The 211,948-nt window shown below is 39.2% G+C and overlaps 2 protein-coding genes, 1 long non-coding RNA gene and 2 pseudogenes across 17 annotated transcripts; 2 read left to right on the top strand and 3 right to left on the bottom strand.

The window, feature by feature from the left end:
- The first annotated feature begins 29,853 nt into the window (after window positions 1-29,853).
- LOC123610389 lies at window positions 29,854-31,259 on the top strand (annotated as a pseudogene).
- Window positions 31,260-56,089: 24,830 nt separating this feature from the next.
- On the top strand, window positions 56,090-134,217 carry GYG1 (glycogenin 1). 4 transcript variants are annotated; one of them, XM_045503340.1, is made up of 8 exons: window positions 56,319-56,443; window positions 101,597-101,732; window positions 103,589-103,763; window positions 104,050-104,212; window positions 116,001-116,127; window positions 130,595-130,814; window positions 132,984-133,034; window positions 133,305-134,217. In XM_045503340.1, exons 1-8 carry the CDS (start codon window positions 56,392-56,394, stop codon window positions 133,476-133,478), a joined length of 1,098 nt encoding a protein of 365 aa, XP_045359296.1. In that variant the 5' UTR covers window positions 56,319-56,391; the 3' UTR covers window positions 133,479-134,217. The 4 variants fall into 4 exon arrangements, with proteins under 4 accessions (XP_045359298.1, XP_045359296.1, XP_045359297.1 ...); XM_045503341.1 differs by lacking the exon at window positions 56,319-56,443 and adding an exon at window positions 98,884-99,271; XM_045503342.1 differs by lacking the exon at window positions 132,984-133,034 and having other exon boundaries at window positions 56,090-56,443.
- On the bottom strand, window positions 111,916-112,590 carry LOC123611426. Its single transcript, XR_006718663.1, has 2 exons — window positions 112,546-112,590; window positions 111,916-112,166 (listed from the first exon to the last, which is right to left on the bottom strand). It is a non-coding gene; the product is annotated as an uncharacterized LOC123611426 (long non-coding RNA).
- Window positions 134,218-140,927: 6,710 nt separating the features above from the next.
- On the bottom strand, window positions 140,928-193,033 carry HLTF (helicase like transcription factor). Of its 12 annotated transcripts, none has more exons than XM_045503334.1 (26): window positions 192,800-193,033; window positions 191,471-191,678; window positions 183,452-183,618; window positions 181,815-181,948; window positions 180,941-181,038; window positions 179,303-179,377; window positions 178,952-179,143; window positions 176,231-176,326; window positions 173,114-173,186; window positions 171,696-171,786; window positions 170,108-170,187; window positions 169,981-170,022; window positions 168,837-168,926; window positions 165,886-165,983; window positions 161,739-161,882; window positions 160,223-160,361; window positions 159,441-159,576; window positions 157,783-157,962; window positions 152,434-152,558; window positions 151,789-151,967; window positions 149,714-149,839; window positions 149,283-149,395; window positions 148,793-148,973; window positions 145,811-145,891; window positions 142,937-143,103; window positions 140,928-142,097 (listed from the first exon to the last, which is right to left on the bottom strand). In XM_045503334.1, the coding sequence occupies exons 1-25, from the start codon at window positions 192,817-192,819 to the stop codon at window positions 142,951-142,953; spliced, it is 3,021 nt and encodes a 1,006-aa protein (XP_045359290.1). In that variant the 5' UTR covers window positions 192,820-193,033; the 3' UTR covers window positions 140,928-142,097; window positions 142,937-142,950. The 12 variants fall into 12 exon arrangements, with proteins under 12 accessions (XP_045359290.1, XP_045359294.1, XP_045359285.1 ...); XM_045503338.1 differs by having other exon boundaries at window positions 142,932-143,103; window positions 168,837-168,923; XM_045503329.1 differs by having other exon boundaries at window positions 142,932-143,103; window positions 151,789-151,979; window positions 192,800-193,030.
- Window positions 193,034-196,973: 3,940 nt separating this feature from the next.
- On the bottom strand, window positions 196,974-197,985 carry LOC123610388 (annotated as a pseudogene).
- Window positions 197,986-211,948: the final 13,963 nt, after the last annotated feature.

Here is a 211,948-nt window from a genome sequence, read left to right as displayed (position 1 = left end):
ACTAATAATCAAGCATTAATGTGTCTCATGCAGTCTGTTAATAAGAAATAATATCTTCAATTCAAAAACATATTTTGCCTGCACATATATTTCTTTTTAATAGAAGTAGACATTGTTTATATCTTCACAATAGCAAAAGGATATCCTAGTAGGAAATAAAGTGGTTCATACTGAGATGAATCTCAGAGCTTCAAACAAACAATCCAGTTCTCATCAACATAATGTACATTAAATTCAAAATAGTTTAGGGACACCTGGGTGGCACAGTCAGTTAAGCGTCCAGCTCTTGATCTCTGCTCAGGTCATGATCTCACGGTTGAGTTTGCGCCCCGCATTGTGGTCTGCGTTGATGGTGCAGAGCCTGCTTGGGATTCTGTCTTACCTTCTCTCTGCCCCTCCCCCCAACTGTGCTCTCTCTCCCTCAAAATAAATAAATAAACACCTAAAAAAAATTTTTTTAATTTCAAAATGGTTTAATTTAACCTGTCATAATCTGAGGAAACTACCTGCCAAAACATCTCTTGGTAGTAATAGACACAGCCAAGACAGTCCGGTCAACTGTGAGCCCTGCCCCTTATAATGGATGGGGGAAAAGCCTGGAAATGTAGTACAAGTATAAGTGAGAAAGTCTTGTTGACCAAGGACAATGAGAGTAACTTATTACTTTCATACTGTCTATAGTTCCTATTGTTTAAAATAAGAGTTACAAATATCTTTTCTCCAACCACGATTTTTCAATGCCTCATCATGTGACAACAGTAGTATCTACTTTCTAGAAATCCAGAACACAGATGCCTGACCAGAATCTGAAAGACAAGTAGAGTTGCTTGACTTCCTATAAACTGCCTTCTCATAACACTCTCAAAAATTTTTGAAGATCCTCAAAAATCTTGAGAAACCAGATAAATAATCTGGGACATCCTCATTAATTCTTTATGGGTCCATAAAAGAAAGAATGCCATCAAATCTATAAGGTGATGGTATTTCTGATAGTTGTGAAATAGGTAAAAGTTTCCCATGCAAAACTGTCCAGAGGAAACCAATATATACTAACAAAGTTGTTTTACAGGCAGAGGGGGAAAAGCTGACAGAGTCAAGAAAGTAAAAGGCAAAACCGTGATTATGAGATTACAATGCCTCTTATAAAAAAAATATAATATCTATACCTAAATATTTAGCAAACTGGCTCAGAAAATGGTGTCTGAGTGGCTCATTTTGTTGAGCTTCTGACTCTTGATTTTGGATCAGGTCATGATCCCAGGGTTGTGGGATTGAGCCCCATTGTTGGGCTCCGTGCTGAGTGTGAACCCTGCTTAAGATTTTCTCTCTCTGTCCCTCTCCCCCACTGACATGCTCACTCTCTCTCTCTCTCTCTCTCTCAAAAAAAAAAAGAAAGAATTAGAAGAAGAAAAAATGTGAAGTAAATCTGTTCCATCAAACATACCATATGGAAATTATTCACTCATTCACATTCATTTACTCATCTGAAAAAAGACTAAAAGAAATTCTAACCTTAAAATTCACATAAATATTTCTAATTCCATTAGGTCTTTAGGTGGAGGAGGTAAGAAAGATAATCCCAATTATTGAGTATCTTCTGTGCCCATCCATTATTCAGATTATAAAAGATACAAGTTTTATATACCATTCTATTTGAGCTATTATGTAGTTTAATATTTCTTTTCTCAATCAGATAAAAAATCATTTGAGCAGCTAAAAACCAAAAAAACCTAACAAGACTATTCTTCACCACAATTGAACAGCTTTGGCATAGTGTCACGTGGGGAATACGCTTAGGAATTCCTTGAGCTTGCACCCATAGGTCAACAAGGCATATAGGAAGCCTCAGAATGAAAGCATCCAGGATTAGGTAAACAAGATCGGATATTCAGCGTGGAAATGCCCCCCAATTTAGTGCAATAGCAGAAAGCTGCTTTCACAGGAAGAAAGGACCAAAATAGTTAAACAGGTAAACAAAGCTATAGACCACAGCAGGTCTGAGCAGAGCTTATTAGCAACAGAAACGTGCCTTGTTGACTGTAAGGTACCATGCTCTGTCTGTCTTATCCCCTAGGCTAGCTAAGATAAAAAGACATGGTGCCTCATGCTAGCCATCCAGGTGCCAGGATTTTGTTTTGTATTGACCCAAACCCCTAACACCTCTTCAAAACTCCCTTTCCCTCATGCCCACGAGTTAATGTTCAGTTTCACTGTCTCTGTGCACGTCCATCAAGCTTGTAAGACTTCTGATCCTAATAAAAATGGAGCAAGGACCCTTACTCAGGACTCTTGTCTCCTCCCAGGCATTAGCCTATCTAGCATTTTAATCCTGCATCCATTCTCTTGCTGGACAAGAGAGAACTCCTGACCCAGAGTCCATGACAGTGTCACAGAGTATTTGCTTCTTTGACTTCATATGAATTATAAAAATAAATGTGAAGAAACACACATTAAAATTTTAAAACTGAAATGTCATTTATGGGAAAGTTTGAGTAATCAATGCTGTGATTCTTCTCTTGTCATTTTTCATTTATCAGTAAAAGGACTTGGTACCCAAGTTATAAATTGTGCTACCTCCTATTCTTAACAATATGTCTCACAAAACACACACACACACACACACACACACACTTACTACTAAACCATCACTCATTTCCTAGTTTTAACTCAAGAGACATTGTTCAGTATTGAACATTTATTATTTTATGGCATTGGTTTAGTGGCTAAGACATACATCGCCATTATATGAGAAAATGAAATATCTTACCATTTTCACTAATTCAAATAAATGAGATTCCAGTGGGCATGCAACTCCAAACTGATTTTAAAATATCATATCAGAGGTTCCCACCCCATATCCTACACAATGTATATCTTCTATAACTATGTTAAGTGCTCATTGGCTAAGTAAACATTAGGTTTATTGACAAGAGTTTCTGTTTCTCATTTAAGGCAAACATCTACGCCTGATTTTCTTTAGAAAAAAAAATTAATAATTCCCAGAGAAACTTGCAACAGATCACTGAGAATATACAAGTTCTCTCTGTCTCTCCCTCTCCACTAGCAACTTGTTCTCATAAAAGAATTTAAATGATTTTGGTAATTCCAAATGGATGGATGTTGTGCTTTTCTGGACATGGGAAAAGATCACAGAGAACTCTTCTTATTCCACCACGTGGTTCTCTCAGTACTATACACTAATCTTTAACCTTTAATATCAAAAAGACAAATTGGAGTTTTTCTAAAAAAGAATACGCATTGGTTCCAAATTTCCAAGGATACATATAATACAAAGTAGCAGTAGTAAGCAATCTTAGTTGAACACTCATTTATTTGAGCATCTACGAGAAACAATGGAGTCCAGAAACTGTGACTGACTTCAAGAACTTCTAGTTGTCCCCTAAAAATCTATTCTTCCTTCTTCCTAGTAGTAGGTCTCCCAATTCTGAACTGGGCACATGGCCACTCAAAGTCTCAAATTCAAAACTTCCCTTCCAAAAGAGATGGTTCTTCAACTGATCTGGCCAGTGAGTTGTAAGAGTAAACAGCACGTGGCAAAGTCTAAGTAGCTAACTTTAAAGACCTCTGGCATATAAATTTTGGTCCGTCTCCATCCTTTCTTTCTTTGGAACTGAAATACATTTGTGATGACTGATTCCAAGCAATCATTTTGAACCATAAAATGCTCTCAAGAATTGAAGCAAAAAATAGGATAGTAGAAGCCCATGCTCATGACAATTAGCAGAACAGTTCCAGATGTGTCCTGGGTAGAAATCCTTGGAAAGTGATGTTGTGTTGCACAACATCACAGGACTAGAAATCAGGTTTGGGTTATAAAACTGAATCTACCACCAAATGACACCCAGTAAGATACAATCACCCTTTCCCACCCTACCTATCTTCTAGATTTTTTGGAGTATTTGAAATAATAAATGCTCACCAAGGTAAACCACTAATTTCCATTTTGTTTGTATTTGGGACAAAGCACACTTACCTTAGAGGTTGGCTCAGGTGGTTCCTAACTGAGGTACGTGTTGGGTGGCACAAAAACAATGGCACCACTGCTACTCTCAAGGGTGGTTCCTCCCCAAAGCTCTGCTATGGTGGATACGAAGTGACATGTGCATGTGCATATGTAGATTTTCTCCCATGAAAAGCTCTCAACAAATTATTACAGTCAAAGGATTATTGATCCTCAAAAGTTTAAGCATAATAGGAAACAAAATTCAACATAATATCGAAAAATATTTGCATACATCAAAGTAACTATTAACTCCAATTCAGGGATCTCAGAATTTGTGTAGCAATTTGCTTCTTTTTTGTTGTTACTACTATTAATTTTTTTTCTGTTTGCTTAGCAATATTCAGAAAACATATATAAAATACCTATTACATTTCCAATTACCAAAACCAAGAAAATTAAATACCCTAAAATTTAACAAAATGATTAAAGCCTGCCAATTTATTTGTTATAGAAGTCCAGGAGTCTAGTGGAGAAGCTCCAGCACACCACTGGAACAAAAATGTCTGCATTTGGACACATCAGAGAGGGTAAGAGGAACAGTTTTACTCTACCCACATCACCTCTCCTGTAAGGTGGCACAGCTCGGCCCAAGAGGGCCCTCTTGGCCTGCAATTTTCCCCACAGAGGAAAGAGAGGGTGTGTGTGTGAGCCCCTGGCCTCCACAGGTGTGTGGGATGCTCCCAAAGAGACCCATTTCTCTCTCTCCTCCAGAGTAGTGAGTCATGAGCTGCATGACTGGGGAGCAAAGAGCAGCTGGGAGGATAGCGGCCAGGGCTTGGAATATATCTAAGGAACACGGATGCTAACCTTATCAGGAACTCCATCATAAGACCCACCCATGCGTCACGGAGACAGACACCCGACCTGCAAATCCCCCATCTAGCCCACAATCACCACAGTGCCACATGCTCATCACATACACACACCCACACCCCATGGCAGGCTCCCTGTGTGTGCTACCAATCACAGAACAAGCTTGGCAGACAGGTAGCGAACCTGCCAAAAGCTGGGCTGAATCTTCATGCCAAGGAGAAACCACAAACTTGAACATTTAGCTCTGTAAAAGGGAAGCTGTCAGTACACCAAACACCAAGCACCAAGCCTGGTGCGCTGCAAGATCAAGACAAGGCATACAAGCTTAAGAATTCTGCCATGAGAGGGAGCAAGATGTGTGGAACAGACATATCCACAGAAAGCCTGCAAAAAGCCTCAGAATCCCTAGCAGGACTGACAGAAGGTATTTCTTCCCCAAGGTCAGTCAATAAAGACTGGATAAAGTGATTGCTACTTCACATGTGAAGACAGCAACGTAAGATTTCAAGAAACATGAAAAATCAAACAAACATGGCACTATCAAAGGGTAACAATAATTTTCCAGTAACTGACCCCAAAGACATGGAGACCTGCAACTTACCAGCTAATTCAAAATAGCTATTTTAAGAAAGCTCAATGAGCTATAAGAAAATGCACAAAGAACATTCCTGCCCGCCCCACCCCTGCCAGAAAAAAAAAAAAAAAACCCACAGGAAAACACTACATGAACAAAATGAGAAGTTTAACAGGGACAGAAATTATAAAACAGAACCTAACAGAAATTCTGGAGCTAATGCAAACAATGAATGAAATGAAAAATGCAACAGCATCAATAGAATGACTCAACCAGAAGAAAAAATCCATGAAATAGAAGACAGGAACTTTGAAATTATCCATCCTGAAGATTAAAATATTTTAATGAATGAAAAGAGTAAAGAGGGACTCATGGGTGGCTCAATGACTTAAGCATCTAACTTCGGCTGAGGTCATGATCTCACGGTTTATGGGTTTGAGCCCCACATCAGGCTCTGACTGACAGCTCAGAGCCTGGAGCCTGCTTGAGATTCTGTGCCTCCCTCTCCTTCTCTCTCTCTCTCTGCCCCTCCCCAACTTGTGCACACACACACACACACGCTCTCTCTTTCTCTCTCTCTCTCTCTCAAAAATTAGAATTCTTTAAAAAAAGAGTGACGAAAGTCTATATGGACTATGGCATAGCATCGAGAGAAACAAATGCACATTACTGGAGACACAGAAAAGGAGAGGGAGAAAGAGCCAAAAAGCTTATTTAAAGAAAAAATAGCTGAGAACATCCCAAATCTGGTGAGAGATTTGCCCACCCAAGTTCATGAAGCTCGTAAGTCCCCAAACAAATATAAGTCAAAAGATCTTATCCAAGGCACGTTATAATAAAACTGGCAAATATCAAACACAAATATAGAATCTAAAAAGTAGATTCTACAATAGAATCTAAAAAGTAAAAAGAAGCTTATCATTTACAAAGGAATCCCCATAAGTCAATCAGATTTATACACAGAAAACTTATAGGCCAGGAGAGAATAGGATGACATATTACAAATGCTGAAAGAAAAAAAAAAAGCCAACCAACTTTATCTAACAAAGTTTTCCTTCGGAAATGAAGAAGAGAAAAAATTTTCTCAAACAAAAGCTGAGAGAGTTCATCATCACTAGATCTGCCTTATAAGAAATACTTAGGGAAGTCTGGGTGACTCCACTGGTTAAGCGTGGCTCAGGTCATGATCTCACAGTTCATGAGTTCAAGCCCCATATCAGGCTCTGTGCTGACAGCTCAGAGCCTAGACCCTGCTTCAGATTCTGTGTCTCCCTCTCTCCGCCCCTCCTTCCCTTCCCCTCCTTCCCTCCTTCCCTCCCTCCCTCTCTCTCTCTCTCTCTCTCTCTCTCTCAAAAATAAATAAACATTTTTTTTTTTTTTATTTTAAAAAGGGACATCTGGGTGGCTGAGTTACGCAGCCGACTTTGGTTCAGGTCATGATCTCATGGTTCATGAGTTTCGGCTCTGTACTGACAGCTCGGAGCCTGGAGCCTGCTTTGGATTCTGTCTCCCTCTCTCTCTGCCCCTCCCCAACTTGCACTCTGTCTCTCTCTCTCTCAAAAAGAAAAAAAAAATAAAAACCTTTTTTTATTTTTTAAATTAAAAAAAAGAAATACTGAAAGAAGTTCTTCAAGTTGAAATGAAAGGGCTCTTTCATATTAGTAACATGTAAATATGTAAAAATATGCAACACACTGGTAAAAGTAAGTATGTAATCAAATTCACAATACTCTAATATGGTGTTATATTAACCACTTAACTATAGTTTCAAAAACAGTTAAAGGAAGACTGGAGGAAGATGGCAGGGTAGGAGGACACTGGGCTCACCACGTCCTGCCGATCACTTAGATTCCACTCACAGCTGCCTAAATAATCCAGAAAACCACCAGAAGTCTACCAGAGCGGACTCTCCAGAGCCAAGTAGATGAGAGGCCCACAGAAGAGGGTAAGAAGGGCGGAGAGGCAGTGCGCACTACATGGACTGGCGGGAGGGAGCCGGGGCGGTGGAGGGGCAGCCCGCCCAGCAACGCAGAGCCCCCAAGTCTGACTTGCAAAAGCAGAGGGTCTGGACAGAGTGAGTTCTGATAGCCAGCGGGACTTAACATCTGGAATGTTATAAGTCAACAGCTCTGCTTGGAGAGCGGGAGGGCGAGAGGACAATGGGAGGGAGAGTTGTTGAGCCCTGGAGGACAGAGCTCATCTCGGCAGGAAACAAAGGTGTTGGGAAGTGCCATCTCCCTTGCCCATCCCCCAGCCAAAATCCCAAAGGGAACCAGTTCCCGTCACCGAACTTGCTTGCACAGCACAAACACCCAACGCTGTGCTTCTGTGGATCCATCCCTCCGACGGGTCTGCCTCCCTCCCGGTGCCACAGGGCCCCTCCCGTAGCAGACCACAGAAGGCAAAGCAAGCTGAGCCTGCCCCCCCCCCCCCCCCCCCCCCCCCCCCCCCCCCCCCCCGCCGTTCACCTTGCAGATCCACCCCGGCTAATACGCCAGATCCCATAGAAGCAGCACCACAAGCCTGGAAGTGTGCAAGTAGCCCAGACAGGGGCCACACCACTCCACAGTGAGTCCTGCCCCTGGGAGAGGGGAAGATAGGGTACACACCACTCTGACTGCAGCCCCAGCGGTGGGCTGGGGGTAGACATCAGGTCTGACTGCGGCTCCGCCCACCAACACAAGTCACTCCGGACAGCACAGGAGAAGGGCCGGGCAGTTTGGAGCCACCACAGGGACACCAAAATGACGAAACGGAAGAACTCTCCTCAAAAGGAACTCCAGGAAGTAGTGACAGCTAACGAACTGATCAAAAACGATTTAAGCAATATAGCAGAGAATGAATTTAAAATAATAGTCATAGGGGCGCCTGGGCGGCTCAGTCGGTTAAGCGGCCGACTTCGGCTCAGGTCATGATCTCACGGTCCGTGAGTTCGAGCCCCGCGTCGGGCTCTGTGCTGACAGCTCAGAGCCTGGAGCCTGCTTCAGATTCTGTGTCTCCCTCTCTCTGACCCTCCCCTGTTCATGCTCTGTCTCTCTCTGTCTCAAAAATAAATAAACGTTAAAAAAAATTTAAAAAAATAATAATAATAGTCATAAAATTAATTGCTGGGCTTGAAAAAAGTATAGAGGACAGAAGAGAGTCTATTGCTACAGAGATCAAGGGACTAAGAAAGAGTCAGGAGGAGCTAAAAAATGCTATAAATGAGGTGCAAAATAAAATGGAGGCAAGCACAGCTCGGGTTGAAGAGGCAGAGGAGAGAATAGGTGAATTAGAAGATAAAATTATGGAAAAAGAGGAAGCTGAGAAAAAGAGAGATAAAAAAAAAAGCCAGGAGGGGCGCCTGGGTGGCGCAGTCGGTTAAGCGCCCGACTTCAGCCAGGTCACGATCTCGCGGTCCGTGAGTTCGAGCCCCGCATCGGGCTCTGGGCTGATGGCTCAGAGCCTGGAGCCTGTTTCCGATTCTGTGTCTCCCTCTCTCTCTGCCCCTCCCCCGTTCATGCTCTGTCTCTCTCTGTCCCAAAAATAAATAAACGTTGAAAAAAAAAAAAAAAAAGCCAGGAGTATGAGGGGAGAATTAGAGAACTAAGTGATGCGATGAAATGCAATATCCGTATAATAGGGATTGCAGAGGAGGAAGAGAGAGAAAAGGGCTGAAGGTGTACTTGAACAAATCATAGCTGAGAACTTTCCTGATCTGCAGAAGAAAAAGAGAAATCCAAGAGGCGCAGAGAACTCCCTTCAGACATAACTTGAATCGATTTTCTGCACGACATATCATAGTGAAACTGGCAAAATACAAGGATAAAGAGAAAATTCTGAAAGCAGCTAGGGATAAACACGCTCTAACATATAAAGGGAGACTGATAAGACTGGTGATGGATCTATCTACTGAAACTTGGCAGGCCAGGAAGGAATGGCAGGAAATCTTCAATGTGATGAACAGAAAAAATATGCAGCCGAGAATCCTTTATCCAGCAAGTCTGTCATTTAGAACAGAAGGAGAGATAAAGGTCTTCTCAAACAAAAACTGAAGGAATTCATCAGCACTAAACCATCCCTACAAAAGATCCTAAGGGGGATCCTGTGAGACAAAGTGTCAGAGACATCGCTACAAGCATGAAACCTACAGACATCACAATGACTCTAAACCCATATCTTTCAATAATAACACTGAATGTAAATGGACTAAATGTGCCAACCAAAAGACATAGGGTATCAGAATGAATAAAAAAATAAGACCCACCTATTTTCTGTCTACAAGAGACTCATTTTAGACCTGAGGACACCTTCAGATTGAAAGTGAGAGGATGGAGAACTATCTATCATGCTACTGGAATTCAAAAGAAAGCTGGAGTAGCCATACTTCTATCAGACAAACTAGACTTTAAATTAAAGGCTGTAACAAGAGATGAAGAAGGGCATTATATAATCATTACAGGGTCTATCCATCAGGAAGAGCTAACAATTATAAATGTCTATGTGCCAAATACGGGAGCCCCCAAATATATAAAACAATTAATCACAAACATAAGCAACCTTATTGATAAGAATGTGATAATTGTAGAGGACATTAATACTCCACTTACAACTATGGATAAATAAAGGATCACACACAGGATCAATAAAGAAACAAGAGCCCTGAATGATTATTGGATCAGATGGACTTGACAGATATATTTAGAACTCTGCATCCCAAAGCAGCAGAATATACTTTCTTCTCGAGTGCACATGGAACATTCTCCAAGATAGATCACATACTGGGTCACAAAACAGCCCTTCATAAGTATACAAGAATTGAGATCATACCATGCATACTTTCAGACCACAATGCTATGAAACTTGAAATCAACCACAGGAAAAAGTCTGGAAAACCTCCAAAAGCATGGAGGTTAAAAAACACCCTACTAAAGAATGAATGGGTCAGCCAGGCAATTAGAGAAGAAATTTAAAAATATATGGAAACAAACGAAAATGAAAATACAACAATCCAAACGCTTTGGGATGCAGCAAAGGCAGTCCTGAGAGGAAAATACATTGCAATCCAGGCCTATCTCAAGAAACAAGAAAAATCCGAAATACAAAATCTAACAGCACACCTAAAGGAAACAGAAGCAGAACAGCAAAGACACCCCAAGCCCAGCAGAAGAAGAGAAATAATAAAGATCAGAGCAGAACCAAAAATATAGAGTCTGGGATTGTGATGCCTCCTGCCTTGGTCTTCTTCAAAATTACTTTGGCTATTCGGGGCCTTTTGTGGTTCCATACAAATTCCAGGATTACAAAGCTGTAATCATCAAGACTGCATGGTATTGGCACAAAAACAGACACATAGACGAATAGAATAGAAACCCCAGAACTAGACCCACAAAAGTATGGCCATCTAGTCTTTGACAAAGCAGGAAAAAATATCCAATGGAAAAAAGACAGTCTCTTTAACAAATGGTGCTGGGAGAACTGGACAGCAAAATGCAGAAGGATGAAATGAGACCACTTTCTTACACCATTCACAAAAACAAACTCAAAATGGATAAAGGACCTGAATGTGAGACAGGAAACCATCAAAACCCTAGAGGAGAAAGCAGGAAAAAAACCCTCTGACCTCAGCCGCAGCAATTTCTTACTTGACACATCCCCAAAGGGAATTAAAAGCAAAAATGAACTATTGGGACCTCATGAAGATAAAAAGCTTCTGCACAGCAAAGGAAACAATCAACAAAACTAAAAGGCAACCAACGGAATGGGAAAAGATATTTGCAAATGACATATCAGACAAAGGGCTAGTATCCAAAATCTATAAAGAGCTCACCAAACTCCACACCTGAAAAACAAATAACCCAGTGAAGAAATGGGCAGAACACATGAATAGACACTTCTCTAAAGAAGACATCCAGATGGCCAACAGGCACATGAAAAGATGCTCAACGTCGCTCCTCATCAGGGAAATACAAATCAAAACCACACTCAGATATCACCTCACACCAGTCAGAGTGGCCAAAATGAACAAATCAGGAGACTATAGATGCTGGCGAGGATGTGGAGAAACGGGAACCCTCTTGTACTGTTGGTGAGAATGCAAACTGGTGCAGCCGCTCTGGAAAACAGTGTGGAGGTTCCTCAAAAAATTAAAAATAGATCTACCCTATGACCCAGCAATAATAGCACTGCTAGGAATTGATCCAAGGGATATAGGAGTGCTGATGCATAGGGGCACTTGTACCCCAATGTTTATAGCAGCACTTTCAACAATAGCCAAAGTATGGAAAGAGCCTAAATGTCCATCAACTGATGAATGGATAAAGAAATTGTGGTTTGTATATACAATGGAATACTACATGGCAATGAGAAAGAATGAAATATGGCCTTTTGTAGCAACGTGGATGGAACTGGAGAGTGTGATGCTAAGTGAAATAAGTCATACAGAGAAAGACAGATACCATGTGTTTTCACTCTTATGTGGATCCTGAGAAACTTAACAGAAGTCTATGGGGGAGGGGAAGAAAAAAAAAAAGACGTTAGAGAGGGAGGGAGCCAAAGCATAAGAGACTCTTAAAAACTGAGAACAAACTGAGGGTTGGTGGGGGGTGGGAGGGCGGGAAGGGTGGTGATGGGTATTGAGGAGGGCGCCTGTTGGGATGAGCACTTGGTGTTCTATGGAAACCAATTTGACAATAAATTTCATATTTAAAAAAACAGTTAAAGGACAAAAGTATTAAAAATAACTACAGCTTCGGGATGCTTGGGTGGCTCAGTTGGTTAAGGGTCCGACTTTGGCTCAGGTCATGATCTCATGGTTCGTGGGTTTGAGCCCTGCATTGGGCTCTGTGCTGACAGCTCAGAGCCTGGAGCCTGTTTCAGATTCTGTCTCCCTCTCTCTCTGCCCCTCCCCCCTCGCGCTCTGTCTCCCTGTCTCAAAAATAAACATTAAAAAAATTAAAAATAACTACAGCTACAATAATTTGGTAATGCATACACACTATAAAAAGAGGTAAATTGTGGCATCAAAAACATATAAGGTGGGGAGTAAGAGAGAAGAGTTTTTGTATGCTATTGAATTTACATTCTTATCACTGTAAAATACACTGTTATATCATCTAGAAGACATCTTATGTAAGCTTCTGGTAACCACAAAGTAAAATTCTTTAGTATACATGAAAGATAAAGAGAAAGAACCAAAGCACACCACTTGAGAAGTCAGGAACTTGCAGAGGAAAACAGCAAGAGAGGAAGAAAGGAGCAAGGGAACTATAATACAGCAGGAAAATATAAGATGGCTTCAGTAAGTACCTACCTATCAATAATTACTCTAAATGTAAATGGAGTAAATAAGACATAAAATGGATAAAAGAACAAAACTAACCATATGCTGCCTATAAGAGGCTCACTTCCACTTTTAAGGACACACACAAGTTCAAAGTGAAGGAATGGAAAAAGATATTCTATGCAAATGGAAACCATTTAACCCAAAATGGATTACAGATTTAAATGTAAGACCTGAAACCATAAAATTCCTCGAAGAAAACATAGGGTAAACCCTCCTTGACATTGGTGTTGGCAATGATTTTTTGGATATGACACAGCCACAAAAGCAAAATAAGTAAGTGAGACTACATCAAGCTAAAAAACTTGTGTAGAGCAAAAGGAATAACCAACAAAATGAAAAGGCAACCTACGGAATGGGGGAAAATATTTGCAAACCATCTACCTGATAAGGGGTTAATATATACAAGGAACTCATACAACTTAATATCAAAAAAAAAAAAAAAAAAAAAGGCAATCCAATTAGGCTGAGAACCTGAATAGACATTTTCCAAAGACATACAAAAGGCTAACTGGTACATGAAAAGATATTCAGTATCACCAGTCATTAGGGAAATGCAAATTGAAACCACATGACATATTACCTCATACCTGTTACAATGTCTATTACCAAAAAGACAAGAGATAACAAGGGTTGATAAGGATATGGAAAAAAAAGGGAATGCTTGGGCACTACTTGTGGGAATGGAAATTTGGTGCAGCCACTATAGAAAATAGAATGGAGTCCTCAAAAAATCTAAAAAAGAACTACCAGAACTACCATATGATCCACTAATCCCACTTCACGGTATATGTCCAAAGAAAATGAAATCAAGATCTCAAAGAAATATCTGCACTCCCATGCTTACTGCAGCATTATTCACAATAGCTGAGACATGGAAACAACTTAGGTGTCCATCTATACGTGAACAGCTAAAGAAGATGTGAGATACATATAGGGTGTGTGTGTATAATATACATATATGTGTGTAACATATGTATATGCGTGTGTATATATGTACATACACATACATACATATACACTGGAATATCATTCAGCCTTGAGAAAGAAGGCAATCCTGCCATCTATGACAACATAGATAATCCTTGAGGGCATTATACTAAGTGAAATAAGTCATACAGAAAAAGACAAATACTGTATGATATCACTTCACATGCAGAATCCAAAAAAGCCAAACTCCTAAAAACAGCAGAATAATGGTTGCCAGGTGCTGGGGGGGGGGGGGCGGGAAATGGGGAGATGTTAGTCAAAAGGTACAAACTTCCAGCTATAAGATGAATTAGTTCTGGGGATCTAACATAGAGCATGGTGACCATAGTTAACAACACTGTACCATGTACTTGAAAGCTGTTAAGAGAGTAAGCCTTAAATGTTCTCAGCACAAAAAAAAAACAACAAAAAAAAAGGTAATTACGTAAGGTAATGGAGGTGTTAACTAATTCTATGGTGGTAATCATTTCACAATACATGTATGTATCAAATCAGCAGGTTGTACACCTTAAACTTACACAATGTTTATGTTATTATATCTCAATAAAACGGAGAGGGAAAAAATAAAAAATATGTGGCCTTTATAGATGCTGTGATATTTTCAACTGCATGTGTCACAATACTTTGAGGCAATATATACTTTCCCTCAAAAAACTGAAGCCACTGAAATGGGACCATAAGCAGTATTCTACCACTTAGGAAAGAAAGAATTTGCAGGAAACGATATGAAGTTCAGACTACCTCTAATTACAGAGGACATCTCCTTTCATTCAACTAGTGACATGCAGAAAATTATGATTGGAAGTCACATTAGGAATAGCAAATATATGCAACCTTCCAAATTAAAAACCATCTTAAAAGCAACATTTACTAAATAGTGCAGCTAATATAAATACATGACAATATTTTAAAGATCATGCACTTACACTTTACACTTCTTTCCCCTTTTCTTCACAACTGTATTTCGTGATTAAAATACCAAGCCATTTTTCTGTAATGAGTAGAAATGAGTCATAATAGCATCTTGAAAATTTTGGCAGCATATAGGCTACTGTCAGAAATTCCTTAGGCAAAGCTTTTGGGAGACTCTCTTGCATTTCATTGTCACAAAATCCATTATATCAGGACAGATCTCAGCCTGCCTGAGTAACATCGATCTGAGGGTTATAATTTTGTCATAAAAATTTATTCTCACGTGAACTTAGCATAAAAGGTCTCCGTCCAGAAAACAGGAATTGAAATAGATATATTATCACTTGAACTGCTTTTTTGCTCACTTATCCTTCAATTACAAGCCTTAAGTTCACTGATGTCAAGAGAGGTTAAACCAGAAAAAAAATGTAAAACAATTTTTGAAATATGTGAGGGAAATTTGACACTTAACGTTCCAAATGCATTATCATTGCCATGGTATCACTGAAGTGTGCTATTGATTCATTTTACATTGTGGATTAAAGGCTTAAAAGACTACTCATGAAACAAAGAAAAAATCCACATGTATCATTTCATATATAAAAGAAATTGCAAGAACTCTGGTTTTTTTCATTTAAAAAGTCTCCAATTTCTTCTTTTTAAACATCTGCTTTGTAAAATGTAAATTTTAAGAGGTAATTAAATTTTATGAGGCCGGGACAGGGGAAGTGAGAAGGGTAAGTTTTGAGACTTGCAATCACACTGGCAGCAATGATTGTATGAAAACTAACACTTGCACAGCACTGGATAATTTACAAATTGTCCTCACATGCATGTCTTCATGCAATCACAGCAACTCTAAGAGACTGGGTCGTGGGGAGGCTATCATTATCCCCATTCTATAGATTAGAAACCATGGTTCAAAGTACTTAAGTGACTTGCATACATAAAGGTGCAAATTGAAACCAGATCTTCACACTTCAAAATTCAAATTCTTTAAATTATACCATCATGCCCAATGGTCATACTTCTCTCAAGACAAAGAGAAAAAGAGGTTATCTAATTTGTGAGTCATCAATTTAGGTCCCAATTCTTGAACCTTGCTATGAAGTTATATCATCCTAATGACCCACCAGACACTCTACTGGATGGTCTAGACCAGAGATTCTCACACTTGAACATGAACAGGAATCACCTGGGAAGATTAAACCTGCTGGACCTCTCCACCAGAGTTTCTGAAACAATAGGTCTGGGGTGGAGCACAAGAATTTTCATTTTTAACAAGTTCTCAAGTAATGCTGATGTTGCTGGTCCAGAAGCCACACTTTGAGAACCATTGACAGAGAATAATTCTAAATTTGCCTTCTATTTTTCAATGGTTGGGTTTTTTTTCCCAAGAATTTTAGTGACCTTTATTGAACTGTGCAGTTTATTTGCAAAAGTAATTTGCTCATAGGTTTTATCTTCAATTAAAATTGTAGGCAAAACAAATAGACGACACAGGGATAATAGTTCCATTTCAATTCCTATCTTTTATAAAAATATTTGTAAATAACAAAACCAAGCATTTAAACACAGTTACTTATTTCAAATACCTAACACATTAAAACAGTTTAAAAATATACATAAATAAGTATACCAAAGGGTCCCTACTTTGAAATTTTGTTGATTCTACAGATTTTAAGATAACTGGCATTTATTTTTTATTATTTATATTTATATTTTATATCAGTTTATTGACTTTTTAAATGTCTTCAGTTTTTATGTTAAATGTCATATTCAAATCCATTTTTAGAACATAAAAAATGTGACTTCCAGGGTGCCTGGGTGGCTCAGTAGGTTAAGCGGCTGACTATGGCTCAGGTCATGATCTCAAAGTTCATGAGTTACAACCCAGCATTGGGCTCCGCGTGCTGTAAGGGGAGATTCTCTCTCTCTCTATCTATCTCTGTCTCTCCGCTTGGGATTCTCTTTCTCCCAATCTTTCTACCTCTCCCCCACTTGCGTGTGCGCACTCTCTCTCTCCTAAAATAAATAAACTTAAAAACTGTGACTTCCCCTGAGGCCCAAGGAAACTGGCTTGGAAACCACTGTAAGAATTCCTTTGGCAATAAGCAGTAGCTTTCTTAATAGTAAAACTGAGCAAATTCTGAGAAGTATCTGCAGAAGTATTTTTGGAGTTTGGAGCATTTGTTCAATGAAGACTAAGGGAAGGATTCCAGCTGATACGATTCTCTGGCTGTCACACAAAAAGTTTAGGCAGGGTAATGGGATAATCTGAGGACTTTCTTATGTTCAGGAATCCCTTGATGTTGCCACTTGACAAAGCTCACTTACATCTCCAATTAAATTTTTACAAAAGCAGAGAAATGAAGAAAGGTAAAGAACATGTGTCTGGTCGTTTTGGTAGAAGACTAGAAAGAAAAGTGTCAAGAAGAAAAAAGTAACAAAATCAGATTTTCCCTAGCTTCTTCCACAAACTCCCATCCTCTCCCAGGATTATTTAAATATTCTGTCTCTAAGCCTCATCTTAATCCAACTGTCCATTGTATTCTGTCTACAAAAAGTAGATTTTTGTAGTAGAAAGCAAGTCTTCGAGATGAGTCACCTTTGCTCAGGCTTTAGTCCGTGATTCTTGCATGTCCAGTATATTCTTATTCACCTATTTTTTATGAACTTTATGGAAGTTAAATATCTATTATTCCTTTACCTTACTCGAAAACAAATATGCTTCTGATATACATTTTGAAAGACTACATAAGAATACAGCAGCAACACTTAATTGTACAATGGATGTAATGGAACATTCACGGACTATGATGAAGTCACTCATTGGCAGGTTTGAACAGGCTTCACCACTTACTAGCCATGGCCTATCTGGGAAATTTGGTTAATGATACCTGTGTCACAAGACTATTGTGAAGAGTTAAAAAGAACTGTATAAAGCATAAGAGGGACCAACTGTTCTGGTTGGCTCAGAAATGAGGGGTTTCCCAGGACAAGACACTTTCAGTGCTGAAACCAAGACAGTCCTGGGAAAACTGGGACTTCACTGAGTTGCAATGAAATATTTCTCAAGCAAAAATAAATAAATATTAGGACTCCTCCTCTCTCCTTCTAATTTTCTAAAAATTATTTTCACCAGATGAAATATAAATTAATATTTATTACTAGTTATCACTTCGCTGTTAGGTGTTAAATACTTTATGTGGGTTGTATCAGTTATTCTTTAAATGAACTCTTGGAGCTAAATGCCATTTTAATCGCTTCCATCTTGACAGATGCCAAAATGGAGGCACAGAGTAGCTAAACGTCCTACTCAAGGTCATAGAGCCAATGAATAGTAGAGTAGCCATTCAAACCCAAGCAGTCAGATTTTCAAATGCGCACACTGAACTCTTTCTGCTCAGTGTGGCCCTCGGATGAGCAGCAGCATCACCTGGGACTTAGTGAAGGAAAGTGAAGTTAAAGTAGAACTTGCATCTCTAGAAGTAAGTTTAAATACACTAAGTGAACTTGAAACTGAAACAATGCTTTCTTATAGCACAGAGTTCAGGGGGTTTTCCTCAAAATATACCTGCTTAGAACATCACCAAGACTATACTTTCTTTCTAATACAAATGCATCACAAAGCAGGAAGGGCAGAGACCAAAGTATCAAAGCATTCTGAAAGGAAACTTTGAACTGATCTACTTTTTGTGCTGTTCAAGTTCCTGGCTTTCACATAAAACTGAAAATAGGAGGGAAATTCATAATTAGAATACTTACGTTTAGCACAGATTTAGAGTTTTGAATACAAATATAAATTAACAAGTATTTAATGTTCTTTTCAAAAACAGGATCTTAGCAGTGATAGTCTATCAAGCACTCTTACCGAAAGCTGAAAGCACAGCAATAAAATCTCATTCCCGGCTGAAACCAGACACACAAAGTCAGAAGTGATGAAGTCATTATCGTTTGCTAGATTAAAAACACTCAGTCTCAATAACAACTGAGACCCAGTTCAAAATAACAGCTTCAGTCTATCAGAGTAAATATTTTATGTGCCAAAATATGTTGGGTACACAGTCTGTACCAAATTATGTGTTTAATTAGCTGCATTTCATCAGATGCCTTTATACCAAGGCTATCTCTTCTATATGACATAATTTTTTCCATATAAAGTGAATAAAATAGTCACTGGAAACAAATGCAGTTAGGAAATAAGACTATAATTCTACCTTCAAAATTCCTCAGTTTAAATCTAAAGATTTCTCTCATTGTGTTTTTTTAATAATGCATAAATATCTTATTTTTTCATTAAATTTAAATTGAATTTTTAAGGCTTTAGCTTCAGGTATCACAACTGACATATTAGGCTATATTAGAAGGAAACTACATTTCTGGAGCTCCACGCCAGGGACTTTAATCATTATTTTATTTAATCTCCCAACAATGCTATAAAACAAGTATAATTAACCACCATATAAAGGAGGAAATCAAGACTCAAAGAATCTAAGAAAATCACCCATGATTTTCACCAGAGTGGCTGCATCAGGACTTGAACCCATGTATGAGACCCAAGCACACAGCATTCCAAAAATGACCACAAGTCCTTGTGGCACATCATTCAAGGCCCTAGAACTGGAAGTGAACTGCTCCCTGTGACAGTTTAAGGACAAAATAGACTCACAAGGAATGAATAAACAAACGGAAGGTTTAATGTTCCACCCAGTCACCTTAGCCCCCTGCCTCCACGACACCACAGCCCATGGTAAAGTAAATAGTTATAACTCTGCCCTAGTGATGAAAGAGGTGCTGGAATAGATATGCAATGGCTGTACAAAGTACAAGTCTACCCAGGAGCTGGCCAGCATCATCCAACAAGCCAGGGACAGCAATTCCCCAGCACAGGTAACACAACGGCTTGGACCCAAGTGCATGGACTTAAGTATGTCTGGCTGCCCCAAAGAGCAAGCCACCAGGCTCTCCTCTTTATGGGTTCCACTGCATCAGTGGCTCTTATCCAGAGATGCCAGGCATTCCAGAAACTGAGCTTCCCATTCACAAGTAAGCCACCCAGCCTCTCCAAGGACACTGCTAAATGTCAGTCACCCACCTCTTTGGCAAACATAACGTCTGAACCTACAGTCAACCTCAATCCCACAATCAAGTTGCCTGCTCTTAAGGTTTGCAGAGTTTAACTAACTTCTCAGACATTTGGTGACCAGGGAGGAATAAGATCACATTTTAAAATGGCATTTACTTGGGAAGCCCAGTCTCCAAAAAGAATGTGTCCTAGGAACCCTTATCAAAATTGATCCCCCAATTCAAATTTATTACTCGGATGTGGTCCCCTCATGGGGCCTTTCCAAAAGGTTCCAGTGCACACGAGAACTCTCTCTCAACTCCTCTCTCTCTTACTCGGATGTGGTCCCCTCATGGGGCCTTTCCAAAAGGTTCCAGTGCACACGAGAACTCTCTCTCAACTCCTCCTCTCTCTCAACTGCCCCAAGTTTGAGTTACTGCCTTGGCAAAATTCCCCTTGTGGAGGGTTGTTACCAAGCATACATCAATATTCCTCAAAATCAGCCACTATTGCATATACTTCTTGTTTATTCCCCCACAGCGCCTAACACATCTATGACATATAAAAGGACAAGACCAATCCTGGCGGGCTGCTTCAGCAAGGCCTCCTGGGATGGCAACGCCTAGCTGGAGTAACCACAGTCCAGAATATGATGTGCAGAAATGTGACGAGGACTAAACAAGCACTGCTAAATGAACACATGTCAGTCAGATTCAGTAGGGCCTGACTTGCTTCCACATAAAATTGCCAACCTATTCATCTACAACGGGCCGATAGGGGTTTGGAGGGAAATGGAGAAAGCAGAGTAGATACAGCTGGGGTACACAGACAGCATCCATCCCAAGCAGTAGTTAAAGAGGCAGAAATTCAAACAGACTGGGAGAATACATGTCGGAAGATCATGCTAAGTCTCAACTTTATGCATTTTGGACTAGCAAGTAACATGGAAGAAACAAAATTGGCAATATGCTCCCAGTAGCCAACTCTCAGTTTCATCACTGCTCTTTCCCTTTATTCAAAACAATAAGGTGTCTCTGCTCTTCTACCTCAGAGAAACCTGGCAATTAGGGGGTGGGGGCAGTAAATGGCCCAAGGGTAAATTTAATGACCCTAGAGGGTCAGGTGCTTTCAGTGAGCACTTTCTAATAAATACATTCTCTATGCACCCACATCCTTGTCTCAGGCTCTGGTTTTAGGGGAACCCAAACTAAGAGGGAAATCAAGACAGGAGAAATTGCCAACTCACCCTGAAGAGCTGAAAAAGTGGCTTTTGTGAATTATTTATTTACCATCCAAAATTATCCTTAAGGCCATAAGTATCTATTTGCCAGAAACCTTTTGTAGACTGTGAACAGAAGTTACCTATGTCAGTAACCTGTGATTCAACTGAGGAAATTAATAAAACCGTTTCTTTGGTCAAACAGAAAATGCTAAAGAACTCCAGGGCTGATACTGTCACTATTAAAGATGATAAAGTTGATGACATCATGACACAGGTTCTAAAAAGCAGCCTAAACCTATAAAGCTATGCATAGTTACCAATAACAAGATTATTGTTATATTTAATATTTTCATAGACTTTTTATTAGATTGTTTAGAACGATTTTGGGTTCACAGCAAAACTGGACAGAAAATACAGAGTTCCCATATACCCCCTGCCCCACACATGCACAGCCTGCCCCACCAATATCTCACACTATGGTGGTATATTTATTACAATCAATGAATCAACACTGATAACCGTCTATCATTCAAAGTCCATATATACATTAAGTTTCACTCTTGGGGTTGTACATTCCATGGGTTTTAAATTTAATTTTAAATTGCAAAATGGTATAAAAAATTCATTCTTCCCCCAAGAAGTCATAGTATGCACTCAAAAAATAGAGTGCATACCCATGGAACTAGTTAAAAGTCCTCAGAATAAAGACCTAGGAATCTTACACAACCCACCAATTGGTTCTTGAAACATGGCAGAAATGTGGATCAAGATGGATAAAGAATATGCTCATAGAGAAGTACAAAATCGCATGGTCATTCCCAGCAGCACAACTGAACCATCGTAAATCCTCATACATTGAATCCAGGAACTATTTAAGTACTCTATGTGAATGGAATATGAGTTGACATAAAATTAAGACAACTGAAGCCAGACTAGCAGAATGGTTGTTAGTAACTTGGAAGAAATGACAGTAGATAATGATGGAGTACTCTTTTAATAAATGACCCATTGCCAATGGTCCCAATGCCTCCTGATGAGTGGGAAAACACACATTCAGAACTCTAAGTGGAAAAAAAATGATTCAGAACAGCAAAATTCCTGGGGCGTCTGGGTAGCTCATTGGGTTAAGCATCTGACTCTTGATCTCGGCTCAGGTCATGATCTTGTGGTTGGTGAGATCAAGCCCCATGTTGGGCTCTACACTGACAGTATGGAGCCTGCTTGGAATTCTCTCCCTCCCTCTCTGTCCTTCCCATGCTTGCATGAGCACATGCTCTCTCTCTCTCTCTCTTTTTCAAAATAAATAAACTTAAAAAAAAAAAGAAGAGCAAAATTCTGAATATGAAGTTATTTCAGGAATAACAGTGTATTGTGACTATTGGAATTTTTACGTGTGTACAATTATATGTGCAGGTGTTTTAAAACCTATCTAATTAAATCTAAAAGAGCCTTTTTAAAAATATGGAATAAAAATCTTAGGGATAAAAAAGTCTTAATCTAATTAGTAGCTTTTTTTCCTTTCTTAGTGACACATTTGATGGCATCTTAAATTCAGTAAAATATGACAAGTGCTTACAAAATTGTGGGAAGGTCTGGGGGAGCAAAGGTAAGGGAAAATCACCACTGGCTTTCAGAGGTCAAAAGGTTTAAGGAATCACAGAAAACCTCTGCTGATGATCTCAGCTATAGGTAGCACCAAAGCAAGTGATTCTAAAAAGAATGCCCAGAAATCAAAATAAAACCTCATGCCTGCCACTGCCCTTACTTGTCCCCCTGCTGACAGTTAGAGTGGACTCCCATGATAGGATGTGCTCTTATAAGAAGACACTAGAGGAGCCCCTATGTGGCTTAGCCGGTTAAGCATCCAATTCTTGATTTCAGCTCAGGTCTTGATCTCAAAGTTCATGGGTTTGCTGTCAATGCAGAGTCTGCTTAGGATTCTCTCTCCCTCTTTCTGCCCCTCCCCTGTTCACGTTCCCTCAGTGCTCTCTCTCAAAATAAATAAATAAACATTAAAAAAAAAAAAAGACACTGGAGAGCTTGTATCTTTTCTCTGCCTACCACGTGAAGGCACAGTGAGAAGGCAGCAAGACAGGCAAAGAGCCCTCACCAGAACCCAATCACACTGGCATGCTAGTCTCAGGCTCCCATCCTCTACAACTGTGAGAAATAAATTCCTATTGTTTAAGCCACCCAGTATGATATCTTGTTATGGTAGCCCAAGCTAACTAATAAACTAGGCTTCTTCCCTAAAATGCAGTTCAATCAGCACCTTTAATATCACATAGATGAAGAGGATGATAGTGGTTTAATAATAAACAATCTGCACAATTATTTGTGGATTTGTGATACATAGGATTATCATTCTCAATTCTTCACTCACTCCTTAATAAAGTTATACATCCATACTCTTTCCCACATGACTCTGCAGTGCCTCCTACTGCACTGTGGGCAGTGCAACCTACTGCAGTTACATATGGCCATGTGATTTGAATGGGACAATGGAATTTACTAGATGTGATGCAAGCAGAAATTTTAAATGTTTATTTTTTTTATTTTAACTTTATTTATTTTTGAGAGAAAGAGACAGAGTATGAGCAGGGGAGGGGCAGAAAGAGAGAGGGATATATAGAATCTGAAGCAGGCTCCAGGCTCTGAGCTGTCAGCACAGAGCCCAATGAGGGGCTTGAACCCACGAACCATAAGACCATGACCTGAGCTAAAATCGGACGCTTAACCAACTGAGCCATTCAGGCACCCCGCAAGCATAAGTTTTAAATATGTTTGTGTGGTTTGCCTGCCTACTTATACTTCTGTTGTCTGCAATAAGAAAGGCATGCCCCAGACAGCCATTGGCCCTGGGGAAGCAGACAGGAACCCAGCCCACAGCCCAGAGCCAAGGCCAGGCAATCTTAGAACCCAGCTGAGCCACAGACAACCCACAGACCTAGGAGGGAGAAAATGAGTGTTTATTATTGTATACCCTCAGGATTTTGACATTGTTTATTATACAGCAAAAATTACTTCAAGGATTAAATATATAGCTAAAACAGTGCTTGGCACATATTAACCATAATTATTTCAGGAATCTTGTAAATTACATAGCATGATGTAAGCAATATATATGTGAGCAATATATTCAAGAGTCTTTGTTTAAAGATAATAGCAGATATGAAAGCAGGCCTTCAATATGTAAAAAATTTTACATTTTACATTTTCTATATCAAATAATACCTAATTCGAGCACCAGATATTAGGGCTAGCAAGAAGTCTAATAGCTGTCCTTTTTCCATCCTCATCCCTTTCTTGCATGATACAAAACCCCCAGGACTTATATGGTTCCAAACAGAGGGGGAAGACCAGACTTCCAGACAACTTGTGAAAGTAAACAGATTTCAAAAAATATTTTGTACCTTTCTGAAACACCTAAGACCTCAAACTATATAAGTAATACATGCTCTCTATATTGCTGGAATCTGAGGGAGTAAATGTCACCCATTGTCTTAATTTATATTTATATTCCTAATTACTTAAATTAGAATTAGAATTAAGAGGATTTTACAGGGCTATTTGGAAGTAATAGTGGTTTAAAAAAAATGGAGATGGTCTATCACCATTTTAATTTAATGTATCCTTAAAAAATGTAATCAGAGTAGTGTAAAAAGACAGAAGAGGATTTGTCTTAAGTGATATACAACAAGTTTGTGCATATGCAATTAAGTATACATCAGAATAAGTATATAGAAAACCATTCAAAGAATAGCATCATTCTTTGAAGGGCAATTTGGCAATACTTATCGAGAGCTATAAAGTTTTTATGTCCATGGACCTTGTAATCTCATTCTTAAAACAAATCTAAATCAATAAATCAAAAGACGAAAGATATATTTATGAAGATGTTATATTCATCTCTAATTGTGAAAAGTAAAAATAACCTAAACATAAGAGAGCTTTGGTAATGTAATTTGGTATGTAATTTTTAAGAATATTATACAATATATTAAAAATAAGCATTGTAGAATCATAAAAATCAACAAAAAGAATCAAAATAAGTACACTCAAAATAAATGTGTGGTTAAAAAAAAACCCACAGCATAAAAATAATGTAATTGCATGTGGCAGCAGATTGAAAATGGAACACAAAGAGTTTGGGTGTAATATTTTGCATGCTAGATTTATATTTCTATTCTAAACACCTTTTGTAATAATAAAACGATGAGAAAAATTATATGTTAATGTGTGCTAAAAAACGATGGTCCCTAAAAACAGTACCAAAAGGTGGGTGGATCCATTTCCAGATCCTACTAGAAGGTGAACAGGCAACTGTTATGGACTCTCACTCTCAAGACCAACCAAAGACACCAAGAAAGGTATGAGAAATCCCTGAGATGAAGACAGAGGGCTATTTTGAACTGATGTGAGAGGGAAAGACTGGCATAGGCAAACACAAGAGGTGCCCAGTAGAGTATAAAAAAGATAGAAAATAGAATAAAATAGAAAAGGTACTGTTGGGGAATGCCTGGGTGGCTCAGTCGGTTAAGCGTCTGATTCTTGATCTCGGCTCAGGTCATGATCTCACCGGTTCAGGAGTTGGAGCCTCACATTGGGCTATGTACTATCAGTGCGGAGGCTGCCTGGGATTCTCTCTCTCCCTCTCTCTCTGTCCCTCCCCTGTTCACACACACACTTTCTCAGAACAAATAAATAAACTTGAAAGAAAGAAAGAAAGAAAGAAAGAAAGAAAGAAAGAAAGAAAGAAAGAAAGAAAGGAAGAAAAGAAAGAAAGAAAGACAAACTACTGTTGGGATAAAGAATACCCACCCTACACCTATAGCAAATCAGATTTGGTTCAAGTTATCTCAAAAACAAAGGCATATCACAGGCAGAAGCTACTGTGATGTGGTGTGAAAAGGAAGTAATGACTCTGGTTAAGTTGCTATGCTTAAGGAGGATCCCCACCTAAAGCTGCTCTTGCCTGAGGGACAAAGAGCAAAGCCCCACATCAAGTTCTTCTGTTAGGGTGAGGAGATATTGACTCAGTTTTTCACTGCCTGGGCCTCTCCACACCAAGGCTTATGCATATACCCCATTGCTCACCCCCTGAGCTAACAGGTGACAGAAACAGGGGTATGACCTTCCCCTATATGTTTTGCTTGACAGGAAAAACAAGCCCATAAATCAAAAGAATAAGATATTTGAGAAGTACAACTACCTGGATTTTAGATTCCACCAGAAGCACAAACATACACATCAACAAATTTAAATCAGCTTAATGAAATATTTTTAAAGGAAAGAATGTATCACTATGATTAAAAATATATTAAAAGGGTGAAGCAGGGGGGAGCCTGGGTGGCTCAATCAGTGACTCTTCGTTTTGGCTCAGATGTCACAGTTCGTGAGTGAAAAAGAACACTACTGAGAAATGAAAGGCAAAGAAGGACTAGAAAGAGAAGTGCTAAAATCCAAATTACAAAAATAGAAGAAATTTTAAAAGAGGATTAAATATTTGAAGATGTAGATAAATGTTTGATTTTCTTAAAGATAATAGGCCTAAGATGGAAAGAGCCTACAGAGTGACAAGAAGGAGAAAGAAAGAAAGATCCACACCACATTATACAATTAAAAATAAGAAAGACAGGGGCCCCTGGGTGGGGCCTCAAGTTAGGCTCAGCACTGAGCAAGGAGCCTGCTTGGGCTTCTCTCTCTCCCTCTCTGCCCCTCCTCCACTCATTCTCTGTCTCAAAATAAATAAGCAACTAAAAAAAAAAAGAATAAAAGGGGCACTGGCCCGGTGGCTTCCTCAGTTAAACATCAGACTTCAGCTCAGGTCATGATCTCACAGTTTGTGGGTTCAAGCCCCATGGCAGGCTCTTGTGCTGACACTTCAAAGCCTGGAGCCTGCTTTGGATTCTGTGTCTCCCTCTCTCTCTCTGCCCCTCCCTTGCTCATTCTCTGTCTCTCTCTCTCTCTCAAAAAGCTAAATAAACATTTTTTTAATTAAATTAACAAAAAAAGTAAGAAAGATAAAGAAAAAAAACCATAAAAGCTATCCAAAAGAAAAAGCTTATCACATCAAAGAAATAAAAATCAAATTACTCAGAAGCAACACTGCCCTAGCAACTATGTAAATAGAATTTCCAAAGTACCGAAGAAAAATCCTTAGAATTCAGGATTTTATATCCAGCCCCAAAATAAATCAAATCTAAAGGATTTCTCAGAAATATAAGGCCTCAAAAGGTTTGCTATGCAAAGATCCATGATGAAAACAGGGTGGGGATATGCTTAAAGAAGAGGACAAACAAATATAAGAGACGCTGCAAGTGATAAGTGAATAAAAGAGATCAAATATCTTGGTTGCAATCCTAAAGTTGGTTGCTATATTAAAAAGAGGGCAAGAAAGAAATCTGTAATCAAAATAAAAGAAGAAACATTCTAATAAAACCATATTCAAAAGCTTAGATGCTATAAGTGTGTTGAGAGTTAGGTTCTCACGAGGGATGTAAAGAACTCAAACTAGTTCACCAACCTAGCTGGTCTCTTGTCAGTTCTTGACAAGAGAAGTTTCTTGCACCTAAGTATCAATCACATCACTAAATATACCGCTTAGTTCAGGTAACAAGATGTTTACATAAAGATTTTCTCAATGAAAGGAATAGTACATGAGGTCCTTACCTCATTATGGATCAGTAACAATTCCCAGATGAGCATTTTGAGTAGGTTTAGCTATTAATTTAAAGGAGAAAAGATGAAGTGGGTGAAAAGAAATAGGAACAGAGAAAAAAAAAACAGAAATAATGACATATTTTGAACCCCAAATACATTAATAATTAGAATAAATAAATATTAACTAAATTTTAAAAGATAAAGTCACAGTTGGATTTTATAAAATCTAAAATATGCTGTTTATAAAAGATATTCCTAAAGCATAAGAACACATAAAAGTTAAAAGTAAAAGGATAGAAAATTAAATATGAAGCAAATTTAACCAAAAGAAAGTTGCTACAGCCATTATTAACAACATATAAATGTCAAAGTAAAACGTATTATTAAGGACGGAGAATTCAATTCACTATTTAATGCAATTATCCAAGAAGATAAAATAGTTTTAAATATGTAGTTACTAATAAAATTGCCTGAAAGTATATGAAGTAAATTTTATTGGAACTGCAGGAACAGAGTAATAAATCCACTATTTTAGAGAGGGATTTCAGCACACTACTCTCAATTATTGAGAAGTCAAAGAGAAAAAAAAATGACAAAGATATACAAGATCTGAATTACACAACTAAAAAACTTAACCTAAAGAACATTTGACACTTAGAATAAAAATATTATTCTCAAGTACAGATGACTAGTCATAAAAATTATCATGAATTAGGACATAAAGTCTCAATAATTTTATAAAAATAAGTATGCAATTAAATTAGACATTAATATACAAATACAAATTTTTAATTCCTACTTACTCAAAATTTATTTTTCAAAGCCCTGATAAATGACTTGTGGATTAAAATGACATCATAATGGAAATTTTAAAATGTCTAGAACTGAGGGGCCCCTGGTTGATTCAGTCCGTTAAGTGTTCAACTCTTGGTTTTGGCTCAGGTCATGAGCTCACTCACAGTTTATGAGTTCAAGGCCCTCATCAGGCTCTGTGCTGACAGTGCAGAGCCTGCTTGGGATTCTCTCTCTCTCTCTCTCTCGCTCTCGCTCTCGCTCTCTCTCTCTTCCTGCCCCTCCCCTGCTCATTTGAGCATGCTCTCTCTCTTTCCAAACAAATAAACTTAAAAAAATAAAATAAAGTATCTAGAACTGATTTAACTTTTTTTAATTCTATATCAAAATTTATGTGATGCAAAAAAAAGCAGTGATCTGAGGGAAATTTATAGCCTTAAACATGACTATTGAGGGAAAAAATTCAAAGCCTCAAAAATCAATGAATTAATTGTCCATCTTAAGAGATCAGAAAAGGAACAACAGGATAAAGGTAAAGAAAATACAAGAGATAAATGAAAACAAAGAATAGAGAAGACTAACAAAGCTAAAACGCCAAAATATGGCTATTTGGAAAAACAAAGTAAATAAACTTTGGCAAAATTAATCAAGATAAATAGAGAAAAGATACAAATGATTTTATAAATAAATAGAGGCAATTATTATAGGAAAAATAGGAGTTAAAATGATTTTAAAAGACTTCTAATTCCAAACAAGATGAAAAAATCAGATTGACTCATCTGCCAGAAACAAAACAAAAAAAAAACAAAAACAAAAAAGCAAATATATATGGAACAGTAGTTTTTAGATATTGGTCATTATGCAATAATTGACAGCAAATGATGCCAGAGAGAAGGGAAATTTGAGGGGAGTCCCACAATCACCCCATCAGCTTACTGTTTGGGAGAGATTTTAGACTTCAATTTAGTAAGAATCTGTAACACAAATTAGTGCAACCACTTTGTTAAAGAATTTGGCATTATATTATATAGTTGAAGATTTACATAGTCCGTAGCCTAGCAATTCATTCTGTTCCTAGGTATATCTCAATAGAAACTCTAACACATGTAGGACAGGATACATGTAAAAGACTGTCCATACAAGCACTGTTCACAATAGCAAAAACCTGAAAACATCACAAATATTTATTCACAGGAAAACTGCATGAATGAAGCATGCCATATATATACATATATATATGTATATATATACACACGTATATATATAGTAGAACTAATTAACTACACAGGGACTTGCTTGGCATAAGATAACTCCTAACAACAAGCTATTAAAGTGGAAAAATAAAGTCCCTAAAGAGTAAGTTGAGCATGATGTTCTTTCTGGAAAGTTAAAAATAACTAAAATAAAGGCTACATAAAAATAAGTAAAAATACAATTAATCTATCTGTATAAAAAGGAAAGTAACTTCCACTTCTGGGAGCATAGATGTATCTTTCCCTATTCTTCCCACTAAGTAGAACTAAAACCTCTGCTTTTAATATATAAGGCAAACATCATGCTGTACATGACATCCCCGTGACTTATTTTATAACTGTTAGTTTGTACTTTTGACCCCCTTCATCTATTTCACCCACCTAGGATATGCCTGGAGTATTGGTGACCCCAGCCAACAAAACTACACCCAGTGGCCTCCACCTGCTGGTACTTAAGAGGTTGTTATAGAATTTTCTCTTCACTACTCAATCGTATTTACTTACATTAGCCATCAGCAAAAGAAGAAATATCTTTTTCCGGAGACCAAGAGATATTTCACACAGTATAATTTTGACGGCTTCAGTTTCTTCATTCAGCTCATCCAGTCGCTAAACACATAGAAGCCAGGACTGTACCCGAATGGGGAGACAGCGGTAGAAGAATGAAGCTCAGATTCAGGGGATTCCTCAGGCTTGTCAGCTGGAGGGACATGACCTCCTCCTGCCTGCGAAGAGCTTAAAAATTGACATGACAACTGAAAACATAGCAGCTCCTGTTCATCAGGAAAACAGCAGTCAGCATGCCTATCCCTCACCTCTAGGTTATGGAGGTTTCCCAAAATCTGTAACTCTGTAAATAACGTGCCATGTCATGGTATTCCTGGCAACTGACCTCTTCGGAATGGAGATATGATCAACAGATGTCAGGGTTTATTACAACAGCTGCCCCGGAGGCACCTCTGAAACATTTTTGGTGGGCAGTGGTGGATGAATGCGATTAACAACTTGGTGGAGGCTGCCAAGAGGTGTAGACATGAAGCAACGTGGCTTACGGGGCCGTCTCCCTTCTCTGTCACTGGAAACACAATCAGCCAGAACTCATCAGAATGGTTTGCAAGCCTGTCCACAATTGGTGGGTCGCGGGGCAGGGAGGCTTATCTTCACTTCCGCAGGATGGATGGGGCTGGGGCTTCTCACGCAGCTGCCCGATGGGTCCCATGGAGGCAGCAGACAGAGATGGCAGAGGCCACTGAGGATACCGCCGTCCAGGTCCTGGACTGTACCGGTAATCTCTGCCGGGCCACGCTTCCTCCGGCCCAGTAGCCAGCGGCATCTGCTGGGGCAAAAAAAAAAAAAAGCGGGGCTGCGGCTTCTTCCCCGGGGGAGCCGTACTCCACACGTTCCCCCGCGGACTGAGTGCGCACCACGTGGCTGGATCCGCTGGAAGCTCTTCCGGTGCAAAGTTACTGCTCTGCGCCTGGCTCCGGTAACAGGACCCACCTGGGATCGATTTTCCCGTCAAACCGCATCACGCTGGAGCGCCACGGTGGAGCTGCCTCCGTGTGGAAACTGCTTTTCAAGCGCACAAAGAGCACCGCCTTTCATGGTTCCTTCTTCCTTGAGTTGAGGCCTGGGGATCTCGTGCCACAGCTGCTTCACAGCCTGGTGCAGGAACGCCTCTTCTTCCCTCGCCAGGAGGACGTTGGAGTCCCAGAGCAGCTGGTCTTCCATCTCAAAAATCGTCACATTCTATCAGGTGTGACGTGCTCATTGTGGCTTTCATTTGCATTTCCTTGATGATGAGTGATATTTAGCATCTTTTCATGTGTCTGTTGGTCAGCTGTATGTCTTCTTTGGAGAAATGTTTGTACATGTCTTCTGCCCATCTTTTCACTGAATTATTTGTGTTTTGGATGTCGAGTTGTAAAAGTTCTTTATATATTTTGGATAGTAACTGTTTATCAGCTATGTAATTTGCAAATATCCTCTCCCATTCAGTAGTTCCTTTAGTTTTGTTGGTTGTTTCCTGTGCTGTGCAGCTTTTTATTTACATGTAATCCCAATAGTTTAATTTTGCTTTTGTTTCCCTGGGCTCGGGAGACATATCTAGAAAGATGTTGCTACGTCCAATGTCTGAGGGATTACTGCCTATGCTCTCCACTAAAACTTTTATGGTTTCAAGCCTTACATTTAGGTCCTTAATCCATTTTAAGTTTATTTTTGTGTATGGCATAAGAAAGTAGTATGTTAAGTACACTGGAATTAAAAATTAAATAAATAAATAGATATATAAGTATATATATCACCAAGTAGTTCTTCATAGACTGAAACTTAAAAAAAAAAAATCTCGCCATGGCAGTTCAAGTGCAGGTTGCTGAGGTCAGCTTATATAGCATGGTGTACATCATGGTAACTATAGTCAATAATACTGTATTGCATATTTTTTTTAATTTTTTTAACGTTTATTTATTTTTGAGACAGAGAGATACAGCATGAACGGGGGAGGGGCAGAGAGAGAGGGAGACACAGAATCGGAAGCAGGCTCCAGGCTCTGAGCCATCAGCCCAGAGCCCGATGCAGGGCTCGAACTCGCGGACCGCGAGATCGTGATCTGAGCTGAAGTCGGACGCTTAACCGACTGAGCCACTCAGGCGCCCCTGTATTGCATATTTTAAAGTTGCCAAGACAGTGGATCTTAAAAGTCCTTACAAGAAAAAAAAAAAATGTTTTGCTACTATGTATGCTGACAGATGTTCACTAGACTTATTGCTGTCATTTCACAATATATGTAGAATCGTCATGTTGTATACCCGAAACTAACATAATGTTATATACCTCAAATTTATAAATTAAAAAAACCAAATATCAGAAGACCTGAAAAGTGGAGAGCCATCTAGGGATGTTGGGACCCACTGAAGGATATGCTGGTGAGCTTTCTGTGTTTTCTCTTTGCTTTATGTACACCAGACTTAAAGCTGAAGAAGTCAGCAACATAGAAACACCCATGGACACAGAGAAAAAAGCCCCAAACAAACGCCTCCTCTCCCTAGTCAAAGAGCCAGGAAAGGGACAGCCTAGCAAGACAGAGAACCTGTAGGCAAAAACTGCTCTATTCTAGCAAACACCCCAGAAAAACTATGGCCCAGCCCATGCCAGCAAAAACTAAGTGAACAGGCTTGACTTCTACCCCTCCACCACCACAATCCCACCACCCCCTCCACCACCACATGAGGCTATAACAAAGAACTCCAAACCACTAATGTGAAAGACAGTAGTGTGGGAAGCCAGGACTTTCATCTCCACCACACGGTAATGAAGTCCTCCCTGGGTTCAGTGGAGACAAGGTGGGGAACCTAGATTTCCCCTTCAACCTGGCAGTAACAGAGTGCTCTTTCTTTCCACTGTGGTGGTGTGAGAGGAAGCCTTGGGGAGATTCAGGACCTTCATCACCAATCAGCAGTAATGAGGCTACAGGGAGATCACATGAGGAGCAGCTGAGGTATCCATGCCCCTCTCTGCCAGGGGAGTATCACTGATGGCCTAGTAAGGAGCCAGAACTCCCAATCCTGCCCAGCAGTAACTAAAACTCCCACCCTTGGGTGTCAACAAAGGCCAGGTAGAGAACCTGGACTTCTACACCTACCTGGTAGTAATGAGGCAGGGCCCTCCCTTACTCTGCCACAGAGGTATCAGAGGAAGCCAAACAGAATAAAAGGTTTAAATAAAATCCAGAATCTCATAATACCCAAAATGTCCAGGTTTTATTTGAAAAATCACTTATCAGACCAAAAATCATGAAGATCTAAAGCTGAATTGAAAAGATAGTTATTTGAGGGGCACCTGTGTGGCTCAGTCAGTTCAATGTGCAACTTTAGCTCAGGTCATGATCTTGCAGTTCACGAGTTCGAGCCCCACATCAGGCTCTGTGCTGATACCTCAGAGCCTGGAGGCTGCTTCAGCTTCTGTGTCTCCCTCCTTCTCTGCCACTCCCCTGCTCATGCTCTGTCTCTCTCTCTCTCTCAAAAATAAACATTTTTTTAAAAAAGATAGTTATTTGAAAAGACAGAGATGATAGTAATGTTAGTATTATCTAGTAAAGATTTTAAAGCAGTTGTGATATAAAATGCATGTGCAAAATTATAAGCACATTTGAAACAAATGAAAAAATAAAAAGCCTCAGTAAAAAAACATAGTATAAGCAAAGAAGGTAGGAAGAACAGCCAATGGAAATTTTAAAACTCAAAAATTTTTTAATTAAATAAAAACCTCACTGGATTGGATCAATAGCAGAATGGATGGACAAATAAAAAGTAGAATAAAATAAGTAGAAACTAACGAATCTAAACAATAGGAAAAAAATCAACCAAAAATATCAACAGAACTTTAGATACCAATCTGCAAAATCTCTTCCAACAAGAATGCATACAATAGAAAGGAAAAGGAGATTTTCCAATTCATTTATGAGGCCAGTATTAGCCTGATACCAAAACTACAGGCAGTACTAAAATAGAAATCTATAGGCCAAGATCCCTAATGAACATAGATGCAAAATCCTTAAAACAAAATATTTTAATAAAATCCTTAAAATAAAAATAAAATATCAGCAACTAGAATTAAACAGTATATAAAAAGAATTTTAAGCTATGACCAAATGGAGCCTTACAAATTCCCAGAAGAAAAATCCCAGGATTGTATCAATAGATGCAGAAAAGATATTTGACAAAATTCAATACTCATTTACTTAAAAAAACTCTCAGGAAAAAAAAAAAAAAAACAAGAATAAAGAACCTAATAAAGAATATCTTTTAAAAATCTATAATTGGTTTTTTGTTTTTAATATGAACTTTATTGTCAAATTGGTTTCCATACAACACCCAGTGCTCATCCCAACAGGTGAAAAAATTTAAAACAAAAAACAAAAAACCTTCTATCAGTTGATATTATATTTATGGTGAAAGACTGATGCTTTCCCCTGAAGATTAGGAATAAGATAAGGGTATCCACTTTGACCATTTTTGTTCTATGTTCTACTAGAAGGTGTAGCCAGTGCAATAATGCAAGAAAATGAAATAAAAGCATACAGATCAGAAAGGAGGGTATAAAAGGGTCCCTATGCAGAGGACGGATTGTCTACATAGAAAATCCAAAGGTGCTTCCTCCCGCAGCACATTTACTAAAATTAGAAAGAAGATCCCAAGGAATTAAAAAAAAAAAACCTCCTAATACTAATAAGTGAATTCAGTAAGGTTGTAGGATACAAGAGAAACAGAAATATCAACTATATTTCTATACACTAGCAATAAATACATGTGGACACCAAAATTAAAAATATATCATTAAAAATCGCACAAAAATATGTGTAAATCTAACACCACATGTACAGGACTTGTACTACAAACTATAGAACATTAATAAAGATTTTAATAAAAGAAGAGCCACAGCACATTCGTGGATTAATAGATTCAGCATAGGAAAGCTGTCAGTTCCCCCCAAATTGATACACAGGTTTAACATAATTTCTGCCAAAATCCCTGCAAGATGTTTTATAGATGTAGATAAGGTTATTCTAGAGTTTATATGGAAAGGCAAGGGAACAATAAAAATTCACCAAGGGCACTCCTGGGCATCTATCTCAGAGAAATGAAGATTTATGTTAAAAAAAAAAACTGTTCACAAATATTCAGAGCAATTTTATTTGTATAAATTAAAACTGAAAACGATCCAGTTATTACGTGTTGGGCAAATGGTTAAACAACTGTAGTACATCCCTACCATGGAATACTACTGAACAATTAAAAGGAATGAACTATTGGTACATGCAACAGTCCAGATGAATTTCCAGAGAATTATGCTGAGGGAAAAAAACAAAAACAAACAAACAAACAATCCCCAAATGAAGCAGATCCATTTTTAAAAACATGCTTGAAATGACAAAACTGTAAAAGTGGAGAACAATCTAGAAGTTACTAGGGCTAAGAAGGGGTTGAGGGCCAGAGGGAAGCTGGTGTGACTACAACATAACTGATCCTTTTTGTGATGGAAATTTTTTTTAGTGTTTATTTATTTTGAGAGAGAGAGAGAGGGAGGAAGAGAGAGAGAGAGCATGCGCGAGTAAGAGAGAATCCCATGCAGGCTCCAGACTGTCAGCACAGAGCAGGACACAGGGCTCCATCTCACCACTGTGAGATCTTGACCTGAGCTGAAGTCAAGGGTCAGATGGACACTTAACAGACTGAGCCAGGCAGGTGCCCCTCGTGATGGAAATATTTTATATCTTGACTATATCAATGTTAACATTCTGGTTATAATGTTGTACTATAGTTTTTTAAGATGTCGCCACTTGGGGAATTTGGGTAAAGGGTACACAGGATCTCTCTCTGATACTACTGAAAAGGTATGTGAATCTCAAATTATCTCAGGATAATCCTGATATTTTTACAGAAAGAAAAACAATGTAATGATCAGTACAGTTTCTGAATGATGGTAATTTTGTGTGGAGAGTCAGGGAATAGAAGAAGGGAAGACCATTTAGTTAGTTGTAGGATTTTATCAACGTCCTTGCTCATATTTAGGGTGGTGAGTTTGCAGGGTTTATCACGTGATTAATGATAACTAAGTCAATAATTAAAAGCAAAAGTTAAAAAATGAAACACAATAGTTTTAAATTCTGTCTCAGAGTCTTACATTCTCAATAAAATGTGGTGGCTGGACAATGCTATAAATACACCAAACTCATTTATTTTCCTCTCAGGTTGAGAGAATGGCTACATTCCCTGGACCCCTTATGGCCAGGTGGGACTATGTGACTGAGTTCTGGCTGGTGGCATTGGCCAAAAGTGAAGTATACCACATTCAGAACTGGCTGCTGAACATCCTTCACAATCTGTCACTATCTTTCTCCTCCATCCCTATGGCTATGGTGACAGAGCTGCACAAGGTAAGAAGCCTGAATCCAGTAGTATACTGGTTGGAGAACCACCCTAGAGAGCCTCCTGACTACAAACATCTGCATTGGATACTGCAGGAACTAGAAAGAAACCTGGACCGGTTTAAGCCACTGTGATTTGCAATGTTTATTTATTATTACACTACAGTCTAACCTACTCTGACTAATACAGATGCTTAAAAAGAGCCCCAATAAGTGATGAGAACTCACAGCAATGAAAACTAGCACTGGCACTCAATTGCCCAAATCTGGAGAAATGGCCACTATTTGTAAAGCCCTTAGAATTGGATTGAGAAATATAATTGGTGATCCATGAATGTGTTGGCACTGGGTTGCAGAAAACCTGATGGCTGAAAAGAAGGTAGAAAGATGCTTTGCCCCTCCCCACTGTCTGCCCTGGCTCAGAAATGCGAAGACACTGCCAACCAAACAATGGAGCAACCACTCCTCTACTGCAGTGAAGCTTCCAACAAATGCTGGCTCCCTCCTCTTCCACTTCTAGCCCATCCTCACCAGATTCATTGTAAGTAAAAGGACAGTATCGGTGTATCTAAAACTCCCTTGTAACCTTCCCAAAGTCTTCATTCATCCTTATTCATCTGCTCTGAATATGGGGTCTATCATTTCTGTCTATATTTTTATACTCTTACTATGTGTGTATTTGTCCCAAATATATAATAGCGTGGGATACTTTAAAAGATTTACTTCAATATTAGTCTAGCCTATGAATCCTTCTGCAACTTGCATTTTCATTTAGTACCATGTTTTTTAGATTTATTCAAAATGATACAACAGTTTGTTCGTGTTAACTGCTACGTATATTCAATATGCCACAATTTTTTGTCCATTCCTCTATTAACATGTTGTATATACATTTTGGCTATTAGAAGTTATACTCCAAAGAGCATTTTTGTGTGCCTCATTATGCATATTTCTAAGCATTCTCTCGGGCATCTATGTAAGAGTATAGAAATCTATGACTATATTAGATGTATTCAAGTTACTACAGTATATACCAATTTATGTTGCCATCAGCAGGGTATGGGTTTCTATTTCCCTTCATATTATATAATACTTAATATTTTTAGGCTTCCAATGAGTATGAAATGCTCACTTTGAGTAATCTCATTTTTAAATCTTAAGTTTCCTGATTATCAGTGAACTTCAGCATTTTTTCATATGCTTATTGGCCACTCAGGTTGTAATTCTGTTCATCACTTGTTCATATCTCCTGTCCATTTTCCAACTATGCTTTTTTTTTCTTACTGATTTATAGAAATTTTCTGCATGGGGCCCGGGGTGGCTCAGTTGGTTGAGTGTCTGACTTCAGCTCAGGTTGTGATCTCACTGTTGCTGAGTTCCAGCCCTGTGTCGGGCTCTCTCTGCTGTCAGCATGGAGCCCACTTCAGATCCTCTGTCCCCTTCTGTCTCTGCACCTCCCCCACTCTCTCTCTCTCAAAAATAAATAGCATTTAAAAAATTCTTATGCATATTCAAAGTATTAATTCTTACTCAGTTATATGCTTTGAAAATAATTTCTCATGGTCTATGGTTTTTCTGTTCACCTCACTTATGAAATCTTCTGCCATGTTAGGCTTACATTCTAAATTTATCAGGCAAAAATATTTTCCTTTATGATTTGAGGTTTGTGGGTCTATCCCACCACTTTATAATGTCAACTCTTTCATTTACCAAACATCTATATATACATGACAATATTTCTGGCTCTCTATTCTGTTGTATTGGTCTGTTGGTTTATTCCTATACCGATTATTACTGCCGCTTCATTAAAAGTCTTGCTATCTGCTAAGCCACATTCCTCAGTCCATATTCTCAAATTGTTTTTGCTATTTCCGTCCTCTTACTCTTTAAATAGAGTCTAGGATTGACTTGCAAATTTGCCTTTAAAAAAGTCTTTTTAATATTTAGAGAACAAACAAAACTTTCTTTTATATAATTATCTTTTCAGAATCAGTAATATAGAGGATGCTAAAAATTAATGCATGTCAAAAATTTGTCTACAATAATGATTTATGTTATTTAAAAAATGCCTGTAGTTATCAGAAAACCATTATGTATTTTTTCTATATGAAGTTCTTGATATAGGGCATGGGGGACTGCTTGATTGGGAAGACTAGATGTGACTTCACTTTTTGGAATCCCAGAGATTAGCAACCTCTGAAGGTCGCATAATAATTAAAACTGTCAATCCAATATGTTTCTTATAAGAAATTTTTAATGGAGGAAAGAGTTAAGATACCTACATTCCTCTGAGATGCTGTAGACAACACTTTGATATCGCACTCTATTGATCAGAATTATTTTTTTTTTCTGAGCCAAATGCATTTTCGGTTGCAAAATAAAATAAAATAAATTTCCTTTAATTCTTTGCTGTTCAAAGAATATGTATATTATATTAGGGTTCTCCAGAGAAACAGAGCCAGTAGAATATGTGCATATATGGAGAGAGAGATTTATTTTAAGGAATTGGCTCATGTAATTATTGAGACTGGCAAGTCCAAACTCTCTAAGGCAGGCACATAGGCTGGATACCCAGGGAAGAAATAATGCTGTAATTTGAGTTCAAAGGCAAAATTCATCTGCTGGCAAAATTCCCTCTTCTTCAGAGAGGTCAGTCTTTTTTCTCAAGACCTTCAGCGTATTGGATGAGGCCCACCAACATCACGGAAAGTCATCTTCTTCACTCAAAGTCTAATTTAAACATTTATCTCATCCAAAAAATACCTTTACATAATCCATAAATGTTTAGCCAAACATCTGAGTACCATGATCTAGCCAAATTGACACATAAACTTAACCATCACAGGCATTCCAAGTGAATTTCATAAAATATGTGAAATTAGATATTTCGGGAAATACTGCAAGGAAAAAGAAACATGACAATGTTACAGGATAAATCCTTTTTTTAGAGAGAGAGAGAGAGAGAGAGCATGCGCAGGGGAAAGAGACGGGGCGGGGTGGGGGGGGAGAGAGAGAGAGAGAGAGAGAGAGAAAGAATATCTTAAGCAGCACAGAGGCCAACATGGGGCTCAATCCCACAACCCTGGAATCATGACCTGTGCCAAAATCAGACGCTCAAATGACTAAGCCACCCAGGTGCCTCAGGATAAATTCTATACTATAGACTAGTAAAGACAAAATAGGTTTTGTGAATGAACATGTTTTCCAAACATTCTAGATTAAATACAAAAAGAGAGAAACTTGATGAAATTTCACATTTCATATTGTTCTAGAGTCTCAACATGGAGTTAGGGTTTTGTCTCCTGAGTTTTCAGGAATAAGAGAATTGACTTTCCGCTATTTCTAATTTTTCTAAGAGCTTAGTGAGGTAATTCATACCAATATTTTTCCCGATAAACTTTTTCAATTTAAACTAAATTCTTTTTTATCTGTTTATATCTTTTTTCCCCCTTCCCGTCCCTCATGGTCTTCTGTTAAGTTTCTTAAGATCCACGTATGAGTGAAAACATATGGGATCTGTCTTTCTCTGACTGACTTATTTCACTTAGCATAATACCCTCCAGTTCCATCCACGTAAAAAAAGTTCCCTCTTATGGGAGGCAAACCATAAGAGACTCTTAAATACAGAGAACAAACTGAGGGTTGATGGGAGGTGGGGGAGAAGGGAAAGTGGGTGATAGGTATTGAGGAGGAAACTTGTTGGGATGAGCACTGGGTGTTGTATGGAAACTAGTTTGGCAGTAAATTAAATAAATAAATAAATAAATAAATAAATAAATAAATAAATAAATTCTTTTTTATCTGAATCTCAGCTGAAAAGTGTTGGTTATGCAAAAATGCTGTAAAGATTTTTATTAAGTTGGACATAGAATAGCTTTTTTTAGTATTGCAGGAACTAAATGACTGTTGAACACAAAGCTAAAATGCGCCATCTCATGTAAACTTGGAATCATAGTTTTATTGATGTTTGGCAGTTATAGCTGGGCTATTTTATTGCTGTCATATTCTCCATATATTTCTTCTTTAAAAGGAAATTGTTTGAAAAAAGGAATGCAGTGACTCCCTGCTTTTCCTGCCAATTGTCTAATTGACTGTAACTAGGCTGTATGGGCTGTCTGTATGCATAATATGCCAAATTTCAGACAATAAAGAATTGGACAAGCACCTATTGTGTGTGTGCTGGTGGAGGGAGATGAGTAACACTTTTCAAGTTTCCCAAGGATGAGAAGGCTAGGTTTTTCCCCTGCTGTTTTGCTCTGTATCGGTAATTAGCAGACATCCTTATGTACTTACAGGTAACTGCTCAAGCTAAGAGCTTTCTGCTTTCTTGGCTCTTTGCCCCCTGGAAGACATCCCATCAACAGAATTTTTTTCAACGACCACCTTGAACTTTGTGTGCAGCTCTTGCTGACTGACTTTGGACTGGGTTTTGTTTTGGGTTTTTTTTTTTTTTCCTCTCTTTCTCTGATCTTCTGGATTTTTTGGTTTTATTTTTTTAATATTTCCTTTTTATTTTTTATTTCCTTTCTAGACCTTTAAGCTCTTCTACTTTTTATATTCTAAACTTTCTATCAAGCATCAAGTTAAATCCAACAGCTGCATTTTGTAAGCTCCAGTAGACTCCTTGGAGTGTGCTCCTCAACAGCAAAGATTCCTTCTACAATAAGGCAGACGCCTGCAGCTTTTATTATTTATGGTACCATTTTATAGTTTTACCTCCTTTTATCTCTTCAAATATCACAAAAAGAACTGAGGCAAGCACTAGTGTGGATGAGTAACATTTATTGCATCAGTCCAATATCCAGTTTTGCACCTCACTTTATCAGAACTCCTTCCTTCCTGGCCCAAGTCAGTTCCAGGAAGATGATACGGTTATCACCCCACTCTCAAGCCAGTTTTTGCGATGATTTAACAATTTTTATTCACTCAACACACCCAAGAATTAATCATGTATAGGGAAACAAATGATACATGCATAAACCTAATCCATGTGTTGACTCAAGTGACCCCCTCTCTCTTCTCTTCCTATTTTGCTGGAATCTTTTCATGATATTTTGGGGGTGACGTCTGTTGCTTCAACGTATGTGTGAGGAATTAGAGCAAATGTCACTCACCAAATCATTGTGCATTGCCTCTTGACTTAATGCTTTTCACAATTATATAAATCCCAAACCCCAAGGTTCAGCCTGGAGCCAAAAACATGCCACATCTACATGACACAAAGGAGCTTAACCTTGAAATGCATCATACCAAATGGAACCCCATTCCTTGCCAAAAGCTTTGCAGGCATCTGTCACAACATTTATCTCCCTGCAAGCCAGCAGCAGCGTTCACATTGGTTTCTAACATTCGAGTCTCTTCCCCTCCATCTTCTTCACACCTTGCTCCAAATGCATTGACTAGGTTTCCTCCCAGCACACCTCTCTTTCTTTCCATTATGAGCTTCCCTGGTTCGCCCTACAACAACTATTGTTCCCACTGCTAAGAAACTCCTTTAATAGTTTATACAGAATAGGCATGTATCTTTCAGGGTTATTTCTGAACTCAGTCTTCTGCTCATTAATACCATACAATTTCAACTATTTTAGTTTGTAATTGTTTGAGGTTTCTTAAGTAATACATGTACAATGATATTTATTTTAAAAGTTCAAAAGGGCATAGAGTGAAAAGTACATTTTCTTCTCATACCAGCCTTCATCGTGAGCTCCCCTTCCCGAGATAACTACTAAAAATAGTTCGGTTGTGTTTTCCAAGACATGCTCCTTTATTTATACAGAGAGATAGCAATCCAGTTTATGGAGAAATATCAAATAGTGGAGTTTAAATTGTGAGAGCTTATTTTTTTAAGCACTGCATTCAACTGAGCTCTGAAGAATCTCCTTTCTTGTCCTAGGTGACCTCTTTGGCAGATCCTGGAACTGTCTTGCCACTATCAGTTAAATTGCATTTTAATTTGTTTAAAATTCCCACCTCGTATCCACTTTAAGTCTCTTCTCCCCACCTCTCTTCAGTGAGGACCTAGCACTGCTTCAAAGGTCTTGGAATTGGGAAGGTGCTCTTTCATTGTGTGGATGAAGAGGGAGAGGATCTGGTTCCTTTTCTGGATTGGGCATTTTGGATGGGGGTGGGGAAGACCGGAAGCAGAGACTTTCTTTTTTTATATATATTTATTTAACGTTTATTTATTTTTGAGACAGAGACAGAGCATGAACGAGGGAGAGTCAGAGAGCAGGAGACACAGAATCTGAAACAGGATCCAGGCTCTGAGCTGTCAGCACAGAGCCCGACGCGGGGCTCAAACTCACGGACCACGAGATCATGACCTGAGCCGAAGTCAGCTGCTTTACCGACTGAGCCACCCAGGCGCCTCTTTCTTTTTTTCTTTTTTTTTTTTTAATGTTTACTTTAGAAGCGAAGACTTTCTTACATCACTTGCAGCCTATGGATCTTTGAGAGGCTCGCCTAGTCTTTCTCTGGCTCCATCTAGTTCCACCTGCTACTGGTAGCTTCTGCTGGTACAGAGGTGTCTCCAGAGGTGGGATGATTTTCTTGGAATTGTGCCCAGCTTCACCACACCTTCCTCTATTGTGGAGAGCCACCTCAGAAACTGGCATCTGTGTCTACTTTCAGCTTTTTTCATAAAAAAAAAAAAAAAAAAAAAAACCCTATGCCCCTGTTATGAGCTGAATTGTGTCCCCCAAAATTCATTTATTGAAGTACAAAATTCCAGTACCTCAGAATGTGACTGGAGATAGGGCCTTTAAAGAGTGAGTGAGTTAAAATGAAGCTGTAAGGGTGGACCTTAATCCAATATGACTGGTATCCCTTTAAGAAAAAGAAATGTAGACACACAAAGAGATATCAGGGCTGCACACACACACAGGAAAGATCATGTGAGGACGCAGCAAGCACGTAGGCATCTGCAAGCCAAGGAGAGAGGCCTCAGAAGAAACCAAAGCCGCTAACAGCTTGATCTTGGGTTTCTAGCCTCCGTAACTATGAGAAAATAAAACCTGTTGTTTAAGCCTCCCAATCTGTGGCATTTTGCTATGGCAGCTCTAGCCAACTAATACAGCCTCCAAACCCTATACATCCACTTGGACCAGAGGCTGCCTGGACAACCTCATGGCCTATATCTCAACTCTCTGCTTCATGCTCTTTCACAGGAAGATCCAGTAGCCTGTAAATTCATCCTCCATTTTTCCAAAGGACATGGAGAACTGCAGGTGGGGCTGCTCGCTTCCTCTTCCCAACGCAAACTACCCTCATCACTTTTTACTGCTCTGCAATGGCCCCTGCAAGCCTCCTTGCAGAAATCTCCATATAAGAAAGATTATATGGGTTCAGATCACCTCCAAACCACCCGAGCACCTGTTAGCTCTTCCAAGAAGTAAACTCATTTCCAGTGATAACAGCACAGTAAGTCTCCACATGGAATTATATCCAGCCAGGAGAAGAAATGTCAGCCACCCTCAGTCCCTTCTTGGTGAATAAGCCCCGATCCTGGTGAATAAGGCTTCTGGAGCCCCTTCATATCTTGGGAGAACGAACATTGGAGTTATTCCTCAATCTTTTTACATAAGTATGTGGATAAAGAGGTGATGTTTGAGGTGACAGTACTAATTCAGCACCTCTTGGTAAGCCCAAAGGGAAGTGTCTGATCACAATTGTTGGCAGCTTTCTTTAGCATGTGGGAACTGAACACCTCTGTTCTCAACTTTGAGCCTTATTCGTCAATTTGAAAGAAATAGGAAAAGTACCATACCACATACATGTACATATGCCAAGTTTTTACTCAGAGGTGTAGTTTGTTTTGACTATAATTGATCTGGTCTTCAACATCAGCCCCCAACTTCTAAGGGGTGGTGGGACAAGAATCAACTTAAACCTAACTGGTTTGACACGATCCAATCCCTTGAATAACCGCCTTTGGAAAATATTCAATCTCTTGGGAGAACTGCTCAGTCTTTGCTACAAAAAACTATGTTCAATGACTATCAATGTTTATTTTGCTTTGTGTACATAAGTGTGTCAAAGAATCAATTCCTAGAAGTAGAATTTCTGGATCATTCAAAAATATTCAATAAATATTTAAAATATATATATAGGAGCACCTGGATGGCTTAGTCAGTTGAGCGTCTGACTTCAGCTCAGGTCATGGCCTCACAGTTCTTGGGTTCGAGCCCCGCATCGGGCTCTGTGCTGACAGCTCAGAGCCTGGAGCCTGTTTCAGATTCTGTGTCTCCCTCTCTCTGCTCCTCCCCTGCTTGCGCTCTCTCTCTCTCTCTCTCAAAAATAAACACTAAAAATGTTTAAATATATATATTTATAAATAAATATTAACAGTTGTCAGGCACTGTCAATAGATAAAACAAAAATTTCTACCTTTGTGGACCTTAGATTCTAACAGAAAAGAAAAAAAAACAGACAAAACCACAATAAATATGTTAGTCCTATAATATGCTAGAAGATGGTAATAGCTACAAAAATAAGAAGATCAAGAGGAAATGGGATCAGGAGGTTGCAATTCTAGGTCAGTAAAGTCCTCACTGAGAAGGTGCTATTTCAGCAAAGACCTGAAGGAGGTGAGGGATTTGGATTTGTATATTGTAGGAAAGAATATTCAAGGCAGAGGGAACATGCCATGCAAAGGCTCTAGAATGGAAAGATCACTGACATGTTCAAGATAAAATAGGTCAGTGTGGCTGGAGCAAAGGAAGCAAGAAGGACAAAATAAGAGATAAGATCAAAGAGATTCTAGGACCACATTATGTAGGGCAGTGTAGCCCATTATGGGGGTTTTTGGCTTTTGCTCTTAATGAAATGGGATGCCAATAGAGGGATTTGAGCTAGACATGTGACATGATCTGGCTTTTGTTTTGAAATACTTGCTCTGAGTGCGTGTTAAGAATAGACTCCAGGGGCGCCTGGGTGGCTCAGTTCGTTGAGTGACTTCGGCTCAGGTCATGATCTCATGGTTCATGGGTTTGAGCTCCACAGCTCAGAGCCTGCTTCTGATTCTGTCTCCCTCTCTCTCTGCCCCTCCCCTCCCTCAAAAATAAACATTAAAAAAAAAAAAAAAGAATACAGGCAGCAAGAGTGGAAGCAGGAGGCTATTGCACTCCAAATGAGAGATGTGGTGGTTCAGATATGGATAGCAGTAGTGGAGGTGCTAAAATGTGGTCAGAGTTTAGCTATATTTTGACTGTTGTGATGGAAGTTGTCAAATTGCCCCTCCAAATGATTGCAGCAATTTATCTTCCCACCAACAAAGGAGACTTCCTGTTTCCCCACACCCTGGCCAATGCAACACATTAATAATCTCCTGAAGTTTTGCCACATTGATAAGTAAAAAAGTAGCAGCTTTTTTTTTTATTATTGAATTTGTGTTTTTCTATTTGTGAGCGAGGATAAGTATTTTTCACATGTTTATAAAGTATGTTTTTCTTTCCACCTGTTCATGCCCTTTGCCCATTTTTCTAGTGGGTTTGTAATCTTATAAATTGATGGGTCACAAATCTTTATATATTAAGGTAATTAGCTTTTTGTTTTATCTGTCATCCTTTCTCAGCTTGTCATTTTCCCTTGGCTTTTCTATAATATTTTTCCAATGTGGATATTTTTAATTTTTATATATTTAAAGTATATAAAATTACTGAAAATTACTGAAAATTACTGATCATTTATTTTAAAATAACTCCTCCAGGAAAGCATTTCTTGTCCACCAATACTCCCTTTCCCAAAGTCTCTCTAAGTACATTGGTTCTCTAAATTTCCAAAAGAATGATCCCTGTGGTCAAAAGTCTAGAAATAAATGTAATCCTATTACCTTCCTTACCATATCTCTGAGCATAGTAAGAAAAATCTTCAGTAAAAAAAAAAAATGTATTTACATGGGCACCTGGGTGGCTCAGTCAGTGAAGCGTCCAGCTTTGGCTCAGATCATGATCCTGCCATTCATGGGTTCGTGGCCCACATGCCCCTGGAGCCTGCTTTGGATTCTGTGTCTCCCTCTCTCTCTGCCTCTCTCTCTCTCTCTCTCTCTCTCTCTCTCTCCCCCGCTTCTCTCTCTCAAAAATAAATAAACATTAAAAAAAAAAAAAAAAAGAAGTGTATTTACTTTGCTAACTCTATGTTTTCCAAACTTACTAAATCACAAACCACAGCCATCACCTCATTTTCCTTTTATTCCTTATTAAATTCCATGGAACTAGTTTTACTTAGAACATGGTTTGGGGGCACCTGGGTGGCTCAGTCGGTTGAGCATTGGACTCTTGATTTCGACTCAGGTCATGATCTCATCATGTTTGGTGAGTTCGGGCCCTGTATTGGGCTCTGCGCTTAAGGACATTGAGGGCATGCAGATCCTGATTGGGATTCTCTGTCTCCCTTTCCCTCCCCCTCCCTTCTCTCTTTGTGTCTCAAAAATAAGTAAATAAGCAAACATTTTTTTAAAAAGAACATGGTTTTAAAACCACATTAAACATTGTAAGATCTATACCAGTGTCTGTCAATCCAGCCAAGAGCAGTGATCCTGGATTGCATTGTTTTGCCTACTCTCTTCCTCTCTCCACATTGCCCTGCCCGCCCCACTCACCTACCCACCCAAACCCTGTCACAGTGAATGTGCAGGGCCTTACATGTGCTGTACCAGCCTTACTCATGGTTTTATCGGACCCTTCCAAAGCCTCTCACTTTTCTTCTGTCCCACTCTCCTTATCCACTTATTTTATTTTATGTATCTCATTATTTTGCATTTATACATGCATGTACTTGACACCTCTCTTAAATCCTTTTGGAATAAGTCAGGGGATAAGTGAATATAAAGAAATAAAATTCCATCTATGTAGCAGAGATATTGGGGCTGGCATGTGAAGTGCTGAGGATATACAGATAAGTCCCTTAAAAAGAAGGAACCTGCCACAGTGAGTCTGAAGGTTGAAGAAGAGTGAAAGGATTCCTGACTTCGGCAGCATATCAAGGCTCAGGAAATGCACGGTCCTCAACGCAATTGCCCCCTCCTGTCTTCATCTGTCTTAAGGTGGGTGGGGGTTGGGGGAGCCCACCAAAAGGCATGCTGGGACCTCAGCTGTGGGTCAGCAGAAGACAGGAGAAAATTGAAATTGGAAGGGACCAGAGCTTTGGGAATCAGTCCAAATTGGGGCTGGTCTTCAACGAGGTCTAGCAAGTGCCATATGAGTGTCCAGCAGAGATCTAATTGAGCGGCTCAGTAAAGGCCTTGGGATGTCCACTGTCTGGCAGTGCATGGCCAGAGCAGTTTAATTAGAACTACGAACTGAGGCACCGGGTTCAGGGAAAAGAGACCAACCTGGGAGATGCAGAAGAGTAGAGTGGTTAAGAGCAGGAACATTGGTGCCATATTGCCTGGGTTCAAATCCTAGTTCAGCCACTGACTGGCTATGTGGCCAAAGGAAAATTATTTATCTTCTCTGGGCCTTAGTTTCCTCATCCTTAAAAAAGGGGGGGTTAAGAGCATAAGACTCAAGCATAGTGACATAAAATAAGGACTAAGAGGAAGAACCCAGCAAGAAGCAATTTAGGCTCAGGAGAAAGCAATGGAAGCCAGGGGACCTGAAGAATGCAAATACCCCATGCTTTGTTTTTGGTTTGCTTGTTTTCAAATGATCTGCAAGTCAGGAGAAAGGTCCTAAGTTTAAGCACAGCAGGATACAACCAACATAAACTAATCATTTCAATTCAGTTACAGGCCTAGGACCAAAGGAGCAAAAATAAACCATTCAAATATCAACTCAGCATCAGGGCCACTGCTTTCCCAGATGGCACCTTTTTGCAAATTGGAGGGTGTGGATGGGGTAGGGGTCACTTGCCCAAGACGGTTCCAAGTGATTTGCTTGGTGAGAATTAGTGTAATAGGTACACCAAAGTTCGATGGCTCTGATGTGAACAGAATCGCCAGCATTGTGTAGTGCGCATTCTACAGAATCACATGCAGCCTTCCAGCTAGCTCCCACTGCACGTTTGTTTTCTTGTCTTCATAGGGTCTGTAGCATATCCTTTATCACCAAAAGTTTTAAACAGCAAGAAAAATGAGAATGGTATGAACCATGTTAATCTTTCCTCCTGTGTGATAGACTGGAATATTTTAATCCTTCTGAAAATCTGTTTCACTTGAGATGTGACTACACCCAAATGCAATCTTTGAAAAAAGAACTTAGTTCAAAAAGTTCAAGTTGTTTAAAAGTTAAATATGTTGAATATGATCTCATGTTGGAAAAGCTGTGTTAGTAACTCCTTTATTTTGAAATAAACTTCTGGAGAGGTTTAACAAAAGCTGAAAGGCTTTAAAAACATTTCTGCAACAATTGAGGTCCACGGAAGTGTGTGACAGGGCTTGAAGCAGTTTGGCTGAAGCAAACACAAACTCCACTTCTGGTTTGGGTAGCGTTTCTCCCTCCCGGCTGCCAAATTATTTTCCTTTCATCACAAACTAGAAAACCTCTTTGTTTCACGTATCCAGCTGTGCACCCATGGGCATTCATTCTGGTTTGGTCTCAGCTAAATGCAGAGAAACACAGTGGACCTGTTTCAAGTCTACTCTGCCAAGTCGTCATGAATTCATCACTATACTGTCACAAATGTCCTCCCACGGTGTTTTTCATTGCCTGTGGTACCGAAAGAAAGGAGCCAGTATTGTTTATGAAATGGCTGTGAAACAGATATTTGATTCTTTTCTTCCCTCAGAATCTGTTTTAAGCCACGAAAGCAAAGGAAGGAGGAAGAAAAAAAAAAAAAAGAAGAAGGGCAGTCATTTCAGTAGTATCAAACAGAGAAGAAGGAAAAGGGGAGAAAGAAATAGAAGGAAAGAGTTGAAAGAGAAAAGAAGAAAGCTAGAGGAAAAGAAGGGAAGGAAAGAGGAAAAAAAAATCTCAGCTCTCCAGCCATATACCTGGGATATAAACAGACCCCAATTTGGAAGAAGATTTTTTTTTACTTTTTTTTTTTTTTTACCTTAAATGACAAATGTCTACATCTTGTTAAGCTGTGATCTCCATCTTTACTACAGTATAAGCCTCATAACGATCTGAGACTTTCCTTCCCAAAGGTGTGCTATTTAGATTTTTCATCTGAACCTCTGGGTAACCAAAATAGGAGCTAAGGTTGAAACTATGTTGGAGGAACCAGAAGGTCCCTCCATCCTGCACTGCCAGATGACCCTGGAGTAGGATAAGCAAGCCAAGCCCCACCCAGGAGGAAAATTTAAGGAGGTGCTCACTCTCAGTCTGCCACCCTGTACCCGCAGGAACCTGACAGTGGGTGCCTCCTTAAATGTAGCACCCCAGGTGCCTTACTCACCCTAGCCCTGACCTGCCATGGGCTCCCACAAGTGTTCCTCAGCCCTGGCAGTCATCTCAGGGCTGTTTCTTCTACCTAAAAACCAATTGCTGTGGCTCCTCTCCCATCTGAATCTCACCCTAGGCCCCCAACTCCTTCCCACACCATCCCAAGCCTTGCTCTCACCTAACTCAACCAAGCTGCCCTGGCCTCAGGAATCTGCGGCTGAGTTTTGGACAAGCCTCCAAGAATTGTACAGGTTAACAAGTAGTTCTGGACCTCACTTCAAGAAGGAAGAAAATCAGCCTAAGAGATTTCCTTTGTTAGGCTGTGAAACAATGAAACCACAATGAGCGACATCATGCCTCACAAACCATCCAGAGTTCTACCCAAAACAGATTTTTATCGAAGGAGATGATAAGTATAACAAGACAGGCCTTTCTAGTTAGTTATTGATTGGATTACGTTATTATTAGTTTAGACTCCTGACTGAGATTTTCTAGAGGCAATTGTGAGATCACAGAGGCACCTGCTGAGGGCTTGCTTCAATCACCCAGAGATACTCCTCCTCACTCTACTTCCTTCCTCCCCTATGAACAATTGCACTCTACTGGGCCTCTCTTAAAGAGCGGAGTGCAGGGGTGCCTGGGTGGCTCAGTTGGTTAAGCGTCCAACTTCGACTCAGGTCATCACCTCCAACTCGTGAGTTCGAGCCCCACGTTGAGCCCTGTGCTGACAGCTCAGAGCCTGGAGTCTGTTTTGGATTCTGTGTCTCTCTCTCTGCCCTCCCTTGCTCGCACACTCTCTCTCTCTCAAAAATAAATAAACATTAAAAACAAATTTTTTTTTAAAGAGAGGAGTGCATATCATATCCCTCTGATAGACTGAAAAGCATGGTTTTTGCTGGAGATAATCAAATGATTCTGGGGAGAACAAGACAACCTATGTCCAAGTCAGAAAGCCCCAGTGAGGACCTACAGGCCTCACTGACAGGTAGGCAGAGCCATGTCTGGGCCAGAGGCTCTTCTTCAACACCCACCACATCACCACAGTGGGCAGCCAGCGCTTTCCCCACTTCTTCTAGAAGCAGCCTCTGGATCCTGAACACAATTCTTCCTTTGATTCTCTCGATGAAAAAGCAACAGGAAAATGCTGTGGCAATCAAAACTGCCTGAAAACAGCATATTAACCATTCAGAGTTTTAATTGAGTTAATCAAGGAACGTCAGCACATATGGTCTCTGCAGTTCTTCTCATATAGATGAACTCTTGATGTTGCGTCCTTGAGACATTGCTCCTTCTCACTCGAAGTCCCTCTCCCAGACAGGAGTCCAGGATTCACAGGAATGACTTCCTACTGGGAGGAGGCTGGAAATGAAGACGTGCCCGACATTTACAAACACCTTCTCATTTACGTTCCCAGAGAACCCGGCCAGTCACATCTCAGTATCGCCGTTTGGCAAATTAGATTGATGCAGGGAGAAGCTCGGTGGCTTCCCTAAGGTAGCTCAGTTCGGAAAAGGCAGAATTAGAATTGGAACCCATGTCTACTCTTGTTACACTTTACCCCTTTGTCCCTCTTCACCCCTGCCTGCCACTGTTTCCTCCCATAACGTAATGCTACCAATACTTTCCAGAGCACAGTGCCTGGTTGACTGGTTGGCTTATTTTTAAGAGCTGGGTCTTAGCCTTTCTTATCTGAGTTGCAATCATCGGAAACGAATGCTGAACAAATCTTCTGAGGTCGCCTCACGCAATCCCTTTAAATTCTGATGCTCGGGGGGCGCCTGGGGGGCGCAGTCGGTTAAGCGTCCGACTTCAGCCAGGTCACGATCTCGCGGTCCGGGAGTTCGAGCCCCGCGTCAGGCTCTGGGCTGATGGCTCAGAGCCTGGAGCCTGTTTCCGATTCTGTGTCTCCCTCTCTCTCTGCCCCTCCCCCGTTCATGCTCTGTCTCTCTCTGTCCCAAAAAAAATAAATAAATAAAAACGTTAAAAAAAGAAATGTTGTAAATTCTGATGCTCGGTACCTGGAGCGGGACCAGCACGGACTCCACTGCAGTGTGTTGGTGCTTCGTAGATCTGGCAAGGAGAAGCCCGTGTCCTAGATGTGGGGAGCTGATTATCTCAAGCCCCCACCTGTTCTGGAGACACGCAGGAAAGTGGTGAGGTCCGGTGTGGTGGTGGTAAGGGGCAACATCCATACACGTCAATCATGTTCAACTCCAGAGTTCACCGTTTCTCTCCAGCAGAGCAGTTCTAGTCATCAAAACCCATAGGGAAAACACGTATCAGAGTGAACAGGAAACAGATTCTCCAGCGCTTCTCCAGGCTTATTCCTGCATCTTCTTCTAGGACTCCCTGATTCCCTCATTCTCAAGCACTTAAGAGCTCCCCACAGCAGTACCACAACTGAACTACTCCTCAAATCACCCTCAACTCCTTGCAATCTATTGTCCAACATGGCCCCTTGATCTGAGTCAACCCTGTCTGTATATACCAGCCCTATGAGGACACACCCTCCACACAACTTACCCGTTCCCAGTTCTGGCCCAATATTCATGCCTCAGCTCCTGGATGTCCTCCCCCCCAGTTCCTCTAAGATGGGGTTGCAATCACAACTGTCTTTGAGGGCCAGGAAGGTCAGGGAAATGTCTGAAGTGCTAAGTGCACAATGATGGGAACGGTGGGAAGTATACCAAACTAAAAGGTTCCTGCCCCACATAAATAAACTCAAATTTTAAGAACCTGAAGATGTTTGGTTGCTCAAAGTACTTCCACAGCCTGGATTCAGCAGGCACCAGTTTTCAACCCCTGCTTGCACTCTGATCTTGTAGGCATTACTTTCTTTAAATCCTGACTCCGAGTCAAATGTATTTCTTCAGTATTTTCTTCACTAGTCACCATCCCTTTACATCCCCTTAATTGTATGTAGATTTTCTACCCCCATTATCTGGATTTTGTATTCTATACACCAGAAGGGCAAGAACAGTTCACCTTTGTTTCATACCTCAACTTTAGGTCAGCCCTGCCTCAAATTTAGTTAACCAGAACCTCCAACAGTACGTAGTGTAGAGAGCACAAATCTCATATAAAAACAAAACAAAACCTTATGTGGTGCAAGTCCTATTCCTACGGGTGCCCATTCGTGTCGTTGGTATCTTCGGAAACTCCTAACAACGGGGCAGAAGTTAATTTTCTGCATCTCCATAGTTCAGGGGAGAGGGAAACATTCTGTTGTTAATTTGCACCAATGCAAATAAACCATATGGCTTTCTGAATGACAGAGTCACTGTGACACCCAGCCAACTATGCCTGGGCCATTTCTCACTTATCTCCCAGAAAGCTGTCAACACAAGTAAACTTTGATGGCCCAAGAGTCCTTCTGTCATCTGCTTCCCTCTAGTGGACGGAAGAGAAATAGCAGACAGTGGGATCCAGAATCCTGAACTTCCTGAGGCCTATCTCCAGAAGACCATTAACAGTCACATGGAAAAATCATCTCTTCCTCTGTGGTGTAGAAATGGAGTGATTATAATAAAAACAGAAAATGTACAGAGGCATCAAGCTATGTTTTTTTTATTGTGGAAGGCAAAGTTTGTGCTGAAGTAAAATAAGTAGGAATCAATCATTCATTGGTGAGATATTAAACAAGCAATAAGGCTGAGAGGAAACCATGCAGCAAACACCAGTTTAAAAAAAAGAAGAAAAGAAAACTTTTAGTGGTGTTTTTCTATAACATACAAGTACATAAACTTTATTGTACGCGTTTTTCTTTGTTACACAAGTAGATATTCATCTTAGGAAGTATGGATACGCAACAAAATACAAATGAAATCACTCAGAAACCACCTTCCATTAAAAGAACACCACTGGCGAGGCACCTGAGTGGCTCAGTTGGTTAAGCGTCTGACTTCTGCTTAGGTCACGATCTCATGGTTCGTGAGTTCAAGCCCCATGTCAGGTTCTGTGCTGAGGGCTCAGAGCCTGGATCCTGCTTCAGATTCTGTGTCTCCCTCTCTCTCTGCTCCACCCCTGTTCACACTCTGTCTCTCTCTCTCTCTCTCAAAAATAAAATAAACATTAAAAAAATTTTTTTAAGAATACCACTGGCAATATTCTGAGAATATAATTCTAGAAATTATTTAATGCATATATAAACATATGACTTTGTTTTACCAAATATAGGATCACATTTTACATCCGGTTTCACAATCTGTTTCATTACTGCCATATTCTGATGTCATCGAAGGTGTGTGTTTTCTGAAGTTATTCCTTAACTGTGGTGTGCCGGCCACTCGGAGTGTGGGCTCATGAGTGGGCTATCACAGGCAAAATTACCTGCATTTCTCACCTAGAGTCCCCCTCCTCTGACTTTTCCAGCCAGCTTAAACAAGTGACTAATCATAGCATATCATGTTATTTTCCAGATGGTAGTTAAAATAATAAATCTGGGCATATAGAAAACAAGTTAACATGAGTACTATCTAACCTAACTGTATTTGTCGTGGACTTAAACTGTGTGGATATGGCATTATATTCCTGCTTTAATAAATATATTTTTTAAATTACCTCTGTGGAAGATTGTTTTTCCCAAAATTATGGGAGATCTTTAATGCTCTTAAGAGAAAATGTCAAATGTAACCAATCTGTACTTATCTTAGAAGTGAAATGTGATCATTGTTTCTCCAGGCATGCGTAGTTTGCCCCCATGTGATAAACACAACAAGGAAAAGAACAGCATCTTAAGAGAAAATCCTGATGGTGGGGATGAAAGACAGCATGACCAGATTTAATGTTAAAGCAAAACTAAAAACTCCAGGATGGCACTTAAGTGAGCGTGATGGGAACGTATTGTTTCCTTATAATGATTTTAAATGGAAATTACAATTCAATCACAAATAAAAGTAAATTGTAGACAGTGAGGCGAACAAATCTGTTTCACTCGGATTCACGGTGATTATCAAATTAGCAGCTACTCATTCACCACTAACCATTTTCAGTCTTCTTGGTCTCTCGAACAGCCCTGACTGCAGCTTCATGGTGATTGCAATGGTGGCAGCTCATCAGGGCTGTATTTTAGCTGTGCTTTTATCTTCCCTGTTTTTCCTTTTCATTGCTCAGCAAGGTAAAAGAAAAAAAGATCATTAGAGGAGTGAAGACTTGTGCTCGCACCTGTTTTTAAAGTCATGCAACACCAGTTGAAGGCCTAACATCTGGCTCCAGGCTATCTCCCAGCCCGTCTCCTGGCACTCTCCCCTAATTAACTCCATTCCAGCTACATCGCCTTTTTTCACACACCAAGCACACTCCTGCCTCAGGGCCTTTGCACTTGCTAGTCCCTCTGCTAAAACATCCTTCCCACCTACAGCTGCAAAGTTGACGGCCCCACTTCATTCAGGCCTGAGTTCAGATATCCCCTCCTTGGAGAGATTGGCTTTCCCCAACTGATCCTTCCTAAAATAGCACCCCTGTCACCCTCTACTTCCTCAGTCTGCTTTGTTTTTTCTTCCCAAAACATCTATCATTACCTAATGTGATATTATATGCCTATTTTGTGTTTTACTGTTGAATGAACACAATATCAGGGAATTCTGACAATGTTCAGCATGGATCTGAGAGCACATATACTGAAAAATTCACCAGGACATTTTGATGTACACCTTACTTAAGAACCTGGTTTAAGGGACTTCATAGCTTTTGGAATCAGGTCGTCTGGATTAAAATTCCAGTTTAGCAAGCATGGAACACCACAGCTGTAGGCCCAGTCAGAAACACAGTAGTATTAATACTCATCTCCCAAAGTTATGCTGAAGGTAACACAGGTAATGAATTTGAGACAACCTCATGAATCAGAAAGTGTTACATAAATATTAGTTATTAGTGCCCTATTTCTTCTCTGAAGGTGATCTCCTTATATATTGAAGAATAACATTTTTAAAATAAGAATAAGGCCTATTTTTTAATTAAAACCCCAGACAGTCTCTCTGAATCGGATCGTTGCTATTTCTATCCCTGAAGCAGTGCAAACGAGAAACGAGTCAAATTTGGCCAGTACTCGTGACCAATCCAATAATCCCATATTCTGAAATTCAAAGTTGCCAGCAGCGACTTTACCAGCCCAGCCCCAGAACGGCCGCGGTAAGAGCCGACCTCCCAGGGCCGCGTGTCCCTGAACTTCCCCATGCCCTTTGGCAGGCTCACTGCGGCCAGTGGAAGCGGCGGGGTGGGAGCGCGCGGGGATGCAGGACACGTGGGGCCCGCTGAAGGTGCAGCCTGTAAAGACCCGCAGACAGCACTCGTGGGAGCAGCAACCGGAAATGTGGCATTCTGGAAACATGAGCTCTAATCACAGGAGATTCCAACGTGATCCCGAAGGGGCAGGGTCCTGTGACCAAAAAAAAAAAAAATCAGCGAATTAAGGCTCCGACTTCAGCGGCCAGCAGGCAACGCCAAAGAAGTCTCAAGGTCTCACAACAAAAGTGGCTGTGATAGGAATTAGTCCTCCAGAGAACTGATGTATGGTCGCCTTTTATGACAGAGATTACCGGGAAAGGACTTCCGAACACACAGGTGGGGACATTTTGTTATTCATGTTTACGTAACCAAGGATATCAATGTTTTATAGATATACTTCTATTTATCAACACCGCTAGCGGGTTTAATTGGATCAAGAGTGACACCTAGTGGAAAAACTTTGCTAAGCTCTATTTTCTATCTCCCCCCAAAACTCAAATTACTTTATAAAATTATTCCACAGTATAATCAAAGTGTCATAATGCCCATGTCTTTGAAAATTGCATCCAAAATCCTGTAACATCAGTCTCCGTAAGAATAACAGCAAAAGGGGACCAAAATAGTGGAACTAGTTTTGAAAGTATGTATGTATGAAGAAACTGATAAGGAAAGGCAACAGTAAATAGAAATAAGACAAATCTTTGTCCCGTTTCTTTGGCATGGTATGAAAATTTTCCATCAGATAAAGAGAACGATTTGAATTTGACTAGGAGTCTGTGAGTAGGACTTTTTGAATTGGAAGTAGGTGAAAAACAGTGGCCACTACCTCTGGAAACCCTGCTGAGTGGCCTGGCCCCTGGCAATTGTCCCCTTTGCTTGGGAGGTCCAGGAATCCACGCTTGCCCCCAGTCTATCAGCTTCTGCAATTCACATGTCCCAGCTTACACTGGAGCAGGGCCATCGGGATGCCATCTTGGCCTTCTAACCCCAGATCCTTTCCTCATTTTTTTCTGACCCTAAAATCAGGGCATATGATATTAACACCCAGTTGGACCATAAAACAGAGCCATTGAACTAAGGACTGCCACAGGAGATTCAAGATAGTCACTTGCTGAAACTACCTAGATGGGTATTTGCTCTTAATGATTTCCTTAAAGAATTTATTCTGTTCCTTAAGTGTCCTCTAGGATAATATTTTGCGCCCCTCTCCCCAACAGCAACTATTTGCTGCTGTTCAAGTGGAGGACTTCACCAGCCTTTCAGTAAAGTCTCTGTGCCCTCTGGTGCTGCCAGCTTTCTCTTAGTCTTTCATCTCCCCCTTGTCCCCGCCCCCCATCCCCAATCTGGTGGGATTGCAGCTTTCCAGTGTCTGATGTCTCTTCTTCGGCACTCCTCTCTTATCGCCTTCTCACAGGACTCTGGGCCCCAATGCAGGGTTTCCATCCCAGAGTGCTCCCTCCCAGCTGCCTCACAATGATTCCTCTGAAACTCACTGAGTAAACATCAATTTGCCGTGAAACAGCTCCCACTCGAGCATCTCCTTTCCACTAGAAACATGCACTTTATGACTCCCATGCCCGGTCTGCACCACGCTGTCGGCTTGCTCTGGCAGCCCTGTGGAGCCTAATGGTGTAATTCACTCCTGTTTGTTTAATTGGTTAAATCAGATTGAAATGTGTTTTTGGCAGGGGTATAGGGTGCTTGCTTGTGTGTATTTTAATTTTCACACACTCGCTCAATGCTGAGACCCAGAGGCGCAGTTTAAAAATTAAAAGTTTACAAAGCCATGCTGATGACAGTCAACAACAACGAATAGGCTTCACAGCCAGCAAATACTTAAAATAAGTTTCATTATCTTAAAGAACTACTGCTCTTCCAGGCCCAAGGAGGTATTGCTCCCTTCTTCAAGGTCCCCAAACCAGGCTGCACCAGCACCACCAGGAAAGCTTCAGGAAAAGACACAGTCCTGGACTCCATCCCAGGTCTTAGGAACTAAAACCTGGAATCTCTTTTTCTGCAAGCTCTCAGCCAGCCCCACATATTTTCAGTCCAATGTTTGGAGGCACGGCTCTGAATCACTGCCCAAAGCTCACCTCTTTCAAAAAGGTGTGATAAAGCAATTTTTGCTTGTATTTCCCAGTCTAAAGACATGCATACCATCTTGATATTTGCCATATCCATGTACGACCTGCACTGCAATTTACCTAATTTATCTAATTTATCTGTATCTGATTTACCTACTGTATCAATTGACTCGCATTTTATATAAATGAATTTCATTTTTTAAAGTTCTTTCACTACTATAAAATCATAACTTTGATGTATATTTTTTCTAATTTTTCTAATATACAATATAATAAGTATACACCATTAAAAACTGTTTTGAAATGCTTTTCCCTGCAACGACATGCATAGTTTTTGTACCAATGGTACACATACCATACCTGAGAAAACGCTGATGGAAAGAAATAATCTGTAGTCCCACTTTTCCTTTCAAAGATGGCCCTAGGGAAAATTATGAATAGGAGAATTTTGTATTGAGGGCTCCATTCTTCACCCACCCTCTGCTTCCTTTAACCAATAACCAACTAGATCACTGGAGGTATGGCCCAGGTATCAGTAATTCTAATATAAAACCAGGGATAAAACTCATCATGCCATTTCCCTTTCCAAACAAAATTTCTCCCCAGTTAGGAACTCCCATTACTGCCTACTGCCTCCATGGGGCTACCTTGTATTCATTGATAAACAGAGGGTAAAAGAGCCACTTAAAATATTCTTACAAGTGCAAATCAGAGCCAAAAGGCTGATGTCTTTACTCCAGAATTCCAGGGAATACCAACCTCCAGGGCTGTCCTGTGTTCACACTGCAGTGATACACCTCTGCACCCACCATGGAAGGCCCTGGTTTCTTCCTTTCACCCTCCACCTCTTCTTATTCTCTGATTTTCCCTTCCATTAGTTAAAAATAAATTACATACTTTTTTCTTATTTTGAAAGCAAATATTCGATGTAACAAAAATTAGAAAGAAAAAGTAAGTAACCCACAGAAACCTTTTTAAAGGTCCATAATACAACTGTAGAGACACTTATTTTAACCCTTCAGGTTATATATTCAGAACCCTTTCTAGAATATGTGCCAGGGTATTAGTCACAGATTGATGTGTGCTGAACTCACTGCTAAAAAAGAATGAGAGGTATTTTATTCTTTTTCATTCCTAAGCCAACTCTGCATCCTGAGCCTGAGCTCCATAGCTCATACACTTCAGTTGCAGAACTAGAAATGGAAGCTAGGGGGCGCAAGAAGGCTGAGGCCTCACCTACCCAGAAGGAGGCTGGTGCTGAGTAGAGGAGGTCTAAGCCAGGAGGACAGAAGGTTCACTAGGGAGGAGGCCAGTGGCAGTGGGTTCTGTGAATGGGGAAGACCCAGGGCCCACCCCACAGAGCCTTCTGTGAATGGGGAATTGAGCCCAAGATTTTTGGCCTTATCCGATAGCATAAGATCCTCGTACCCAGTTTGGCTGAGGAAATGAAGCTGCCATCTTAGAAAAAGGATAATGAGTTCCCACAGAGACCTGACCATTTGTAACCCCTCTGTTTGCTGTCCTCTATATAAAACTCAGCTGAGATGGAATTTCCAGCCAGTTCTGGTGAGTGGGAGAGGGCCAAAGTTACCTCAACTAGAACTCTTAAAGCCTATTGACCAAAGCCACTGAAAAGGGAGTTGAGAGGGGCTTCTCAGGGCAGTGAGGTTTTATATGGATACTTTTTTTTTTCAATATATGAAATTTATTGTCAAATTGGTTTCCATACAACACCCAGTGCTCATCCCAAAAGGTGCCCTCCTCAATACCCATCACCCACCCTCCCTCCCACCCCTCATCAACCCTCAGTTTGTCCTCAGTTTTTAAGAGTCTCTTATGCTTTGGCTCTCTCCCACTCTAACCTCTTTTTTTTTTTTTTTTCCTTCCCCTCCCCCATAGACTTCTGTTAAGTTTCTCAGGATCCACATAAGAGTGAAAACACATGGTATCTGTCTTTCTCTGTATGACTTATTTCACTTAGCATCACACTCTCCAGTTCCATCCATGTTGCTACAAAGGGCCATATTTCGTTATTTCTCATTGCCATGTAGTACTCCATTGTGTATATAAACCACAATTTCTTTATCCATTCATCAGTTGATGGACATTTAGGCTCTTTCCATCATTTGGCTATTGTTGAGAGTGCTGCTATAAACATTGGGGTACAAGTGCCCCTATGCATCAGTACTCCTGTATCCCTTGGGTCAATTCCTAGCAGTGCTATTGCTGGGTCATAGGGTAGGTCTATTTTTAATTTTCTGAGGAACCTCCACACTGTTTTCCAGAGCGGCTGCACCAATTTGCATTCCCACCAACAGTGCAAGAGGGTTCCCGTTTCTCCACATCCTCTCCAGCATCTATAGTCTCCTGATATGTTCATTTTGGCCACTCTGACTGGCGTGAGGTGATAGCTGAGTGTGGTTTTGATTTGTATTTCCCTGTTGAGGAGCGACGTTGAGCATCTTTTCATGTGCCTGTTGGCCATCCGGATGTCTTCTTTAGAGAAGTGTCTATTCATGTGTTCTGCCCATTTCTTCACTGGGTTGTTTTTCAGGTGTGGAGTTTGGTGAGCTCTTTATAGATTTTGGATACTAGCCCTTTGTCTGATATGTCATTTGCAAATATCTTTTCCCATTCCGTTGGTTGCCTTTTAGTTTTGTTGGTTGTTTCCTTTGCTGTGCAGAAGCTTTTTATCTTCATAGGGTCCCAGTAATTCAATTTTGCTTTTAATTCCCTTGCCTTTGGGGATGTGTCGAGTAAGAGATTGCTACGGCTGGGGTCAGAGAGGTCTTTTCCTGCTTTCTCCTCTAGGGTTTTGATGGTTTCCTGTCTCACATTCAGGTCCTTTATCCATTTTGAGTTTATTTTTGTGAATGGTGTGAGAAAGTGGTCTAGTTTCAACCTTCTGCATGTTGCTGTCCAGTTCTCCCAGCACCATTTGTTAAAGAGACTGTCTTTTTTCCATTGGATGTTCTTTCCTGCTTTGTCAAAGATTAGTTGGCCATACGTTTGTGGGTCTAGTTCTGGGGTTTTTATTCTATTCCATTGGTCTATGTGTCTGTTTTTGTGCCATTATATGGATACTTTTAAGGAGACATTAGGGCAACAGGGATCAAATTTGGATTGGATTCTGTCAAAAAGAAAGGGAATTTGCTGATGACTATCTTAATTTTCACCCTGAAAGGAAAAAACTGAAGTGAGAGATATCAGTTTAAAAAGATGGGGCGCCTGGGTGGCTCAGTCAGTTAAGTGGCCAACTCTTGATTTCGGTTTAGGTCACTATCTCAAGGTTCATGAGATCAAGCCCCACATCTGCTATCAACAAGACCCTGCTTGGAATTCTCTCTGCCCCTCTCTCTCTCTGCCCCTTCCCCATTTGCTCACTCTCTCTCTCTCAAAATAAATAAAGTTAAAATTTTTTTTTTATAAAAATATAAAAAGAAAGCAGCAGTCATCAGTGTTAGAGAAGATATTTAGTTATCTTTATGGTTATAGAGTGGCCTTGTCTTTATCTTGTTCCAAACATAGTCAGAATGTCACTGTATGAGCATTCTTTATATTCTGTAAACATTGTTATTTTCCACTTGGCAACATCATGATCCAACTGCTAGCAGAGCCATTTTTCACTTTTCTGAACAAAAGAATGTATTTTCTCTTAGACCAAAGTAATATCCATTATATATGTACACATAGATGTTTTTATAAATAAGGAGTATACTATACATACTGTGTGATAATCTGGTTTACCTAATAACATATCAGCAAGAGTTTTTCATAACAGTATTTATCTGCATCGTTTTAAATGGGATAAACGGGTTTCCATTGTGTGGATGAGCCATACATATTTAACTAGTCCCATACTGCTCAACATTACATGCCTGTGTGTGTGTGTAAGTGCATGTGTGTGCGTGCACTGGTTTTCTTGGGCTGCCATAACAAAGTACCGTAGACTGGTGGCTAAAGCAACAGAAATTAATTTTCTCAAGGTTCTAGAGGCCAGAAGTCTGAGATCAAGGTTATCAGCCTCTCTCCTTGGTGTGTAGATGGCTGTCTTCCTCTGGTATCTCCTATGATCTTCTCTGTGTGTGTGTGTGTGTCTGTGTTCTAATCACCTCTTTTTATAAGGACACCAGTCATATTGGATTAGAGCCCAATTATATGACCTCATTTTTATTTTTATTTCCTCTTCAAAGGCTCTATTTCCAAATACAGTCACATTCTGAAGTAATGAAGGTTAGGATTTTAGCATATGCATTGGGCTGGGTGGGTGGGGGACACAGTTCTACCTATAACAGTTTGTGTGTGTGTGTGTGTGTGTGTGTGTGTGTGTGTGTGTGTTTATGCTTTTGTAATCAATGTAGTTATGGATATTTCCATATCTAAGATTTTGTGTATATCCACAGTTAGTTCTTAGGATACATTTCTAGAAGTGAGATTGCCAAATCCAAATAGGACCACAGTTCTAAGGCTTTGGGCAATATTGTCAAATTGCCCTAAAACAGTTGTTACAATGTACATTCTCACAAAGATGAGTAGGGGAGATTTTAGCCCTGTTTCCTTCAATGTGCTCTGTAGTGTTGCAATTATCTGCTTTTATTGGTTTTACGTTTGGTAGATTTATCCACCTCCATATGAGTTCAGATGGCCTCAACATGTCAGTGAGACCAAAACTATCCATTTAATTGCTTCACAAATAAGAGTTTTCATCACTAGTTAATTAAACAAGTCAAAGGGAATGTCCTATTGGTAGTAAATCAGGACTGATTTCTGTACACAAAGGTCAGCATGTTAAAGTTAAGTTGTTGATGACAAAAATAGTTCCTTGATTTGTATCTCAAGCATTTATTATTTGGTACTCTATGATATTGCAGTAAACATTCGTTGACTATATTTTAAACACTATCTGATCCAATTAGAATCGTTTGGTTGCAAGTGACAGAAAAACTGAATTTAAATGGCTTAAGCAGAAAGGGAGGTGGGGGTGGAATTTATTGACTCATGTAACTGAAAATCCTGGAAGACGCTATAGCCACAGGTGACGCTTCATCCTGAAATTAAAGTCTGCCACCAGGATCCACCTCTGTTTGGCTGCCTTGGGACTGGCTCGATGCCTAAGCTGTCTGTGGTGGCCTCTGACAGCCTCAGGCTTTGCCATAATAGTCACAAGATGACTGCAGGAAAATCAGAAGGAAGTCATCATTTGATACTGGGCAGGAAAACAAGGAATACCACCATTCTGATTCTCCTAGAATTCTAGAGCTAGTAGGAAATTTGGAAATCATTAAGTCTAATGAAGGTGTTTGTTTTGTTTTGCTGGATCAAAGATCTTTTGTTTTCTTCACACAAGGTCTTATGATGAAGCAAAACACGTAAAACAGAATGAAATTGAGGTGCTTAGGTTGAAACCAGGGTGGGGACCCTAAGCCTCAAATATTTCACCCCATCTCCTTTTCCTCATCCTACCTGAACCTCCCACAAGATGCCCTGGTCACTCTAGAGTAGGGAAAATGAGGCCCCGAGCACATGCATGGCTTGCTCTAGGACAATAGCGCATGAGTGACAGAGCCAATGGAACTCGAGTGCCCTGACTCTGTCCCCTCTGTCTTACTGATTCCCTCACCTCTGTTTACTTCTCACTGCCGTTTTGAATATTGTGTTTCACTTCTATTTTTGATTTAGCACCTCTGCCGCCACCAAAAGAAAAAAAAAAAAAAAAAAAAAACCAAGTCAACAGAATTGGAAGACTCAGTTGTCCACCACGGGTGTAGAGGCACAGCCCTCGTGGCTCCACCCATAGTGGATCATTGAGACAAAGGACCAACCAGATTCCAAGTTACACTGAGCTTCTGTATTCTCCAAGTCCACTTGAGGTTTTTATTTTAAATCACCAAGATGATGCCCCAAATCAGTGTTTCTCAGGGTATAACTTACAGATTTTGTGGCTACTTCTCTAAGATTCTCTTAGAAATTCCTGAGTTTAGAAGATAGTTTTGGACAGGGTGCAGGATGAGCAACAGAAGCATAGTGAACCAAAACAAGAGTCCTAGGGATAGCTGTCCTACGAGAAAGGAAGGTTTTCAGTTTGACTTTAAGGGAAAGAAAAGTTTTCTTTTAGTACATAGTTGAGAGTTAAAGCCATTATTGAGAAAGAAATTAAAAAGATGACCAAATTTATGCGATGCAAAAGGAATCCTAAGTGATTAAAAATAAAATAAATACTTTAAATAACTAAAATAAATAAAAATAAAATAATAAACAATACCATCTATGTCTGGTGAGAAGTATGCCCCCAAAATATCACCAATACATTTCATTTGCATGTATAGCCAAGGGATAGATATGAGGAACCAATGGAATTCACTGTAGACTCACTCTCTCTCCCAGTTTTAATTAAAGCTTTTCTTATGCAGAAGATTAGTGACATAGAAAAACTGCATTAGGGGCGCCTGGGTGGCGCAGTCGGTTAAGCGTCCGACTTCAGCCAGGTCACGATCTCGCGGTCCGTGAGTTCGAGCCCCGCGTCAGGCTCTGGGCTGATGGCTCAGAGCCTGGAGCCTGTTTCCGATTCTGTGTCTTCCTCTCTCTCTGCCCCTCCCCCGTTCATGCTCTGTCTCTCTCTGTCCCAAAAATAAATAAACGTTGAAAAAAAAATTAAAAAAAAAAAAGAAAAACTGCATTAATAAATTTTCCAAATAAAACAAAATAAAAGGTTAAGAGTCATTGGGAAACTGGGTAACTTTCAGAGCCCCATAGATACAAGATTGTGGGTTAAAGCCAATGGATAAATGTCACAAGAGACCAGGAGGGGAGCAAGCCTCTCCTTTGCAAAGAACAAAATTTGGAGGGTCTCATTAAAGATAACTCCTCCTTTATATGGAGGAAAATAATTTCTATCAGAATAATGCTTTCTAGCAAAACCCATACATAACCTTTTTCATTGTACACTGGTATTCTGCAATTAAAAGCAATATTTAATTTGCTGAAGCTAGATATGTAGAGTCTCTCCAAATATTCAAGGTATAAAAGGAAACATTTTCCCTTGAACATAGAAGAAAAAAATTAGGAGAAAACTGAGTGTGTGTGTGTGTGTGTGTGTGTGTGTGTGTACACACACATCCCTTTCAGATCCAAACTCACTTTGTGACATTAATAACACAGAAATATATTAAACCTATCATGATTTGTGGGTAGAATCCTGAAGTCTAGTGCACAGAGAAATGTGACTGTCAGGAGAAATAATTCAGGTCAGGGAGGCATACATTTTTTTCATCTTTGTGTTTGAATCACCAAAGATATTAATTCACGTCCCCCTGTGACCACTCACTTCACAGTTCACACCTCAGTTTTTTGTCACTTGCTGTTATAATTTTATATTTACTCATCCATCTTTCCCACCACCAAACTCGGCAAAGATGAGGACTGTACCTTACTCATTTAGGATCCGGAAGGTCCTAGGAAAAGGCTTATGCCTCAAGCATTGAACAAACTGAGCAGGCACTCAATAAATAACAGGCAGAAAAGCGATCAAATGAATTGTATCAACACCCCTTCCACACTTTGATTTTCTGCCATTTTTACGTGTGTGTGTGTGTGTGTGAATTAATAAAAGGTTACGTGTAAATTCCAAAGAAAGATTGGGTCAGAAGATTCAGAGACTATGGCCAAATAAGGATTACGACTGTGGAAGAAAGTTCTAGAAACAGTGGGTAAAATTAATTTATCCCCAACAATGACTTTTGCCTTTCTCCTTTGTCAATTTAATAAAAAAAGATAATTAAGCCTAGAAATGCAGCATTGTCAGGGAAACAGCAGCTGAAGACAAATAGGGTATACCAGAAGAGGGCACTCTTATCACAGATATTTACAATTAACATTTTTTTGAACGTTTGCCCACAGCAGGGCCAAGGGAGAAAGCCCGGCATTCTTTCCAAAGGAGCTCATAATTCTCCCAGCCAAGCAAGGAAAAGGAAAAACACCAAGGGTAAAAAATCTAGAGAACAATGCCAAAGGTGATGACCATGCTCCCTGGCCATTGCAGTCTGGAAGCAGAGCTTTATATGGCTCTCAAAGGACTATTTACCTCTTCCTCACTAAAACTCAAAAAAAAAAAAAAATGCCCAAGGGAAACTATACCAAGCCAACCACATTCTGGTCTGCATTGACCCCTCCCTCTGTATTGCCTTTCAACTCTTTTTATTTCCATTTATTAGAACAAGTCATTTCATTCTAGGGCAGACCAAACCAGGTTTGGGGACATTTGCCAGAAATCTGTAGTATTAAGTGATAGTGTTCTACCTTTTAGGGGAAGAATGGTTACATTCTCCCTTATGCCCCATGGACAGTGCCTGGGCTTCTGAGCTGTGGAAACAGATGAACCCTAATCTCTGCCTTCACCCTTCTTTGGGACAGTTGCAGACTGTAGACCTTTTGATTATCCTCTTCCTCTGACAGCTGTTATTGCACATGATTGATCCAGAGATTGGGAGGTCAGTACCCCATCTCATCCTGTCCCCAAAGTCCTGTCTTCCCCAAGACTAGCCCTGTTTGGGGATTTCACGTTGTGTCCAAAATATATCCTTCTCCTAGAGTATGTATGACTCTACAATTGCAACTCAATTGCCCACCCTGATCCAGCCCTCTTCATTCCTATGAGCTCCTAGGGGGTGTCTCCCTGCTCCAGTCCTGGTCCTCCATCAGTCCCACCCCCCTTCCGCCCCCCCCCCCCACCATTGCACTGGAGTTCCCTTCCTAGATAAAGATCTGATCCTTGACTACTTCAACCTCACTGCCCATCATTCTTCCCATTGTTTACTCCAGCCAGATTGGCCTCTATGTTGTTCCATGAACATAACTGTGCTGCTGCCTCAGGGCCTTTGTACTTGCTGTTCTCTCTGTCTGGAATTATATTCTCCAATGCCCACATGATTCATTCTCTCACTTCATTCAGGCTGTGCCTAAATATCATGCCCTCCCTGACCGTGGGAATCCAAAGCAGTACCTGCCGTATTGCCCTCTACCCTCTTACTCCTCTTGCACTGTTTTATTTTTCTTCATAGGATTCATCACTCCCTGACATTATGTTATGCAGCCGATTGTTTATTTCTGCCAGCTCCATGAGGGCAGAGACTTCATCCCACCTTGCCCAGGGCTGTATTTGCAAGTACCTGGCACTTTGGATGCTCCCAGCAAATATGTGCTTAATGAATTAATTAAACCATACCTTTCATCCACTCAATTCTATCCTCTACCCCCTCAGGTACTCCTCATTCATTCCAGAATTAAACCAAACCCTACGGTGTGGCATTCATGGCTCATAATCTGACTTTCTCCTCCTTTTCTGGCCTCATCTCTTATCACACCTTCCCCCCCACAATGGACCCTGAACTCTAGTCAAACCTAGTAATATACCCTCCACTCTCATGCCTGCAAGCCTTTGCTGCTGCCTTATGTTCCATCATCATCTGTTGAAATCCTGCTAATCTCTCGAAAACCTTCTGACACACTATCTCCCCACAGAGGAGACATCTCTATTCTCCCTCCCATCCCAGCCATTGACAGTTCCATCCTTTGACATCAGTTTGTACATCTCTTACATTATGTCCTGTGTTACAAATTATTTCTCCATTTAAGTTTCTCTACAAGTAGACAAAATACCTCAGCCAGATATTCAGTCTTTTAACTCCCAAGCACATAGAGCAGGGGTCTCAAACTCAAATGCCCACAGAAGCTAGGCAGAAAGTGAAGTACATGGGTGTATTTGTCTGCTTGGGTTGCCATAACAAAACACCACAGAGCAGGGGCGCAAACAACAGAAGCTTCCTTTCTCACAGCTCTGGAGGTTGAAAGTCCAAGATCTAAGGTGCCATCAGCATTGGTTTCTGGTGAGAGCTCTCTTCCTGGCTAATAGATGGCTGCCTTCTCTCTGTCTGAGGGCCTTTCCTTCTCCTCTGTATACACATGGTGAGAGAGAGAGAGAGAGCTCTCTGGTGTCTCTTCCTCTTCTTATAAGGACACTGGCCCTAATTGCCTTCTTTTTTTTTTTTTTTTTTTTTTTTTTTAAGTTTGTTGTTTGAGAGAAACAGAGACAGTGCAAGCAGGGAAGGGGCAGAGAGAGAATCCCAAGCACACTCTGCACCACCAGCACAGAGCCCGATGCAGGGCTTGAACTCACAAACTGAGCCAAAACCAAGAGCTAGACCCTTAACCAACTGAGCCATCCAGGCACCCCGTCCCCCCTGCCTCCAATTGCCTTCTTGAAGGCCCTATCTCCACATATGGTCACACTGGGATTCGGGCTTCAAAACATGAATTTTGGGGGACACGGTTCAGTCCATAACAAAGGGCCAGATGGGGTTTAAGAAAACTGGAGGCAGTTCCCCACTCATATGGGGGAGCTACTACTCAGCTCTAGCACACGATCCCAGGCCTGACACACAAGCCTCATATTCCCCAACCTTCAGGATTTGAAAGAAACTGAAAATTGTAGGTGAAATTGTAGGTGTAATCTCTTAAATTTAAAATACCGGTAACCAATTAAAACACAGACTTAACTCATGACAGCAAAACATATACCGCCCGCAGGCAGCGTTCTGCCTGGGGACCAAGAATTGGCAGTGTCCTGGATCCCGGGCCTATAGTGCCGAGCCTATAACAAAGCCTTGTTAAATGGTTGGTAAGCAAATGGTTCACTGATGTACTTGTGTGCCATTGTTTGGAAAGCTCTGAAATGAAAATGATTTGATGGCGAAGTCTGACTTCTGACTTCTGGAAAGACTGCCTACTCCTCCCCCGTTTTCCGTTGTGTTTGTCCACTAACAAGTTCTGCTGTCACTGCCCGCCTCTCCATTCCCGTCTTCCCTGCTCAGCCACACAAACCAGGGCAGACCCTTCCTCGGGGCTGCAATTAATAGGGGAGAGGGAGAAACTGGAGTCAGTTCACAGAAAGCCGCAGAAGAGATTAGAGGTCTGAGGAATAAAGATCAGGAGAGGTTAAAGGAGCCAAGGTAATTCTGTTCAGAGGCGAGAGGGTTACAGGGTTAGCCAGCAATGGTTTTCAAGTATATAAAAGGCTCGTGCCCAGGACAGTAATGAGCTGTTCTCCCTACTGAGAACAGAACAAACAGAAAACAGACTCCAAATGCAGCATGGGGATTTGGATGTTTTTCCCCCTAATATAGGCATTTGTAAGGACTTCTGTGTTTGAATGGACCTTTACAGTGGAAAAGTTCTTTTTTTCATTCATTATCTCCCTTCTGGTTGCAACATTCTGTGATCCCAAGAAAGTCCTGTTAGAAAAGATTGTTCACAGTGAAAGAACGAGCTGTAAGGTGAAAGACTTTCATCTCTTCTAAGAAGATGGTGATGTGATGTTGCTCAACGAAGAATATAATATTTCTGTATTTACCTATGAGATTCACTTCATACAGAAAGCCACAGAAATCCGAATGACTCTGGTAATATGTTCAAGGCCACAGATGGCTATAAACACCCACATCTTCCCCATCATGTGCTTTCCAGCTACATACTGAGAAAGCTAGGTTTTCTCCAGTAAACGAGGAGGGGTAATGAAGATATATAAACAAATAGATACACATGAGCAAACAAACAACCTGTTCCTTAAGAAGTGCAGAGTCATGGTCCTCCAGGACAGAGATGAGCTGCCCTCGCAGGACAGCTGGACATTTCCTAGGAGCCTCTGTGGTGACTTAACGTTTTCTTAACTTGGGAAGTGAAAGGGACAGCAGGGGAAAGCGTTTGTCTTTGGCAACTCTGGCAAACCTGAGCTACAGGCTCCAAGGAATCCCCCTGGCAGAACAACACTGGTAAAGTCCTGGATGTTTCCTGTGTGCGTCCTTTCCCCTCTGTGGCCCAAAGCCCCCCAGCCCCCGTCCCTGGACACCTCCACCCATAGCGGGTTCTTTTTGCCAGGTGCACCCACGGAGAGGGTTAATCAGACCTGGAAGCCAGGCTGTTATCTTTCCTTGCACACTCTCTGACCAGGAATTCCAACCAAAGTGATGTGTCCTTGCTCCTTTCAAAGACGGCCCGTTGTCACATAGCTCGTGGGACTGAATCTGGAGGATTTCCAGGGTTTCAGATAAACACATGCCCTCACACACAGGTAAAACCTGCCTGGTTAGTCTGTGACATTCGCTCAGTCCCGAATTCGTCTTTCCTCCTCTTTCTGCCACTTCCCAAGACTTACTTCTTTACCCCAATATCGCCTAATTACATTTTTCTTCTTGGTGGACTTTTAAGGGCACTCGGTACCATATTTTCATAGGATTATGTTAATCAATGAGAATAAGAATGACTATCAACATTAAATCAAAGAGAAGTGTTTTGGGATGCTGTGTTTCGTGTGATAGGACTCTATCTGAAGGGTATGATAAGGAGAGGGGATTCTGTTTAATTATAGGTCATAAATTGTTGCTGGACATCTGGACTCAAGGAGACTACACCAGGAATTTGGAAGGCTAGCAAACATGACACAGGTACTTAAGACCATGAATTTAGAAAAAGCTGAAGGGGCATCTTATCTTATTGCTGGTTGTTTCCTCTGATGCTGTTATGCTCAGTGCTATTGTGCTCTGCACTGGCTTAAACAGCCTAAAAATGGAGGGATGAGGTCACTGAATCTACTTTTTTTTTTTTTTTTTAGTGTGTTATTTGTTTATTTTTGAGAGAGAGCATGCATGCGTGGAAGTGAGGGAGGGTCAAAGAGATAGGAAGGCACAGAGTCTGAAGCAGGCTCCAGGCTCCGAGCTGGCAGCACAGAGCCCGACCCAGGGCTTGAACCCACGAACCATGAGCTCGTGACCTGAGCCAAAGTTGGACACTTAACGGACTGAGCCACCCAGGTGCCCCTTAATCTACTTTCAATGAGTAGAGATTAAATTACCCATTTGAAATTCTGTCACATAAATTTGGAGCCAGACAAACCTGGGTTCTAATCCCAGATCTGCCATTTGCTGGGGGAACCTGGCCAAGAAATGTCCATCTCTAAAATAAGGACCATACCAACCTCCAAGGTGATTGTAAAAATTAATTTAAATAAAGATACATCATACACATAGCAGTTGTTAGCACGTTATCTTTTGAGAGGTGGAACGCACCTCTCTAGATTCCAATCAAACTTACCTTGAAAGTGCACACCAAAAACCTGGAATATTGTGGCAAAGGCAGTCCTGGAATGGGCTCAGAGATTGTACTTCCAGTGTCTTTCACTGAGGTACAGAGTGTGTTCAGTGTATCCTGGGCAACCTCCCTCTGTCACCCTTCCTCCATCTTTCAGCAAACTCATCCATATCTGCCCTGCCCCAAGGCTACTCCTCTTCTTACCCTCTCCTTTACGTATGTATGTATTTCTTTATTTTCATTTAATTTTATTTATTTTCAGAGAGAAAAAGAGAATGAGCAGGGTAGGGGCCGAGAGGGGGAGAGACAGAATCCCAAGCAGGCTCTGCACTGTCAGCAGGGCTCGAAGTCACACACTGTGAGATCACGACCCGAGCCAAGATCAAGAGTCAGACACTTAACTGACTAAACCACCCAGGCACCCCTATCCTCTCCTCTTTTTTTTTTCTTTTTTAATGTTTGTTTTTATTTTTGTAAGAGGCAGACAGAGCACGAGTGGGGGAGGGGCAGAGAGAGAAGGAGACACAGAATCGGAAAGCAGGCTCCGGGCTCTGAGCTGTCAGCACAGAGCCCGACGTGGGGCTCGAACTCGCGTCTCTTACTGCAAGATCATGACCTGAGTCGAAGTCGGACGCTTAACCAACTGAGCCACCCAGGTGCCCCTTTCTCTCCTCTTCAATCAAAACTCTTTTTCCTTTGGGACTGTGATGTTTTGTACATGCTCAGGCAAAGGTATCATCAGTTCCCTCATCAGCCAACTAAAGAGTAAATGAAAAGCTCCTAACTGCACTAGACACTCAAGAGGTCTAGGTAAATGTGAGTTCTCATCCCTCATCTATGAAATGAGAGATCTGAACAAGGTTACCTCTAAATTCCTATAATTCCACAGAAATTCATAGCCAAGTGTGAAGCCAGGGTATATTTGCGTGCTGGCAGAAATTTTTTAACCACCCACACTCCCTCTAATTGGGACTAATCTCCAGTTGGTAGGTTAAGTGATATTTCAAGATACTGAGAGAAACTGGATTGCCCCCAGCCCCCACACGAAGACCACAACAGTATTAAGCTCCTCACCACCCCACTTCTGAAAGGTGATTGGCCCTTGCCTTGAACACAAATATGATTAGAGAATTAAAATTAGGGTTACCACCTGTTAAGAATATTTGTGGACAGTCCAAGGAACCATAGGTCAACTTCATCCTAGAGGGACCCTTCAATCAGAAGCTGTGTCCTCAGGTTATCAGAAACATGACAGGCTTTTTGAGCAGACTCTAAGAATGGCCCAGGCACCCCAGGCTTCTGTAGCATCTCCTGGATTCAGGCTAGGGTGAACTGACCTCAATACGGCACTTGACATTAAGTCAAGTTTGGAATTCTGTGGCTGGTTTGTCAGGCGGAGGACCATCCACAGGACTGATGGCTCCATAAGAGCCCGGTAATGAAATTATGTGCCTAGGATACACAGCTGGCAATTATGCTCTCTGTGGATCACTTCAGGCAGCAATAAAGATAAAGTGCTTTATAATGTATTCATTCATTTCAATATAGTCAGTAGTAATGTTAGAAAGTGGTTCATATCAAGAAAAGGCTGTGAACTGCATTTGAAAAGGAAAAATGTGTTTTCTTAAAGGGATTATTTTGGAGAACCAAATGCATGTACGTGAGATGCTTCATTAAATCGTAAGTCAGTTTGGCAGGTGATCCTAATATGCTCCTGGCAAAAGTGGGAATTGGAGCCATCGAAAGAGTGGAAACAAATGAGCTACAGGTGTGCCTTGTTTTTGTTCTGGGTCTCGCTTGGATTATTATGGGCTATATCAAATATATTTCAAAAAGTTTGTAGTAGATCATCCCAATAAGCAGATTTCAAATTTCTGGGAAGCATCAGATATTTATTTGATGGACACACAAGAGATAAAATGTGGTTTCTAGGATGTTCTCTTGGAGACTCAGCAGCTTCTGGGTAAATACCCTATTCTGAAGCTGTTCTCTCCCCCTCTCTCCCAGGAAAGAGATAGGTCACACAGGGGGAAAACTGGACTCTTAAAGGAAGGTGAAAAACACTGAGATAACCACCCAGAGAAGGGGACTGTCTTAGGAGAGGTTCTTCTGATACTTATAAAGAAGGTAAACCTAGAGAGCCCCAAACGGGGTCCCTAGCCTTGTAATCCTGCCACTCACCATCTAAACTATTGTTTCTTCTAAACTAATCCGTGGTTTTTTTTCTTTTTTTTTAAGTTGGGTTTTGGGGGGGAGGCTGTTTGTTTGTTTAGAGAGAGAGAGAGAGAGTGGGGGGGAGAGAGAGAGAGAGAGACAGAGAGGAGAGAGAGAGAATCTTAGGCAGGCTCTATGCTCAGTGGGGAGCCTGACAAGGGACTCAATCCCATGACTCTGGGATCATGACCTGAACCGAAATCAAGAGTCAGATGCTCAACTGACTAAGCCACCCAGCCCCTAAGCTGATCTATGTTTAAAGGTAACTCATCATCTTCCTTTTCTTCTTCTTCCCAAATTAGCCTCCTTTTTTAACTTTCCTATTTCATTTACTTAATTCACCTATCTGTTGAGAACCTATGTGCCAGGTACAGTGTTAAGGGCAGAGTTAAAACTGAGGCACAGTCTTGGGTTGCCTGAGAGGCTCAGTCAGTTAAGCGTCTGACTTCGGCCCAGGTCATGATTTCACGGTTCGTTGGGTTCAAGCCCCAGGTTGGGCTCTGTGCTGATAGCTCAGAGCCTGGAGCCTGCTTCAGATTCTGTGTCTCCCTCACTCTCTCTGCCCCTCCCCGATCACGCTGTCTCTCTCCGTCTCTCAAAAATAAATAAATGTTAAAAAATGTTAAAATGTTAAAAATGTTATTTTTAAAATAAATGTTAAAAAAAAATAGTTTTTGTCCGTTTGCCCTCACATCCTAGTAACAAACAAACAAAACAGAAAATAACCAAACAAATGACTAAATACATAATATATTGTTAGATGAGGAAACATACTAAGAAAAATCAAGCAGCGTAAGGGGAAAGAGAGGAATGGAGTAGTCAGGGAGGGCCTCTCTAATGAGGGTACATTTTAGCAATGTCTGTGAACCTGCAAGAACTTTAGGGGACAGTAATATTTTCATGTTTAGCGTATTGGTTGAAATTTTCAGTTTTCAAATTAGGAAGGTAAAATAAATGCGGGGAGAGGCAAGGTAGGGACTGAGAGTGAGGAAGCAAGTCAGGTGGATAGCTGGGGGAAGAAAGTTCAGGATGGAGAAACTGGCAAGTAGAAAGGCCTTGAGGTGGGATTTTGCAGGCCTTGTTCAAGGAGCAGCAAGGATATCTGTGTGGCTGGACAAAGTGAGCAAGTGGGATGAGGGGTAGGGCACGGCTCTCGGTTCTTATTCCCCTCCACCATGGAAACTACAGATGCCTTTTACTCCTCCAACCCTTTCCTTGCTTCATCCCGCTATGTTTGGTTATCTTTTCTAAAGGATGATTCTCTAAAATCACCCTCTCCCCACTCTCCCACCCGAATGCAGGCTCCATTCGCTTTATGCCTGGATTACTGAAGAGCATCCTAACTGGCCTTCCAAACCCGTGCAGCAGCATCTATTGCTCTAATCACTTTAAGCTTCCAGATTAATCTTCCTAGAGCATTGCTTTCATCAAATCTTTTCCTCCCTTGCACAAAAATGGCTTAGCATTACCTATAGGACAAAGCTTCTTAGCGTGCCTTTCCTCCATTCCTGCCTCAATCTGGCCTCAACTCCATCGCTCTGTGTCTCTGTTCCCACCTTCCCAACTCCAGCGACCTCCCCCCGCCATCATGCCATATCCTGGGTGTCCTCACTCTCAAGCCTTGAAGCCCAGCCGAAGACCCACTGTAGCCGCTCCCAAAAAGATTGTCTCCTCTCTTGAACAGCTGGCACACTAAGTCGCAAACGTATCTCCAATGTACTGCCTAATGTACAGCACTATATAAGGCTCAGAGCTTCCTTCCTTAGTCCTAGCTCACCGGTTATACTAAATTCGTTGAGGCCGGGAACCAGGTCTCTACATCCTATACATCATTTGAGTGTCATGTATTTACAAGCCATTCTTTATATTATATGTGGTCAATAAATACTAACACAGAAAAAGTTCTAGGTTGTTAGGCATTGAATTGGGGGGAAAAAACAAAATAAAATGATCGTATTATGTCAGTGAAGCCATCCTTTTTCTGCAGACAAAAGGGGCTATTCGATGCAAGGTCATTTTCCCTGTCATTCGGAGGAAGGTAGCCCAGCAGCATGGTCTCCGACATCTTATTTTGTTCACCCCTATATTCAGTAACTAGCTACCTAAGTAATCAGATATCTTACATATTTATTTTAAGCACTGAGTATACGTAACTACAAACTTTCTAGGGAAATGCTATCAACGTGACTGAATAAAATGTAGAAACTGTGCACAACGATGTGGACTTCTAGTAGGGACTGCTAACAGATCTGAAGAGCTTTATAAAAGTGAAAAGATACATTTCTTCAGTCTTCAGTACCAATATCAACAGGTGGGCAACAGCAATATTTTTTTCCTACACAGAAAGCTCACATGGGTGCCAGTAAAAACAGGCGAAGTTCATAAATCTTGCGTTGTTACGGAGAAAATATAAAATCTCATTCGTGAATCAAAACGTTTCTAACAAGAAACCAAAGTAAAAATTCCTTCCACCTTTGAATGCCTGATGGCCTTGCACACAGTTGCCCAGCAGAACTGAACTGTCTGGACAATATTTTATGTGTGTTCTTTGAAATTAGCACCTGCTAGAGTCTTTGAAGTCCTATCTTTCAAAATCATAATAACCATAATTAGGCTTAAAATAAAGGATGCAAGAATTCTGTATTCAATTCATATTTCATCTGGTTTCGGCAAGATGAAGCCCTTAAAGGGACGGGTGGGTGTGTAGGTGGCTGGGCGGGGCTGGGTGGCAAATCATTAACTTTGCCCTTTCTCTTACCTTGATTCCTGGAAAGCCAGGCTGCTCTGGTTACACCCCCTCTATGAAGGCTCAGGACAAGACTTACTCATGATGACAGTAGGCAAAGGCCTTTCCTGCCACGAGATGCAGTGGCCCGTGTACCCTCTGGGTCTTTCCACGAGCTGAAGCCTCGAATTCCTTCGTTATTGGATAATTTGTACAGCTTTCTTCCTTCTCCGTGAGCCCGCAGGAATTCTAAGGAAAGATAATACTTCAAGCTGTCTTGTATATCTTAGGGCAAAGGTTGAAATTCTAGCCAGGCAGGGCTAGGAGGGGACGGAAGCGAACAGCTCCAGTGAGCCCCGGCAACATGGCCCACCTTCCTCCTGCCAAGTCTGCTGATGTTCCCGAAGAAGCCCAAAAGCCACTTTTCTATGTGAAATCCACCCCCTCCCTTTTTCTAATGTTGACAACTAACTATGGCTTGTTAAAACACTGTATAGATCAGGGGCAGGCGGGTGGCTCCGTCATTTAAGCGTCGGACTCTTAAACTCAGCTCAGGTCACTGTCTCACAGTTCATGGGTTTGCTCCCCGTGTCGGGCTCCGTGCTGACATCATGGAGTCTGCTTGGGATTCTCTCTCTCCTCTCCCTCTCTCTCTGCCCCTCCCCTGCTCGTGTGCTCTCTCTCTCTCTCTCTCTCTCTCTCTCAAAATAAACATTAAAAAAAAAAAAAAAACTGTACAAACAAGACCAAATCCAGCTGCAGGCCAGCAGTGAAACTTGTTCGCAAGCTCGTCTCAGTACAGCGTGTGGGCGAAGGGTGGGTAAGAGCCAGTATCCACCTGGTGGACAAAGGCAAGAGGGAGGGGCGGTGCTTCAGAGAGAATGCAAAGGTCTGGTGAGTTGAGCAGCTTTGCCAAAAATGTGCTCTGCAGCAGTTTGTATGGGAGCCCGTCACCGGGAGGGAAGGGATCACACAAGGAGCCTCTGGTGGCAGCCTTCGCCACAGCCCCTTCGTCCTGAAGGCCCCTTCGCCCACAGCCTCTCTGCCTCTACTCCACCCTTCGTTCAGGCCCACCTTATGCCATTCCTGGGCACATTAAAAAATATATAAATTATGGCGTTGCCAATATAAAGTCAAATATGAACCAGGTTAGAGTATATTCATTTTTTTTTTCTTCTGATTTTAAAAGAAATTTACATTTTTTTCTCGGGCCTTAGGCCCGGGCTTACAGCGCCTAAAAGATAAAGTTGGTCCTCCCTCCAGCGCAGCAGTGCTTGGCTTAAATGCCAGGTGAAAACTCTTGGTTATTAGCTACTGGTGCGTGTCACTGTAAAAATGACAAATCAGTAGTCACGTTAGGAGGCAGCTACGTTACTGTGGACATAAGCATAAGGCATAAAAATGGAGTGCGTGGGTTCAAATCCCAGCCTTGCCATTTGTAATTTAAGTGACATCAGGCAAGTCATCTGCCTTCTCTGTGCCTTGATCTCCTTATCCATGAAGCAAGAATAACAGTACCTCTCTGGGGATCACCGTGAGGATTAAATGGGTTAGTATATGTAAAAAGCTTAGAAAGTCACCTGGCAAAAGGAAGAAACAAACGTTAGGTATTATTTTGTTCTGTTGTGTTCCCACAACTGACTGGCTTTATGGTTCTGAATGTTGATGAAATTACTGCATTAACATGTAAAAACTCTTGAAGAACCAAGCATTCTCTGGCCATGAAGGCAATAGCTTTATCTAGATTCCCTAAAGGTAACAACTCTATAAAATTCGAGAGGTAGATGAATATCTATGCAGGCTTGGCTTGGCTAATTTTTCATTTTATTTTGTGTTCTTTCTTTCCTGATTTCCCCCATTTGTCTCTAAAAGAAGTTCAAAGTGGAGACTTGAACTTAGAAACTTATCCATGGATTGTGTTTTATATCCTGAAGAGATATGATCTTTCAATAAATATGCCTTGCATTTATCAAGTGCCTAGCAGCCTTCAAAGCACTCAAACATTATACAATGTTATGCACTTGAATTAGCTAAAAACAAGAGGGAATTTTAGAAAATTTCATGACACTGGGAGGACCCAGAGTGCTGATCTCCCTCGTTGTCCTGGGGTAATCGTCAGCGGTGATTTCTGTTGTTATCCAGAGAGGCATAGAGTGAGCAGGAGTCTCTCAAGTTATCAGCCCATCCCTCATTTGCTAAACACACAGTTGTTTCCTCAAGGTCATGTTGGTGAGTCTCGAGCTCTTCATGTCTAGTCTTGCCATCTCTGTCATCATTTTGCGTATGTTGCTTATTCTGAGTTCTTTTCTATGAATCCACCCATACCTGTAATGCTAGAATTGTTGCAGCTAAAGGCAGTTACAGACTTTCGTGCAGATTTTACATTTCTTTCGATGGAGACAAAAAGTGGTGCTCAAAACTGCATGTTAAATGAATGAACAAAAGTCCTTTAAGCTGTCATTTCATGTTATCTTGTGATCATGGACTTCCTCAGCATTTTATAAAGCAGGAGGAGGAAATAGAGACCCTCGTGCATTATCAGGTTCTCAGCCTACACGTACTCCATTTGGTTCATAGCCACATGTGCCATGAAGCATTTCTATTTCCAAATATTTATAGATATATTAAAATGAGTGTTGTTTGATTGCAGAAGAGCTAGCAACAATGTATCCACAGCCACATAATTTGGTGATTCCTGAAGATAAGAATAAGGGAGGTCATGTGGAATTATGGGCTATGCTGAGCCTGCATGCCTTGCTCTCTCTACATAATCTACTTTTAACTGTTCAAAACTACATTATATATATATATATATATATATATATATATATATATTCTCATCTCATCTGAAAGAATGACTCAACTTTATTTTTTAAAGTTTATTTAACATTTATTTTGAGAGAGAGAAAGAGCACAAGCAGGTGAGTGGCAGGAGGAGTGGGAGAAACAGAATCCCAAGCAGGTTCCACACCATCAGCACAGAGCCTGATGTGGGGCTCAAACTCACGAACTGGGAAATCATGACCAGAGCTGAGATCAAGAGTTAGATGCTTAACCGACTGAGCCACCCAGGTACCCTAGGAATGGCACAGCTTTAAATCTCTTACACCAGCCAAGAAAAAAAAATGCAGCTTTCAAGACACAGCTTTATTGTAGTCTAATAGTTCCCTTTCAAAAAAAAAAAAATCAACAAAAATCTCTTGCACATATGCGGAATACTTTAAAATCAGCAATTCCTCCCAATAGTATTGTTAACTCACTTTGTAGTGAAGGTGCTAAAGAAAGTTTGAGACACATTATGGACTTTTTATAACTCACATTCTATTCAGTTGCTGGGTCCAGTGAGCCATGCTGTGTTCCTAATGTTCAAATAGATGTCCGAATCTTTCTTTGGGCCAAAATAAACCAATTGGTTGCATCAGAAATAGCTGCTTTGTTAAAAACCAGAGTCATTTATAAACAGAATGGTCGTTTCCTTATAGCAAAAGAACGAAACCCGTTACTAACCTATGCTCACATATGATGTTCAGCTCTGTGGGCCAAATGCAATTCCCGAACATAAGCCACGTCAGCATTAAGTGCTGGATACAGGCTAATATATGGGCTCTTTTTAACTGGACTATTAATTCCATTAACATTTAATGAAACAATTTTACCTTTACCCACAAAAACACTCACAATGCCTTTCCATCAACTCCCTAAAGGCAAAACAACATAAATTTAAAAGAAAAATAACTATGAAGCTTTGCTCAGTGCAGATGATTTCCATAGGACAGGTTAAGTCCTGAATTTCTGTCTCAGTGCAGTCCATATTTGATTTTTACTACAAAGATAAACTCAAACTGGCAATTACCCTTTGCTAACCTTGCCAAATAATCTCAGTGTGAAAACACTGGCATTTTTCTTACTATAGTGTAATCTATATAGAATTAACTGAAGTAATTTCACAAAGAGTCTTAGTAATCCATTTCACATTTATGCTATGAAGCATTATCTTTAAAACTATCATGTTAGTTATTGTCCCTTTACAACAGTCTCAAAGTAAAATTATATTCACTTTGGCTTGAATGATGAAGAGCTAGAAACCAAAGTCCTTTACAGAGATGCACTGTCACATTGATACAGAGAGATATATGTGGAATGCAGGTAACTCAGATGGTCTGGTCATTTGTGCTTTTTTTCCCCGTTACCTTCAACACGTACATGCACTAGTTTAAACTTATTTTTGTTCTGAACCTAAGTCTGCATATTTTTATAAATAATATTCCCAAGGCCTATTTTGAAACTTCTAACGTGGAGAGAAGAGAAATTGGTCCCCTTATTAAGCTTTTTAAAAAAATTATTAACATATTCATGTTTCTTAGCGTGATGCACTAGCTGGACAATTCTATAGATTTAACGACTCCATATCCCCTCCTCCAAATCTGACGCCTTTAGAAACAGCTCTCCCTCAGTTAAAAAAAAAAAATCATCTACAAGCATCCATGACTCCTAGTCATGTTTTTGGCAAACTTATTTAATAATCTAATGATTTAAAAATACATCATATTTTTTTAAACACCTGTCTTGAAAGACCTCACATAGCAGCTTCAGGGATTTGAATACCTTTGAGAAACCTGAACATCTAAAGGAGTTAGTGGGACTGATGCAGTCAAGGCACTGAACATTTGACATGGCAGTTGTAGAACTTGTAAATGTACCACAGTAGGAAGCAGCTTTCCATGGACTTCAAAGAAAACGGCAGTTAATTATCTAGCTTTCAGGAGCGATGTGGACTTTACCGTGACAGCTGTTAGGCGAGGACACATGGGCATCTCCACAACCGAACATCAGCTCGTGTCATTGTTTGGCTTGGATCTCATTGGAAAGAAATGCTTAAGGTCTCAGCTTGGTTCAATTCAAATTAGTCTAAGAGTTTTCCCAGATGGTTTCTCAGCACAAGCTTATTTCTCACCCCCAGAGCCTGTGCCTCGCCATCACCTCAGATCTGCAGTCGACATGCTGTTTGCATATGCTCAGGCTCCATTTTTAATGCCATGCGTGGGATATATCCATTTGAACTTTCTCCTCCCTGTTTTTATTGTGAATTCAACCTGGGAGTCTTGTAACTTTGGAGAGAAAGGAAATGCTGCTGCTTTTTAATCTCTCTCTCTCTCTCCGTCTCCCCTGCTCCCTCCCTCTCATCCACCCTCCTCACTTTTTTCACCAACAGAGAAGATTGGCTGTTTCTACCTGGTGCATAACCGGTGGGGCCTCTTGGGGCGTTCTTCATGGCGGGCCAAATATAGTGGGCCCAACTATTATTTGGCTTTCATGAATCCTAGCATGGCCTGGCTTGTCCACAGTTTCCCAGAGCATCAGCTCCATTATGGAGCCGATCAGCCTTCATATCAGCCATGACAAATGCCCAGAATAACCAAGTTCATTCTTGGCCTCTCCTAACACCACCTCCCAGTGGAGCATTGTGGTCACAACTGTGCACTTTGCTGCATCTAGCACTATTTTTAGACCCAGAACTCATCCTTCTTGAAAAATGTCAGGTCGTCCATAAACACAGAGGATGTGCCCTCAAGGAAAGAAGGCAAAAAGAAAGTAAAAGAACATATTCCTTTGATTAGACCTGCTGGAGATAGGGAAGGATGAAATTTGAAGGGGAAAAAGTGAGGGGCAGGGTTATAGGGTTCAGAAAACTGATTAGAAAAAAGTTGAGAGAAGGAAAACTTCTCAAAAAAAAGAAAAAAAAAATGAAGTGCCAAACTGTTTGATATCATCTGAACTAACTTCTTCCCTTTCAGAAAAATGTCTGCCTTTAAGTACTCTAAGTTAGTGAGGTCTTGCTGTTAAACTTAGAAAGTGAAAAGTAGAAAGAAAAAAAAAAAAAACACTTGAACAAAAATCCCTAGCAATTGCTGATCTCTCATTGCCATTCACTTCAATCAGCCCCATACTGTTTCTTGACATGTCCAAAGTCCCAAATGAGGACTTGCTGATTTCAAGCAGTCGGTAATATATGTGCAATATATGCAGATTCATCTTCTGGGGACTCCAAAAACCCGGACTCTTCTAGTCCCTCCACCTCCAGGAAACAAATATCAAATGCTTTCATCTTTCTAGTAGGAAAAATGTTTTCAAGCTGCTTGTAAAATGTGGGGTGTGAGTGATTTGACAAAAATATTATACAAATTTATTAATTACCTTTAAACATGTTTCTTTGCAGTTTTCAGCTCATCTTAGATTAGGTGCTGAGCAGAAACTGGCTTTGTTTCTTGCTGCCAAATTACACAAGATGCATAAATCTTTAATGTTCTTGGTTTCCTTTAGTGACTCTGCTTTCTTCTAAAAGTGCCCAAATACCTCTGAAACGCATGCGGGATAAATTCCCAAGATGCCAGGCTTCGGGCCAAAGTACACAAAGGTGATAGGCTGCAGCTGCTTCCTTCTTCCTAAGGAAAATGGTGCAAAGATGCGAGGCACTGGATACTTGACAAACGTGTGATTGCCAAGTGTTCAGGCTGTCTTCTAAGGAGATGCTGAGTAGACCATGTTAAAGCAAACTGCTTTATGTGGAGAGTACATAGTTAATTAAACCTATGTTTGCTAGTCTAAATAAGGCAATGTGTGATCAGTGAATCATAAAAGCTGAGAATGGGAATGTACTTTAAAAATCATATGGCCTTGGAGTGCCTAGGGAACTCAGTTAAGTATCCAACTCTTGGTTTTAGCTCAGGTCGCGATCTCACGGTTTCATGAGTTTGAGCCCCACGTTGGGCTCTGCACTGGCAGTGTGGAGCCTACTTGAGATTCTCTCTCTCCTTCTCTCTGCCCCTCCCCAACTCGTGCTGTCTCTGTCCCTCTCAAATAAATAAATAAAACTTTAAAAAAATTATATGATCCAGAGATCTAATCCAAGAATACCTGCCATAATACTCCTACCAAGTAATCATATGTTTTTTTGTTAAGTTTATTTATTTCCTGACACAGAGAGAGAGACAGAGAGAGTGCACACGAGCGTGAGCTAGGGAGGGGCAGAGAGAGAGGGAGACACAGAATCCGAAGCAGGCTCCAGACTCTGAGCTGTCAGCACAGAGCCCGACGCGGGGCTCGAACGCATGAACTGTGAGATCATGACCTGGGCTGAAGTCGGACACAACCGAGTGAACCACCCAGGTGCCCCCCAAGTAATCATATGTGTGAACAACTCTGGAGCAGAGCATCTACTTTGTGTTAAAATAGTCTATACACATACACACAATTGCAATTCATATCAGACACATGGATAATCTCTATAACATGGAGAGCTACTACATAATAGCTCTGACAGTGAAGAGCCTGCTTGGAATTCTCTCTCTCTCTGCCCCTCCCCTGCTAGTGTTTCTCTCTCTCTAAATAAATAAATAAATAAACATAAAAAGAAATAAACACAGATATGCTAAACTTCACTCATCAAATCAAAACCACATTGAAGTACACCTTTTCAGGGGCACCTGGATGGCTCAGTCGGTTGAGCGACTAACTTCAGCTCAGGTCATGATCTCATGGTTTGTGGGTTTGAGCCCCACGTCAGGCTCTGTGCTGACAGCGTGGAGCCTGGAGCCTGCTTCTGATTCTGTGTCTCTCTCTCTCTCTGCCCCTCCCCCACTCATGCTCTATCTCTCTCCGTCTCAGAAATAAATAAACATTAAGAAAGCAAATTAAGAAAAAAAAGAGAGAATAGTGTTAGAAGTACAACTTTTCAAATATCTCATATATTCCTGATAGGAGTATAAATTTGTACAACCCCTATAGAGTAAAATTTAGTAATTAAAATAACAAATGTATATACATGCTTTTATTCACTATTTCAACTTTTAGGAATTTTTACACAGGCAAAATGATCTATTTATATAGGTAATCACTGAAGTAGTGTTAGTGGTAACAAAAGATGTGGAAATAACCTAAATACTCATTAACAAAGACCCAGTTAAATAAACTATAGTATACCCATGCAATGGAATACTATGCAGCTGTAAGTAACAATACTACTAATAAGGATTCTCTTAATGTTCATAATAGAAAGTTCATCAAATTTTATTGTTAAAAAAAAAAGTTACCCTCAGCAAACTAGAAATGCAGACTTTCCTCAACTTGATAACGAGCCACCATAAAAAAAAATAAAAAAATAAAAAACAAAAAAAAACCCCTAACATCATAGTTAGTGGTGAGAAACTTGAAGCTTTCCCACTAAGATCAGGAAGAATACAAAGATGTTCTCTCTTACCACTGCTTTTCAACATCACACTGGATATCCTAGCTGATGCAAGAAGACAGTACAAGGAAATAAGAGGTATACATATTGGGAAGAAAGAAAGAAAACTGTTCACAGATGACGTGATCATCTATGTACAAAATCTGAAACAATTGACCAAAAAAAAAAAAAATACTCTTGGAGCTAATAAGCAATTATAGCCAAACTGCAGAATTCAAGGTTAATATACAAAAATTTACCACTTTCCCATATACCATCAGTGAACAAATGGAATTTGCTTAAAACACATCGCTATTTACTTCAGCATCCCCCCAAATGAAATACTTAAGTATAAATCTAACAAAGTATGTACAAGATTTATATGAGGCAAACAATAAAATTCTAGTAGAAGATATCAAAGAAGAACTAAATAAATGGAGAGATATTCCATGTTCACGGGTAAGAAGACTCAATATTGTCAAGATGTAGGTTCTTTTCAACTTGATTTATAGATTCAAAAGAATCCCAGTCAAAATTCCAGGAAGTTATTTTGTGGATATTACCAAACTGGTTATAAATTTTATATGGAAAGGGGGGCCTGGGTGGCTCAGTCAGTTGAGCATTCGACTTTGGCTCAGGTCATGATCTCACAGTCCGTGACTTCAAGCCCCATGTCAGGCTCTGTGCTGACAACTCAGAGCCTGGAGCCTGCTTCATATTCTGTGTCTCCTTCACTCTCTGCCCCTCCCTCACTCATGCTCTGTCTCTCTCTGTCTCAAAAATAAATAAACATTAAAAAAATTTTCTTTTTAATTTTATATGGAGAGGCAAAAGACCCAAATAACAAACTCAAGACTAAAGAAGAACAAAGTTGCAATACTAACACTACCTGACTTCAAGACTTACTATTAAGTTACAAAAATCAAGACGATGTGGTATTACAAAAGAATAGACCAATAGATCAATAGAGTAGAATAAAAAGCCCGGAAGTAGACCCACACAAATATAATCAATTTATGTTTGGCAAAGGGGCAAATGCACTACAATGGAAAAAAATTCATCTTTTCAACAATTGGTGCCAGATCAACTGGATATTCACATGCGAGACTAGACACAGATTTTACACCTTTTACAAACATTAACTCAAAATGGGTCATGGACCTAAATGTAAAACACCAAACTATAGAACTCCTAGAAAATAACATAGGAGAAAATTTGGATGGCCTTGGGTTTGGCAATAACTTTTTAAATGTAACACAAAAGGCACAGTCCACAAAAGAAAGAATTAATAAGCTAGACTTCATTAAAATTAAAATTTTCTGCTCTGTGAAAGACACTATCAAGAGAATAAAAAGATAAGCCACAGACTGGAAGAAAATACTTGCAAAAGACTTATCTGATAAAAGACTGTTGCCCAAAATATACAAAGAACTCTTGAAAGGAAATAATAATTAGGGAAATGCAAATTAAAACAATGAGATGCCACTACACATCTATTAGAATGGCCAAAATCTAGAACACTGACAACAACAACTACTGGTGAGCATGCAGAGCCACAAGAACCCTCACCCATTCCTAATGGGGATACAAAATGGCACATACAGTTTTGAAGACAGTTTGGCAATTTCTACAGAACTCAGCACATCCTTACCATGTATCCAGCAGTTATGCTCTTCAGAGTTTTTTTTTATATTAAATATAATTTATTGTCAAATTGGTTTCCATACAACACCCAGTGCTCATCCCAACAGGTGCCCTCCTCAATGCCCATCACCCACTTTCCCCTCTCCCCCATTCCCCACCAACCCTCAGTTTGTTCTCAGTATTTAAGAGTCTCTTATGGTTTGCTTCCCTCCCTCTCTGTAACTTTTTTCTCCCCTTCCCCTCCCCCATGGTCTTCTGTTAAGTTTCTCAGGATCCACATATGAGTGAAAACACATGGTATCTGTCTTTCTCTGCCTGACTTATTTCACGTAGCATAATACCCTCCAGTTCCATCCATGTTGCTACAAATGGCCAGATTTCATTCTTTCTCATTGCCAAGTAGTATTCCATTGTATATGCAATATGCTCTTTAGTGTTTACCCAAAGGAACTGAAAACGTAGCACGTGGCTGTTTACAGCAGCTTTATTCATAATTGCCAAAACTTGGAAGCAGCCAAGATGTCCTTCAGGAGGTGAATGGACAAATAATCTGTGGTACGTCCACACAATGGAATATTATTCAGCACTAAAAAGAAATGGGCTATCAAGCCTTTCATGAAAAGACTTGAAGGAATCTTCTTATGCATATTACTGAGTGAAAAAAGCCAATCTAAAAGGTGAGTGGTTGCCAGGGTGAGGAGGAAGGGAGGGATGAATAGGCAGACACAGAGGAACTTCAGAGCACTGAAACTATTGTGTACAATACTGCAATGCTGGATACTTGTCATTATACATATGTCTAAACCCATGGGATGTACAACACCAAGACTAAATCTTAATGTAAACTATGGACTTTGGATGATAATGATATGTCAGTGGAGGTTCACTGATCATAACTAACGTGGCATTATGGCGTGGGATGGTGATGGGGGGAGATTGTGCGTGTGTGAGGACAGGGGGGTATATGGCAACTCTGTACTTTCTGTTCAGTTTTCCTGTGACCCTACAACCACTCTAAAAATAAATTTTGTTAGTTAAAAAAAAACATACCACATAACAAGATGTATAAGATATTCCCTTCACGTAAACTGGGGGAAGGGATTACCTATATATTCACTTTTCTGATGCATGAAATGGTTACCTGTGGGGAGTAGCACAGGAGTTGGAGGAAGACTTTTTACCATACACCTTTTTATACTTATTTTTGAATGATTAAAAAAATTATTCAAAAAATTAAAATGATTAAAAATGTATGAAAACAGTCTATCCTATCCCTTTCTTACAGTCAGTTAAAAAAAAATCTCAGCATTGAAATACTGCCTCAAACAGTTAACTCTTTTCATATTTTTTTTAAATTTTTTTTTTTAACGTTTATTTATTTTTGAGATAGAGAGAGACAGAGCATGAATGGGGGAGGGTCAGAGAGAGGGAGACACAGAATCCGAAACAGGCTCCAGGCTCTGAGCTGTCAGCACAGAGCCTGACGCGGGGCTCGAACTCACGGACCGCGAGATCATGACCTGAGCCGAAGTCGGCCGCCCAACCGACTGAGCCACTCAGGCGCCCCTCTTTTCATATTTTTTTAACAGACCATCACACAGTGATCTATTTATTCTAACCCTAAAAATTTGGGCCCAATTTTCAATCTTCTTGAAATCAATAAAAGTATAAAGAAAATCTTATAAAATCTCCAAAAGAGAAAAATCAGATCTTAAAAGAATGTGGATTCTTGTATGACCCTCCACCATTTTTTTAATTTTTTTTTTAATTTTTTTTTAATGTTTATTTATTTCTGAGAGAGAGAGAGAGAGAGAGAGAGAGATACAGAGCACAAGCAGGAGAGGGGCAGAGAGAGGAGACACAGAACCCGAAGCAGGCTCCAGGCTCTGAGCTGTCAGCACAGAGTCCAATGCAGGGCTCGAACCCACAAACCACGAGATCGTGACCTGAGCCGAAGTCGGACACTTAACCTACTGAGCCACTCAGGTGCCCCTCCACCACTTTTTTTCTTATTTAAACTTTACCCTAAACATCAACTATCAGTCTTGATGATTTATCTGCTGTTTAAGGTCTTAACTGTAAAGCCTCCAGTCCAAAAGATTCTGTAGGCAGGGAACATGTTGTGCTATGTCGCGGGCGTGTTGAAAACACCCAGCTGTCCTCACCAGCTGAGCATATTCCTTGGGAACCACTAGTAGCGGGGTTTCTGGACCTTTAAAAGTATTTTTTTTTTCTCCTGACCTCAAAAAACATCCACACACCTTCTCTAGACAAATGCCATTTCTTTCAGAACCGATTAGTCCAGGTCTGTCAGACAAATTGCTGTAACGGATATGTTTGGTAAAAGCTGTTCCTCTGCTTGTCGGTCAGGTAGTTATACCTTTCTTACAGATATGCCCTTATGAGTTTCACAGACAGTGGTCACAGGCTTTCCTGAATTTGATTCTAGCAGGTGGCAGGGCGGCTCTGCCCCTCCTTCCTTTGGGAGCACTCACTTGCCTCCAGAAAGGGCTGCCCTCAGCTGACACCAACAGAACTTGCCAAAGAGTTCACATGCTGATTTTTTGATAGGCCCAGTGAGGTTAGATGCAATCACCACTCTTAAGCTTTTGGCCCGGCCAGAGGCTGGGTGTATCCCAATGATGTACCGTGACCGAACTGTTTGGGCTGTGGCACCCTGTTTGGCAATAGTATGGTGTAATTTTATCAAATTCTGGCAACAGCTTTCAGCTCTGTAGTAGTCAGGGAAGATCCTGGCCTGCAGGAAGGGTTTTCCTGATGCATACTGGCAGCAAAAAAATCTTCAGCTCAAGGTCAGTCCACACTGCACAGATTCCGTGTACCCCCCAGCCCTTAAACTATTGATCACAAATCTGTTTCTGGAACATAGATGTTAGTAGATGATGTTTCCTAAATACTTGCCAATGAAAGTTAACGCGGTAGACATTTTAGTACATTTTTTGAGCCGTTTAAATCCAAATCAAAACTGTTATCTCGATCATCCAACAGAACAAAACCTGAAAAACTTTGGGAGCCAAAGATTTATCTGGTTATCACACCAAGAAAAAAAAATCCAAAAACAAAGAACTTGAAAGTTCATCGGAAGCAAAAGTGAAAACAACCAGGAGCATATGCTTAAGAGCCATATAAAACAAAACAGAAGTGAGAAAGTATTTTTTTAACATTTATTTATTTTTGAGAGACAGAGAGAGACAGAGTATGAGCAGGGGAGGGGTAGAGAGAGAGGGAGACACAGAATCTGAAGCAGGCTCCAGGCTCTGAGCTGTCAGCACAGAGCCCAACACGGGGCTTGAACCCATGAACCGCAAGATCATGACTGAGCTGAAGTTGGACATTTAACCAACCGAGCCACCGAGGTGCCCCATGAAGAAGTATTTTAAAGCTCAAGGGCTATATTGATCTGTGTGGAGTAATAAAAAGTTACTTGTTCTGACTTTACTTTTAAAAAATCCTTAAAATACTGATTTCGAAAAAACCTTAAATATTCCTTTAAAAATTTTAGTACCAGGACTCAGTAAACGTCTATTTCTATATAAACACCTCTTTAATTTATAAATGACCACAATAGCGCTAGGGACTCATCATTCTAAGAATTATATGTTACTATAACTACTCTGTGTGCAAAATAGCAATACATCAATGAATGGATCTTCTGAAAACATGTTGCTTTATTAAGAAGTTTTTTTTTTTAATAATAAGCTTGTTTTCAAAAATCTTCAGTAATCATTTCAAGCAAAACTGTGTGTATTCATGTATGACAAAAATACCTCTGGACACAGAATCTATTTATTGGCCCATAAAAGGCATATTCACACACCAAAGGTAAACAGTTTCTTAACCCCTCAGTTTCATCATTTTGTGTGCAAAATAGAGCTAATAAAATCTCCTGCACAGGGCTGTTGAAAAGATTAAACGAGATTATATATGTAGTATGTATTCCTTACTGTGCCTTTTAAAATTAGCTCTTCAAATAAATGTCTCTTCTCCTTCAACCAGAACTTATTTTTCTCTCTAATTATAGATGAAATATTTTGTCCTCTGTAAAAGGAATTCCAGACAGATAAAGATATTTTAGGAGTTTAGGACATTCCAAGAAATCATTAAGTCTTTGTTCAGGTGAGCCCCCTCCCTGGAACAAGAGGCGGCTGGAACTATTCTAGAAGCTGCTTAGGAGTTACCGAAAGTGAAGCGGTATCCTTTGACACCAGCTTTTTCAGGACCTTGGAGCCTTCTTAGCTCTTTTTCACTTCAACTCACTCCTTCCCTGCCTGCTTGTGGGCTAGAAACTCTCTCAAGCTGCTTGCAACATTTGTCTGTCTTCTACTTTCTGCCCTTTTTGATCCTTCTTCAAAAATCCAGTGCCTCATTCATTCCTCCATTTCCTCTGTCTCAAAAGGAGAAGCAGCTGGAGAGAGCTTTCTGACACACTGCCTGAATTGGCAACAAGTGTCTCTGAGGTCCCAAATTCCGAGGAATGCTCTGCTTCCCACTCAAATTCCAGGGAGGCAGTGGAGTTTAAGAAGACCCAGACATGCCAGTCTCTAGTCAAATGACCTCGAGCAATTGTCTAACTTTACTGAGTTTCAGTTATATCATCTGTCATACAGGGACAGTAGTTCTGCATGAAGTAAAGAAAGCCATTTTCGCCTGGTGGAAAAGAAAAATCAAAACAACTTTTTGGGTTTCTAAACACTGTGTTCAACAGACATCCCTCAACCTCACACTCACCTTGGAGGTTCAAGGCTGGGACTGAGCTCAGAGACGTGGTGAGCCTGAGGGTTTGGGTGATGTCCAGTAATGTAAGAGGGCTCAGGACTGTGCAGAGACGCCTGCTACAACCTATAGTTTTGATGTTGTTGTTTAAGCTGGAAGTTTAATTTTTTTTAAGAATAAAATTATTGCTAGAGTTCCAGTGGCCTTGTGAAAATATGTATCCAGCTAGATTACCTGATAGGCTTTTTTGAGGATCAAATGATACAATCCACAAGAGAGTACTTTCTATAATATGTATTGTACCCTAGAGGTTTGGTGACAATGGAATTCTCTCTTCAGGCAAAAGCTTACAGTCGACAGGTCACTAAGTCTTTAAATCGTAATGAACTTTGGGGTCATCTTCTCTAATCCTTCCCAGATGAGGCTCTGAGTGTACACATGCTGGAGAGTTAGAAGCAGATGGCATTGGCATGCCAAAGGAAAGTTAATTCTCCAGTAATACGTGTGGGGACTTATGTCCCCTGCCCTCTCAGTGTATTATGAATGGACCTCAGATCAGATAATCAACTTTATATAAAAACAATAACTTCCATTCTTCGTGACTCATCCAGTTTTGGCAATGAACTCTGAGAGCTGACTGCCATTCTTATAAACTTAAACATACCCTACTATACAATCCAGTAATCCTGCTCCTTGCACTTGAGTATTCATGGCAGCTTTATTCATAAAACCCAAAGTAGAAGCAACCCAAATGTCCATCTGCTAGTGAATGGATAAATACATCTTGGTCTATGCATGCAAAAGAATTCTACTCAGCCATAAAAAGGCATGAACCATTGATACTCAACAGCATGAATAAACCTCAAAAACCTTATGCTAAAAGAAGTCAGATGCAAAAGACTACATACTGTATGGCTGCAATTATATGAGATTCTAGAAAAAGCAAAGATAAATGGACAAAAGTCAGAGCTGTGTTTGCCAGGGCCAAGATAGGGGGATGGGATTAACCACAAAGGCAGTAGAGGGAAGTTTTGGGGGTGATTATGCTGATGGTCATATGATAGTATATATTTGTCAAAGCTCACTGAATTGTACACTTTTAAAAAGTAATTTTTATTATATATAAATTATGCTATAATAAAGCTTATTTTAAAGAAAAGGTGACTGCCAAAGAGATTATCTTAAGTTTTAGTCTTATAACCAACTAATTTAAAGGATTTAACCCAGAAACTAACCCAGAAACTGAAAGATAACAAATATGGTAACTAAAGTTTTAAAGGTGGTATATATTCAAAGTGTTCAGGGTTAGAGATCCTGGACAACTTTATTCCTGCTTTTTGAGCACCTACCATGTTGTTATCGTATTAGTGGTAGAATAAGTAATAAAAGTACGATTGAAAGATCAAGCAATTACTTTGTCTTTTTAACTAATCTTAAACTAATTACAGAAAGTTATTCCCATGTCTGAATCAGCAACCGTGCCTCTCTAATTTATGGAATCTTCATTTTACTGACAAACCACTACAAAAATCTCCAGAGTCACCCAAATTGAGCTGAAATTTCATTTTCTGTGCTCTACTCCCACTAGAAAGCTCTGATCATTTAATTATTTACTAATTAATTCAACATGCCTCCCCCACTTCCAAAGGATCCACTTCATAAATGAGGCAAGGGTAATAATGAGGGAAAAACCTAAAGCACAAGTCAGTGCAGGGTAAAAACTAGAAATAGCTGCAATTTTTGCCATGAGTTTCCAAGTGGACCAAAAAACGGGGAAACCTGTATAGATATAAGATTCAAAATGTCTACAAGATAAAGAAAAAACTAAGAAGATGCAACATTCTTTCTGATACTAAGACCAGGATGAAAGCTTTCCGATGGATCCTCTGAAAGAAGAAACAGTGTGACACAGCAAATATCATCAACAGCACATAGGAAAAGCCGCAGTGACTTTTCTGTGGCATCCTCGATCCATAGAAAAAGCCAAGAACATGGGGCGCCTGGGTGGCGCAGCCGGTTAAGCGTCCGACTTCAGCCAGGTCACGATCTCGCGGTCCGTGAGTTCGAGCCCCGCGTCGGGCTCTGGGCTGATGGCTCAGAGCCTGGAGGCTGTTTCTGATTCTGTGTCTCCCTCTCTCTCTGCCCCTCCCCCGTTCATGCTCTGTCTCTCTCTGTCCCAAAAATAAATAAACGTTGAAAAAAAAAATTAAAAAAAAAAAAAAAAAGCCAAGAACATAATGCCACTCTACAGAGGGAAACATGGTAACTGGAGTTGGCAGGGGAGTGGTGGCAGGGGAAGTGACTTTTCACTGCACACATCTCCTTTGCAGCTTTTGAATAGCATTCAACCTACACACATAACCAAGCAGTGGGAAGGACCTCTACAAATTATTAGCTGTATAATGTTAAGCAGGTTCTGTGTCTCACCTCTATATTGGGGGTTAGAGACGATCTACCTCATTAGATTGTTGGTAAGGTTACATGATTTAACATGTATAAAAAACTTAGCATCAGGTAAGTGTTAGCTGTCACTAATGACAATGCCGAAGTGGAATTTTGTAAAGATTGTCTTGTCATGAAGCAAAACAATGTTGTTCCTTGTATAAAGCTCAGTGAAAATCCCATTTGAGTCAAGAATATAAATTTAGAGTCTCTACTAGATGTGAAAATCAGTTGTCATGCCTGTGGAGTTTATACAGCTAACAGATCTAATTTATTAAATTTTGTAAAATTTTTGGGGCGCCTGGGTGGCGCAGTCGGTTAAGCGTCCAACTTCAGCCAGGTCACGATCTCGCGGTCCGTGAGTTCGAGCCCCGCATCAGGCTCTGGGCTGATGGCTCAGAGCCTGGAGGCTGTTTCTGATTCTGTGTCTCCCTCTCTCTCTGCCCCTCCCCCGTTCATGCTCTGTCTCTCTCTGTCCCAAAAATAAATAAACGTTGAAAAAAATTAAAAAAAAAATTTTGTAAAATTTTTATTTATTTTTGAGAGAGAGAGAGAGACAGAGTGTGAGTTGGGGAGGGGCAAAGAGAGAGGGAGACACAGAACCTGAAGCAGGCTACAGCCTCTGAGCTGTCAGCACAGGGCCCGATGCGGGGCTCAAACCCACGGACCACGAGATCATGACCTGAGCCGGAGTCAGAAGCTTAACCGACTCAGCCACCCAGGCACCCCAGTAACAGATGTAATTTATTTTAATTTTGTTACGTGTTTTAAAAGACAATGTATTACTAAGCATTGTTGAAAAAAATTAAGGAAGATATAAATAAATGAGAAAACATCTCATGTTCATGGATCAGAAGGCTTAAGTTTTTCAGTGGTCAGTTCCCCCAAATTGATCTAAAAATTCAATACAATCTCTATCAAACCCCATCTTCTTTTATTGCGAAAATCAATAAACTGACCCTAAAATTCATATGGAAATGCAAGTGACCCAGAATAGCCAAAACAATCTTTTTTTTTTTTTTTTAATTTTTTTTTTAATGTTTTTATTTATTTTTGAGACAGAGAGAGACAGAGCATGAACGGGGGAGGGGCAGAGAGAGAGGGAGACACAGAATCGGAAACAGGCTCCAGGCTCTGAGCCATCAGCCCAGAGCCCGACGCGGGGCTCGAACTCACTGACTGCGAGATCGTGACCTGGCTGAAGTCCGGACGCTCAACCGACTGCGCCACCCAGGCGCCCCCAAAACAATCTTGAAAAAAGAACAAAAATGGAGGACTCACTCTTCTCAATTCCAAACTTACTACAAGCTGCAGAAATGAAGACAATCTAGAATTAGCATTAGGATAGACACATAGATCAGTGGAGTAGAATGAGTCCAGAACTCATTGTCACATTTATGTTCAACTGATTTTCAAAAAAGGTGCCAAGACCATTCAAAGGAGAAACAATTGTCTTTTCAATAAATGGTGCTGGGACAATTCAGTATTCACATGCAAAAGAAGGAAGTTGGACTTCCATGTCATGTGACACACACAAATTAACACAAAACGGATTATAGACTTAAATTTAAGAGCTAAAACTGTAAAATTCTTAGAAGAAAACATAAGGGCAAATCTTCACGATGGGGAGTTAGGTAGTGGTTTCTTAGACATGACACCAAAAGTATAAGCAAAAAGAAAAATAAATAAATTGGATTGTGTAGAAATCTAAAACTTTTATGCTACCAAAAAATACTCTCAAGGAAGTCAAAAAGTCAGCCCACAGAATAGGAGGATATATTGCAAATCACACACACACACACACACACACACATATGTATATATATAATTATAATATATTTATAAATAAAAATGTATAATATATTTATAATCTTTATCATAAATCATACATATCTGATAAGGGCTTGTACCCAGAATATATAAAGAACTCTTACAACTGAATGATAAAAAAAACAATTCAATTTAAAAATCAGCAAAGTGTTTTAACAGACATTTCTCTAAAGAAGATATGCAAAGGGACAATAAGCACATGAAAAAATGCTCAACATTGTGAGTCACTAGGGAAATGCAAATCAAATGCACCATGAGATACTTACTACTCCAATCCCATTAGGACAGCTATAATACAAGACAATATTGGCTAAGAAATTCTCATACCAAGGGTAATGCCAAATGATGCAGGCACTTTGGAGAACAGTCTGGCCATCTTAAAATGTTAAAGATAGAGTTACCATATGATCCAGCAATTCTATGGTTGGTATATATCCAGGAGGAGATTAATATATATTATATATAAATAAATATATACCTCACTATATAATTTAAAACATATATATATAGAGAGAGAGAGCGAGCGAGAGAGAGCGAGAGCGAGAGAGAACAAGTGAGGAGAAACTTGGACACAAATATTCATGGCAGCATTATTTGTAATAGCTGAAAAGTGGAAACTACCCAAATGTTCGTCAGCATGTTTATTCATGAACTGAATAACTAAAATGTTATATATCCATATAATGAAATATTATTTGGCAGTAAAAAGGAATAAAACACTGATACATACCACAACATGGAAGAACCATGAAAATATGGAAGCGAAATAAGCCAGTTACAAAAGACCACATATAGGCAAATCTTTCTCGACAAATCTATAGAGACAGAAAGATTAGTCGTTGCTGAGGGCTAGGGAAAGAGAGAACAAGGAGTGACTGCTTATAGCTATAGTTTTCTTTTTGAGTGGTGTAATGTTCCAAAGTTAGACTGTGATGATATTTGCACAATTCTGTGAATATACTAAACGCCATCTAATTGTATACTTTAAATGGGTGAATTTTATGGTATGTGAATTACATCTCAGTAATTTTTTAAAGGCATTGTAACTAGTCAACAGGTCCTTGCAACTTGTCGAGTTTGAGACTCCAGTTTCATTCAAGTGAAGAATGAACAACTTTGGGCCTCCCAGGATAATATTTCTTGAATAAGCTTTCGATTGGAATCACTGGCAACAATTCTGGGTGCAGATTTTGTGTGTTACCAATTAAGGGCAAAATTTTAAATAGTTAGTTAACTAGTTAGTTCCTGTGTCTAGCCAGATGTGGTGTATCTGTTTCATGGACTATCCATGGGAACTGTTTGTGTCTTAGGCCAGCAGGTCGTCCTCTGCTCTGCAATACATTTCCAGGTCAGTTGCTTCCTCCATCAATTAGAGTGTGTGCTCAAGGGAATGCAAACTGATTTCAACATTATCTTAAACAAAACATAATTAGGAAGGTAAGCATCCTGCCAAAAAAATTACATAATGCATTCCAAAACTAACTAAAAATGAATTGTGGACCATGCTAAATATACACATTGAGCATAGGTTTAAATGGTTAATAGTTATGTTAATAGTTACTAGTACTCATGTAGCTTTTCTTTTTAAACTTATATAAATCTTTCTTTTAGGATTTAGAAATTCTGCTACACAAATTTCACCAGAAAAAAAGTTAACAAATTAAATTCTCAAATGTTTGTCTCACTAAATGTGTGTCTATCCACTGCTTCTAAATCCTTACAACCCGAATGTTCAAACACCTTGCTATTCAAAATGGTCCCCAACCTGGATATCACCCAGGAAGTCCACTCCAAACTACTGAGTCAGAATCTGTATGTTAACAAGTTCCCCAATTTGTGTGTACATTACAGTTTGAGAGGCGCTGCCCTCCTACCTCAATGTAGAGCAGCCTCAGGAAAACTAGGCAGTGGGCCACTATTAGCAATCTTGGTTGAGACAGCATTGTAGCAACCTCAAAATGCCCCTATTTGATATAAAATGGGGAAAGCTATACATTTTCTCTCACTGTAAATATGCATGAAACACAGGAAAGAAGGCTATGGTGACCAATCTTACTTAAACATCCTGGAGGATGGAGAGAGAGGAACTTGTTCCTTAGGAAAGCTTCCTTGCTATTCTAGTTGTCCCCAGACCTTCCTCCTGGCTTTGCCCTTTTGGGCCCAGCTTCACCGTTTGTGAAAGCCCAGCCTAGACACTTAGCTGTCAAGCAGTAGGTGGTAAAAAAAAAAAAAAGTCACTAATAGCAGCACAGTTCCTGAGTGAAAGATGAAAACCTCACTGTTCCAGGTCCACTTACCAGCATGGAAAGAAACAATCTAGACCTTAAATACAACTGTTTTCCCTCTCCCGGGTAGGTACAGTTCAAGTACAGGCTTCATATTCCTTAAAGAGTGCCAACTCTTCTAAAGCCACAGGGTTTGAATATATGGAAACCCATGCACTGTACCTTTGCCCCCCGCCCCCCCCCCCCCCCCATTTCTACTTTCTGCAAAGGAAGTTGATAAAGCCAGCTAACCAGGATGTCTTCCCAAGTGCATCAGTGGTCTCCATGCCAGGGTGGGGTTGGAGGAAGGGGAAGGATTCAAGAGAGTCTCCTGGAAGATGATAATTAAGATGCTGATTCTTGGGTTCTGCCCTTAAGATTCTGATTCAGGGGGACCTGGGTGGCTCAGTTGGTTAAGTGACCAAGTCTTGATTTCCACTCCAGTTCATGAGGTGGAGCCCATAAGGTGGAGCCCATGTGGGGCTCTGCACCAACAGCGGGGAGCCTGCTTGAGATACTCTTTCCTCTCTCTCCGCCCCTCACTTGCTCAATCTCTCTCTCTCTCTCTCTCTCTCTCTCTCTCTCTCAAAATAAATAAATAAACATAAAAAAATGATTCAGGAGGTCTGGACTTAGGACCAAAACTTAACATTTTAACAAGTGCCCTAAGCATTCTGATATAGGAGGTCCAGGCCTACACTTGAGGAAACAGTGAGATAATTATAAGAAATAGTAATACCACCTTTGCAATAGAATGCTTATTCTTAAGAATATATTTCATTTTTTGCATTGATGTTGGCAATTTCCTATTTGGCTCCCATTCAGCATTTACAGGGCAACTAATATTTGCAGAGAAATGTACTACCTGCTCCTTTCCTGGTATATTTGGACTGGGTGGAGGGGATGGTGAGAGGAGAAGGGTGTGATCACAATAGAGAGACATTTCTCAACTTCCTAGAGAAATGATTTGTGAAACAGATTAACCCAAACAAGTACATTACCCAACAACAGTTACCATAATTTGCTAAACTTTTTAGGACACCAACGTACCAGAAATGTCATGGCCATACTGGCAGGAAGGGTCAGTTCTGTAAACCAAACTGCCTACCTTCTCCACTTAGTGAAATGACCGCAGGCAAGTAATGTCACCCTTCTGCAACTCAGTTTCTTCATCCGTAAAATGAGGATTGTAATACCCACCTCATCGAGCTGATATAAGGATTAAAATGAAATACTATCTAATCGATGCAGAGGGCTCCAAGAATGTAAATCCTATAGTGAAGTTTCATTTATTTGTCAGTCAAAGCCACAAAACCATTGTGAGAACACTGAGAAATGTTTACAGAGGCTGATTTGTAATTTGATTGGTAGGTGAAAAGAGTGAAATTTAAACTTTATTTCAAACAGTTCAAGTGAATGATTGTGACCACAGTGGTCGTCGGTTTTTGTGTCTTAGGGTTCTCTAACCCGAGGCTGCTTCTTCAGGAGTTGGTGCTGCTGATGTCACGCTCGGTCCCAAAGTCCCGCTCCAAATCCCCGGTCTAGTGGGGGATGCGGAGGCACGAGGTCCCAGGCAGGTGCCCCTCGGGAGCAGGACCAGAGGTGCCAGGGAGCTGGACCCGGGCCCAGCCCCGAAGGTGCTGGCACTGGCAGGGGACCCGGGCCGGCCGCTCAGCTGGGAGGATGCCGGCGGGCGCGGGGAGCGTGCGCGGCCACGTGACAGCCGCTATAAGAGCGCTCCGGGAGGACGCTCAGCTCCCGCCGCGCCTCCTTGCTGGCCGCGCTCCCTCCCGGCGCCCGGCTTCTCCCAGCCACCAACCTGCGGCTGCGGCGGCCGCCCGCCCCTACCCGGCAGCACCATGACAGGTAACGCGCCTCGCCGCCCACCACCCCCCGGACCTCCGACTCCCAGTCCCGCGCCGTCTGCCCGCCCCTCAGCCTCGGGGGAGTTGCCGGCAGGACTAGCACCGCCGCAAAGTTGCAGGCTGGCTGCAGCCGGGCGTGCCGCTTCCTGCGTCAGCCGCTGCCCGGCCGCCCCTGGCGCTGGAGCTGCCGCCTGGAGCCCGGGGCGCCGTCATAGGGGGCATCCTGGCGGGCCCTGGGCCCTCTGCCGAAGCCCCCGCTTCTGCTTCCGTCTCCGTGCCCTTCCTCTTGCTCTCGCCGTGAAGGGCGGACGGGCGGAGCAGCTGCGGCGGGGCTGGGTGGGGGTGGGGAGCCGGCTCCTGGGGGCGCCAGTCCGGAGCCCCGGAGCGCGGCGCGATCGTGGGCGGCCGCCGCCGCCTCCCACAAGCAGGAACACCTAGAAGGGCCGGCCGCGAGACGGGGACGCCTGCGGCCCCGGCCCGGCACCTCCGCCCGGGCCCTGGCCCGGGCGCTGGCCGCCACGCTGAGACTATTTTTAGGCCTTTGGGGCTGGGTTGCGGAAAGCCAGAGCCAGGGGAGTGCCCTGGGGGAGCGGGCCCCGTGCGGTGGGCGTGCGCCCGCCCACTTGTTGCAGGGGTCGACTCTGCCCCGAGAAAAGAAGCTCCAAGATAACCGGTCCTTCTAATGTTGACGAGGCTAATCGCGTGGTTGTTACAGCAATTGAACTGCTAAAAGATTGCAGATGTACCCAGAGTTCGGTTATATTCTACCCAACTGTCATTGGTCTTTTCTATTATTTGTAATGTTTGCTGGGTGTTCCAGCTTATGTTTTTAACCATTTGTCCTGTACTTCGTTTTGGATATCATACATATCCTTGCTTCTTTAAATCCTGTTTACCTTATTAAACTCTTATCCAGGTTCCCCTGGAATCAGGACTGCCTTTCAGTTAAAACATTAGTCATTATCCCACCTCCGTCCCCTCCGCCCCTCCATATTAAATACTCTTGGACCGACTGCCTGAAATGTTGCCATCTTACGATGGTTTTAAGGAACAAGTAAAGGCAGACATTGATGGGGATGTCAAGTGACAGGTGTCATTGTTCTGAACTTTCCTACAATGTGACTAGGCAGGAAGCCCATGGCCCTTGAGGTGTTGGGGGACACCAGTTTTCTACAATTTAATAGCCTGTTTGGGAAGAGAGTCCAACAGGGTATGAAGATGCCCTCTGGTTAGAGGCTGGCTCATGTGCTAGCCCCTTTGATAACCTACAGCTTTCTCCCACTTCTCCATGGAATTTGCTCTGCCTCTAGCCTCCACATTGGAAAATGAGCAAGGAGAGAATGAGAAAGCGCATGACTTCGTGACGAAATGTCCCAACTCCTTGGTTGGACAGAGTGTCCCAGGTGACCCCTGCCAAATGTATCCTATACATTTGGATGCCTACCAACTTGCCAAAATCCCCTTAGAGATAGTGTGTGCCCCAGAATCCTCCCAGGGAAGAACTGGAGAAATCCTAAAGGCTGGGCTGGTAGTCTTGGGAGGGAAGGGCTTGTTCAGTAGGAAGAATAATCTGTGTATTTGCCTTCCCTTCTGGCAACTGAGTGATTATTGAGTGTGTGTGTTGGGGGACGGGGTCCCAGGGTGCAGGGTAAGGGTGCTGCTTGCTTCTCCAAGGAAAAGGAAGCAGGTTTATTTGTGATTCCGAAGTGGTCCCTAAATCCAATTAACAGTGATTGGCCACTGTTCAGATAGAAGCACCAAGGAGGGAAGGCCTGTGGAGGTGATTTTTGAGCAGAGACTCAAAGTGACTGTTGAGATGTGGTGGGTGGTGTGGGAGCCTTTGCTCCAGGTTGAGGAAATAGTCTGTAAAGCCCGAGGCTTGGCAGAAGCCTAAGCATCAGAATGAAGAATATAGCCTCTGCTTTCAGGTGCTCTCAGTTGAGGTCATTAGTTGGATTTGTGCTTGGCTGAAAATACTTGTAGGAGAAACAGAAAATGTACTTCTTGATTTCTTCATTACCACCTGTTAATTGCCTGAGGTTCACCTGGTGTTAAGCTACCATTTAGTCTGAGAATTTTGCATGTTTGAACTCTAAATTGGATTTAATTTTTATAACTTGGCCTGTGTTTCTGCCAAAGAATGGTCTTGATTTAGTCTTAAAGTGATCATTTAGGTTCTTCCCCCACTCCCAAAGAGGCTGCTCCTTCATTAACAAAGGAAATTGATCTCAGAGGAGCTAATTTTTCCCAAGTTAGTGGTTGAAAAGACTCCTGGGGTAGGATATTATAATGAGTGTGGTTTTTTTTTTTCTCTCTTTGTATTAAGATCAGGCCTTTGTGACACTGACCACAAACGATGCCTATGCCAAAGGAGCCTTGGTCTTGGGCTCCTCTCTGAAACAGCACAGGACAACCAGGAAGCTGGTCGTGCTTGCCACACCGCAGGTCTCGGACTCCATGAGGTGAGGACCTCCCTGCCTAGCTGTTGGTGGGGCTCCCACATCCTTACCCCACTTCTGGTGTCAGTGGGTATTGAGGCCGTTCCCATTCCAGGGGTTGAGCCGTAGGTGGAGAAGGATCAGAGTTGCTGAGTGAAGGATTCCTGGATCTGAAACCTCTTCCTAGCTCTTGGGAGATATTCCAGCTGATCTTCCTTCTGGGAGGTGCTATTCTGACCCATGCTTTAACTGGTTCCAGCTGGGAGAAGGCCTCTCCAGTAAGCAAGTTTTCTAGGATGACCTGAGTGAAAGTTTTAGTCCAGGCATTCCTTTTATGTGGTCACACTTCACTTACATTCCTTTCCCCAAATGTAGCAGGGCTACTTTGTTTCCTGTTCCCAACTAGGGAAACCTCTAGGTGACTGAAAGTAAGAAGCATTTTTCTCCATTGTCAGTTGACATTTGTAACCTAAAGACCTTCATTTACCATTTAATAGACTAGAATATTTGCCAAAGGGCTCTCTGAACTAAGGATTATGCTAAGAGAGCCTCCTGGGGGTGGGGATCGGGGGACACACACTGCTTGTGATTGGGTTAGTTCACTTTGATTTGTTGGTATTAAATTTTGAAGTATTTGAATGAACTGCCTAGATCCTAATACTACAAAAATATCTGGGCACACTTAAAGCTCTGTATGGTGTTTAGTTTTTCTATTTGTCTTAGAAAGTGAACATGCACTTTTTGCAACTTCTTAGAAGATGTGTAAGCACATGCCAGGGATCTCTGAAAAGGCATTACACACACACACACACACACACACACACACACACACACACCACTTATGTATATATAAATAATCTCAATACTAACCTTGTTTCTAAAGGGTAATTTAGGAAAATGCCAAAAAGACTGTTTCCTAATGTGTGTGTCCTAATTTGCAGTCTATTTAGTGAGGATGTGTGTAAGAAGACAGATGGAGTCTTAGATCCCCCTTTGCTGTGGAAAATAGCTCCACTGACCATTTATTTTGAAAAAGATCAAGTTTACTGTGTGAATTAGAACATATTTTTCTACAGCTTGGGGACAGATAATACAACACCAGTTTTGTTCTGCATGTTTCATATTGTTATAAACTTTGAATGATCTTTTTATCATGTGTTCCCTTGTGCTGAGCCTAGTGTTTTACGGAAGTATACCCCCACTTAACCCACCTCAACATTGCTTTCTAAAATAAATCTTGAGTTAATTTTGGGGACGGAGGAGTGTTGTACATCACAAACCACAGTGAGTCTCTCACCATGCCAGAAGTGCTAAGCATATAAGTGTGGGTTATATTCAGTGCTAAAACTTGGCAACTGAATAACTGAGTCCTTTAACTTCTTTTGGGACACACAGTTCTGTCATCTGCTTTAGCGAAAATGGGTAGTTGTAGGCTTCACTGCAGGTATTCTGTGCATTTAGCATCATTTATAAAAACATGCAGTAGCCAGCAAGCATCCATTCTAATGAAGTATCATTGTTAAAAATACATAGGCTGTTGTAAAGATGTGCTCTTTCCAAATGGGAGTCCCATTTTGACAGGCTGTTGCTACAATTTGCCTGGCATTCAGTGGTATAATAAAAATTAGGAAACTTCTGTAATAAAGTTTAAGACCAGTGTTTCAGCCTCACCAAAGCAATTTTTATTAGTGATGTTAACTACATATGCAAGTTAATACAGTTTGGCCTGAAGTAAATTAAGACCTATTTAAGATAGTATATCAAAGTAACAGATGGCTTTAGTAATTGACGGATAGACTAATAAGGCTGTAATAATGGATTACTTGTTACTTGTCTGAAAAGACACTAAGCGCGCTGTTTTCTGGATTTTATCTTGACAGAAAAGTTTTAGAGACCATCTTCGATGAAGTCCTCACAGTAGATGTCTTAGACAGTGGTGATTCTGCTCATCTAACTTTAATGAGGAGGCCTGAATTGGGTGTCACGTTAACTAAACTCCACTGCTGGTCACTTACACAGTATTCAAAATGTGTGTTCATGGATGCAGATACTCTGGTGAGTGTGAGTCTGATGACTGAAAAGATGTATATAGTAACTGAGACCAGTTAGGCATTTGAGGAACGCTCTTAAGACTCGACTGTAAAGTTCAGATAAAGCCACTCATTAAAAGCATCAGGTGATGAAGGAGAGTTGGCCCAGGCTGCCTTACAGCTGTCATCCGAATGGTTAAGATCAGCAGCAGATTGCATCTTTTGTGTTGGATAACTTAGGGAGAACTTAAGAGTATGCTGGGGCAGAACATATCTGTAATGCTTCCTCTCCCATCTCCCTTTTGAATTAGGTCCTAGCAAATATTGATGATCTTTTTGAGAGAGAAGAGTTGTCGGCGGCACCAGACCCAGGGTGGCCTGACTGCTTCAATTCTGGAGTCTTTGTTTATCAGCCCTCAGTTGAAACCTACAATCAGCTGTTGCACCTTGCTTCCGAGCAGGGCAGTTTCGATGGTATGTGTCTGTTATCTTTATATTTGAGCTGTTAGTAACTTCTAGGAGCTGCTCTTCTCTGGGATCTAATTGCTTTGATTTCTTATGCCTGGAAGACAGCAACGCATGAGATGTAGTAAACACTTTGATTTGTTTTTGTTGGAAAATACTGTTGTGTGTTCGCATACATGCCTCTTTCTTCTATTAAGTATATGGGATTAACCTAAACGAGGAGAGGCAGTTTTACACACCTGCTTTTAACTGGCTTTCTTGCATCTAAGTTAGAGTATGATAAATGAACCATGGTTATTTAAGAATTCAAAAGACTATTCTTAAATCAAAAGCTTTAACAACTATCTTGAAACCCGGGAAAGCTTAATTGGAAGAGCTAACAGGAGGACCAAGCATTGTCTTCGTGGAAATTGGAGGAATAAGCCTGATAATTTGGCTCTCATTCTCTTGGGAAACATTACAAAAAAGAAGATAGAAACTTTACATGATTAATCTTTGTCTCCAAGTTCTCATTCTCTATAAAGCTGCATGTCAGAGTGGTGTTTGCAAGGCCAAAGAATCGAACATTGGCAAGGTCAGCATCTGTTTTCCATAATGTATAAGTGTATCTGTAGTTACACGTATATATAGAAAGGTCCTGGCTATTTGTGGATTTAAGGCCCCACATCCTTTTGAGAAAGTTAATCGAATGAATTAGATCTGTTTCCATTTCAGGCCAGTCTCTGAAATAATCTGGTTTTTTGTTTTTGTTTTAACAACAACAAACCATCCCAAGACAAAAGCAGGTCTAACAGTAATGTTGATGGATCTTTTGAATAAAGAGGAAAGCCAGTTGTATCAAAGATGAAGGGTATGCTCCAAGACGAAGCCTTCTCAGCAGTGACTTATTGTCAGATACTTGACATCGTGGCAAAGAGCCCTGAGCCCTGAAGCAGAGCCTTGGCTCCAGGGGATTCTTTCTCCCCTGTCTCCTCTCCAAGAGCAGATCTGAGATTTGCAGGGAGTAGATCTTTTGAAACTAGCGGAAACAGCTTTCTTCATTTGACCTTGGATTTAGCCCTCAATATAGATAGGAAGGTTCATTTCCATTAACTAGTTAAAGAGTTAAAAGTCAAAATCTCCAGTTTGCTTGTTTTAAACTAAAAGGTTAAAAGTTTGTCAGATTGCTGAAGTTAAAACATTTAAAGGTATACAAAGAACTGCAATTGGGTTGCTGTTCGTTGTTGCTACTGACAGAAAATGGTCACTCGAGGATTTGGGATATGCAGCTTTTGAAATGTCACTGAAAATAAGAAAGTTTAAGTCTCGATCTTGAGTCATAATTTGGCTAGTTTATGCTCTATACCGGGAGCTCTCCACGTGGGGTTGCTTTGGCTTCCCAAGGGACATTTGGAAACGTCTGGAGACCTGTTGGGTTGTGACAGCTGGGAAGAAGGGTGCTTCTGGCATCTAGCAGGTAGAGGCTAGGGCTGCTGCTCAGCATCCTACAACACACAGGGCAGACCCATGACAAAGCATTATCAGACCCCAAATGTCGTAGTACCAAGGCTGAGAAACTTTGTGCTAGGTCAAGACACTGCATGCTCTATAACCATGAGTAGGAATATGTGAACTGTAATGAATGGCAGCATCTGAAAAGTGCAGTCTTCTGTTAAGCACCCTAAGTAAAAAAAATAACATGTTGAACATTCACTGTGGTCAGGGCCAAATGCAACTTCTTTTCTGATGGCCTTTTTTAGCTCCATATAAGAAATGAAAAGTGTATTAGTATTTGAGTTCAAAACACACGTTCCCTATTTGTGCTGCTATTACTAAAACCTTTGCCATAAAAGGAAGAAGGTGAACGTACTTTCAGAGGAAGTCCACTGTTAACCTTCCTGGCAAAATACAGCTTTCTTCACCTCCTCTGCTCAGATTTGAAGGAAGTAGGGAAATATGCCAGAAAATTAGTGTAAATTCTCTGCTCCAGTAAACACACTGCATTCTCAAGTAGATGGAGCAGCCTGAAATCCCAGTGATTGTAATAGGGTAAAGAGAATCCATTCAATTTCTAATCCAGAAGAGTACTACTAGATTTTGTTGAGAGTTAAGAATTTGGGTACCAAACCTGTACCTGTACCAGGTTACAGTTTTAGCATATAAAACTAATTGATTAACTGGTAGAAACCAATCTGGATCATCTACCTTGTTTGAGATAACAGGAGGTACTAGAGGAGTTGAATTCTTTGTTAAGAAGCCAGAATGTGTGAAAAGTGCTCAACTAGAAAGCACTTTCTGCTTTTTCAGCCAGAATCTGAGACCACTGAGAGATTCCCTGGGTGCCTGGTAGCATATTTTAGTCTTCAGCAAGGTTTCCAGGAGCTGGTCTTTCTCTAAGGTGTTCCATTTCCTGGCTTGTTGGTGGCGAAGGATAGAGTTTTCTCTGTTAATAGAAATGCTTAACCAAAGGAGTTGAAAATTCAGTTATGCAGATGGAAACTGACAGTTATTCTCAATATGTTTAAATTCAACAGACGACTAGCAGCTCTTAAATGAAAGGTAGTTTTCATGTTGTGTTGATAAGCTTTACTTCCCAAAGAAAGCTCACAACATACTGTGGAAGCCTGTTCCACTCTGGAGAAGTTTACTGTCCTGTTGAATTAATACCTGTACGACATAAAGACTTACTAGACTTACACGTAACATTTCTTTGTGAGCTACATCTCTTTCTCATGACAGTGGTAACCTTGCTTTGCTTCAGATTTTGAGTGCTTTGCCCTATTTTGTTTAGATGTTCTGTCCTAGGCACTGAGATAGGAACATTTTCAGATGTTTCCTTTCACATTGTCTAATCTCCGTAAGTATTCACCATCCACCTTCATCCCCTATTTTTACTCCACAGGGGGCTTAGGACCCAGCATCTTTAGACTGGTATTAAAGAAAACCCATTTGTAGGTGATTGTATCTTAGTCTGAATATCTTGCAAGTCCTGCTTAATCTCTTGCATACATTCAGCAAAAACTATGGGGCCTGGTGTCCGCTGACAAGCCACACAGGCTGCTGATGGCTGAGTGTTGGCAGCTGCTTTCCCAGCCCTTCTAATGCAGAGGAATGTGACTGTCATACTTCTAATCACCAGCCCTCTAATTACTACCTCCCCCGCCCCTGCCCCAGGGCCTCTGGCCAAGAGAATAACCCTAAAATGGCAATCACGCTAGACACTTTGACTTTTCTTTCCAAATATAAATAGAGTATTAGAATTTACGAGTGACTTGCACACCTCGTTCATGACTGATGTCTGATTTTCCGTAATGAAGCGTCTAAGTTCTATACCGTTTGTATTTGCAGACTGTCCTGGCGCTTACGTCATAGCTGACGTTACATGTTTCCTGAAAGTTGAACAATGGCTGTTGTGAAATATATATGCACTAACATTTTCGAGAGCGTGATATGATCAGATTAATACAGCAATGAGAGGAAGAGAGCGATTATATTAGATACTAAGTGACAGTTTTGTCTCTACATACTCAAGTGCGACGAAGATGATGCACTTGGCTCTTGAAACCAATCTGAATGCAAGTTGAGGCTTATTTTCTTTTCTCTGTTATTCTGAAGCCTCCTAAATTAAGGGTACTTGCACAGTTGAAGAGTTTAGTGCTTGATAATTACTGTCTGTTAAATTTTATCTGTATGTGTTTCAAAAACCTAAGTCAAAAAGAGGAATTCATATTTTCCAACTTGGAATGTTCTTTTTAAAAAAACTTGGAGATTATGTTACTGTAACTTAAACACCCAAAACTTGTTATTGGAATAATGAAATTTTGGTCTATGGTTGAATTTTCAGAAAGAATGGGAGACAATAAATTGGAAGTAGAACATTAGCTACGATTTTACTTTAAGTAGAATCCAAGATCTGTGAGATCCTTATACCTACATGTTCCATATCCTGAGTGATCATTGAGACCCTTAAACTAGAAGACCTTTTTTCTCTGCTTAGAGATGTAGTAAACCAAGAGAGTATGAAAAGTTGTTAAAATAATTTATAACAAAAGATTTGGTGTTAAATTCTTATAAATTGTAAAATTGACCTCCTATTAATCTTTGAAGTTACCTAGGCTTCAGATTGGACCTGGCCAAAAAAGGAATCAAGGTGAGAGGTATTTCCAGATAGCACTTGTCTTGTTCAACCCAAATGAGCTCAGAAATTCAAGTGTGCCTCACTTGGTTTGCTGACTTGATGGGTTCTACCTTGACAGCTGCCTGGAGGCTTGCGCCAGCTGCCCAAACACTAGGCTGCTTGTGGCCCTTAGGGTATTTCATCAATTGCTTTGAAAATTACTCCGTTCTCTTGCATTTATATCATTTAATTGATCGAGTAATGTCTTGAATAAGTGAAAAAAGCAAAAGTCATGACATGTAATATCAAGACAAACGAGCACCCATGTTTTTTTCTCAAGAGCTATTTTTATCTCTTTGTACCCATGAGTATTTCTTTTAAGTTAGCCATCTGTTTGTCTCTAGCCTTGTAACCAGCAGAGATCATAAACCCCGTGAGAAACTGAGGAGGAGGAAAGGACTAATGGTCCATATTAGTATGTACAGGCTCTTCTACTGGTCGTACTCCTTTTTTTACTTATTTCTCAACAGTCCTGTGAGGGTACTCATTCACCCACTCACTCATTAATGTATTCATTTAACAGGTAATTATTGAGGGCTTGCTGTATGACTAGTACTAGGAGCTTCCTATAATGATTCAGGACAGCAGCTTGCCCAGTGTTCCTTAGCTGCTGGCAGAGCCAAGTCTGAACCAGACAGTGTTCCTTGACTCTGTAGCTGGGGTGTGTGTGTGTACGTGTGTGTGTATGTGTGCTTCCTTCCCTCCCCACTAGTCCGTACTGCAGCATTCACAAAAATGTACCCTGGTAATGATACAGGATGGAGGAGAATGTCTATTACACAGCCCTTATTACAGATTAATTACTTAAAATTCCTTCCTCTGAGTGGTGCACAGCTGATACATTCTGCATTGTACAGGTAAAGAAATGGAAGCTCAAGTCTACCACAAGTAGACTATAGTTACTGCTTACTAGTCTGTAGTTTACAGCTTACTGCTCTTCTCTAGTGAACCACAGTATCTAGAAGTACTTTGTCTTTTTAAATCAGCTGCACAGTTGATGGTCTTGCATTGGTTTGTGAGTCTGGAAGAATTCTTGGAAGTGTTACTTGCTACATGTTGGTAGTCCATTCAGCATGTACATAATTTACTAATCTGGGCAAGATGCTGAATTTATTGGACAGCAGTAGACTGGTAAATAATTGACTTTTATCCTCGCCTCTATAAAGCTTATAGGAGACCTTACAGGAATTTAATAACTAATTACATAACTCACATAATCATGTAATTGTGATTCTGATAAATTCAGAATGCTAAGCAAATCTACACTAGGAGGACCTGCCTTAAATTGAGAAAGTAAAATTTAAGCTAAGAATAAACGCTTCCTTGCATTTTTATATTATTTTTTAACATCTTGATTAAGAATCTTTCTTTAAGGGGCGCCTGGGTGGCGCAGTCGGTTAAGCGTCCGACTTCAGCCAGGTCATGATCTCGCAGTCCGTGAGTTCGAGCCCCGCGTCGGGCTCTGGGCTGATGGCTCAGAGCCTGGAGCCTGTTTCTGATTCTGTGTCTCCCTCTCTCTCTGCCCCTCCCCCGTTCATGCTCTGTCTCTCTCTGTCCCAAAAATAAATAAACGTTGAAAAAAAAAATTAAAAAAAAAAAAAAAAAGAATCTTTCTTTAAAAGAAGTAAAAAAAAAAAAAAAAAAGCTATGATGAAGTGGTAAAAATCAATTTTTCTTGACTTAAATGGGTTGAGGCCAGTGAGATGCAGTGATTAAACCCAAAGTTCAAGTGCCTGGATTTCCATGAACTACCTGGGGTTAATCCTCTCATCTTTGGTAAACCCCATGGAAATATCCCCAAGATCTGGGCCATTCATAAGCTATAATCCTTGGCATGCTTGTGGTAGGCAGAAATGATATTAGTATATTGTAGAAGTCAGTATTAACAAGTGAGTCACATTTTCATTTCAGCACTTGCCTATATTTCTTATAATATTAAGTATATTTTACTTTATTCGCTTAGTATCTGCTCCTGTGCTCCTTTATTAGATTGAGAACCATTTAAGAACTGAAACTTCTCTTACTAAGCATCCTATCCATAATGCCTATACCTAATTTATATAACTTCAGACATTTTCTATAGAAACGACACTGAGCATTGCGTTCTCTGGTAAGAGTTTAAAAAAAAAGGGGGGGGAAGCCATTCCCTGGGGGTACCTGGGTGGCTCAGTCGGTTGAGCGTCCAACTTTGGCTCAAGTCATGATCTCAAGGTTCATGAGTTTGAGCCCCACATCTGGCTCTCTGCTGTCAGCGTGGAGCCAACTTCGGATCTTCTTTCCCCCTTTCTGTACCTACCCCACTCGTGCTCACTCTGTCCCTCTCAAAGATAAATGAGGGGCGCCTGGGTGGCTCAGTCAGTTGAGTGCCCAACTTCAGCTCAGGTCATGCTCATGGTTCATGGGTTCGAGCCCCGCATCAGGCTCTGTGCTGACAGCTCGGAGCCTGGAGCCTGTTTCAGATTCTGTGTCTCCCCCTCTCTCTGCCCCTCCCCCACTCATGCTCTCTTTCTCTCTCTCTGTAAAAAATAAACGTTAAACAAATTTTTAAATTAAAAATGTTAATTTTTTTTAAAGAGTCATTCTCTGAAAGATTCTAAATCAGTGTTTCATGTATTCTAATGTGCAAAGAAGTCACCTTGGAACTAAAATGTGGATTCTGATTCTGTAGGTCTGGGTTGGGGCTTAACATTCTGCATTTATCAAGCTCTCAGATGATGCTCCTGGTGCAGAGACCTGGACCGCTTTGAGGAGGATGATTCTAGGGGGAACATTCCTGTGGCTGAGCTACTAGCCTTCATGTTTAAACCAGAATTGACCCACCCTCCCTATTATCCACAGTAGGCAAGACAACTGCCAACAAACTATGGAAGAGCACAAAAACAAATGCACAAATTTGAAAGACAGCACTCCACTCTATTTCTGTCTTATAAAATACTAGACTGAGTTACTGATAAATGCTGTGATGTGTCTATGGTTACCAGGTTCATGACCCTGGTCAAAAGACCTGGAAAATACCAAGTGGTTATAAGGTTATTACTATACTTGGGTAGCCAGGTGGAAGGATGATGTAGAATCTGATCTTTGCTTTTGTTTGCAAAACAGGTGCCATGTGTCCCTTGTTCCTTTTCCTTTCTAGCTCTCACCTGTGTTGCCACGCCCTGGCCTGGTGGATCACAGCTGTTAATCATGTTTGTCGGTTCATAGATGATTGAGATTAAAAGTATCTTAACCTGTCAGAATAAATAATGTTGCCTTGGGAAGTCTGACTAAAATGTACTGGACTAAAAAGTCCTGGGGGTTTTGTAGTGAAAATTTAGCTGTCTTCCTCGCATCTCTTGTATGTTTTGTAGCACAGATGTGCTTAGATTTGCATTCTGCTTTGAGTTGTGCTCTTAGGGACTTCTAAAAAGAAGCTATTGATAACATTAAACATAGATTTTTCTGATGAAGTTAAAACATTTATTTGCCTGACCTTGAAATATGGAATTGGGCATTTGGAAAAAGAGGTTTGGAATGCTAAACTTAAAAATCATATGAGAAGCTACAGCCTTCCAGGCAGAGTTCAATTCTGTTTTTAATCCACAATTTTTGGCTAAAAGTTGACCCTGTATAGTCACAGAATGAAGTTGGTGGCCATGGAAGTTTCAAGGTCCTTGCTGCATGTTTAAGGATTTGATGATTGGAATGGGTTCCACTGACTCACAAGTTGTCTCTGCCTGTTTCGTCTCTCTCGTTGCCTGTCCCCCACAGGGCATCTCTGCCCTGCTGTGGCACATGGCTGAAGGAGTGATGATGTTTGTAGGGTACCTGAGGGTAAACAGAAACAGCCTTTTGTGGCCAGAGGCAGCCGGCCAGGGGCTCTGAGGGATCAACAGCTCTGATTCCTCTTTACCAGGATCATCCTGTCCGATTGGGAAGTTCTGCTTTACAACTACTATTTTGACCTTCATGGAATTAGATTTCTTCATTGTGCTGCGTGTACTCAGTAGTCCTTTTCAGTAGAATTGCTTAATTTCAAAAAGGTCCTATAATGTGGCACTAAGAAAAACAAGTAGAAAATATATAGCATGATCCCCAATTTTACAAACTTCAGAAACAAGTGAAACTACATATGTTGTGTGGGGATACATACATATGTGGTAAAACCAAGGATATCAAGATAATTAGAAACAAAACTCAGGGGCACCTGGGTGGCTTAGTCAGTTGAGTGTCCAACTTCCGCTCAGGTCATGATCTCCTGGTTCATGAGTTCAAGTCCCACATTGGGCTCTGTGCTGACAGCTCAGAGCCTGGAGCCTGCTTCAGATTCTGTTGTCTTCCTCTCTCTGCTCCTCCCCCACTCACACTGTCTCTCTGTCAAAAATAAGTAATAAAATAAACATTTAAAAAATCTGAAAAAAAAACTTATGATTAATAGTCACTTCTGGGGGAGGGGTATTGGGATTGGATTAGGGAGCACACACAGAATTTAAACAGCATTGGTAATGTACAAGTTTTTAAATTGAGCATACAATTTTGTGCTTTATAAACTATACATATAATTTTCTCTTGATAGCTTCATACTTCATAATGAAAATAAGTGAACAGGTAAAGAATATTTAGAAAGAAAAAGGTTGAGCACAATTCTCATTCTTGCCCTTCATTATACTGTTTTAAAGTTATAAAATTACAAAAGTAATAAAACTATACTAAGTAAAAGTCATGGGGAGAGCATATCTGTAATACCGATCACCTTATATACTATTACTGTTTATTTTTTCCAATACGAGTGTTTATAGTCTCAGTTATAATGATGTGTGTCACTGTAAATCATTATATTGCATGGTGGACTGATCATCTTTATAGCCGTTAGTTTTAATGGCTGAATAATATTCCCATGAGTGGTTAGTATCCTAATGTACTAACCATTCTGCTATAATGGGATATTCAGGTTCTTTCAACTTTTCTGCTATTAAAGAACATCAAGTATATTCATTACATTAAGTAACTTACATGTGTGTAAGGCATTCTGCTAAGTGCTAGAATTATAGTACTAAGCAAAAGGAGCCATAGTCCTTGTGGATTTAGAGTCTGATGACTAACAGTTCTTGATTGTATTTTGCATTTTAAGCACATTAATCCTTAGACTTTCAAAAAAGCTTATTTTGAGAGAATTGTAGATACACATGCAGTTGTAAGAACAATACAGAAGGGCCCCATGTACCCTTCACCCAGTTTCCCCAATGGTAACATCTTACGTAATTCCACACACAAGAAATTGACATTGATAGGATCCATCACCTTTCAGATTTCGCCAGTTTTACATGTTTGTGTGTGTTTTCTATGCAATGCTATGTGTGTAGTTTGGTGTGACCACCAACACAGTTGAAGTAGAGCAGTTCCTTCATGGGGATCCTTCATTCTCCCCCCTTTATGGTCATGGCCATTTCTCTTCATCTCCCTGCTCCTTAACTGCCGGTACCCACAAGTTCTGTCTTTATAATTTTGTAATGTAAAGAATGTTCTATAAATGGCACAATATAGTATGTAACTTGGCAGGACTGGATTTTTTTCATACAACAGAATTCTCTTGAGATCCATCCAAGTTGCTGTGGGTTTCCGTACTTTTTTCCTTTATATTGTTGAGTAATGTTCCATTGTATGGAGGTATCACATTCATACACCTGTCGAAGGACATTTGGACTGTTTCCACTTTTGTGCTGTTATGAATAAAACTGTAAACATTTCCTCAATCTTTATTTTTGATTATTATATGTAAAAGTAAATTAGTAAACCTTTAGGTCTCTGTACCTCAACCACCACTGTCTATGCCCACAGTTGGGGTGTCTCTTTGTAGAATCCCAAGTAAGCCTCTGATGAATGGGTTTAATATTTTGTGTCTCAATATGTTAAGTTTTGATATGTCAATGCAGCTAAACTCTGCTCTTGTTCACATAACCAGTGAAGCACATCCTGATGCCATCTTTGTTGTTCTTTAGAACTTATGAGGGTAAAATCTTGATTTTCTGTTGAGCTGTTTGTCCCTTGAGGAATGGGGAGCTATCAGAGCCTCCTAATACAAAGCAGTTATTCCATAGACATTTGTACTACAAATACCTTTGGTCCATAGAGTTGATTGAGGGTATTTAGAAAGGATGAGATATACAGAAGATGGATGAGATACAGTTGGACTTCAAACCTAATGCTTGGTCTTCCTACTTCGTTCCAAATATTAAATATCCAGATTAAGTCTTTCAAAACCAGTGAAAACCAAATAATGACAGCCAGTTGAGCCTGCTGTATATTTAGGAAGGAAACTGGGTCTTGGGGCAAAGCAGACTAAGGAGGAAAGTAACTGCTCAGGTTACTAGCCTCATACTTCAAAAGAGCAGGATTCTCCCTGCCTGCCATCCCCCATGCACGTGTGTACACACACACACACACACACACACACACACACCCATATACCCAAACTACTGTTTTGCTATATAGGAAGACTCTGACTGTGTGCATGTTTTCTGAACTTTCATGAGCCTGAAACTGAAAGGACATGGGCTATGTGACAGAATATGTTTTGAGGTGGCTTAGTGACCTGTTTGGTTATTTATATGTTTATGATTTAGGTCAGGTGCTTAGCTGTTTAGATTTTTATTGTCCTTACTTGTTTTGAATGAATGGCCATGGTTGGCACTTTCCAAGGAAAACCTGAAGATCAGGATCCCCCAGTGGCTGATCATGTACTATGCTGTGTGGTTGTGGTCCCAGAAATGACTGGCCTGGACCTGTCCAGAGGCTTGGTCGGTGGTAGGAAAGTACACTAGGGTGATGTGTCCTTCTGGGTCTCTGTTGATGAGCCAGTGGTTGGGGGCTCTGGAAAACAATTCCATTATCCCAGTTTGCTCTCTTTGCTTTTTACCACCCTCCCCTTCCCCGTTGTTCTTAAGATAAAGTCCAAAATCTGTAACTGAGGATAAGGTCTATAGTGTGAGCCCTGTGTGGTCTAGTCGTCCATGCCTGCCTCTCTGAGACTCCCCCGGTGCTCTGTAACCCCTTCCCACATTCTGCAGTCCACTTACACAGGCCACCTTCATGGTCTTCTTACCACAGCTTTGTGTTCCTGTCCACCTTGGGTCTTTGGTACATCTGTTTGTTCGGCCTAAAACACCATCTGCCCTCCCCTTCTCCTCCTGTATTAGTCAAGTACTCCTGTACACCCCTTAGATCTTGGCTTCAATACAACTTCCTCATGGAAGCCTTCCCTGACCCCGTATATGGTCTTGAGCCACTCACACATGCCTCAGCACCCAGTACTTGGTTTTGCTGCCCTTCTCCCCATTTGTGATACGTTTATGGACTCTTAATATGCTGGTACTAGTGTATGTTTCCTCCTCCTGCCCTGCCCATCATGAAGATCATGACTGTTTCTTTGTTTACTGTTGAGTCTTCAGTACCTGGTACAGTGACTGGCACATAGCAGCTCCTCAGCAAATGTCGAATTAGTGAATTAACTAAAAAAAACTGGTGACCTTGGTAGGTTTAACATGGAGTTTCTTATTTTAACAATGGAATTCGTACCTGTTCTTAAAGATCCAGTTATACATTTATATGAAATTGACCTCTCTTTGAAGTATGTAACTAATTCTTTTTTGTTTTTTCTTTCAGGTGGGGACCAGGGTTTACTGAACACATTTTTTAGTGGCTGGGCAACAACAGATATCAGAAAACACCTGCCATTTATTTATAATCTAAGCAGCATTTCTATATACTCCTACCTCCCAGCATTTAAAGCGTAAGTGCAAATGGTTTAACTGTTACTGGAGATGGTCAGGGCAGGGGAGTGGGATTTAAGATTTTGGGGGTTCCTCATGATCATTCTGAGGGCAATAACAAGTGAGGACTTTGGGGGAAGTCTTTCTCTTATAAGAAACATGGCTGTATCTGGAAAGGCCTTGATGTTATCAATTACTTTATGTTTGCGGTGACCCAGAGAACACTTTACTGCCTTATGGGAAAAGTTTCCCATTAAATAAACATTAAAAAAATAAATAAAAATTAAGGGGCCCCTAGGTGGCTCAGTTGGTTGAGCATCTGACTTCAGCTCAGGTCATAATCTCACAGCTCATGAGTTCAAGCCCTGTGTCAGGCTCTGTGCTCACAGCTCAGAGCCTGGAGCCTGCTTTGGATTCTGTATCTGCCCCTCTCTCTGCCCTTCCCCACTCTCACTCTCTGTCTCTCTGTCTCTCTGTCTCTCTCTCAAAAATAAACATTAAAAAAAAAAGAATACGTACTTTGGGCACAAAAAAAAATACGTACTTTGGGCACAACCCCAACTTCTGCTTCATATTGGCTGCTGAGCTTCAGCTCCCTCACCTCTAAAATGAGGGTGTTAATAGCTTTCTCCATGGTTATTATGGAGACCAAGCAAGTGCTGGCAACAGTGTGGTGTCATGGTCAAGAGCAGGGACTGTGGAATCAAACCACCTCAGTTCACATTCTGGAGTAGTTTCTTCCTGATTGGTTAATAATTACTGAACTTGGGGGAGCCTGGGTGGCTCAGTCGGTTAAGCGTCCAGCTTTGGCTCAGGTCATGATCTCATGGTTTGTGAGTTCAAGCCCTGTGTCGGGCTCTGTGCTGACAGCTCAGCCTGGAGCCTGCTTCGGATTCTGTGTCTCCCTCTCCCTGCCCCTCCCTTGCTCACACTCTGTATGTCTCTCTCTCTCTCTCTCTCAAAAATAAATATTAAAAAAATTAAAAATTACTGAACTTGTAGTTCACTGGAAGTTAGACTAGTTACTGAACTTGTCTGCCTGTGGGTGCTCCAAAGCTAATTGTGATCACTAAGGGAGGTAATTTCATGAAGTGGTTAGAAGAGGACCTGACCTACCTTTAGCATTCAGTAAACGTCAGGTTATTAGTCCTTTTTGTTTGAGAGGTGGTCTAGCAGAGTAATTTCTGAAGCCGGAAAAGCAGGGTGTGTGTTGTCACTCTGCTGTTTACCTACTATATGGCTTGGGCTCTGTGCCTCCATTTACCCATATGCAAAATGAGAAGGAAAAGAGTACCTACCTTCTGGACTTATCATGAGGATGAAGTGAGTTCATACATACACAAAGCGCTCAGTGAACATCTTGTTTTTGGCAGCATTACTTATTTGGCACTCCCCCTGGTATGGTTCTGATTTAGCAATTAATACAACCTAGTTGCAGTGCTTGTCTCAGTGAGGGCCTGAGCCCTGTTCTTTAGCCTCTGACTCATTTGTGTTGAACGAAGAAGATGATTCAGGCTTCTTGAAAGGAGGCCAACCTGTCAGGTTGATCTGAGACACAGCCGTGAGCAGCAAAGCTCTTCATTGAGTTGGGCTCAGCTCTCCACTCTCTGTCCCACATGGGCATTCCTGAGTGAGCAGAAAACAAAGGGCTTTATTTCACTCCTCATGTTTCATTATCCAAAGTCCTCTCTTTAAGTCTCCACCACAGTAATGAGCATGTCTGGCTTTTTGTGGCAGAAGTGTTTCCTTTTCTGTTCTTTTCTGGGAAAACTCTGTCAACATTCCCCCAGATAAGGGTCTCTAGTATCTTGTGTTCTTTCCTCCCTAACTGTTCTCTCGGTATATGTCTCCGACATATTATAGGTTCTTGATTGTCTTCCCTGTCTAGAATGAAACAGGCAAACTCTGAAACATACCAACTGTAGTCTGAGTAAAGCAAGTAGAACAGGCTTCATTACCAAGGGATGGATTCAGAGAAGCATTTTTTAATTCCTCTTCTTCTTATTATTATTTTGTCTCTCAGTCCTTGGCCTTGTCAAGTACCAACCTGTCTTGCTTGGAAATGTGGGCCTGATTCTTTTAATTCGTATTGCCTCATAACTCGCCCTGCTACTTTCAACCGTGCTCCTGTATACCATGATAGCTTGACCCCCTAGAACTGAATTTGTTATAATAGGGCAGTCGCTTAATGTAATTGACTAGATTCAGCTGAGCAAGCAAAAAAAATGAGAGGGTGAAGGAGCAAGAATAATTAGTAGTGTGAGCGATTCCACCCACCATCCCACTTAATTCTGCACAGTGAGCATGTGTCTTGCGATGAATATGTTGGGGAGGCATGCATCTGAAATTCCTTCCAGTTGGTCTCAGTTCCCAAATAGTCAACCTAATGTTTAAAGGTTTGTGTTTTTCGTGTAATGTGGCCCCTGATGCCTAGCAACTGTCTCCCCTATGGTTCATTTGGACTCCATTTGATTTTCTCCTTATTACCAAAATTGAACACACTGTACCTTTCAGTGATAGCCTTGTTTGCACAGATGCTGCTTGCGTTTGTTTTGTTTTGACAAAGAAGAACAAGAAGCCGGTAGAGTGAACTTAAGTTTTTTGTGGGAAGAGGGACTCACTTGCTAGAACCATGGCCCCTCTCTCAGAAACCCATTTGTTATTATATCCTCTGAATGAATTTCCCAGAAAAACGGTTTGAGATCTAAATGACCAAAATGGTTAGGATGGTTTCTTCTTCCTGGCTCAACAAATTAATGCTAATTTTGGAAATCTCCCTGGTTTATTTCCATAACCGTAGAGTATATGAACCACTGGGGAAGTTGGGAGCAACTCCGTCCATTGCGCGTCAGCTGGCCTGTGGCCTGATAGGAGCCACTGCTGCTTCTGTACAGTCCGCCCTGGGGGGTGTCAGCTCCACATTTCTGTGATAAGACCTTCCGGGGCGATACTTTGTCTCACCCCATTGCTGCCTATGTAGGAATGTTGAAACCAGATCAAAGAACTCATTTTTCCCTTCCCTCTGCCAGAAAATGCTTTTGTTTTTCTTACAGAGATCCATCTCCAAAGATGGATCCATCCCCAAAGATTTCTCATTCAGTTGGGAATAGCTAAAAAAAGACAGATAGTTTATATATAAATATGCATATGTGTGTATATATATATATATGTGTGTGTGTAGTGTGTATATATGCATGTATATACACACATAAATATGTTTGTATAAATGTATGTATATATGTTTCATGTTAATGCAAAATTTGTGACCCAGATCTTTTAAACTGAAGTAGATGATGATGAACATTTGGGCTGCCAGGGATACTCCACAGATTGCCCTGTGGACCTCTGGGAGCTCAGCATGAATGCGAAGCTCCATTGCTGGGCTCAGAATAGTGTTGGGGGTCTCCGGGACAGAGCCTTCCTGTGGTGTGCTGTCACTAGGACAGCATATGGGTGGTGGCAGGCAGAGTAAGAAACCATGGAGTGGTTGAGAGCAAGTTGGGCTTTGCAGAAGTGAGAATTTGTCTTACCAGCTCCAAGCGACAATGTGCCATGAGGTCACCAAGGCAGTATTTAGATGCCCCAGAATCCTAGAGCCTTGGAGATCTTAGAACACATGCTACACTTTTAACAGTGAAGCCTTGTTATTATGTGAAGTTTCTGCTAAAGATGGCCTAATATGAATCATATTTGACATGAATTTGAGCCATGAAGGTAGCATTTCTTTTTTTTAGTGTTTATTTTAGGCGGAGAGAGCGCTTTTGCGAGTGAGCACGCACAAGCGGGGGAAGGGCAGAGAGAGAGGGAGACACAATCTGAAGCAGGCTCCAGGCTCTGAGCTGTTAGTACAGAGCCCAGTGTAGGGCTCGAACCCACAAACCACAAGATCATAACCTGAGCTGAAGTTGGACGCTTAATCAACTGAGCCACCCAGGCACCCAAAGGTAGCATTTCTAATGCATTCCTCTACATACCATTTAGATAGAACAAAACATAAAGGAAACACTTAGTGGTTCTACCACTTTGAATGAATGCTCAAATCTAGCTTCTGAAAAACAAATGAGTACTGTTTTCTATAATAGAAGACCCTCTTTAACACAACATAATTTGAGAGCTAAAATACTTGGTTTAGTAATTTTTAAGGTAATTTGCAATATACATATTGAGAAACGAGTTCATATACGCATTTCTTAATGAAATGGTATTTCTGAAAGTGCCTAGCATGATGTTTAGGAAATGATAGGCTTCTAGTCAACATTAGTTTCTTTGAAGTTTTCTCCATCTAGAGGGTCTGTTTTATTGATGTCACTTAGAATTTGGCTGGTGCATAGTGCTAGGCAAAATCTCATTAGCCTTTTTAAAAATCAGTCATTTACTTCCATTTTCGCTTTCTATTCTGTCTGCTGACTGAAAGCTGTTCATGGTATTTCATGCCGTATAAAATGGGCCTAAAGCAAAGGGAATGAATTCACTGGTTTTGCTTCAAATTGCCATGCAAATTAGTTAGTCATACTGATTGACTACAGAGCTTGTTTTACCAAATAATTTCCAAATATTTTAACTTTATATTTTTACTTGAGTTTAGATATGATCTGAGACCTGGCCTGGTCTAGTCTCAGAAAGTAAGTGTAGAAACCTAAAAGATTTCTTTCTCTCCACTTGTTTACTGCTTTAAATTCTTCTGAGGATGTTCGTGTCCATTATTTCTTTTTCAGGAATGTGGCTTATTCACTAAGACCTTATCAGACCTCTTTAAAATCAGTGTTTTCCAAAAATGAAATTGAACCTTTGGTGTCCTGAATTCCGTCGTTCTTGTGTATTTCTGATTCGATTGATTTTTCCTTGGCCCCTGAGACACCCTTGGGTCCAGCTCCCCACTGTGACTATTGTCCTTGAAGACCTAGCCTTTCTGTGCTCATTACTTTCACACTCTTACATCTTCACCTAAAACCCTGAGGCCCTATAGTTTGGATCCGTCTTATTTTTTCTGCCTTCTGTTTGTTCATTCACCCGTTCATTCAGTTGGTAGGCCTGTGGCACAGAGCTGGTACCACACAATCTGCTCACTGAGAGCCGCAAAGATGAATGAGGGAGCTAGAGTCTAATCAGCCTTGCATCTGCTTACATGTGGAGGGTTTTCTGTATGTCACGTGGCACAGTCCATGATTTGAGCTTTGGAGAAGAATCAAGCAGTGGTTGCATGACTGTCCTGTTCCTCCTTTATGGGTGTCAGTGATGCCTGTTGGGCCCTAGGTACCCCAGTTTCCAGCATGGCCCCTCTGCTCCTTCTGACCTCATCTCTTTTCATCAGATTGATCTGTCCTCAGATCTTACTGTCATCAGTTGCATTCCCCTATCTCAGCCCTTATCACCAAGGGAGAAGCTTCCCCATCAGTCCCAGCCCAGCCTTTAGAAGCAGCTCTGACATTGGGCAAAAAAGGCACAAAGAGTGATATCTCGTGGACAGAAGTCTAAGTGAGAAATGCCTTCAGTAGGAGTTGGGAGGGGAAAAGTGTGTGGATTGAGCAGAAGACATACCTTCCTCTGAGGTCTCAGACTGGTGGGCTGCAAACTGTATTTGAGCAGTGTGTTTTTGTCTTCCTTACATAGTTTTCTTCTTTTTGTACTCCGTGGCCAGTGCTTAGAAATCAGGAAATTTCACATGAAACCTAGATTTTCAGTTTCTTTTGAAAAAAAAATCAGATATTTGGTGGGATGTGGGAGAAAGCTGTTTGATGACTGTTACTGGTTTGGGGCCTTAAGCAATTGGAGTAAAGGAGTTGCTATTCCCTGAGATGGAGAAGACTGTGGGGGAAGCAGGTTTGTGGGAGCAGGGGTTGACCAGAGATGTACTGAGTGTATCAAGTTTGGGTTATATAAAGTTTGAGGTGCCTATTAAACATCCTAGTGAGGGGTGCCTGAGTGGCTCAGTTGGTTGAGCGTCCGACTTGGGCTCAGGTCATGATCTCGCAGTCTGTGAGTTCAAGCCCCACCTCGGCCTCTGTGCTGACAGCTCAGAGCCTGGAGCCTGCTTTGTATTCTGTGTCTCCCTCTCTCTCTGCCTCTCCCCTGCTCATGCTCTGTCTCTCTCTCTCTGTCAAAAGTAAATAAACATTAAAAAAATTAAAAAAAAATTTAAACATCCTAGTGAAAGGGTGGAATAGTAAGTAGATGTAAGAGTGGGGAGTTGAGGAGAGAGGTCCGGGTGAGACCTAAGTATGGGAGTGTCAACATATAAGTGATATTTATAGCCATGAGACGGATAACCAAGAGAGTGATTATGGTGGAAGAGTCCTGAAGGTTCCGAAATAGGAAAATGTGGAGGAGCAGGGACTTGAGACTAAGAACGGTAAGGCAAGAGGAGACCCCAGAAAGTGAGGTGCTGCACATGCCAGCCAAAGAAAATGTTCCAAGGGGGAAGGAGGGATCCATCTGTCTCAGATGCTGTGATAACTCATATAAGAGGACAGTTGAGAATGAGTACTGACCTAGAATGTGGAGGTCACTAGTGACTTTGACAAGAGCATGTCTGGTAGAGTGGTGGGAGGAAGCCAGTTTGAAGTGGATCCAAGAGAGGGGAGAATTAGAGATCCTGAATGTAGACCGCTCTTCTGAAGCATCATCTTTAAGAGAGAGCAGAGAAATGGGCTGGGAGCTAGGTAGGGATACAGGATCCGGAGAGGGTGGTAGGGGTTGTTTTTTTGAAGATGGGAGAAGTTCAAGCATATTGGTGTCTTGATGGGCATGATCAAGAAGAGAAAGAGTGAGTGCACTAATAATGCAGGAAACTGAAGGGAGACTTACTGAAGTCATGTCTTTGAGAAGCTGAAAGAGGATGTGTCCTGGTGCACAAGTGGGGAAGCTGGTGTCAGTTATGAGCCAGGATGGTTCAGTTCTTGTAGCACAAAGGAAGGCAGAGGGTATGGATGCAGATGAAGGTAGGTGGGTATATTTTTTGGTTGAATGAATGAATGAGCAAGCAGTCAGCCAGGAGGGACTGAGATTGACATACTACCAGGAAAGTCTCCATAGTGGCCAGGCCTACTCTGAGGACAGGCCACCTTGGTAGGTGAAGTAGTTGACGAGGTCCTAGTGTAGGTTATTAAAGTCCACATTTGAGTACTGATGCTGTTCTGATTTCCAGGGCATGATTGAGAAAAGTTACTTAGCTTGAGAGGCAATCAGGTGGGTCCCTGGTGGCCACAGATGTTTTCCTCTGAGTATCTACTGTCTTCTGGTGATGGAACATGTATTCACTTGTGCTCTGTGGTCCCCTTCACCAAACTGACTCCTACTCTGCATGACCAGTACACCCCTTGGGCACTGGGCTCATGACCCTTGATTCAGACTGTGAGAGGGTGAGAGAGGAAGGGTGGCTGGCTGGTAGTGGGAGAAGGGATTGTGCGTAAGGAGGTACAGGCGTGAGTGGCCATGTGCCAGAGAATAGGAGTCATTGAGGTGGGTAGTGGGTGACTGGGAGTGCTGCCCCATTTCGCAGAGAAAGTTCTCACAAGCAGTACCGTGTTTCTTGTTCTTGGCGCCTAATTGAATATCACATGTAAAAACGCTTCATGAGAAGTAAAATGGCTCCCGTGTGCACTGTCACGGAGGTAGTTCCTTTTCCATGCTAAACACTTCTGTAGTCTTATCCACACGTTACCAGCTGCTAAACTAGTCATGAAAATTCTATCTGATCTTTTGGTAACATCAGGTCACAGGGATTATTTTAACGGCTAACATAAGCAGTATTATTGCTGGCTCAGGTTCAAACTATGTCTTGTGATCTGGACGTCTCTTTTGAGATTCTATCAAGTTAAAATTAGAACACTTATTTTAAGAGATGTATGCAAGCTGAGACAAATCCCCATTACTGGGTCAGAATGAATGGCTCTCAGTAATTTAGAGACAATTGAAATATGTACCCAATGTTTTTTTTGTTTGTTTGTTTGTTTTTATTCCTGGCTGATAAAATTAGTGGGTAAATCAAGCAGTGAGTCAGTGAATCTTCTAGTTATCCTTGTTCCGGGTCGAGGTCAGTTAAACTTTATCTTTTGACATAAGTATGTCCCCTTATTCACTAGCTAACTATTTTGCTTTAGCCAGGTGATATAAATTCTGACTGGTACCTGATTGCTGCTTTTGGTGAGAGAGAAGGAGAGAATTAGAAAAATACCCTGAGTTTACCCTCCTCCTGTAAGAATATACCCAAATTTTGGATTTAGGCTGTTTTTTTTTTTTTTTTTTTTTGAGAGAGTGTACACTCGAGAGCTGGGGAGGGGCAGAGAGAGAATCCAAAGCAGGCTCCACACCCACCCTGACTCAGGGCTCAATCCCACGATCGATCGTGAGATCATGCCCTGAGCTAGAATCAAGAGACTCTCAACCAACTGAGCCACCCAGGGGTGCCAGGCTAAAATAATTCTTTTAAGCAACAAGTAATTTCCCCTTTCAGTTATGACCTGTGCTTTTACTTATTTCATTTTGATATCGTTGTTTTGGATTTTCATAAATAACTGAAAAGTAGAATTGATTAAAATGATAGGACATAATCTTTCGAAACATTCCTTGGGGAGCAGGATTAAGACCTAAACATAACTACATGAAATTCATATCTAGATTAATTGAAACTCTGGATACAAAAACAGCGTTTGAGACCTTTTGCTCATCTGTTTTGCAAACAAAGTGTTTTATTATGAAAGTTAATAGAGCAAGCCGTTGAGGCTGCTCTGCTGTGTAAATAAATACTGTTCTGTTTTTACAGCTAGAGCACAGTTACATGGTTTTACCGATATAACTCACGCATCATCCTATAAAGTGGCCAGTGTTAGGCCTAACAGTCCCCCTTCTATCAAGCCAAGGGCTGCCCCAGGTGATTTCCCAGAACACGGCTGTGTATGACCACCTTACGCAAAACTGCAGGACTGTCTTCACTTTCCTCCCACCCTCCTATCAGAGCCCCATGTTTCCCACTCAGCAGCTGCCTTACTTTGCGCCCTGCCCCCATCCTCACCCTCAAAGGGCCTGTGGGCTGGCCAGAACCTTCCACATTCAGTGACTTGTCCAGGCCTGCACCTCTCATAAAGAATCCTTGCTCTAAAACTTGTTTTTCTCCTGCCCCTACTCATTTCCATAGATCTGTTTGGTGTGTGGCCACTAGGTTAAAGGAATACCTCAGATACCTGAAAAAAAGAGTTCTTGTTCTTCACCATACAGAAGTAGGGCTAATCGTGTCTTGAACTCATGGCCTCTGGAGCCTGTGCATGACTCCTGTGTGCCCCAGCATCTTTCTTACTTCTTCTCACCTGCAGCTTTGGCCTTAACACTCCTGAATCCTCATGAGCTCTTTTTGGTCTGTCTCTTGGTACCCCTGGGCTGCAATAAAAACCTGTTCATATCATGCATTTCATGATTCGTTTTGTTTTTCCTGAAATTTGGGTATCTCTTGGGCAGTTACATCACATCTCCACAACCCTGCTCACCTCTTGTCCCTCCCCCCATCTTACCGGCACCAAAGAATCCCTTGCCTTTGGGCACAAAGGGCAGTTCTGTCCACATTTAGGACCCCTTATGATCTCTGTTTCTACCTCAGACAGGCTTATCAAGGCATTTCTTCAAACTAAGACTGCCCTGTCTATGAAAAGACTGTCCAGTGGATACAATTTTTCACAGTGTTAGGATAGACTAGGTAAAGAAGGTAATTTTGAGGAAGGATGATGCTTCCTCTAGCCACAGAGGGTATCCATGATTTCACATTAAAGAGACACTATGGATCACAGCTTCAGGAAGGTAGATCCCAGGTCTGAGCCACAGTGAAATGCAGGATGTGGACTGCCCCCAAATGGTGTTTCTGTTGACCTGCAAGGGGAAGGCCCTGAACCACATGGGGTGGGATCTAAGCAGCATGAAGCCCAGTCTCCAGGCAGTTTGCAGAGGCCCCCGAGCCACCTTGGGGGCACAGACAGAGCCAGAGGCAGAAGTGCAGACTCCTGCCTCCAGAAGAGATGGGACGGTCTCACTGTGAGGTGTTTGCAGACCCCAGTGGTGTTCCGCACCACACTGGGTCACTGTGCCCTGCCTCTGCATGAGCTTTAAAGGCCCAGTTCACGGACCGAGGTGCTGGAGAGGAGCTGAGGTGGCCCTTAGACAAGGTCTAGCACGGTCCACTTAGGGGTCAGCTGCTGGTCCTAAGCACACCACCATCCACTTCTTGTTCTTGTTCCCGCCCACCTTCCCTGACCTTTGTGCAAACCGAACCCTTCTGAGAACAGTCTTTCTCAGGTGGCCCTAAGTTGCTTGTTCTGTAGCTTTCTTTCCTGGTACTTTTATCTGTCTTTGACTATGTTTGGAGTGTTTCTAGGGTTCATTAGGCACATCCTTTCCACCTTCCAGATTGACCATCTGTATGCAGGGAATTCCTGAGGTAACATGTCACTCTCAGATGATGTCCTTACAATTCTGGGAGTGTCTTTCAGTAACAGCCTACTTGTGGTTAAGAACCTTGGCTCTGGAACCAGACCGCCTGGGTGGGATCCCAGCCATGGGATCCTAGACAAGGTATTACCTTCATGCCTTGGTTTCCTCACACAGTTGTTTTGGAAATTAAATGAGATAAACCATGCAGATGTTAAGCAGTGTGGTATGTGTGAGTACTCCATGTATGTTAGCTATTACTGTTTCTCCTGCCTGATCTATTGCAAACCGTCCCAAGAGCAAGTTAGAAAGGAATAGAGTTTATGCTATATTCACGTTTTAATATATGTTAGGTAGTATTACCTTTCATATAATTTATGACATTCATATTAGGTCTAGGCAAAATCGTGGATTGAAATTAATGGCCAGTTACTCTAGGAGGAGCACGCAAGGCTCTTGCTCCAAGCAAGACGAGTTGGGAGGATGGGATGTCTGAGAAGGCGGAAGCAACACCTGTTCTTTCACATGTGCTCTCTTCTGGTTTTAGGCGTGTTTGTGTTGTAGATGAGGCAGTGCCCGCCAGCCCCATCAACACAAGCATCAGGTCTCTGGGCTGTGGGCTCCCCCGTCACCATTAGAATGTTTGTCGAAGGCCTTTATCTTAACTGCCATCTTGCCCGGGGTCTCCTCTGGACCCCACTTCCTGCACAAAGCCTCTTCTGAAAATCCCCACCTGCACTAACTGCTTTGGCATTTTCATAGACCCTAATGTCAGCATTGCACTGCTAGCCCTGACTCATTGCCTCGTTTGTGCTCGTTTCTTATTTTTACATTAGATGACCCCTCTCCCTGTTGGGACGAAAATCATTTGGGGTCATGCACTGAGCATAGTGCCTTATGCGTAGCAGGTGCTTATTTAGTTGATAGCCCTATCTGCACAAATTTTGAGCATTATGACTTCTATCCTTTTAAGGATAAAGTTGAGAGTATTTGTATGCATGTGTTTGTGTACCTGTGGGTTATGTGTGTAGGTGTGTAAAATATAAAGAGTAAACTTGGGGATACCAGGTATCTACTGCATTTTCAGAAGAAATGAACTGTGGAATCGTCCAGCGGTCTTAGGAGGAAGTTTACAATAGGCTCTCTTTTTCTCAGTTTTGGAGTGGCAGCATGGTAGGATTGCTAAGAGGACAGGCTTAAGAAGCAGAAATGTGCCAAATCCTTTTTCTGCTACTTAATAGCTATAGGGCTGCAGGCAACTCACTGGCCTCTAAGAGCCTCTGTTAACACATTAGTAAGGTCTACTGTGCCAGACTGTTATTATTCCCAATCATGCCCCTAAAAGAATTTGGGCCCCAAACATAGGAAACTCTGATAGTGATAGCTGTGTAATAGGCCTCTGGCATTAAAAAAAAAATTGTTTTTAAGATCAGAAAAGTTACATGAATAGAGTTTGCATTATTTCAGTCTGTACATCATGCTCAGCTGCTTTGGTTGCCTATAGGATAAATCCACTAAAATCCAACACTTGAGCCCAGCACCCAAGTACCTGTCCCATTCTTCCTTTCCTAGCAAAATTTCCTCTTTGGCTCCACTGGGGGGACCCTCCGTCTAACACACATATGCTCACCTGATACTTGCTATCCCCCTGCCTAGAATTCTCCGTATTATTGCTAGCTACCCAGATCCAGTCTGCTGTACAAGCTTTAAGTCTCTGCCCCAGTGAACCTACCTTCCACGACCTCCCTGCCTCTGCATTCCCAGAGCACTCACTGTTCCCGTCTTTCTTCTGGCACATGTTATCTTTACCTTTATTATTTGGTTTTATATACACAGATTTCCTCCCAGCCAGAATAGGACCACTCTTAACTCTTAGTCTTTTTAGGATACTATTGTGAGATGCAGTGCATACACAAAAGGGTATATATAAAAAATGTTTTTTTTTAAATTTTTTTTTTCAACGTTTATTTATTTTTGGGACAGAGAGAGACAGAGCATGAACGGGGGAGGGGCAGAGAGAGAGGGAGACACAGAATCAGAAACAGGCTCCAGGCTCCGAGCCATCAGCCCAGAGCCCGACGCGGGGCTCGAACTCACGGACCGCGAGATCGTGACCTGGCTGAAGTCGGACGCTTAACCGACTGCGCCACCCAGGCGCCCCAAAAATGGTTTTTTTTAAATGCAAGTTAAAAAATAGAACACAACCAGTACCTCAGAAGCCCCTGTTTGTCTGTTTCCCATCATGCTCCCCTTTCCCCCAGAGGTAACCCAACATCATGACACTTATATGTTGATCAGGTTTCTACTCTTTAAGCAGTACTTTGCTTTGCACTATGGGAGTGGATTCCTGTGCATGTATTTCTATTTGAATTTGAATTTTTCAGCATATTTTTAAAATTCATCCATTTTCACACCCCATGTTCACTGCAGCATTAATGACAATAGCTAAGACAAGTGTTCATTGATGGATGAATGTGTGAAGAAAATGTATGTGTACATGTAAGATGGAATATTATTCAGCTATAAAAAGAAGGAAGTCCTGCCATTTGCGGCAACACAGATGGACTGTAAAGGCATGCTGAGTGAAGGCAGAGAAAGACAAGTACTATAAAATCTCACTTATATGTGAAATCTAAAAACAAATAGACAAACTCATAAATACAAAGAAAAAAATTGGTGGCCGCAAGAAGCAGAGGGTAGGGAGGGAGCAAAATGGGTGAAGGTGGTGAAAAGATACAAATTTCTAGTTATCAAATAAAAAGACCTGGGGATGTGATGTACATCATGATGACTGTAGTTAACAGTACTGTATTGCATATTTGAAAGTTGCTGAGAGTAAATCTTGCATCACATCACAGGAAATAAATGTAACTGTGTGCAGTTATGGATGTTAATTAAACTTGCTGTTGTAATATAAAAAAATTATCCATTTGCTACATGATATGTATAGCTACAATTTGTTTATTTTGACTGCTGTATTACATCCCATGATCTGAATACACCATAAGTTATCCTTTAAAAAGATTAAATGGGGTGGATCAGTTGGTTAAGCGTCTGACTTTGGCTCAGGTCACGATCTTGCAGTTCATGGGTTCGAGCCCCGCGTCGGGCTCTGTGCTGACCGCATGCTGACCGCTCGGAGCCTAGAGCCTGCTTCAAATTCTGTATCTCCCTCCCTCCCTCTCTCCCCCTCCCCCCTCACACTGTGTCTCTCTCAAAAATAAATGAACATTTAAAAAAAAAATAAAAGATAAAATGGACAAGTAATCATAAAATCTCAGTGACATTCAACAGTAAGTATGTATTTCTTGCTCATATGTTGGTGGGTAGGCTGAGGCAGCTCTGATCATCTCAGCAGGGTTTGGAGCCAGGCCACAGGTTTGATCCAGATCTGCTCCATGGGTCCCATCCACTCTTCTGCTGGAAGAGGTCACAGCTTCTCAGAGAGAAGGAACAGAAACAAGCAGGGACTGTTTTTAAAAGGCAGTGTCACTTCTGCCCACATTTCATGGCCAAAGGCAAGTGCTGTGAGCATGCCCAATTTATCAGTGAGGCAGGAATCTCATTCCTCCTGTGGAGATTGGGAAACGGAGTGAACACTTGCTGAACAATCTTAGCCCAGTAAGATACGGTCACTTGGGTTGTATCCAGTGATGACTGCTTCAAACAGTGCTGCTGCCGTGAACATTTTGAGTATGTCTCCTGTTGCACATGTTTAAGAGCTTCTTTAGGATGTGTGCCTAGGAGCTGAGCTTCCAGGCCAGAGGCGCGAGCATTTTCAATGTTACGAGGTAATACCAAATGGCTTTCCACGTGCTGTACCTTTCCTGCAGTGGATTGGTGTGTTGGTTGTTGCACTGATCCACCACTACTTTGGGATTTTTGTGTATATTTAACATACAATTGAATGATTTAAAAAGCATGTCTAAAAATTTGTCTGTGAGCTTCATATCTTTTCCAACCAACCACTACTGCAAGTTGGAAGATGCACTGTTCAGGCTACAGAACAGAGTGCTATTTATCTTTTCATCAGTGCTCGGAATCCACTAATGGCTTCAACTTGTGTTCCCTTGGCAGATTTGGTGCAAATGCCAAAGTTGTGCATTTCCTGGGGCGAATCAAACCATGGAATTATACTTACGATCCTAAAACAAAAAGTGTCAAAAGCGAGTCCCATGATCCCACCATGACTCATCCAGAGTTTCTCAACCTGTGGTGGGACATCTTCACCACCAACGTTTTACCTCTGCTTCAACAGTTTGGCCTTGTCAAAGATCCCCACTCGTACCTAAATGTGGTAGGTTCTGTTTTACCCTTTCCGGTAATTTAATGCTGTATTTTTTTTTTTTAACTTGATACACTGGTAGACGTAGAGGTTTAGTGGTATTTTACCATAAGAGACTCTTAAATACAGAGAACAAACTGAGAGTTGCTGGAAGGGAGATGAGTGGCGGGATAGGCTAAATGGGTGATGGGCGTGAAGGAGGGCACTTGTGGGAATGAGCACTGGGTGTTATGTGTAAGTGATGAATCACTGGGTTCTACTCCTGAAACCAGTACTACCCTGTATGTTAACTAATTTGAATTTAAATTTAAATAAATACATAAATAAAAAGATTTTTGTAGAAAATTGTCCATCTTAGAGGGGAGAAATAGTGCCAGCAAAGATTAAAGTAGTAGATTTTGTGGCAAATTTCGATTAGATCTGAGAGCATAAGAAAGGGTTTTAGAGGTGTGTGTGTGTGTGTATATATATATATACATATATATATGTGCGTGTGTGTATCTAATATCTACAGAATTCTTAGCTCATTGTCCTAAGGTTCTGAGATTATTCCTAAGGTTTAGATAGTGCCCTGTTTCATGCTTTAGATGAATGGACACTTTCAAAGAAACTGCAAACATTTAAATATATGTATTTTATTTTTGCCATCTGCTTAGAAGAATGCATTTTTCAGTGAACATTACAATAACATGAACATGAAACAACAGATACTTTTCTAGGATTATTTTGGTTTGCTGTGTTTGTGCTCTTATGGTTACGTAGGATCTTGAAAAAAATCTCCTTGTAAGAGGAAGATGACATTAACATTTAAAACACCAAACTGCTTAGACTCTTCTGACTTTAAAAGTCTTCCTGTGAGGTTTATTCTTTTGGAAAAATGGGAAGAGAATGAGAAATTATACTTTTATGCTACATATTAAGATATAAAGAATAGAATTGAATGAGTGAATGTTAATCCAGTCTAATCAGTTAATTACCTTGGTATAATTATAAGAGGCTAAAAGTTGTAAGAGATCCTTTTATTTGCCATAGTAGAGATTTTAGCCATTTTACTTATTAGCACTTGTACCAATGTACAAAATGGAGAAAGGGAAAAATAACACTAACATTCTTACCCTAATTGCTTTCTACGGACTATGAAATAATATTGGTACAGTACTTGGAATGTTGCCTGGCACATAGTGCTTAAACAAAGTTAGCTATTATTACAGAACCCTGACAACTACTCTATCAAGTATTATTGTTACTATGTTCTTTTTGTATATTAACATTAACTGAGGTCTAAAGAAGTTAAATAACCTCTGTTAGTTATATAACATACTCATCAAAAGCAGAACTGGGACTCAAATCTAGGTCTGCAAGACTGTTACCTTCTGACAAATACCATGAAGTAGAGAATTCTGGGAGAAACTCCCTGTTATCATTCCTGTTGCAAGTGGAAGCAAAGGCAGGGCTAATCTAGGGTGAGGACTTAATGTTGCTTCAGCTATAAAATAATCTCCTGGAATCTGCCCAGATGCCTTGGGAGTTCCAGTATATATAAACACACACATACACACTTACATATGTATAGCAACAAAAACCAGTAATCAAAAATTTCGTTCTACTGTTTCCTCCGTTATAGAGCAGTACCTGTATGGTTTCATTCGCCTTCCTTTTTCTCTGCTAGTTCTAGTACCTTCTCACCTCAGAGCTTTTTGAAGAATAGCTTTGATATCCTTTTATTGTGCACTTGAAGTTAATTGCCTTTGTATAAGTCATGAGAACCTAATTTAACGTAGAGTAGGTTTGCTCCATTTCCTGCACATTTACCCTGTTGCTTCCACAACCCAAGGACTGAGAATTAGGAACCAAGGAAAAGCGATGGGAATAGAAACAGTTGATCCAGATTAAGCAAATTAAATTCACACATACTACAAGATGAGATGCTTCTTGATAATAAGCTTCAACAAGCAGAGACGTTTGGTGCATAGTCTCAAACAATTAAGCTCTCACGTTTCTAACCTGACAACTTGTGTATGTGGTGTGGCTCTCTGGTTAGGTCCTTTGTGAAGCTTAGACTCTGAGGTATCATTTTGTTTAAGTTCTCAACCTTTCAGAGCCCACACAGATCGAGAATTTATCATGAGACTTGTGTTCCCTTGTCCATCCATCTTACACTTTCTAATGAACTGTTTGCAGCTTTCAGACTTGGTCTATACACTGGCTTTCTCTTGTGGCTTCTGTAGAAAGGTATGCAGAACTTAAACATTAACCCTAATTACTTTGTTCTCCCAATGTTTTCACTGAGTCCAGAAGTCTTCATTTCGTTAGGAAAAAAATCATATGACCCTTGTATTCCTGTGTCTTTTTTGTTTGTTTGTTTCATGTAATACTTTTCAGTTTTTGCTACTTTGCATGATAATTCATCCTGGCTTTTCTCACCTTCTTCAACTTCCTGCGTTCTTTTAAAACAGTCTGTTTTTCAGCTCTCAAGGAGTCTGATTATGCTCTCCTTTTTAGGAAGGTGTCTCGGGAGCCGTATCACATCTGTCCCTCGGGGAGATCCCGGCTACAGCACAGCCTTTTGTGTCCTCAGAAGAACGGAAAGAGCGGTGGGAACAGGGCCAGGCCGATTACATGGGAGCAGATTCCTTTGACAACATCAAGAGGAAACTTGACACTTACCTCCAGTAGAAACGCTGCCATTTTCCCATGGACACATCCATTTCACAGGCACTTGTTTCGGATGCTTAGTATCTAGAGCTGGGTTAAGCAAGGTCTGTTACAGTTGCTAGAAGCTTTGCTAAAATTAAAATTCATCAGATGAGGGGATTTTGCAGGACAACAGGTGAGAACTGGGCAAAAGTTGTGAAGTAGCAGTTCTGTTTTGTGTGGACAGTGTTCTGCTTTTTAACCCTAGGCTTATTCACAGACGGTCAGAAATTCTTGATTTTGCTGACCTATGTGGTAAGGGAAACTCAAGCTATTAAATTGGCTGTATCGACTCTAGAAACGTGCCAAGACAGGCTCTAAATCCGCCTCTCTTCAGAATGGGACAGGGTATCTCTCTCGTGCTTGCTTGTTATACCTTTGACTAGACCCACAATTTAGAATTGCCCAGAGGCCACCAGAGCGATTGTAATTGTGCTTACAGGTAAAGACAGCCTAGAACACTGCTGAGGGATTCATAAACCTATCAACAGATAGGTGTTAACCCATTTTATTTCCTAATTTCAGTGTCTGAAGTTGTTCACCAGTTTTCTATGTACAGTTTACAGCATGCGAAAACGCTTTTGTTCAGTTCTCTGTATCTGTAAACAGCCATGTGTTCACTGATGGTTACCTGCAGTGGCACCCTGTATGAAAATAAAGACTTCTTGCCATATCCTGGTTGTCTAAATAAAGGATTCCCATTCCCCTTGAAAAAAACGTATCAAGTAGTTTTTCATGAGTTTTGGAATTGGTCAGTGTTTTAAAAACCAGTGTAACACTTGACACTGGAATTGGTTTCTAGATATCTAGAAATATTTAAATATTGTGTTCTCCAGTGATGGTGATGGGTGTGATTGATGGAGGAAAGTGAGATCAGATGTATTTAATCTGTCACCCGCATTTTATGTCCACATTAAGTTGAGTATTCAGATTTTGGAAAATATTATAACATCAAATCATTATCAGTCTCTGAACATATTTGATAATCTTTCAGGACAGTTAGTACTGGAACCGGTGTCTTCATGAATTAAAATGAGAAGTATAAAGGATATTAATTAAATGTACAGATGATTCTAGGCTGCAAGGATGTGGCAAGCCAGGGAAGGGCAGGATCCAAAATGACCTTTATTTAATTTTTTTTAATGTTTGTTTATTCTTTAGAGAGTGAGCATAAGTGGGGGAGGGGCAGAAAGAGAGGGAGACACAGAAGCTGAAGGCTCCAGGTTCCGAGTTGTCAGCACAGAGCCCAACACAGGGCTCGAACCCACGAACCGTGAGATCATGACCTGAGCTGAAGCCAGATGCTTAATCGACCGAGCCACCCAGGTGCCCCAAAATGACCTTTTAAAACCAATGTGAGTAATCAGAGATCATTCTATTGGGGAAGAACAAAAATACAGGAGAGAAGACCAGGATGAGAAGAAACTTGAGAGCATTAATTGGGTGGAAACTGCAATGTCTTTTATGGCCTAATCAACCAAGGTTGCCCTTCTTTCCCCAATATCCTATGGGTTACACAGGTGAGCCCTATTCAATGTGGGTGTGAATGAATAGAGGGGTGTATGGAATTCTGGAGGCAAGCTGGAATTCTGGAGGCTGGCTTTCGGAGAGCTCCAGAAGAACCTGAGGACTTCCCTAAAATTGTAGAATATTAAATGATAAGTGATTTCTGAAGATAACACTACAATTATTTGGACTGGTGGAGAATGAGTTGCTATAATCCTCAAGTATACAAAGCACTTTTACCAAAGATTTAAGTGCCTCCATGCATTAGGCGCTTTGATAGCCCTTCTCAAAATACTCCTAAATCCCAGGATCTTTGTACTGGGGAGGGATTATCGAGATGTAACCCCATCATAAGTTGAGGAAGATGTGTATACAAATAAGGAACTGGTTTCCTGGCATCCTCCAAAGGTAACCAGTGTGGTTTTGGGGGGGATTATGTTCTAAGCATCATTATGAATTAATGAATTTTAATGTGGTTAGTTTCAGTCCATTGCAGTTGTTCCTAAAGATCTAATTGCCTTGCCTTTAGGGTTTACATTTTAAGAACACTCCTTTTGCAACTGGTGGAAAACAGCTTGAATGAAGGACAAAAGACTTGATGGGAAGGACAGTTAGTTTACTGTAGTGGTCCTGGAGAGAGACAGTGGTAATGCAGCATACCTTTCACCAGGATGAAGGCAGCGAAGTCGCCGATGGCTTGGATGAGGAGTGAGGAGAAAGGAGGAACAGAAGATGAGGTGCTCGAGCAACTGTGTCTCCAACCTCACTGCTCCCTAAAACACTGGAGACTTAATTGTGAGTACAGTTTTTTACACCTCATCACTTACAAATTCTGATTCAGTAGGTCTTGGCTGAGGCCATAGTATCTCCGTTTCAAGTAACTACCAGGCAGTCCAAAAGACTGTCCCAAATGACATTTGAGAACCACTAGATACATTGAGATATTTATACCAATACAATAGGGAGTGAGGTTTTCAGCAGAAGAGGCATGAAGCAATGAGGTGATTGTTGCATAGCCGGGGGGCCACCTTCTGATTAAAGCCTTTCCAAAAGACAATCTCGGCTCTGTGAGTAATAGAGGAAACGTTACCATAAATAACATCTATAAGTGTATTTGTGTAGCGTTTACCTTTTAAATGTCACTGAGACTTGGAGCATTAAGTAAGATTTGGCTTGTCCTTAAAATAGTCTGCTATGGTTTGCTTTTTCTCGGCTTGTTATTACAAATACACAAATGGATTACAATCTTTTTATACTTGGGTAAGTTATTTGATTAACTTATTTCTCTGAGTTTCAGCTGCTGAAATTCAATCTCCTATAAATAAAACTGTAAAAAAAGCAAAAAGGAAAGAAAACTTACTGGGCATTTACATCTCAATTCTCATATCCTATGACATATATATAGTGTACTCATTTTGCAGATAATCAGAGAATAAGAGAGGTAAATACTCTGCAGACGATTTTGATTCAAATTTTTGTACTCCAAGCTCCATAGCTCTGCTCTGCTTTAAACAAATGTATGGTTAGAACAGACCCATGAGATCAGAGAAACCTCTATATAACCAGAAATACAAATGCCAGAAGTCTCTGGGGAGTAACACAATTTAATCGAAAAGCTTTCATTTTGCTATAGGGATAAGGACGGTGGCTTGAGATAGGACTTGGGAAATACCTTTCACAAAGGTGTTCCTAAATAGGCTGCCTGAAATTATAATGTAAAAATGGGAAAACCCAAGGATAGAATTTGTTGTGAGTTTTGGCTGAGACAAACATGATTCAGCTTCTGAACATACTTTGTTTCATACAACTCTCTTTATCCTGTTTTCAGCAGTTTTATGGGCCTAGAAGAGACACTACTTCTGTTATAGGATTATGCTATAATATTGTGATGTATTTGGGGTCAACATTTACCTATAAGGGCAAGGGCTCCTTACACCTTCTAAGCAGTTCAACTCTTGTCGTCTACTTATTCTGTATTCACTTGTTTCTTGATGTTCAGTCTCTGACAGTTACCATTTCTCACTACTGTTTGCCTAGAATAAAAATTCTAGGAAAAGTCAAATGTTCAGAAACAGGGCCTTTGAATGCTAGTACAGTTAGCCCTTGAACAACACAGGTTGAACTGTGAGGGTACACTTATACGTGGATTTTTTTTTTTTTTTGGACGCAGTGTCCTGTATTTTATGATTTTAATAATTTTCTCCAGCTTCATTTTAAGAATACAGTATGTAATAGGGGTGCCTGGCTGGCTCAGTTAAGTACCTGACTCTTGATTTTGGCTCACGTCATAATCTCATGGTTTGTGGGTTTAAGCCCCACATTGGGCTCCATGCTGACAGTGCAGAACCTGCTTAGGATCTTAGGATTCTCTCTGTTCTTCCCCTGCCCCCCCCCCCCCCCCCGCACATGCTTTTTATACTGTATTTTTTTTTTTTTTTTTTAAGTATGTGTTGAGTGTTATCAGTAAGGCTTCTGGCTAAGAATAGGCTATTTATTAGTAGGCTAAGTTTTTGGAGAATCAAATTATATGTAGATTTTCAACAGCACATGGGGTCAGCACCATATACAGTTGGTTCAAAGGTCAACTGTATATGGATTTACTGAAGCCTATTTTAGGTGGTCAAAGCCTTTCTGGCTCCTGGGTCCCTCCCTGGTTGAGATGAACAGAAACCCAGTCTTCAGACAATGAATACTGCTTTATTGTGGCCATGCAATAGGTAATCCAGATAGTTAAGTGTATTTTGGAACTTATCTGTAGCAAAAGAACTACAAGATTCGAAGCCTTTTCTTTTTACCATTGAGAAAAGATATGAAAGCCTCAAATTTGATGTGTGTGGGGGAAATCAAACCTATGACTCCATGTTTTTTGCCTTAATATTTTTTGTTTCCTGTTTTACATTGCATAAGAGCTAAAACCCTAAAAAGGCTTACATATTTTATTTTTTTTTTTTTTCAACTTTTATTTATTTTTGGGACAGAGAGAGACAGAGCATGAACGGGGGAGGGGCAGAGAGAGAGGGAGACACAGAATCGGAAGCAGGCTCCAGGCTCTGAGCCATCAGCCCAGAGCCCGACGCGGGGCTCGAACTCACGGACCACGAGATCGTGACCTGGCTGAAGTCGGACGTTTAACCGACTGCGCCACCCAGGCGCCCCTTACATAACTTATTTTAAATAAGTATATATTGAAGGCTAATTAACTTGGAATCTGAAAGGATAAGCATACTATAGAAAATAGCATAACATGTGCATAAAAGTGTCAAGAGGCTATGAGAAGTCCCTGAACTAGGCTAGACAGATTTCTTTCCTTTATCTTCCAAGGATATGCGTTAATGAAGGTAAAGTACTAACTTTTCCATGCAAAGCTGCACAATTATACTGTAAAATCTTTTCCAGGGATCCTAAAATACCAAAGGTCACCTAGTAAGATGTATAAAATGGCAAAAATAACTCGGATTATAAGAACATTTGTAGAGGATCAATATATCCTTAAAAAAAAAAAAAAATCTCCTTGTGAACAGTGGTAGAACAGCTTTAGGCTGTAAGACAAATTCGCCTACACAAAGGTTAGATCCATGCCTTTGGAGATTAGCTCCATGCTTGCTCAAGGTCTATAATTCATATACAAAATGAATGGTTATCTTGGGGCCCCTGGGTGGCTCAGTAGCTTGAGAGTCTAACTCTTGATCTCAGCTCAGGTCATGATCCAGGTGGGATCTGTGCCAAACGTGGAGCCTGCTTGAGATTCTCTCTCTCCCCCGCCCCCCCCCCCCCCCCCCCCCCGTCCCTCTCTTCTGCTGATACTTTTTAAAATAAAAAAATTAAATGTTTAGCTCCTTACTTCATCTGTATGTGCAAGCGGCCTATTAGGTCTCCATCTCCTTCACTAGAATGTTTCTCACGAAATACTTAATTTACCTTTTCTTTACCAACATACTGATACCAGGGCAAGATTTCTTTAAAATGCTACAATGTACCACTAGGGAATAGCCCTTCCCTCGCCTAACAAAAAGGATAAATTAAGCATTCAGGAAGCTTTATCCTGGTTAATTTTATCTGCCTTTATTTTTAATTAACTAGAATGTTGAAAAGGCAGCGAACTTACTGAAAACCTTCTTGAAATATTCATCTCTCTTCAGTAAGTGCGGCACATACTTAACAATATATATACTCTTTGATGACTCTTAATATCCTTTCTGGTCCCATTAAATAGCCTCTTAGAATTGAGTTTCAACCTGCGAAGACCTGTCCTAGAATTTTTTCTTTTTTAGCCATCAATCTAAGCAATCATTTTGACATTTGATGGCCTTCTAAATGAAGTCCCAATGTAACCTTAGTTAATACAAACTTTTGGACACTTGGTTCAGGTTAATGAGGGTGGCCTATGCCATATATATTGAAATGCAAACATTAAAATTGTATTCCTTTCCTATAGAAATCAATTTTTATATTAAAAGTAGAAATGGGTTTAAATTTGTCAGGAGACTTTTGATCAGGAAGGTTGAATAAGGAACTGGAAACCTCATTTTTTAGGGGCACCTGGGTTGTTCAGTTGGTTAAGCATCTGACTTCCACTTAGGTCATGATCTCAGGGTTCCTGAGTTCAAGCCCTGCATTGGGCTGTGTGCTGACAGCTCAGAGCCTGGAACCTGCCTCAGATTCTGTCTCCCTCTCTCTGCCCTTACCCCACTCGTGCTCAGTCTCTCAAATAAACATTAAAAAAATACCTTTTAATCAAAAACTGAGAATAAGTCATTTATCCTTTAAAATGGAATAAGTTATTATGGCTTCATATAAAAGACTACTCTCCCTTATAAGAAGTATGAATATATTAATACGGGAAGATAACCTGTCTGCTTACAAGGTTTCTAATCAAGTTTCCCCTTTGAAGTAGGCATTACGGCAGGGAAGCGTCTCAGTCCTTATTCACAGCTACTAGTATTTTTGGCTCTTCTTATTCACAAGTACTGCACAAATAAGGTTCCACATTCCAGAATGTAAACTTGTAAGGAAGGTTACTACACACTTATTAATGACTGAGGGAAAACTGTATTATGCCTTTTGCAAATACTTTAAAGTTAATATAGCTAAAAACTTAAGATTGAACATTTGAGTTCTCATTAAACCAAACATAAAATTTGTCCTTGTATATTTTTTTAAATGTTTATTTTTGAGAGAGAGTGTGTGTGTGAGCGGGGAAGGGGCAAAGAGAGGGAGACACAGAATCTGAAGCAGGCTCCAGTCTCTGAGCTGTCAGCACAAAACCGATGCAGGGCTTGAACCCATGAACCGCGAGATCATGACCTGAGCTGAAGTCAGACGCTTAACCGGGCACAAGCTACCCAGGCACGCCATCCTCATATTTTTAATGCATCTTCCAAATCCTACTGAACAGAACTTTCGGCAAGTACCATAAAGAATGTAAAAAATACAAAGCCTTTGACTTCTCCCAACAGAATATACTGCTTGAAGATAATTTCATTGGTACTCACATTTTCTTGATTTACTATTTCAATCCTAGATTAATGATTTAATTAATTTATTTAATGATTTAAACATTTTCTTGATTTACTATTTCAATCCTAGATTAGGCAAAATCTACAATTCAGAGTGCTATGCTACTGATACCACTATACATAGGTATTACCATACCTCTTTTCTGGCAGATGAGGAAATAAAAAGACTCAGAACCGATGTTTTAGAAGATCAAGACATTTAACAAACTTTAAACATATACACTCTGATTTCTAAACAAGAAATGGAACCTAATTGACCAAAATAAAAAAGGTGGGAAGAATGAGGAAACTCTTGTTATTCATAGTACTTTTTATGTACTGTCAGTAAAAAACAGTTGTGTAATATAGATATCTTCACAGCATGAGATAAATTTTCTTCAAAGAAGTCACCAAAATTATGGCACTGAAGCCAATTTTTAAAACTTTTATTGATTTTAAATTCAAAACAAAATCCAGTTTGAACCACAAAATTCAGTTTGAACCACAAGTGGGAATACAGTGTGTTCAAGATATTTCTAAAGCTATTATTCTACAGAATGATGAAACAGCATTGCATAATATGAACTTTTCATTCCGGTAGTTTATAGATTTTCTTAGGAAGAATTAAATTTTTTAACACCACTTAATATGACTTCACAAAAAAGATATTTTTTAAATGACTTGCCAAATTTATCATTATGAGTTTTAAAACAAGTCTATAAATGGGTAAAGCAAGCAAAATCTTCACTTTTATGTTTGCAAGGCTCTGCCTTTATAAAGCAAGAAGAGTAGATTATGTATTTTTTGTTGAAAACTTTTTGTACTTAAATCTCACAAGTGTGTTGGCACTTAGAAATCCACATACTGTATTTCATCAGATTCTGATCAACCTGATTTTGTGTAATGCTAGTTCTACAAGGTACAGAAATTCCCCATTGCTCCTAATGCCAGGGGACTAACCCGAAGTTATTATTCCACTCTTATCTGTGCAGAAAAGTCTGTTGATCTTTTAACCAGCCCTCTGCCTTACCTGATGCCAAAGAGAAAAGAGACTGGAAAGATTCTTGCTGCCCTTGGAGCAAGAGACAACACAGGGAGGGGAGAATTTAGCTGTTGATGGGTTTAGCATCTAGATGTATGCCCTGGAACACAACACTGCCTCCAAGATCCTCTTTAAGTCAAGTCATTTCTTAACACTATAAACTATATGGTGTTCTTAAGTCTGTATCGTCAAACAGAAGCTTCTGTTACAGTAATTAGTCTGTCTCTGGAGCAAAGTTTCTTTTAAGGAAAAACACTACTGACTACCTAACGTGATTGCCAAATGTAGAGCTTGTTTTAAATGTGACTCAGAGTCCTCTAGAATGCCATGGCAACTACTGTGAGTCTGCTTATTAACAAAAAGGAAGAAAAAGAGGACTGATTTTATAGATAAATGTAAGGATGAATTACTGAAGTTCCAAAATCAAAGTCTGATTCTAAACACAACAAAGAAATTTTTCCATTCAGGATTAAGATGTCTTTAAGAGTTGAAACGATTTTGGAGGTCATCCAGCCCAACTTCCATCCAGATATCACGCCTCTCACATATAGTAGTCTTCTGAATTATAAAAATTTATAAAGTTATTTTTTTAAAAAAAGCTACATAAATAAAAATTATACATATAGAAATATCTATTCAGCAATGCCATAATTTAAATATTCAAATCAAACTGGGTAGAATTGGTTACTTCTCACCCCCACAGACTGTATTTACACACTAACACATCAAATTACATTTAAACAACAATAGTACTAACTGGACTAAAATGGAGAAAAAGTGTTCTAACACAGTCCCTAATATTTCCATAAACATAAAACTGCAAGTCACCAATGTGAACTGTATCTCAAACTGCCAAAAAAAAAAATTGTAAGTAACTTGCTAACCTGGAATTGGGTCTCTCATTTAAGGTTTGATTCTGGAATGTAAATACGGTTTTTCAAAGTAATAAAATCTCTTGTATATAGTCTATACATACTAATCGTTTACAGGGACTGTGAATCTATATAGCATCACAAATGGGAAGCTCTAGTGATTAACGAAGTATGTCCAACACAGAAAATAACTATTCAGTCAAAAGTATGAAAGGTTTGACCTTATTTAAAATATGAAAAAGCTGAGTACTTGAAAGATATATGAAAATACTCAGCAAAGATACTATGAAAAATTGAAAAAGTAACTTTTTTTCTCAAAAAATTATTTTAGGCCACAGTATGTAACAGAACTTATTGCTATTTGAAATATCATTAAAAATAGGTTCATATATAGAAGAGATCATACTTTACTAATATAAAACGATATGCTCCTTTTAGAAGACATACTCTCTAGATCTCATTTCTAAAACTCTGTATTTTCTCATTTCCAAAATTTCTGTATATATCTAATCAAACTGACCTTACCAAAATCCCACAAATTATAAATCAATTAAAGTTCTGATCTCATTAATTTTAGCTTGTTTCATTTCATTAGCATTTGTTTTTTTAGTTCCAAAGGCTCCAGCAGCAAGTTCTCTCTTTGTGTTTTGTATTTTCAGCATATTTTCTTCAACAGAATCCTTCACAATGAACTTTAAAAAAGAAAAAAAAAAAATGGTAAGTACTTTTAGGTTACAATATTTAAAATCTTCAATGTAAAAAAAAAAAAAAAAAAGAAAATTAAGACATGATAAAATTTGGTCCACTATAAGGAAATCTGCTTTTCTACTTTATTACAAAGCTTTTAAAATTGCTCAATAATCTATTATAAACTATTTAGCTCTTTTTTTCTCAATATGCAGTGAGTATATTCAGAACATGACATAGTAACTACAGCTGAACACTGCTTTCCCTCATCACTCAGTATGGCTTTCTTGTATAAAGAATATGGCTGTAAGGCCATAAAGTTACATCTTTACAACAGCACCATAGCAAACCTATAAGCAAACTTTATAGGCAACTCTGTAGCTGGAATTAGCAATACAAATTTAGCATTATATTTAAATAGCCAAATGAGATTTTCCAAGAAATGGAATAAGCCTTTACCTGGTTTAACTTACAATCTGAAAAAGTTAAAGAGAAAAAAGATGCCTAAGAAGAATTTCTGATAGGGGCGCCCTGGGTGGCTCAGTCAGGTTAAGTGTCCAGTTTTGACTCATGTCATGATCTCATGGTTTCCATGAGTTCAAGCCCCACGTTGGGCTCTGTGTAGAGCTCAGAGCCTGGAGCTTGCTTCAGATTCTGTGTGTCCCTCTCTCTCTGCCTTTCTCCCACTCATCTCTCTCTCAAAAATAAAAAAATTAAACATTTCTGATAAAAACCTTGATTAAAAAATATCCTCATTAACCTACAAATAAATGTCCTCAATCTTAAATGTATCCACTAGAACTTTACCAAGTACAGTACACTTAAAACAATAAAAGGAACAGGTCAAGAATGATTACTATCACTACTACTATTCAACATTGTGTAGAGATCCCAGTAACTGTAATAATTAAACAAGATGAACTATACAACGTGAAAAGACCTAAGTAGAGAGACATACTAAATTCTTGTATGGGAACACTCCTTATTTATAAAGGAGACCATTCTCAAATTGATCATAAATTCAATAAACCCCAAAAAAGATTTCTTAAATGGGATCTGGTAACTTCTAAATCCACAGTTCAATTCAAGAGTAAATAATCATATTAACCAATCCTGAAAAAAAAGGGTTAATGAGAACACTTTGTCCTGCTAGTTATCAAAGCATACTTTAAAAAACCATAATTATTAAAGTGATATTGTCCTGGGATTAGGAAAAGAAATTAGTGAAACTGGAACACAGGAACAAAAGTCCAGAAAGAGACTCACGTTAATATATATGAACTCGTTTATGATAAAAGTGACATTTCAAATAAGGAGAAAAAAAGGATATACTTAAAAAAAAAAAAAAAGATGGAGCACACAGCTCTTCATTTGAAAAAAGAACCATATCATGACTCCTAAAAGATATAACATTTTAAAAGAATATGGGAGGGATTATAAATTCTAAGATCTTAAAATCCATTAGGTATTTTTAAAAAGCTGACCTGTTTTAAAATCATAAAAAACAGAACCAGTTCAAAGGAAAAGCTTGATAACAAACCATCTGCAATATACCTAACAAATTTTAAATCAGACTGTATAAAAGAGTCCTTTATTTTATAAGACTATATTTGTACTTCATGAAAACTGGGCAAACACCAACCAATTCACAGAAAAAAATATTAACAGATAAGCGAAATATAAATATACTCAAAGTCTTAGGTATACGTAAATTGAAAGGGGACTTTTAAAAAAATTTTTTTAATGTTTATTCATTTTGTGAGAGAAAGCATGAGCTCTTGGGAGAGGGACAGACAGAGATAGGGAGACACAGAATCTGAAACAGGCTCCAGGCTCTGAGCTGTCAGCACAGAGCCCCGACGTGGGACTCGAATTCATGAACCATGAGATCACGACCTGAGGTGAAGTCAGATGCTTAACCAACTGGGCCACGTAGGTGCCCTGAAAGGGCACTTTTTTGACCATCATGTAAGGAAAAATTTATATCATGCTTATATATCATTAAGCCTATTTTGAAAACAACTTGAAAGCTGTAAGAGTTCTAAATCCAAAATTCTAGTTTCCTTAACCTATCCTGAAGAAGTACTTTTATGTAATATAATGCCAATTATGGCACTGTTTTTATTAGCAAAACATTAGACTAAAGAAATTATGATGTATCTATATGCAGACGTTAAAAAAAAATGGCTTTGTAGGGTCATCAAATACACAGAAAGCAGAAGGTTGTTTGCTGAGGGCTGAGTTTCAAGTTGCGATGAAAAAGTTCTGGAGATGGATGATGGTGATAACTGCACGACAGTATGAAAGTAAGTACTGCCACTGAACTGGACACTTCACAGTATTTACTTCAACTATTTTTATGTATACTTTACTAGTATAGGAAAAAAAAGAACAGGCTCTATATGTACTTATATCGTAGTTCCCAATATATACTGCTAAGGGAAAAAAATAAAAGTATGGTCCCATTTACCTTAAAAGAAAATTTTTAAAGGAGAGATGTATACATACAAATGAATCTATGTAAAGTAGAGAAAGGGACTTTGAATAACATGTTAAACTACTGATGGTGGTTTCCTCTAGAGGAGATTAAAGGTGATCTTCATATTTTGTTCTGCATAATTCTGCAAATTTTATAATATATTCATACATTTTTTTGTGTAATTTTAAAAACCAAATCAACTTAATTTTAAAACACATGGCTTAAAAACTCACTTTTGTGATGATAACTTCTTGCTTCTGGCCAAGTCTATGGCATCTGTCAAAGCACTGATCTTCAGCAGCTGGATTCCAGGCCTAACAAGAGAATATGAATGGCTTTATTACCACCCTGATCTGTGAGTTTTCTGCACATATCCTTTCATTTCAGTATTACTCAGTCATCTATTACTGACTCAAATTTCTCTGACTGAATTAGATACTGACATAAATGCTCTGGGAACCCCACCCGCTCTGCTACTATGACCAGCAGCTACTCTCCATCATTTCACTCCACTGCTTCTAGTATCCAATAACAGTGCCTGGTGCATAGAAAGCACCCAGCATTAGTATCTTTCCTTTTTCATTTTGAAGTTGATCTATGTTTAACAAAGGAAAAAAAGGTTACACATCCTCTTAAATGGCTTTACATCAGAAAAGATACATAATTGGGTCCATTTATGAAAAAAAGTTTTCTTTTTGCTGGTTTTTCTTTTTTACTTCCATTTGTTAAAAGTCCTAAAACTAAAGGCTCTGTTGATGTAATTTTTTTTATCTATATTTGAATGTGACTTCAAAATTGAACTAAAAGTAACATTAAACAAAGGCATTCTCATGGAGACTTTTTTTTTTTTTTTTTTTTTTTTTAAAGAGAGAGCTGTGGAGAGGGGCAGAGGGAGAGACAGAATCAGAGAATCTTAAGTAGGCTTCATGCTGGGGGCGGTCTCTCCATCCCACAACCCTGGGATCATGACCTGAGCTGAAATCAAGAGTTGGATGCTCAACCGAGCCACCCAGGCACCCGTTTGGGGACTGTCTTAAAGTGAAGAATAAAACAATGAAGCGAAGAAAAGAATAAGCAGAAACATACAGAGTTCTTCAGTCTAGAAATACAGGAGTCAAATGGTTTGGAAATACTATCATGAACTATCAGTGTAGGGATCATTAAATTTTAAACTATGGGATGATTCTTGAAGCTGAAAATGGGGTGTTGAGGGAAAAGTAACATTTACACAGCAAAGTACTATCTGAAAATTAAAATCATAAATGCACATGTAAGTAAGTTTATAGTAGGATTCATACTCAGGCTGTTACTTTCTTCTATTTAAAGTTCCTTTGAGCTCTAGGGAAAAGGAGATTTTACTACTGTTGTAATCTGAGTTTTGGGTGGTTTTTGTACAGAAATCAGATTTTAAGGAAATATTTAGCTTATGGTTTTCTAAAACTGATAATCATATTTTGTACATATTTTGTATTTCTCAATTGGACACGCTTAGAAACTGTTATACCAAGAGCCCAGGTAAAATGTTCTTTCTGTTGTATTTTATCTAGGAACCTTCTAATGAGCTGACAATATACGTATAGTATGACTACCAGGAATCTAAGTTTATCTCATGATCTAAAACTGACAGTATTCATTCTCACATGTACTGATGAAGGAAGGTAATTAGCTTTATCAAAAGTTCATAATCAAACATTTAAAATACACCTTAGCCCTTATGCAATATTCCATGAAAAGGTCAAAGATTTTCATGAGTTATTTTCCTGGAACGTGGCTTCCATTTCAAAGTCAGAAACATTTAAAATGTTCAATGAAAATCAATCTATGACTTACTAAAACATTCCAGAAGTTTTTGTAAACTGATAAAAGAATATAGTTTTTGATCATGAGTTTTATAAAACTATATTTGGTATCAACCTTTTCCTTATCAGGTATTAAGATTATAACCGAAGAAAAAAATAATTTGGGAATCTGTCCAAAAATCATCTTTTAAGAATATCATCAGGTTAGTTAAAACTCTAGCAAAGATTTAAGACTTCATCCACAAAACTAAGGCAAGAAAACACAACAGACCACTGCCATCTATGACATTAATGTCTGTGAATGCCAAACTATGGCTCTGGCTAGTATTGAACTGGGTGGGTGTTACTACCCTCAGGTGAAGAAAAAGTCTTGGTAAGAGGTGCGTTCATACATAAACTAGATGGCCTAACCAAAAGAACTCAAATTTGTAGCTCAGTAAACTTGGTTATGAAATTTTCTGAGTTTCAGGCAACAAGCTCTAAAACCATAAATCTCAAATCTATGAATCACAGAAATAGCAAATAGGGTTGCCTCTAGCCCAAACAGTAACCCAGTACAAATTAGAAACTAAATTAGTCCAGAATGCCTGCAGCTCAAACAGCCTCTTTGAGCAATTAGAACAAGGTGCTGCTCCTCTGTGGATGTTCCTCCTAGGTCAGTTTAGTGAGTAAAGTTCAGTCTGAATTTTAGCTCCCACTCTACAGCTAAACCTATATTATACCAACCACAAGTGACTGCACCCTATTAGATGCTAGAATTTATCCAAAATACTCCATGAATGGTATTAGTTTCTAAAATTGTGATGCTGGACACCTGCACCTGAATCACCTATGGTCTGTATTAAAACAGCTTCCTGGGTCACATCTAAGAACTCCTAAATCTCTGAGGATAGAGGTCAGAAATTACATTCTACCTAATTCTTTGCACATTAAAAATTGAGACTATTAGCACCATGATGGTAGCTACTTTGTCTACCTTGTTTATAGCCAGATTCCTAGTGCCTGTAAGACTCCTTGACACAACATAGGACTGCATTATTTGTTGGCCAAATGGATGAAACCACTACATTAAAAGCATGACAGATAACAGAAACTAATTGCATATATATAGAAGTAGAAAACTGCAGCACACAAATTAAAAACATGGACTTTGATGGGCAAGTTATTTTACTTCTCTGTGCTTCAGTTTCCTCACCTGTAAAGTAAGGACAGTAATACATTGACCTCATAGGGATATTGTGACAATTTCATTTGATATATGTAAAGTGCTTAAGAAAAAGCCCTCAATACACATTTATTAAGTTATCATCTATTTCTAAAGTTTGCCTCAGAGTTTTCACAATCAATTATAACTATAAAGGTATTTACCAAACAGTTCATTTTTTAAAAAAGTTTAAAATCTACAGAACTACTTACTGGATCCATTAAAAACACGCGAGAAGCTGCAGAAAGATTTAAACCAACTCCACCTGCTTTCAAAGATAGAAGCATTATAGTTGGAGATCCTGCTTCAGTGTTTTGAAAACACTGAATTGATTCAACTCTTTTCTTCTGTGCCATAGAACCATCCAAACGAGTAAACACAAATCCAGAGGCTCTAATGGAAGGACAAAAGAGACAAGTAACACCTTCTATACTATTTTAAAAACATGTTAATTACAAATTTCATTCAACCAATTCTTCCACTCATTTATTCTGACAAATATTTACTAACCACCAGTCAGTATTTTTTCTGATAAATTCAGGACTTATCTTTAAAATCCTATGCTCCCAGGAAATATTGTGACTCTATCATTTTACATAGATGAAATGACTGTAACTGGTAAGACAATTATTTTTTGCTATCCCTATCAAAACACTTACATAAAATCCTTTTACTCAAAGTGAGAAACAATACTGAATTTACCTGAGTGGTGTTTCTATTAAAGACAGGAATGTTGTAAACTGAGAAACAACTAAACTTTTTATGTTGGGGTTCTTCTTTCTTAAGTCAATCAATGCATGCATTAGTGCATTAATCTGCAAAAAAAATTAGAACACCTGTTGGATTCCATTTTGAATAGGCAAAATACATATAATTTTTTTATTAGGAAAAGAAAGGCCCTGCCCCATTATTTCCCTAAAAATGCAAAAGTAAAAGACAATGTTTTTAAAAACACTGAAAAAATGCACTCATAAACTGAAGCTTCTTTGCTCTCAAATGCACCACTAGAAAATTAAAAAGTTAACACTAACAGAGCATAATATTTAAATGACAGGATGAAAAGTATTTTAATAAATGGTATCCTTATATAAATGTAAAACAAATACTCAAATATTTGCCCATGTATATTTTACCTTTGAACTGGATGTCCATTCCATATTAGACTTTTTTTCAGTGTCACATGCCAATTCTTCTGGAGGACATTCTAATAAATTGTCTCCATGTATATCATTTCTGCATAAAGGACATTTAGCATGTGGCTATATAAGAAAAGAATAAGATATGAATGAAGCTTATCAGAGGAACAAATATCAACTTACCTAAAATTTGTTATCAAGTTTATTTGAGAGAGAGCAAGTGAGCGCACGATGGTGGGGCAGAAAGAGAATCCCAAGCAGGCTCTGCACCATCAGCACAGAGCCAGACATGGGGCTCAAACTCACGAACCGTGAGATCATGACCTGAGCTAAAATCAAGGGTCAGATGTTTGACCGACTGAGTCACCCAGGTGCCCCAACTTACCTAAATTTTTAAAAAGCATGGTAAATTCTAAAACCTTAATAGCTACCATTTTATTAGACTTTTTAGATTCATCCACTTGAGATAAATCTGTACATGCTAAACTCCAGGCAGATGTAATGTTCTAATGTGTCAAGTGGGACTGGGTAAAAAAAGGAGCAAAAAGTATGTCATCTTGATTAGCAACAGGAGCTTGAAACAATATTATAATACAGTTTACCCTTGAACATGGGTATGAGGATTTTTTTTCAGTAAATACAGTACGGTACTATAAATGAATTTTATGATTTTAGTATTTTCTCTTTAGTGTAAGAATACCACATATAATATATAACAAAGATATGTGTCAACTGTTTATGTTATCAGTAAGGCTTCCAGTCAACAGTAGGCTATTAGTAGTTAAGTTTTAGGGCAGATTTTCTGCACAGGGGGTTAGCACCCCAACCCCTGCCTTGTTCAGGGTGAAGTGTACTATTTGCAGACAAGTAAAGAAACCAGAAATAATAGTATCTTGAACCTAACTACATTACAGCACACTAGTTGAAACTGTTCTTTACGAAAAAAAAAAAAAATTCTGGGGCACCTGGGTGACTCTGTCGGTTCAGTGTCCAACTTTGGCTCAGGTCATGATCTCATGGTTTGTGAGTTTGAGCCCTGCATCAAGCTTTCTGCTGTCAGCACAGAGCCCGCTTTGGATCCTCTATCCCCCTCTCTCTCTGCCCCTGCCATCCTGCTTCTCTCTCTCAAAATAAATAAACTTAAATTTTTTTTTCCTTTTTAGATGGCTTACAAAGCTAGTCAAGACCTGTTAAATCCTATCAGGCTCATTCAAAGCAATATTTTTTGTGTCCATTTGTACCAACACAAGCTAATAAACAGTCTCCAAAATAACTACATACCAAATACTATTATAATAAAAAAGATTGTGAAACTAAAACAATGTTAAAAGTCAGTTTAGTGGTGTTAGCTTTGGGGAGGAGGGAGGAGGTAAATGATTGAAAGGGGACACAGGGAGACCAGAGTAGTAGTTAAATGAATGTGTTTACTTCATAATTCACTCAACTGCACAATCATGACTTAGGCATTTTTTCCTACAAGTATACCAATAAAAATGTTTTAAAAAAAACTCTACCTCAGCTGAAGAATTCTTAAAGGATTATTCCGCTTCAAAAATTCTACCATATCTAAGAATCTAGACCTACCTTATCCAATAGCCAATAAACACATGTGGCAAGCCCCTGAAATGCAGCAAAGGCAAACTGAGATGTGCTGTAACTGTACAATACCACACTCTGAACACTTAAAGTAAAATCATGTAAAAATCTCAATTTTAGATATACTGGATAAACAAAAATGTCACTAACTTCACCTATTTCTACTAGAAAGTTTAAAATTACCTTTGTGTCTCACATTACTGATCCATTTATTGGATAGCAATGATCTTAACAGTAGAACTAGGATATTAACTGTGAACATGCCTCCAAATGTGTGGTGTCTTTTTATGTTTAAAAGGAATTATAAGAAACAGATTACCTATAAAATACTGACATAATTAACCATAAAAGGTGCACTAGTAAGTCTAAGTAAATCCAACTCTTTACAATCTGTTGGACTTCGGTTTTCATTACACTCAAGACTGACTAGTGCACCATTCCATCAAACACTGACTCTGTACCTAGCATAAACTAACCTGCTCGTTCTGAATGACTTGGCAAATACAGGGCTTACAAAAGACATGTGCACAATGTGTTATGACAGGAACCGTTAAAGAATCCAAGCAAATTGCACATTCTTCATCAGAACCTGAGCTCAGAATTAACTTCATCTTCCTTATTAACTTCTTTCGTAGTTCTTCAGGTGTATCATTTCCTAGAGAAAAGGCTGAAAAATTAATTTCACAGCAAGATTTGTAATATGACTAGACAAGTTAATCTTCCTTATATGGGGAAAAGTTTTGCTTGGGTAGTCCTTATTTAGGTTTTTTCTATCATAGGCAAAAAGCATGGTTTAAATTAAAAAAAAATTCAGATGCTAGAATAGTAGCTAACCCACATAATATACCTTACACAACAGCATCATTATAGTCTGCACATACTACCACAGAATAAAAAGCAAATCCAATTTGTCACTGTTATCTGTCACTGGAAATCCTGGAAGACATCATTATTACTCCATTTCATTGGTAAGAATTTGTGGGTATATTCTTGAGTCCTATTCTAAAAACAATGTTCATCTGACGAATAAGAAACTGTATTTAGGTAATATGAAAAATTTCTCATCCTGATTTAAATATCCCTAACCAATATAATAGTGTAAACCAATCACATCTACTTACCTGAGGGACCACCGGAAGACACTGCATTCGTAAGAAGATGAGTATGACAACAAATCTGCCGCAATCTAAGCAAAAGACCCAGGACATCTGCATAGTGTGCAAGGACAGTCCCTTCATTAAAATACCTAGAGATAAAAATGTTAAATATTATGAAGGCCTTTAAACAATATTATTCTCTATTCTAAAATAGTGGAATAAAAATGGCATTGTTCCCTTCTTCTCTGGAAATCAAAACAGTGGAAAACAGAAAAGCAAACCACCTTTAATGAAATAAGAGACTTGTAACAATGAAGCAAAATATATGAGAAATGGCTGCCAGTTACAATAGAAGTTGGATAGAAGATACCGAGAGAGATGACTGCAGATCTCAAACAGACCTGCCAGAGCACAGTTCTTCAAAACAGATGGCACAACCCTTAGGGGAAAATCAACATGTTTCATATGCAAAAACAGAACAGGGTACATGGCTGTGGTCTGAACTTCCCTGGACAAGTTTTATACCAAAGAGAGAAGACCAGCTAAATAAGGAAATACAACAGACCTACTGTGTTTACAGAAAAGATTATGGGCATAAAATTCCATATTACAAGGAATCTACAGCTTCTGATCTCTGTTGTATAAACACAAATAAAACCTAAAAGGCTCCTATATAACCCTGAGTCATAATTTATATAGGGATACTTCCTACTAGTCTGTGACATAGCTATGGCCTTCCCCCTTCATATTAGCCTCTTATAAATAGTCCAGAAAGAACTCAAGACATTCAAATATAATAATCAGCAAAGAGCAAGGGACGAACAAATGGCACTGAAAGAAAACTCACCAAAAAAATGTTGCCACAGAGCAAATAAAAATTATGAACAAGGATACTGCCATGATTTACTATCATGGCAAAACAACAGATGAAAACTGAGGTGGTACAGTTCAGAAGTGTGAAAGAGAAAAGTGAACCATCAGAGAAATGAAAGCCACATTGAAATCAGCATAAAAGAGACAAGCCACTGACATAAACATAAGCAAGAATGTGGGAAACAGAAAGATAAAAAATAAAATTAAACAGGGGCGCCTGGGTGACTCAGTCCGTCAAGAGTCCAACTTCAACTCAGGTCATGATCTCCCAGCTCGTGGGTTCGAGCCCCGTATCAGGCTCTGTGCTGACAGCTCAGAGCCTGGAGCCTGCTTCACATTCTGTGTCTCCCCTTCTCTCTGCTCCTCCCTCGCTTATGCGCTCTCTCTCAAAAATAAACTTAGAAAAAATAAAATTTAACAGAAAGATATAAAGGATTAGAATAAAATGATACCAATGGAAAACAAAAAAACATCTAAAACATACAAAGATAAAAAAATGGAACAGAAAACAACATTTAAAGAAAACTTTCCAGGAAAAGGAGGAGGTGGAAAAGCCCAGAATCTACAGATTTAAACAGTATCACATGTTCCAGAAAAAAATCAAGAGAGGTCTTGGTGCTGGACTTTAAAGAAAAACCTAAAATAAAATCAGGGTTTTCAATAGAAACATCCAACAGAAAATACAGCAGGACAATGACAGGTTTCTGAAAGAAGAATGGGTAATCCAAAAATTATATACAATCACATTTATAAGTATATTAAGGCAATAGAAGAAGTACAGCTTAATGATTAGGAGCACAGACTCTAGAGCTAGACTGAGTTGAAAACCTGGCTCTGCCAATTTAACTGTGAAACTTTAGGTAGGTTTTTCTTTTCTTTTTTCTTTTTTTTTTATGTTTATTTTTGAGAGAGAAAGACACAGAATCCAAAGGAGGCTCCAGTCTCTGAGCTGTCAGCACAGAGCCTGACATAGGGATCTAATTCACAAACTGTGAGATCATAAGCTGAGCCGAAGTTAGACACTTAACTAACTGAGCCACCTAGGTGCTCCGGGTAGATTTTTAACCTGTGTCTTCAGCTGTCACATCTTTATGAGGTATGTATTATTACCATGACACTATAAGACAGTTGTATTAAAAAAGTTAATACATGGAAAACACTCAGAATAGTGTCTGAACTATGGTTAAGTCATATATCTATCCATCTATCTATCTGCTGTTATTATTAGTAATAGTAGTATTATATCAACAAATAATTCTAAATAGTCAACAGTACAAAGAAGAGGCAATATAATATAAAGGTTAAACTCACAAGCTCTAAAACCAAACTGCCTGAATCTAAATACCAGCTCTGTCATTCACTAGCTGTGTGACCTAGTACAAGTTACTGTGCCTCAGACTCTTTATCTAGAAAACGTGGGTAATCATTGTATTGACTTGGTAAGCTTGTTGTGAATTAAAACATATAAGCGCTTGAATGCATAACATCTAGTAAATGCTCAATAAATGTTACTAAATGTATTACATAGTAAAAAAATACTTTTAGGGGCGCCTGAGTGGCTCAGTCAGTTAAGCATCCAACTTTGGCTCAGGTTATGATCTTGCGGTTCTTGAGTTCGAGCCCCACGTCAAGCTCTCTGCTGACAGTTCAGAACCTGGAGCCTGCTTTGGATTCTGCCCCTCCCCTGCTCATTCTCTCTCAGAAATAAACAAACATTTAAAAAAGAAAAAGAAAACTTTTAAAACAATCTATTTCTTTTCTGTGGTTTCAATAGTTAACTCTTCTCAACCTTTTCAAATAGAATAACCTTTACAACCAGTCTATTCCTTGGCATGGTCACTTACTACACTAATAGTCAGCATTTCAGTTTAACGATCTCTTTTGAGTCCCAGATAAGAGTAGAAGCCTCCACCACTCCTCTTCCACCAGCCACTCCTGTCTTCCTTGTTAGATCTCTTCTCATCTAGTCTCATGCTTTAATTACCATCTACACACAGGTGACTTTCAAATTTACATTAAGAACTTTCCCATGAACACTAATTTCCTATATATGAGACATCTCCACTTAGAAATTTCACAGGCATCAGTCAATGGGTCCAAAACTGAACTTCCGATCTTTCCTGAAAAAACTCTGCTCCTCCCACAGACCTATTTCTGCAAATGGTAATTTCAACTTTCTAGTCACATTCATGTGAAAAAGCTCAGTGTTATCTTTGACTCCTGTCTCCCTCCCCATCAGCAAGTTCTATTGGCTCTGCCTTCAAACTATGACAGAATCCAACCATTTTTCACCCCCTTCATCACCACTCTACTGTAGTGAAAACCACCATGATCTCTTATTTGACTACTGCCACTCTTCTCCCTATCTATGCCCGTACTCCTAGAATCTAAATCTTAACACAGCAGTCAGTGATCCTTTTAAAATATAAGTAAGATTATATCACTCTCCTGGCTCAAAACCCTTCAAAGTTTTCTAAACTAAAGAAAGTAAGAGCCAAAGTCCTTGAAATATGCAGTAATGCCTTACAAAACCACCATGTAGTCCCCACTCCAATCTCTCTCTGACATCACTGCTATTCCATCTAGCTCATATCATCCAGCCACACTTGCCTCAGTTGCTTTCTAAGCTCACCAAACGTGCTCCCAACTCAGGGGCTTTATACTTCCTGTTCCCTCTGAAATGTCCCCAATTCCAGTCTCTTTTAGACCTATTCCCACATATCACCTCAGTAAGGTCTTCACTGAATAACCTATTAGCTTCAACACTTCCTATCCCCTTTCTCTGCTTTAGTTTTTTTCCATAAAATTTAATTTTTTTTAATTGTCTGTTTCCTGCCATTAAAATATAAACTCATTGAGGGTAAAGACTTTTGTCTATTTTATTATGTTGTATCTCAAAATGTATTACACTTAATAAATTCTGGTTGAAAGAATGAGTATGAAGGAAATTTCAATCACCACTACAAAATTCTGAAATCTGAAATCACTTACTTAGAACAATCTTTTTCAAACTAATTCCTGTTAAACCTGCTTCGTATTTTTTTTTTCTTTTCAACGTTTATTTATTTTTGGGACAGAGAGAGACAGAGCATGAACAGGGGAGGGGCAGAGAGAGAGGGAGACACAGAATCGGAAACAGGCTCCAGGCTCTGAGCCATCAGCCCAGAGCCTGACCCGGGGCTCGAACTCACGGACCGCGAGATCGTGACCTGGCTGAAGTCGGACGCTTAACCGACTGCGCCACCCAGGCGCCCCGACCTGCTTCGTATTTCAATGAAGTTCTCGTATCTTGAAAATTCGCCTATTTTCTCAGCCCTCTTTTGCCTTTACTTGTCTCCTACTCATTATTGGTTCCATAAGCACTACCATCAAACATGTTCTTGCTTGGACTAGAATTTCTCACCTTCTACCAATCCCCAATCCCTTTATAATCTACGTCATCAGCTCCTATTCCCCAGATTTCACATGTTGTTGGAAAGTCCCAGATTTCACATGTTGTTGGAAAGTCTACATATATTCAATACTACATGAAGCCTGTATCCCACTCTAAGAACTTTAACAACTTTTTATAATGGCTGCAAATCCAGCTATCTTCAACTTCCCATCACCTTTCTCTGTAGATGCCCTTTGTCTCATATTTCACTGACTGCACTCTTTACCCCCCGCTAGGCTTCATTTTTATCCACCAATCTGCTTTATTCTCTTTTCTATGTGTAGTCTCTTCTATGCTTTCTTTTCCCAAGGCAGATTTTTCAAATAAAATGCAAAACATTGACAGAGCAACCAACCAGCAATCCTATGTACCAGTCTCACTTTCTTCTTCCGTTTACAAACTTCATGAAAGTGGTCTACCCCTACCTACAGCTGCTACTTCTTTGCAATTCCCTTACACCTACAATTTGGTACACACCTCACTATTCTGGTGAACCTATGTTAAGATTTTACACCAATAACTCCTGAATCACCATTTAAATGGCTTTTCTAAGTCTCCATACTATCTGTCACTCCTAACCATTCCCTCTTTCTCCAACAGTTTTCTTTACTTTTCTTCATAATTCTGCCCTTGATAGAATCTTCTACATAAACTTCTCTTTATTTTCCTACTTCTTAAATGTGGACATTCCCCAAAGTTTTGGTCCTTAAATAGGTTTTTTATCTCTCTCTCTCTCTCTCTCTATATATATATATATACTTCCCTCAATGTTTTTATCTACTCCCATGATAGAGAGCCAGGAATAGAACAAACAAGGTCTTCTAACTAGCCATTCATAATTCATCATTTCACTTTTTTTCCTAACTTAAGGAATTACTTACCTGGTAAGTTGTAATACAATTTCATTTACTTCAACTACAAATTCATGAAAAACAATTTAAATAAAGAAGCATATTATCTTTCAGTATACTTCAGACTTTACTGCTGACATTTCTAAAAAATACTATTCAGTTAAATAGGAAAGAAAATAAAAATTATTTTCTAAAATGGCTTTCTTTTTTCCATACCTTCCAATAGTAGCTCTGCCTTCATTTTTTACAGACTGATAAATTTTTCTCTCTTCATCTGAAAGTGTAATGTGCTGAATAAATACTTTACGTTCTGGTAACTCCAAAACAGGTTTTCCTTTAATTTTGCTGGTCTTTGTTCTTCTAAGAGTAATATTTTTAATTAGGGATTGTAAACGCCTAGTCAAAATAAAACAAATAATTACATAACTTTTCTGTGTAAGTTGACTTAACAACAACAAAAAAAGTATTTTAATATATTACTGTTTTACAACCTAGTAAGTTTTTAAAAAATCCCTTATTTGGAGTTTTATCCAATATGATATCATAAGAAATATATTCTACAAATATAAAATTGTAGCAACGATGCACTGATTGCCCTCAACTCAATACTTGTCACAGTCTAATCTTCTATCTTGCCTTTATTTTTAACTTCTCCCCGTTTTTGTTCTAATCACTAACCTTTTTACTTATTTCTGTTAACTACATCACTCAATATTCAACACTCAAATTCTTAAGTACCTACACTAATTGCAAGGCATTATACTAAATTTCATAAACTCCGAATGAGAAAACATCTTACTTTCAAAAATATTTTTTCAGTAATATGAAAAACACAGTACAAAATAAGTAATTTTTACAAAGTAAAAAATTTAAAAAAATTTAAAATTGCCAAAAAAATTAAAACACAATGTGACAATTCAGAAGAAGGGAGAAATGCCTTCTAGGTTCTACAACCTTTATACTCCCTTCTCATTATCAGAAAAAAAGGAGGCACATCAATTCTTTAAGGGAAAGTTTTTCCTAACACTGAAATATAAATAAAATTTCTTAAATTATAATTTACATAGTTGGTTCTGAAAAGCAAGCAGACAGTACTGCAAACTAGGTTGGTGGCTTCTGAACCTTTTTCCCTATAACCACAGTAAGAAACACATACCATCCAGCAAACATTATTGTATAAACACACATACACATATAACAGAAACATCTCACAAAAACAATACTTACTATGTGTGATATGCTCTGTTTTCTTAAACCTTCTATTCTACTTCACTTTGTTTTATAAGGCTAACTGCCATCTTTATAATGATTTCACAACCTGCTAATGGATCCCAAACTCTGAAAACCACTGCTCTAGCCAAAAACCTTAAACCACATTATTAGCGGAGTACCCTGTGAAATGGCTATCACCAAGTTGAATTTTATTTGTCTCCATGAGAAATAGCTTTCTCTCTTATTGATGCGAGTGTATATCCTACCATTCGATTACCACTATATAAAGTTACACAAGATAAGTTATGAAAATTTAGTGCATACTGGATGTTCAGAGCATATAGTTTTTCCTGCCACTGTTTAACCAATTAATGGTGGTTTCAGGGGTAACAGCAACACACAAAGACCATAAAGCTCTGCCTTTCCTTTTAGTTAGACTAATATCAAAGAAAGGAAAAGCTTGTGTTTTAGTGGTAGTTAGAAATCTTTGTCTTCCCAGCCAACAATCATTAGGTTCTGAGAGCCAAAGGCATGAAGCTATAAATGCTTTTGGGAGAAGAAAGCCAACAGTGAAGTTAAAATAGTACTCAAAGTGCCAATTGGTTCAAGCTGCTTACAGTTATTTGTTGCTAATATTAATCCGTTTTCATGAAATTACTTACCTAAGTCCCCCTTCATCTCCCATTGTGACAGGACGCTGTATTGTTCTATGCCACCATTCTCTATCAATAAATGGCTTAAGTTTTAAAAAGGAAAGAAGAGACCACAAATCCTTCAAAGAATTCTGAATTGGAGTACCTAAAAGTAACAGAAAACTGTTGTAACTCCACAACCAGAATATCCATTCAGAATATCCATCTGACCCAATCAGAGAAAACAACAGTTGAAAATAGGCATTCTGTACGAGGCACACCCGCTATCAAGCTGTAACTATAATCCTTTGTTAAATACATACACAATCTCAAAATACAGTTTTGCTCCAATTTTTAGCTCTTACTTGCCATACTAATAAAGAAAAAAAACCACAGCCCAGTGAATTCAACTTTCTCCTTATCCAAGAACATGTATTTATTTGATTTTAAACCAGCAGTACTAACAAGGAAAAAATGACTTTGAGTTTATATCCTCTTCCCCATTTTCTAGTACAGGCGTCACAAGTAGCAAACAAGCTTGGCTTCAAGATGAGAAATAGGGAAATCAAGATTCTGATTGAGAATTAAAGTGTCTAATCAATCTCCAAGGTTCAAAAAGAAATCTAGTGATTGTTCCATTATATTATTCAATGTTGCCATAGCATGGGGAACTGTGAAGAACAAGTCAAAATATTTTATTAAATGACCTCAATGATTAATTACAGAACAAACTTTTTATATTCACATAAAACTTATAAGTTACCTAACTCAATGATACATATTTGAGAATTTTTTAAATATAACCTTTTTACCTGTTAATACCCATCTTCTCTCTGCTTCTAAATCAAGTACAGCTTTTGTCTGCTGAGCATTTGGATTTCTTATTGCATGTCCTTCATCCAGGATCACTCTTAGCCACCTTATGCTATGTAATGGACTATCACCTTTAGTCTGAAATAAATGTTTCATGTGAATTAAAAACACAGGGAAGTAAAACAGTACTTCACGTAATTTGGTAAATACACATTGCTACTATTTTTTAGTATCAACGCTTACTATGTGGTAGATACTGCTTTAAGCAGTACACACGTTAAGTTACTGAATGCTCGGGGTGCCTGGGTGGCTCAGTTGGTTAAGTGTCTAACTTCAGTGCAGGTCATGATCTCACCACTCTTGAGTTTGAGCCCAGTGTCGGGCTCTGTGCTGACCGCTCAGAGCCTGGAGTCTGCTTCCAATTCTGTGTCCCCTCTATCTCTGCCCCTCTACTCACACTCTGTCTCTTTCTCTCAAAAAATAAACATTAAAAACAATTTTTTTAATTGCTGAATGCTCAAAAGCTTACAAAATATTATGGTTACTCCTATTTTACAGATGAGAAAACTGAAGCACCAAGGTGTGAAGTACGTATGTTACTCAAAGTACTATAGCTAGGAAAAAGCAGAGCTAGCATTCAAACCTAGGTAGTCTAGCTCTCTACTGCGACTTTGGTTCAATACACTGAGCTAATTTCACCTCAGATTAAAACTGTAATGATAGAACTAAATTTTCAGTAGTAAGAATTATTGAATTTAACATAATTAGTTTCTTTTATGTAATAGTTAACGTTCTTATCAGAAGACCAAAATTTTGACAATAAGGTATTTTGAAAAACATTTTAACGACTGGAATAGGCAAACAAACAAAAATTAAACTTTTAAATGAATCAGGAAACTCATAAATTTCAGCTATTAAAAAAAGTTTATTTTGGGGCGCCTGGGTGGCGCAGTCGGTTAAGCGTCCGACTTCAGCCAGGTCACGATCTCGCGGTCCGTGAGTTCGAGCCCCGCGTCGGGCTCTGGGCTGATGGCTCAGAGCCTGGAGCCTGTTTCCGATTCTGTGTCTCCCTCTCTCTCTGCCCCTCCCCCGTTCATGCTCTGTCTCTCTCTGTCCCAAAAATAAATAAACGTTGAAAAAAAAAAAAATTAAAAAAAAAAAAAAAAAAAAAAAAAGTTTATTTTTAAACTGAGATAATTAAATCATTGTGATAGAAAATAATATTCTAGAATACAAGAAAAAATAGAATTCACTTACAAACTGCTATCTAAACTTAGTTACAATTCCAATGTAAAACTGTAGCTTTAAGTGTTCTAAATGGAAAATATTCATAATTAGCTGAAGAAAGCTGAACTTTTTTTTGCAGAGTATTAAGAAACAATCTCCTATTTACTTCCTACATATTCTTAAGTATTTAGAAAAAAAGAGCACAAAGTCTGAATTTTAGAACACTTTAGAAACCTGAAGTGTATTTCTCAAATTCAACTTCTGAAATAGGAGTCTCAGCATACTTACTCCATAGTCATGAGTTAAAATGTTGTATGTAGTCAAAACAATATCTTGTTTTGAAAGCAAGGCTGGGTCTCTTATACGGTCAGGACCATAATAAACATAAAAATTCAAGTGCACATCTGATTTTATATGTTGTCCAAATTGATCCTAGAAGAAAATTAGAAATATTTTAAATAGTAAGCAGATTAGTGTCGGGAATAATATAAAAAAGTATTGTTCTGGCAGTAGTATCACAAATCAAACTATTAAAATTGCATAAAATCAAGTTTCCTGCTATCTAAACTAAAATAACAACCATGATAATAACAATACTAATTATTATTGTATTGTCAGGAAAACTGACATATATGCCATAATAATACACTATATAAATTTTGCCTGGCCCTACCAATGAGCAGCCACTTCATTTTTAGAAGGAAAAACAACCAAATGTCTTTTAAACAGTAATTAATTTTTTAAAAATTTAGTATTAACAGAAAGGCTCTACTGCTCCCAGGAAGTAAACTTGATAATATCAAAATTAAACAGCAAAAGAACAACAAATATTTTCAAGAATATAGGCAGAGATTCAAGCTCAGTATCTACTTTTATTCATTTATCACAGGCCTACTATTGGTCAGATTATCAACCAGAAGGGTGGTATAGCTAAAAAGAAAAATAAGACCTAGTCCCTGCCCTCTCCGAGGACATAATCAATTTAAAGCACTTGACTTTTTTTTAAATCATGAAAACAATAGGTCTGAGAGACTGAGCAGGAAAAAAAAAATCATGATTAGATTGGGGGAAAAAAGGACACCAGAGAAACAAAGCTCTCACTCTTAGGTGGGAGATGATAAACCCCTAAACCACAATGTCAGAAGTAAGAAGAGAATAAAAAGGACAGGTATGAAAGAAAGATACCAAAAAAAAGAGACTGATGGGACTTGAGGACTTAAATATGGGATATGAAAAAAACAAAAAACAAAAAAACGAAAGTCCTTAATACTTAAAGTGAGTGCCTAGAACTGTGTGATAAAGATATAAGTTTAAAAAAAGAAGGGGAAAGTAGGTATAAAATGAGAAAAAGAGTAGTATTACTATTTTAGACATTTAAAATTTTTGGCCACTACAGAATGTCTGACTAGAGATGTATACTACAAATATTTAAATATTGGCCTGTAATACAATGTAGAGATGGACTTTATAAAGTTATCAGCAGACAGTACATGAAGCTTAGGAATGAGTAAGATATTCTAAGAACATGTATAATGAGAAAAGAAGGTTAGGGGAAGAGCCTACAAAATGATAGTATTTAAACAGTCGGCCTCTGTTTCTACTAGGACAGGATTTAAAATATTCCAGCAAAGAAAAAAACAAAGCAAATGTGGCAAACTTTTGAAATTCTTGAATCTTGTTTAAGTAAATGCAGATTTGCTTAAAAATTTTTCTAATATTTCAAAAAAGATACCGTGCTTGTTACACAGGGGGGAAAGGCATACTAAATAGAAACCATGGGAGAAAAGTAGTGGTCAGAAACCTGGGGGAGCAACAAAATTGGACAGGGTGGGGAGGGGAAAAGTATTAAAATTTCAAGAAGGAATACAAGGTAGATTTTTTTTAACTTGTAATTTATGTTCATTCCCTCTCTCTGAAAAAGGTTTAGGGGCACCTGGGTGGTTCAGCTGGTTAAGCATCTGACTCGATTTTGGCTCAGGTCATGCATGATCTTATGGTTTTGAGTTTGAGCCCCACGTCAGGCTCTGTACTAACTGCACAGAGCCTACAGATGTCTTACAAAATAAAACATAACAAAATGCTGTAAAAAGAAAAATAAAGTCAGAGCAGAAGTAAAGAAAAAGGGAACTCAGCGGACACGGCAACAATGAGGTCACTGAAGGCCTTCATAGTTACTATAGAGGGTGAGAGCAAAAACCAGACTACTATGAGCTGAAGAGAGAATGATACCTGAAATAGTGAAGGAATAAATACTAAGAAAAGAGGATAAAACATGAAAAACTTAAGGTGAAAATGCAGAGAATCTTATTAAGAAAACCGGTGGAAAAGGAAAAGAGAAAGAATCCAATAGAAAACTGAATCAATGGGCTGCTTTGAAATGGAAAAAAAAAAAAAACGTTATTTGTGAAAGGACTAGAACTGAAATAGAAAAAAATTAACTTTCCTGGAAAAAGAGAGTTATAGTATTGAGTTTCTAGTCACTGTGCTAAGTGCTGTATATGAATAAAATAGATACTATTTCATTTTCCATTGGGAGGAGAAGTAACTTGCCCAAGTATTCAGAATAAGTATGTGGTGGAAGTGTGATGGTCTCTTACAGCTTTAACTGTATTCCTTCCCAGATCTGAAGACAACAAAAGGATGATAAGGTAGTTCTAGCCTACTCATTAGGGTGCTAGGTCATTTACTTGGGGGTTAGGAAGAATTAGCTTATTGAGAGATTGCAAAATTTTAATCTCAGCCAGGATTCCATATATGCCCAACCAGCTCTCATTCCTTTAAAAATCAGTTTTTTCCATAATCTCAGTAGGCAAGACTTTGCCAAGGTTTCCTTTCTGAAGTTTATATTATAAAAATTTTGCTGTTTTCCAAATATTAAATTATAATGAAATACTGACCAGCCACTTTTAAAAAACATATCCTGAACCCAAGCTCTTAAAGACTCATAGTTCTGTTTATACTTCCTTAATACTTGTAAACCTCACCCTGAAACTGTCATTCTAGTACCTGTGTACTATCCTTCCCACAATGAACTACATCTCAAAAAAAAGAGGATAGTTTTTTTGGAATTAAAAAAAGAGCAAGAGGGAACTAAACCTCACTCTGGTCTCAAGAGGAAAAATGACACACAAATCAGAAAAAGATGTTAATTTTAAAAATCTATATCTATATCTATATATATACACCAAAAACTTATAATAAAAATTACCAAAGAAGGCAAGAGTACATAAAAGTCAAGAAGAAAATAAAGAGGCAATTAGACAATAACTACTAATCTTTTCCAAAGCAAGTTAGAGAACAAGTGGCAGAAGCCAGATTATAGGCTAAGAAGTAAAAGCACAAAGTGGAAATTAAACCCCAAAAGGTACGACAGAGAAGGAAAGGATAAGAGCAGCAACTTAAAGGTGAGAAATAATCAAGAGGAAGTAGTTAAAAATGAAAAAGATCTGAGTATGTGTCAAGAAAAAGCCACTGGGAAGAGACTAAATAACCAGGGAAAGAGAAAAATAACAGATAAAATGCAAAGGTGGAAAGAGATGGAATCCAATGCCTAGACTAAGATAATGGTCTTACAAAGAGTGGGACCTCTTCCACCTCTGAGATTAGAGGAGAAAAGGCCAGGAGAGATGCAAATAACCTTTGACATGGCAAGAACAGAAGTTCACATCCAGTGGTCCTTATGTTCACAATGCTTCCTATAGTCATTATTTCATTATAACATGCAGCTTGAAGCTCAAACTGGAAAGGAAACACAACCAAGCTGTTCCTTATACATAACACAGAAAGAGGTTCTATTCTAATGTAATGTTCTAGAATAGAAATTCAATCTGGAAGAAAAAAAATTTTCTGGTAGTCGTAAAAGCATAGGCTCTAGAATTAGAATGTTGGAGATTATATCTTAGCTCCATCATTTATTAGCTGGATGATCTTAGGCAAGTTCCTGAATTTCTCTGTGTTTCAATTTGGTCACCAGGAAAATGAGAATAATAGTTGTGAGGACTAAACGAGAAAGTCTATGAGAAGAGCTTAAGGAATAACGGAGTACATACAGTTCACTAAATGTTACAAGTTGTTATATAAACAAAAGATATTGCTAGTGTAATTCTTAGAAAAGAGTTTTCAATAGTTCATAAACATAGTGGAATCTTAAAATTATATACTTTTCCTACCTTGGGGGACAGAAATGGCAGAGGAAGAACTATAAACCAAATCTTATGATAATAATTAATGATGTTTCTTTTACTATAAATCTTCAAAAAAAAAAAGTACTTCAATTCAGCAAATGAAACCCCGATCACCTAACAAATTATTTTAACTTAGACATAGAATGCTGACCAAACATATTTCTCCTAATGAATGACTTTAACAAAATACTTTTCAAGATGAAAACTAAAATATAAATTATGTCACATTTTAAAAGGCTGTGAAGACTTACAATCCAGTTGCTTAACACAGAAAGTGGACAGATGATCAGTGTTGTTCTTGGTCTCTCTTCAACATCAGTTTTCTTTGAACTCTCTACTGCGGATGCTCCTAAAAGAGTGAATCAGTTGAAACAGTCTTCAGCTTTTTTTGCATATATATGAAGTCAATAAAGAGATGGCAATATGTGCTTCTATGAAAAGAGTAATTAGGAAGAATTAAAATGAAGCAGATAGACTTCTGTTTCCAGCCATGATGAAGTAACAGGAACTAGATTTTTACCTTGTCGATTTATTATTTTTTACCTTGTCACTTTAAATAACTACAAATCTAGACACTGATTACTTATGGGAGGTAGAGAACTATGATTGAGAGGGGGCACATGGAAAAAATCTGGAATATTTCCTGATATGTATTTGTTACTCATAGTTATTAAGATAACATTTGTCCTATGCAGTTTTTGGAATCTGTGCTATAGTTAATGTGGTAACCAGACTCCAAGATGGCCCCTAATAATATCCACTTTCTGACTGTCACAACCTCACATGGTACCCTCCCACATTCTATTAGGGATATGGCAAAAATGGTGGTACATCACCCCTGAGATTAAGTTTCCCCCCCACCGCCCCCACCCCCCTTCTCTGATCACTCCCTTTGGAAGAAGCCAGCTGCCATGCTGCAAGGATACTCAGGCACCCTATAAAAGGACACACTACAATTTTATTTTCCATTCCCTACTGGACAGTATTTATATTATTTCAACATTTTTCTAAAAAACACAATAAAAACTTTTTTTTTCAGGTATCCTTTTACATATCTAGGTGATTTATCTATCTTCATTATTTTTGCCCCAATTGCTCATACCATGGTAATTTATAGTCCATAGTACCTGGGAGTTCCTGTTGCTGCACAACCTTGCCTATACTTGGCACTGTGAGATTTTTAAATGTTTGTAAATATAATGGGTGCAATAGTACCTCTCTGTTCCTTTAATTTGATTTCCTCAATGACTGAATCTGCCTATCTTTCCCCACATTTATTAGTTGTGTTTTCTTACTTTGGAATGTACATTTATATTCTTAGTGGCTCTTCTCCTACTGGATTGTCTTTTTCCAATGGATTTGTGGAGGTTTCTTTACACATTCTAAATGCTAATCCTTTGTAAGTTACACTTACCAGAAATATCTTCTTCAGTCTTATTTTTTACCTCGTTTATGGTGCACTTTGATGCATGGAAATTTAAAATGTAGTAGAATTTCATCAATTTTTTCCTTATAATTTTTTGTGTCTTATTTTAGAAAACACTGTCTACCACAAGATATCACTTCTGTCTCCACTCACTGATTTTTGTTTCTATTCTGTTTTTCTTCCAGAAATATGCTTATTTTGTTTTTTGGGGTTTTTTCACAGCTATGATTTTTTACAGTTTCTCTCTTCTATTATTATGGCTGTGTGCCTGCAAGGAAAAAGAACTTTCTGTGTGTGAACTTAATTCTAACTGAATTCTATCTTAATTCTATCTCAACAGAAAATTCCACATTTCTTAAAATTTCTAAAATTAGGGTTGAGTATTCTACTTGAAATGCCTGTATTTTCCATCCCTTTTTTTTTAAGTTTATTTATTTTTGAGAGCGCGAGCTACGGAGGGAGGGAGGGAGCACATGTGCACACAAGCAGGGGAAGGGCAGAAGAGAGGGAGAGAGAGAAAATCCCAAGCAAGCTCCACGTTCAGTGTGGATCCCAACAGGGGGCTTGATCCCATGATTGTGAGATCGTGACCTGAGCTGACTAAGCCATCCAGGCACCCCTATTTTCCATTCCTGTCTGATTCTTAGACCAACATCATTCTGTGATGCGTCAAATAACCTCTTTAACAGGTCCCTTTCATCATTCTTTACTATCCACCTTTATTTTATTCACAGTGCTTATTATTTAAAGTTCTGTGTTCAATTATTTATGTTTCCCCACCATTAGACATAAGCTATGAAACAGACTTTTATCTGGTATATCCCCAAAATGTAAAACAGAGGAGACTAAGGCACAGAAATATAGTAACTCATCCCAGATCTCCTTAACCCTAGAGATCAATCTCTTTGCATCTCAAATATTTAGAGTCTTACAGTGTTTTCCTATGAATTACAAAATATAAAATTATAATAAAGGTCACTAACATTCATAAGTGAAAAATTCTACTCATACTAAGAACTGAATATTACAATTTAAAGAATTCATATTAAATTAGGTTTTAAAGGGCCATCAAGGGGCACCTGGGTGGCTCAGTCAGTTAAGCATCCAACTCTTGATTTTGGCTCACATCATGATGTCACAGTTTGGTTCATGAGATCAAGCCCCACATAGGGCTCCTGACACAGCAAAGCCCACTTAGGATGCCATTGCTCCCTCTCTCTGCACATGTGTGCTCTCTCAAAATAAATAAACACTAATATATATTTTAATGAAAAAAATAAATAGCCATCAATTGCTCTAGGCCTTCAGTAGAAGAAAATATTTCTACTACTAAGATGAGTAAAGGATCTCTTTTCCATCATATTTCTGACCTAACTAAAATAAACAGAATTAACAAAAGAAAAGGTATTAGAAGGAAAACACACAAACATGCACTTCCAAGAACAACAGGATTCTGTACCTTTTTCTTTAAAAAAAATTTTCTTTTAATGTTTACTTTTGAGAGAGACAGAGTGTGAGTGGGGAAGGGGCAGAGAGAGAGAGAGGGAGACACAGAATCTGAAACAGGCTCCAGGCTCTGAGCTGTTAGCACAGAGCCCAATGCGGGGCTCGAAGTTGGGAATGGAGAGATCATGACCTAGACTGAAGTCAGATGCTTAACCGACTGGGCCACCCAGGCACCCCGTTCTTTTCTTTACTTTTTAAACTTCTTGTACCATGTTAAAATTGTTTTGCAGTGAAAAAAACGAAAGCTAAAAAACCGTAAGATTTACTGACCTTTTTTCAACATTCTCCTTTTTGTTGCAGGGGTAGATGAAATAAGCGCACATGCAAATTCTGCATCTTCTTTAACCTTAGAAGATCCTGCTGAAATAACCACAGAATCATTAAGATACTGGAAAACGAACTCTCCCCTGTGCTTATATCTCTATATCTTAAGAGCTTATACTACTAAATAAAAACAAAATATCTGGTGACCTGACACTAAAAAGAATCATTCTAACTCAGAGAAGGAATATGTAGTCACTTATCATAAAGTGTTACTTCTCTTGAGAAGAGATGTGAAAGTAGGAGCAGCCATATGCAAAGTGAATCAGCTTCCAGGTGGAAGAATACTTTCAAGGAAACAGGTGTTTGACTTCTAATGATGAGGCTGCCAAATTTTCAGATCAGTTAGTGGTAACGAGTTATTTTCCAAATGCAATACACTTTCTCAACTAATTAGGAATATAATATGATCTGATTTACAAGAAAAGAAAAATAAAGAGTTATGTTTTAAAGTAACACATAAAAGTAATGATACTGGTTATTTTTACATCTGTATGACAATACAAACTAACAATTATTACCCAGAAGATGCTCCCACCCAACTTTTGTAATTATAATTTATATATATACAAATAAGGTTTTATTGAAGTAATTTTATAAGTGGTAAAAATTACTGTGTTTAAAGTTAGTTTAAATATTTCTCTTAGATTTTAATTTGAAACTAATCTTTCAATTTACCTCATTCATTTACCACCCTTGATAAGTTCCATGAAATAGTTCAAATGTGAACAGGAGTCAAGTTTAAGATCTGTTACTAAAGAGGGGTGCCTGAGTGATTTAGTCAGTTAAGTGTCTGATTTCAGCTCAGGTCATGATCTCACGGTTCGTGGGTTATGCCCCACATCGGACTCTGTGCTGACAGCTCAGAGACTGGAGCCTGTTTCACATTCTGTGTCTCCCTCTCTCTCTGCCCCTCCCCTGCTCATGCTCTGTCTCTCTCTCTCTCAAAAATAAATAAACATTAGAAAAAAATAAGTTAAAAAAAAAAAGATCTGCTACTAAAGAATTCTAAGCTAGAGAGATACAAACCTATGGAGTTTTACTTTAATAATCTTTAAGAGTAGATTATGGATACTGAGATGTATATACATACCTTTTACTCTTTTAGTCTCAGACTGTGAATTTTTCAGTTTGCCTACAACAAAACCAAATATAAAAAGAGTCACAGTAGGAAATCAGAATAAAGGACACATTATCAAATCAAATCCATTTCACATTACCTTTCATTTTCTGTGGCAATTCATTTGTTTCAATTTCTTCTGAATCACTGCTTTCAATATACTGGACAACAGTTTTTCTTCTAAAATAAAGTGTACACAAATTTTTTATCAAACCAAAATAAAATGAGATATGAAAACATAAGTTTTAATAAAAGCAGTATAATGCTTCCTATTGTTTTAATTCAAGGAACTCTGACAAATGAAAGTAAAATTTCCTAAAAAGCATTTTGCTTTCATAGCAGATACATTTATATACAAAATGCAGTACCACTATTATTAAATTTGAAAAAGAAAACCATCCTAAAATAATTTTAATATTGAATTTAATATTCAGTAATTCAAATGAAACACCTATATAAAACTAGAACTAAGAATAACTCTTATCAAAGAAAATAATTCCAATATAAAATATAATTCACAATGAAAAATTTTATGTATTTTGTGTAGAAAGTACATTACAGTGATTAAGTTGCTAAAAATAACGGCCTCTGGAGTCAGACTGCCCGTATTCAAATCCCATTCAGCTACTTATTTGCTATGTGACTTTACGCAAGTTACTTAATATTCATCTATGCTTTAATTTCCTCATTTGGAAAATACGAGCAAAAATACAATTCACTTCATAGGATAAAATGTGTTACTATATGCAAAGCCCCTAAAATAGTGCCTGTTGCACAGTAACATACATGTATAAATTATCATATGTATTGGTTATTAGTTTATCCCATGTCCTCTTTATTTTTATTTCCATGTCCTTTAATCTTATCTGGTCAACCTAATAGTGCTATTCTCAGGCTCATCATGGTCAGCTCAGAATTGTAAGATTTGAGATCCAGATGAGAAACTGAGGTGCCCTGGTTTTGTGCTCAGTTTAAGACAGGTATTAATGAAGAAAACAATTAAAAGCCCCAGTTTTGAGATCCTTATAGGACTAGCTAACAGAGACTCAGATTTGAAATCACATCTGCAGATATTAATGGTAGAAAATACAGTACAAATAAAAGTCATTTAGACCTATTTCAGAGGGTAAATGAAATTTATAAAGTTAACAGATTCAAGTTAACATCAGAGGAGCATTATGCGCTTTATTCAAATTCTCCCTCTAGTCTACATTAACACAATAGTCTCCATAAATAACTTCATCATATTTTATTTCTACTAAAGGTGAAGAGAGAAAGAACTGAGATGAACAGAGTGTTTCTACCAAGTCATCTAATAAATAGCTGTCAGTTTTTATCTCCTGAAAATAATAGGAAAACTCTTCCAAAGTCAACAAAAACAAAAAACTTGGAAGCTAGATCTTAGTTCCTATGTAAAAGAACAGGAAAGAAAGTGGTAGAAAGGTTAAGTGATTATTAGAAACTATCAATTCACTTCTTTTATAGATTAGTATTACTTTTCTTCACCTACAAAATAGGAACACCCAACCTGCCTAAGTAACAGTGATTTTGGTAGTTTCAAATAACAGAATGAATTTGAAAGAACTACATAACTGAGATATAATGGTCTTATCTCTCTCCTATATATAAGAAAATGGAGAAAGAGTTTAAACAAATATTACATACAATCAAACCATAACAAAATTTACCTTTTGGGGCGGGAGCTAGACAATTCTGACTTGGGATATTTATTCTTTCCCTTGACATCTGAAATACTGGGTTCTCCACTACATCTAGATCCTTTCATTTCAAAGAAAAGGACAAATATACAGAGTATTAGTAAACTGTCTTGACTGAGTATCCTTAAAACTTTGGTTTTCCAACTCAATAGTTCAACTTTCTTAGTATCTTCATTCCTCTTCTTTCAATCAGCCAGCTATTCTCTCTACTAGTTTTTAAGTATAGTATATTCTCACTAAAAAATACCTTCAATTTCTTGTACCCAGTCTTTCCCCTGTAGTCATCCAGCCAATTCCCAAACTGGCTGGCTGAATTTCCTGCTGTACACCAAGGCAGCTAAGAGCTGCTGGAAAAAAAATGAACAATAAATAGGTGGCATTACAAGTTTACATTTTCAAATCTCACCTGCTGCCTGTGTCACTTAGCAACTCTTTTATGTATCACTCAGCCTCCGTACCCACTCACCACAGTGGTATATACTGGACCCTTTGCCTAGATTCTTCACTCCCTTGACTCCTAGATGATGACCTACTTCATCTTCAAAGAAAATTGAATACCATTTTCTATAATCCCAATTTTCCTACCTTTTTAAAATTCCCTCTATTAAATATTTCCCATCAACCTTACTTTCTTTCCTTCTAATGTTAATTCACTTATCTATGCTCTTGGTCTCATTGCCTGCCCCTGCCAAGAGGCCTAAAAATTATTCTCTCCATTTTATCCCACATCTCTTACATTTCTTTCATAATGCTCTCCCCTGCAAAAAAAAAACAAAAAAAAACCCTCAACTCTGCCTTCATTTCCAATGATTTTTGTTTCTCCTATTTCAAACTTAGCAAAATACATAATAGCATACAACTGTCATTTCCAATTCTTCACTTACTATTCTATCTGAAAATATTTTCAGTTTTTCTGTTCTAACCAATCTTCAGAAATTAATTTTCCAAAGGCCATTAACAGCTACACCAGCTATTTAACTGCTAAATCCAGAGTTCTCTTTTCATTTATCCTCTAACTTCAGAATTTGGCTCTAACCTATCTTTCTATTCTTATCTGCTATTATTCATGCATACTACATTATTATTAACATAAACTACTCTGAGGTCCCAGAACAAAATAGGTTTTATGTTGTTCTTTTGTTTTTACTGCCCTTTCATGAATTTTTTTTCTCAACCAAAAATGTTCTTCCTTAGCTTCTCTGACTGGTATACAACCACCCAATTCCATCATGACCTCCTTGATGAAATTTTTCCTACCAGTTCTCCCGAGATTTTTAGAAAAAAATATCTAAAATTTTTGTATATTACAAAGCCAGAGCTTGAATTACATCATCAAACTGGAAAAATTTAAATCAAATATGGGGTCATGGTTCAAAAGTAAACTTTACCTTTGATTAGTCCATCTGCCTTTTCACTGGTATTTCCTCCAAGTTTCATAGTTTGATCGTTAACATTACACTCCTGGATGAAAAGGCATATTTCTTACAAAGCACTGCTGTCAGTTTTAAATAAACTTAAAAAGCATCCTATTTTATACTGCTTTGCTTTACATAATAAAGATTACTTATATTGCTATCCCATTCTGGGGCAATTGGGGGAGATGCATTAAGTGAAGAGGAAAAATAAACCAATTAAAAATTTTTTCACAGCTATCTCAAAAGTGAACACTAGTTGGTCTTTGTTCAAAAGAAATACAAAAAACAAAACTCAGTTATAAATGGCATATTCATTAATGTAAGAAACACTTGTGAAATGGAATTTACTTTAGAATTAAAAGGAATTCTCAGACTACAAACTTTCAAACCAAGAGTCCCTACTCAGTAAATAACTTATCTTTAATGAGGCCCTCATTGCCATCTTGTTCTCTGGAACTCCCAGGGGATAGATGCAATAGTACAGATCCTAGAGTACTAGGATATTCTATTCTACCATATTCTATTGAGGATTTTCTTGCCAGCCCGGACTTTTTCTTTTACCCTTCATGTATATCCCTTTGGTTCAAAATGTATCAATGCAGACATATGTACAAAAACTTCTATAAAAGTACAATTTTATATCTCTTTGTAAAAATATTTTTAAATGATTCTAATGGGAAGAGTTCCTCCAATCTTTAATTCTTGACTTAATGATTCTGTAGGGAGGAATGACAAATGCCAATTGGTTTGAATTTAATTCTTCCCATTGAAAAAGAGAGGTGATGAAGTCATACTGAATGGAGATTAGAACTGGTGGTCAAGAGTAAAAAGTAATTTCTGCTGAGATTAGGGCTAATAATGGATAGTTTGATTTTAGTTTAAAAAAAATAAAATTTGAAACATCTTATAAAATCCCAGAGTTAAATTTTACTAAAAATGTAGTTGAAAAGATCCATCTCCTTCTAATGGTATGAATCTAAATATGTTGAAAATCTAAAATATAACAGGTAGAAAAATGTAACTAGAGGAATTATTTTAGATTAATAAGTTTTTATCTTTTTTGTCAGAGCTCAGGGTATTTTTACTTTAACCAATGTCAAATATTTATTATTTAAGATTGCACAGCCATTAAATATTAAATACATGATACACTACAATCCAAAATTGTCATTTTTATTAGAGCAGTATTACACCATTGTTTTTTTTTCTTACAAGCTAGACAAATGGATTTTTTTTAAGTTTTTATTTAAAATCCAGTTAGTTCACATACAGTGCAATATTAGTTTCAGATGTAGATTTTAGTGATTCATCACTTATATACAACACCCCGTGCAAGAAACTGATGTTAAAAATGCTTCTCACCAAATGTAATACCTAGTCTTCTTCAATAATTAGTACAACCATTTATATTTAACAACATGGAAAAAAGAATCTAGAGATTCATCCACAAATACGTGTGGATGTCCTTTACATTACTGTTTTATATTAAATGATTTTGCTCAGTAAGTTTTTTCTTCTGAGAGTTCAAATGTAAACCTACGAAGTCCAACCTATTAAATCATACTACATTCCAATCTAATGGAACTTAAATCAGTGACATTTCACTCTGTAAGCCTGGAATATCTAAATTTATTTAAAACAGTGTAATTTTTGTTGCGATAAATTCTTAGCTGGAAATCACATTTTTAGCCTCAATTTTAAGGAATGTGGCAAACTAAATATCCTAAAACCTTCCTACTTAAACACAATACCTTAAATGCATGGCTGATTCTGGGGCGGGGGGTGGTGGGGAGGGAATGCCTTACTGATGATAATTTTTTAAGCTGTTAATTGCTACCGAAGCTGTCAGTATAGTCTTAGGTGATGTTCTTCTGTTTTAATTACCAAATTAGGAAGAACAGGATGTAAAGCATCAAACTACTCATGGTAAGCAGTTGAATCTCAGACATTCAAATGACAGAGTTAAACTCCCAATAAAAGTACAAAGAAGAAAATGCAACTAAGTGCAGAAATTAATAAACAGACTCTCAATATGCATTGGCAGGAAACTGATATGCAGCCTCTTTAAAAACTAAAAAATTACGGACACCTGGGTCACTCAGCCAGTTAAGCGTCTGACTCTTGGTTTCAGCTCAAGTCATGATCTCATGGTTCATGGGTTTGAGCCCCATGTCGGCCTCTGTGTTGACAGCACAGAGCCTGTTTGGGATTCTCTCTCTCCGCCCCTCCCCTGTTCTCTCTCTTTCAAATAAACCTTAAAAAAATAAAGAAAAACTTAGAAAAGTCAAAAAAAAAAAAAGAGGTATTTTGCATATGCCATTTTCTCAGCTATTTCCTACTTTAAGTTCTTTGAATTTTCATCTGAGAATGAAAAACAATTGTTTCATTCTAACATTTATTTTTTCCATTAAAATGAATTCACTTTTAATTCTTAGAAACTAAATATAAATATACTGTGTTTGTATGCCATGTGTAAAAATATATATTAGGTAAGTATCAAGAAAGTTACCCATGTTATCATCACTAGGACACAATTAGCACTGTGTGTGACTATATTCAGACATACATAAATATGCCTTTCCAAAATGAGGACTCAACTCATAAATGTGTACCTGGCCTTTTTTTTTTTAAACTAAAAATATCATAAAAATAAGTATTCTTCAAAGAACAGGATTTTGTAGTTGCATAATATTAAATTTTATAACTATTTATTAACATAACTGTTACCTTATTGAAAGTAGTTTCTTTTGTGCCTTTAAAATAATGCTGGGGTTCGGGGGAGAGATTTGTACTTTTCTATCTCTGAAAAAAATGCATTTCTAATAACTTTCTTACACAGTTTCTCTGAAATGGCATTACCGAATCACAGATTATAAACACTTTTAGGATTCTTGATATATATTACCCAATTACCCTCAAGAATTTAGTATCCAACTTTCACTATTATCAGCAACACATAAGAGAGGCCTTTCACCGTTTCTCTGAAAACACTGGATATTATCAATTTTTTGGCAAATTATTTTTTAATGGTAAAATTAAAAGGTCTTATAATGAACCAGAGACTTTGGAGAAAATACTCTAATACTTTACCTTCTTCAGTTGACTTTTTTTAATTCTCTCAACAGGAAGAGGTTTGCCATCATGGAAGTTGGTAAGAATTACTGCAATGGCTGTCAAAGTTTTGCCCTTAAAAAATGTTTTAAAAGACAAATGGTCAGATTCTGAAACTCAGTTGGCCACAGAACATTCTAAAACCAATTTAAAAATCAAGTAAGCAAATATTATGTAGTATTCAAGGCCATAGGAACATCCTATTGTATTAAATAATCTATGTATTAGTAAAAGTATTTTGTTGATTAGGAAATGCCTTCCCACACTGTATTACTAAGAATTATTAAATGATGTACTCCATAAAATACTACAAGCATCCCTGAGAAATGTCATTCTATTAAGTAATTGCTGTCCTAAGATTTTACATTTAACTCTGAACTAATAAATTTATCATGAAACTACAGCTATTTGCTTGCCATGTAGTTCAGAGCTAATTTAAAATGGTTAGTAATTCCAATATGCACATGATATAATCATTTTATTTCATTTAAAGATAACTGTAATACTTAAAACCTGTAACTTATCAAGCATAAAGGACATGGTGTTTCTTGTGCATTTTTCTTAAATAAAAACACATAATCTTTCATTATTTTCCATAGCTGAATTTGTAACTAGCAACACAGACAGAACTCTCTGGCAATTTTAAAACAGTTAAGGCAGCAGTTTTCTAAGTGTAGTACACAGGCCCTAGGATTTCCCAGAACCCTCTCAGGAGTGTATGTGCAGTCAAATCCATTTTCATAATACTACCAAGACATTATTTGTGTTATATCTTTAGTAATGCCACAAAAGGGAGTTGTGGGTAAAACTGCTGGTACCTTAGCATGAAACAAAGCCATTGGCACTACATTATACATTGTATTTTTAGCTGCCACATACTCACAGTTTAAAAAAAAAAAATGCCAGTTTCATTTTAACAATGTTCTGTAAGAATATTCTTGATGAAGCAGTACACATGAATTTTATTAAATCTTGCCTCAAGTACACACCTTTTTAATATTCTGTATAACAAGATGGGAAATACATATAAATTACTTCTGTTGCACACCAAAATATGAGGATTATCTACAGAAAAATTACTTGTGAGACTGAGGTTACAACCTCAACTAGCCACCATGCACCACCATGCATCATCACCTTTTCATGCTTCATTATTTCTACTTGAAAGAATGACCAATAACCAGTTATTCATGACTGAGTGGTAGACTTTTTCTTGAAAAATGAACAAAGTAAGGCTATCTTTAAGGGCGAATAAACAGATTTGTTGTTAATGGTAAGATCTGAACTTTCAAGCAAAAATTAGAATGTTGGAACACTTATATCTGACACCATAAGCACAGGCAGCTTCCCAAAATATAAATGCCTAATATGATCAGCAGTAATATCAAAGAGTGTAAACTTCTGATCCTATACAATGAAATGAATCAACGTCTGGCAGATGTGTATAACTCAATGAACCAATATTTTCTAAATAAGCAATGCCTGATGTTATAAAATCATGCATGATTAAAATATCCTTTCAATGGGCAAGCTAAACCAATGAATTTTAATGGAACAGAATACAAAACCATTCTAATACCATTTTTAAATTCTACATTGTAACTACTAACCTTTAATAAACTAATACTTGCTTAATTTCACTGTTGTATCAAAGAATTATAAAAGTTATCTAAAAAGGCTATTAAAATCCTCCTCCTGTTTCCCAACTACATATCTGCATGAGAACTAATCTTCGTTATGTACTTATACCAAAACACCATGTTACAACAGACTGAATGAATAAGCAGTTAGGACAATTCAAAATTCATCTTATTAGACCAAACATTAAAGTGATTTGCAAAAATGTAAAACAATGCCATTCTTATCAAAACTACTTTTGTTTTGGAATAGTCCTTTTTCATTTAAAAATACACTATTTATGTTAACAAGTAATGTATTTATTAACTATTATTTTAAAATAACTTAAATTTTTTTGTTTTAATGTCTAATACTATAAATATGGATATAACACAAAAACAAAAAGCTCTTTGAAATCCTTAAAAATTTTTAAGAGTATTAAGGGTTACTGAGACCAAAAAGTATAAAAACTGCTGGTGTAAGGCATCATAAAGGTATATTTAATACTCTGTATATCACAATACTATGACAGAATACAGTTTCATGTAACATTGTTGTCTTTCCCTTTTTTTAAAGAAAATTCATGAAAGATAATCTACTTGAATTTGAAAAATGAGAAACACATGTTTACACATTATTGCTAATCAACCAAACAAACCAAAAGAAAAAAAGTAGCCACATTTTAAGTGAAAAGACTTAGAGAAAACTGCTCCATACTTAAAGTGAAATCTAGTCCCACACTGACACCAACATATTCATATCTCTATCGACTTCAAAATTACTTCTATAAAATCATAATTACAAAATAAAATTAACTCAAGGGGCGCCTGGGTGGCTCAGTCGGTTGGGCAGCCGACTTCGGCTCAGGTCATGATCTCACGGTTGGTGAGTTCGAGCCCCGCGTTGGGCTCTGTGCTGACAGCTCAGAGCCTGGAGCCTGCTTCGGATTCTGTGTCTCCCCTTCTCTCTGCCCCTCCCCTGCTCATGCTCAGTTTCTCTCTATCTCTCAATAATGAATAAACATTAAAAAAAAAATTTTTTTAAATAAAATAAAATTAATTAATTCAAGAAAAAAATAATTACCAAACCCATATCATCAGCTAAAATTCCTCCATGGACATTTTCTGGTCGATCCTTCTCAGAAAAATTTGTTATTGTGTTGTAGTAGAAGTCACTTCGCTGTTCCCAAAACGGTGGAAGGTCTTTACTGTTTTCCCGTGAAACCATCCAAGCTAGAGCTTGTTTTTGATGTGGAAGCAATGGTGTTTCAACAGCCTATAAACAAAAGGAATGTCTTAAATAGAAATAAAACAAATCATTTTTTTTCCCCATGCAGATTCTGGAAAACACTTGATCTTGTGCTAAAAACTATATAGATACACAGCATATTTTAAAATTCCAAATAGTTTTAAATAGAAAATATTGGCTCAGTACCTCAGCTGGCTCCATTTCATGAGTTTTATCATCTTCTTTTAAATCTTCAAACAATTTGTCAAATTCTGTTTTAAGCTACAACAAATAATACCAAGAAACATCATGAAACAAATTAAAATAATCTCACTTCAGACTTTTCAAATCATTTAATTAACTAAAAGATTTGAATACCAAAAGGTACCTAAAATATTCTTTGAGTTGCTACACTGTTCACTGAAGCAGTATGAATAGGTGCTTTGGGTATAAAAGGTTAACCATAGGGGTGCCTGGGTGGCTCAGTTGTTGAGCGACTGACTTCGGCTCAGGTCATGATCTCACAAGTTCGTGAGTTTGTGCCCAGCATCAGGTTCTGTGCTGACAGCTCAGAACCTGGAACCTACTTCAGATTCTGTGTCTCCCTCTCTCTGCCCCTCCCATGCTCATGCCCTGTCTCTCTCTCTCTCTCTCTCTCAAAAATAAATAAACATTAAAAAAAAATTTTTTTTTAAGGTAACCGTGTTAGAATCAAAAGAATACAGAAGAGAGAAATCTGAGGCTTGTCCCAGTTTTATCACAAACTAACCCATATACAACATTGGGCGAGAGACTTAACCTTTATGGCCCTTTATCTTATTCCTGTAAAATGAAAGGGATAATTTAGATTTAGAGTGTCTCTAAGGTTCCTTCTGCCACTGAAATTCTGTGAGCCTATTAGTTGTATTCAAACAATTTTGGCAGATCCTACCAGGCACATTTGACTTTTTTCATGTCAAAGACATTTCATTTACTATTACTAAAACAAAGAACTTGCTATGTGCTACAAAATATTAAGAGATGATTTCAATCTTACACTAATTTAGCTGGTTCTTTAAACTGATCTAGTCTAGGGGCACTTGGGTCGCTCAGTCAGTTGAGCAGCCGACTTGGGCTCAGGTCACGATCTCACAGATAATGAGTTTGAGCCTCACATCTGGCTTGCTGCTGTCAGTGCATAGGCCACTTTGGATCCTCTGTCCCTCCCCCACTCATGCTCTCTCTCTCAAAAATAAATAAAAACATTAGCACAGGCTCAAGCCCTACTAATAATGATCAGGTAAAATATGGCAACTGCAATTAGACGAAAAGGCTAACACAGATGGGTAAAGACAAAAAAGATTTGATATGAATTATAGACTAATCTCCACTGATTTTACATCTTTTTTTCTAAATTAACTCAGCCTAACAGTATCTTAGCTCACAAATTAGACAAAGTAAGAACTATACTAATGCTAAGATTTGGAATTAATTTCTCTTTGCATTTCATTTGCAACCTTATTGAATGAAAAGTTTCAAGCTTCAATTTTTTAAAGTTAATATTTGGACATTAAAAAAATTTCATGTAATACAAAAATATTAAAACATACTAAAACATCCCATGCCTATCTATACAACAACACGTGTTTTAAAATATGTATGAATGTGTATGCATTACCTATCATTACTTTCCTTTTACATAAATGTTTTTCATATATATTCTATTTATTCTACAGCATGTTTCATAACTTAATATATCTGAAGATCACAAACACCAGCATATACATATTTATCTTATTCTTTTAAACATCAATCTTCAACATTTAACATTTACTTTTAAGATTATAAAATAAAACAGAAGCATACCTGTTCAGTTGTCATCTGTACTGCAGCATGAACTGGCATACTATAGCTTGGTCCAGCTCTTCCAGAGCCCCAACTACTTTCTAAACTGAATCCTAAAGCTGCAATTTACAAATGAAAATAATAAAATCACCAAATGAATTATCTTTCAGTAAGTAACTTTTAGAACTTGTTTAAGTTGCATTAAAAAAAAATCAATATATTTCAAAGATTTTTTAAAAACTAAAAGTCATTCAGGGACACCTGGGTGGCTCAGCGGGTTAAGACTCCGACTTTGGCTCAGGTCATGATCTTACAGTTTGTGAGTTCGAGCCCTGTGTCAGGCTCTGTGCTGACAGCTCAGAGCCTGGAGTCTGCTTCACATACTGTGAATCCCTCTCTCTCTGCCCTGCCCCCATTCACACTCTGTCTCTCTCAAAAATAAACATTAAAAAAAATTTTTAAAAATAAAAACTAAAAGTCATTTAAAAAATACATTATTAAAATAATTCCACATTATTTGAACAAACTCTTGCCAGATAAATACTTCTACTTCATTCGCTATTGGGAGATTCTTTTTGTCTATAATTTATCAAAGACAATACTTGCAAATTAGGGATTTCCAGATATTATCATTGGGGGAAATTAGAGGAGGGACTATAGGACCTTTTTGTACATATGTGTGCGTGTACGCGAACACACATACTCCCTCCTATAAATCTATAATTATTTCAAAATAAAGAGAAAAAAATTCAGGGATTTCCTTAAAAAGATTCCTGAGAAAAGTTACAACTCAGAGCCTTCAACACAAATTGATTAGCCAAACTCAAGAAAAAATGTTTTACAATTCCTGCATCTTATGATATCAAAATAATAGAAGCTTAAACCCTAAACTTACTTTTTGGTGCAGGACCCAATTTAAATCCATGTTTCTTTAACTGATCTAAAACCGCTTTCCTATTTTCTTCTTTTCCCCAAAAAGTCATATGGAGAGGCATGGTAAAAGCATTGTTTGCACCAAAAGGAACGACCCTATTATATTTAAAAGCAGAAAAAAAAGGATGGAATTAGAACTGTTATTTTCCACTTCCATGAAGAAGAATGTGACTATTAAATATTAGAAGTGTTGCATTTTAATTTTGCAAAGAAGTAAAATAAAGAACTATTTGGGCAAAGTAGAAAGACAGAAAAAGTACAGGGAACAGGATCAAAAACAACCAGAACAAAAGAGTGGTTTTTAGGAACAGAAAGCCAGAAGAAACGGAGAAGATGGAATAAAGCAGAATAGCCTATAACTGAGATTATAAGACAGGTAAAATAGTAAATTTAATTGAGAAGGTGGAGCTTTCACTAAAGGAACCACTATAGGTAGCAACTATTCTGAGAATGGGGACTGAATTGCAAGAATTACATCTGACCCTTGAACAGCATGGGTTTAGGTACGCTGACCCCCTGGTGCCGTCAAAAATCCACATATAACTTTTGACTCCCCCAAAACAACTAATAGCCTAATGTTGACCAGCAGCTTTACCAACAACACAACACATATTTTGTAGTTTACAGGAATTACATACTGTGTTCTTAAAGTAAGCTATAGAAAACATTAACAACATCATAAGGAAAATAAAATACATTCACATTACTATACTGCATTTATTAAAAAAAAAATCTGCATATAATGGGGCCCAGGCAGGTCAAACCATTTTGTTCAAGGGTCAACTGTTTTTCTGATCAAGGATTCACTAAAAGTTTATTCTCAGTATCTGAAAAATTTAATAAACTGAGATTGGAGAAAACAAGTAAAGTGAGAAGATATTACTGAACATTTATCATCAAACTTCACCTTTTCATATCCTCAATATTCCATACTTCAACTGAGATCACAAACTAAATGCCTAAAAGAGAAAAGATAACCAAGGAGACTGGGAGTTTAAAAAAAAAAAAAAAAGAAGTGGTAGAACTGGGAGAGGCAGTAAGGGCATTACTCGGGGTATTAAAGCAGGAGCTGCTACTCTGTTCCAGTCAACTAATGTCCTGTGAAAATGAAGGTCAGATCTGCCATTTGTCAACAGAAATATTCATAAATAATTTTTACATTAGGGAAAAAGTTACCCTGTATAAAATGTAGGGTATCCAGGTATTTGAATACTGGAAATAAACGAAAAATTGTAAAACATGTAGGCAAAATGAAATGCACCTACATATGATCACAGGCTACCAGTTTACCACCTCAGGTTTAAACAAACAGTTCCCAACTCCCAAAACTATGCACTAAAAGGCTTGGACAGATGGTGTGGGCTTCCTAATATCTGAGCAAAGTCAATTTTTCTCTGTGGTAATAATTCAATAGGAAAGTGAAAGAACAGTTGTTTCATGGCTAAGGTAGTAGAGGCAGATGAGAAAAGAATTAACATACTAATTGAACACATACTAAAGGCACAGTGACAAAAGATGTCAGGGCAACTATACTGACTCTTAACAAATTCAAAGATTGCAACTTACAATTATTAAAACTAAACTCTGAAAGTACATTACCCTTCAATTTGTGCCAATTTGTTGTCCATGATATAGGCCAAAGCAGCTGCTAGATCTTTCTTTAAATGGCCAACCTGATTTCCATTCACATTGTTTACTTTAACTGCATTCTTATCATAGGGGTTATTGGGTTCCCGTTGTAATGCAACCATTTCATTATTATTAACCTAATGAAATAATCAACAGATAATATTATAAATAATAAACATACAATAGGAGCTTTCTTCATCAAACTTTATCTGGGATTTCCATTCATTTTTTAATGCTTACCAAATAACACTTCATATAAGAAATATGTATTTTCTTGGATTCATACTTGTAATAGTAATATAAAAAGCATATTTTGTAATGATTCTTTTACAGCACTTTTTTAACTTACATTCACTGGGAAGTTAACAAATCCTTGATATCTGAAAGATACAATCAAAACTAAATAAAAGATTCACACTATCTAAAATTTTCAACATCATAACTTCTGGAAACAGGTAATCTTTATGGAGTGCTTATTACATACCATTATTCTAAGTACATAACAGAGATTTGACTTTTTAAATCCTCACAACACTACTGGTAGATACTGTCATTACACCCAATTTTACAGATGAAGACTAAAGCATAGAAAAGTTAAGTAACTTGCCCAAAGTCACAAAACTAGTAGTATAGCAGAGCTAGAATTTAAATCCAGGAAGGCTGGTTCCTAAGTCTGATTTCTCCAGACTCTAAAAGGGGGAAAGATATTAATTATAAGTCAGAATGGATCTGAATAAGAAAATATATCCAACCTTCAACTCATGCCATTTCTGATTTCACTTGACTAAAAGTTGGCTGAAGATAACATCATTGAAAATGGAAGAGTAAGGACTTTTGAAAATTCTTGCATAAAAGCAATGAAAAAACTGACAGAAATGGTCAGAATCAACTTTTCCAGACATCTGGAAACCAGCCAAAATATTGGAGAAACCCTGGGCAGGGGTGTTAATTCAAGAAAAAAACTGATGGACACCTGGGTGGCTCAGTTGGTTAAGCATCCGACTTCGGCTCAGGTCATAATCTCCTAGTTTGTGAGTTCGAGCTTCATGTCGGGCTCTGTGCTGACAGCTCAGAGCCTGAAGCCTGTTTCAGATTCTGTGTGTGTGTGTGTGTCTCTCTCTCTCTCTGCCCCTCCCCCACTCAGTCTCTGTCTCTCTCTCTCAAAAATAAATATTTTAAAAAATTAAAAAAAAAAAAAAAAAACAAGGAAGAAAAACAGCTGAACATTAGTGCCCTAGTTCCATCTCCAGCTTTCAGCTGCATGATAGCCTTTAAAAATAACAATCTTCTGGGGGTGCCTGGGTGGCTCAGCCAGTTGAATGCCTGACTCTTGATTTCAGCTCAGGTCATGATCTCATCATGGCTCATGGGGTACAGCCCCTCCGGCTTTGCGCTGACAACACGGAGCCTGCTAGGGATTCTCTTTTTGCCCCCATCCCAGATCAAAATAAACAAACATTAAAAAAAAATAATAACCTATGAAAATTCTTGGTGTAGTCTAGCAGTCACTAGAGGGAGTATAATGGAACAGAATCTTTCAAAGATTCATTCCCAAAGAACTGTCATTATTTGACCTGTATCAAGGTGCTCCAGAAGATCCCCACCTGCAAAGTGATTTCTCTTTGATCTCTCTGCTCATCCACCACAAAAAACCTCCCTTGGGTGAATGTTGGTCAAAAACAATTTTACAGGCAGTGGATAACAAGTGGAGTAAACAATAAAATAACCAAAAGGATTAAAAGGAAAGCTGAGACTAAGATGTTCATAGGGGCTTTGAAAAGCTCCAATACATTCCTGGGAATGTAGAAGGCCATATGCAAGCATAGGGCTATATACATGCAAAGGGCTGTACATATGATCAGGAAAAGACCCGAGAAGACCCTGAGCTCTGACCTCTGGATAAACTTGAGGTTCTGAACAACCAGGACATGAAGGTTAAGGCAGAGTTGTCAACTGCCTGGCTGAGTGCTGAAGGAGTGCCCCAAATGCAAACAGACCCTCTCTTACTAAATACTGATTGATGCACAGACCCTCTCTTACTAAAGACTGACAGATGTACAGACCCTCTCTTACTAAAGACTGACAGATGTACTGGCTCTGGTATAATCATAAGCTGACCATTAAGCTAACCATGCAAAGACATCAGTAGATTATACAGGGTTAATTCAGAAAAGTCACTAAACAAGCAACAATTACCAAAATCAGCAACAACAAACAACTCTGGAGATGAAGAATCTAATTTTTACAGCTGCCACATTATTTTAAATGTCCACTTTTTAAAAAAAATTTTTTTTTAACATTTATTTATTTTTGGGAGACAGAGCATGAGCGGGGGAGGGGCAAAGAGAGAAGGAGACACAGAATCTGAAGCAGGCTGCAGACTCTGAGCAAGCTGTAAGCACAGAGCCTGATGTGGGGCTCGAACCCACAAACTGGGAGATCATGACCTGAGCAAAAGTCGGATGCTCAACTGACTGAGCCACCCAGGCGCCCTTAAATGTCCACTTTTCAACAACAAAAAAATGAGACATGCAAAGAAATGAGAAGGTATGGTTTACTCATAGGAAAAAAGCTACCAACTATCCCTAAGAAAGCACAGGTGTTTGCCCTAACTAGAAAAAAAATTTTAAGTATGTTCAAAAACCTAAAGAAAACCATGTACTAAAGGAGAAAGCACTATAAATAAGTAGGTCTCACCAAACAGAATTTCTGTTGTCAAGAGTATAATAAAGTCAAAAAATTCACTAGAGAGGCTCAACAGCAGATATGAGGAGGCAGAAGAGTCAATGAAGTTCAAGACAGGTCAGTTACATTATTGAGTCTGAGGAACAGTTACAGAGTCTGAGGAATAGAAAGAAAAAAGAATGAAGAAATATGAACAGGCCTCAGAGACCTGTGGGACAACAGCAACCCTATCTGACATTCACATACCGAGTCTCAGAAGAGAAGAAAAGGGGAAGAAATAATAGCCAAAAACTCCCCCAAATATGATAAAAAAACACTAATCTATACATCTTAGAAGTGCAACAAACTCCAAATAAACTAACCTCAAAGAGATGCAAACCCAGACACATCATAATCAAGCTGTGGAAAAAAAATCTTGAAAGCAACAAGAGGTACAATTCATTTATAAGGGATCCTCAGTAAGATTAACATCAGAAAGCAGAGGCCAAAAGACAGTGGAGTAACTTTTCAAAGTGCTTCAAAAACTTCAGCCAAGATTTCTATATCGGATAAAACTATCCTTCAAAAGTACAGGAGAAATTAAAACATTCCAGTTAGGGGTGCCTAGGTGGCTCAGTAGGTTAAGCATCAGACTCTTGGTTTTGGTTCAGGTCATGATCTCATGGTTTGTGAGTTCAAGCCGTGTGTCAGACTCTGCACTGACAGTGTGGAGCATGCTTGGGATTCTCTCTCTCCCTCTCTCTCAAAATAAATAAAATAAATATTTAAAATAAATAAGTAAAATATAATACATACAAATCAAAATGTTGGAGACTATAAAAACAAAGAAAACATGGTCCAAGCACCAAGACAAGAAAGGACATATTAAAAAAAAATTAAAATAACAAAAAGAATTACAACTAATCTAACAATACTTTCAGAATAGGAAAGAAATAATCTACTTTATTATAAAATACTTTGATGTGTCTAGATATAAAAACTTTAACCGGGGCACCTGGGTGGCGCAGTCGGTTAAGCGTCCGACTTCAGCCAGGTCACGATCTCACGGTCCGTGAGTTCGAGCCCCGCGTCAGGCTCTGGGCTGATGGCTCAGAGCCTGGAGCCTGTTTCCGATTCTGTGTCTCCCTCTCTCTCTGACCCTCCCCCGTTCATGCTCTGTCTCTCTCTGTCCCAAAAATAAATAAACGTTGAAAAAAAAAAAATTTAAAAAACTTTAACCATAAACTTACCAAAAACACACTTAAAAAAAAAGTTAAAAATTAGCAATGCCAACGTTATATATCAAAACTTAAATGATACAGTCAATGCAGTACTTTGAAGAATGTTTAAAAGATTGAAATGTATTAAATTATTACAAGTTCAAATCAAGTATCTAAAAATAAAACGAAAATAGGAAACAGAATATAAAACGAATGAACAAAGAAAAATAATAACCAGAAAAAAAAAAATCCAAGAAAGTTTGCTTGAAAACATGAAACATATAAATCTCTATCGAGGCTAATCAATAAAAACTAGACACAAATATATGGGGTGCCTTGGTGGCTCAGTCAGTTGAGCGTCCAACTCTTGATTTCAGCTCAGGTAATGATCCCAGAGTCATGGAATCAAGCCCTTCCTCGGGCTCCACCCCAAGCATGGAACCTGCTTAAGCTTCTCTTTCTCTGCCCTTCTCTCTCTCTCTCTCTCTCTCTCTCTCTCTCTCTCTCTGCCCTTATCTCTCCCTCTCTCTCACTCCCCCCCCCACCCCGTCCCTCTCCCTCATTTGGGCTCTCTCTCTTAAAAACAAAACAAAAAAACAAGACACAAATATAGAACACAAAGAATAAAGACCTGTATATAACCATAAACACAGTTAAAATATTTTCAAGTATAAATGTTACTAATACTCTGTAGCAATACATTTGGAAATTTAAATAAAATAGATGCTTTTCTTTAAAAATATAAGTTGCCAAAACTGACTCAATAAGTATTTGAATCATGCACAGTTTGAATGAAGCTAGAATTAAAAGGTACACACTGTTTGATTTAATGCATATAAAGTTCCAGAACAGGCTAAATTAATCAATAACAACAAACTTAGATTGTAGTTGTTAGTACAGGTACAGCAGAAATGACTGCAGCAAGACACAAGAGAACTTTCAGGGATGATGGAAATAATCTATACCTTGACTGGAATGGTGATTATCACATATATGTATTTGTCAAAACTATTAGAATAATATACTTAAAAATGTGTGCATTTTCTCATGTAAACCACATGTCAATAGAGCTGGAAAAAAGTTGAAAATAGTAAGTATGAACAGATAAATACCTCAATTTTTATTACAATACATTTTCATAATAATGATTAACTCCAAAATGTCCATCAATAAGGAAATTTAAGGTACCATATAGACTTGTATTGATGTGAAAAGATATTCCTAATATTCTATCAAGAGAAAGAAGGGTAATCACTGTAATGGACATATTATGATATCATTTTTTAAATACATAACGTGATTTCAATTTACATGCATATGCTCACAGAATAAAGTGTAGAAAAATAAAATGAGTAAGTTATGGTCCAGGATGGTAGACTACAAGAAGATTTAGTGCTTTTTCTTTTAGCCATTTTAAAATAATGAATATGTATTACCTATAAAATACATTTTGAAAAATTAAAAAAGCGATGATTACTTTTAATGAGCTTACCACATTTACATTAGCTTACCAGTGTCACAGAAATTATTCTAAGATCAACAAATAGTGAATGTTCTAAGATCAGAAACAACCATAATCTAGCATTTCACAATGGCTTAAAATAATTTAGAAAACAATCTAAGTTTTGAAAAATACACAAATTAGAAATAGGAAAGCTCAGAGATGGATATGAGAACTAAAGAAGAGATGGACATGATAAGAATTGACTTCAGGAAAAAATCAGAAATGAAAAACTATTTCAGAATTAAAAACTAAAGAAGAACACAAAAGTCCACAGACTTTATGGAAAACATGGTAAGGGAAATAAAGGACGAAAAATTAAAAAGTGAAAAAAATATGAAAGTATTTCAGAGGAAGAAATAACCACATACACAGGCATACATATATGCAGAAGAGATCTAATACATACAGAGTAGAATGGAGTCCCTAAAGGACAAAGCAAGTATTTAAAACTGTAATTAAAGAAAATTTTTGTGAAATAGAAGAAAATGAAGTTACAGAGGAATCATAAGACATACCTTAATAAAACTACTAGGCTTCAAGCTTATGAAAAATGCCCTTTAGTCATCAAGGCAAAAATTTCCAATTCACTTATATATGGGAGAAAAATCATGCTGGTATCAGAATTCTCACCAGCAACATTTATGCAACATCAAATTATCATGGAGAGAACATATGGGTCAAGGACTTTATATTCAGCCGAAAGTGCTCTTTAAGTATAAATATCACAATTACAAACACACAAAAATTCAGGAAATCTTGTTCTTTCCTAAGGAATCTTCTAGATAACACATTTCAGACAATTACAAAATAATCTAAGAAGCTGCAATATAAAGAAAATACAGGAGAATTAAACACTAGACAAATCCATATCATGAAATTCTTTCCCAAAGAATTTCCTAAGAATATGCTTCGGACAACCAAAAAATTATTTGAGAAGCTTTGACATAAGAAAAATATGAGGGAATAGAAGAACTGACAAATGCAGAACCTTGCATAGCACAAAAAATGTAAAATAAAAAAGTAAAAAAAAAGCAACCCACAAAACAAATGTAGTTTCTGCAACAAATCAATGACATGAAGGAACATAACCACCAAAGGTAATGTATGAACTTTCTTTGATACCAATTTTTAAAAAATGACCTATAAAAAGACATTTTTTTTTTTAATTTTTTTTTTTCAACGTTTTTATTTATTTTTGGTACAGAGAGAGACAGAACATGAACGGGGGAGGGGCAGAGAGAGAGGGAGACACAGAATCGGAAACAGGCTCCAGGCTCTGAGCCATCAGCCCAGAGCCCGACGCGGGGCTCGAACTCCCGGACCGCGAGATCGTGACCTGGCTGAAGTCGGCCGCTTAACCGACTGCGCCACCCAGGCGCCCCTAAAAAGACATTTTTAAACAATCAAGAAAACAGATTATGGATTAGTTGCTGGATGTAATAAGAAATTATTATTTTGTTAAGTATGAAAATGACAGGAGAAGTCTGAACTTTTTTAGAGATACATACTGAATTATATGGATGTAAACTAATACAATAGAGATTTTTAGGACTAAAGGATAAAAGAAAAAGAAAAAGTGATGAAACAAATGTGCAAAAAATTTGTTAACTGCTGAATCTGGATCACAGGTATGTGGTTTACTACATTATTCTACTTTCACACGTTTAAAACATTTCCTAAGAAGTTAAAAAATAGAACTAGAGACATATCATCCAAATAGCACAGAAACATACTACATAACCATAACAAAGAAAATTACTGACCAAAGAAAGTCCTATATACTACCTCTCTCTCTCTCTCTCTCTCTCACACACACACACACTCTCACACATACACATACACACACACACTGCAAACAGAGACAAAGACAGACAGACGTAGGGAGAAAAACTGGGAGACAGTCTTACTACAGAAAGGAAAAAAAAAAGGACCTAAAAACAGGTAATTCCCTTATCTAGTAGGAATTAATCTTCCTAAATTAAAAATATTAGAGTACAGAAACATCCTGAGGGACACAAGAGAAGGCAAAGAACTGACTTGGAAATCACTTTGCAAATGTACCTAGTATCTGTACTTCCTGAAAACAAATCATCTTATCTTCTTAAGCTTCAGTTCCTCGGTTATAAAGAGGGGCTAACAGGGGACCTGGGTGGCTCAACCGGTTGAGCGTCCAGCTCTTGATTTCAGGCTCAGGTTATGATCCTAGAGTCATGGGATCAAGCGCCCGGTGGAGCCTGGTAAAGATTCTCTCTTCTCTCTCTCTCTCCCTCTGCCCCTCTCTCCCACTCACGCCCTCTCTCTAAAAATCAAAAAAAAAAAAAAAAAAAAGGGGGGGGGGATAATAGATGTCCTATCTGCCACACAATCATTGCAGCCATCAAATGAGACCATTTAGGAAAAAGTGTTTTGTATATTATAAACAGGATACAAGTGCCCAAAAAAAGAAAAAAACAATTAGTCATTAGGTTATTTGTTATCTCTTGCTCAGATACACTCTAATTACTTAAAATAAGTATTAATTATAAAACCACCTTCCAATTCTTTTCTTCTAGATATTATCTTCTAAGTATATTTCATCTTAATATCTAATGTTATACTCACTACTCCTGTGTAATAGCGTAGTCCAACTACATGACCTCTCAAAGTTCCAAATAAAACTGAATCTAGCTCTTCATCACTAGTTAGGAAATCGTCTGGAGGTATAATATCTTGGAATTCAAAACGGGGAAAGAAAGTTGGATATGAGAGGCGTGGAAAATTTCCATGGGCTCCGTATTGGACAGTCTGCAAGTACTTCCAAACAGGATCTCTATTTAAAAAAGCACAGAAAAACGATACAATATTTAATCAAGTATTTCCCAAAGACGGTATTATATTTTTGGCCATTTGTTTTCTCATTTCAACATGTTAAATCTTTAGTGGGAATTGCCGCATATTGATAGAGTTTCTCTGGGTAGAGCAGGGTGTGGAGTGGGGAAGGTTTCCAAGAACCCTACCTGTTCAGTGATGCCTCTTCTACCCACCAAGTACTCAAAATGAAAACTCCAACAAGGGTTTGGAAATCTCCTTCCTAGTGAAGATCATCTATTTAAATTGCGATGTATGTGATGTCTGTAACTCTAATTACATACCAAATTTCAACAGAAATTGAACTAGAAAAGGCTTGCAAATATAGAACTATTATTATACGTGAAGCTATTTATATCGTTACAGATAAATCGAGCATCCACTATCTTAATTCTCTCCAAACAGAACCCTTGTTTTATTCAGGCACCCAAATCACGCCACCACGGGAAGCTGAACTCAAGCTTCCCACTCCGTTGGTTTAAGGGTATCCTCAAACCCCTCATGGATAACTGTTTCAGGAACAGGCGTGTAAACCAATCTGAAAAATGGAAAATAAGAGGAAGCCGGCTGAGGCGCTTCCAGGAAGTTTCCACTCTTCCAAGAACAGATGGAAGCTATTTCCCCGCGTTTTCCTTTTACGCCGTACATTAATCTTCTGGCTCCACTGAAAATACATATTTCCATGCCTAAGAATGCACATAAACTGTGAGGTACTGGGGGACAAGGGCTGTCTTAATCGGCCCTTTATTTCGAGCACATCGCCTAGCGCACAGTGGGCATCTAACGGGTGTTTGCTCAATCAAGGTCCGGGCTAAAGAGCGGAGCTTTGAACCCCAGGACCACCACAGCCCTTGAGAGAGATTTCCCCAAGGCCCTGGCATGAGGCTCGCCAGAGGAGCCTCCCCTCTCCAGCCAAGACTATGCCTTTATTTCTCCCGCGGCGATACGAGCCACCAGCAGGACGAATACAAGCTGCACTGGGAACGCGAAGGGAGCTCGAAGGGAACGCGGGGAAGGTCAGGTTCATTTGGGGACGCCGACAGGCCGTTACCCCCTACGCCCCACCCCCTCCGCCCCCTTCACCTCTTGAACATCCAGGACATGGCGCTGAGCGGGTGACGAGCGGAACGCCTGGGCGCCCCAAATCGCTCTCGAGCCGCCTCGATACGCCTCCCTATAGGCCCCACAGCCGAGAAGCCCAGGGCAGATTCCGAGCGCCTGAGGAAAAGCGCACGACTGGAAGACGCGAGGCTAGTCAAACGTCGACGCCGTCGCCTTCTAGCAACAATCTGAGAGACCAGCGACGCTTCGTGACTGACATTGGCAAAGTCCAATCGCGAGGAAGGAGCCTAGGAAAATGAACCAATCAGAGCACAGAGAGGAGGGCAACTCCGCCCCACGCAGGGATTCAAAGACTGTAGGGGGTCCCGGCTGCAGGGGCGGTTCCATCCGGGTTCTTCCCCGCCCCCAAGGCGGGCGCGCGGGAAAGCCACGCTGCTCTTGGAGCTCGCGTGGCGTGTTGGCGGTGTCTGCGTTTTGTTTGATCCCTTGGTTCAAACACAGGGAGACGACTCTCTTTTCCACTGTTTGCCCCGGGCCTCACGTCTCAGACCCCTTTTTCAGGCCTTACCTCATCCTGCCTCTAATTTCCTCATTTGATGTGACCTGTAACGGGGTCTTCTAAATAAGCCCCGAGATTTTCCGAGCTCTGGAGATAGCAAAGAGTTACTTTCCTTCACTTCCTGTGGCGAACCCTGAGTGTTTTGCCCTCAAACTATTCATTTGAAGTGTCGCTAGCGAATCTGAGCATACGGAGTTCAGGAGAACCTCCTGCATTTTTTTTTTTTTTTTTTAAGGAAAATTTTCATTTCTAGTAGATTAAAGGCATACAGTGATTGATAGCATAACTTTGTTGGTGATTGCTGGGAGTGGTGAGGGGGACCAGCTTCACCTGAAGCACGTCGCTGCCCAGGTGCGTAGTGGGAAGAAGCCTATTTTCCTTAGGGAACTGTAGGAGGAACTGCGCTCCACGATTGGCTTTTGTGAACGAGTCTGAGGACAGTCAGAGGAGAACTGGATTTGGGGTGGGTTGGCCAGGGGGCCCGGCTACAACTGCGGGGCTGGCAAGGCTGGGCTCTGCACCTTGGGAGCCTAGAAGAGGCTAATTCAGCCGGCCTTTTAACTGGTGCGGGAGCTGCACCAGAGTAGGAAGCTGATAGTGACTTTGAACTGCACTTAGGGGTCCATAAGTTTAATAAGAGAATTGCAGGATCAGAGGAAATGTATTTGTGAATAGGAGCGATGTTGACATTTGCCCTTCATAGAGTAGTCCATTTTTACTCTTCCAACAGCAGACGATGAGGGGTATTCAATGAGTTTTTCAAGAGCCATTTGTTCGTTTTCCTAAACTATCACCTGTAAGCATGAACCAGCAGTGGAAAGAGAAATGTAATTTGCAGCAACTTTAAGAATCTTAATTTCCAAAAGTCTTGCTATGATACAAAAACTTCCAAGTTTATGTCATAACTAACAGGCTCGGGAAGACTATATATGATGTGTTTTTGCTTGTTTGCTTTGTTCACTAATACGTAGATAGTGGCAAAGTTCAATAGAAGAGGAGAATTTTCAGGAATGACATACGAGAGTTTATACTGTATCTTAGGGAAAGGGCCTGAATCCCATCCATCACCCTAGGCCAAGCATGACAAAGGGAGGGATGATAGCTCAATAATTTCTGAGATCCCATTAAAAAAGGAAGCTATGTTTTATTTTCCAGATTGTAGCCTCAAGGTTCTGCAGATCTTGGAGTCTTAAGAGATGAGAAATGTGCCAAGGCAATAAAGGAATAAAGGCTAATAAAGGGGCTCTGTTAAAGGGCTCAATGGCAGCCTTTCAAAATCTTACGACAGTCCCCAGTGACTCTCCAGCTCTGTGAAGGCTGGAGGACTTCACTAGGTCATAGTTCTAGCCAACAGAAGCAGGAGGCTGGTGCCTAAAGATGAGGTGGGACAAGTTATATCAGTAGTCGATGCCTGCTGAAGGTAAATGGTACCCAAACATAAGCCCCCTAAAGAGTAACAGAATGGGGACTGAATCTGAAACCTGTATTTAATTGACTTCAAATCTTAACATGCCCAAACTACTTGGAAGTGACTAAGTTACCTCCCATTAGGCAAACTGAAGGTGTAAGACAAATTAAATTCAATAAAAAAATACAAAGCATTATCTCTGCAAATGGAGTCCGTGATTGAATTAATACATACTACTACACATCCATATACACATACCTCAGTGAATTTATACCTAGGTATTTATAGCAGATACCTCTAGATGGTTGAATTAGGGGATTTTCATTTTCTTCTTTTTTATAATATGCATGTAAAATGTTCTCTGTATTGAAAATGTATTGCCCTTTTGCCATAAGAAAATTATAAAAGATATAAACTAAATTGTATTAAAGAAATTATGAAGTATTTCAACTTTGTTTTTGTTACTTACAGAAAAGTTGAAAAATTACTACAAAAAGTTCCCTCATACCTCTTACCCCATTTGTTTTAATGATATACATAATCACAGTACAATTTTCTTTATTGTTGTTGTTTTCATTTTTCAATATATGAAGTTTATTGTCAAATTGGTTTCCATACAACACCCAGTGCTCATCCCAAAGTACAATTTTTCAAAATCAAGAAATTAACACTGATACAATACTATTTCTGAACTTTTTTTTTAATACAGAATACAGAGGAAAGGATCAAAGATAAAATCTTTTGTGGCTTATTTACAACAGAATTTTCTCAGACTTAATCAGAACCCCAACAGATATTGGGGCAGATTTCTGTGTACATCAGCTGGCAGGGCAGAGGAAGTAATATAAAATGCCAAATAAAAATCTTCAATAATATAATGAATATCAAGTGCCTGCCTTGAAATAAGCACTCAATAAATGCTCTGTCGTTGCTATTATTGAAATAGAATTATTATCTAATGAGTCTCTAGCATTTAACAAGAAATATAGTTGATTGAAGCTTTTTTCCTGGTGCTCAACAGCTGGATTATTCCTAAATACCAGAATAACACTGTTTCCAGAAGCCAGTCATTTTTCCAGGTGTGTGTCCTTGATCGGACTGAATTGTTTCATCAAGAACCAGGAGACACTCTGATCTCAACTCCCATTCTGAGAAATCTGTGGTGTTCCAGATTACAGAAGGCTTTCTCAGGAGATAATTGTTTCCTCCTCCTTCAGGCCTTGACTAATGCTCCTACTCAGCAGAAGACCAGAATTGCTGAAGAATCAGGCCTGTCTGGGATCCTAACTTCAGGAAAGCACAACTCTGGGCCATGGAATTATTTAGCGTTCTTGTCATGGCCATGGTGAAAATTCTTATTTTAATGAATACTGCAAGGATTGGTGAAAATTTTTCTGCCTCCTTTATGGCTGGAAAATTAAAAAAACAAAACCTCAACTCTAAATACACTTTAGATATTATGAAAAATACTTTTTTAATGTGGGAAACTATATAGTATTAGCAAATCAGTTTTTAGTCATCATCACAATTCACCAAACCGCTGCATCCTACAACCATACATAGGCTAATCCAAAATTAAGGTTAACTTGCCATCCTTTAGAAAGTTAAAAAAACCTACAAAATGTCAAACACATTTCTCAGATTTGAAGAAAAAAAGAGCATTTGAATACATATTTGGAGGAATTTAATCTGACCTAATAGAATTAGAAATTCCAAGAGACTCAAGTTCATAAACAGATGAAACTTGAGGATGAAAATATATTAATATCATGCTTGAACTGCTAACTTTGTAATATTTACAAATGACATTTCCATTTCTCAAATATTTTAGACGGTGTTGGGTCAAAGAGATTAAAGTCAGATGTACCCCCATACTAAGTCAACACAGATGGCTGTAAATATTCAGAAAATTGAGCTTATCAGGAAACAGTTGGCTACATTATAAATTTGTGGAAAAAAAAAGATAATTAAGAGAACAAGACACATTTTTACCCGTAACATTAATACAGATTTTTTTTTCTTGAAACAATGCGAAACAAAGCTAGCCTGGTGTTCTAAGATGTGCTTTTTCAGATACTCTGGTAAGAGAGAAATCACTATAACCTTGTTTAAAATTACCCTTTATTTGAAAGAAAATTTTGAATTTAGGAAAGAAGTAGCAAACATATTTTAAAAAATATTGACTGTCATAAATTGTTTATTAGGTTAAGAATTTTAATTTACTTACATTAGCAGTAACTGGAGCTGGAGAGTACTGCGTCTTCTCCAAGCTGCCTCATGTGGAACTTGTGACCCTTTCCAAGGCCACGCCTCTTGGGGCCTACAGGTCAATTCTTGAATCTCCCTGTGCTTGAGAGCTAGTTTGCTGATCCAGTGAGTGTCGGGATTTCTTCTGACAGCTTTATGTAATGGATCAATGGGGATAACCTCAAAGAATTCGTACGTGGGATCTTCACCAATCCAGTAAAAATTCAGGACTCTCAGAGCCCCATGGTGGCATCCAGCTTATTCCTAGGCAAGAGTGAAGACTTGGGGCAAACTTTAGCTGGTTAACACCATGATGGACAGGCTTGCCATAGGTTGCACCTTTAGGAACTGGGCATTTGTAGTCACCGCAGTGCACGTGAATCCGATACATGACATAACCTTGCTTGGCGTTGTATCCCAGTCTGGGGGCTTTAGCACGCAGGGCTGAATGGGGTACCCTGTAGAGCGCAGAGTAACTGGCAGTACTGAGAATAAAGCACATTATATCAGACTGTGTCTTTCTCCATAGCTCCAGGATGTACGCGTAAGCGCCCATCTTGGTTGACCTTTGAGTGAAATGGCTGCTGCCAGATGGAAAGAAAAAGAGCTTTCTCCCACAATCCCTTTTGGGCGCCTCTTAATTTTTTTTTTTCTAAGTACTAAATAGAGTAGTTCTCAATGTTTTACCCCAAGAATCCCTTTATTATTTAAAGATCACCTAAAACTTAGTATTCAGGTTTTTAATCAAGAGTTTTTAATTAGCTTTTAACAAACTTGAAATCATGTATTTTCAGGAAAAATACTTTTGAAAAGCTTTTTTAAACCTATACATTTTTATTTGAGGAGGTATGTTTAATTTTTTTTATACCAAAAATAGGTGGATAAATATTATTAACTTTGCCAGGGGTTCCTGGCCTCAGGCTGGGAATTACAGAGGTCTATGTGCCAGACACTTGTATATACACATACAAAAGTGAATAGTACATGGTTATTAAGAATAAAAGATAAGTTGTGATGGACAATGGGTGTTACACGTAAGTGATTAATCACTGAATTCTACTCCTGAAAACAAATTGCACTGTATGTTAACTAAAATTTAAATTTAAAAAAATAACTGGAAAAAAAGATAATTAATATATAGTCTCTAACTATACAAAAGAAAATAATGCATGTCTTACATGGGGTTATAAAGCAGAAAGGCACACCCAATGAGATACAAATCACTAAACTGCAAGGGAGATTAACAAAGTGGGGTAATAGAGATAAAAAAAATACTGGGCTCTGGAAACTAGGGAAAGGAAGCTTCACAGACGAGGAAGCATCTAAACTAGAGGGGAATGACGATTTCAATGAGTGTGTTGCAAAGGAGTCTTTAAAACTGGAGGGAAAAAAGCACCAAGTCAGAGAAGCAGGCCATTTAAAATATGATGGAGTGCTTATTTTGGGTAAAAGAGTGTCTAATGAGACTATAAAACAGAAATGAAATGTCATCCAACTAAACCCAGAAAGAATGCAGTTCTATATTTCTCAATATCAATTTAATGTAGAATTTGGGCTGGACTACAGAAATAACAAGAGAGTAAATGTTTTCCCAAACACTAAGACTTGACCTGATTTTGTTGATGTTAATTAGCCAAGGGATTGTCCTGCTGTCCACCACCCACCGCAAGAGTCCCTTGCAATCAATGCCACACTTAGCAAGAATCTTCCTTAATGGATATTGTCTCTGCCCAAAACAAACTACAGCCCTTCCTCAACTTATTATGGGGTTATTTCCTGATAAGCCTATCTTATGTTGAGAATATCTTAAGTTGAAAATGCATTTAATACACTTAACCTACAGAGCACCATCACTTAGCTTGGCCTACCTTAAAAGTGCTCAGATTTGTTAGCCTACAGTGGGGCAGAATCCTCTAACACGAGCTTATTTTATAATAAAGTGTGGATTATCTCATGTAATTTATTGAATACTGCATTGTAAGTGAAAAACAGAATAGTTCTAAGTGTATCAGTTGATTGTCCCTGGGATCACATGGCTGACTGGGATGCTGCCTAGCATCATGACAGTATCGCAATGCCTATCAGTAGCCCAGAAAAAGATCCAAATTCAAAATATGAAGTGCAGTTGCTACTGAATGTATTCACTTCTGCACCACAGTAAAGACAAAAAAAAAAAAAAAAAATCATCAAGTCAAACGATTGTGATCGCCTGTAAAACAAAAACAATATGAAACAAAACAAACACAAATCCAAAACAAAACTAAGAGACCATCACAGCAAGCTTTGAGCCCGCATAGTTGACCTGTGCCCCAACATATTTCCTCTCCTACTCCCTCCACATTAAACACCACACAAACAGTAAAATAAAAGTCCACATCAACCTAAAAATCTTACTGGAACACTGCTGTGTAACTAGATGTTGTCATCTTCCTCCTCTACCGACTAAACATTCTCATTCATTAAGCTAGGGAATCATTACAATTATTATTGTTTTAGATTTCAAAGGTAGTTCAAAGTCCCAGAACAAACACAACGAAATTACATATTCTTCTTCCTCATCACTGAGGATTAATTATCCCAAGGCCTACCGTCTAAATCCCCATTTCCTGATTCTAAGACTAGTGTAATGTTCTACCTCACATCATACAATTTAACAACTGACAATATACACAAAGACATTAAAAGTCACACAAAAGTCAAAAGTAAAAAAAAAAAAAAACAACAACACGCAAAAACATCTGTACGTGGCATCACACAGGCTAAACTTAGCTAAAGACACAAAAATTTACTAGTTTTACTAAAACTATGGGCATCTTAGGATGTACTTGAGAAATTATCGGTTTACTAAAATAGGGTACAAATTTCAGGTGGGAGCAGAACACTAAAACCACGTTATACTCTGACAGAAGCCTTAGCCCTGACCATACCCCTTGCCCGGCTTCCTGCCTTGCGGTCCTTCTGGTTTCAGCTCCAACTTCAGTTGCTCTGGGAAACCTTTCTCACCCACTCGCTTCCGCTCAGCACAGCAATTAAAATACATGCCCTTCTACTCAGGCCATTTTGTCAGCTAGCTTGTTAGCCCTTTCCAAATTGTGAGCTCTGGAATGAATAAATCCCACGCCATCCGAAGGTCTGGCAGAACCCCGATAAAGAAGCAGAACGTCCGCAGCCCTTCAGGCTACACCAATCGGAGCCTCGGCGGGAGGCGGCACGTGCCCACTTCTCGCGAGAGCAGATACCAGGCTCCAGCGCGCAATGCGCATGAGGAATTGGGAATGCGGACCTGGAGACCAAAAACTACTTATCCCAGAATTCTGTGGGCATGCATCCTCCTTATCCAGGACTATGTTTCCAAGAAAGCCCTGCAAGATCTCAGTCCGTGTTGGGAAGCTTTTCTCTCATCAGAATGCAAACGGCAGGATTAACCCGTATGTTTCCTTATGCTGCCGAAGCTGAGGCAGTCCCTAGATTTCCCGGGATGGTGTCAGCGAAGCCTCGTTTCGACTTGTCATAGTTTGTTAGACCATGATGTCGTTAGAAGTTCTGAGAAATCGAGATTTTGCAAGGAGTAGAAGGATCAGGGAGACAGCTGCGCCCGACCCAGCGTTGTGCCAAGCAAGGGCAGATGGCTGAGGACGCCCAGGTCTTCTTCAACTCACACTGGCCAGGATGGTGTCTTGGCATTAGGGCTTCTGGGAGTCACACTGTGGTGGCAACCAGTCTTCAGCTCCCGAAGTCTTCGTAGGGGCAGTGGAGTCGTTGGCTGTTCTCAGTATCAATCTGCAGGGAAACGACCTAACGGGGCTCCAGACCTCCCTTCTCCCTTGCTCCTAATCTTCAATTCTACCGTATTTCTGCTTCAGAGACTCAACTCTGCAAGTCTGTCTGCAAGGATCCACATCCCCCACCCTGCTTCTCCCATCCCCTAGTCCCTAAATCTTCAGCCTCTACCCTCCAACAGTTTCTTACTTTGTTTCAGACCCTACAATCCCGTGCTTTTTGTTAGTATTGTGGCATCATTCATTGTTCCCTCATATTGAGAATGCCACATCTCTAGTGCCCCATTAGTGCTGAGACTCTAGGTTAGCCAGGGGCTTTCAGAAACCTGCCTGGAGAAAATAGTTCTGTATTTGGGCTTCAGTGTCCCCGCTTGAAGCCCCATATGAAGCCTCTTGGATTCAGGACATAGAGAACAGATATGTCAAGATGAATCACCTCCTACTGATGATGGCAATACCTTTCATTGGGTATGGAGACAGTTATTACCTTAACCAGAAGGCCCAGTCAGTCAGACTTTCCTAGCCAGGAGTGTAACCTTTTCCTTCTACCCCACAGAAGAAATAAAAACCCTAGGCCTCATTACTCCTCTCCAGGTACTTCTGGCTCGGGTCAGTTATGTGACTGTGTTTGGCAATTACAGGAATCAAGGTCATGCTTGGAAGCTAGAAATAGAACCCGGAAGCTATTGATGCACATGGGTGGTGCTGTTACTGGGAGGTTATGAAGACATTGCTGCTCTGTGGGAGGACGCCCTTGAGAGGAAGGGGAAGTTACAGGACCAGTTACATTTCAGTTTCACAGCTATCAATGATTCTTGTGTGATCTTGATTAGCTTACATTCTAGATCTAAATTTCCCTTTCTAGATATACGTATAAATGGTAAAGGGGCATAGAAGTGGAGGATAGTCCTCACTGACACCTTTTCACTGTGTTAAAGGCATTCTTACCACGAAAGAAAAGTAATTATTTTTAGGTTCTAATCACACCACCAGAGGGCACTATCGACTGTCTGAAGAGCAATTTAGTTTACAACTTCATCAGCCCTGTTATGTTGTCATAGTTTTTACACACATTACTTAGAAAAATGAAACAATGTCCCAGTAAAGTCATTAATTTATTTAGCACCAACATCAGAAGGAAAACCAGTCTGTTAAACCAGAGGTTCCCAACCTTGTCTCATATTGGAATCTTTAAGAGATACTGATGCCTGGCCCCTATCTCCAAACATTCCGATTTCATTTTGATAAGGGGTGCAATGTGAGCTTCGGTAATTTAAAAAGCTCCCCAGTGATTCTAATGTGCGGCAAAATTTGGGAACGGCAGCAAGTCCTCTGCTCAGTTTTAATAAAGGAGTGTGAACCTGATCTAAACGTTACATGTTTTCAACTTCATAAGAGAAAAGCAGGAGTCCTTAGGGAAGCAATTCCAGGAATGCACTTGATGCAGTTCCAACTGGAAGCAATGATAGCCTCTCTGTGCTATTTAGTGTTCCCAAGAACAAGAGCCTTACTGGAGTGACTAGAGAATTGGGTTGAAAGATGATAATAATAGCAGCTTTCATTTATTAAACTTTTATAGTGTGCCAAATATATCTTACCCTTAACAGGTTTTAGCTCATTTAGAATAAAATAAAAGAATAAAAGGCTAGAAGCTATCATTATTTCCACTTTACACATGCAGAAACAGGTACAGAATGGTTGAATAATTTGCCACAATCACACAGTACAGCTAGCAAAGCCTGGGTTCAAATCCAGATAGTCTTGTCTCCTGGAGCACAAACTCTTTTTTTTTTAATGTTTATTTATTTATTTTTGAGAGAAAGAGCACAAGCAGGGGAGGGGCAGAGAGAGACAGAGGGAGACACAGAATCTGAAGCAGACTCCAGGCTCCGAGCTGTCAGCACAGAGTTGGTTGCAGGGCTTGAACTGACGAACTGTGAGATCATGACCTGATCCAAAGTTGGATGTTTAACTGACTGAGCTGCCCAGGCACCCCTCACAAACTCTTAATCACTGCGCTATTCTATTTCCTAATCCACAAATAGTGAATTTTTTCCTTTTCTCCCCACTTGGTCTATGTATTTAGTTTTCACATCCTTTTTTGTCCCTCCTTCATTCTCTACTCATGTCCAAGGCCTACATGTCTGGCCATTGTTCATTTTCAGATTACTCAAGTTTCTAGCACTGTATAACACTCTGGGAAGATACAAGGCTATAACATTTTCTCACTATGTGGTGGGCCCTTCACTAAAAACTTTATGTGTATTATCTCATATGAGGCTTACAATAGCAGTTTTAAATACCTGTTGAAGAAATAGGCTTAGTGAGGTGACATAACTTTTTCAGCTGATATGACTTGGTTTCAAGCTGTTTACCCTGGCATTTCCATCTGTCTTATGAGTCCCAGTTAAGTATTTATCAAAAAGGGGAAAAAAGGGAGGAAAGGAAGAAAAGAAAGGAAAGAAAAAGGAAAGAGGGAACATAGAAAGAAAAGAGGGAAGAGCTTTTCTCTGTTAAAGATATTATGAACATTCTAGAACAGGTCCAAATTCCCTTAGTCTGAGCCTGAGTGAGGAGATGGTTTTCCTAATGTCATCCCACCAGGATGGAATTCTGAAGCACCGTTATGTGAGATTTGCCTTTGGCTTAGGCTGGTATCTTCTTCTGGGTATTTATCTTGTGTCCCCCACTAAGGAGCAAGTTCTGTGTCTCCTACTCCCTCACTTCACTCAGCATGTTGGCTTATATGTAGTAGCAAAGAATCATCAGGTGCTTTTTAGATATGGATGATACCTCATCTTGCTCATTCCCCTTGTTCTACAGATGTGGAAACTCAGCTCTAGGGATATTGTTGGCACCAAGACCATGGTTATTGTAAAGCTGGGATTAGAATTGACTATCAGCTGGCGGCACCTGGGTGGCTCAGTTGGTTGAGCAACCAGCTCCTGATTTTGGCTGAGGTCATGATCCCAGAGTTGCAGGATTGAGCCCCAGCCGGGCTCTGCTCTCAGTGTGGAGCCTGCTTAAGATTCTCTCTCCTTCTGCCCCTCTCCCTCTGCCCCTTTCCCGCACTCTCTCTCTCTAAAAAAAAAAAAAGAAAGAAAGAAAAAATAGAATTGACTATCAGCTGAATGCTCTTGGCACTCTTCCAAACTCAATAAATATTTGTTGACTTGTGGATTGGTTTATTTTACTGTCAAAATAACCTGTAATGGGATTGGTACAATACATTATACATGTGGAAACGTAAGACTATTTCATGAAGTAGTTACCACTGTAAATAATTTTTGGCTGTAATAAGATTTCAGATTCATTCAGCCAAATAGTTTGCTGAATGGTTCTCAAAGTTTGGTCTGGAGATTAGCAGCATTAACATTGCCTAGGAATTTGTTAGAAATGCAGTTTCTCTGACTCTGCTATAGACTTACTGAATCAGAAAGTGGGGGCGAGGCACAGCAAAAAGTATTTTAACAAGCCCTCCAGGAATGTCTGATGCATACTCAGGTTTGTGAACCACCGGTTTGGTGTGAAGGGTCTGTTTGGTTTAAGAAATATATAACTAATGAAAAGACTAAAGATTTTGTATAATGGGATTTTTAAAAAAATCAGATAACCTGCTTACATATTACCTTTATTAGGACTTGTCTGGCCCAGGAACAAGAAAATGGTCACTTGAAATATTTTGACTTCCCCTCTTTCTCCACCCCTCCCCTGCTCATTCTCTCTGTCTACCTCTCTCTCTCTCAAAAATAAACATTTAAAAAATATTTTGTCAAAAATTCAGTTTCTACCATAAAATTATTCTCTAGAATAAACCTTTCTGAAAAGATATAGGATTAGACTCTCATGACAGAAGCAATGCAAAGCCAGGAATTGCAAGTATATGTATTTAACAAGATGTACCTGTTAATAGATACAGGCTACCTGTTAATGAATACAGGTAGTTCATAGAAAATTCTGTTAGTTCATAGTTCAAATAAAATAATGTCAACTCATGAAATAAATATATTTATACGAGGTATAGTTAACTTATATATGTTTGCCTGTGTGGGAAAAAGGGAATATGCACTTAGAATGTTTCAATCAGAGAGCTCTGTGATTAGTTAGGAAACAGTTTTCATACAATTTCAGCAATGACCTAGCTCCGTAGAGGATGCTACCAGTTCTTTCAAGTTAGGAATCATTCTATATATGGAAATTCCAGAAGGGGCCACTCTTTTTTTTTTTTTTTTAAGTTTATTTATTTATTTTGAGAGAGAGAGAGAGGGAGAGAGACTGCATGTGAGTTGGGGAAGGGCAGAGTGAGAGGGAGAGAGAGAGAATCCCAAGCAGGCTCCATTCTGCCAATGCAGAGCCCAACTCGGGGCTGGAACCTATGAAACCATGAGATTGTGACCTGAGCTGAAACCAAGAGTCGAACTCTTAACCAACTGAGCCACCCAGGCACCCCATAAGGGGCTGCTCTTGACTACAACAGAAACTGAGTGAGCTAGGCATAACCCAATCTGGAGGTCACCAGAAATGTAAATTGTCCCTCTGAGCAAAGAAGGCATCTATTGCATTAGCCCTGCTTTACTGAGTGAAAATGTAGAGATGGAAATGTGGGTGTGTGTATGCGCGTGTGGCATTGAGTGTAAGGAGAAATTTACTTTCTTTCAGGAAATTGACAACTGTAGCCCAGAGGACTATTCTGAGAACACTGTGAGATTTTGTAACCTTTGGAATTTACCCATCTTTGTTATTTACTGTTTCTGCCTGTTTGTTTTGTTTTCCTAGCATTAATTAGGAGCAAATATATTCAAAAGCCAGAGTAACTGAAGATAGATTTTAAAAGTAGTCTTGTGGGAGAAGGAATCCCAAGGCAAAGAGTGGGTATGGATGGAAGCCACAGAAGGAAAGGAAAGGACAATAGGCTGTGAAGTTACCAGGGTGAACAAAGCAAAGGGCCCATGTGGAGATTGACTTATGGCCATACATGACAGTAGAAAAATGGGAGTAAAAGTTGGCTTTGGTGGCAACTTGGGCATATGTGCAGTTGCTACCCGACTTTCTAAATTGTTTATTTATATTTTGAGACAGAGAGAGAGAGAGAGAAAGCATGAGCAAGGGAGGGGCAGAAAGAGAGGGAGACAGAAAGAAACCCAAGCAGACTCCAAACTGTCAGCATGGAGCCCGACGTGGGGCACGATCTCAGGAACCATGAGATCATGATCAGAGCAGAAATCAAGAGTCAGATGCTTAACCAACTGAGTCACCCAGGCACCCCGCTACCTGACATTCTAAACCATCATTCACACTTTCTTTAAAGCCCAAGACAAGTTCTGTATACCATTATACTTTGGGTTGCTATAGAAATCCTTTCTACTTTAATAACATTGGTATTTTAAACTTCTAGGATAGCTTGCCCACCTTCCTTTGTGCCCTAATGAGTTGGCCTCTTTAAGTGACAAACTGCAAAAAGACATGAGGTGATATACCAGTAAGAAATTCTGAGCTGGGATATTTTGTTCCTTTAGATAAGTGTTTCCTGAGTAGAGATTCTTAGATGCTCTGAACATTCATGTTTTTGAAACACAGTGTGTTTTGACTTCTATATTTTTAAGTGGAATGAAAAAAATAACTACAAATTACCCATGAAAGCAAAACAATGTGAAAGACCCTAAAAGTTTTTTCAGTGAGGAATTGGGATATACAGGACATCAGATGAACATCTGCTGGGTACTGTTGCACACTCTACTCTGCTCCGTGAGCCTGGGAATGATACCAGAAAAAAGAGGAAAGTCATGGAGGTCAAAGAGGGAGACCAACTTTCTGCTACAGCAGAAAATTGAAAGGATTGCATTTTATGTGGAAGACGCTCAGGAGTGAAAATGCAAGGAGGCACCGCTCTGTATTCCTTCTGGTCTCTGTATGATGCCTTGATGTCTGTCTCCAGGCTTCTTATATTTATCAATCCTGCAAATGTAGAAACTAATCCTAAACTTTTCTTCAGGCCGAAAGACGGCCAATCCAACTTCACTATCCTTTCCCAGTCTGTTAACAAATGATGGGATGCTAGCAAATGGCAGGGGCACCCATAGCACAAGTGTGGGTTGATCAATAAAGGAAATGCATGGTGTGATTTTGAAAGCAACTCTACATTTCTATAGATGCCAGCAAACTGATCTAAACACGAAATGTAGTAGGATCCACTTGAATAAGAGATAATGACTTTGTGTCACTTTATTGTCTGAGTGACAGTCTCTGAATGCCCTAGCTTTGCACATGCTAGGGTCTCAATGCCAGACTATCAGTGGAGATCAGGGATGCCCAGCAAGGTCCTGGAAGTCTTCCAAAAGAGCTCCACAGCTGGAACCTACTTTTGCTTGAGGCCTCTAAAATTCCTATTAATAACAAGGGTTCTACTAAAATAATATGTTTTCTAGAGTTACATTTGTGATTATTAGTCTTTGTTTCAGCAAAACCTTAAAGAAGAAAAGTGAGTCTACACTTTTCTTCTGGAGGGCATGTTACATGGAATGTCAGAGAAGTAATATTAGAGAGGACCTAAAAAGAAGCAAGACAGTAAGTCAAGGGAAGATCTGGGAACAGGTTCGAGGTACAGGCAACAGCAAGTGCTAAACTCCTAAGAGAATGAGTAGCAGATGTTCAGAAAACAGAGAGAGGGCTTCTGTGTCTGTGGCACCATGAAATGGTAGGAAATGAGGTTGGACAGCGACAGTGAGGTTGACCAGATCATGCAGGGCCTCACAGGCCAAGAAAATTCAGTTTTGATCTGAATACCGTGGGAAGCCATTGGAATGTTCTGAGCATGAAAGTGACACTGTTTCTTTTTCTCTTATTTAAAAAAATTTTTTTAATTAAAGAAAATGTTTATTTATTTTTGAGAGAGAGAGAGGGAGAACAAGTAGGGTAGGGGCAGAGAGAGAGGGAGACCAAGGATCTGAAGCAGCTCCGTGGAGCTGACAGTGGAGAGCTGGATGCAGGGCTCAAACTCGGGAACCTTGAGATCATGACCCGAGCCAAAGCTGGACACTTAACCAACTGAGCCACCTAGGTACCCCCCTTTATTTAAAAATTTTTTTAGTCTTTAGAATTTTAAAATGTTTTCCTTAACATAGCAAATATCTTAGAACGCATTATTTACCACTGAACTCCAGTCCACATCATTTTTTACGTTAAATTCTGAAAGGAATACTTATGAAGTACCTACTATATAATTGAGGTTCATACAATGAGCTTTACTCTGCCTCTAATTAGCAGTATGATTTGGGTAAGTCTCTTACCTGTTACATGTCTTGTAATCTTAAAAAAAAAATCCACATATTTAAAGCACACAATCTGATAAGATATGACATATGTATTCACCAAGAAACCCATTATGAAAATCAAGATAATGGACATATTTGGGGTGCCTGGGTGGCTCAGTCAGTTGAGCGTCCAACTTCGACTCAGGTCATGATCTCACAGTTCGTGAGTTCGAGCCCCGCGTCAGGCTTTGTGCAGACAGATTGGAGCCTGGAGCCTGCTTCGGATTCTGTGTCTCCCTCTCTCTCTCTGCCCCTCCCCAGCTTGCACTCTTTCTGTCCCTCTCTCAAAGATAAATAAACATTAAAAAAAAAAAAAGATAATGGACATATCCATCATTCCCAAAAGTTTGATCATGTTCCTTTGTAATCTCTGTCACCTCCCTGTCCGTCACTCAGACCCAGGCAACCACTGTTGTCTGTTACTATAGTTTGTATTTTCTTGAATTTTATATAAATGTAATCATTTATTTAAATAAGAGTATATTCTATTTTTATTGGGTTTCTTTCACTCAGCATAATTATCTTGAGATCTATGTGTGTTGTTGTATGTATCAGTAGTGCATTCCTTGTTATTGCTCAGTAGTATTTCATTGTACAAATAAAACAAAACTTGTTTATCCATTCATCTGTTGATGGATTTTTGGGTTGTTTTCGATTTTTTACTATCACACATAACGCTGCCATGAGAATGTGTGTACAAGTCCTTTTAAGGATATATGTCTGTCTTCAGATCTCTTGGGTAAGAGAACTAGGTGTAGAATGGTTGGACCATATGGTAGGTGTATGTCTAATTTTCTAAGAGACTGCCAAACTGTTTCCAAAGCTATTATACCATTTGACATCCACATAAGTTGCTCCCTGTCCTCACCCACACTTGTTATGATCAGTATTTTTAAATTTTTTTTTTCAACGTTTATTTTTTTGGGACAGAGAGAGACAGAGCATGAACGGGGGGAGGGGCAGAGAGAGAGGGAGACACAGAATCGGAAACAGGCTCCAGGCTCTGAGCCATCAGCCCAGAGCCTGACGCGGGGCTCGAACTCACGGACTGCGAGATTGTGACCTGGCTGAAGTCGGACGCTTAACCGACTGCGCCACCCAGGCGCCCCTATGATCAGTATTTTTAATTTTAGTTATTAAAATAAATGTATAGTGGTCTCTAATGGCAGTTTTGACTTGAATTTCCCTAATGATCAATGCTGTTGAGCACATATTAGAATCTTAGTGCCCAATGCAATGGTAATAAAAGGTAGAGCCTTTGGGGGGTGATTAAGTCATGAGGGTGGAACTCTGATGAATGGGAATTGTGCTCTTATAAAAGAGATTCTACAGAGCTCCCTAGTCCCTTCCAGTAAGTGAGAACACAGCAAGAAGTCAGCAGTCTACAACCTCAAAGAGGTTTCTAATCCTACCCTATGCTGGCACCTTGATCTTGGAATTCCCAGCCTCCAGAACTGTGACAAATATAGTTGTTGTTTATAAGCTGCCTAGTATTTCATTGTAGCAGCCCAAATGGATTTTGTTATAGCAGCCCAAATGAATTATGACAGTGGCTCTCTACAAGCCAAGGAAAGAAGCCTTAGGGAAAACAAGAACTGCAGACACCATGATCTTGGACTTCTGACCTCCAGAACTATGAAAAAAGAAAATTCTGCTGTTTAAGCTATCTAGTCTGTGGTATTTTCTTATGGCTACCCTAGCAGACCAACATAGCCTCCCATAAGGAAATTATGGTGTGCCCAATGCTGCCCCTACATTTGTAACAGGAATACAAGGATGCGACTCCTGTTTGTACAAACCAGGCACATCCCCCACCTTCCCTTGGCTAGCATGTCTATTTCCTAAGAATCTTAAATAATCCAGGTTCAGTGGCTATCTCTAGAAGGGATTGGGGTTCCAAATCTCACTTCTTTCTCCAAAATAGACATTTTTAATGTAGGTGAAATGACAATAAAACTGTAATTTTAGTCTTGAAATTGTAATTTAGTACAGAAATTGTAATTTTCACGGCACAAAAACAGACACTCAGATCAAGGGAACAGAATAGAGAACCCAGAAATGGACCCACAAACCTATGGCCAACTAATCTTTGACAAAGCGGGAAAGAATATCCAATGGAATAAAGACAGTCTCTTCAGCAAGTGGTGCTCGGAAAACTGGACAGCGACATGCAGAAGAATGAACCTGGACCACTTTCTTACACTAGACACAAAAATAAACTCAAAGTGGATGAAAGACCTAAATGTAAGACAGGAAGCCATCAAAATCCTCGAGGAGAAAGCAGGCAAAAACCTCTTTGATCTTGCCTGCAGCAACTCCTTACTCAACACGTCTCCGGAGGCAAGGGAAACAAAAGCAAAAATGAACTATTGGGACCTCACCAAAATAAAAAGCTTCTGCACAGCCAAGGAAACAATCAGCAAAACTAAAAGGCAACCGGCAGAATGGGAGAAGATATTTGCAAACGACATATCAGATAAAGGGTTAGTATCCAAAAACCTCTAAAGAACTTACCAAACTCAACACCCAAAAAACAAGTAATCCAGTGAATAAATGGGCAAAAGACAGGAATAGACACTTCTCCAAAGAAGACATCCAGATGGCCAAATGACGCATGAAAAAATGCTCAACATCACTCATCATCAGGGAAATACAAATCAAAACCACAATGAGATATCACCTCACACCTAATGTCAGAACGGCTAACATTAACAACTCAGGCAACAACAGATGTTGGTGAGGATGTGGAGAAAGAGGATCTCTTTTGCATTGCTGGTGGGAATGTAAACTGGTGCAGCCACTCCGGAAAACAGTATGGGGGTTCCTCAAAAGAGTAAAACTAGAACTACCCTATGACCCAGCAATTGCACTAATAGGTATTTATCCAAGGGATACAGGTGTGCTGTTTCAAAGGGGCACATGCACCCCCATGTTTATAGCAGCACTATTAACAATAGCCAAAGTATGGAAAGAGTCCAAATGTCCATCGATGGATGAATGGATAACGAAGAAGTGGTATATATATACAATGGAGTATTACTTGGCAATCAAAAAGAATGAAATCTTGTCATTTGCAACTACGTGGATGGAACCAGAGGGTATTATGCTAAATGAAATTAGTCAGAGAAAGACAAATATCAAATGACTTCACTCATATGAGGACTTTAAGAGACAAAACAGATGAACATAAGGGAAGGGAAACAAAAATAATATAAAAACATGGAGGGGGACAAAACAGAAGGGACTCATAAATATGGAGAACAAACTGAGGGTTTTGGGAGGGGTTGTGGGAGGGGGGATGGGCTAAATGGGTAAGGGGCACTAAGGATCTACTATATGCTAGCTAATTTGGATGTAAATTAAAAAAATAAAATAAAAACAAAAGAAATTGTAATTTTCATCTTGAAGGAGAAAATTTAAAAAGAACAATATGGCATATATTTGTGGAGAAAGGGGTGTTCATGAGTTTTGTATCTGAATGAGTTACTGTAAGCAGTTCTTAGGCTCTTTGTTTTCTATAGGAGCCTTCTGTCAGTTTTCAGCCCTAGCTTGATGAACAGAGTAACTTCCTTGTCCAAATCTTTGCCTCACTGAGTTTGGTGAATGGTTTTATCCCAAAGAGTTCTTATTGGTTGGATTAGGTTAAGGAGAGTACCATACTACTAAGGGGTACTTTCTTCATCTAGATGGCACAGAAAATGGAGGTAGAGTTTAACTTCAATCCAATTGCACCTAATTTGTAAATTCTTTGAAGAAAGGGCTTATGGGTGACAAATAGAATCTGACCAGAGAAAAATGTGCTCTCTTTTAACTCTGCATAAGTAAAGAGACACCAAAAGTAAGAGAACATCCCTCAATCCATATTTA

This window comes from Leopardus geoffroyi, chromosome C2 (assembly GCF_018350155.1).
Source record: "Leopardus geoffroyi isolate Oge1 chromosome C2, O.geoffroyi_Oge1_pat1.0, whole genome shotgun sequence".
In the NCBI taxonomy this organism is placed as follows: domain Eukaryota; kingdom Metazoa; phylum Chordata; class Mammalia; order Carnivora; family Felidae; genus Leopardus; species Leopardus geoffroyi.
The sequence above is the reverse complement of the archived record's forward strand: the minus strand, read 5'-3'. Positions and strand labels throughout refer to the sequence as shown.

Coding starts and splice junctions, on each gene's coding strand:
- GYG1 (XM_045503340.1), top strand. CDS start 56,392: ATGGTCGCCTTTTATGACAGAGATTACCGGGAAAGGACTTCCGAACAC. Junction 101,733..103,588: donor CAGGTCTCGGACTCCATGAG/GTGAGGACCTCC, acceptor TTATCTTGACAG/AAAAGTTTTAGAGACCATCT. Junction 133,035..133,304: donor CTTGTGGCTTCTGTAGAAAG/GTATGCAGAACT, acceptor TCTCCTTTTTAG/GAAGGTGTCTCGGGAGCCGT.
- HLTF (XM_045503327.1), bottom strand. CDS start 192,819: ATGTCCTGGATGTTCAAGAG. Junction 149,840..151,788: donor AAGTCATTCAGAACGAGCAG/GTTAGTTTATGC, acceptor TTTCTTATATAG/CCACATGCTAAATGTCCTTT. Junction 145,892..148,792: donor GCGTGTTTTTAATGGATCCA/GTAAGTAGTTCT, acceptor TTCTCTTGTTAG/GCCTGGAATCCAGCTGCTGA.